The sequence below is a fragment of the Thamnophis sirtalis genome, unplaced genomic scaffold (assembly GCF_051295495.1).
Source record: "Thamnophis sirtalis isolate CommonGarterSnake01/CBP01778 unplaced genomic scaffold, rThaSir2_p1.2 scaffold_3, whole genome shotgun sequence".
Taxonomy (NCBI): Eukaryota; Metazoa; Chordata; class Lepidosauria; order Squamata; family Natricidae; genus Thamnophis; species Thamnophis sirtalis.
In genome coordinates this window covers 111,437,095-111,680,887 of record NW_028261383.1, presented here as the reverse complement: position 1 = coordinate 111,680,887, position 243,793 = coordinate 111,437,095, and the positions used below count along the sequence as shown (strand labels likewise).

At 39.6% G+C, this 243,793-nt stretch overlaps 10 protein-coding genes across 19 annotated transcripts; 4 read left to right on the top strand and 6 right to left on the bottom strand.

Annotated features, from left to right (window-relative positions):
• Nucleotides 1–6,759: 6,759 nt before the first annotated feature.
• On the bottom strand, nucleotides 6,760–19,017 carry PRDX2 (peroxiredoxin 2). Its single transcript, XM_014073505.2, has 6 exons — nucleotides 18,888–19,017; nucleotides 14,520–14,625; nucleotides 12,614–12,767; nucleotides 11,778–11,900; nucleotides 11,126–11,256; nucleotides 6,760–7,067 (listed from the first exon to the last, which is right to left on the bottom strand). The coding sequence occupies exons 2-6, from the start codon at nucleotides 14,620–14,622 to the stop codon at nucleotides 6,982–6,984; spliced, it is 597 nt and encodes a 198-aa protein (XP_013928980.1). The 5' UTR covers nucleotides 14,623–14,625; nucleotides 18,888–19,017; the 3' UTR covers nucleotides 6,760–6,981.
• A 1,371-nt stretch (nucleotides 19,018–20,388) lies between these two features.
• Nucleotides 20,389–28,540, top strand: RNASEH2A (ribonuclease H2 subunit A). Of its 3 annotated transcripts, none has more exons than XM_087709691.1 (9): nucleotides 20,389–20,531; nucleotides 21,134–21,205; nucleotides 21,390–21,516; nucleotides 22,637–22,724; nucleotides 22,811–22,948; nucleotides 23,158–23,245; nucleotides 24,241–24,364; nucleotides 25,532–25,680; nucleotides 27,085–28,540. In XM_087709691.1, exons 1-8 carry the CDS (start codon nucleotides 20,405–20,407, stop codon nucleotides 25,668–25,670), a joined length of 903 nt encoding a protein of 300 aa, XP_087565817.1. In that variant the 5' UTR covers nucleotides 20,389–20,404; the 3' UTR covers nucleotides 25,671–25,680; nucleotides 27,085–28,540. The 3 variants fall into 3 exon arrangements, with proteins under 3 accessions (XP_087565817.1, XP_087565818.1, XP_013928979.2); XM_087709692.1 differs by lacking the exon at nucleotides 27,085–28,540 and adding an exon at nucleotides 26,914–27,062; XM_014073504.2 differs by lacking the exon at nucleotides 27,085–28,540 and having other exon boundaries at nucleotides 25,532–25,913.
• RTBDN (retbindin) lies at nucleotides 28,422–42,695 on the bottom strand. Its single transcript, XM_014062562.2, has 6 exons — nucleotides 42,494–42,695; nucleotides 35,087–35,251; nucleotides 34,475–34,559; nucleotides 33,673–33,801; nucleotides 31,932–32,028; nucleotides 28,422–29,889 (listed from the first exon to the last, which is right to left on the bottom strand). The coding sequence occupies exons 2-6, from the start codon at nucleotides 35,247–35,249 to the stop codon at nucleotides 29,593–29,595; spliced, it is 771 nt and encodes a 256-aa protein (XP_013918037.2). The 5' UTR covers nucleotides 35,250–35,251; nucleotides 42,494–42,695; the 3' UTR covers nucleotides 28,422–29,592.
• An 8,201-nt stretch (nucleotides 42,696–50,896) lies between these two features.
• On the top strand, nucleotides 50,897–74,682 carry TTC1 (tetratricopeptide repeat domain 1). 2 transcript variants are annotated; one of them, XM_014062368.2, is made up of 8 exons: nucleotides 50,897–51,011; nucleotides 52,355–52,649; nucleotides 56,287–56,347; nucleotides 66,235–66,347; nucleotides 67,224–67,260; nucleotides 67,992–68,140; nucleotides 69,643–69,697; nucleotides 72,532–74,682. In XM_014062368.2, exons 2-8 carry the CDS (start codon nucleotides 52,362–52,364, stop codon nucleotides 72,666–72,668), a joined length of 840 nt encoding a protein of 279 aa, XP_013917843.2. In that variant the 5' UTR covers nucleotides 50,897–51,011; nucleotides 52,355–52,361; the 3' UTR covers nucleotides 72,669–74,682. The 2 variants fall into 2 exon arrangements, with proteins under 2 accessions (XP_013917843.2, XP_013917770.2); XM_014062295.2 differs by lacking the exon at nucleotides 50,897–51,011 and adding an exon at nucleotides 51,042–51,127.
• Nucleotides 74,683–77,901: 3,219 nt separating this feature from the next.
• Nucleotides 77,902–97,389, bottom strand: PWWP2A (PWWP domain containing 2A). Of its 3 annotated transcripts, XM_014062111.2 has the most exons (3): nucleotides 96,664–97,389; nucleotides 87,040–88,730; nucleotides 77,902–79,125 (listed from the first exon to the last, which is right to left on the bottom strand). In XM_014062111.2, exons 1-2 carry the CDS (start codon nucleotides 97,329–97,331, stop codon nucleotides 87,050–87,052), a joined length of 2,349 nt encoding a protein of 782 aa, XP_013917586.2. In that variant the 5' UTR covers nucleotides 97,332–97,389; the 3' UTR covers nucleotides 77,902–79,125; nucleotides 87,040–87,049. The 3 variants fall into 3 exon arrangements, with proteins under 3 accessions (XP_013917586.2, XP_013917503.2, XP_087565816.1); XM_014062028.2 differs by lacking the exon at nucleotides 77,902–79,125 and having other exon boundaries at nucleotides 85,942–88,730; XM_087709690.1 differs by lacking the exons at nucleotides 77,902–79,125; nucleotides 96,664–97,389 and adding an exon at nucleotides 89,913–91,445 and having other exon boundaries at nucleotides 85,942–88,730.
• Nucleotides 97,390–97,445: 56 nt separating this feature from the next.
• FABP6 (fatty acid binding protein 6) lies at nucleotides 97,446–134,364 on the top strand. Of its 3 annotated transcripts, XM_087709687.1 has the most exons (7): nucleotides 97,446–97,603; nucleotides 100,002–100,255; nucleotides 113,190–113,342; nucleotides 128,408–128,608; nucleotides 129,327–129,502; nucleotides 132,525–132,614; nucleotides 134,172–134,364. In XM_087709687.1, exons 4-7 carry the CDS (start codon nucleotides 128,542–128,544, stop codon nucleotides 134,223–134,225), a joined length of 387 nt encoding a protein of 128 aa, XP_087565813.1. In that variant the 5' UTR covers nucleotides 97,446–97,603; nucleotides 100,002–100,255; nucleotides 113,190–113,342; nucleotides 128,408–128,541; the 3' UTR covers nucleotides 134,226–134,364. The 3 variants fall into 3 exon arrangements, with proteins under 3 accessions (XP_087565813.1, XP_087565812.1, XP_087565815.1); XM_087709686.1 differs by lacking the exon at nucleotides 100,002–100,255; XM_087709689.1 differs by lacking the exons at nucleotides 97,446–97,603; nucleotides 100,002–100,255; nucleotides 113,190–113,342 and adding exons at nucleotides 109,866–110,081; nucleotides 110,192–110,630.
• An 11,268-nt stretch (nucleotides 134,365–145,632) lies between these two features.
• On the bottom strand, nucleotides 145,633–168,506 carry CCNJL (cyclin J like). Its single transcript, XM_014059852.2, has 6 exons — nucleotides 168,434–168,506; nucleotides 167,593–167,703; nucleotides 156,709–156,919; nucleotides 152,837–153,136; nucleotides 151,086–151,245; nucleotides 145,633–148,128 (listed from the first exon to the last, which is right to left on the bottom strand). The coding sequence occupies exons 2-6, from the start codon at nucleotides 167,668–167,670 to the stop codon at nucleotides 147,687–147,689; spliced, it is 1,191 nt and encodes a 396-aa protein (XP_013915327.2). The 5' UTR covers nucleotides 167,671–167,703; nucleotides 168,434–168,506; the 3' UTR covers nucleotides 145,633–147,686.
• A 3,570-nt stretch (nucleotides 168,507–172,076) lies between these two features.
• On the bottom strand, nucleotides 172,077–185,672 carry C1QTNF2 (C1q and TNF related 2). Its single transcript, XM_014059743.2, has 4 exons — nucleotides 184,980–185,672; nucleotides 180,395–180,447; nucleotides 179,388–179,639; nucleotides 172,077–176,002 (listed from the first exon to the last, which is right to left on the bottom strand). The coding sequence occupies exons 3-4, from the start codon at nucleotides 179,629–179,631 to the stop codon at nucleotides 175,389–175,391; spliced, it is 858 nt and encodes a 285-aa protein (XP_013915218.2). The 5' UTR covers nucleotides 179,632–179,639; nucleotides 180,395–180,447; nucleotides 184,980–185,672; the 3' UTR covers nucleotides 172,077–175,388.
• Nucleotides 185,673–189,214: 3,542 nt separating this feature from the next.
• Nucleotides 189,215–208,256, bottom strand: SLU7 (spliceosome associated SLU7). Of its 3 annotated transcripts, none has more exons than XM_087709685.1 (17): nucleotides 208,153–208,256; nucleotides 206,318–206,489; nucleotides 205,363–205,516; nucleotides 204,962–205,042; nucleotides 202,963–203,127; nucleotides 201,792–201,860; nucleotides 199,730–199,777; nucleotides 199,159–199,290; nucleotides 198,069–198,166; nucleotides 197,301–197,368; nucleotides 195,660–195,799; nucleotides 194,526–194,687; nucleotides 192,082–192,186; nucleotides 191,898–191,969; nucleotides 191,110–191,223; nucleotides 190,098–190,319; nucleotides 189,215–189,604 (listed from the first exon to the last, which is right to left on the bottom strand). In XM_087709685.1, the coding sequence occupies exons 2-16, from the start codon at nucleotides 206,479–206,481 to the stop codon at nucleotides 190,140–190,142; spliced, it is 1,752 nt and encodes a 583-aa protein (XP_087565811.1). In that variant the 5' UTR covers nucleotides 206,482–206,489; nucleotides 208,153–208,256; the 3' UTR covers nucleotides 189,215–189,604; nucleotides 190,098–190,139. The 3 variants fall into 3 exon arrangements, with proteins under 3 accessions (XP_087565811.1, XP_087565810.1, XP_087565809.1); XM_087709684.1 differs by having other exon boundaries at nucleotides 190,123–190,319; XM_087709683.1 differs by having other exon boundaries at nucleotides 189,215–190,319; nucleotides 206,318–206,490; nucleotides 208,153–208,228.
• A 2,635-nt stretch (nucleotides 208,257–210,891) lies between these two features.
• PTTG1 (PTTG1 regulator of sister chromatid separation, securin) lies at nucleotides 210,892–213,479 on the top strand. Its single transcript, XM_087707831.1, has 5 exons — nucleotides 210,892–210,998; nucleotides 211,584–211,753; nucleotides 212,301–212,391; nucleotides 212,675–212,824; nucleotides 213,316–213,479. The coding sequence occupies exons 1-5, from the start codon at nucleotides 210,908–210,910 to the stop codon at nucleotides 213,387–213,389; spliced, it is 576 nt and encodes a 191-aa protein (XP_087563957.1). The 5' UTR covers nucleotides 210,892–210,907; the 3' UTR covers nucleotides 213,390–213,479.
• Nucleotides 213,480–243,793: the final 30,314 nt, after the last annotated feature.

The window sequence follows — 243,793 nt, the reverse complement described above, 5'->3', positions numbered from 1 at the left end:
GAATGGAGGGTGGGGAGAGGGAAAGAGGCAGGCAGGAAGTTTTCTTCTCTTCTTCCATTTCATATCTAAATTATTGAAATCGGAATGGACACAAGAAACTGGGAAGGTAAAAATAAAGCAGGAAGAAGCCTTTAACGCTCTGACATCATAAGGTAACTTAAAGGAAGTAAAAAAGCAAAACAGGTTATCAAGGAACAAGTAGCATAAATACACCGGGGCAAAACTGGAACAGCAAACTTGCAAAACAAGTTGCAACTAACAAAGGATACTGGGGACAACACAGACACATAAGATTATTAGCAACCAAAGTAAATCTGGGGATGGGGAAGTGGATTTGTTGCTCGTCTCCATACAACCAGATTATCAGATGCACGTGTGTGCGCGTGCCTGTGTTTGTTTAAGGTCAGAATTACTCAATGCAGTTCTTGGCAAAGAAGGAAATTGCAGTGATACATAATATTGACAAAAACAAAGATGCTAAAAGGTAGAATGATTCAAAATACTTGGGCAATCTGAATTTGTGTTGCTGAGTCTTGGTGGCTTCAAGACTCTTTGAAGGGATATGGGGCAAATTTCTTAAAGATAAATGTGAAGAAGCCAGGTGCTAGATTTGTTTGACATTTATCTTCACTCTTCAAAGGACTTCGAATGGGTAAGTCACAGGAAATGTAAGAGAAGCTAAAAACAAAATAAATGCCTGGCTGGTATTTACTAGGCGAATCAAGGAGGAACATTTTACTACTCTTCCAGGAAGGCACTGGACCATGGACATCTGGTGGAAAACATTCTGCAATTGTTACGCACAACCTCCTCTCTATAAACTTAAATCACAGGTAGTACAGTCAAGAAAATACTCTTGCCATGGACACAATTATATTAAGAACTGAAGATAAATGCTGAGATGGGCAGTACCCAAATGATATCAGACTTTGAGATCAAACTTAATATCGTGAATTTTATCCACAAGCTACAGGAAAAAGAAGCAATGGATAGCACATCTCTTTTGCCAGGGTTATATAAAGTAAAATAAAATTCAAAGAATGACAAGCTTTTTTAAAAAAAATTAGCAAGTTATTGGGACAAATCAAACAATTTGATTTTAAGGCCAGAAAGATAATAGAACTTGCTTTTAAAAAAAGAATAGCTCCAATTTAGCTTCTGTATCATTTATCAGAATCTAAGTCAAATTATTTGTTTTGACAGGATAATTTATTGGGGATATTATTGAGTACCTCCATGGCAAAATGGCTTTATTAAAAAGTTTGAGGAAAAAAATACAAAGATAATAGGAAGTGGGTAACTAGCCCATATACTAATGAACAAGGTCGCCTATTTTCACATTAGAATGATAAGCAATTCGCAAGGAATAGATACACTCATGCTGTAAATTGGCAGACAAGTAAAATAAAAACAGCAAAAACCAATGCTAAAATGTTATGCACAGGAAAGTAAATGATGATAAACCCTGTGCTCTGGGGATTAGACAAGGTGAGACATGAATTTACACTACAGGATAGTAGGTGTAAGCTAAATACCAGGGTTTGGGGCAAGAGTAGCTCAGCAGGAGTATTTACAGAGAAAAATGATACAATTTCCTCTTGGGAGATCTTCTGAGAACAATTTAGACTAACACCCATTTGTCTTCTTTCTTTAAAGGCATAGAATCTCCTACTCAGTGGAAGTTCCCTCATTTTTGCTACCATCTGTTTCCTTAATCCAGAATACTTGGGAACATATGTAGTTAAAACTCATGGATCCCAGGTTTTCATTCTCGTTTGTTATTTTGCAAAACCCAGGCACAGGGCTGCACACGGCAAGCACATAATTTAACTAAGGATAAGTACTGTAGAATGTAACTGGGTGGAGTGGGTGAGAACATTTTTCCTCGCCCTGAGGAAAGTTAAACTCATTAGACTATATGCAGAATAAAGCTTTAGAAGAGGGTTTCCATTCTCATTTCTACTGTATATGGAAACTTGGGGCTCCACCTGTCTGGTACTCAACAACAGCTTAAGTAAATGCACTGTGAGCTTCAAAAAGGTTCAGGACTCTCTGAGCTCTGCAATGCTTTGTCACTTGTACAGGTAGTCCTCGACTTACAGCAGTTTGCTTAGTAACCATTTGAAGTTACAGCGGCACTGAAAAAAAGTGACATGACCAATTTTCACACTTATGACCATTGCAGCATGGCTATTTACATTCGGATGCTTGACAACTCACTCAGTGCCCAGGGGTCATGTGATCACCATTTGCGACCTTCTGACAAACAAAATCAATGGGAAAACCAGATTCATTTAACAACCGCTACTAATTTTAACAACAGCATTCACTTAACAAATATGGCAAAAAAGTCATAAAATGGGGCAATACCTAGCAAATATCTCACTTATCAACATAAATTTTGGGATTGTGATAGTAAATTGAGGACTACCTGTAATCTGTTATGGTGCAAATATCTTGAGTTGTTCATTCTATCATCCCCAGAGCTAACGAAGTGTGCTCCCTGCTGGTGCACCTGGTACCGTAATTAATATTTTGTTTTCTCTGGGAGTTTTCCCTAAACTTGTTCATCTAGATCAGTGCTTCTCAAACCTTTTCAGTCCACCACCCCCTTGGTGCTACAAACTGATCCTCATCCCCCCCCCACCCCACCCAGTGGTGAAATTCAATTTTTTTTTCCTGATGTCAGCTTTTCTTTCCTTTATAGACCCGTGAATGTTGTAAATGCAAGGAATGGTTGCAAAATCTCTTTTTAATCAAGGTCATAACTGTGCAGCATCACTAAATGAAGCAAGTCACTAAATTAGGTTACTAAATGAAGTCCCTATCTGCAGTCATAGACTACAAGGAATTTTAAAACGCATCACCAATCCCTTGTTCTCATTGTTTTTGACAGTGATAAACTATGATTAAAGTGAATTGGCATAGGTGAGACAGGATTTGTCGGGTTGAAAAACTTTTCCAATCTGTTCACAATTAAAGACACTGTAAGTTAACACTTTCTCTGCATTTTTCAATATACAGAAAAGACATGGTGATATAATAGGATGGAAAGCAGCTCACTGTTATGGTATATACCTAGTTCTGATCTCTATTGACCAAATTAAAGTAGATGTGGAAAACCAACATAATAAGCACTGGGTGTATGTCTTATAGTCATTTTGATTAAAGAGGAAAAAAGCAAGTTGAAACTCATAGATTAACCAGGATTAAATATCAGTGAGAAAAAAAATCAAACACTTTCCACCCTCCAAGGGTAAAACAGCTGCAATGATACTCAGTGGGGGGAAATCAATAGTACTTGAATAGTCCCAATTCAAGCAGCGGATGGAGGAAAAAGGCCTTTCTTGCTCAAAACCAACAGGCAGTGTATTTCCAGAAGCTTTTCTAGGTTCTAAAGAAAACCAGGTAAATTATACTGAATCCTTTGCACCAAAAGAAAGCGTCCTCCTGTAGGAATACTGTTACAGTCCAGTTGTGCTCTAGGTACTAACAAAGTATACTATTTGGCCTACTTTGGCACATATTATCTGCATAGATACGCTGTTTCATGTTTGTGCAGCCAAATCAAAAATTGGAAAGCTTGACTTAATTCATTGCTTCTTGTTCCAAAAAACAAAAACAAATGAGAAACTCATTCTGTGAAGCAACAGCATCATCTAGCGGCATAACAGGTATAGCAGGAGTTGTTTTCCCTTCCAAATCCAAATACAATTCCTGGCTATCTAAAAAAATGATAGTTTAAGTGTAGTCAGTACTGTAGTTGACTGAAAAACTTCCAGGGAATACCAGGAATGTAGGCAAGATTGGGAAGTTTAAAAAGCAAAACAGAAGGCAGCAACAAGAAGTCACTTATGCTTTGTTGCGCCAAAACCTAGATGAAATTATTAAGATAGAGCAACACATTAATATTTATAAAATGCTTCTTAAATCTACTCATGTTAATGTCTAGCTTTTAATTAGAATAATTTAATATTAGAGGCAGCCTCTCATATTGCACATATAAAATCAGTAGCTCAGTAATATTAAATAACTATTACATGATATTTGAGTTTCAGTAATCTTTTTGAAAGAATATGGGAAGTCTAATTCTACTGAATATGGGGCATTTTGACTGCAACTTTCAGAACTGGTCAGAGTATCCAATGTGGTTGTAGCCTCACTCATCAGAATGGTGCCAATATGTATTTGGTTAGTTATGATATGTAAAGTTTATGCAAGTATATATAACACGTTGAGCCAAGTGGCTATTTATCATGTAACATATTGAGTGGTTCTCTTTGGTGATATTTTTCCCTCCAAAAAACCCCCAAGATTAAGTTAACCAGTAATGAATAAACTATAACCACAGTCAAGACGAGTTATGCTGCTTAAAGATGCAGGAGGAAAACTGGGCTATTATACAAGTAAATTTAAGAAAGCATGGGATGAGCTCCTTGTTCTCCTTAAGCTAAGGAAGGACATGTTTATGTACTCAAAGTCTGAGTCTAGAGGATTTTTCTAGCTTCTAAAGGCCATGTGACTGTATCATAGAAAGGAATTCACTCCTAAATTTGGTAAGTGGCAATTTTCTGAAAGTACAAAATAACTACCTTTGCAGCCTTTTTCTTAAGAAACAATATTTCTCCCCCTAGGTTTGGCTATATGAACTAGGGCCGTGATGGAGAACCTGTGGCACATGTGCCACAGGTGGCACGCGGAGCCATTTGTCCGGGCATGCGAGGTGTTGCCCTGTCAGCTGGCCAGCGTGTGCCATTTTTCGCCCTCTGGAGGCTTCGGGAGCTTCCCTGAAGCCTCTGGAGTGCAAAAAACCGGCCCTATGGGCAAACCGAAAATTCAGAAACGTACTTCCGGTGTGCTCATAGGACCGGTTCTAGCCCTCTGGAGCCTTCATGAGTCACTTCCGGGTTGCTCGTAGAGTCGCCCCCCCCCCCCCCGAGCCTTCAGGGAAGCCTCTGAAAGGCCCCTGAAGGCTCTGGAGGATGAAAAACAGCCCTACGGACAAATCGGAGGTCACTTCCGATTTGCTCGTAGGGTTGTTTTTTGCCCTCCAGATACTTCAGGGAAGCCTCCTGAAGGCTCCGTAGGGCTAAAACCAGCCCTACGAGCAAACTGGAAGTCCGTTCCCGAACTTCTGGTTTGCCTGTAGGACCGTTTTTTCGTGCTCTGGAGGGTTCAGGGAAGCCCCTGAAGCCTCCGGAGGGCCTCCTGGGGGGGGGGGGGGGAGGAGGCTGTTTTCGCCCTCCCCAGGCTCCTATAAAGCCTCTGGAGCCTGGGGAGGGTAAAGAAAGCACGCCAAAAATGGGGGAGCGCACTGGTTGTGCACACATGCACACTGGGATCATGGGCGTAGCATTATGGGTGTGGCACACCCACACACGACCCCTCTGAGCTCCCCCTGCTTTTGGCACGTGAGCCACAAAAGGTTCGCCATCACTGAACAAGGGTGAACACTGCTTTGGGGGTCAGCACAAAAGTATTTGTGGGCTGATGAGGCATGTGCTATCTGATCCTTTTGCTTTAACCCTTTGTAACAATTAGCATAACCAAACTTCTAGCCTGTAGCAGATTTTCCACAAGTAGCCCTTGGCCCATGACTACTTATTTAATCAGCACTCCAAGTTACTATAGAGCCGAAAAAAAGTGACATATGACCAGTGCCCAGAGTCAACTGATCAAAATGTGGGTGCTTGGTGGCTGTCATGTATTTATTATGGTTGCAGCATCCTAGGGTCACGTGATCACCATTTGCTACCTTCCCAGGTGGCTTCCCTTAAACGAAGTAAATGGGGATAGCCAGATTTGTTAACAACCAAGTAATTTGCTTGACCACCATGACAAAAAGGGTCAGAAAATCAGGCATGACTCACTTGACAAATGTACTGCTTAAGCAGCAGAGGTTCCAGTCCCAATTGTGGCTACCTGTACATCCTGAATCAAGGTGTCTTTGCAGAATTAAGGAATCTACCTAGTACCATTTTTTCTTACATTGTAGAATTTCTTAGGAAGATGAATATCATTTATGAAAAGAATCTAAATCACTATAGCTAGGAATGGTGAAATTAAGCAACTAAACTCAAAATAATAGCGAGTAATTCAAAAATGCTAAGCAAAATGGTTAATATCATATATTTCTCAGCAGCAGTCCAGCAAGCTTTAAAACTACAGTTTCTTAAATGTAGGACTGTAGAAGGTAGATGCCTATAGTTAGCCAACTTGAAACTATTCGATTTACAATTGTATGTGGTTCTTTTAAGTTCCTCCCTGTTCACAAGAGTGGAGGCTCTCTCCAATCGTTCTTATGGTCCTCAAAAGTTCTTTCAGCTCCCAAGAATGGATTTTCTAGTGGAGATGTCAATATCCTATTTTATATAAATAAAATGTTCCAGGATAGCAACAACGTGCGCTAGGAATATGTGTATTTTCTAAAATTGGATGCCAATGGACTAAACAAGATTTCCATCTCAACAGATTTAGATCTACTTTCTTACCCAATAGGTGGACTGATTTGTGGCTTGTCAGCTAATAGCTATGTCTTCTCTTGATTTTAGCACTTTTTAAAAAAAATCAGTGCCTGCTACATTGACAGTTTAACAAAAGGCATGAAAGGAAAGACAAACAAGAATGCATGCTGTGCATTTCCAAAATCAGATCTATTTATCTGCTCCTGCTACATATAACCCGCCTTCCTGCATAACATTCAGCATTACGATCTTGGAACTGTTTTCTTATTTTAAAATAAGTTCAGCAATACAGATATTAGAAGGTACCATCATGCTCCCTTTAATGATCATTTTACTGTGAAATGAAGATGCCCAACTGAAATTTGCATTTAATCTAGTTCTATGGGCAATTACTTATACAGCAGCTGACTTTTATAGACAAACTATCTCCAAAACTTCTTTCTTATGGAGAATTTACTGAAAATCCCTTTACATTAAACCAGATTACTTCAGTAACAGAGCATACAAAAGGAGAAATCTAGTGTTGCTTGGCAAAGAAAAGCTTGCTGTCTTTCACAGTGGGTTTGATGGTGTCTCCGCCAGGTTGCCAGCCAGCTGGGCACACTGTAACAAGAACAAGAGCAAATGTTAGAATGGAAAAATGTATTGAAATAGGGATTTTTCAAGCCAACCAAGGGAGCAAATATAAATAGCAAAGCTAGCTCTTTATTCTGTTAACAAGAGATGAACCCAGTTAGTTGACTTAACAACAGAAAGGCACCCAAGCTAGTTCATAACATGGGTGCATATGTGCATGCACACTATTTAGAATTTCTACAAAAGACAACATTCCCCAAAGCTCAGTATTTTCTGCTGGAATATATTTGCATGAAACAGGGATGTTGAACCTTATTTTATCTCATATCCACCCAAAAAATTAATAATGGTTACTTCTGGTTGTTGGGGTTTTTTTTACCCTCTTGGGAAATATGGTTTAAGATGAGTATAATGTAGATAAGAAGACATAATCAGCAAGGGTCATAAAAGATTTTGGAAATTAGCAATTTGCAATGGCAGAAATGGCTAAATAAACCAGGATAACTTCATGCTATCTGGGAATTGTTTGCACTTTGGGCAAACAAGGAAATCAACCTGTATTCCTGGTGCATACAATGTTAACAGATTAACAGAGTTCGAAGGGACCTTATAGGTCATCTAGTCCACCCCCACCCCCCCAGCAGGAGACCCTACATTTCTGACTAATTGCAGTCCAATCTTCTTGAAAGTCTCTAGTGATGAAGCTCCCACAACTTCCGAAGGCAAGCTGTTCCATTGGTTGATTGTTCTGTCAGAAAATTCCTCATTTCTAGGTTGAATCCTTGGTCAGTTTCCATCCATTATTCTTTGTCTGGCCTTCATGTGCTTTAGAAAATAGCTTGACCTCTTCCTCTCTGTGGCAGCCCTTCAAATATTGGAACACTGCAATCATGTCTCCCCTGGTCCTTCTCTTCACTAGACTAGCCATGCCCAGTTCCTGTAACCGTTCTTCATATGTTTTAGTCTCCAGTCCCCTAATCATCCTGGTTGCTCTTCTTTGCACTTTTTCTAGAGTCTCAACATCTTTTTATAGTGTGGTGACCAAAACTGGATGCAGTACTCTAGGTGTGATCTTACTAGGGCTTTATAGAGTGGTATTAGTACCTCCCTTGATCTTATTGTATCCCTCTGTTAATGCAATTTAGGATTGCATTGGCTTTTTTGGCTGCCACTGCACACTAATGGCTCATATTCAGCTGGTTCACGAAGACTCCAAGATCCCTCTCAGTCACTGCTATTAAGCCTGGTTTCACCCCGATTCTATGTGTACTTTTGGCTTTTCTTACCTAAGTGTAGGACTTTCCTATGTTAAGCAAGCCACGGAGAAAGAAGGATTGCCAGGATATCCAAACACAACTTTGTAATATTCTAGTACCATGTTTCCCTGAAAATACGACATGTCCTGATAATAAAGCCATGCCACATTTTTCTGGTGGGCAAAAATATAAGCCCTCCCCTGCAAATAAGCCCCCTGGACAACCCCCCCACCTCCGGCCAGGCAGAGCGCTGCTCACCAACCTAGCGGTATCCCGAAAGTGCCAAGCCGCGGGAACCGGGGGGAGGCAAAGGTTGATTGCATTGCTTGGCGCCTTCGGGATACTGCTAGGTTGGTGAGCAGTGCTGTGCCCAGCTGAAGAGGGGGGTTGCTGGGCGGCTGCTCTCTTGCAAGCGGACTCCCAAAGAGTCGGGCACAGCCTCATGGGCAAATTGCTGTGTTGTGCTGTCGTAGCAGCGCAACACAGCAGCCATGAAGTGACTATGCTCACTAGCAGCCACCCGGCAACCCCCCTTTCCAGCCAGGCACAACTCCATTCATTGACCTAGAGGTATCGCCAAGCTGCATTGGCTCCTGCGGCTTGGCGCCTTCAAAATACCAGTGAATGTCGCTCTGCATGGTGGAGGGGGGTTGTGCGAGCAGCTGTTCCGCTCCCGCTCATGTACCTCCCAGCCTCACGATGCCCTGGCCCAGTTCTTCCCGCAGAGCCAGGGCTCTGCTGCCGCCGCCGCATGACTTTTTCGGCAGCTTCCATACTGAGTTTTCCGGCAGTGGCCGCTCTGGGCATATGCTCTATGGTTGTGGACCAGCTGCCGGCAGAGCGTATAACCATAGAGCATACGCCCAGAGCGGCGACTGCCGGAAGACTCGGTTTGGAAGCCGCCGAAAAAGCCATGTGGTGGCAGCGGCAGCAGAGATACCCTGGCTCTGCGAGGAGAGCTGGGCCAGGGCATCGTGAGGCTGGCAGGCGCACGAGTGGGAGCGGAACAGCCGCTCGCGCAACCCCCTCTCCAGCCGTGCAGAGCACCTTTCACTGGCATTTCAAAGACGCCAAGGCGTGGGAGCCAGGCGGCGAACAGGCGCTCACGCGGCTTGGCGATCCCCTTAGGTCAGTGAATGGTGCTGTGCCCGGCTGGCAAGCGGGTTTGTCGGGTGGCTGCTCATGAGTGTGATCACTTCATGGCTGCTGTGTTGCGCTGCTGCGACAGCACAACACAGCCATTTGCACATGAGGTTGTGCCCGGCTCTTTGGGAGCCTGCTCGCAAGAGAGCAGCTGCCCGGCAACCCCAAAACAATAAACCCTCCCCTCATAATAAGGCCCAAGCCATATTTTGTGGGTAAAAAGAAAATAAGACCCTGTCTTATTTTCGGGAAAACACGGTAATTTGTGGTATTTAATGCAGTCAGTTAAGCAATTTACTTAAGATGTTCTTGCCTCTGTGGGTAAGCATGTATTGTATATGTGCACTTTTAAGACTCTCTGCACTCCCCTTCCAGTTTGGATCTAGAAGCTCCTATTCTGGCTTCAGAATATGCATGTCTGCCTGGGAAGGCAGATGCCTCATGCTCCTTTACTGGCTTAATTACCAATAGTTATTTGACTAGAAGTTGTTCCTTTTATGAAATGTTTTGGACAATGATCTACACTCTAGATAAATTACAAGGCACAACAGGGCAACTAGCTATTTCTCTACATGCAAGCTAATTCTGCAAGTTGAGGTTGTTACATCAGATCAAAGTAATGTCATGTTCATTTTTGAAACTGTCTTCAAGATGCAGCATGAGAAGTGGAAAGATACCAAGCTTATGTTCCAATTTGCTCCGGGCAAAAATCATTAAGACTGTTGCTAACTGTATCTTAGGAATTCTACATACATTAAAAGGCTCTACTGAAGAGGTTCACTATTTGGCATGGGTATAAAACAATAATTACTTTCTGAAACAGTGTCAGCAACTATCTGTCTGCCTGGTTACTTAGAGGACTGTCTCTCCCTAATTCAGGAGAGGCATGCTCTGGGTGTCTTCAGCTAAGGAGTGTCAGTTAATGGCGCCCAGAAAGAGAGCCTTTTCTGCAGTGGTGCCTACTCGTTGGAACACTCTTCCCTGTGAGATTAGATTAACCCTATCCTTGCTGACCTTCCACAAAGCCCTGGAAACTTGATTTAGTTTAATGCCTGAACCTGGCTCCCTGGATGCGTGACAGAACTTGTCTCCTTGATACATTAGTGTTGTTTTTTTAATGAAACTTGGATGCTATGTCTTCAATTTTTTTTATTCTACTGGTATGTATTTTATTCCATTTATTTTCAGCCATCTAGTGTCACATATGTGAGGTAGATGCTGCATAAATCTAATAAACAAATAATTCCACCCATTCACACACAAATATATAAAAATTGGTGACATCTTCATAAAAATCTATGGGAGAACACTGAAATTTGGTAATTTTGCAAAATGTATACACCAGCTGGGAAGATTCCTGAGCTCTGCTTTACTAAATGATAGATTTCCCATAATCTGGCTGTTGACCATGCTAGCTAAGGGATGTTAAAAACTGATGTCTAAGTCACCTGTAAGAGTTTAGACTGGGAAAGAAAGCTGCTTTTAAGGTAAAGCCAAATTTAAGTTATCTTTCTGTTAAATTGTTTGACCACCACTATGCAATCCCCACTGTCTCTCTCTCAGACCCACCATTGCACCCTAAAGAGAAACAGGGCACAATGAACCAATCTTAAATTGATCATCTTTCCCAGAGCACTACTGCTATCTTTCTACGTCCATTTCATTATCCCAGAATCTTTCACTCACCTTCACCATGCTGGTCTGTGAATTGGAAGGCTTGAACCAGGCGCAGTGTCTCATCTACAGAACGTCCCACCGGTAGGTCATTGACTGTGATCTGCCGCAGGATTCCTTTATCGTCTATTATGAACAGACCTCTGAGGGAGAAAAGATATAATACAAACATTATCAATAATGCAAGCATTATCAAACATACAGGCCTTTGGAACCTATTAGAATCTTATATCTATCAATCAAAAGACCATAGGGCCAGGATCAAGTATGAACTGTGGTATTTTTAATTTTTGTATATGCACCCATCTCAATTTAAAGAATTAAGTTAGAAGAAAAGTTAAGACAAAGACAGAGAGATCCAGTAAACTCTATGAACCACAGGCTTTAAAAAAAAATCTTGTAAAGGTTTCAGGTCTGCATTTGCTAAGAGTTGGATTACTATAACTTTCTTATATTTACTTGACCAGCATGTTGTTGTTTGAGCAACATGGATTAATTAGACATAGCTAATAAACAGAATACACTTTTAGTCCCATGACACCCTGGTCACTCTGCTTACATCACTAGGAACATATGCTAGCTGGGACTATATCAGCTAAGTTACCAAAATGTCCATCAGTTACCACAGGTTTTTCCAAACTGATTTAGAATTAACTTTCTATACCTGTATGCAATGCCATCTTCTTCCTTGAGCACACCGAAATCTTTACAAATGTTATGGTTGATGTCTGCCACAAGTGGGATATTTGTCGAACCCAAGCCACCATCCTTTCTTGCTGTATTTGTCCTACAAGGAAAAAAAATAATATCCACAATACTGCTTTAATGACCTGAAACTCACTACATTGAAACCATTTAGATTTTAGAAATTATTAAATTAACAAGCAACTTTAAACATAGAATATATTTTCCTAACTTTTTGGTCCTACACGAAACACAAAACTTTGTAAAAATAACTGTGTCTGAAAAATGGGTAGATCATTTTTCTCCTCACTGAAAAATTGGATTTTCCAAGGAGACATTTGATTTATAGTTGACTTTGCTGTCGCAAAGAAGTGCATAGAGTTTCTACACCCATTTCAGGTGTCCAGCATTAATTGTACAACCAGCTTATGTCAGCTAGTGAGCCAGCTGATAAACCCCTAATCAACAACCAAGTTTTGCTAGATAAAATTGGTGGAGACCTCCACACCCATTTGTCAGTTAACATCTGCCTAAGTGCTTCTCAGCACTAGAACGTCAAACAGTTCTTGTGACTGACATATCAGTTGTACCTTCTGCCTGAGTATGACTAGAATATTTCTGGTTCCTAAGGCAAGAACAAAGCATGACAAAAGATCTCCATATATCAGCAAGATCCAGATCAGGGTACACATCTTAGAAAGCACAATTATTCTTTTCTGTCAGTGTCCTATTATTAGCTAGCTTTTAATATGCACCTCTGGAACTATTTTTCCAGCACAACAACTTCTATGAATAATTATATACTAGGAGTCTTACCAAGCCAAATGGGTAAACTGAGAGTCGACAGAAGCAGCAATAACCTCACAATTAATCTTCCGGAACTCCGCAACTCGATCATTGAAAGCTATGATCTCAGTGGGACAGACAAAGGTAAAATCCAGTGGGTAGAAGAACAGAACCACATATTTGCCTATATGGAAGAAATGGACACCAGTAAAACAATCATATCCAAGAGTCCCAGAATCTTTGCACTCCCATACTCTTTTGGACAGTGTCCCTATTAAAAATTACAAATGGCGCAAAAGTTGGAGTCACTAGAACAGAACACTCATAAATAAGGTGGTTGCATCTTACCCAGGTCAAATCAGGATCTTTCTTCCAGTTACAAAAAAATACATGCCATTTATCTATGCAGATTTATTTGTATTTATACCATCATTATTTTTATAAATAACTCGAGATGGTGAATATGCACACTACTTCTTCCTCCTATTATTTTCACCCTGTGAAGTGAGTTGTACTGAGAGTAAGTGACTGGCCCAAAATGACTCAACCAGCTTTTATTTAATGCAATGGCCAGCTAGACTGAATATGTTCCTGCATTTCATTCATAGTCGTAATACCATTAATTGAATACCATTGAATACTGAACTATGAACTGTCAGTTACCTCTTCTTTGGCTTTTGTGTGGAGGGGGGGGGTGTCCCTTCAAGTCAGTTTTTAACACCTGGCAACTGCCTAGAAAACTCTCTACAGTTTTCTTGGCAAGCTTTTCCAGAAGTGCTTTGCCACTGCCTCCTGTGTATGTCTGATAGAGTGGCGGGCCTAAGATCACCCACTGGCTTTGGGCCCAAGGCAACACTGGAATCCACTGTTCTCTAGTTTATAGCCTGATGCTTAACCACTACACCAAATTGGCTGGCCATTAGGCTCACTGATAATATATTATATCTTAAACTAAGTATGATGATATTAAACTACAAACGTACCCTGGATTGGAGACATTCATGATGTTTGTGCATATGAAGTTACCCTTGAAGAGCATTTGGAAGCTTTAAATGGAGTGCAGTGGTGTGGGCAGTCTTTGAGACCTCTAGAGTGGCCCATGATACACCACTGTTCCAAGAGGTGCGCTGGCTGCCCATTTGTTTCTAGGTACAATTCAAGGTATTAGTTATTACCTATAGTATGAAGCCCTGAATGGTCCAGCTTACTTGATGAAGCGTCCCACCACTATGGGACAAGCCCAATGCACCCATGCTGGCGGAGGAGGAATGCTACAGGTCCCATCAAGAAATTCCAACTGGTGGGATCCAGGAGAAGATTCTTCTTCCAAAGGCCCTTGCCCTTTGGAACATGATGCTCCCTGAGGAGAGATTGACTCCCGCCCTCCTGACTTTCCACAAGAACCTAAAGACTGGGCTCTGTCAGTTGGCTTGAGGTCCCAATATCACACACTGGAGGTGATTGACTGATGTAATAGCAGTTCCCACTCCCCCACCCCCACCTCTGTACATACTGCTCCCTTCCTCCCCATCTTTAGTTATAACTTGTATTTTATTGAAATTCTAATGTGATTTCATACATTTATAAATGTAAATTGGTCCATTTATAAATGTATAAAATGTATGTATAAATAAAATAATGTGATTAGACATGCCACACATTATACAATATTTTACAATATTATAATATTGTAAGCCATCCAGAGTTGCCTTGCAGTGGGATGGACAGCAAACAAATTTAATAAATAAAATAAAACATGAAAGCATATACATTTGCTTTATAATTACCAAAGATGCCAACATTGCTAAAGTGGATTAATAAAACATTCTATTTGGAAAATGTATCTTAGCCTTCCCATAAAGTCTAGACAGGTTAGAATACTAAGTAATCCAATGGATGCACAATTAAAAATCCAATAGAAGCTACAGTGCCTTACCTCTGTAGTCTGATAGCTTTATATCCTTGATGTTGCCATCTACCACTGCTGTAGCACGAAAATCTGGAACTGGTTTTCCAATATATGCTTTACCAGAGGCCATTTCCTAAAATATCAGAAGAGTAATGTATGCCTTAAGTTGGCAAATGCACCACTTCTCAGGAATGAAACTGTCTGATTCAGAGTAAGTATTGTCTAATTGCCTTTTGATTATTTAAAAAGAGGCAGCACTATTTTGGCCTATCTTTTCCCATTTTCTCACCACAACTTTTACTCAATTAGAGCCTGTAAGAGAAAGAGCAAAGTCTACCAACCCAGCATAATGCTCTATTCAAAGCCCTAGTCACAGGAACTGGTTCAATAGAATGGTATTAATAATGCTTTTAAATCCTGAGGCATGCAAAGTGAGGCTGTACTCTTTTTTAACATTTTTTCTGAGGAACAATGTGCTGCATTTCCTAGTTCAGATGTCTCCTTCATCTTGCTAACTATAGAAAGAAAAAGTATGGTGCAAAGGGAGGGTTACCAAGCCATTTATTAACTAGATTTCCAACCTGAAATGTTGACCTAAAAGGTATGTTTGTAATATCACAGAAATGTCTACTTTATTTTGGCAATAGTTTCAATCAGGCAAAAAAGCCTTTAAAAGCAGCCAAATCATCTGGTACATATTTAGTTGTTAGAACATGCTTAAGCTGAAAATACTTTCACTAGTAAGTGAAAGCTGCAAACTGGTAACACCAGATTGAATTTGAAAAAGTTCTGAAAATAATAGTTACGCAGTAGTTGATTTAAAGTAATAATCCCAGTTTCTACCCAAGCTTTCCAATAAAATGCTTTACCACCAATTTTCAAATTAGAATATGGTCCAAAGATTTCTCACTACTTCTACTATTGATAACAAAACCTTTTCTTGCTCTGTGTTGTTCTAATCACTTGCCATGATCTCAAAACTAGATAATCTTTCAATTTAGCCCATAAAAGAAAATATTCCATTATATTTTCATTTCATCAGCAGGTGGCTGATAAATTATTGGTCCAGTGGTACTTTTATATAACATATACATTAAAACCACCTTCCTCAAATGATAATCTCACTTTAGCTAAGAAAAATCTTGTGGTCCATTTCCCCAAATATATTTCCTAAATAAGTTTTCAATATAAATATTTATTAAAATGTAGACATACCTATAAGAATATAAATGAAACAAAGGACCATTTTCATAAGATTAATTTTGATCCAAAGCCTTAAAGGAATTTTCAGCTACTTATTAACATTCACTTCAACACTTAGTAATAATGTTCAATATATATCTACATATTTAGAAATACCTTTGGGTTTATACAGCCCCAAACGTATCAGTAAAAATCACAAATCCCATTTCTTTACATAACTCTATGTATGTATTGGGATCCAGGGGAGCCAAGCTAGATTTATTCTAATTAGAACCAAAATACTTTCCAAAATACTCTACAACCTTTGTAAAATTAGACAAAGTAGAATACTGATTCAAAATTCCTTAAATGTCACCCGTATACAAAAAGAAATTATATTCATATCCTCCCAATGTAATACCCTTTCCATCTAAAGATTGACTTAGATGGTGGCCAAAAGTTCAAGGATCAAATGAAATAAGGCAGAAAGTGAGCAGCCTCCCATGTAACACACTATACAAAAAGAGTCTAAACTAATTCAATTTGTCAACTGTGGCAGAAGGTTGCAAATAGTAATCTCAATCCATTGAACAAAACCCTGTGGAAAGCCATATCTAATCATCACTTGCTTTAAGAATTTAGCCTGGACTACATCATTTTCGGCATCACAGTTCTTTGAAACAGACTTTGGAGGAGAGTATTTGGGGTATATGGGTGACACAACTAGGTAGATCTTCAACCTAGATAGAAGATAAACCTAAGCTGCTTCCAGGAAACCAACATGATAAAATACAGACAAAACTGAGTAAGTATTGCTATCTGGCTAATTAGAGCCAAATGTAATTTATTTTTTACAACCTAAAAACCAGCAGCAGTAACAGACCAAAGAAAGACAGAATGGATTTAAACTTCAAGCATAGAAAATTTTACAGTTTGGGTAAGCTCAATATGCATGTGAAGACAATGACCAAAGACAAACATATGTCCTTTCCAATCTTCACAAGAATTTACATTTCATTTCTTTTCAAAAGATGTATACACTTCCCTCCCTATAATATGTTGCATGGGCAGTAGATAATAAATGTATGGTATAAAGTAGGCAATTGATATTTTCATTTTATTGTATCTTCTCTGTATTAAAACTCTTGTTTCTTTTGGGGCGAGTTATTCCCAAATTGTCTCAAATTTCAGTGGCAAATCAAGGAACTACAGCACAATTTAATCCTTTTCTTAGAATAAAAATACAAAAAAATTATTCTGGCTTGGGCATGGTTGTCCCTATATATTAATAAACACCCCCCCCCCTTCAGATGACATTTCACAAACTGGCTGCTTTGATGCAGTGTGCAGCTGAACTGGCAGAGAGGGATAAAGTCAGGAGTAGCACCTAACTTCCCAGGAAGGAGGCAGCACATTCCAGAGAAGGAACTAAGTTAAGAGATTATGCAGTCTTGAACTGGATGGGGAAGGAGGAAAAAAACTTAAGATATCCACACCCTAGAATTCTATTACCTTTGAAGGTTATAGCCGAAGTCTGGCAAGACTACATTAGATGTAAGCAAATAAAGAACTGGATTCAATTGGACCTCACTGTGTTGTCTTTGGGGACCAGTAGTTTGAAAAGACACCTTACTCTGACCTACCCCTAATTGTGTCCTTTCAAACTACTCCAGATCTAAATGGTGGCAACAACAAGGATCTAATGGAGCAGTGCTGACAATTGGTACAGAACAGATCATTCATGAAAACATAAGGGTATAACTGGTCCTAGTACTGCCAAGCATGAGACTCTTGCTAGAACAAGGGACAAAATCAACTGACCTAGCTCAAAAGGGGCAGAAACATTTAAGGTATTTGGTTTCATCAATAGGTTAAGTAACTGCAATATTTTGAAATATGTCCCAATGCAGGGACTGACTGCACCTAGTCAATACTGATGATACATTGGAGTCTCTCCCAACCTTGACCATTTCCAGACCTGCAGTTCTTCAGCAGTTAATAGTTCTATTGTATACTGTTACTTCTTCCCATAAAGAGTTCCAACAATCAATAACTCCCAGGACTATAGCAGCAAAGTCCTACTTATTAGAGAGACGATGAGTAGGTGGCAGAGAGAAAATGCTCTGATTATCTCTAATTTTGAGAGGGGTCCCTCTCCCCCGTTTTGGCAGGTGTTGTAATACTTCAAAGAATTCCTCAGACTATGGAGTTACAGAACTAGAACTCACCCTTGCACAATTCCCTTGCAGTTCAAAGAAGTGAAATCTGCACTAATGGGCATAATTCAAAACACCTAATTGTATAACCTTTGCATTTATCAGTGCAGCTGTCTAGAAGAAAATGATATTCAGGACAAAATCATTAAATGTCCCAGCCCACAGCTATTACTATACTCCCAGGTTCTCTCTATTCTCTTAAACCTGCTCCCTAACCCTGAAAAGCTTAGTCCACCAATGTAAAGACCTAAACTGAAAATTGGCACATGAAGATACCTTACACCATTCTGTACTTTTTTAAAAATATGCATATCTCTATTTTTTTTTAAAGAGAGAAGCTGGGATATCATTTTTATAATCCCTAGCTAGCATAGTTAAGCATTTAGAAATTGGGTAAGCACTATGCAAACTTTAAAGAAGGGAAAGGCACAAGCATTCGTTCCATGCCCTTTTAGCTATATTTATATTTGTGTCTTTTTCCTAAGTTACAAGAAACCCTGTCTTAAGTATCATGGTTACTTTTCCTGCCTAGCGTCAAAAAATTAGGCCAGCCTAGAAAGCGTCCCCAGGGATTGGAGCGGGAAAAAGCTAGAAGAAAGCAAAGGGAAGGTAAAGGGGGGAATATACATATATATATACACACACATTAAAGGAAGCAGACAAGGCCTCCTTTCTTTTCTCCATCCTCTCTAGGAACAAAGAGAAGCCTATTCCTCGCCGAAGAAAGCCCGCCTATCTGGCAGCTTTGGGGAAAATAAAAGAGACACTATGCGTCGCAGAGCCCTTAATCCAGCATTAGCGTTTCTCCCCGATATCACGCCTCTAAAAGAAGAAAGGGGGCACAGACACACACAGCCGCACCCGAATCCTCGTCCACAAGGCTGAAGACGGGGGCAAAGGCGCTTCAGGCCCACCCGCCCAATTAGCCTTGCCGAGACCCAAACGGTTGAAACCTCCAACACGAGCCTCGATAGAGTATTAAAAGCGCCTAACCTGCCGCAGTCTCCGCAAACAGCACGAGGGGAAAAGTGACCGCTTCCAGGGAAAGGAGGTGTGGCACCCGCGGCTGCTGCGGAGGGTTTTATACTCTGAGAGCCGGAAAAGGGGACGACTTCGGCTGCGTAAAGGAGGGGCATGACAAGAGCCCCGCCTCTCTCGCGGGTAGCGGCACACGTGGTCCTCTCCCTCGATCGCATCCGAAAGGGGGGATTTTGGAGTGAGAACAAAGGTGGTCGGCGCGGGGTTTTCACATGCGGTGCTTGGAAACTCCCATCATTGGTTAGGAGGGTTCCCCCCCCTCCGCGTTCGGGCCTTTGCTGTTAGAATAGAATACAATATAATTCTTTATTGGCCAAGTGTGATTGGACACACAAGGAATTTGTCTTTGGTGCATATGCTCTCAGTGTACATAAAAAGACAAGATACATTCATCAAGAATCATAAGGTACAACACTTAATGAGAATCATAGGGCACAAATAAGCAATCAGGAAACAATCAGAGTGCTTGCGAAGTTCCACGGCCAGCGATTGAACCGCAGTCCAAACTGTTAAAAGAGCTCGATCTCCATTATGCTAATAAAAGCAATTCGTGGAAACCCCCCCCCATCTTTCCCGAGTTTGTTTTTATAGTTAAGTATGTTTTCCGCTCGCTGTGAGCCCATATGAAAATCAAATTTGCTTACCAACAGTACCCCTATAGTTGCCAGGCGGCCAGGCGACAGGGCAAATTCTAACACCGAGAAAGGTATACTTGGAATAATGGGTTCTTGAAAAAGACAATGGGCAGGTGGTTTTTGTGTGTGTGTGTGTGAGGAATAAAATGTATTTTAATGTACACTGAGAGCATATGCATCAAAGACAAATTCCTTATGTGTCGAATCACATTTGGCCAATAAAGAATTCTATTTTATTCTAAAAGAATAGTCTTGCATGGATGTTACAATGCTTTAGGAAATCCACTGAACGGATAAAGGCAGTTCTTTCATTGCCTACCGTAATTGCTTCATGCTAACATATCCTTTCTTTCTGGTATGGCTGTGTAGACTCAAGAGCTTTCAGGGGATGAGGAGAGCATTTCTTAAAGCTACAATGCATTCCGTGTTCCGATTCCAGTTTTGATCTCACTTGAATTTCCAGCTAATGTGGACATTCACGAAACGGGCTCAAGATTCCGAAAGACAAAGGCTCCGCCAAACGGAGCAGATCAATTCGGATGGACCAAATTAAACAACGGTCCGTTTCATACTTTCATTAAACAACAGGCATAAGCTCTGAGGAGGTAGAACTGCATTAAAGTCCTCCGAAACTTTACTCACAGCTGGGATTTTTAATGACAACGTCTTGCCTTTCCCTATTCTTAATTTGGAGATCCCACAGCCTTTCGACCAACCCTGGAACAGAGTAGCGAACCGTCTCGTTGTCACAAACTACGCTTCCCAGAAGACCTTGCAGGCTTTGCGCTTCCCGCCCTTATGTCCTCGGCTGGGTGCTTTCAGAGCGCGCGCGCGAGCGAATATGGATCTCGACAGATTCGAACGGGACAATTCGGTGAATTGTTTGTTGGCCTCGGCGGTGCCTCCTGTTTGCCGGACTGAACCCTGCAGTTTGGGCATCGATGAGGCAGGCAGAGGACCAGTACTGGGTATGAATTCAAATAGATGGGGGAAAGCTAGTGTCTTTGGGGTACTGGCTCAAAAACCATCGTCCGGGCTGAATCTTGTAACTCGCCAGATTCTAGGTAGTCTAATTGCCTGTTGGTGTGAAGCTAACTTAAATATTGCAGTGTTATCTTGTAGACATGGTACATAATTAATGCAGTCTTGATTTGCAACCCTTTTTCTCATTTTGTGCTAATACGCTTCCGATCCTTAAATCCACAAATATCCTCATGCTACTTTTACAAGGTTGACTCAGCCTTCCATCCTTCGGAGGTGGGTAAAATGAGAACCCAAAATTGTTGGGGACAATATGCTGACTCTGTAAACTGCTTAGAGAGGGCTGTAAAGCACCGTGAAGTGGTATATAAGTCTTAATGCTATTGCTAAATGCTATTGCTATTTACTGCACATTCATATGTGTTACCTATTGTAGCAATAGTGTTGTAGCTTAAGTACTGTCAAAGCAGTTTTTCCAAGCCATTTCATTTGTATTGCCTAGTTATTTTACAAGGACGTTTGCTAATTTTATACTTTTTGTAGAGATAACCAAGGCTGAATAACCTTTTTTTGTGTGTCCCCCCCCCAGGTCCCATGGTCTACGGAATCTGTTACTGTCCTGTGTCTCGGCAAAGAGACCTAGAGACTTTGAAAGTAGCAGGTAAAAGGAGTTTCAGGTTGTGATTGTACTTCAGTAATATTGCAACTGTGTCACAGAACAAAGGGTCTGTACAAAAAGAAAACAAAAATACTCTGTTTTTTATTGGGGGAGCAAGATAGGGGAATCATGTTTATTTCTTCCATGCCACATCGCCTGAAAATGATCTTTTTCCTCTTGCTTTCAGATTCTAAAACTCTGACAGAAACTCAACGGGAAGAACTCTTTGAGAAAATAGATGCTGCTAAGGAATATGTAGGATGGGCCCTACACATCCTCTCCCCCAATTTCATCTCAACTAGTATGCAGAGACGGTGAGTGTGGTAGAGACAAGGCAGTCTCTCTATTAGGTGGATTAAATCTTAGGTTTTAAAAGATGCCACACATTTCTCTAAAATTATTCCTCTGTCTGGCCTACCCCTCACTGGAATTGGAACATATGTGTCCTATGGATCTAATTATAATGTGGAATCACTATATAATATATATATATATATATATATATATATATATATATATATATATATATATATATATATATATATATATATATATATATATATATATATATATATATATATATATATTAGATTTTTTTTTTTTTTTACATTTATCGCTGATTTTTACGTTTATCGCTGATAAACGGATAAGAGCCTGTGGCCTAATGGCTAAGATCTTTGCCTAGTATGCCTAGTGTGCAATATAGCCCAGGTTCAAATCCCAGTAAGGGTATGGCTAGCTGATGAGAGCTAAATAGCTTGAAATAGATCTATACTAGTCTCCCTTTATTTATTTATCAGCATAAATATAACATATATATATATATATATATATATATATATATATATATATATATATATATATATATATATATATATATATATATATATATATATATATATATATATACACATACATACATACAGCTGGAGAGTTGGTTGAATTATTATTAACTATCCAAAATGATGTAGCTGTAGTAGAGTATAATGTTTATGTAATTTTTTTAAAAAAAATCAAATTGTCCGGAGCAAATTAGACACATTATATATCCATATTTTTAATGTCATCCAAAGTTACAAAACAGTTCATTTCTTTGTTTCATTGATTGTAGCATACAATGGGCCATCCTATTTCTAATTATTTTTATTTGCCCAGAATGAGAATCATTAATTTGTTTTTGTATATGAACATTGCAGCGTCACATCTGTTTTTATCCTCACAACAACAATCCATTTAAGTATTAAAAATGATAGCTCTCATCACCCTGGCAGCTATATTAACAGTGGGGATTAGATTAGGTTCCTCTTAATTTAGTTAGAATCCTTAATAACAAATCACATTATCTAGCTAATTTCAGTTTCTATCCACCTCTTTTCTGATAAGCTTCATAGTCAATTGTCCTCATCAATCAATGTGATTTCCTTTTACTTGCAGGATGAAGTACAACTTGAATGCACTATCCCACGATACAGCCATTGGCCTAATCCAGCATGCACTAGATTCTGGTGTGCAACTTGCAGAGGTGAACTAGCTCAGTGCCCTAGACTGCCAGGAAGTAGCCAGAAATCCTCCATTCCCCTCACTCTTAATCGGTATTTTTGTTTTCAGGTTTTTGTAGACACAGTGGGACCAGCAGAGAAATATCAAGAAAAGCTAAAGCAGCAGTTTCCTGAGCTGGAGGTTACAGTGAAGCCCAAGGCAGACTCTCTCTTCCCTACTGTAAGCGCAGCCAGCATCTGTGCCAAGGTGAATGCAAAACTCCTTTGTCTCCAATTCCATGTATGTTATGTTATCTAGTGAGATGCACAGATTGGCCCATCAGCTCAATTAACCACCAGGCCTTTCTTAATTTAGATAAAAAATTGTCCATTATTGAAGAAAGAATGCTAAATTATATGGAGTTTTCATATGGTGCAGAAGTCAGTCCCTGTGATCTTATCTTTTACAATCTCTAGGTAGCCAGGGACAGGATTGTAAAGAATTGGAAATTCTTGGAAAAACTGGAAGATGCAGAATTGGATTATGGCTCAGGCTATCCCAATGGTAAATTCTAGTTTATTCTTTTAGTTCCTTCTGTGCATTTGGAGCAGTGATGGGATTCAAAAAAATTTATTACCGGTTCTGTGGCCGTGGCTGGGTGGGTGTGGCAGGGGAAGGATACTGTAAAATCTCCATTCCCTCCCAATCCAGGGGAAAGTTCCTGCAAAATTCCCATTTCCTCCCGATCAGCTGGAACTCAGGAGGCAGAGAATAGATTGCGGGGAGAGGCAGTTAGAGGTGGTATTTACCGGTTCTCCGAACTACTCAAAATTTCCACTATCGGTTCTCCAGAACTGGTCAGAACCTGCTGAATACCACCTGTGATTTGGAGCTGTGCAAAGTGATAATGATGTTTAGATTTAAAATAAGATTAGACAAGCAGAAAACATTTGCTTTGTGAAGAGCCTCTAATTCAGGGTGACAGCTGGATGGCCATGCTATTTTTCATGATACTCCATTCTGTAATATCTTTCTAGTCATCTAAGGCTCTTCACTCGAAAATGGAGGTAATAGGAATGCCAGTTGTAGGAACCACCATGTATTGTTTTCATGCCATGGCCTAATGGGGTTTTATGTTCCTAGGCAGGAACACTGAAAAGAGAAGACATTCCCCCTCCCCCCCCCATCTTACGTTTAAATCATAATTAAAGTTAAATGATTTTTTCCCGATGAGATGTCATCATTTCTTACTCCATTAAGGTAGATAGTTATGGTGCCAAAACTTCACTGTTCTTCAACTGATGCCATAGTTTCCATCTGATGCAGTGATGGGGTTTCCAAACCCTACGACTAAGGTGCGGTTGTAATGTGAAAGTGGAGCTATAACATGTTGCAATTGTAGAGGAGAGTGGGAAAAAAACAGGGTTATCTTAATGTTTGTTATATGCTTTGCCTAATCTCTGCTCCTTTAGCGTAAGTAGTGGCCTGAAATATATTGTTTGATAAAAGGACTTTGCAGATAATATGCAAAGCTTCCTAGCCATCCCTTCTCTCCCCAGATCCCAAGACTAAAGAATGGCTCGTTCAAAACCTGGACCCAATCTTTGGCTACCCACAGTTTGTACGATTTAGCTGGAGCACAGCTCAGCTCATTCTGGAGAACAAAGCTGTGCCTGTTCATTGGTATGTGGATGAACAAGCTATGAGGTGGGCTGACGGATATAGATTATAATGGAGAGTTAAGGAAAATTTAAATAACTACACACAGCTGCTACTATATATTGTGATGTGTCAAGTTTCATTCTCAGAGTTTAATTCTTGCAGAAGGAAACACTCTTTCTCAAAGGCAACAGTTGGGTTGGGGAGTGTATCATTTATTTATTTATTAGATTTTTATTATCCTGCTTTTATTACTTTATAAATAAGTCTAGGTGTCAAGCATACTTAATACTCCTCTCTTCTCCTGTTTTCTCCACAACAACCATCCAGTGAGATATTTTGGCTGAGAGAGAGTGAGTGGTCCAAAGTCACCCAGATGGGTGGGGCTAGAACTCAGAGTCTCCTAGTTTCTAGGCCAGGACCTTAATCACTACAGCAGACTGATGGAGAACAGGAAGTGCATGACATACTGGTATTGATTGGACACCGAGTAAGTAGGGATGAGGTGAATTTGGATAACTAAAAGAGAGTAGGTGAAGAGTTTGGGTTGCTATTTGAATAGTAGGTATGTGTGGAGGATTAAATAGAAGGAATGTGGGTTGTATTTGATCTGAATGGGTCATTTTATCTGTAGAATTTATTCCTTAAAGTGATTTATCATTTATGAGCGAGGATTTCCTGTTTCCCTTCAAGGTTAGTTCTGCTTATTCCCTGATGCCTTGTTCTCTACATGATAATATGAATAGATGGGGGATGTTTAAAACGCTGCAGGTCTAGGAATTGATGATCCCAGGGAATAATTAGAATGCCTGTCACTAGTTTTCACAACTCTTGAGAAACCCATCAAGCAACTCTCCCATTTAATTTCAAGTGTTTTTGTTACCTGCCATCTCACAATGACTTTGGCAGTAATGCAAGACGGTACAGAAGCTGGAGATGCAAAAAAAACCCCCTATTTTCTCCCTAGCAGCAACCTGATACTATTTGGATGCAGGGAAAAGGACTACATACCGAAACACTTTTTAGCAAAGTATCCTAAGAACTAAGAAGATTGTGGGAAAGCAGTGGTCAGTGGTTGCAGCAAGATTCACTGAGTACTTTCTGTTTCTCAAACTAGCACAGAAGAGCACAGTAGTAAAGTAGGATACACCTCAATCTTTCATTTCTCCCTATCTTTGCTTCCTTCATCAGGGATGATACTGAAGATGACCCATCCCAGCAGAGTGCAAAGTTCTTGCTGAGCTACTTTAGCCGGAAGGTTTCCCCCTCCAAGCGTACACCCCATCGCTTCTTTCATGAACGCAAACTGGAGACAGTGAGCAGCTTGTAGATGGTGGCAGGTGGTTTTCTTCTTGTTGAAAATTATCTTACGTTGGCTTGACAGAAAACTGACATCTAGTTTTTAACGGACAGTCACATATCCTTTGAGCCACAGCTACAAAACATGTGAAACCCAAAGGTTTAACTGAAAGATACAAAATTAAACAGAAAGAATACATGTTCTTCCTGGAGACCCTCTTGCCCCTGTGATTTACTGTAATTTTTTTTTAGTTAATAAATTATCAAAAACTGATTGCAAGACTTTTTGTCTGATGTAAATTAATAGGCGCTGATGAAAGCTAAACTAAAGTGACTGAGATGCATGAACGCTAGGAAAAATGCACGTGAAAAACCACACTTTTTAAAAATGACCTCTCTTAAACAGGAAGACAAAAACTCCCTGACTTTTATCCAAAAGAGAAAATGATTGATCTACTGCTCTATGCCAATTAACTGCCATTTTGAACCTTAGCATGGCATGGGATCAGTTTTGTGCTGTTGATCTGGAAGTGAATTTAGTTTATCCTAACACAGTTTCATGAACACAAATAGTTCTTTCAACCCCTGACCTTTTCTAAGAGGAACTAACAAACAGTGACCATCTTCACTTCAAGGATACCACTAAGATTGGACAAAAAATATGAAACAAAAGAAAATTCAATTTACAATCCGTCATTAAGTAACCATTTGAAGTTATGACAGATCCATCAAAAAAGCACTTACAGATTCAAAGTTTATGGCCTCTGCTCTCCCTCCCTTGGGTCATGTGACCTCAGCAACTAGATCACTTTTACAGCTGTTAGTGGCATCCCAACTCTGATTTAAATGTTTTTGCCAGAAACGTGTTTATTTCCGGTGTCTTGGAAAAATGCCAAAAACAAACTGGGTTCGCTTCACCCCTGACATTCACTTCGTGATTGTTGCATTCACTTAATGATTGCCACAAAAAAGGTAGTAAGCACTGATGATGATACCTAATTTGGGTAACGAAACATCTGCAAGAAAACAAGCAAGCTCAGAGAGCACCAAGGATCCCTCAAAGGTCATAAAAACAGGTGCTGTCACCTTTTGACATGTGTAACAACTTATGATCATAGCTTTTGGCTCAATTCCAGTACTAATTTGACTCTATGTATGCATATATGCTGGGTTACATAATGAAATTAAAAATTATTTTTATTTATGGTAGAAATAAAAATCACACCAAGAAACCCTTCTTAGTTAAGACTTTTTTTTGTATATTTTTTGTCCAGTCTGGCTTTTCTTAAAGTGAAGATGGGCTACTGCTTGGAAAAGATCAAGAGTTGAAAGAAATATTTGTGATCATGAAACTGAAATGAAGTCCCTGTTTGAAATTTCACTTAAATCACAAACTGATCAGCTGATCTTTCAACCCATCGACACCATATTTATCCTCTTTACAGGGTTATTACAGAAGACACTTAAAGGGAGCATCATTGAAATGTTGCTGTTACTGCTGTTGCTTGGCAATAGGACACTGCACCAGAGTGGAAGAGAATAAACTTTTGCATATAGCAGGCCTTTATTTTTAATATAATATATTATCTTTCCTGTTTCCAGCCCTGTTACTCCTTTGATGTATATAATTCCATTTTGTCTTCCAAGTTTGCATGTGCTCTTCTACTTCAGTTCCTCATCTCTTTCCTCTCTGAAAGCTTGGCATGTTTCTTTCTATTTTAAGACACCCTACTCCCTCTTTGAACAAGTTCCTTTCATTTCTCTTCAAGAGCCTCCAAGATCTGCTTCTGTACCAAGCCTCTTTTGACATAGAAGATTATTAGCGTACTTGTGTTTGACTATCCTCCCTTCTCATCTGTCTAAATTAATTTCCAGGCTTTCCATCTCCTTTCCCTTTCCTTAGAGACTAAGTCATGTTTGTTGCATCCTTCTTGGCAGTGATAGAACATGGCCTCTTCAGCAGGACATAACAATCCTATTTCAGGGTTATATAATCCAATCTTGAAAGCTTAGCTTAGTCCATAAATAGATAGCTTGTGGCCTGCAGATGCTCTTCCCAGCAGCTCCAGGTAGCATAGATAATGGTGAGATACATTGGGAGTTGTAATTCAACAATATCTGGATGGCCTCTGATTGTTATCAAGTGGAATAATGGAAAAAAGACATTTATTTACATTAATATCCTGTGCGTCATTCAAAAAATCCTTTTACTACAATGCCAATAGCCCAGATGTCAGTATGCCTTCATGCAGTGTGTAACTAGTCACTATATTTTGTCAACTAGTTTGTGATATATGAAAAATCAAAAGGATATTTTGAAATAAAGTTAGAAATTTTACCACATTTCTGTCCATAATGTCATTACACATTTAACCAGGCTGACTGTTTCCTTGGTCAGATCTTAGGTGTTTTAGTAACAAGCTTTTGGAAGTGTGACATATACAATTTGTCAAAGAAATGTAGTTTCCCATAAGCCCTTGCCCCAGGAGAGTATTGGCAACGTTTCATGATATTACTAATCCTCTTATATGGTATATGATAAATTGGGCAGAGATTCTTTTTTTTAGAGCTGTATACCAGTGGTGGGTTGCTAACTGGTTTATTACCGGTTTGCCCGTGCATGCGCAGAAGCGTCTGGGCAGGTGGGCAGAGCCTCCCGCTGCTGCTACTGGTTCGGCCGAGGAGCAACCCACCTCTGCTGTATACATGCCTTCTAGAATAATCACTAAAATTCAGTCCTCTACATTGATTTTTTTTTACACATTTCATAATAAAACACAAACGCACTCCATTTTTTTATTTCCCATAATATTAATAGGTTTAAATCAATCCACAATATGAAATTTGTAGTAAGCGTAGCCAAGGTAAACAGGAATGTGAAATATAGCTGATAAATGAGGATGGATGGGCAGACGAAGATGGGTGTACAATATTACAAGAGAGATTTGAATAGTGTTTAGAGTGGAGAGGCTAGTTGGTGGGGAAAGCTCAAAGAGCACTATGTAAAGATGTCAACATGACAACTCTTGGACTCTCACTGCCACCATGGATTAGATGTTTTCTGACTGGCATATATGTACACTGATCACTTCTGTTTAGATGCTATGTATATTACCCAAGGGTTTTCCTTGACATGGATTGTTTATTATGTAATCATGCTTTTTTGCAGAATCTCTCCCTCTCTCCCCCTCCCTCCCTCCCTCCCTCTTCACTCTGACTGGGTTGCTTTGAAAAATAAATTCAGTTTTGGATGTAATCCAGTTTAGTAACCTAGCAATGCTGGTCCCCCAGTAACCATTGCTTTCAAGCTTACAAATACAACAGGAAAGTCAGCCATGCTGGTCTCTAAGCTAACTTTTCCTATTTCCCCTTTTCTTTTTGAGCTCAGGAAGACCCTTCCATTTTACTTGAGTCCTACTTGCAATTGTATTTGAAGCCATGGCAACAACCGAGGCTAACTTTTCCAGCATTGATTATTTCACTCCACACCCCCACCCCTCCTTGTTCATTCTCTCCCTTGCAGATATTTTCCTTCAGCTAATGCCTGTGAAGGCTGCTTTCCCTTCAGCTAATGCTCATGAATGGCCTTTTGCGTTCTACGACGACTTCCTTGAGCCAGCTCTTAGGACACAAAGAATATGGAGAATATGGAATATGCTTACTGTTCTCTAATACCTTTTCTACTCAATAACTGGGGAAATCTTGGTTCTAGGCAAGTTCCCAAGAGGTGCCCTAATGTTCCAACGTCTACTGCTAGGGCATAGCGCTCAGAGTCCTGGAAAGTGCCGATTCAGAGTCTACGCCACAAGATGCACAGAGTTGTAGAAGATGGCAGGAAGCTGGTAGTATGGGATGTGACAGAATTGCATAGATCACAAGCGATCCCCCCAATCCCCAGGCAATCACTGGAGAGGGGGCTTTTTTTTTCCTCCTGGAAGAATAGTTACCTTGGATTAGAATCCACTTCCACTGCCCTCCATGTCTTCTATAAAAATAAAACGCTTCTGCAAATTCCTTCTCAGACGTTGAAGTAGAAGGTTACCCCTGCAAGGGCTCACACGGTCTTTCCTTTCCTTGCCTGCCTTGTTGACGTCTACCTCTTTTACGCTGTTGCTCTCTTTGAGGTGAGAATAAGAGGTGGAGAAGGCTGCGTCAGAGGCATCCAGCATCAGGCATTGGCAAGGGTCAGCGCTTACTATGAAAGCATCATCCCAGATGTTCTCACACAGCTCCTTGCCATCCTTATACATCTAAGGAGGGGGAAAAGCCACATGTTACAAAAAAAACACGTCTTCCTTGGGAGGTACTACTCTAACCCCATTCAGGTTTGAAAGCAACTGGAATGGATTGTGAAGTTTAGAAACTTAAGAATATGAAAAGTATTGCAGTCTTCCCACAAAGGGCATAATGCAAAGAACTTGAGCAGTCTAACATGATTTGATTTCTAAAAACGAGAACCATTGTGATTTAATTTTTTCAGGAAGTCATGTTCCTGTCTCTAATGCTGATTGTTCTGTTCCTTGGGTAGAATATAACTTGATATTTCTGTGTGGATATACTATGATAAGCTTCATAACATCAAAGACACTTCATTTATTAATATTGTACAGATACTTTCATGGGGAAGGAAAGGGATAAATGTGGCAGGTGAATCCATAAAATGACAATTGGCCACCACCCCTTTCTAACAAAAATGTCTTTCCTATTAGCTTCAAGGCAAGCATCCTCCTCTTGCCTGCATTTCTATTCCAGTATACAAATTACATCATGTTGTTGAAAGAGACAATCCAATCATTTTTAGTGAGGTTAGTAGAAAATAATGGTCAATTTTCTCTTTTCTCAGTCTCTATATTTCATGGTAAATCACCTTTGTCTATCAATAATTATTCCAGACTGGTATATTTGTTTATAAACCAAGATTAAACTGTTGCTTTCTAACTTCTACAATATTTCAAGAAAACAAACACAGGGCAAGGAGTTAGCAATGATAAGGTAGTTGTTACTGCCATATAAGCTTTAACTTTCAGGTATTTTTCATTTGAATTTGCCACTTTATATATACAAACATATATATATATATATATATATATATATATATGTTTGTGTGCACGTGTATGTTCCAGCATAACTCTGGAACGCTTTGAGCAATTTCAACCAAACGTGGTACACATATGACTTACTATCTGGAGAAAAGTATTGTGGGGATAAGAAACCCCTAAAGCCCTTGGAGTGTGTGTTCTGTTAAGATACAGCCTGCTGTGCCTTAAAATGGCTTCTACTTTATAGCTGTAAAATGGCTTCTACCATGCAGCATAGTGGAGTTGCCATGATAATGGCTTCACAGTACTCCACAAGGGGCTCCCTTTGGGAAGGGGGAAAATCCAACATTAGAAATTACATTTGGTCTGGACATTTCCCCCTATAAATAAATACCCGGGCAACGACGGGTTATCGGCTGGTTTTATATAAAACTAGGTGTATGTAATAAGAGCTCATGGAGATCATTGAGAATTGCCAGGCTTTGGGAAACTGAAAAACACTTACAGGATGAAGACATTTGACTATAAACTTTTGGCTATATCTGGCATTTTCTTCTTATTTCCTATTCTTATTTCCCTCCATCTGAGAATACTTTTCTTTGATTTTTTTCCCCTTGAATGCTAGAAATCATTCAGATTTGAGAAAAAGCAAGCTTTGCTATATAAATCATGTCAGTTAAACTCAAATTGTACTGGGCAAGTGTTATTAACACTGAAAACTTTGGATTGGTTTTTAGTGTAATTGCCGCCTTTCAGGAAAACACAGTTCCTGCCCCCCCCCCACACACACACTTTCCACAGTTACTCTTCCCAAACATGCTTGAGTTTCCGAAGCCACAGCCTACGCATCATTTTCAGGCCCTGTACAAACATATACCATATGTTCCCTCACATAAACATGATATGATCTCATCCAATGCATGCAAATTTTAAAAGCATTTGTCTGAATTCTGACATTAGGTTTTCTGTTTTTCTGAAACTCCTATACTCCATAAGTCAAGATATCTGTACTTTTTACCCAACATATCTGAAGGAACAAACTATTCAGCTGAAAGAGATTAACCACCAGAAGTGGCTTTAATTAAATTGTATGTTTGTTTTTTCTGGTCCAATCTGTCTTTTGCCTTGGCTTTGCCTACTTTTTGGAATGTTGTTTCCAACAAAGTGGCCCTTTGCACAGACGCCTTTAGACTGCAGCAAGCAACACAAGAATAGTTCTGCTTATGGCTAAGCAGCACCTTTAGTGTCCTCACCTGGCCAAAGGAATGACATTCCTGACTGCAGTTATGTCCATCAGCTCCCCAGGGCCAGTTGCCAGGGCAGGTCACATCTTCTCTGCAAGCATCATACCTGGGTGGACAATAGGTTTGAGAGCTAAGAAAGACAGCTCATTGGTGTTTGGCTCAATTTGACCATAATCTGGGGGGGGGGGGGGAGATCACAAATTTTAGCAAGGGGTTCTCTGCCTGGCTGCTGAGTGGGCATGTGTATGTTCCAGCATAACTCTGGAACGCTTCGAGCAATTTCAACCAAACGTGGTACACATATGACTTACTATCTGGTGGGCGTGACCTAGTCAGCCTCCTGCACCATGGTGGGGAAGGGATGTTTTTGCCCTCCCTGGGCTCTGGAGGCTTTTCCCAAGGATCTGGGAGGGTGAAAATGACCCCCGGGCTTTAGAGGCTCTCTGGAGGCCAGAAATTTCCCGAACTTCTGGTAGACCCATTTTTTTGCCCACCCCGACCCTCCACACGCACTCTGCACTTATCTGCATCCAAAACAAGCCATCCAAAATGGGGATTCCTGGGAGGATCAGGGTCAGCCAGGAGTGGGATGTGGGGGTTCTCTGAACTGTACATAATCTTAGCTAGAGTTCTCCTAAACCCCTGCAAACCCCCAGCAGCCCACCCCTGAAATAAACCCAAATTCACTCAGTGAGACTTATGATAAACTAGAAATTTGAATTAAAACTTTTTGGAGTAGCCCACACCCTTTTCAGTTCAGGAGAGGACCTCAGATGTTTATATTCAACCAAGAAAAGCTGACATTCTCTTTCATTGCTGGGTTAACTTTTACGCTAGTTCCTGATAGTTTCTCTGTCCTTCTCTGAGCACCCTACCGCACAAATTTATTCATTTTTAAAATATACTTTATAATAATAAAATAATAAAACAAAATAATAACAAAATAGTAAAAGCAAACAGATGGTAATGTTCTCCAAACAAATTTTGTATTCCCTCGCTACCCAAGTCAAATTTCCAAACCTAAATCATCCCTTTTGCCTGATGTTAATTTTCCAGCAGGGAATCACTTAACCTTGTCAGAAAAAGTTTAGATTTTAAGCTTATAATTCCCCTCATAGCAAGGTTGAACCGATAGAGAATAGGACATTAGTTTTCTCAAATTTTTAGCAATTTAAAATTATTATACCAGGCTAGTACATGTGTTTGTTTTGTAGATGATAGCAAAGGCCTTTGCTGCCATCTAGTTTTCATCCTGATTTTTGCAGCCCAATCATGGTAATCCTAAATAACACTTCTCTAAATAAATAATAAATAATGTCCTTAAATATGTGCATCTCTTCAGAAATATGGTCTCTTCTTTTCAGATAACGTAAAGGATCATGGTTCTATTTAGCCCAATGTACATATCTTCTTCTTTGCCATATCCGTCATCAGATGTTGGCGATCCTATTTTTATCAACAGCTGCAAGAAAAAGTGCTGTTGAGTTTTGTCCAAACCAGTCCCTTAGATTTTGAAGCCATGATATTCTTCTTCTACCTGGACCTCGTTTGCCTTCAATCTTTCCTTGGAGGATTAAGTGAAGTATGCTGTATTTTTCTGGGTGTATATATGTATGTTTTCAATTATAGAAAAGAAGACAGAGCTATTTGTTACATTTACTCAATGTCTTCTACTTTCAACAGGTTTTGTACTTAATTCTTCCTCCCTAGCAGGATGGCCTCTTCTAGATGTGGAGATGTGATAACTTACCACTGGTCACAGAAATTCTGGCAGAGAGGTACAGCCATCAGGGCTGTGGGTTGTTGATGATGAGGCCATTGAGCAGCAATGGGGGAGCAGTGGTAAAAACAATCCAGTTGCTGAAGGTACTCCTCACACCTGCCAAAATGAATCAAACAACAGCAAGCATAAATATTGACCCAAAGATACAGGGGAGAAAAGCAAGGCAGGCATCTGTTCCTCCCCATTTTGGTAATTAGTGATCAGAAAGGCTGGCAGAGGAAAAGTCATGAAACAGGCTAGGGGTAAAATGCTATAGGTTCGCACTGGTTCACGTGAATCTTTAGGGACGATTATCGTTGGTTCTGTAAACCGGTAGTAAAAAAAATTCCGAGGATTACCCGGCTCAGCTGTGAGCCACGTGATCATTGGAAGCTTTTCCCCCAACTTCTTAAAGCATTTTATTTCCTGCTGGTTCGGGCGAATAGGGTTATTCAGGGTTAAGCAGGGGGGGAAAAGCTTCTGACAATCACGCAGATCAGCTGAACATTTTTTCATGCTGATCAGCTGAACATAATTTGCTTTTTTTACTACTGTTTCAGATGAGTAGGTAGTAAAAAATGCTTTAAAATTTTTTTAAAGTTGACCACGCCACCCAGTCACACGACCCACCCTCCCACCAAGCCATGCCTACCAAGCCACGCCTAGAGAACCTTTGGCAATTTTTTTTACATTTAACCACTGGACAGGGCCCAGCTTCACAAGCCCTAGAGGCCCATGGCTGACATAGGTAGGGTCCCCTTCATTTCAGAAGTGCAGTCTTGGGGATGACCTGATGCTGAGGCTTCCACAATGATTCCAAGATCCAGCACTGGCTCTGGAAAGTTCTTGGGCAACTTCTGGTGAGCAACAGGCATCTATAGAAAGAAACCTTCTATCAGCATCTCTATTTCTTTGGCATGAGATTAGCTATAGTATTATCCTTCTGCAAACTACCCCTCCAACAATTGCAGTCCAGACCAAGGAAGATGTATGCCAGATCAACAGTCAAAATACGGTTATAGCAATAGCACTTACTTATATACCGCTTCACAGTCCTCTCTAAGCGGTTTACAGAGTCAGCATATTTCTGCCAACAATCTGGATCTTCATTTTACCCACCTCGGAAGGATGGAAGGCTGAGTCAACCTTGAGATTCGATCTGCCAAATTGCAGGCAGCCAGCACTCAGCAATATAATATATATATACTGTATATATTTCCTTTGACTTATCTTGTTTTCAGGATTTTAACTGCAAGACACCCATAGTTGCTATGGTGTCAGATGGCCTTGAAATCATCATCATCATCCATATTATGGATATTTTATACTCATCCTACGGTACTCTCATTTTCTCTCCCTGCTACATAATTCTACAAAGCTTCTAAAAAGGAGCCATACTTACTTTCTGCATACATCTGGCAGATACCCAACTCTTCTTCTGCGCTTGGATTGGCTTTGTGCTTCCCTCCAGATAAGCAGTGATCTGTATCCTTTGCATTGACCCAAAACATGGTCAGTGCCGAAGCCATCACCATTATCCAATTGGTATTGCCACTACCTCTCATGACTAGAAAACAAGGGCAGAGGGAACAAGGAAAAACTGAATTGGTGTGGAGAAGCTTGCTTCTCTGTTTTCTAGCATGCCAGCCAGCCAGCCAGCCAATCAGGTTATAGGAGACGGCTCCCACACCCCAGGTATATCTTCCGGCAGTAACACCCTGGATACATCATACTTTCATCCCTGTCCACCAATTCCCTGAATCTTGCTTCTTCCTTGATAAGCTACTAAGATGCTGCAATTAAATTATTCCTACTGTTCATTGTTTGACTTCTGCAGCTGTGGTCCACTCTCATTGCTAGGTAATTCAAGGCAGCCAACTGCCGGCAATTCTACAGCACCCGGGTTAGGGCTAGCTGTCATGATAAACACCAGCAGCTCCCTTCTTAAAGAGAAGATATTGTTAAGAAAAATGTGAATGCCTCCATCTTCATGGAAAAATTAAAAAATGTGTAAGCAAATTGCACATTTATGTAAACAAGCACGAAACGAGGAGGGACACAATTCCAGGAAAGATTTATACAAGGTGGGCAAAGAAAAGAAGGTTTAGGCTTTCACCACAGTTCAGCCTGCAGGAATATTCCACAGTGATCACTATGCTGTGGAATGCGCCAATTGGTTTATGACATGACATACAAGTCATTGTTGAGGAACTTACCAGTAGCTACATGGGATGTCACAAGCAATGTGTGCAGAGGTTATAAATTCTACCCCTCATCCAGAGGGCAATCCGGCTTTGCAGTGGTATTTTGCTTAAATGAACAACTTCTTGGTTGCATTTGCTATTGGCTATAAACCTCACCTTGAGGGATAGATTAGATATGGAGGGAAAGGACAATTTTTACCAGAAAAACCTAAGGAAAGTTGTGATCCATCTGAGAAATAGAATCTTAATGTGGAAATGTCGAAAACTTGGCCACTTGAGACTACACCTGACATCTCTTTCACTTTTATTTTTCTTGCTTCTTTCGATTGAAAATTTTTCATTCAGATGCTTAGTAATCATTCTTCCTCCTCCTCGTGGAATGGGGGGGTGGGAACTCCATCAAAATGAAATGCAGATGAAGGAGAGGTTGTTATGATCAGTCAGAAAGCCTGAAGCTGATGGCGTAATGAAAAAAAAAAGCACTTTTGGGACCTGAAGCTGATGGCGTGTCAGTGCAGAGGTGTATCAGCACCATTAAGCCAGGCTGCCTGTCTCCTGAAGCTCAGCGTGCCTTGCTACCTATGGACAGACACGTCTTGTGTGTGTCGATTCTGTCTAAGTCTCATCTGTGGAAAGATGTGGCTTTAATTAATGTTTGCAAAGTGTTCTGATAAGCCTGAAGATAGCATTGCGGTAGAAATGGGTGGGGTGTGTGTGAAGGAAGATATGGGAAGATGATAACACCAGAGACAGAGAAACAGCAGAGGCATAAGTTGTTTAACGGACAATATAAAGCACATCACATCTCAACTCCTGCTTCCTGGTACAGCTTGAACACCCTCTTTCAAATTTGGTTGTTTATTTTTGTTTTATTGCATTTATAAAATATTACCAGTACAACAAAAATATAAATGCCACATTTGATATATTTAAAGGGTAACAGCTACAAATACCCTTCGTAATATACAATTAGAGAAGAAAAAAAAGTCATGCTAATATGTAATTGCAAAGAAAATCAGTTTAAACTTTGACAAAACATCCATCCATCCATCCCCCACTGTTGTATGCCAAAAGCCAATTTATCTTTCCAATGTAACTTACCATAGTTCTTTGACAATCCCTGCCCACAGGAAGAAATAGTAACCATATGAGCAATCAAGTTCATGAAATCCAAAATATTGGGGACCTGGACTTCATGCATCTTGCACATACATAAGTCACTTTGTTTCTTCCTGTCCCCTGGGAAATTCTGCACATACTTCCTAAGTGTGGGTCCTAAAAATAATGAGCCTTTGTAGAGGGAACATGCATTGGTGAACAAAAAAAGACAGTGGATCCATATTTCCTGCATCTTTTGTTGTTGGGTCCTTGAACAAAGTGTGCCAGAGGGTAAAATCTCACTACAACAGCAACTATTTTCAAGGCAAGGTGTCTCTCTACCCCATCCTTTCTTTCGTGATATCAAATTTTGGTGAGGCAGTCCATGAAATACGAGTCTAGATTTCCAGTTCCCTAGAAACAGTCACCTTGAGTATTAAGATGCAGAAATTTGACAAGCAATCTTTGTTTCAAAGCTGAATAAAATCAGCTTTGTAATGCCTCCTGGCTAAGATATATACAAAATGATCTGATTCCCTCATATTATATTATTGCTTTTTAAATCATGATGAGCAAAGTCAATGGGGAAACTAATTCACTTAACAACCTTGTTACTAAATTAACAACTGCAGAGGTTCACTTAACAATTGTGGCAAGAAAGGTTTTTATACTGGGACAAAACTCACGTAACAAATGTTTCAATTAGCAACACAAATTTTGGGCTCAATTGTGGTCGTTAGTCCAGGACTGCCTGTATATATGTTGCCAGTGGTCTAATTTATCTCATGTTTTGTTGGAGCTCTTGCATTTTAGCATTAAAGACCATGAGAATTGAAAAAAGAATACAGATGCAGAGTATGGGATATTAGTGGTGGCGCAGAGAAAGACGGAACTACATCATAGGATATGAAACTGGAGAAACACAGCAGCCTGTGGAGATAAAAACCTAATTTCAACCAAACCCCAACTGATTAGCTGTCTGGGAAAGGAGAATGAATTGCATTTCCTGTGGTTTCTCCCAAACTTTCCAGAAGGACAAGATTAATGGGAATGGGAATTGTGTCATGATCTCGGGGATCTTTTTCTCCCAGATGCATCAATAAAGCTTTGACGTTCAATGAAATGAAAAATGAAAAAAAAATGGCACTGCTTTGAAAAACCATGGGTGGGAGAACCATCAGTGCAGAATCATCCTATCTGCATTTATTACTCCAAACTTTTGGTCACATCTCTGCTTCAGCTTTCATTAATAACCCTGTGCTTCCATGTCAAGCCCTGTCTCATAAATCTTATTTCATAAAATGCAAATTATGGGCTGGTTTGATGCTCAAAGTATTTAACAGTGTTTTCCCCTCTTTACTGCAAAAGGTGGCAACACTTAATTGAATTTGTCTGGGTTCAACAGCTGAGCAGGGCCAGATCTAGTTAGTACAGGGATGGGAGACTATCAGGAAATTTCAGGGCTATAGATTAGACTGGGAGATTGAAAGATATCCTGGAGGAAGGCAACAACAAGCCATTTGTCATGCTGCTGCAAAGAAATTTAATACACGTCTATAAATCCCCAGGAGTCAAGCTTAACTCAGAGGAGATATTACCTTTAATATAGCACACACATATATAGGACCCAGCTCACCATAAAGAAGAATGATAGTTCTTCCTGTCATGTGCAGCCAAAGGGGGGGGGGAGTGATGCAACGTGTTATGCACAAATTTCACCTCTAATGTACTTATACAAAAAGGCAAAATTTGAATTGTAATGGCATGACATGTTTCCATCTTTGCCTGTTATTAAGACTAGCTACAGAAGCTTCTTCCTCTTCCGTATTCCTATTACCCCTACCACTACCTTTGGATTGCTTGAAAAGGGACCAAGCTACAACTCCAATTTCAGATGACAAATTAAACAAAGCATTGTTTCAGGTGATTGGCGTCATCTGTAACTATCTTAGCTGGTCTGCTTTAAGACTAGTAAGGGTTTGTCGGTAAACTTCAATGTGGCATCAGATAATCAAAAACTGAGCCAGGAACTTTCCAAGTATCCAGGGATTTGGCTATGAATCAGGAGTGGGTTCCGGCAGGCACTACTGCCGGTTTGCTCGTTTGTGCACCGCACGTGCACGCTTGATGCACGCTGTGTGATTAAAATTGTTCTGCGCATGCGCAGAACCAAAAAACAAGATGGTGGCACCTATGACGCTGCCGGAAGAACCGGTTCGAGGGCGTGGCAGGCCTGGGTCGCTGCTGGTTTCAGCGACTCAGACTGTCAAACCACTACAGGTTCAGCTGAACCGGTCTGAACCGATAGGAACCCACCACTGCTATGAATCCAGTTCTTTGGAATCTACTTTAGCAAATTCCCACTGGTTTCTAATGTTTCATGGTCTCCCCATTTGATTGTAAGCAATCCCAGTTCCAGACTCCTTTTTTGAACTCTCAATGACCTGGAATAGGAATATTTGTCTAATCTCACTTTACATACATGCTATTTTTTTTAATCCTATGCAAACATAATTTGCTTTCCCTTATGCTATTTTTAGTGACTCCAATGATCCCATAAACTGGGAGATAGGAGACCTACTGTTTGAAAATAAATCTTGGCATCCTTGTTTATAAGACTGGTTTTGCTAGCCTGAATGAATTCGAATTTGAAGCGACTGCCATCCTAAGAGTTGGAGGTAACCCCCCCATTCCCCTGCACCCAATAAGACCCACTTTAGAGCTAAATATCTAAATCTTTATGGAGGGATATTCTCCACGCCTAGGAGCGCAAAAGGGTCATCCATTATTAAACCTTCCTTTCTTGGCTGACATTGAACAGTGGCTTTATTATGAACTATCCTTTTATTCCCTGGCACACAGCCTGGAAAATACTGATGGCCTCAATCTCAACACAGATTAGGGACACTTTTTTCTGAGCAACTGTCATCCTTGTGGCAGCAATTATGGTAACCAGTTCCTCCATTGATCACAATGGAGCACAAGAAGGCAACCCTCGGAAGCAAAAAGTTGTATGGACACATGTCAATAATATTAGGCTTCCTTGCTCATTTTTTGGGAGTTTTTTATGAACAAGTCTGATTTGTAATACATCTTGAAGAAACCAGCCAAAATGTATCAGGTCAGATTAGAATTAATAGGATTCCATCCATATAGTTGCAAAAAGAACATCTTATTTGGAATTTTATTTGAATCAAAGCTGATCTCCAGGATTTAGTGTGTGTATGTATGCATGTGAAGGGGACATTGTTTTAAATTGGAGGAAAATATTCCATAAAGTGCTTTTCCATTAAGTATCCATAATATTTTAGTAAGGTTATGGACAAAAATCCCAACATTTTAATTTTCTTATTTCTAGCACCAAAAATAGACAGATACATTACACAAGAAATAGGATAAATGTGGGGTTATCATGTTTTCCTCCTTCTCAAGATAAATGCTTATGGTTTCACTCAAATTATAATTAAACTCTGCACCATTTGTATGTAGCAACTCACTTTTCAAGTTTTAGGAATCCATAAATTTTTGCCAGTATATAGTATTCTATAAATTACACTGATTTGCACATGGAAAATAGCATGCATACAAAAAATAAACATTCTTTAGAATCTGTAATTATAAGCATCCTTATCTAAAAATAAGTCTCACAAACTTCAAAAGAATTTCTCTCCCGACCATTGGATATATGATTGCATTCTTACTAAACTATCATCTCGGCAAATATGCAGAATGAATTAAGAATGGGTGCTTACTTTAAAGTCTGCCCATTCCTTTGAGCAATTTTCATAAAATAACAAGTAACACAAAGCTCTTAATTCATTTCATATATTTGCCTATTTTCTTAATTTGCCTAATCTTCTCAATGTAAAACGTATTAGAAATTAACTCAGTAAACTTTGCTTATTTGGGGCCCATGCTGTTCAATACAATAGTTCATTAATAAGCTATGTGCCTTCCCCATATTCTCCCCCTTCTCTCTCACACACACACATCTAAAAATTTGAAGCAAATGGGCATCTTGTCCTGTTCAGGAAAATCTTATTTACCTACATAGATATTCTGTCCATAAATTCTAATTAATTCTGATTCCCGTTTACCCAGGTAAACAGAAGCCTCCTTAACCATAGTAGAGTTCCATATTTACTATAGGATGCAGGTTATATTAAAACCGTTGCCAACAAAGACCTGTTTAAAAACTATAATTAGTTGCATACCTCACACCCCACAACCCCCAGATTGGGACAGTCCCAACCACCTTGGCTGTGAAAAGATTGTAAAGACCTGGGTTTTTTCCTGGACCTAGGCATTGGGGCAAGAATATGGAGTTAGCCCAATCTATGCCTGGTGTATGTGATGGAGTTTATAGTGCCTGGTGATCATATTATGACTGTTTTATTATGTTGTCATTTGCTGGAATTGAACAAATCTCCTTAGAGGTTAATTTATATTGTCTTTGTTGTTAGCTGCCCAGCATTCACATGGGTGGCCATATAAAATGTCTAGTAGCTAAATAAACAACAACAAAAATTAACTTTCTGGCCATTCAGTTGAGGTGGGGTTTTTAATTTGGAATAGTGGACGGCGACCCTTGTTACTCATAAAAGTTTTAGGAAATCCTTCTGAAAACTATCCTATATCTCAGGATTTAAAAAAAAATCTTTTCAATACTTTATGCTAATGAATCCCCTGAATTAAATTGCAGCCCAACATTACACTAAAATACCTCTGTTAAAGTATGGTCTGACATCCACACTTTACAAACCTAGCAGGTTTCCTTTAACATATGAGTTATACCAATTAGAGGTTCCCTCTTAGCCTACGTTATAATTTTGCAACACGACGATTTTAATTGCATTCGGACGCCAACCCCCCCCCCGCCCCCCAATACATCCAAATCTAATTAAAACTAGGCCGGTAAGAAAACTTACAACCATCCTTATACCCAAGGAAGAAAGACCGAGTTTCTTTCTTCCCACCAAGGAAGAAAGACGAGAAGAGTTTCTCCTTTTCCATGCCCTGAAATCTTTTGAGACTAAACTAAAACGGATACCTGCAGAATCAATCTCTCTCTCTCCCCCCCTCTCTCTCCCCCTCCCCTTCCACCTCCCTCTCCCTCTTTTCCTTCCGAAAAATCGATTCGGCAAATAAACACCCCGATCCCGGATCTTTCCTCAGTAGCCTTCAGACGTGAACTGAACCCGCACTGCAGCCGCACGTTAATTTACAGGCGCCTCTACTTTCAGCAACCCCATTCAGGCGCTGGTGGGGCGGGGGTCCTGCAGAGAGTGGAAGGTTAACTTTTAACCCCATCATCCCGCGAGCTGCAAAGCGAACTGGCTTCGCCTTCTTGCACCCCACCGGAGCCATCTGTGGGGCTACCTTGCAAGGCGAGGAGGAGGCGGGGCGGCGATTGCGTCCCTGTCTCGGAGTCCCCTCTCGACTCCGGACAGGTTTCGCAGTTGTGACCCGGCGCGGCGCAGCACCCCTCGTTTCGCGGGACGCCTCACCTGGAAGCCGCACGATCCGAATGATTTCCCTCCCCCTCTTCTGATGTCGCCTCGTTCCCTGGTCGAGAGCTTCGCCCGAACGAACCTCGATCTCCCGGTTCTGATCCGGAGGAACTGCGTTACCGCTGCCGCTGTCACCGCGCTCTGCTTTGAAGCAAAGAAGCCGAACTGCCGCCACCGCCGCTGCGGCAATATACCAATCCTCCCCCCCTCCGCCCCCCTGGCGCTCACACGCCTGTCCCAATCGCCGCTAGACGCCCGCCCGTCAGCTCTCGAGTAGGTTCCCAAGGCGGCGCCTGGTTGGGTAAAGGATAAACAGACTTTCTCCACCGAATACTTTCTATGGCGCGTCGGGCCCAGGCAGGGTCCACGCGCTGCCCCCCCCCAAAAAAAACAAGTCTCTACCCTCAGCAGGAGGAGGAACGCCTTTTTGCCATTCAGATTAACAGCCCCCGGTAGATGAAGTTATCTAATTCTTAAAAAGTAGCAAGTGGGTTTAACCATCACCAGAGTACTTCTTGTGGCGTTCCAAAAGACATCACAGGTCAGTCCCTGGGAATTACTGCCTCACTGGAAGTAATGGGAAAAGAAGCAAGTTATTTTATTGTGTAAGCAGGTTGTGTTTTATCTCTGTTTAAGATGTTTCTTTCTGCTACAAAAATGGGATGATCAACAGAGCTGCATGAAATTTACTCTATCATCTATCTATCTATCTATCTATCTATCTATCTATCTATCTATCTATCTATCTATCTATCTATCCATCCATCCATCCATCCATCCATCCATCCATCCATCCATCCATCCATCCATCTATCATCTATCTATCTATCTATCTATCTATCTATCTATCTATCTATCTATCTATCTATCTATCTATCCATCCATCCATCCATCCATCCATCCATCCATCCATCCATCCATCTATCCCCATCCATCCATCCATCCATCTCTATCTGTCTGTCTGTCTGTCTGTCTGTCTGTCTGTCTGTCACACCATACAATTCTTGGTGTTTTACAATGCAATGGCAGGAGCAACAGAACCTCATGAAATTAATGTATTTGTTTATGCAGCTACTCAGATAAGGAGCCACTATTTTCACTTTGACCATCAGTAGTTTGGAACTTGGAGCCTTCGCAGTATGATCTTTTTTTTAAAAATGCGAGACGCAGCTTTGAGCCAGCAGGAAATTTTGCCAGACTGGGCTTTGGTCTGAGCCAGCAGCGAACATCGTGCCCATTCTGATGCAGTTCAGCTACTGGAAATAGGCGATTCGGCTTTATGAACTCCTTTGGGTTCCGACTCAGCCATCATCAGGGGCTGACATAGCTCTGTCGTGTTTTTAAGTTGCTGATCCAGCTGAAAAAAATAATAAGGAGTCACATCTAATTAGTTTCAAAGCATCTTGCAAGACATATATGTAAGCGGGCTGTTATCCACCACAGCTTAGCCCCTAATAAAAATGAGTCTTTAAGATGTTACCAATGTCCTTAGCTCATGTCTTACTGCTAGCAAGCTCAGCATAGGTGCCTGGCACTCAGCTTCACGTTTCTCATTGCCTGCATTGTAAATGATAAAAACTATGGTTCACAGGGCTGAATTAAAAGGAATATAGTGCATTTTAAAATACAAACAGTAAATTCCATTTAAAGCATCACATATTTTCATTGTCTGCTTTACTGCTGTTTACTGTTTACTGCTTTAAAGTAAACATATTTGACTCCTAGTGACTCCTAGAGACTTCATGGATGCTTCTTGGCTCCAATATGAAAAAAAAATGCTGTTTTTTTCCCCTAGGATGTTTATTAGATTACCTCCTTGGGCTTTGCTCCAAGTCTTTCATTTAAATGCAATATACATTCAGAACCAGCCCTGCTTAGTTTGCCCTGCTTCGTTTGTCAAGATAATGGGAATGTAATGGCATTTAAAAGTCATCACACTCGCAACTGTGACACAACCTTTGGGTTTGCTAACCTCACCTTATAATCACATTTTTTTTTAAATGACCTTTTAAAATTATCTTAAGGCTAATAGAGATACTTAAAACAACAAGTTTTGCAAAGCCATGAGTTTACAAAATAAACAAAATATAACCGTTAGAATTTGAAACAAATGACAAAAAGCAACATCAGACTTTCTTCTTCTTCCTCTTCCTCTTCCTCTTCCTCCTCCTCCTCCTCCTCCTCCTCCTCCTCCTCCTCCTCCTCCTCCTCCTCCTCCTCCTCCTCCTCCTCCTCCTCCTCTTCTTCTTCTTCTTCTTCTTCTTCTTCTTCTTCTTCTTTTAACGATCCCATAATCCCTTGTAGGGTGGAGTCTGGGCAACTCAATGGAACTCGTAGAGTGTTTTAATGGCTGGATGGATGCCCTTCCTGTCACCAATGCAGAGTTTTGTTCAACAGATATATTCCCAGTGTGCTCAGAGAGAGAAATATCTGCCTCTATGTAGGATTGAACTCACAGCCTCCTGATTGTGAGGCAAGGGCTCCACCTCTAGGCCACTGCACACTCCAAAAAGCTAAGACTTTAATTCAAGAAAATTATAAATGAATCATTTATAATAATAGACAAAGAAACAGTACATTTATGGAAACTAAATTGTTTAGTCTATCTTAAGTTGTAACAGAAATTTGAGATTTTGTAATTTCAGAAATTGGACACTATAGGGGACTAATATTTCCAGGCATAAAAATTAAAAGAAAAAAAAGGGAGGGGCTTCTTTGTCTTTGGGAATGTTTATTACACTACTTTAGAAGTTAAAAAGGTTGGTTGTCTTTGAAACAAACTCAGATTTTGATGACTTACATGGACACATCCATATAGTTTACCTGGCATGATACAAAATGGTTTGCCTTTGCATTTTTGAAAACTTCTCAATTGAACTTACAGCTACAGAAGATTATCAATATTGAAACTGATCTTAAAAGATTAGAAAACTGGGCTGAAATTGATCTTTAATAGCAATACAAATACATGCAAAGTCCTTTATATAAGAGAAAAAAGTAAGAGAAAATCCCACCTAGTTTACCAGAGCACTTATGAAAGGAATGTTGAATTTGTAATTAATGTAATAAATAAATTAATGTAATCACAAGGTATATATCCCTTCCCCCACCCCATTTTGCACATAACCAAGATACAAATGTATCCCAGCAGATTTTGTTTGCTGCCAATCCATAAGGAATCTTCATTTTTTGGTCCCTTAACCCACATATGAGAATGTCGGAAGTGTCTTTAAGTGGTGCAGGTTGAAAGTAATGTTTCCATCCTTGAGTCAATGTATGCTATGGCAAAGGCAAACTGGTTATACTTCAGTTGACATGGTTCACATAAACTATGATGTTCAGTGTTCAGATTCATGTAACAAAGCCAAAACTGAATAAACTCTTTACAGTGCTAGGGAAGACACTTAGTGATTCTGCACACTATCATGGGCTATGGTTTGTTTGAATTAAAACATTACAAATAGTATGTCTCATACTAGAGGTGGTTTGAATTAATCTTTCCAAGACTTTTGGATGTGTGAATCAAGTTAATTGTGGCTTGTTACACTACTGTTAAACCATGCGTTAGCAAGATGTATGACTCCTATGTTTATCCATCAATTAATATCAGCTTCTTATGGTGATATGTAGAATAACTAGTCTTACATGAGAATAGGTGGGTGCAATGCCTAAGGCCTAGTTCATAAAATAAGATAAGCTATTGTAAATTGTTTGAGTTCACATAATTAATTTAAACCAAAATAAAGAAACTAGTGTGTCAATAAACTACAGCTGTAGTTTGTTCATTAAGTAAAATATATTTATTTATTGAATTATTTATCATTCCTGCAGAAACTCAAGATGGCATATTTAGCGCACTCTCCTATTTGTCTCCACCAGAAAAATCACCATGAAAATGGCGGCCGGGGTGGGAGGGCTGGAAGAGAATGATTAAAGAATGATTACAGTATCCCAAAGTCCCCAACATGGTTCCATAGCTGATGGAAGTCTTTTTGCTTTGAGCCTGACACTTTAACCACTCCACCGTACTCCCTTACTGTCCCCCACATCTGTGATCTGAGTCACATAAGCTTTTAAGAGATAATATGTTTTGCTTATTTTTATTTACCATATTATACGATCTTAGTCCATTGATGTGTGAACTGAAAATTTAGCATGCTATGAAAACCCAACAAATTTGGTTTATGTAGCAAACCACAGTTCACCCAATTATGAGTTAGTATAGTATGAGAATTATATTATTTTATGGAGATAATAAAGATAAAATATTTTTAATATTTTATTCCTTTCTCTAAAAAGAGTCCCCCCCCTCTTCCTTGTGAGAATGTGAATTATTGTAAAAGGATTTCAACCAAAACTTTTGGTAAGGTCAAAATACCCCAAATGTAATTAGCCCAGATGTAATTAGCCCAGATGGCCAAGTAAATTAGGAGCTCCTGTACCTCATGTCAAAATTATTTCCTTTACTCCAGAATTCTAAAATTTATCCATCTGTACTGGCATATTTAATCATCTTTACACTTTCAAAACTATTTTTTATGTCTATTTTTTTAAGTTAAGAAACTTTGCACTGTTAATTCACCTAAAAGCCAGTTTTGATTTTATCTTAGCTTCCAGGAATACATGATCTGGATCATATACTGCAATAAATATTGTCCAGTTTAACTAGGTTTTTTGAAATTTGATGGTTACCACAATGAAATGGATTCAAACATGTTAATCTAAAATCAAATGATATGATAGCTTAGTATGATTTGAGTAAACATCTCCTAGTGACAAATCAGATGTAGAAATCGTTTGTGGCTGAAATAGAGAAGAGTCAGTCAAAAATGGTGTATATGTATATATGCCAAGTGTTGCAATGATCAACAATTTATTTTACCAATCTATAATATGTAAAATCATTCATAGGAAAAGGACATTTTGTGTACTCGTGGGTCTACCACAGATGGTGAATAGTTTTAATTGGAACAAGGCAGATAGTGGACATCTGGTTTTTACAATGAAAAAAAAAACACATTCCTTTAAGAATTTTCCAAAAATCAACAGGAGTAGGAAATCATACTGGGAGTAACTGAGGCACAAAGATGAACCAAGAATTGCATGCACAGTCAGCAGAGGGCTGTAGAAGACAGGATGCCAACTGAAGCTATATTGCTTGTGTAGGCTTGTCACCATTTCAAAGTAAAAAAAAAGGAGACCAAAAAGAAAGGCAACAAAAATGACTAAGAGTTAGCTCATGAAACACAAGAATGCAATTAAAAACTCTTCATTTTTACAGAAAGAAATAGGCAGGAATGACATGACAGCAGTTCCAAATATCTAAAGGAAAGGGAACAAATTGTTTTCTTGGAGAAATTGAGTGAATTGCCAAGATTTGCAGCCAGTATAAGATAATTTACTTTGTGATAGAGGAGTTAAATACACTTCTTGTTTTGTATGTTGTTACAATATAAGAATCAGTCACTGATGTAATCTTAAGGTGCTGTGTAGTACATTTATGTATGCATTTACTCAATTGCAACTCTCTGCATCTTCAATGCATTTTCTCCAATGGTAACTGTACAGATGATAACTGTCCTAAAAGGATATAGAATGATGTCTCTTTTGGAAAGGCTTAAAGAAGCTTAGGCCAGTTTCTAGGTCATTCTAAAGCTGTAAGATCGATTCAGAAGGCCTCTATGTACACCGGCTCCACACCGCCTGGAAATTTGGGTATAGTCTAATGCGTAAATGCAGCATAGTGTTATGTGTAAATGCAACACTCTGGCTTTTGTCTACCTGGAGGAAGCCAGGAAGCACAACTTTTTAATAAAATAAAGTATTGCTTTATTATGTTTTTGTTTGGCAATTACACATTTCTATCTCAACTTCTCTAGAGTGCAAAATAACATTTATGCTTCTATTTTCCTTTCATTCACACAACAACAATGCATGTAACTTCATCTGTTAGTAAGACCTAGATACTTTCATAATACAGTGGGGCTTTGAATTTGGTTATCCCCAATTTTAGACCTCCCCTTTAAAAACTAAATCTATTGACTTTTAAAAGAAAGTACAAGCATCTTCTCTAGTTATGCTTTCACATGAGCTTAAGGATCCAGCTTATAAACAATGTTTAGTTAAAGCATACAGTAGTTTGTTGGCTTTGGCTTAATGTGTTGCATGTTCCCAGTCTTAATGATCTATGAGCAATGTATTTTGATTTAGAATGTTGTTAGTCCATCTGATTTATTCTGTATCTTATAAACCATGGCTTAGTGATTTATGAATGGACATATGGTGGACATTGCTCTAAGGGCTAGCATACTACTGATTTGTATCTTTCTTTTTTTTTAGGACACCAATGTTTTCAAGATACATTGAGAAAGACTGTCCTAGTTCTGTTGATTTGGAGGATCTTTCCTTGAGTCTCTATATTATACCTATCTTACTTTCTATTTTTTATTCTTTGTTGTTTTTCTGTTCTTATGTGATGGCTTGTGTGACAATTATTATTTAAGATTGTTTTAAACCTCATTGTGGTTATTTTAAGTTTAGTTTATACAGTCTGTAAACTATTCAGAATAATTTGATGGGGGGGATTAATTATTCCTATCCCCTAACCTGCTGTTTCTCAAGTTTGGCAACTTTAAGAGGGATGGACTTGGAGTTGAAGTCTACTTAACATAGTTGGGAAGCCAAGAAACCCTTGCTCTGACTCAGTGGTGGGTTTCAAAAATTGTTGGAACCTACTCTGTGGGTGTGGCCTCCTTTGTGGGAGTGACTTGCCACCCATGTGACCAGATGGGAGTGGCTTGCCGCCCATATGACCGGATATGAAATTATGAATTAGTACTTAGGTCAGTCCAAGTAGCTATTCAGAAACTCTGGCATTGAAGCATGCAAGTCTTAAAGCTGTCAAGTTACAAATCCTTGCCAGTGGTGGGTTTCAAAAATTTTTGGAACCTCTTCTGTAGGTGTGGCCTGCTTTCCGGGTCCACTGGTGGAACCTCTTCTAACCGGTTCCGTAGATTTGACGAACCGGTTCTACCAAATAGGTGCGAACTGGTAGGAACCCACCTCTACTCTGACTTGAAGCAAAACTGTTAATAGCAACTCTTCCACCCTCATTTTCAAGTCAAGGAACATTTTACCTAATAGGGCTAGCAGAGGCAGGCAGTAACTGCCCAGATGACCACTAAATGGCTGCAGAAAATTAGAGGTGTGCTGAATCTCATTGCTGCCAGCTGGATTTATGCATTTCAGATCTATTGTGTTAATCTAAGACTACTTAAACAATTTTGATTGGCTGTGTGCATGGGGGGGGAGTGTTCATTGAGAAAGTATGAAATACTATCTAAGGCTGATGATTTCATGGGCACATCGACCAGTTTGCTTGGCAACAAAGTAAAAATAATTCGCTGCCACCTTCTTTCTGAATTATTTTTCAAGTTCCCTAAGCTATAGCACTTGTTCTGATGGTCTCTCATCTAAACACTAGCCAGAGTTGATCCTGATTAGCCAGAGTCAACTAAGTGCAGTCACCTGCTGTGACCTGATAAGATTAGGGCTTACCTATGAGAGGAGGACTCTGAGTGGCCTTGTAAAAATATTTCTTATATTAACCTTGCTTTTCAGTCAGATGGTACAATGCACCTAAATGTTTGATGTAGACTTGTTTTATCTGACTACCACTAGTGAAGCTATTCTTAAAGTATGAAGCTACATGCATGAACCTACATGCAAAGTAGTCGAAAATTCAGTTGCCTGCTTCAATCACAGTATTATTCCCAGCCAAGTAGTAATAGCACTTAGCCTTATATACCGCTTCTCAGTGCTTTTACAGCCCTCTCTAAACGGTTTACAGACTCAGCATATTGCCCCCAACAACCGGGGTCCTCATTTTACCGACCTCGGAAGGCTGAGTCAACCTTGAGCCTGTTGAGAATCGAACTGCCGGAATTGCAGGCAGCCGGCAGTAGTAGCTAGAAACAGAAGACTGATTGTGAAAATTCCAAAAATAGACGATTGCAGGGAGAAAAACACTCTGCATATGGTCAGAAGTACAAAACCCAGTAGAGCAAACTTCAGGGAAACGAAAAAGAGAAGGAAAAAAATAACAAATCTCAGCCTCTCGTTTCAGAAGTTTCGCTTGAATGACTTAGATTCGACGGGGCAGTCATCGCAATGAGCATTCCTTATTGATCCATTGCTCCCTCATTAACCTTAATGTAGGATGTAACACTGTAAACAAATCAGATCTGGAATAACCACCACAAAAATCACCCCAGGTACAAAAAATAAAAAAGTCTTTGTTTTCTGCTCCTGTTTCTAACATCCCGCCTTGTCTGCAGCAATTGGTCCTTGCCATGACTGGCATGCAACGTCACCTGTCGTCATCTTCGCCCCGAGACGCTTGACTGGAGCCTTTGGCGCCGCCCGGCTATTTACGTACTAATCGACTTGAGCCGGAAACCGGAAGTGGCGTCTTTGCGGGAGACCAAGTTGCAGGAAGAAGTTCGCAAGAAGTCAGGTTGGTGGGGGGGTGGGGCTGGAGGTTAAGTGGTCTGCTCTGTGGACGGGGGGGGAGGGGTTGGAGCTCGAGGAGGCTGCTGATGAGGGGAACAGTTAGAGACCTGGTAGAATCAGGCAAGCAGAGGGATAGGGAAGAAAGGGAGGGGTGTGTGGGTCCCAGTCTGGTTTGGAAAAGCGTGCCACCCAGAGCAGCTGGCCAGAGATTTCGATGTTTTGAGTAATAATGCTTTCCTTCCAGACTGGCATTGGAAAATGCTGGGGGAGGAGGGCATGGTTCCTGATTTGACAATGTTCAGGGCATCTTAATATTCTGTGCATTGAATTGCACTATGAAACAGGACTGGAGACTTGGTTTTTCTTGATTTCCTTTGGCACGGTTTTGCATTTCGTTTTAGGAGATGGTGGGATCAGCTGACAAAGGTGCTGCACCTCTGGTGCCCACACTGTGCAGTTTAGGTCGGGTTTGTTACTTAGAAATGGAAATTATTGGATTCAGTTTAGAGAGTATCATTTGTATGTGCCCCTCCCCCCAAAAAAAGTTAGGTTAAACAATTTGGGGGGGAGGGAAATGTTGAAGGAATTATGACTCTGTTAAATAAAAAATAATAATTGGTGAAGGACATCCTTTAAATGATAAAACTGCAAAATTTTAAATATCTGGTATCTCCAGTACTGTACAATAAAGAACATGATTTGAAAAGATATTGTACTGCAAAGATATACTGCAGAAAACAAATGGTATTTAGAACAGTGGGTTGATCCAGCATGATCTGACTGAAGGCAACTTGCTTGCCTGTAATTAATTAAAGCATGGTCTCATGAACAATCTCTTTTTTCTGATTTTGCACAATGTAATTTAATAATGTACTTACAGTATAGTTGCAATTGCATAGGCTTTGCTAAATAGGGATATGTGTGATCCAGGGTGTCTTGAAAATAAAACCAACAAATTCTTTACAGTTTAATATTTTTCTAGTTGCAGTTAGTGATAATTTTCTATCACGTACACAGATGCAAAATGGAGTTAATTTGTTTTTGGTTAACTTTTTGCCAATTGATGTTGAGCAATTAATAGAGCCACAAGAAAAAAGTATTTTTTCCCAATATCGAACTATGTATCATTTAACCTGTCCCCAAATTATGCCTCAAAATAGTTAAATATTTTTATATAGGGTTTTTTAGATGAAACAAAAATAAATGGTAAATGTGTTTTTAGGCACAAATACCAGTTTTTACAAAATTCTCTATCTTTAATTTTTTTTAAAGAAATATGTTTCTATCTATCTTTAAAGATACTGAGAAAGCTACTGCCTGATATAATTTCTTTGTCTTGCATTGCAGGTTCAGCATGGAGTCTGAAGATGCTGTTGCTCCTGAAAAATTAATTGAGGATTTGAATCTCTCAGAAAAACAGAGCAGTCCTACACATCATGCATATATCCCCAGAGTCGTTAAAGAAGGTGTGAGTCAGTTGTCTGAGGATGATGATCTCTTCCATGACTGCAGTGACTCTCTTGAATCAAGAGTGGTGGAAGAGAATCACAACAGTGAGACAAATTCTTTAGAAAATGAGGTGGATCTAGATGAAAAAGAATTGCTGGAACTGGAAAAAAACATGTCAGAGGAAGAAAAAGAGGTATGTTCTAAAGATACAAATATTTTTAAAAAAATAATAGTAAATAGCTGTTTACTATTACTGTGACTATATATACTTGCTTGGAAATATCTGCAGTTGTTTGCAACAAAAATATTTCTGTGTTTCTATTTGGAATGCTAATATGTAGGCTGTTAAACATTCCTTGTTCGGTTCAAATTTTCTTTGAAAATGAGTTCCTAATAGTGTTTGCAACCTATCTTCATATTTATTCAGAAGTAGTCCCACACAGCTACATGGAATCTGCTTCCTAGTTAATTTGTAAAGTCATTCAGGTTGTAGTCGGTTAGTAAATATTTTAATATGTGGCATTTTGGGATAAATACTGGACCAGCACTCTGTCATCGCGTCTCCCTTTCTTCCTGGTTCATATCTAACATGTTTGATTTAAGGAAAAGTATTTCTGATCCTGCTATGTATAATTGCAAGCTTTGTCATTATTTTCTCATAAAATTAAATGTCCTGTGTCATGGTTTTTTTCTTATCACAATCTTGATTAGTTTTGCTTGCCTTCTGTTTATTTCAATTCTATAGATTACATTATCTTTTGCTTGTCATTCTCTAAATCTGAAAATGGGAGGAAGAGTCTGTGTTTTTCTTGGATTTTGAGTGTAAGAAATCCAAGTCTCATGGACTTTTTAAAATGAGCTGGATGAAATAGCAGTTCATACTGATTGTTGGATTCATTGTTCTGGTCCATTGTAAAGAGGGCTGCTTGAAGCGAGACTAGCCTCATTAACAAGAAGTGCTAACCATGATGCTTTCAAGTAATATGATCTGTTTGGAGCTTAAATTTCTAGATTCAGTTTTTTTTAAAGCTGTGTTTAGCTTTAAGAATGTCCATACATATTAATATTTAAGCATTTTGTTACAGTATATTTCTCATTTAACAGAAGCAGGAATATTTTTGTCCTGCAGTTTTAAATTCCCATGCTGATAGATTGTTTCTGTAATTTTTGTTTAATGGAATCTAGTTTCTAATAAGAATCAAAGCATAGGATGCATTGTTTAAAGTTCCTGCCTGCAGATAGAGTTGAACTACTTGTATGCAGAGAGCTAATGTGAGGAAAAAGGATGTGTGATTCAGCAAAATATGTACCTAAGCTTGGAATTTTCCATTTAAAATTTTCCAGTCAGCTTACAACTTATATCTGAAGAGGCTGAAGTCATGTATGAAATATATACACAATTAAAAAAACCTTGTAAAGGATTTTCTTTGTCTAATCTTTTTTGTTACTTACTGAGAAGCTACACAAATGTTATAACCTGACTGTTGAATCTGCTATTTCCTGAGCTGATAACTCCCCATCTTGCTTAAGAGCCAAGGTGGCGCAGTGGTTAAATGCAGCACTGCAGGCTACTGCTAGATCAGCAGGTCAGCGGTTCAAATCTCACCGGCTCAGGGTTGACTCAGCCTTCCATCCTTCCGAGGTGGGTAAAATGAGGACCCAGATTGTTGGGGGCAATATGCTGACTCTCTGTAAACCGCTTAGAGAGACCTGAAAGGCCTATGAAGCGGTATATAAGTCTACTGCTATTGCTATTGCTATTGCTTCGTTCCAGATGTGTTAGCTGTGCTAGGTGGGAATGATATGAATTATAGTCTAGCATATTTAAAATAAAAGGTTATACTGGGATTTATTCAATTTCTATTAATTCTGAATTAATATAAAAATGGTGGATTACATAATATTGTACTACTACAAAACTCCATTTTTTACCCTTTGAATATCTTGAGTGTTAAATTTTGATCCCCTTGATATGTACTTTAGCTTAATTTTCATTAATTGGATACTATATTGTTTGAGGGTGTAATTAAATATTTTTGCTATTAAGCTTCTAAAAGGAAACATAGATACAGCGTGCATTATTGATATAGCTTGCAGCATTCTGTTAATAATGTACTTGGAAATTCAAATGTAGAAATGTGGAAAGTCAATAAAATTGAATGTGTTTGAAGCAGTTTGTTTTTTAAATTAACATCAGCCAAACTTTGATGTTACAGATGATTATCAATATTTTGATTGCTAGTGTTAGGTGTGGGTTATCTTAGCTGTGCTCTATTAAAACAGGACCAGAGGTATGTATTAGTTACATCCATGGTACAGGATAGACTGTTGCCTTGAAACCACTTGAGTTCTTGTGATGTCATAACACCTGATGAAGGAAACAGATTTGAGACATAGCCAAGATGATTAAGGACTGAAGTCAGGCAGTCATGGATGTAAGGAGAAAAGGACCATGGGAAGACTGTGTACTAGAAGGAAATTGGGGTAGAGAATATGTTTAGTTTAATTAGGACTAAGCTATGAAAAGAGTGAGGGGGTGATGGGAAGAATTGAGAAGCTAGGTTTTGTGAAAAGTTGAGAAACAAAGCTATACATGTTGAGGACTGTACAACTTACAACTTCCATTCCTCAAACCTCTTTTCCAGTCCAGCTATTGATTAAATGGTAGTTTCATAAATTATTCATGTAATTTTTATCAAGCCTTGGAGACTGAAAAGTACATGGTAGCAAATAACATTTGTTTTTCTACAAACATTGATTGAGTCTAATTCAGAGAGCTAAAAGTGAGATAAGAACACTAACAATTGTTTTAAAAAACTATTGTTTATATATATATATATATATATATATATATATATATATATATATATATATATATATATATATATATATATATATATATATATATATATAAAACCAGGGGTGGGATTCAAAAGTTTTATCAATTGGTTCTCTGCCTGATTGCTGGGTGGGTGTGGCCCTGGTGGGCATGGCCTACTCAGCTCCCGCCCCATGGGGGATGGGTGTTTTCACCTACCCCATGGTGAAAACGGTGTCCCCTGAGCTCCAGAGGCCTTCTGGAGGCTGGAAATGGGCTCATTTCCAGACTTCCGGAACTTCTAGAGCACCTTCTCAGAGCTTCTGCGCGCGCTCTGCACTTACCCGGCATCCAAAATGGGCTGTCTCAAGACTCCTGGGAGGAATGGGGTGTAGTGGGCAGGGCCAGCCAGTCCTTGCAACTACTGGTTCGGCAAACCAGATGTAAAATTAGCATCCTGTTCGCCCAAACCAGTCCGAACCAGCTGAATCCCACTCCTGGAAATCATATTTTAGGTTGCAGCTAGATTTTGTAATTAAGGATTGGAGTTGCAAGACTAAATCCACAGTATGGGGTGTCTCGGGGCGTGTGTCTTTCACCCCTTCTTTTTAATATTTATGTGAAATAGATGGAAGAGATAATCCGACAGTGCAAGATGTGGTATTAATATGTCAATGGTATTCAGTTGCATATTTCTACCCCTGGCTGGCCAAGCAATATATCCCAGTGCCTGGCCCACTGCCTGGGGGGCTATAAGGGTTTGAATGAGCCAGCCCAGGGTTCCATAGTTTTATGGTTTTGATTCTTTTGTTATTTTTACTGTTTATTGTGGCTTATAAAATCTTGTTTATAAATCTTTATAAAGTGTTACAAAATAGAAGTGCTTGTCATATGAGTAGTAGTATCTACTCTGTACAAAATTATGTATTTTAGGCTTGGGAACTAGCCTGAATTCCGTCTGGACAATTTGTGTTGTTATTAGATATCAATTGGTTCTTAATTTCTGTTGTAGAAAAGAAGAAATGAAAGTGCAACATTAAAAGAAGAAGGAAATAAACAGTTTAAAAATGGAGGTAAGCAAATGGCTTATGATAATATTTAAACTTTCGTTAGTGTTTGGGTCTCCAAATGCTGCCTAAAGGCAGATTCTAAGGTGTGCAGAATAATTCTTCCAGAATAACTATCTCAATCAGTATGGCCCAGATTAATAAGAATGCAACAGATCTGGACATCTGGTAGTACAAGACTAACAATTAATTCAACATGGTAATCAAGGAAATCCTCAAATAATTTATCTAGTCTTATTAAGACCTGGCTGTCCCAGCAAGCCTGGGGTTGAGTTCCCCCCCCCTACTCGAATTTGCTGTGCTTGTTGTATTTTTTAAATCGTTTGTATCATTTTCCTGTTTTGTCTTACTTTTTTGTATTTGTTCCCCTTCCCTTGGCTTTTGTTCAGCCGCCCTGAGTCCCTTCGGGGAATAGGGCGGCTTACAAATCAAATAAATTCCAATTCCATTTCCAATCATGCGGCTGCATCCTTTAGTGACTGTTGCCATTGTTAACCAAGAATCATGGGTTGCTAAGTGAATGCCCATCCAAATCCAAACCATTCTGGGCTTGGTTCCTCAATCCTAAATAATCCAGCCTCAATCCTAAATAAGATAAGGGACTGCCACCAGTTCCCCAAGCTGCCTGTCTGACACCCATCTCTGCCCCTTGGCTACTGCAGACCTACTGCAAGCCTCAGTACTCCATCCTGCCCTAGCAAGGTGGCACTAAGGTGCAGTGCCCAGGAAGCCCCAGCAAATCTCAGCAAGCGTTCATTTGCCCAACTGCCAACTTTCCCAGCTCCCCACACTGACCTTTTGCCTTTTGTGCCCAGCTGCGGTGGCTGAAGCAGAAGGGCCTTGCTGCCTTTGCTGTTTTTGAAGAGAGATCCCGTGGGCATTTCTAATGCACATTCTGCCGCACACATTGAAAGCTGCTGGTGGTTGCTGGGCTGTCTTCTTATGCAAAACCCTCCTGGGGCGCTTCAGGTACGCACTCTGCAATGCATATTGGGAGCTGCTGGCCATTTGTGAGGTTTTCTCCTTCCTCCTGCAAAGTGCTCCGCAGGAGGAGTGCTTTGCAGAAGGAAAAAGACAAATGGCCAGTAGCTTCCAGCATGCACTGTAAAGCGTGCCAAAAGTATCCCTGGAGAGTTTTTTAGGAGTGCTTTGCAAAAGACAATTGGCAGGAGGAAGAAGAAGAAAGCCTCAGGAATGATCAGCAGCTTCTAACATGCTCTGCGGAGTGTGTGCTGGTTGACCCTATAACCGTTGTCCTTCCTTGGGCTTCCATTGGCTGAAGGCCTCTGCCAGAGGTGGGTTTCGGCTTCTGCTACTACCTCTTCGCTCAGGGATGCACTGCGTGCACACACACTTGATGCGCACATGAGAGAACCGGTTCGGAGACATGGCAGACCTGGATTGTTGCTGGTTCCAGTGACCCAGGCTGCCAAGTTACTACCTATTCGTCTGAACCGATCTGAACCAGTAGGAACTCACCTCTGGCCTCTGCCCTTGACAGAACAGTTTATTTGTTGTTCACGGATATCTCAACACAGCTACCTTGTGGGTTATGCTGAGTTAACTATCTTAATCCAGGAATTAATACAGCGGAGGCGATTCCACATAAACATGTTCTGGAACTGAGGGAATCAAAAAGAGAAATCTCTTCTACATGAGGAAAATGGAAAAGGGGCAGCAGTATCATCATTTCCTTTATCTTCACTGGGACCTTTAATTCTTCTGCAGCCAATCATATGCCCAGTCTATATTTTAGTGCCCCCAGTGTTTCTGGATTCTCTGAAAGTTCTGCAGAACTTTTTCAGATTAGGCTCAGCCTCAAAAATAAACTTTGAGAATAGCCAGATTCTTGGTATTGAGAGTGCTTGGTTTCTAGATATGGTTGCTCCTGTGATTGCTCTTATAAAATGGTGGCATCATCGCCTTTGTTCTTTGGAAGATCCTTAGCAGGTATGAAACCGGGAGTGCTCGCTCGTGTGCAGCGCTTCTGCACATGCACATAACCTGTGTATGTGCATAACCACCTGCGTATGTACAGAGCGTCCGTAATGACGTCTGGGTGGGTGGGTGGAGCCTCCCACCGCCGCCATTACCGGTTCGCCCAAACCAGGGTGAACCAGCAGAATACCACCTCTGATCCTTAGAGTCTTTATCGTATGCCTCCTGCTCTTGATCCTCTATAATATTAGTTTATGATATCATCTTTCATATTCTTGAGTACAGGATCTATACTTAAGAATTACAGGGATATTAGGGTCAATTCTTTTCCAGAAGATAATGGATAATGTATTCTTCCTATCTACTATAAATTTTCTTTCTTTTTCTTTGATTTTTGTCATCCATATATAGAATTAATAGCTAGTTTCTGATGCTCTCACTATTGCCATGCCATTGGGTATTTTTTTAGGAGCTATCCTATAAGTTGTTAGTTGTATTTTAATAAACTAGCAGTAGATATTATAATAAAAACAAAAGGATTTTCAGTTATTAATCTCAATTTTAGGATCTACAAATAATATTATTTATGCATTTGTATCCCACTTTTTTATTTTTATAAGTAACTCAAGTTACTTATATTTTATCCACAGCAACAACCTTATGAGGTGGATTGGGCTGGGAGTGTTCCATACTTAAGGGAGGGCTAGGATTCACAACCTCCCAATTTCTAGTCCAGTGCCTTAACCATTAGACATGTTAATATATGTATTCAATATATGTATAGTGTAGTGCATGTCAGTGACGTGCGGTGAGGTTGATACCTGGTGAGGCTTGGCAGGGGGGGGGGAATTTGCATCGCGGGAGCAACCATGTGCCCGGGTCTGCAGCAAAGGCGCTTGGTGGCTCCCGCGATGCAAAGTGCCTCGCTGCCCCCCCGCTGTCCCGGCCTGCGTCCGCTGCTTCTCCAAGCTCCTCCGCTGGAAGTCCCGGATCGCCTCTGGGGGAAGGCTGAGTGAAAAACGGAGCGAAGCTTCTCTGCGGCCTCCCGGCGCTGCCCAGAGGCTCTTGCAGGAGCATGTGTCAGCGGCCGGCGGCCTGAAGCGGCCCCGGCTGTGAGACAGACAAGGGAGCACTTAAAGTAGCCGCTGCCGCCACCACCGCCCCTCCGGGCGAAGGAGGGGTGGTGGCAGCGGCGGCAGCGGCTGCTTTAAGTGCTCCCTTGTCTCACAACCGGGGCCGCTCCAGGCTGCCGGCCGCTGACACGTGCTCCTGCAAGAGCCTCTGGGCAGCGCCGGGAGGCCGCAGAGAAGCTTCGCTCCGCTTCTCACCCAGCCTTCCCCCAGAGGCGATCCGGGACTTCCAGCGGCGGAGCCTGGAGAAGCAGGCCGGGGCAGCGGGCGGCAGCATCGGGGATGGTGGGGCACTTTGCATCGTGGGAGCCGCCAAGCGCCCAGGTCTGCAGCAAAGAGGCAGCCTCCTCCTTCTCGCCCACTCCTCTCTCCTCTGAAGCACGCCCTGCCCAACGTAAGCGTGCTCAAGAAGACACGATTGGCTGCTTCCAAATCAGGAGGCGGGAGAATTAGTGCCTCTTTTCCATCTGAACTTCTTTGCCTTTTAACTCTCTATTGACTGGATTATTGTAATGCGCTCTACATGGGGCTGCCCTTGAAGAGTGTTCGAAGACTCCAATTAGTCCAGAATGCAGCCGCGCGAGCGATTGTAGGTGCACCAAGGTACACCCACGTTACACCTATCCTCCGCAAGCTGCACTGGCTACCTATTAGTCTCCGAATCCGCTTCAAGGTGCTGGTCGCTACCTATAAAGCCCTACATGGCATCGGACCTGGGTACTTGAGACACCGCCTCCTGCCGATTACCTCTCTCAGACCAATTAGATCGCACAGGTTGGGTCTCCTCCGGATCCCATCTGCCAGCCAATGTCGGCTGGCGACTCCCCGGGGGAGAGCCTTCTCTGTTGCAGCTCCGGCCCTCTGGAATGAGCTCCCTGTCGAGATCCGAATCCTTACTACCCTCCCGGCCTTCCGCAAAGCCACCAAGTCCTGGCTGTTCCAGCAGGCTGGGGGGAGCTGAGAAGCATCTACCTCCATAGAAATTGTGAATGTTGGTTTTGTTTTTAATATGTTGTCTTTGTCTTGTTCCCCCGTTTCCCTTGTCTTTTGTGACCCGCCCGGAGTCCTCCGGGAGTGGGCGGCATACAAGACAAACAAACAAACAAACAAACAAACAAACAAACAAATAAATAAATTAACTTTTAGAAGGCGAAAAATTCCTTATGGAAAAGAGGCCCCGAGTTCTCTCGCCTCCTGCTTTGGTTAACACTAAGCAGACACCAAGCCACTGTGACCTGGAATCTGGTAGCAACTATCTTGGCTTTAATTATTAAAAAATTTTTTTAAAATTTCTTTCTTTTTCCTGAGGAGACTGGTGAGGCTCTGCCTCCCTTGCCTCTAGTGACTGCACGTCCCTGGTGCATGTGTATAGAAATACAGATATATAATAAACTGCTTCTAAAGAAATGCAAGGTTTCCGCCCAAGTAGAATATATGTTATCCTACATTACATAATATATCTTCCTATGCATCTTTCTTACAAAACCAAGGTCACTGTAAAACCATGAATTGAGAAAACAAGTTTATTGTTCATTTATTGATTTGGAGAGAGAGTAAGATAAAATAGGCTTGAACTGTGGAACGCTTGCTCAAATAATGGAGTTGAGACTTTGTTGCTGAATGCTGCAGGTGGAAGCAAAACACACATGAGAATAAATGTTTGCCAAATAGTTTAGGGAGGGCGCTAAGATTATATATTTTCCCCTTGGTTGTTTATATGTTTATGGATGAATAAGGAATGCTTGTGGGAACAATGAGCTGTGTTGGTTGGGAATACAAATATGCATGCATTTTTGTATATAGACAATGCTCAATTGTTGGCTAAGAACCCAACTTTTTCTGTAGCAAATGCTGGATTGATTCTATGACTCAAGAGGAATATAGTCCTCAAAATTAATGTATCAAAAAGCAAGATAAGCAAAATTGGATGAAAAAATCGCTAATTGTACATAAATGGTAGAAAATGAGAGCAATTTGCATATATTAATATACTTCTTACTAAAGATAGGATAATGGATGGAGAAATGAGATAGTAGACAATGGATGGTAGATAGCCTGTTGTAAGAAATTAACGTTTGCCAAAGAAAGCAAGAGTTGGGTATGTCAGGAAAATGCACAGAATACAATGGGAATTGGATACTGAAAAACTGTGATAAAACAAAAAAAAGAGAGTGACAAGCATTAATGATGTGAATGAATGTGGAGTGAACATAAAAGTGTTATGTGTTTTGATTTCACAGAAAGAATTAATAAAATTAAATAAGGGGTCAAGAGCAAAAAATTGCAGTTAGATGGAGTTAATAATACAATCTTGAAAAAGAGAAAAGTGGGAAATTTAAACAATAAAAATTAATGAGTAGCACAGTATATAGACATAATGGAAGCAAGGCTTGATTGCAGGAATAAAAAGATGACAGATATAGTGAATGGTGTTCAAGTAAATTAGATTTGGCTGCATTTCCTTTTTTATTCTTGGTTTGATTTACTCTTTCTTACTCTTTTTTCTGCAATTACTTGCATGCCTCCTCCCCCATAATGTGTGTGTATGTGAGAGTGAGAGAGAGAGAGAGAGAGAAAGGGAGAGGGAGAGGGAGAGAGGGAGAAAAAGAGAGAACAGCAAAGCTAGTCTGAAATAACAAACCAAGGAAATACAGTACTTGATGATTTCAAATTGATCACATCCTACTTTCATTCTTGAGTGGTAGCTGTTTTGGTTATATAAGCTTGGCCCTTTGTAAATGAATCTGTTACTATGGTTGCCCACATTTTCTTTTTCATGGTCTTGGTACTTTTTAAAATTTGTGCTTGGTATAATTATGGAAATGATAGCTTCTCTTGAAGAAAGTCTACCCTATTTATGTGGTTGCTAGGAGTCAATTATTACTTAATGGCACATAATCAATCATAATAATAACTGTGACCCATCTTTGAGAGCAGTGGTTGTCACAGTGTTGCCTGGGGACGGATGAAATCAAATAAGGGTTTTAACATTTCTCAGTTTTAATTTCTAATACAATACATATTAATAGGTATAACTCACATAAACCAAAGCTCTTTGGGATCCTCAAATATTTTGAAGAATGTAAAGGCTCCTGAGAATCACCATTTGGGAACTACTGGTGTAGAGGCAAGGATGGGATTTTGTTGACATTATACTTTATGAGAGCCTGGTGTGTTAGAGGAAGCTGTTAGAAAGTACAAAGTACAGGTAGTTCTTGATTTATGACCATTCATTTAGTGACCATTTGAAGTTACAGAGGTGCTGAAAAAAACGAGTCCTAGTTGCAACATCCTGCAATTACATGATTGCCATTTGCAACCTTCCCAGATGGCTTCTGACAAGCAAGGTCAAGGGGGAAGGAAGTTGGCAGTCCCATGGCATCTTGCTTTACAACCTCACCATTTACTGATGAATTTTCCAGTCCCTTTTCTGGTTGTAAATCGAGGACTGCCTGTATGTTTGTTTATAGTACATTCATATATTCAGTTATGTATGCCCATTAAATACATTCATGCATAGGAACTAGAGATATTGACTCATAAGCACTTAGCAAAAGTCTTACTTATGGTATTCCAAAAAATTGCAGACAAAGTTCTGTGAGAGGTGGTTCGGTTTTGAAAGAAAAAACAAAACATCAGCTTCAAAACGCACATTAGCATTGCACATCAAACCGAGAATGATACTGTATCAGGGGAATTCTATAAAAACATATATGCCATGTTCTTCCTGAAAATTTTGACCTCCAAAATAAGCACTTGGCCTTATTTTCGGGGAGGTCTTATTAATTTTGATGTGCAGGAGGTGGCGAGCATGGTCACCTCATGGCTGCTGCTGTGTTGCAATATTTTTGGGGAGGGCTTATTTTGGGGGAGGGCTTATTTTAGCGCATGCACTCAAAAGCCCGATTGGGCTTATTATCCAGGGAGGGCTTATTTATTTTTGGGGAGGGATTATTTTAGCACATGTGCTCAAAAGCTCGATTGGGCTTATTATCCGGGGAGGGCTTATTTTCAGGGAAACAGGGTATGAGAAACAGCAATGTAACAATAACAAGTGTTTGCGTTAAAAGGAGAGAGTCTAAATAGAAAAGCATCTCGGAAGTGTTTCTTGCCATATTTTTTGGCAAAGATAGAAGAAAGATAGTACTAAAGGCAATAATTGAACAATTTTTGAAAAGGAATGAGAAAAAAAATCATTTCCAGAACTGGGAAGACTCTTTGGGAAGGAGTGATGTTGGGTGCATTCTTCGTGCATTCCTCACAAAGGTTTACATTCTTCATGATGTTCTTTATCTGGAAGACTCCCTTATCAGAAGAGTATCTGCTTCTGTTTAGTTTTGCAGAATATTTCAGTTTCCTGGATGTTTTGCTTAGATAAAAGTAGAAATTCACATGATTCTTGACAACAGTGTGGAAGTAATTTGCTCTTGCTTTCCTTCTGGATGCTTTTTAAAAAATTACTCAGCCTAACCTTCAACTCTGGGATTTGGTGGTACCCCTGCAAATACTAATCAGGCCTGGCCCTGTTTGGCTTTTAAGCCCAGATTAGTATAGCCAAATGCTGAAACATGCTGTGTTTATCACTTTAAAAAAAAAGTATTCTTGCATATTAGTGACAACCTGAGTTTTTCATAGGAAAAGATACATGCCATCTGAAGACAGCAAAAACAAAAAAACACCATAGTAAAGAGCCAAATTTCTCTTGGCAAGAATTGAGTTCTTGGTTGCCATCAAATTCTCTCCTATTCTAACCTACTTTCTTTATTGCCTTGGAACCATTTTGCACATGCAGCTCTTTGTCAGTATTTCAGAATGGCAAGGCCTGCGATTATAGACTCCTTATGCACGCTTGTCTTGGAGACTATTATATCGTGTGGCTATGGCTGAAACATTTGTTAGGAAAGTGCAGTTTTATGTTTAGTAATATTACTTTGATTATTAATGATTAACACTGGGATATATTTTGATCCAGAGGAAGAGGAGCAGTTTCCTCCTCTCTTGATGCCATTTTTCATCCTTTCATCAAACTCCAAGTCTGGTAGTACTTTAAAATGGTACCTATATTTTTTGCAATTAATGCGCGTGCACACACACACAAAACACACACACACAAAACACACACACATACACACACACATATATATATACACACACACACTGTATATTCCTATCTAATGCGTTTTAGCACCAAAGAATACTCTTATCTCAATTGGTCCTTTAAACCAAAATTTTATTGTATGCGGCCTTGCATTTTATCAGTATTTGTTAAAATTTCATAAACAATTGTCCAAAATCATTCTACAAAGGGAAAATAAACCAAGAAATAAAAAAAAGAATTGACAGTTTTAATGCAGATAACAAACCTATGCTATGTTTATTATCTCATTGTTGGTTACTGTTGCAGGATCTGTTGGTTCATGGATAAACTGCTAAAATGTACAGTGTAATTTAGGATTTTAGTTGTTCTGCCGAGATTTGTAAGGAGGGGGGTTTGGACAATGAATGGTGGTATTTCTGGTCTCTTCCACACATCTGTACAGTTTCAGAAATAGGCTAGGTTTTTTTTCCACTACTACAGTCATGTTGGGAGCACTGAAGTGCTTCTGGGTTGAAAGGTGACATCCCCATTGCCCGGGGATGCCTACTTGGGGGCTTCTTTAAGTTACCCACTGAAGTGATAACCATCTATCTACTCTTGTCACCTGCTTTCGAACTGCTGGGTTGGCAGGAGCTGCAGTGTGTGATTGAAGCTCACCCCGTCCCACGGCAGCAACCAGATCTCAAATACAAGTCTGCCAATTGTCAACACCACCACGCTTCTTTTTATTTTTCAGTGAAGTGTCAAGAAAAGAAATTAAAGAAGATATGCAGTATGTAAATTGTGTGCATCCTTTATTAGAAAAGTTTCAGACAGAAGACTGTCACTAATTGTAGAAATTTCTTTATGGAACATGGGTGTATTCTTCATATTAATTGATTCTGCATATTAATTTATTGATAATATCAGTAAGACAATCTAAGCTTAATGTACATTCCCCACTATATTGAAATCACTTTTAATAGTGATAAAAATGTATTGCTGCTATTTTTTCAGAAATTGTTCTGATTCCAAAAGACTCAGTCCCATTAATCAGAGTAGTAGAGTTCCTAATCTCAGCCAGTGAGTTTATCCCTTTTGTAGCGTATATGAAGTTATCTCCTACAAACTCTTATCCTGCATAGAGCAAAGTTGAATTATTTACACAATAGTATCCTTGTATTCCTACTTAGAACGCCAGAGGCTTTGTAAATGTTTGCTTTTGTGGACCCCACAAAATACAATAGGAATAACATAAAGAACCAGGAGTCTTTATTAGTTTTTAATTGGATTCTTGCTACCTAAATCAAGTGTTAACATGACTGAGAAAATTCAAGTTCTGTTATGCAATATTTTCATGTTAGAATAACCTTAACACACTGCACATTTCTTTTCTTTGGAACCTCCTTGTATGTAAATATTTTTCATAACTGAATGATACCTATCTACAGATTGAATTGTCCTGAATCTGAGCTATTATTTAAAAGTTACAGATTGATGCTTTGCTTTTAATTCCAAAAGGAAAAAAAATCCCACTGTTTTGAACATGCTGGGAAAGTATACTGCATCCCACAAATGAGTCATAACCAAATTAGGGTACCCCCCCAATATTTCTGCACTGTTTGCTTTTTTTAACTTTTTCTGTTATTATTTTAAAATGAAAAATGATTAAAATATGTAAATATTCTGCATTGTTTTGTGTTTTTCCCCCCAATTTCAGTTGTTGTTGTTTTCTGCCCTAACTTCAGAGTATAAAGAAGCAGAAGATTCATATGCAAAAGCCCTGCGGGTTTGTCCGGCCTCCTGTAACACAGATAGATCCATTTTGTATTCAAATAGAGCTGCAGCAAGAATGAAACAGGTAATACTAATTTCCAAGATTATAAAGCGATAAGTTTTGAGAAGATTTCATTTTGCCAGAACTTTTATGTGCGGAGGAGCTGCAGGGGGAAATGATACGTGGGTGGGTGGGTGGGTGAGTTGGTTTGGCATTTCAGATGCTGCTGCAAATTTATTAAGTTTGAACAGATCTACTACAGCAGAGTGAGTGTATTGCCAAGCATTTGCTAATTAGCCAGCTTTTCTCTGAAACTGTGATCCTTTGCCATATCCCGACTCCCACTTGAAAGGAATGCTGGGAAAGAGTCTTTGCTATAGCAACATTTTTCAACCCTGCTAACTTTTAAGATGTGTAGACTTCCACTCCCAGAATTCCCTATCCTGAGTGCTGGGGAAACTGCTCTTCCTGTTGGACATGTTTAGACCAGGACAGATAGTGAAGGTGGTCTGGATGTTGCTAACTTAGGGAATAGGCTTTCTGTCAGCTCTTCTCCTATTCTCTCTGGTATGATCACTGGAAAAGGCTGATGGAGGCTTGTCCCAAAATGGGAAACATGGATGTAGCCATGAGCCAGATTGTTGGGGGCAATAGCCTGATATTTTAAATCACCCAGAGTGCGCTATAAAGCACTATGGAGCGGTATATAATAAGTGCTATTGCTATTTGTTTTATTTTCTACAAATGGAAAATTCTTGGGTATCTTGGAATAGGTTAGCCAGCGTACAGATACGTAGCATACCTTTCTTAGTCTCTAGTTTCACTGACTTATTGTTCCATGGTTCTGGATTTAGATGCTGAGCATATAAAGTTTTTATGCTACAATGTAATATTTCCCAATCTTTATGAATGTCAGAAACATATATTTTATATTAAATGTCAATGTTATCTCTCATTTAGGACAAGAAAGAAATGGCTATAAGTGATTGCAGCAAAGGTATTTTCTTCTCACACTTTTGCTCTTGGTCAGGATTATGTTTAGAGACTAGACATGGGAGAGAATATAGGGAATTTGACAGATATCTGATATTATATACTAGGATGAAGCCTGATCAATGGCACTGTTAATTTCCCCATCTACCTCCCTCAAATATTTGGTTTACTCAAGAAGGATTTGATGACTGAAATAAGCAGAATGCTAAATAATTAGTCCATGATTGAAGCTTTCAACTGAGCATCAGATACAGTACCTGGAAAATAATTGGGCTATGTTTATCTGATTTTAAAAGAAGGAATGAGTTGAGCAGGTTTAGAGGGACTTGGAAATAGGCTGGATAGAATGGAGTGGAGGTAGCAACAGTGAAATCAGATTGATTACCATCACTGTTAACCAAAATGCATACTAACCTATGGTTTGTTGAATATATAACAATGGATTGGGCTCACATAGAATATTAAGCCATTAATCAAATAAAATAATTTCTGAACTACTTTTTGGTTCATATGGCATGTGAAATTGAAAGCAGACAAACTCCCCCCCCCCCAATCCTATGAATATAGATTCAGGTTCAGTATGATAATAGTGCTAGAAATGTTGATACGTATATCAGCTTAATCTGTTTACTATTTAGCAATGGAGTTATTAAATAGTACTGGAGCATGGTTGTACAAGTATCTTGTAGAAATACTGCAAGTAAGGTGTATCATTGCTCTCTTTTTGTTTTTCAGCTCTAGAGTTAAACCCAAACTATATCAAAGCACTGTTGAGAAGGGCAGAACTGTATGAAAAAACAGAAAAACTAGATGAAGCTTTAGAGGATTACAAAAATCTGTTGGAGAAAGATCCATCGGTATATCAAGCAAGGGAAGCTTGCATGGTAAACTTATTTTTTCAATCAAGGAGATGATTATAGTAATACCATTAAAGCACAGAACATTTCAGGACTCTGGTGAAAGATGGTAAGAAGCATGATTCAAAAGAATAGGGAGTGAAGAGAAAGGCTGTTCTGACCTAGGCTTCCCAAGAGCATGAAGTAAACTCCTGGTCCCGACATAGACCCCTTTTATTAATTTACTCTGAATTCTGCTCATTCACATCCAGCAAAGTCTTTCAAGGGAGGATTTACAGTCACAGACCTTATCTGGCATAAAGAGCTACCAGGCCGATATCTGCAAAATCTGGCAAGGAGTCTCTTGCAAACTGCCCCCCCCCTTTCGCTCCTTTTTTATTTCTTCAGGGAGGGGCCATTCATCATCCACCTGTGACCTTACTCCCAAGTCAACCCCTGATCTTTAGCTGTTCCCTTCGTCTGGCAACTGCGCATGCACACTTTGGGAACAAACTCCAGTTGTACGTCTGCTTCACTGATGTCTGATTCTGAAGGCAGCTGATAACTGACATACGACTTTGCCCCCCTCTTTGCGTCCAACGCAGAGCTCTCATCAGAGCCTTCCTCAGACTCCAGGAGTGGCCCATGTTCCTCCCCAACCTTTTCACTGTCTGAATCTGCTACCAGCTCTGCTGGCGGGCCAAAACATAGGCTGGTACTGAAACCATAATCCTGATTTTCAAGTTGGTGGATCAGTTATAAGAGATGAGGGAAGAGGATTCTAACAAGCTTCTTGAATTAAAGCTTTTACTTCAGATGTGAGCAAACACAGCTTTGGAATTAAAATGTGGGGAAAAATCTGCCATGGCGGGAACAAAAAGCCATCTTGATTCCTCCCCCCCTTTCTTTTCTTGTTCGTTTTTGTGACTTTTTGAAGAGCATTTGCTTTCAAATTCTCAGAACACATGATAAAGCTGTAGCTTTTTGGTCACCGCCAAAATAATTTGGTTTTAAAGTTTTAGCAATGTGTGGTCCTAATAGCCCCTTTTAAAGGAGCTGGTGTGGAGGGTTGCCTAAAATATGGAAAACACACATAATTAGAATGTTCTTAGGAGAGAATATCATAAAGATGTTCCACTCTTTGCATAACATCATCGATACCTAGCCGTAGGCTTTAATAACGGCTTTGAAGTTCCTTAAATGCTATTGTGAAGGGGCTATCTATGTCTGAATTATATGACTTGAAAATGAAATCTTTAGTTATATGATGGGCATACAAGTCTTGGATTTCGAAGCCTAAAATTGCACCCACTGAGTTATTTCTCTTACTTAGATGAAAGCAAAATCATTCTTGGACAGGTATGTATGGTTCTCTAATAAATCAGATAATGGCTTGGGTTATATATGAACTTAAAGCAAGCATTGACAATAATTGTGTCCTTATCTTTTCATCATTAAGTGATGCATCAATCTCTGCACACCGAATAAAGAGTAAATAAAGTTGCTTAATGTGTTTGTGGAATTGGCCTTCTCTTTGCTTTTGTTTTTAGAGATTGCCAAAAGAAATAGAAGAACGTAATGAAAAACTTAAGGCTGAGATGTTAGGTAAGTACATTTTGTATATAGTTTGCTTATGCAGGAGAATGGTTTCTGTAAGGGTATATGCATAAAACATATACCTTTCTAAAATGGCCTTTTCTGTGGAATTTGTAGAATTCCACAGACTTATTTCAGATTCTGCCATGTATGAAATGAAAGGATTTGTGTATATTTATCTGTCAGATCATTAAAAAAAACCGGTTGCAGCTGGGTCACCCTGATCTCTACAGCTACAAAAATAGAAACACCCTGACTATTGCCACAGTAGAAATACCGATGATTTTATTTTGGCAGTAGGAAACAAACTTTTATATAAAAGCAAACAGCAAAATTGCTTCTGCCATGGGATCTGAAGCATAAAGTCATTCTGAACATGCAAATAATAGACTGGATGCAGAATTTGGTTGCAAATTATATTGACAAATTATATCTAGTGCATTGGTATAAAAGGCAATGGTTTTTCTCCTCATTGAGCCAATTGTTTTGTGATGGCGATATTGTTATATTCCTTGGAAAATAGTAAAATTTGTTCATAACAATGTGAAATCTTAGTTGCCAGTTCTTTAAATGGTGTTGACCTTCATACACATCAAGCTCTTCCTCAAAACCTGATTGGCATAGTATATGTATAGATCAAGGGAGTGTGGTATTTTGCAATTCTAGATGGACATTTTGTCAATGCACAGGTTTTTAAAGTGCTATCGAAGATACTTTGATGTGGCACCCAGAGGGATAACCATGGCCGATTTATGTCATAATCTTTTCATTTTGAGATCTTGAGACTTAATACTTTATGATCTCCAATTTTTTTGGTATTGTCACATGAATTATCCACATTTTTTTCTTTTCAATCACAGCTGTATCTGGTGTGTTGTGAACCCAAACTTTATCAGTTTGTATTTGGAAATCCTACAATATATTAATTTGCTCATATTCAACTGCTTTTTCAACTCTGTGTTTTGTTACTGGCACATGGTAATTTTTATAGATGTTCCAGTGAATCATTTGGGTGACTGTGTTATGTACAATCTTGCATCAGCTAAGTATATTATCTACTGTTTCTTCTGCTTCTTTGCACAATCTGGATTTTTAAATCATTTGATGATTTTTTAAAATTCTGGCCTTGATTGCATTAATTTTAATAGCTTGCTTTTGCACAGCCAACATTGAGCCTTCAGTTTCCTTTTTTTAAATGTTCCAGTTGCAAGCCAGTGCCAGGTTTTATCTGTATCCACTTCCCCTCAATCTTTTATAGAAATTGTATGATGGTGATGATGATTGGTATTGCAATCATCACCTGGTATTTCTGATGCACAAATTGAAGAGAAACAGCACAAATGGAAGAGAATCACCTACCAGCTGATGCACAAATGGAAGAGAAACAGCTAGGAAAAAAATAACAAAATATTTTGATTTGCAAATTAAAGTTGAATCACTATGGAGGAAGAAATCAATGGTTGTTCCAATAGTAATAGGAGCCCTTGGAACAATACCCTGCCTAGATATATGGAAATTTTGAAATGATTAGATCTCAATATCTTGGCTTTGGAAAAAAAAAACAACCCCCCAAAACCCCACTCTATTCATAACTGCTAGGTCCTTGGTTAGGACTTGAACTGTTAAGTTTTTACCAGCCCCAGACTGTGAATCGAATTGAAGATTAACTGTTATTACCAGTGTTATACTATCCACTTTCCCCCAAAGTCTCTGAAAGGTACAAAAGGTCATTTCACTCTGGAATACTTGTAGAGAGTTAATAATAGTTGTTGAAAGGTCAGCAAATGGAAAAATATCTGATTTTTTCCATGCCCAATTCCTTTTCATTAGAAACTAGTTTTTGCTTCAGTACTTGCAACACTTCAGAAGGGATAGGGCCTTTCTGAATTAAGCTTTAGGAAGTCGTTTTTTGAATGGTTCAAAACAAGATAGAACAATGTTTTGGTTTGAAATTGAAAAAAAATACTACTAGTATTATAATTTGTAGCTGGATTTTAGTTTCAACATGTTATTACAGTTAAATAATAGTGAAACTGATATCTAAAGTATTTTTTTTTCCGAAGGAGTAGAGCGGAGTTTTAAGCCAGTTCTATGCTTGTACAGTTTTATGCTTGTACTGCTGTACTCTTTGTGGATAGCTGATTTCAGTTTATCCAAACACAAATTGTTTGTTAAGCAAAGAGAAGGCTTATTCACTCAATCTTTGCCCTCTTGTCATTCATCCACATGCTTACTTTCGATTTTGTTTTTCATGATCTTAAGACATGACTTAATCTGGGCTGCTCCCAGTTTCAATTCTTCGTAAACTTTGTATTGTCTAATTACAGTACTACATTAGATGGCAGCAGGGGTTCTTCTCACCCTTTTTAAAATAAAAATGTTAACGAAAGAGTTCTAGAATTGAGGATGAACACAGTAGCTGTAAATAATTGTGATTAAAAAGTCATGTGGGTAGTAGCAAACAGAGTCTGTCAGTTTGAAAACAGGTGTTCTGTTTACCACCGGTCTGTCAAAAACATGCTGTGAGCATTATGAAGCCCACAGGAGTTGTACTAGTGGAGATATAAATTCAAAGGGAGAAACTGCATGTAATACATAATAATGGAGCAAATTTTGGACATGTAGTATTTTTTCCCCTGGAGTCTCTCTTAAAATGACCATTTCTGGTGAAAGTGGGTGATATTATTCTTATGTTGGCATTTCTTGAACAGAATTCTTAAAAGTCATTTTAAAACTTCCTTCTTCCGCACAGTATCGTTGTCAGAAGACATTCCTTTGATTATTGTGCTAGTTTTTTTAAATGTAGCTGAAGGTGTGAATTTTTTTATGTATGTGTATTGCAGGCAAGCTGAAGGATCTTGGGAATCTGGTTCTCCGTCCTTTTGGCTTATCAACGGAAAACTTCCAAATGAAGCAAGATTCCTCAACTGGCTCCTACTCTATCAACTTTGTTCAAAATCCAAATAATAACAACCGATAACACGAGCCCAAACTGCATGTGGCAAATGTTGGGCTTTGAGGCTTAACGGTGATGTGGTTTCGGTGAATGCAAAAAGGATGAGTAAACATTTAATGCATAATGCCATTCTTTAAACTGGGAGGATTTGAACTGAGACCTATACATTGTGTGAGTGTGTGTGTGCGTGCGTGTGCGTGTGTGTGTGTGATTCTTTCAAAAGAGGTGGGCAGAAGAGGACTGATATTTGACCTTTGCAGTGATGTTTCATGCACTTTGGGCACTCTGCATCTTCCATCTGAGGAGGGATGTGGGTTAGATTTGCAAGTTAGAAAAATGTCAGTACGTCTAAACCTGTAGCCATAGTACAATCATTTCATCATTTGTGAAGTTTGTAAGTCTCTTTGAAGGGCAAAGAAGTGTTTCTTTGTTTAGAGAATCTACTTTTACCTTACAGATTAATAAATCATTCATGATGTTAGTGCCGGTCTTTTAATTCAAAGTAGCCTTTTCAGTGTTAAATGTTGCATAACAGCATAAATTTTGTTAAATGAGAGAAAATGGTTATTAGTAACTACATACTACACTAAGCTCCCCTCCCCAGGTGATTTTATTTTATTTTATGCTTTTTTTAGAAGACATTGTTGGGCTTTTAAATATATCTACAGTGGGACCTTGGGTCCTGGACGTCTCAGACCACGAACAATTTGGGTGCTGACTGAAAAATCCGCTCAATGTTGCATTCGGGTCACAAATACATCCTCGGTTGCCGAATAAACACATTTCCTCTGCCGTGGCGATTTCCCCAGCTGAGCCATTTTTGTGTGTGCACGCATGCACAGTCAGTCTTGCTTCTGGTCACGAACAAATTGGGTGCCGACCGAAGTCCTGAAATGGATTGTGGTTGGTACCCGAGGTCCCACTGTATTTAATTAATTTATTTATTTTGAAACAGCCTCCCCCCCCCAAAAAAAATTGAGGGGGCATCTGCTAAAACAATTAAAAGTTCTTGATCACCAAAAATATGTTAATTTATTTGCAACATTCTCTGGTTATAGAGCAAGTTCGCTATTTCTGCTTGGACATGCCTACTAAACCCTTACATTTTATCCGATTGCTTTTCACATAATGTGTCTTTTCTTGCAGAAGATACAAGCTTGTAATTTTTGTAAGTATCATAAAAAGTATATTATGGTATTTAAATATGCTTTTATTGTATTTTATCTTTAAGGAATGGTATACAATTATATTATTTGTACTAAACACCATTATTCACCAATAGTGTTCAAACATTATTACTACACAGCCTTCATTTCAATAAGACTTCAAGATAGGCTGTTTTGATCAAAAAGAAAATACAGTGCATAGAAATTCTACATGGTTAAAACATCTTTTTTCAAATTTGAATGCATAGCATTTGTATGGAATTGTGACATATTCAGAGTGAGAAAGTAGTGAATATGGCACATGAAACATTTATATATCCTTTCTATTAGTACTTTGAATATCTTTGGCAGGAATAACAGCTTCCAAATATTTCCTGTAGCTAACCGGGTCTTTCTGTGCTTGCTTTTGGAATTTTTCTTTATTCTTCCATGCAGAACTCTTTTAGTTGATTATTGTGTCTTCTCCCACACGCTTATAATGAAATAATTGAATTTGAAAAGAAGCTAGATAATTGAGCAGGACAAACATCTGTAAGTATCTGCAAACTTGAAAGTGGGAACATCTGTGAGATCTCAACTTGGAAGTGCATACAAAGGGACTTACAAAGAATTATTTTCAGCTTGAAGGTGCAGGGAAGAATGAGGAAAAAAATGCCAAGATTTTGTAATAGAAAGACTATTAGCTGGCTACAGAAGTATATGGAAGGAGTTTTAAAATAAGATTTTGGTGGTTGCTGCATTCTCTGTTAATTTATTTTGAAACTAGAAAAAATATTCAAAATTAATGGAAAGATATGTTTAACTTTATTATGTAGAGATTGTATTAGCTTCTGTTCATATATGGATTCATTAAAACATACTTTCTGATTAGAGTTGCCTAAACCTGTACATGCATTTTTGTTCAAGATGGCATTTATGGTAAGAAATGGTCTGGTTTTGGTTTAATTGACTTAATCTTTGGTTATATGGTTGGAATAAAATAGTTTAAGAGAGTGTTAGGAGAGTTTGGAAGAAGCTGAATGAATTAGGATAATTCTGTTAATGAATGAAACATGATTGACAGATTATAATTGGAAGCTGTTTTACACCTATAGTGATATTTCCCTGTTGCTGAGATCTGTTGGTTCTGCTGGAATGTGCAAATATTTTCAGTTGACCTGCTTCATGTTGGAGTGGGGACTGTAAAAGTGATTATTTGACTGCTCAGTGTGAAAATATACACGAACAGAGATGTTGGTATTGCTTGAGAGATGGGTGATATGGTAGCCATCACATACTAACTTTTTAAGTTGTTTCTAAGGAGAGGGAAAGCTAGGGCTGGACCTGGGATGTACCTGAGAAGCTCATTACCAGCAGACTGGCAATTACTAGTGATTGAAGATTCAGGGTGTTTGATGAATTAGTAATTGGAAACCAAAGTTAAGAATTGTCCAACAGTCTAGTATTATCAGTAAATAGAAGAGACCAAGAACATCAACGGCACATTAGTAAGTGCTACTATTTGTCAATTAGAAAGTGGTGGAGTTGGGAGTGGAAATTCCTTTTCTTTCTCCCTGTGTGGACATGAAAGTCACAACACAGAATACTGACTTCGCAGTTTGGGACTCAGTACAAAGAAAGGTATGTTGTCTGGCCAATGTGCTGAACATGTTTGGATTAACCCTTAGAAGACTGAGTCTCTGGTACTTAAGGTGATGCCTGATTTTCACATACATCATATTTTTAAGCAAATTGTGCTGCATTTGTATACAGAAGTTCACTGGTTTGAATGGATAGATGATCTACCTGAGCCAGGATTCTCTCAAAGTAGTGGTGAGATGGTAATCTGGAATTTAGAGATTCCCAAGAGATGCTAGATGGTGAAAAAAAGTAGTGAATTGGGCAGAGAGTCAGTATAAGTGATGTCACCAGTTTACTGATCTCCGCATGTAATTGGTGGATTGTTTGAGTGGTGATGATTGAAATTAGTTGGTGGCCTTGGACTGAGGGAATAAAAGTTAAGTGGAGAGAATGTGATCCTATTAGTGACAGATTTGGGAAAATACTATGCGGGATGCTAGGTTTGCCATTCTAGAGAAATTGCTGGTAATCTCTTCTGGTGGCCCCAAACCCAGCTTTTGGCAGCTGGATTGTTAGTGCCCTTGGCCTTAAGTTGATGGTAACATTAATAAGGCATTTTTAATAAGCCTGTGCTTATCTATAGCTTGATTGAGGATGAACAGGTAGATCTCATGTACTTTACTGGGACCTCTCTGGGCAAGGGCACCAATGTTAATATCTTGGAGATTCGTTCTATTGTTTCCTGTTGTTCATCAACCAGGAAGGGAGTAGTGGCACTGATCTATAAGTGAGCAAATGTAAATGCCAATTTATTACACTGAGCTGTAAGAACAAGTTAAGTATCCTCCTGGCTGATCAGCATGATCTTTCAATGATTTCTCGTTGGCAGTGGAATAGTTTTGCCTATTGATACTGGACAATTTCAGATACCATGTTTTGTTGGTTGCTTAGAGGTCATGTACTCCCAGATTTGGGAGTACATGACCTCTAGGCAACCATCACCTTGTCCCTTGTGATCTGAGGCCCAACACATTAAGGCAACACTTCAGAACAGTTGTTTAGTGATCTGCATATGTACAGTATAACATTTAGTTATACTGTACATATATTCTTTGCCCTGATCAGATCACTTCCTGGCCAAGATAACATTGCTGTCCATGATCTCTGTGGGATGTGAAGGAACATTTATACGGTCTATCCCAGATCCAGGTGGGCATGTTGTATTGCTGCAGAAAATTTCACTACTCCCTTCCCCTTACCTGTTCTGTTAAATTATAAACTCTAGAAGTGGTGTAATCTACATAATTTAGAAAGCTATTGTCTTCTGTTGGAATTACTATTAGCTATCTGTGCTTAATATTACAACTTTCATTAATCTTTTACTGTCGAAGAAACAAACAGAGGAAGAAACAGTAACATTCTTGGGATAACTTTTTAAAAGTGCAGAGAGAACAAATCATTTTATTTCAAAACATGGTACACAACAATTCTTGAATATTTAATTTCAGGCAAAACTGTAAAAGTTTAATATTTTTTTCCTTATTGAAGTCTACCAAAGAAAGGAGGCATAGTGACATAATATACGGATGTAAAAGGTAACATGGAGCAAAGCTTAAATATTAAGCAACTAAAGAAAAAAGTGAAAAGCAATACATTACTTCTACCACTAAAAATTTCCCTGACAGCATCATCTCAAAACGAAAAACAAGATAGTTGCAATTCAATTCATGAGCAATATAAATAGTTATCTTGTCTCTTTTTCAAACTTAACTCCCTTCTTTTCTACACATAAACTGGCTTCTCCACATCATTGAATTACGGTGGTAAAATAGGCAGAATTGGTGTTGAATTGAAGAAAAATAAACCAGAGTTCTGGCTAACAGCGGGATGTTGTGTATGGAGGCACTATTGGCTCCGCCCATAATCAATATATGCACTCTTGTTTGTATAGATTGATACCATTTTCCTGAGTAGAAACTATCACTTTGTGCCATGGTGACTCCCTCAAGCTTTATGCATTTTTTCAAGTGAAAAGACATCATTTTAAACTAAGATGCTTTTAAAAAAGTATTTTTCCTTCGGAATAGATGCATTATCTGCACTATGTCATTGAAGTTTCTTTTTAACCTTCTCAAACTAGTTTCAAATAACATTTTTTGAATGAAAAATTGGAAAAAAAAGCCTACACCATTACTCTTTTGCTTTAACATCAGTGAAAAGAGTACTGCAGAACCTTTAAAAGTCACCAAATCTCTTATGAAAGTGGGCATAATTGAAATTACTATGAATCATTATTATGCAAGGCTTTTTTTAAGTAGGTGCTCTGGAATCTTTATAAATACTTTAAAAAAGTGTTTTCACAGATAATTATTAAATCTTTTAATATAGACTTGTATTGTAATAAACATATTTCACTTGTTTCAAATGCTATTTAAAATATAAATCTGTTACTAAATAAAATAAAGAGGAAAAGTTATGATTGCAACTTGGAAAAAATGAATTGGACACTTGCTGTATTTTCTGGAATACATAATTTTAGAAAAAAAATATCTTAATGTATTTTAATATCCTAAAGATTGAAATCTATATATTAGAAGGCATCCTTGTATTGACATGAAAACTGTTAATTATATCAATCTATATATTGTGCATTTTTATGACATCAGTTTGTCAAGCTAACTGCTGAATTTTGCTTCCAATGCAAGGGTTTGCATACTTTCAAAATGAGAAGCAGTTTAAAATACTGAACATGTAATTCTTTTAGGCTTTCATTGTAATCCAGTGAAAATTTGGCATAACTTATTCTCATTGAAATGTGAAACCACATTGCTGTTAAAAACTCAAGTCCCGTTGAGAAAAGATTAGGGGCTTGCTGGGATAGGAAACTTTCCTGTGTAAACCAGCTAATCTTTAAAATGTCAAGGAAGTCTCAGTGGAACATGTTAGTTATGACTAACTTAATGTGCAAGCATCACTGTGCTATAAAAAGAAATGTCATGACTTTGGATACCAATTACTATTCCATCTTAACAGTACCTGTTTATGGCAGATACTGCTGGGTGAACACAAGTAGATAGAAGATCTGTACCTTGTGATGCAGCCTTTATTCTAGCCACCAAACTATTTTCAAAAGGGATGGTCTTTGCTACAATTACCCAATACAATACAATTATGTATTTTCGCCCCTTGCTGGTTTCTTTATGGAAAACCTTAGTCTCAAAACACATCTGTCAGCACTTAATAACACAGTTGAATTGGGGCATGCTTCCAGTAAAGGATTACAGCTCTGCTAACACTTGCACTAAAGACTAATGTTTGTTAAGATGTCAAATGTAACACATCAAGAACAAAAGAAGAACTTTATAGCCAACTTTCCAGGTGTCTCAACCAGTTCCTGGCGCCCATTCAGACAAGTTGCATTTGAAGAGTAATATTACACTTCGTGATTCTTCATTCTGGTACTTCAAGTGGTTCCTTACATGTTGAATAGGCTCCTTGGCTCATGCCTTTGTTTATTGCAAAAATAGTTTATAAAATATTAACATTTTTGATTTGAAATTAAATGTACAACACATACAGATTTCCTGGAAATGGGGTACAGTTCTTTTTTGTTTTTAAAGTATCTTCGCATACACCATGTTCTGGATTGCAGAGGAAACAGGCATATCAGGTGTATGCAATTTCTGGTTGGCTGACAGACTTCATGCCAGTGCAAGAGAGTTCCATAAACACAACAGATGATTAATGTCTCTGAGCTGAAAAAGAAAAATATGAATTTATAGTGTAAGCTTATTTCCACATGTTCATACTATTATAGAACAGTTTTTTAAAAAATGGATATGAACTTATTCCACTGAAACAATATTGTAGATATTTAAACTCAATATGAAAGCTAACACAATGTGTCGTCAGCATTTTCTCTCTATTTTGTAACCTTTATAAAAAATTTTCCTATGACTCTGGATTCCACAGGAAAATGGAGGTGAGTAGTTAATCTAATTTACTGCACATGTTTAAAATACCCAATTGTCTCATTTCTGAGGCATACTATCAATGGTAAAAGTTCTCATATTATTAGGTTTGTTAAAAAATACAGTTAAAATCGTATTTAAATTAGAAGTCAAGAAAAGTATGTTTGATAACATACGTAATTGATTTTGAAGGCTTTATAACTTCTAAAGTCTTACATTTATATTAAATATATATACAAATGGGCAATCAAAGAAAAATATATATCAGAGGAAAATAAGATGCAACTGGACTATTTGGCATCAAGGACATTAAAAGAATATTAGAAGAGAAGGTAATTGCAAAAAACCTTAATATTCATTGTAGTTCACAATAGAATTAAGCTTCTAAATACTCATATCAAAACTGCAATTTTTAGGAAAGCAATTAGGGTGAATATTTGTGAGCAAGGATTGTATTCTAATAGAAATTATTATCCCAAAAGCTAGATCCAGACATATCCCCTCGCCCGCCAAAGCTAGATCCAGATGGTATTCATAAAAGGGTTCTTAATTCAAATGTAAAATGGTTATTTAAAAAAATAAAAATAGGTGGTATTATCCTAGATTGTATTAAAACAAATGGGGAAATGGTATAATGCTAGGAAATTACAGATAAATTGGTTTAATCTCTAGTCTGAGAGACAAGTCTTGCAGAAGAAAAATCACCATTTATAGAAAAGTAAGTTTTATTCCACTACCATCTTACAAATAAGGAGAGAGAGAGATGGTAAATGTATGTTCAGGCCAGCAATATGCCACTTATTTCTGTGCGTGGGGGAGCACACTTGAATTTGAGATCATGTGTTAGGCACACACTCAAAATAACCATATAAAAACTTGTTTACCCATCAAATGACAGCCATGGTGGATATGGCTAGTCACAAATTCTTTAACAAAGTCTCTAATCCATGTTTGAATCATAATTTATAGACTCTAAGATTATAGTCATCATGACATAGCATCAGGTCCAAATTACAGAGATGTATGTTATACTATAATGCCAAGTAGGCAGATTGTATAATTTGTATAATGTATGTAACATAATGCACGTGGCGTTCCCCCCATCTGGGTACTTACAGAGATGACATGAAAAAATAACTTGGATTGACAAAAGCTTGAAGGACAGAATACAATGAATAAATGTTTAGTTTGGAGCTTAATGCTTTTTAAGTGATGAAATGATGAAAAGTCTCAATTTATCTTAATTGGGGGAAAAGTCCTTAAAAAAAGTGAAGTAATACATATTTGGATGGAATACATGTGTCTTAAGAGAATGTGAGGGGGGATAGTTTAGTAAAAAAGATACCCAGGTTATGACTGCCATGAAGATGAAGAATTCTGCTGGAAATTATGGATATTGTAGAAAAGGTGAAAAGAGCAGGTATCAAAATGAAAAAAAAAAGCACTGAAACATTTTCTATAATATATGAAAATTTTAGAAAAAAGATACAGAAAACATGGAAAAAAGGAGAAAATTATACTGATATCCAGCATCTTCTAATTCTTCTAAAATGTAGATTTGTCTCAAAAGGTATTCATGAATAAAAATCAAGTACGTCCACTTCAGCAAGATGAAATGTGCCAGACCCTTATCCCTTCCTTTTGTTTGCTTTGAAATAATTTGTGCCAGAATTTATTTGTAAGGTTAGCCAGGATATTTAATACTTCCATTGATATGAGCAATTCTAAACTTTCATGCAAAACTAGGAAACCCTAACATAGCCACTAGAAACCTAAGCTAACATTTTTCTATATCTTGGACTCAAGTAATAGACTCCCTAATATACTGTGTTAGATACATAACTACTGGTGTCTTAAGCTAAAATGACACTGGAAGCAAGGAAGGATAAGTTGGTGGGTGGGGAGTCAATATAAAACAAAGTCCGTCAAGAGTTTTAGCTTTTAAGAGAAACTGGCATAAGCACTGCCGGTAGAATAATACACTGTACTACATCCAAGGACAGATGCATTATATTCTAGAAGTTCCTTATCACAGTATCACTTGACTCTGCTCAAAATGGGAACAGCAGCAATTATATTTGTTCCACTCTTAACTATTTCAGATCCTGTCCATGATGAATGTAGGCAAGCTAGGGAATAATTAACCACAAGGACGCTTCTATGCTGAAAACCCAGAATGTCCGTATTTTAGACAGTACTGTTAGGAACTTTTATCCTCAAAAGGATTTTGAATAATGAAGCTATTGGAAATGTGGAAAGTCATAACTGCAACTCAGAACATTAGAAAACCATACAGTACCAAAAAAGGAAAACCTTCAGTCAGGCTAGATTTCAGTAAGTAGTAGCAAATGATGCTGAAGATGCCTCCAGTGCATTGGTTCTATTTAATGGAAAGGATTGATTTAAAATATCTAATCCCTCTATAACTTTTAACATCCAATTTTTCAGCCCCTCTGGTTCTAGAATTCTTACACTATCATCTGGCCTTAATTTGATTCACTGATGTTCATCACTTAAATATTTTGAATATAAAAATTAGTAATTCTTTGGCTAACAAGAAGGAAGCCCAAGTGACAGATGCACGAGAAAGAATACTACAGGATTACAGTTGATTTGACCTTATTTTGGTTGCTCCAACCATTAAGAATGAAAAATGGCCCTGTGGTTTAATAGCATAAGAGGAACCACGTTGAATCAGACCAAAGACCTAGTTTATCAAGTATTCTCTAAACTGCCCAACCGTAGAGCTATGTAAAATCCAGAAGCCAGGTATATCTGGCATGAGTGCATTCCTGTTCCCTATGGCTTGTTTTCAGACAATTTTGATCTTGATGATTAAAGGGTAGCTTATCTTTTATACATGTATCTAATGAAAACTTTAAATCCATTCCTGATAACAAAATTGATTAACACTAGGCTTGAACTGAGCTTGTGTATGTGCGAACATAAAAATACTGAGTTCAAAATGCACACAATTGTGTGTCATACTACCATATATACTTCAGTAAGGCATGAATTTTATTGTGGCTGGATTGATGGCAATACTTTTTAAACATTAAACATAGAACATCCCTCCTATAGAGATCATTGGCAAAGTGAATTATTGGCTTGCCTAACTCACTGAGACATTTGTGCTTTCACATTATAAATTCACATCTTGTACTTTATTGTACTCAATTTTAGTTCAATCTAGTGTTGATTTACTTTTTGTACCTAGGCTACTATTAAGGCATTGATGGAACATTTATATATGAACTCATTCCAAGTTGCTGAAGTAATTCCATTAGTTTTCATATTTTATGCTACCTTGCTTGCACAGAAGTGTCTTTTCATTCACTGTCAGCTCATCTAGATAGAGGCTCTGGACTATTTATCACTTTCTTTTTCCAGCAGAACTAGATTTCTCATTTCATTAAATCAGTGTATTATTTTAATTGCTTGACCTTTCTTAAGTACACTTTTAACCCATCACCAGGCTCCCAGGGGACTCATTTATTAAGATTAATATTCAGTAAGAGCTTGTTAAAATAAACATGCTAACACAGTCCTGATTAAAACATTTCTATAGATAAATTATCAAGACCATAATCCAAAATCATGTTCATACATTCTATGCACTGTTACTTTTAGGCAGTTGATTAGGTAAACAACATCTGAGAGGAATTGCACTGAATTTGAAAAATGCCAAGATATGTCAGATGTTAAGATTTCTAGGAGCTGGGATATATCCTATGCTTTTCCTGATTTTTAGCTTGAACGTGGTCTATTGACAATTAAGAGATAAGCAGCGAAGGAGGAAAATATGAGACTTGGCCTAGAGAAAACCAGACTCAAGTCTCAACTTGAATATATATACTACATCAGGATGTAAAAGGTGTATGTGAAAAAATACACACAAATGTATATATGTGTACACACAGAGAATATAAAAATATGAGATATATAAATATGAAATTTATAGTTGTACACACTTATAGTTTTATTTACAATGGAACTAAGTGGGTGACCCACTGAGTCTCACCTACTCATAGGATTATTGTGGGGATGAAATCAGGGAGGAAATTTATTGCACCTGGAGAATGGGCTTTCACAAAAAAGGACACAATTAACTTTAAAAATAAGATGAAATGAGCAATAGTTTAAGAGCTAGATTCTTTGTTGGTTTTGCTCTGGTGAACTATTGTAGCTTTCATTATAATTATGACAGCTATTCAGACTGAAAATAGATGAATTACAAGTTGCTTGAAAAGGTTTTTAATCTGCCAATCGCCCTACAGAAGTTGTACTTCAGCAAACCAATGCAGCAAATGTAAGCAACTAATTTCCACTAAAATGTGAGCATACAACTCTTGTAGGATTGTGTTCTCACAGTAAGATGAAATCGAGTTTAACGTATGTTTGAATTAGTTTCACCTCAGTCATACAGATGCAAGACCATCGTCACTATTTCTTCCATTAAAGAAATTGCCTTAAAACAATTTGTCAAACACAAACTAAAAGAAACTGCAGTAGTCCCTAATACCAAGCTTAATCAAAATATGTAGTCATTTTGTACCTTATCCGAATTGGTATACAAAGAACCTGCCCATAAAAATTGTGTATGTAGCTTCTTCAGTTTCTGAAAAGCACATTGGGATAGGAGAGATTAACCCCAAATTTGGGAGCCACAAAACTGCAGCTGATAGAAATCCAAATCATCTCCTGCATGAGGGCCACTTTCTCCTCAAAAGAATGGAATTCCAAACAAGTGTTTATTTCATTTGGTGCTTCAACAGTCGCTTCTCCCTCCAAAAAAGCCAGAATAAATCACATCCATCATCTTGATGCCTTGCAATGAACAGTAATACTGTTACATACATACTGCATGACATCTACATGATTTTAATAAGTTAACCACATAAATCAAGACTTTCATAGGACATAAAATGACATGAAGCAATGGCCAAAGACATCATAATGTCATTAAAAATTAAACACATTTAGAACAAACTTTTAAAAGGCACCAGTCTCTGAATTAGCAAGATACATGAAAAAAGAATATTGAAAATAAGAATAAATTCTTGCTTGATAAAGTTGTGTATTTCTTCCAGACTGTAAGAATTCTCTGACACAAGAGAATTCCATTTCCATAGCACAGATGCACAATCTAGAGCTACATGTAGCTCCTGTAAGCCTTAGTATGGTCCAGAGACCTCTAGTGTTATTTTTTTTAATGTGGCAAAAATAAAGATTAAATATCCATTTAGGGAGTAATCATATTCATTATCTTTCATTACATTTCAATATTAATGAAAATAATTCAAATATTTATCCTGGCCACAAGATAATTATTGAGAATGCATGCAAAGCACTCCCTGCTAGGGCATTCCTTGGTTTGGAAAAAAAATATGCATTCGGTTTAAATTAATTTCTGAATCTATTAGAACATCTGGTTCAGAAATAGGATTCCAAGGTAGAAGGAGCAAGCCTCTATTAAGAGTACTTCCATAAGCTAGTATAAATACAATAATACATTAGCAGAGTTGGAAGGGACCTTGGAGGTCTTCTAATCCAACCCCCTGCCTAGGCAGGAAACCCTATACCGTTTCAACCCTATACCGTTTGAATGTTCAACTTGATCATGTCTAGAGAGGTAGTCCACCCAAATTTAGAACAAACTTTGTCCACAGCAACCCTAAGCCAACCTACATTTTCAAGTTTATGGTAAACAGTGTATTTTAACAAATTCTAAGCACAGCCTGCCTTTAAAAAAGACATAGCACGTTTTGCTTGTTGAATTACTACATTGGTTTCTGTTTGCAGGAAAGAGAATACACGGTATAAGACTGAAATAGGACTGCATGCCATTTTGTGTGTTTTCCAATTTCAAAAAGCATTGGCTGACTGAATACAAGTTCATTTCTTAATAGGTTTGGAAATTTGCAATTGATTGTGAGCATTGTCAAATGGAATAGCTCAGGAAAGCAGAGAGACTTTCTAAAGCACATTTCTAAAATAGCTAAACAGTTTAAAGCTTAAGTATTTTGGAAAAATTGAGTTAACACTGTATTATAACATGAGACATACCTTAGCATCAGTCACAACAGAGCCTTTAATCATTATTTCTTTGGACTCCATATGTTGGCCTGATTTTTGTTTAACACTGTTTCTTCCTGGAAAATATCTACTCATAGAACTCAGGTATAAATTTCAGGGCAATGAAGTTACGCCCTCTAATAACAGTTAAATGCATAGTAGTAGAACCTATTGCGCATGCTATCTAACCGAATTAACTCCATTTCACTGCCCAGTGCAGCACATGAGACAAGCAGAATATTTAACAGCAAGAAAACATTCATTAACACAGATTAGAAATATAGGAAAGGTACTTCTTACAGAATTACTGATAAACATTTAGGGAAAAACAATTGAATTTATTAAAAATCAAAAATTTGTTAATTTGAACACTATTATTTTATAAGCAGCTAATGAAGCCAGTTTAATTAATGATGAGCAAGAAAAAATGATTTCCTTCAGAATGTCTCCTAAGCATTGCATAAACAGACCAGCCTCAGTTCCTGAGTTTCCTTTCAAGGCTTTTTGAGAAACACACACAAATAATTAGATTTCGTCAATTTTATTTACATTTTTGTACATTTCAGAGCATTACACAATTACATTTTCCATATTTTCTGACCTGCAAACAGATACCTTAAATGGAAATACTTAAAAAAAATGCAGTTTGATACATCCAAATGCAACAATTACACATCTGACAATTCACAAAGTGTAATTTACTAGGACGTATCCTAAGGATTTAAGAACAAGTAGTCAGAAAAAAAAATCTGACTAATTATTTACACAACACAAAATTCTCAAGCTAACCCTTAGAACAACTGTCCTAGGAGCACCCTCCCTTCCCAACAGGAAATTATGTAATTCACACTTAACGCAGCATTAACAGTCCTTGATCCCATACATGGAAGGACTGTCCAGTCTAATGTGAGCAACCAGCTTTCTCTTAAACTTGCCAAAACCTGAAGAGTGTTATGTTTATCCATGGGTGCATAGCATAATTTTGAGCATTTGAAAAAAAGTGACCACAAACTTATTTATTTATAATCAAGTCTACCAGAATTCCATTTAAACTGGTTTCTAAAGGAATTAAAGTGGCCAGCAGGAACAAAAGCATTTTTAGGCATAGGTGAACTCTTTGGGCTCACTTCCACTGGGTAAAATCACAAAAATAAAGCTTACAAGTGAGATAGAACTTAGGATTCTGCATTTAAGGTGGGCTGTCCAGTTACGCCTGCAAATCCCATCACTTAGATTGATTTCCCTCCCTTCCCCTCTCCACATTGAAATGGTATATATAAATTTATATATAGTGGATAGAAACTAGTAAAAATTCCCTGCAAATAAACTGCTCTTCAGCTGAGGTTATGGCTCCTGTGCATGGGGTGAGCAAAGGAACTTCTGAACTTTTACAAAGAAACGTAAAGAGTTCTCTTGAAAAATACTGAGCTCTCGCTTTAGGTTAATCTGATTGCATGTACAATTTTTTAAAGGTTAACTTTCAGTCAAGACATTGCTACAAATGGAAATTTCAGTATAAAAAGCAGCCAACTGAGTGCATTTTTAAAAATCTAATTGGCCCAACTCCTTCAAAATAGTTGACTAGGTTAGACATTTCGTGGTGCCTCCCCATTTCTTGCCTACCTTACTTTGTTCATGTTTCAAACTGTGTCAGCAGGGCCCGAACTTCAGGAGTTAGCTGCTTAGCAGCATTGGCTGCTTCTGTAATGGCCTTGCGGTAAAGACCTTTTCTCTTCTTATTAAATCGCGACTGAAAGTTTTCTAAAAAAGGGGAGAGCTGTGAAAGAGCAAGAAAAGATGTTGTTGGGGACCCAAACCATGAAATACGAGCTTCCTGTCGGACTAATAGGCCATTATCTTTTCGGCTCACAGTTATAGTAAGAATACGAGCTGGCCACCATGGGAAGCCATATATCTTGGCCCAAACAATGTCTCCTACACATATGGTCCTGCTATCTGGTGTGACACATTTAGAGACATTTTTTGAAAAGACTTTCATTTTCAAAGAATTACTGAGCTTTTTCTCTTCCTTTAAAGAGGAGGAGGAAGAGGAAGAAGGTGCATGCATGCTGCCTGGAGGAAAATCAAAGCTTTCAGTAGTGCTACACTCAGAATTGGAGGACTTCAAGTCATCTGTGCTATCACTACTACAGACTGATGCACTGGAAGAGTCAGATTTCGTTTTATCAAGGGTCATGTAAACTGTAATATTGCTTTTGCTGCCTCTCTTGCCCATGGTCTGCTGTTCATCCTGATCAACAGGTACATGCACTTCATTGGTGTCCTGAACCTCACTGTTGGCCTCTTCAGGACCTTCTGAGGGGCTCTGATTTTCTGAAGGGGCCTCACCTGCTGAGCGGGTAGACGAGCAGCGAGATTGGGACTTAGCTGCCATCTTGCCACTCTGCAATTTCTCCAGCCCTGTCTTGAGAGAGGAGTCATTTTCTTCATTTCGGTACCTTTGTGGCTTCAGACGCAACCGGGGAGGCAGGGAACCTGAGCTGGTGTTCTGAAGACGCCTTGTGAAGTGGACCTTTGAATGCGCATTTTTGGAAGTTGAAGTTGCACTCTGTTTCTTTTGTGCCTTTTCTTTGGCTATTTTCAAAACTTCCCTAGCTTTTGCATGATCCATGTTTTTGCTCTGAAGAACTTTTTTAGTATTTAATTGGGTTTTCGATGTATTTGCTTGAGTGGGAACTTTGACTACTCTACTTCTGCTGTGGACAATATTTGCAACTTTGACCACAGAATTCTTTTTCTGGCTTTCATTCTGACTTTTCCCATCAACTTTATGATCAGTTTTAATTTTTTTATTCACAGTAGTTACGCTCTCATTTCTTCGTTTCCTAGTATCCTCACACCTTGAGGAGTCACTTGCATTGCTGCCCTTCTTAATTTCTTTCTTTTCTGCAACAATACTGTTCTTACATTTGTCACATAAGACATGTCTGGGTCGTAATTTGATAGCATTCATAATAGAAGTGGGTTCCTCCCTGTACAATTTTCGCTTGGGCCGCTTAATTTTTCGAGGTGGAGGTTGAGGTATTGATTGGTTATACGTGTCCCTGATAAACAAAGGAGGAGGATATGGTGCCCCCACATGGAAAAGGGGAGGCGGTTTGGAAGTCCATAGGCTTTTAACCAGGCTATGTTCTGATGGCTGGATGGGAGAAGAGTCTGGGACAACACCGTTAGCTTCACATTTCACTTGCATCTCATCTTGGAATGATTTACTTTGGAGCTGCATGGCTTCAGGTTTATCCTTGTATTCCCGTTTGGGAAATATAGTCACAGGAATTCCATGAGGTCCAAACCTTAATAAGAGAGAAAAACACAGTTAACTGCCAATCTCCATGAAGTTTAGAGGAACATTTTGAATACCATCATATACTCAATTTTAAAGGGCATTCCATGGCTCAACTGCATCTATATAATCAAATGAGGATTGTTCAACTGGCTTGAATGGCTTTAAAATATAATCATAAATTTTATACTCATCAAAAGTTTAAATTTAATGTTCACATTTTTTTTAACTTTATGATCTAAGGCAATTAGTTTCTAAATTGTCAGTTCTGAAATATCTTTTTCCATCCTGATCTGCTTGACCAACCCTCCTTATAAACTGGAAGGGAAGTCAAATGGCAGAAGACTGCAATTGGGGGGAGGGATGTGCACTGCACAACATATAGTTAGGCAAGTTCTCATTCAAACAAATTACTCTTCTAAGCACAAAATATCCATTCAATAGATGGTTATGTAGACCATATACAGGGCTCAGTACACATGAGATTCTTTCTGGCTTGTATACACAAAATCTGATGAGAACTCAAATATTTCTTTCTGTTCTATCTGGTAATAACTGAGATTAATAATGAAAATCTAGTTGAACTGCCTCGGCTGCTCACCTATTTTCAAATATAGTCAGTTCAAGTAAAGAACACAAAAAACAATCATAAATGGTAACCATAACTGGTTTTCTCACCTGTACTTCATGAGCTTGAAATAACTTTGTTTAATAACTAAAATGTTGATAGTAGCAGTATTTTATACCTATACTGGAGAATTATGTAAATGACATAAAAATGTCTAATTTAAATTAAGAGTATGGTTTAACAATTTTGTATCACTCAACATAATTTAACCAGGATCATTGGTTTCTCCCTTATTATTATATAGTTAATATTACCTACACAGGAGTTTCCAAAATGAAAAATTGGCAGCAAGTCACTGCAAAAGTGGGGAGGAATGGAGGCCTGATCCACAGCATACTTTGGAGCATATGCGATATTGTGGAGAGACAAGAGAAATTGAGGGTATTAACAAATTAAAAAGGGAAGGTGCTATAGGTGGAATACATACTCAAGCTAGCATATGTTACAATACTAGAGAGGTACTGAGATGGTCAGCTGAGACTGCCAATTATTAGATATTTCCAAGCTACTTATTTTATAATACACTCACATTGATGGAACCATGAATTTAAAGAATCAACTCACTTAATATTTATTGTTGTACTATCAATGTTTCACTTTAAGCATGGATCTTCTGGTATTCTTTTCATTTAGAACAATTAGCATTATGACTGAATATATATTTGTCCTCTTTACAATCTCTCTTGCATCTTCCCTCTGCACCTAAGTTCATTCCACAGAAAGGTAATTCTCTAGTTAAGACCACATTTTTGATTAGGAAACACTACATCTATAAATTCATTGTTTCCCCCTATGAATCCTTACAAATGGTTGTCCAATCTTTTCTTGAAAACCTGCAGTGATAGAGCACCCACAAGCCAAGGAGCCAAGCTGTTCCACTGATTAATTGTTTTCATTGTCAGAAAATTTCTTATTTCCTGGCAGAATCTCCAACTAGCTTTCACCCATTGCTTTTTGTTCTGCCCTCAGGTGTGATGGAGACTAAATTGACACCCACTTCCTTGTGAAGTCCAAAAGAAGATCGCTATCATGTCTCCCTTGAGCTTTCTCTTCATAGGCTAAACATATCTAGTTCTTTTAGCCATTCATCATATGGTTTGGTCTCCAGCTCCCTTATTATCTTTGTTGCTGTTGCCTAAACTACTTCTAGGGCCTTAGCAATTTTTCTATTGTATGTTCAACTTACCTGTTATATTGCAACTATTTTGTCTGCCTAGTCATAACTTGTAACTCCTTTAAAAAGTCTTACTGAATCTGCCACAATTTTTTTCCATGTGAAAGTTCTGCTGATTTGCAACATCTCAAAACTAATACTGAAAACGTTTCCCCATCCCAAACATTTTAGACTTCTGTCAGTCAAATCCAGCATCCTCAGTGATGATGGGAAATATAATCCAATCAAAAATATATACTGAACTCTTAGGCATAATCTCTTAGGATAATATTAAGCACTTTTCAATAACTAAAAGAATACATATATTTAACTTTCTCATTGAAATCAAGACTTAAGGCTTCATATTGCATCTATTATTCTAGCTAGCATTAACCCTAAACCTAGCATTAGATTAGATCCAGCTGCTTTCTAACTAACCTACTAATTTGATGTTGCACCTTTCCTCACTTGATAATTGTGAGGAAATCTAATACTGGACTATATTTCATTTATACTTCAGCTCTTTTCAAATCCATCAGACTGTCACTCAGCTTTTCTATGATGACATCTATCAAGCACATTATAGCCTATTAATTATTTTCATGAACTCCTGAGCTAGGGAAGTTAACACCTGAAAATGACATGCCAGGCCTTATGGGTTTTTAAATCTATATCAGGGGCGTGAAACTTGCAGCCCATGTCCCGTATGCGTCACACACTGGCCATGCCCACCCCTGGTTTAGTGAAGAGGGGGGGGAAGTCCCAATACATCACATGATGTGATGCCGCGAGTTTGACACCCCTGATCTATACCAATATACAGTACAATAGCTTGTGAACAGAGAGCCCCAACTGCTGCCAATGTACATTTTCCAGCAGAATTCAATGCAGCAACGTATGATTATTGATTCCAGTATTTAAGATTCTTTCATAGAATTCAAAGCAAATAGTTTAGTTTGCCATACGAGTTTTCTGTACACAGATACAGTTCAAAAAAATATGCAAACATAATTTTCCTTCCACTAGGCTCTATCTAACTGGTCTCCTCCTCCCTTTTATCTATTTGTATTGCTGCCATAATTCAAAACATACCTTTCCCTGCTTCTTTCCTACAGCCATACTTAGGAGTGGCAGAGTAGTTGCTGTTTCATGGCTTGTAGTAAACCTGGTAAAATAATTATCTGTCCCAACTCTGCTTGATTAGGGCCAAATATTATCCTAATGGTATTTTGATGCCTGTGGCTACAAAGGCTTTACTTTTATATCATTTGATTTTTTTTAAAAAAAGTGCTAGCCTCCAACATAGTATTTTTTATTCGTAGCTATGTCTACTTACAGGAGGTTCTGGAAGTAAATTTAAGGAATTTTGATTCATTTTTAATTCAGAGCTATTCTGAATTATGTTAATCTTTGGCCTGCTAGTACCTCCAACCCCGAGAAAATCCTTTTATGAAACCAAACTTTCAGATGACCACTAAGGAGCTGTCTGAGAGACGAGGAGACGGTCCCAAAAAGGCATCCCTACAGGTAATATAATTCAAGGAAGATAATATGGAGTTATTCTAGCAACTACATGCGTATGAAATTGCTAATTCATATGTTAAATCATACGCATACTAGCTCAAAATAGATGGGATATCTCAAAAAACAGTTATGGCTGGAAAAAAGATATATAGATATGCAGTTTTAAAAGCCTGCAGGACTTCCCTACTATATGTAATAGCTACCTAGCTACCCATATAAAGAACTTGAATTGAGGGAGAATGTTAAATGACAATGCCTGTTATATTCAAAAGGGATTGTATACTTGCATGTTTATATATCATATATGTGAAGAATTGGTAAATCAAATTAAAGTATGTACGGGAATATACAATATCATGACGGCTTGGCCTATGCATGAAATGTCTTAATCGAAGGTTTACCATGCCATTAAAATCTAATGTTGAGACTATCTGAAAATAAAAATTCCTTATATAATAGTGTTATTAAGTGTATGTAAAATTGGCTGGACAAACATAGTTAGGCTGGGTTGAATAATGCAGAAAGCATTTTCCATCCCAAGCTGATTTAAGAGAACTAAGCCATATATAGAAGGCAAAGTGGGCAAAAAGTTTTCCACAAAAAGACAGTGTTATAAGAGTCATTGATTATCATGGCCCTCATCATCATGGTAATAACATGCAAAAATTCTATACCCGATATCCCTGAATGTATCTACAGATACTCTTTGCTTTATGACCATTCAATTAATGAAGGGTCAAAGTTACAACATTACCCAAAAAAGCTACTTATGATTATTGCACCAACACCTGAAGAAATGTGATTACAATTTGGGAGTTTGTCAGTCGGCTTGTATTTATGATGGTTACAGCATTTTGCAGTCACATGGTTAACATCTGTGGCCTTCCCAGCTGGCTTTCGACAAACAAAGTCAATAGGGGAAGCCGATTTGCTAAACAACTATATACTACTGGTATTAACAACCACAGTGAGTCACTTAACAAGGGGTAAAAATGGCTGTAAAACCAAGTCCTGTTATGAGATGCCTTCTTTAATAACCACACTGATTAGTGACTGAAATTCCAGTCTCAATTGTGGCTGTAAGTCAAGGACGAACTGTACAATTGTCAAAAATTGGCAACATAAATTTCTTCTCAGTCTGAGGCAAGTAATGCATGAAAATTGCAGAGTAAGCTTAAAAATGACAGAGCTTAATTTTTAGAAGAAAAACTTGAACTTCTTACTCAAAACTCAGACAATATAAAATCAGAAAATCCTAGCTTCACAGATACACGCCACACGGTTCTGCCCATGCCAAGCATATTGCAGCTCCAACTATCAAATAATTGCTTATCTTTTTGTTATACGGTAACACATTTTGAACACAAATTCTTCACTATGACTTCTACCCAGGGAAGTTTACTTACAACATCAGACTATTTTTTAAATTATTCCAACCAGCTCATTAAAAAGTAAAGGTAATTAAAACCTACTCATGACATCATCACTATTGAAACGAAACATAAAGTGGTGTGGAGTCATTTTTACTATGAATTTCAACAAGCTAAGATCATTTTATAAACCACGTGATGTTAGCTGAAGAGTCTTCAAATTCCAAAGAGCCTTTACCTAACATGATAAGCAAGTCTGTATTTTAGCTTTGTAAGATGATGCCCTATAACAATGTCTGTTACAATTACATCAACGATGTTATTGATTTGTAAGTAAACATGCACTTCATGAAAATGTTAAACTTTGGTCATGTTTTATTATAAAACTGTATATAACTGCAAAGCTGTATTCTAGCTATTACCAGATTAAACTGGCACTTAGCAACTAAAAGCACCAATCCACAAACACTTCTCTTAGCATCACAATTTCTCTGTACCACTATTTTAAAAATATTATTTTATGTTCAGTAGTTGTGCATTACACAGCAAAATACTAATACCTAGCATAATGTTTATTTCTAAGAATACTGCATTCTCTACTTCATTTTCAAATAAGTGCACAAAATAAGAAAACTAAAATGAGCAGTAATCTTTCTAGGCTGCATTTTGCTAATGGATGTTTTGTGCTTTACTTTGAAACTACAACATGCTTCAAACTTGCCAACCAGATTAAACGCTACATGCCCGTTCTTTTCTTCCCCTATCCCCTTTCTCCAGTATGTGTGAATGCGTGTGTGTATATCCATCCATCCACTATATTAACAGCTGAAAAAGCATTACTATGAAGTAAATGAAACAGTAACACCTCCTACCTATGCCTGTATCAAATGGCTTATCAACTATGCAAGAGAAGCGGCAAAGTTTCCCATTCTTTGTTAGAGAAGAATGTTAATGATAGCTCTGGAAACATCAGAGAGGAGACAAGCTACTAATATAACACTGTTTAAGGGTATGCAGTATCCATGCTTGATGTGTGAAACAACTTGCTGTTTTAATTTTTTGTCTTATGGGGTTGAATTTCACTTTCTCCAACTAAACCAAGAGCACTGATGTTACTCTGTTTTCCAACCCTATTTCAGTTCTGCATAGTTCGAATATCATACCTGCAAAAGAAAATGTAAGATAAGACACTTTACCAGATCTATTAAGGCTATATATCAAGGAAAAAAGACAAGCACATTAGGTCCTTGACTGCTATGGATAATGCCAGACTATCCCTTCCACTAGCACCAATGGGCTGACAAACCTGAGAATTTGAAAGTCAGCATATGTTGTATATTTGTCATGGAAAACATATGGCAATATCTATGGCAATACATGATCAATTCTATATAATACATCCTTTAAACACCTTGTGGACTAATGAAGAAATGCATACTGGAAATTCATTATACCACTCTCTCAAACATTACAAACACCAGCCTTTCTATAGCTGCATGTGTTGCATAATTTTAATACAATTACATTTTATAATCTGCTTAGTATGTACTCTGAAGGAGTTAGAAACAGCATTACCTATATTTGTTTATAAGTAAGGCAGTAATAATGGCCATACACTATCATACCAAAAATTCTGTAAGATTATCAGGCAATTTTAGTATGTGTCAGAAATTTGGTAGTTAGATATATTAAATATATAAGCAATGCACTTTAGAGTGATTACATGCCATCAAGTCAGTGTTGACTCTTAGCAACCACATAAACAGACCTTCTCCAAGATGATGTGTCCCCAATCTGGCTATTAAGAACTCCCATGGGTACACCTATTGCCAGTGTAATTGAAACCATCCATCTTGCTTGTTATCCTCTTAGTCATTGTGTTAATTTGCAGTATTACAATTTTAAAAGTGTGCTGGCCCCAATTGCCAAAGTTCCTCCTTCCATTTGTTAAAGTTCCAGTCCTTTTGTATCTCCCGAGGCTCCTTTTACATGTATTTTAAGTGTCAAAGCAATGACTTATACAATGTTCCTGGAAATACTTAACCCACAAGAATAAATTTTAAAATGGACTTTATGGTATAAATTGACACTATTCATCTTCCTCTTCAGAACTGAAAGATGCGTGGGCCCAAGTTCTCAGAAATCCTGCTATATGATCTCAGCTTCATTTTAGATAAAATTTAATGGTACAATCTTTTGTTGTTTCTCTGTAAATAAGGGAACAGGCTCAGCTTTACTACATAGGAATGCATTTGACTGATTTTCCTTAATCAAGTATACTGTGGGGAAAAAAAGATTGCTTCCTTCAGTGCCATGTATTTTCTTTATTGTAAGTAAGCTGTAATGTTGATGATACTGTGATTGTTTACAAATGTACCCTTTACCTGATGAACTCAATGAAAGGGTGTGTCGCTCTGGTGCAAGTTCCTCAAAACCAGAAAAATTAATGCTTCTGCCAGAACAAGTTGCTTTGCAATATACAAATAAGTGCAGTTTTCATCCTGGCTGCAAGAAGGAAAGCTATTTACGCAGCAGCTTTCAAATATGTATTACCTGTATCAGGAGACATTCTAGCATCCCCCTCCCCCAAATAGCAACTGATAATTTCTCCACTTCTATAAAGCTAAGAAAGAAGGATAACCAAATGGAAGAAATGCTGAAATATCCATAGCAATAAGGTAGGGCAAATGTATATTGTTTGGCGAACAGACTTTTTTTTTGGCCACAGCTACAACATTGCCAGTATCCTCACAAGCTGTGAGGGAAATTGTATAGCCAAGTCCATGTGGGATGGATAGCAACCCTTCAGAGCTTCTTTTACACAACACTTCTTCGCTTAAAACAAAAAAAACCAAAGCTGGTAGTGAATGAACCTTAAACACGAAACCAAGGATGAAAAGGAAAGGCTAGTAAATAGTAGTCATTGAGGTGGGGCAGGGAAGGGGGAGGCGGCCTTTCCTGGCTCCGAGTTTAGGCCACGAGGCTCACTGAAAAGCCACTCGCGCCCCCTTGGTGGAGCCATAAAGCCCTGCACCTTATGGCTTGTGCCCCACCTTTCTGTGCAGCCACCCAGGAGGCGATCGAGGCCTCGACTCGGCGGAGACTATTTTTTTGGGTGGGGGGGAAGGTGGAGGGGGTTGCAGCAGCAGCAGCTGAAGGTTAGAGAGGAGCCACTCTGGGAAAGCAGCCAATGCGCCTCCTTCCAACAGCCTCGGTGGGAGAGAGAGGCTTTCGAGCAGGCAGGGCGCGGCCGGTCAGGCTCGCTCACCTTTTGGAGAGATCCATGAGGACCCCGGAGAAGAGCTTCTCCCCGAACCGGAACGATACCACGAGCGCATCCTCGATGATGTGGTCCAGGGTGACCAGCACCTCTGAGCCCGGCAGTAGCAGCGCCTCCTCTTCTTCCTCCCCCGCTGCACCGGCAGCCACCGAAAGCTCCGGTTGCTTTGCAAGGCTTGCCGTGGTACTTGCGGCGGCGACAGCAGCAGCATCCGGCTCCTCCTCCTCCGGCCGGGGCGGCTCCTCCCCGGGCTCCGGCCCCGCGGGGCCCCCAGCTGCAAGCACCAGCGGAGGTACCAGCGGCGAGCCCGGCTGCGGGGGCTGGTCGCCTGACTTTCCCTCTTCAGAAGGGCCGGAGAGCGTGGCCGTCAGCGAGCGAGGCTGAAGAGGCTCTCCCACGGGGCCCGGGTTGGGCTGGGCCTGCGGCAGGTCTCGGGTCCCCGCTGGGCTCTTGGGCGGCGGCGGCGGCGGCTGCTGAGCCTCACCGCCCGGCGCTGGCTCGGGATCCTCCCTGGCAGCGTCGAGCACCGCCGACTCCACGGCAGCTTGCGTGCCGGCGGGTAGCGCGTCTGCGCCGGCTTCGCTGCCTGGCATGGGCTCGACCTCGCCAGTTCCCCCATCACCCGGCACCGCCGCAGTCGCAGCCACGGCCGCCATTTTCTCTGGTGTCGCTTCCTCCTCCCTCTACCAGCAGCAGGATCGATAACCGTGGCCTTCTTCCCCCGCCTGGCTAGGAGGGGAACGCCGCCTATCGGGGCAGGCAGGGATCCTGCCGATTCCCCAGCTCCTATTGGGCACGGCGCAGATCCATCAAGCGCAGATGTAACTTCCCATTGGTCCGGAGGGGAAACGTTGACGTTGAGGGCAGGAAGAGGAAAAAGAGGGCGGAGATCCCGGTATCTGTGTCGACAAAGATCAAAAGGGGGCAGGTTAATGAGCAGCTCTTCTTCTATTTGTAGGTGGGGGGAGAAAAGCCCGCCCCCCTCGCGGAAGCGTCTCATTGGCTTTGCCAGACGTCTGGCGAGATGTAGGATTTAAAGCAAGCTCGAAAGCCGTAATCTTTTGCACTCTTCCCCCCCCCCCCCCCAGTGCTTGCCCCAGTGCTTGATCGTGTGAAGGAGGTAATAGGGCAGGGACGGACCCATCACCTATTCTCTGCTCTCGATCCCAGGGTTGGGACGACCGGTCAAAACAAATAAACAAAACACGGCGTTTATAGGAAGCTCGAACTTCCAGGGTGGGAGGGAACCCGAAAAACCTATGCTGTGGTTTCTCGGACGAAACACTGGAAGTTGCCCTGCTTAGCGTTAACCATGCCAGTTCTAAAAGCCCAGAGAAGGCGACTGAAGGCTGGGAGAGAAAAGCTTAGCGTGGCCTGTGGGCCGTCTTGGAAAAGGAGAAGGTGGGACCTGGGATATGAATGGAAAACGCTGCGCCCGGATTTGGGAATGCTCAATTTAACTGAATGGAAAAGTGCACCTTTGAGGATGCGACTAAAGTGTTTTACTGTGGCTGCACGTGATCCGAGACCTTTCTCTCTGCTTTAATTTTTGAAGAAACGAGGAGGGAGAGTTATTGCAGTCTGATGGGATTAGCATTAGAGGTGGCTTCTTCCCTTTCAGAATATTCAGTTTATCTTAGTCTGGTTTCTCACAACGTGCTGAACTAAAGCTGTAGCTCTGTGACCCAAACCCAGCTTGAAAGTACAATAATTTGAAGAGAATGCTAAAAGCGGCACTGGGCCTGTTTCAAAGAAGTAAACACCAACCCACTTTATCAGATCAGGTTATGCTAACCCAGCATACCAGCTGCTCAGTCCTTGCATAAAACTCATAAAAAGATACTTCTCCGTTAATGCTACTAGAGTATATTCTTTGTATTGTTTCAAGAGACAGTAATTTCATAGTTACAATAAAATCTTAAAAATCATTTAAAAAATATCTTAAATCATTGTAAAATTACAATAGTCAGTTGAATGCACCATTTAATGCAATGTGTGAATAATGATTTGCTTTAGACTAAAAGATGAACTTCTTCAAACAAACTTTTTTTTGTTTAAATTTCAAATTCATATCTCTTATAATGACCTGATTTTGATTCAGTCTCAAAAACATATTTCCAGAAGGGATGGCAAAAAAATAAATAAATCAGGAATCTCATGACATTTTCCCAGCAAACATATTTAGTTAGAAAAGGTGTTGATCAGACCCCCCCCTCCTTTTTGCCATTATAGAATAACATGGCTCTCCGGCGATATTAGAAGACCTAGAGAATTATTGTTTGAAACCAAACGCAAAAAAATGGAATGTGTGGGATCATTTGCACACTTGTTGGAACCTGATTGTAGTGTATCAGATGTGCTATATAATTTCTCATCCTGTGAGATACAGCTGTGTCAGTTTGCAGCTACATTTTTCTACATAAACTTTTAGGAATCACCATCTACATAGAATGAATGATTGGGGTTCAAATAAATATATTAACTCAGATATTAAGTCCCATTTAGTTCAGTGTGTCTTAAAGTATAGGATTGTAGCCCTCCTACTCGAAAAGTCTTGAGGAAGGATATTTGGATTTGTATGGAAACTTGATTCACAACTAATAGAGGTACTGAGCCAAACAAAAAATCAGAATAACAGAATAGCAGAATTAGAAGGGTATTCTAGTCTAACCCCCTGCTCAGGAAGGAGGAAACTATATAATTTCAGACAAAGTGTCACTCAATCTCTTCTTTAAAAGCCTCCAGTTTTGTGCAAGAGAGAGCTCATAACACACATACCGTATATAAATGAGAGGATTGAGCACCAAATGCTGAGAATATCTTTTAATTCAGCAGTTAAATACACGTATTATATCTAGGTTTACAAATCAACAGCAGGCAGGCAAATTCTTCATTGCCACAGAGTCAGAAAATGAAAAGAATTGATTCTGCCTTAGTCATGATGTAAAGTATTCACAATATAATTTGAAATTTTGGAAAGCTGGAGAGAAGAAGAATGGTTTACAAAATAAGGGATTTTACTAGTTTTAGGAAGCCCTAAGTCCTTCAGGAGATGAATGCCTTGCATTTTATTCTTTTAATGAAACAAGGGAAAGAATTAAAATCAAAGGGAGCACTTTGACTAATTAAGTGAGTGCACAATAGTTGTGCAGTTAATGTTTGGTGGGGTCTCGTAAGGTCAATTTACAGTAGATGGTTGTGGGAATGAAATAGACTATTACTGGTCCTCTTCATCTTAACTGAAATGAAATGTTTTTTTAGATTTGAGTCCAATGCAATAAAGTGTTGTAAATATCCAATCTTTCAAACTGTTGTCAAACTGGCAGCCTGTGAGCCAGATATGTCATGCGCAGGTCTCGCCCAGTCCAGCTCCGCGAAGAGGAAAAACATCATCATACATCATGTGACGGCAACGTGAGGCGGTGAATTTGACACCTGTGCTAGCACATATCCTTCACACAACTCATTCTTGAACACACTTCTTGAACAGACTTCCCTAGATACTGAGAGAAAATATGGTAGCTGCAGAAGAATTTAACTGATATCCTCATATTTGAACATGCTCATTTCATTGAAAGAGGTAATTACTACGGGAAGTAAACATCAATATTCAAAAAAAATCAGGAGAAAAACTGCCCTGCTGGTTCTGATGAGTTTATCACAAACCTTTAATGGCAAATTTAAAATATTACAACTGTTTTAGAAACATGTTTTGAAATGTGATTTTAATTTCTCACTGGTCCAAATTAAGCTAATGATAATAATCCCTCCTCTTAGGTAACATTTTTACTACTGGTATTTATTATGATAAAAAGATACCTATCTTCACTATTCTGTATTAGAATAAGTGTATGTTCTGGGGTCATGTGATCACCTTTTGTGACCTCCTAACAAGCAAAATCAACAGGAAAGCCAGCTTCACTTAACAAAGGTATTATTGATTTAACAATTGCAGCAATTCACTTAGCAAATGTGGCAAAAAAAGTTATAAGAATGGAGCAAAACTCAACAAAGTTCTCACTTAGCAACATACATTTTGGGCTCAATTATGGCCGTAAGTTGAGGACTCCCTGTACTCCTTCCTCCTGCTATTTTTCCCACAACAGCAACTTACTGCATAACTCAAGAAGAACCTTTCTTTATATCAGAATAATTTATAGTGGGCACGCCTACACAATACTATAATGTGGAATTACATAACCGGAGCCCCCTTTTCAGATGATGCCAATCTGTATGCCAATCATGTAGTCATAATTTTTTGAGACTTCCCCAAAGATTAATTTGGATCATGCAAAGTGCAGTGATAAATGAATGCCACCCTCTTGTCTCTGAGCTTATCTTGCACATATTGGTTGGTAAGTACATTATCTAATGGAAATTATCTGTGAATGCTTGCAAATGTACCTAGATGCTTCTCAGCCCCATTAAGATGAAAATAAAGTTGACAACTTTTCAGTCAGCCTTTATTAACAATGCAGTTGGGTTTCTCCGTGTTTTCATCTGTTGAATGCCTGCAAGGATTTTCATCCAGGCCAAATTTGTTGAAAAGTAGAATTCCCCTTAAATTAAGGAGGCAGCAGTGAATATATTTAGAAAGTCATTATTCACTATGAATGGGGGAACCCAGATTCAGTTCTAGTCTTAGCTTGATGGAACTTATATGGTGACTTCATTTTGGGGGGGAAATGGAAAGGAGTGCTGTGTAGGTCACCTGGTAATCCTGAATGAAAGGTATGATATAAATATATATATATTTAAAAATAAAAACATGAATGAACCACAAAAAAGTTTATACATGTTGACATAAATTTTATAAATGATGTTTAGGTCACATGACATCCATTTATTAGCCTTTATGCTAAGTGATGCAGTTTTCTAATGTATTGTGTTGTGTCTGTCTGTATACAGACTGAAGAAAAAGAAGTCCTGAATAATAAATAAAAGAATAGGCAAAATATTAAGAGAGCTAACAGGAAGTAAGTTTGCATGTCATATAAAGCTGTAGTTTGCTTAACCTTGATATGCTTAATTAATCACAAATGGTTGAGTTCTCAAAACACTTGCTATATAACCAATGGTTTACAACTTACAGTTGGCTGAGTTGACCCAATGTATTATGTCAGAACTAATCAAGCCAGAAGTTTTCTAGGATAATCTTTGCAATTATGACTGCATTTGAGTTAACTAAAAATAGATGTACTGGCAGATGATTCTTAAGAAAATGCACCTATGTAAATATATTCTGTGCCTCTAATGAAAGGGGAGCCAGTCCACGTGGCTTATCTGGAAAAATGCTGTTGTTTAATGTGTTACACAAAGGTTAATATTGTTCTAGGATAATGAGTTCCTGCCCTCATTTGTGTGAGGTTGGCCTGTAAACAGTTCTTGTGGAGTTTTGTACTATGAAATATAAATTTGCTGAAGAACTTTCTGAGTCACATTCATGATAGTTTTCCCTTGGCCCAGAAAAAAAAGCCTGATAATCATGGTACTCTGCTTTTTATCTGGTATGAAAACATCTGCAGTGTTATGGAAGGGTTGAAAGTGAAAAAAGCATTTTCCATAAGAAGACAGACTTTGTTACTACTAATATTGGTTCAGTATTTTTGCTGTAGAAGACATCCTGAAAAGAAAGGAAGGAGAAATGAATAAAATGATACAGCTGTTAGATCATTATGAAAAGGATGAGAAGGGGACCCACCCCAGAAAGTGTGTATGTGTGTGTGTGTGTGTGTGTGTGTGTGTATGTATATGTATATACAAACAAACAAACAAACAAACTGAAAGCCCTACCCCATTAGCCTTCAGGGGTAGACAGCTGCTTCATATCTGTTAAGAAGTATTTTGGAAGCCCTGTAGTTTTTGTTATTATAGAGGAGATAAAAAGGTATTTCCTGTCTCAGTGCTGGCCAACATTAGCTAGAGGATGAAAGAAGAATCATAGCATTCAAACATATGCAGGACCAAAAAAATGCCTCCAGAAGTTGTGGATGCTCCTACATTGGAAGTTTTTAAGAATACATTGGACAGTCATTTATCTGAACTGGTATATATAGTTTCCTGCCTAAGCAGACAGTTGGACTAGAAGACCTCCAAGGCCAACTCTGTTATTCTGAAATTAGGGCTGCCATTGCCAATTTCTTTTCTCTTGTAGGCTCCTCTTGTGTGCCTTTAGGAGCCCATGAAAAATAAAAATCGAGAAAGTAGAAGTTCTCCCAGTATCCAGATAGTGTAAACATTTCTTTCAGTGGAGGCCTCCCAGCAGTCAGAAATGGGCTTCAGTGGGAGAAGAAGCAGGCAGCAGAACAAGCTTCTCCTTTGGTAGGCCAGTGCTCATGTCTAAGGAGAAATGCTTGCATCAAGAAACACTTGCTAGCACAATTGTAGGTTCTCATCTTCAAAATAAATTCTTCAGCAGCTGTGTTCTGTTTTACATTAAATTATTTAATACAATCTAAACATTTTGGACTTACCACCGTCTATCAGTTATTCTTGCTGGGAATTATAGGAATTACAGGGTATGATGTTGGGAGTAGGATAATTAATAGGTGCGGGGAGCCTTTAAAAACTGTAGGGTACTTACAGAACCTCTCTTCTCTTCTCCTTCCTTTATTCCACTCCTAGCATGAGCAATAGCACTTGGCACTCTACACCCTGCCTTAATCAGCAGATTTATTTCCTGCAACTCGGTCAATTTGCATGATTAGAAAAGTAAGTCCTTTGTGGGCTACTTTCTCCTCTTCTTGGCAGAAGTCTTATGTTTTGTAACATTTACTTGGCAGGCAAAGCCATTTACAGAGTAGTATTGAAACCATCATGATAGCCGCATTGGTCCATGAGAAAAAGAAATCAGTCTCCCTCGTAGAACAGTCCCATTTGTTGTTTAGTGCTTCAGTCATTTCCTGATCTGATGGGTTGAGGAAGATCATTTCATTAGGCCTATCTGTCAGTGCTGGCTTCTTGAAGGTCTTTTTTGGAGTGGGAATACTGTGATCAGAGCCAATCAAAAACAAAATGTGTACAAGGTTCACAGGAGATCTTCATAATATATATTATAGCAAAAAAAAAAAAAAAAAAGGAAACCCAAAGAAAATTTCCCAAAATTAGGAAAGGTGCTTCAGTTGTGACAGATGCAATCCTTTCAAAATCAATTTTAAGGAAGAGATTGTAGACTGATAAGGTAGATGCTCTCTGAAAACTCTAAAGTTTTTGTGCTAATTTTGTTGGATATTGCTTTGGGATACAAAATGGGTTATCCCTGTTGTCCATTTTCATTTGATTTCAGTTGTATATTCGTGCTTGTGTGATTACTTGGATAGATTTCTGAGATCTGGACTATAATAATAAAATTCTCAAAATATAAAACTAGATACCAATGTATACAATTCTATGTACACTGTACATTGTCAAATCCATTTCTATTTCTAAGAGCCGTAGTGGGGCAGTGGTTACAGTGCAGTACTTCAGGCAACTTCTGCTATCTGCCAGCTGACTGCAATTTGGCAGATAAAATCTCACCAGGCTCAAGGTTGATTCAGCTTTCCATCCTTTCGAGGTCAGTAAAATGAGAACCCAGATTGTTGGGGGCATTATGTTGACTCTGTAAACTGCTTAGAGAGGGCTGTGAAAGCACTGTGAAGTGGTATATAATAAGTGCTAGTGCTATTTCAATTGCAGACATTTTATTGTGTAATAAACCTTTGGTATATGTAGCGATCACACTTAGACTTATATACCACTTTACAGTGCTTTACAGCCCTCTCTCACAATTTTACAGAATCAGCATACTGCCTCCAACAATCTGGGTCCTCATTTTACTGACCTTGAAAGGATGGAAAGCTGAATCAACCTTAAGCCGGTGAGAATCCAACTGCCAAACTGCAGGCAACTGGCAGACAGCAGAAGTAGCCTGCAGAACTGCATTCTAATCACGGCTGATATATTTGCTTTTTATAAATAAGTTTAACTGAGTTTCTGATACTGGGCAAATTTATTTTATAGACCTTTGCTTTGAATTGAACATTAGCAGTAAATAATTTAAGTATATGGTAATCAAGGTAGGAAGATAAACTGTGCTGGGTTTAGCCTATATAATATAGTAGAACTGAGCTAGTCAAATTATTGGATTTGCAAGTTAATTTATGGGTGGATACTAAGAACATTTTAGGGTGTAGAGCAGGGGTGGGTTCCTGCCAGTTCTAACTTCTTCTATAGAAGAGGTTCCACAAATCTACAGTGCCGTTTAGAACCAGTTCCAGCTCCCTCCCCCCACCTTCCGCACATCATCAAGATGAAGAGCGAGAGGAGGAATTCTGGGAGTTGAAGTCCACAAGTCTTAAAGCTGTCAAGTTTGAACACCCCTGGGTTTTTTTTCTAAAGGGTTAGGGGTGCAAGGGTCTTGTAATTTGACAGTTTTATGACTTGTGTGCTTCAAATGCCAGAGTTTCTGAGCTAACATTTTGGTTGCTAAGCAAGAGCGTTGTTAAGTGAGTTTCACCACATTTTACAAGTTGGCCATGCCCACCCAGTCACATGGCTAGCAAGCCACTCCCACCAGGTCACATGGCCAGCAAGCCGCTCCTACAAAGCAGGTCACACCTACAGAAGAGGTTCTAAAAATTTTTGAAACCCACCACTGGTGTAGAGGATAACTAGCCTCATACTTGGGGTATTAGTAGGTAAGCGTGCATACATGTTTTCCAGTTGAGAGGCAACAATATTGTTAGAATACAGTGTGTGGAGTGCTAGAGAAGAGTTGCAGAGCCCTCTTGTTTAGTTGATAAGAAATGAGGAACTATGGCTGAGTTATAGATCTTTGTAGCTGAGGATTTGTTTCAAGTCTTTGAAAGGCTGATTAGCTCCTCTTCTGCCACTGGAATTCGTCTTGTCTGTCTTGCAGAAGCCTGAGCTTACTAGAAGTGCTAGTGGATGAGACCTTTGAGTAAAGTACTGTGCAGGTTGTAGCAGGTCTAGGTATGTTGCGGCTGTCAGTAGAGAGCCAGCTTTTAATTCTGAGTTTTCTAGTTGGATTTTTCTCTGGAAACTCTGTTACATTTTGATTGCCCTACAGGCTAGTCTGGAGCAGCATGTTTCCTGGTGGTGTAGTCCTCTTTTTATCAGCAGAAATCCGAATATAACCTGGGACAGTTTGTGTACTGGGCTACATCACCATCAATCTAGGAGCTGCTCCATGGAAAGAGTTCAGAAATGTTTCTTTCTCAGAAACACACCCTCTGGATTTTGGGGCTAATAGCTAGTGGGGCTGCACTACCATGGTCCCCCTTGGTCTCTCACACCACTTACCATGATATTCTTCTGAACCACCTCCAAGGGACCATCTGCTGTGGTTCTCCTTACTAAAGGTAGTTCTATTTGTTGGTGCAAGATATCAGCCTGGGGATGTCTACTTTCTGGAAGCCTCGTGAGTTTCTCCATTCTATCTTAAGTTATAAGACAATGCTGGGTAGGGCATCCATTGGCATTGGGCTCAGTATCATCAGCCTGCTAATGATAGCCAATTATATATCTTTTCACTGGCTTGAAATAGTAGGTAGAAATGTTGTCCTAGAGCTTGGACTCTTATCAGGTTTGGATAGGGAAGAGCAGACTCTGAATGAATCCTTCCAAGAAGAGTAGCTCTTGGTTTATGGATTCCAAGGAAAATTCATCTTTGATTCTGAGGTTGAACTTCCTCATTCAGAAAAGGCTGCAATTTGAGGGTTCCTTTAGATTTACAACTCCTATAACTCTAGCTAGGAGAGCATTTGCATAGCGGTAGTATGTACCCCAATTGCTCTATTCCTGAACTGGGAGACTCTTCACAATCACTATTTACAGTATTTCCTAGTTGGGATGAGCTATAAGTATGGCTGTTTTGGAAGAGCATTTGGAAGCTACAGCTGGTACAGAATGAATGGGCCAGGCAGTTAAATACTGCATATTATTGGATGATGTCACTGTTTTGGAACTGTACTGGTTGCCAGTCAACTTCTGGATATTTTGATGCTGCTTATAATTTTTAAGGCCCTATATAGCTCTGGATCTGGTTATCTGAGGGATTGTCTTCAGGGATGGCTGTGGTATGTAATCAAAAAAATCAAGGGTGATTGAAAATCTGCCTGCTTTTTACATGCATCATATAAAAAAAAACAGGCAGAAATCCAATCTCCTTGTCATAACTACATCTTGAATTTTTTTCATCAGGCCCTAGGGATAACCCTGGGATTTGATAAGATTTGGGTGGCTATATTTACATTTCCTGATGGCTGCTTTAAAAGAATCTGTGCACTGTAACTATCTTTTATGCAGAAACTTTTTCCTGTCCCTGCATGTTGACTTTTTGAAGAAGTAGAAAGAAATGTGTTCATGAGTAACGGTTAACAAAGCTCTTGTCTTTTAAAATTCCAAACATCAAATGAAAATGGTTCATTGTTCTCACTAAAAACCCATTTATTTTCTTCCTGAATTCTCACAGGAAAATAATTAAACTGAAGGCTGATGAAAAGGCTAGTCTTAGATGATGCATTACACTGCCTGAAAAATGAAAAGTCACAAGAGAATTTAGTTTGGAATATACCCATATGCAAATAAAAGTGATGTCATATAATACTGCCCAAGTAAAAATAAGATTTTTTAAAACCAGATTGAGTACAAACCCAGGTTTTCCTTCTAAGAAAAAGATTGAAATGTTGGAACCAAACACTCTTTTTTTTCTGGACTTGGAGATAAAAAAGATAAAGAAATAGTGAATTGCCACAAACATATGCTCCTAGGGATACATTTGGTTTGTTTGTACAAGCACATCTTCAGGATAAAATGCAGCGTCCGCTATTAAGTCCCTCTAGTAGAGTGACAATTGTGTTTCACAACAGTGGGCCTGTTCAGCCTGGGTGTGAGGCAGGAAAATGGGGTTGATTAGCAACTGAAAATGGCTAAGATGGATGGTGAAACCATCAATGCTGAACAGCCTTTGTGTATATCTGGAAGAGGGTGAAACCTCAGGTCTTTGGTCTTTCAGGCCTAGTCCTGCATCCTCCACCACAGAATACCCCCATTCATCAAAGACTGAGGAAGTGAGACTTGCTGCACAAAAGGACTCCTCTTCCGGCTTCCCCGCGTTGGCTTCTCTCCATATTTTCCAAACCCAGCTCAGACTCCTCTCTGTGCAGATAAAAAGAAAACATCTCTGATCCAGGGTCAGCTGCTTGTTTGGGCTGGGGATCATCATAGTTACATTTTTATCGTTTTGTGCAACGTATTATTTAATTGGACTGCATTTATTTTGGGTGATGGCCATGATGGAGCCATTCTCTCTGGCTTCTAGGCTGACTCAGAATGATACAGTTCTTTCAATGTTATAGTTTATTTTATTATTTTATTATTCATGCTTTTGAGTCAGTGTTTGATTTTTTTGATGGCCACTCCCAGAGAGAGTGACTGATTTAAGGTCACCCAGGTGCCTTTGTGCCTAAAATGGGATTAGAATTTACCGTCTTCGGGTTTCTAGCCTGATGCCTTAACCACTAACCACCCTGATGGAAGGAAGGGAACACAGAGCAACGATAGAAAGTCATTAGTAAATTCTAGCTGATCTTGAAAAAATGCTAAGGAGTGACTTAGATGAAAGAAATATCAGGGCTATAGGCCAGACTGGGAAGTCATAAGATCCCAGAAGAATGCAATGGCAAATATTTCTGCCAAGGAAACTGTGGATGTTAATGGACACACCAGAATCAAGCTTGTCATAAGGAAGATTGATGTTTAGAATAAAGGTTTCTTCAGAAAGATAGAATGGATCAATCCAGCAAAAAAATGGCAATGTAGAAATAGATTAAAGGATGAGACTAATTGTTCCAATTCAGATTTTGGTTACATCTACAGAATTTTCAATTCCTAGATCTGTTATGGTCACACGGCAGAACATAAGTATATTTTAAACCAAACAAGTATATTTTATGCTTCCCCCAGGCTCCAGAGACCCTCCAGAGGCTGGAAACAGGCCCATTTCTGGACTTCTGGAACCTCTGGTAGGCCTGTTTCCCCCTCTCCCCGAGCCTTTATGCGGGCTCTGCACTTACCTGGCATGATGAAAGGGCCACATGGAGACTCCTGGGAGTGGAGGGGCGGGGTGGGCATGGCCAGCCAAGGATGGCATTTGGGGGTTTGCCAAACTAGACAGAATCTTAGCTAGAGGATCACCCAAGCCCGTGCGAACTCCCAGCAGCCCACCCCGATTTGATGCTGTATATAGGTGGTACTCTTTAGCGGCTGCCTCATTAAGTTACACTGATGAGGTGCACATTTACAACCTTCACATCTCTGTAAATCAAAGGAAAACTGAAGATCATAAGCAGTCACAGTTTCACTTACTAACCACTTCACTTAATGACTGACTTGTGTTTGTATTCTGGTTGTGATTGCTAAATGAGGACTACCTGTAGTGGTAGTTTCTTATTGACTGGGAGAAAGTTCAGATTCACGGATGTTTATGTACTGTTAATTATAGTTCAAAAATCTGGACTTGGTCCATGTAGGATTAGTTCTGGACTTGTGCTTAGGCAGTTGGCAGAATGATTACCATGTGTTCCTGGAAAGTAGCTTATATACCAGACCAGGCGTGGGTTCCTACTGGTGTTGGTACCATTTTGCTTTGTGCGCACTTTGCTCGTTTATGTGTGTTGCTTGCGAATGCACAGTTCACTGTAAATTGTTCTGCACATGCATGAATACCATGCAAAGCTAATTAAAAACATGCTGACAACGGCAGCGGAGGCCAGGAAACCGGTTTGGGGGTGTGGCCAGCCTGGGTTGCTACCGGTTCTGCGACCCAGGCCAAATTACAACTACTGGTACGCCCCAACTGGTACCAACTGGTAGAAACCCACCTCTGTACCAGATGCTAAAGACTAGCTCAATGCAATCTGTCCATTTTCAGCCATTGAACTGAATCTTTTTGGCGGAAAGGAATAACTGAGCAGTGCAATTCCACGTGATCAAGGGTTTAAAAATTGAGTCATAGTAATGCTTACATAGATGTAATTATTGCATCTGAATTGTAGTTATGCAAAATGATTCTAATGGTTTTTCATCTTTTTATCTTTCTATGCATGTTTGTTACTTTGTTTTGTTGGGCTTTTAATATTTTGCTTCGTTTTAATCATATTCACATTTTGGTTGTCGAAGAGAAGAAAAAAAAAACCTGTCTACTGATTATTCCCAATGCATGATGGGAAATAACAAGCTAGTGAAGCCAAGCTTGCAATGAAGCCCCACCCCCTGAAGTTGTCTCTCTCAGAGAATCTCCTCTGTGAAGCTTGAAGCTGGCAAGCAGGAGCAGAACTTCAGACCAGACTGTAATGAGAATGTAATAGTGATGTCCTCTACATCCATAGCTGAGAGCCAGGAAAGTAAGAGACCAAAAATGTAAATCTATAAAGCTGTTATAAATAGCAGGCATAATAATTTTACAGTGGCTGTCCTCCTTCATGATTACAACTTCTTGTATTTGCAATAACAGTGATTTATGTACCTAAGCCATGTCCTCAGCTCCTCTCTGCCAACCCTTGAGTGCGGATTTGAGATCTGTTGCATCCTCATCGAGAATGAAGCCTTGAGATCTTCAGCCTCTCAATGCAGCACGTTATGCCCAGCCATATGCTTTGTCTCACACTTCCCAAAACCTTGTTTTGAAAAGGCTGTGATTGCCAAATCAGCACACAGGTCACACACCCTATTTATGCATCACAGCATATTGTGCTCTAGGCGTGATTGCCATTGCATAATAAATGATGGAGTTACAGGATCTCCAACATAGATACTATGTGGGTCCTTGGGTCGTGTATACTTTAGAGGATCGAGGCAGGAACGACACGAGAGCCAGGACGTAACAAAAACAACAGGGGTTTATTCAGAAGTAGGAGCTGACAGCGATTCAAAAACAACAATTCCGCGCCAAGGTATTTATACTCGGTAGTTTTGAACAGGGGGACCAATGGGAGGCTTGGTAGCGTCTAGCAACTGCTGATGCAGTACCTTGGCCAATCAGGTTGGCTCGGCTGGCTAGCAACAGGCTATGCTGCACCTCAGCCAATCAGGGCGCAGCCTAGACTGTTGCTGGCCTCCCGGTCGTAAGTGGAGGATTTTCTGAATCCTCAACACCCCTTCCCCCCGGCTTAGAGCGCATGCCCCTGGTTGGAGCATGTGTAGTCCTCTAGGTAGGCGGGGCGGCGCCGGACCCGCCCAGATCTTCGCAGTTCGCCTGCAGTCATCGGAGGGGTAAGACCTGCTCGTGGTAGCTCCTCCCCAAAGGGAGTGGAGCTCCGAGTGACGCCATTTTGGAACGGCCCAGAAGGCGGGCTCAACAAAACAGGTAGGCCGGGCCGAGGGGGCGCAGCCACAGGGGAAACTTCGCGTTGCCGGGAGACGGCAACCGGCAAAGGAGTGTAGCTGGAACTTGGTGGGAAAACTGTTTCGGGTTGAGTTTGCAGAGGTGCCTGCCAATAGGGGGTGCCTGGGAAGGTAGGGCCTGAACTGGGGAAGGCCCTGTCGTACTGCGCCTTGACGGATTGAGGAGGCTCAACTGGAGCTTGAAACTCTTGAAACAGAGGGTAGGAGAGGCCTGCCTGGGGAAAGGCCTGGAATGTTGGGACCGGCTGGCAGGCAGCTGTGTCGTTGGGCCCTGGATCCCTCGGGCCGCCGGTCTCCGCAGGGAGGCGCCTCCTTAGTTGATCCATGTGGCGCCTCCACTCGGATCCATCGGCCAGTCCAACCCTGTAGGAACAGGGGCCAGTTATGGATACTACAGAGGCAGCCACCCACCTAGGATCCCCTGAGAACGACCGGGCCCAAACCAAGTCCCCCACACGGAAGGATCGGGGAGGGGTAACCCCCAGGTTGCACAGCTGATCCCCCGAATAGAGCGGGTGAAGCCTATCCAGGGGGGTCCGCAGGAGCTGGCCCATCAAGAGCTCCGCGGGGCTTTTGTTGATCGTTGGGCAGGGGGTGGAGTGTTGGCTTAGCAGGTAAGCTGCCACCCTTGACTGCCAGTCGCCCCGGTCCATCCGGCCCAGTGCCTCCTTGGCTGAGCGGACCGCCCGTTCCACCCGGCCATTGCAGGCCGGGTGGTACGGGGCTGTGGGCGCGTGCCGGATTTCCTGACAGGCCAGGAATTCCTGAAATGTGGTAGAAGTAAATTGGGGCCCGTTGTCTGAAACGATTACGTCCAGCAACCCATGGGTTGTGAACAAATGGTGAAGGGCCCTGACCGTACTCTCAGCTGAGGTGGAGGTCATGAGGACCAGTTCCACCCAGCGAGAGTAGGCGTCTACCACAATCAGGAATGTCTGGCCATGGAAGGGGCCGGCAAAATCTACATGGAGGTGGGACCATGGGCCTCTCGGAGCCTCCCACTCTCGAGAAGGGCCAGCTGGGGGGTTAGGCCAGGAGAGTTGACAAGTAGTGCAGCGGCCTACGTAGGCCGCTATCTCTGAGTCCAGCAAAGGCCACCAGACATAGCTGCGGACTAACGCTTTCATCCGCGCTATGCCGGGGTGGTCTTTGTGGAGCAGAGGCAGGACCTGGGTCCGCAACGCAGCAGGGATCACCACCCGATCCCCCCAAATGAGGCAGCTGCCATGAAGGGACAGTTCTGCTTGCCGGGCTTTAAACGGCCGGAAGCAATCGGCTACCTTCCCCAAGGGCCATCCCCTTAAGACCCACGAGCAGACCTGGGCCAGGACAGGATCGGCCTTAGTGTGAGCCGCGACGTCCGCAGCCGAAAGGGGCAGGCCGGAGGGCACCCAGCCAGCATCGGAGGAGGCAGCAGGGAGAGCTGCAGGCGTTGCATATTGGCTGTGGACTGCTCAGAGAGCTCGGCTGCTCTGGCAGCTTCCACGGCCTGCTGCATTGTGATGTCGGGGTGTCGCAGGAGGTGGCTTCGCAAGTTAATGTCCTTCACCCCACACACGAATTGCTCGACCAGTTTTCATCCAAATTTTGGAAGTCACAGTGGGCCGCCGTTACGCGGAGCGACTCCAGAAATTGGCTGATGCTTTCCGCCGGCTTCTGAACACACCGGCGGAACGCGAAGTGGCGAGCGATGCAGGAGGTCGCTGGGGCGTAGTGATTCTTCAGCCGGGACATTAGCGTGTCCCAGCTGAGCTGGTATACAGGCCACGGGGCGGCTAAAGCCCTGGCGGACGCAAACATCGTGGGCCCACAACAACTCAAAAAGAAGCTGCATTTTTCTGCCTCCGGTTGGTTGTGGTTCTTAGATGCTATTAAATAGCATTCGAATCGCTCCATGAAACCTTCCCAGGTTTCACCAGCGGCTCCGAAGGGAGTGAAGGGCGGTAAGACGGATGCCATGTTCGCTGCGGAAGATGTGTCAGTTCAGTAGACTCGAGAGAGAGTAGTCGGGGAGCGTAGAGAAGAAAAAAAAATTCAGCGGTTCGTCGCACCGGCGGTCTGACGCGGCTTGAGCGGCTATGGCTGAATCTCTTCTCGCTCTGTCCTAGGCTCTGCTTCGGGAATCGCTGGATCCCATCCTCGTCACCAGTTTAGAGGATCGAGGCAGGAACGACGCGAGAGCCAGGACGTAACAATAACAACAGGAGTTTATTCAGAAGTAGGAGCTGACAGCGATTCAAAAACAACAATTCCGTGCCAAGGTATTTATACTCGGTAGTTTTGAACAGGGGGACCAATGGGAGGCTTGGTAGCGTCTAGCAACTGCTGACGCAGTACCCTGGCCAATCAGGTTGGCTCGGCTGGCTAGCAACAGGCTATGCTGTGCCTCAGCCAATCAGGGCGCAGCCTAGACTGTTGCTGGCCTCCCGGTCGTAAGTGGAGGATTTTCTGAATCCTCAACATATACCTACATTCAAATTAGCTGTTTAATGCTAGTTTATTCCTAACATCAACAAAGACTGAGGCAGATCGGAGCAATTTATGTTTCAGACAAATATTGAATGCTGCCTTCTTTACCAGCACACGTTAATTTCCCATTAAACCTATAGCACGGTAAAAACAAAATCAGAAAATTCTAGATTTAAAAAAAAACTGGACTATTTATTTGACCCCCATTTTTCTATATGTCCATTGAGGATAGCCCGTCTTTTCTTTTATTAACTGGTCATGAAACTGAAGGGGGGGGGGAGAAGATTGCTGTGCAGTAGAAATGGGTTGATGACACAAAAGGAAGCAGCCACCCTAATTACGTTTCTGACGCAAAGACATGCATTTGAAGATCCTTCAGTTAGTCAGTTATGCTGTCTCATGCGACTTTGCTGTTATACCTCCCCATTTTCTATTTGCAGTGGAGAGTCAAGAATACCAGAACGTTTGCAAACCAGTGTGAACAATTTCAGGCCATGTAATGTTCCATGTTCTAACCCTAGCTGTCATTTTCTTCTCATTACCAAAAGGTTTCCCAGACACCCAGGGTTTCTTCTTCCTCTGTGCTTATGAGTCAATCCTCTATGATTGACTATGGTAGTCAATCCAGCATCAACAGCTTGTTACTTGTTGTCTTTTATTTTGTCAATTATTTTCACCTTCACTTGCTCCTCCAGCCACCTCTCCCCCTCCCATTTGTTTATTCATCACACCTTTAGCCATGTTTACATAGTTGTGAGTACTGCAAGGTGAGGCATTTGATTAGTATGGAAGTTAGGTGCTTTGCGGGGTGTTCCCATAAATATACCAATGAAACATCACCTGCACACTAGCAACAGAAAGGAAATTATTATGATGGCTTGTCACACAATCAGCCAGATGTTTAGACTGGATTTGGCATTTTTTTCACGTATTATATTGCTTCCTTCCCAAAAACCTGGGATAGGTACATGTAAATGTTTGATTATGCTAAAGTATCAACAAAAGGATATAAGCTTTTCAAGTAAAGCTGCCTTTTGCAATTGACATGGTGATTTTGTCAATGCCAATGGGGTTAAAATATGCCCAAGTTTTTTGGGGGATTGCACCCAGGGTGCCTATTAAAATTAGTTCTATGTTTCCTTTCTTTTGTTCTATTTGCAGGCCTTTTTTGTTATTATCTTCTGTACTTTCTGTTTTATTCTGTTGTCTCCTAGTCCTGGCACATCCACTATCCAGATTCTTCCTCTTCAGAAGTGGGAAACATATCCTGAAATGATTTTTCAAAGATGGCTAAAAAGTAAGCCTATCTCAAGAAAAAATTATGAGAGGTACCTATCTTTTAGCAAGTGATATATTTTGCAGATCCTTGAAGATGCCAGGCATGGGGTTCAGATTGCTAGTTGGATTACATTAAATTGCTCATGTGTAGCAAATTGGTTTACCTTAGTTGCTCTAATAGGTTTCAATATTTTATTTTATTGTATTGTATTTGGTTTTTTTTAATTTTAATTATCATTCCTCTAGAGTTGTTGTGGTGAGACAGGTGGCCACATTGAGTAAATACATACATGCATAGAAAGTCATTTATTGCCTCATTCTCAATCTTTCTTCCAGTTTCTTCTGTACATATGACCTTTTGGCCATCTATTATGACAGTGCTACCTTTAGGGTTAAAACTGGAATGATGGGAAGATGAAGTAGAAAACACATTGACCTTCTGTTGACTGGATTACAAATCTCATCAGTGCTATTCACTCTGGAGGAAGGGCATCTTTTACAGACAGATAAGGGAAATCTTTTGTGATCCTGCCCCAAAGGAATGGATGACTCATTTGGGTAGATAGGGCATAGTATATAATCTCTGATTTTTTTAGCTAATCAGCCAGTAAAAGAAATCTCAGCTTAATCTTCTCTTTTCATGAATAACCGAAGTCATCCAAAAAGAATCCAGCTCCGACCACTCCTCTCTCTCCTCCCCAATTTTGGAACCACTTGAGGCGTGGTTTCCTTAACAGACTAGGTTTAATCATAGCCAGTATGACCACAAAGTGGAAAGTGGTCTGTCAGGGCTCTTTATTAAGCTTGGCTTGAACTTTCTGTCTGTGGGGGCTGCTGGGCCTTCATATGTTGCTGCCTCAGACCTCAGAAGAATATTGTTGCTGGGTCCTTGGAGCAATCCTGCCTGAGTTAGGTTTCATATCCTGGAAGATTAGCTGGGTTCACTCCAGACAGAGGAGCAGGAGATCGATTTCCATACCCTGAAATGGTCTGAGTCCAAACTCTAGAAGAATCATGGTTTCTGGAAGCCAAGGAGGGGTATTATTTTTGTTTTTTTGAGGGGATCCAGCTGGAAAACATTGGTGAATGTGGCACTCTCCCCCACAATCCCTCCTTTCAAAATTTACTAATGCTTTGTCTGGCTCTCCCCCTCCCTCCCTCCCTCCCTCCCCCCTCTTTCTCAAGCAAAGAGAAGGGTTCCTACAGAGCTTGCCTTCCTCTTCTAAATACTGCTGCTAATCCACAAGGGTGTTTCCTTCAGGGCTGCTTAAAAGCTGTTTCCCTGTGAAGGCTATATTGCTCCTTCATTGCCATTTCCCATTTACTCTTACATTCCCCTGCTGAGTGGTTTGTAAATGCTACCTTTGTTTTCATTGCTGTTCTCTCAAAATGATTATATTCTCTTAAAAGCTCCTTCCCAAGTGACTATTACTTCTCCATTGCGTGCCTTGTGGAACTTTCATTGCTGGCCCATTAACTGCTGTTTCCCTGTTGAGAGGCCTAAGGATTGCTTCTTCGTCTATATTGCCATGTAGGAAGTCAGCACCCACCCCTCTCCTAGAAAAATGAAATATTTTAGGAAATATCAAAAGGGCAGAATGTGTCCCCTAAAAGGGAGGCAGAAACTCAGCTCCCCCACCTTTGTCAATGGGCCATTAAGGCCTGAGCCAATCTATTCTATATAACAAAGATCTTCCTCTTTCAGGCAGAGCCATAAAAAGAATCCCAAAGCCATTACATCATTATCCAGCAAGGCTCAACCAAGCTTAGGACTCAGGACAGCCTACAGAGTTGCCCCTGCATGGGAGTCTGACAACCAATCAGAATGCAAGCTCAAATTCAAAAGTCCAGAGGGGGCATAAAACCAAGGCCCTCTCAATATCTCTTCCCTTTCCCCCCTAGGACCTCAAACCATGTGGTCCTGTCCACCCTTTAAAATCATCTTTCCAAGTAGTCTCCATGTTTCCAGTGTCTTCCCCACTAGGAACTGAACCCAGATGGGCATTTCTTCCAACAGGCACTTCCTATTGACTGTAGCTCTCCGGCTGCCCTCTCTGAATGCTTTTCTTGTTTTTATTGCTTTCCCTCACCACTGTTTTAAAACTATTTTATCATGGAATGGTATTTCCATGAGTGCTACTTCTCTTTTTCATTGCCATTTCCCCTCTGGAAAGATTTCATTTTCAATAAACAATTATTAATACAGCAAATATTTGCAACCAGTCTTAAAAGGAGGCACTCTTTATTGCTAATGTAGAAGCTGGGCACCTTCAACCTCTATACAATAGCTGACCCTCGCTTGGCTTTGTGATAGCAATGCAGCATTTTTCAAAAGCTAGAACTATGCTCTACGGAACATTGTTAGAGAAACTGTTCCCTGTACATGCATATCTGTAAAATCCTATTTTGGTTAATAGTATTGAGTTGCAAAGTACCATGCTTATGTCTATGGAGCTGAAGAGGCTTCTTGGATAAGAAATGAAATGTCTTCAAAGAAAAACCAGAAAGTCCAGCTGCCTCTTGAAAAAGCACCCTTGAGACTACCATGCTTGTGATGTTGAATCTACCATTGCATTTTGATATAAAGATCAAAGATAGTTGGTTTCCCTCCAATTACACAGCGTGGCAAGTGGTTGAGGAAGAGGCAGAACTGGTGTTTGCTTTGGTTTTTTCTTACGTAACCAAGAAAACCTAAAATCTCCCTTAACTCTTCTGGTTTAAAGTAGCCTTTCCCCTCTTTTTCTACCAGGGCTTTTGCCATTAGCATAATTGTATGAACCACGTTGACCCTTAATTGATTGACGTGCTTGGAAGCTGAGATCTGTCCAGCTTCCATTTGTTACTTTAGGCTTTATCCCTTCCATTTGGTTGAAGATCATTGCCCTCTGCAGCTATTTTGGATTTGGCTACTTAAGAAACTGGACATTTGGTTTCCGCAGAGACATTTGCACCTACAATTCCTGACTGGCATTTTGCATCATGCTAACCAAGTCTTCTAATCGCAGGTTTTATATTCTTGAAAAGAATCCTAGTGTCATTATTTGGCAGGTAGACAGTACAATTTTACTTTCCCCAATCTGACTTTGTCATCATTTGGCATTGTGGTGATTGCTATTGTCACTCCCAAGCCAAAAAAGTATGTTCGGATGCCTGTGTTTTCCAGCGCTGCCCACCAACTATTTCTGGATGTTAGGCACAAAGTAAGAAATAGATCCCTTCATCCCTCACTATCTTGATCACTCACGTGCCTACTCTTAGAAAGACAATCTTTCTAAACATGACCAAGCAAGGAAGGCAGCCAACAAAATGCCAATAAGGAAGGACATGGAAAAGGAATGGAATAATTGTTCTTCTGGAAATCTGAAAGAAAAGGATGCAGAGGGAGCTGAAGTTCTGCCATTGGACTTTAGAAATCTTTGAGAAAAATGCAGAACAACTCTTGAGAGCACAGACACCTTCACCCAACACTATCAGAGATGATGCAGTTGAGGGCTTTAGATTGGTGTCTGTTTGCCAAATGTCAATATCAGGCTTACGTTTTGCTAACCGAAGTTTCCCTGTCAATCCTCTTTTATGGGTACTTTCAAAAGGTGCACTGGACACCATCTGTTTCATGATCATCAATTATTTATTCCAAGAAAGTTCTTCCCAAAGGGTGGGATTTCTGAAGCTTTCCCTATGTTTTTAAGGGAACCTTCCTTGGGAAAAGCAGGTGGAATAGCCATATGGTACAATCCTTGCCTCGTCCGCCTCACTCAAAAGCAAAGCAATTAGTAAAATCAGTAAAATCCCAGGGCTGCAGGGAACTATGGGAAGTCAGAAGAGCTTCTGTATATAGCTGTGCTATTATGCTTCTGCTACAATGGTTTGCCTATAATAATGTGTGATCGTAGGCACTTTGATTCAACCAGAAACTGTTAGTAGGTTCCAGAAAGTAAAGTGCAATGTTAATGTCAGTGTTCCAAGTAACACCCCCAATGGCTCCAGGGCTGATAGTTAACATATGATATATGTTTGGCAGGATAGCAAAGGTGGAAGGTGAGCACACATGTGCTTCAGTCATGAACCACACTACTTTGACGTCACTGCAGATGGCTGCAGGAAGGAAGAAACCTTGTGCACATTGTATGGTGCAATGGTGCATAATTCAATCTCTTCCTCTTCCCCAATGTTTACAGAATTCAGAGAGTAAGGGGTATCTGGAGGAAATGCAAGAGGATGTACCTGAGTTTGGGGAGGAGGAAGAGGATGCAGATGTGCTATTGCAAGACAAAGATTTTGATCATGCCCAGCAGGTTCCACCAAACAATTATGGTGGTCAGTTCCTGCCTCATAACACAAAACCAGCCTTGTCCTGGGAGGGGGGATGCAAAACATTCCAAGTATACCAGCCATACTTACTATGATATAAATGGGCAGATATTAAGGAACCAGAAGTGGAACATGAACTAGAGAGGTGGAGAGCAGAGAACAAAGAAAGAACATTCCCCTGACCAAGATTTGGAGGTCAAGGAGATACACAACCAGGTCTGAGCCTGATTCCCAAGTCTGTGTTCCCATGTTTTTATGGAGGTCTCTGCATTCCCTCTTAATTAGTTGTAAATATTCTTTCAAGACCCCTAGGAGAGCTGTCTATTATTATTTCTTTTGCTGATCTGAGTATCAAGCCGGAGCAACACTTGTATAATCCCTATGAGATCTTTGGGATTGGGCATTGTGTCCAAGTGATGTGCAAGACCATGTTTTGCTGCAGGAATGATTAGGAGTTTTACATAACTATACAAGCTATTTGCAAAATCTCTGCAGAGTGTAATACAGTCTGCAAAGGACATAAATGGTGACCTTGATTGAGGTGCTTGTGGTGGATATGGATGTACATATGTACACGTGGTTTATATATCCATAGAATTAAGCACACAAACAATACACATATATTTATCCATGTTAATGAACATATATGTACAAACATTTACACATAGGAAGAGTGTGCATATCAAAGCAATATTGGGCATGCACAGCATATGTGGCAGGCTTCACGGTGAGAACAGTATTTGTTTGTTTGTTTATTTATTTATTTATTCTCAACGCCGCTTATTCATTCATTGCTGAATAAGTAGAGATGTTCAAACACACTCAATGCAAATACGTAAGTATTAGATTCCACCCATGTTTATGTTTCTGCTCTATTATACATTGTCCACCATTAAATGGGAGCACTCAGGATTACTGACATGCTGGGTTACCCCCCTTCTGTGAGACCAAATGGCATCACGTGGCACATTTTGCCTCTCCCAGTTATTTGCTTACCAGCCCTAATGGTTTCCTGTAACCACGAGCCATGTTCCTTTCTCATGGAAGAAAAAAACCCAGTGCTGCTTATACAGGTCTGGGCAATCCTTCATTTCTCTACTGCACTAATGGTTTAAAAATGTCTGTTTGTTTATTTCTTCTTTCATTCGCAATGCAATGTGAATTGGAGAATTGAGCTCCTCTTTTAATTTTGAGACTCAGGAAAGGTGGCAAGACATATTCTACCAGCCTCACATTCATTTCTCCCATGTAGATGAGGAGACTTTTGCTTTTCAAGAAATGCCGAGATTTTGCAAATCTTCAGTTAGGTCTTCCCTTTCCCAGAGTGACCCAGAGTTCCTTTATCCTGTGAAGATAACAAAGGGGACTGACTGCCCCTTCAGTAGGAGCCTCCCCTTTTGCATCATTAACAGAGAGAATATTTTCAGGGATTGCCAAACAGGAAATCAGCAATTGCACCTTGAAGCTTCTTGCCCTCCACTAAATTTCTGTCAGTGCCACTTTGCTGATCCTGCAGGATAAAATCATCCCGCCATAGAAGACTGTAGCTCGGTGCAGAGCGCTGCGCCTCCCAAATGTTGTGCTGAACTGCCCAAGCATTTATCACAGCAGCTGCACATTTTTCTTTGCAACTGGCAGATGTGCTCTCAGCGTTGCCAACGTGCCTTTAGTCTCCCTAATGGATGTGCCACAGCGTTATGACAGTGATTGACGACACAATTACAATTTTGCTTTCCCCTGCCAACAGGGCCATAAGAAAGACTTCACAATCCCTCTGAGGTGAGGGATGTACATGTGATTGAAAATCCATTGTATGGGGGGGGGGGAGTTATCCTGAAGACTTTATTTCCTCCCATGATGAGTCTTTCCAGAAGAATGGAAAGCCTTGCAATCCTGCTTCTTTGGACCTGTTCACCTGTTTTGTTCTCCTTTATGCATGTTGCAGTGTAGTTTTAAGGTGATTTGACACTGGTTTTCTCTAGTGGTGGGATTCAGATTTTTTACTACCGGTTCTGTGGGCGTGGCTTGGTGGGCGTGGCTTGGTGGGCGTGGCATGGCTTGGTGGGCATGGCTTGGTAATCATGGCAGGGGAAGGATACTGTAAAATCTCCATTCGCATCCCACTCCAGGGGAAGGTTACTGCAAAATCCCCATTCCCTTCCAATCAACTGGGACTCGGGAGGCAGAGAATAGATGGGGGCAGGGCCAGCCAGAGGTGGTATTTACCAGTTCTCCAAACTACTCAAAGTTTCCGCTACCGGTTCTCCAGAATGGTCAGAACCTGCTGAATACCTCCTCTGGTTTTCTCCAATTTTCAATATGCAAAGGGATAAAGCCTCTTTTTAAAAATGTTGACAATTCAGTTCTTGGTATTTCCCGCCAGAGGGCACCATCTCATACATTTATTTTAATTACTCAGTAAATACATCAGTGTATTTACTGATTACACTTCCCTTCCAGACAGATTGGACTACAATTATTGTAATTTCCAGACAGAATTGGAATTGGGCATGTTGGCGGAGAACTATGAAGAGACCAATGAAGACACTTGGATCTCATTAGAACAAGAAAGGCCAGCAGATACAATTTTGGAATGGCTTTGAAGTCTTAAATAATACCAAGGCAAACTCAGTTTCCAACCTAGAATTGAAAGGATGTTGTCTCAGGGCCTTTTGTCATTTGCACCAAAGTCAGTATGAACGTGTCTCAGCAACCTCTTTTTTTCTGCCCTGTCCTCATGACTTGCATTCATCTCAGTATAATAAACATCCAACAAACATCTCAGTGGTGGGTTTCAATTTTTTTTAGAACCTCTTCTGTAGGTGAAGCCTGCTTTGTGGGAGTGGCTTGCCAGCCATGTGACCGGGTGGGAGTGGCCAACTTGTAAAATGTGGTAAAACTCACTTAACAATACCCTTGCTTAGCAACCAAACTGTTGGCTCAGAAACTCTGGCATTTGAAGCACGCAAGTCTTAAAGCTGTCAAGTTACAAGACCCTTGTACCCCTAACACTTTAGAAAAAAAACCTCAGAGGTGTTCAAACTTGACAGCTTTAAGACTTGTGGACTTCAACTCCCAGAATTCCTCCTCCAGTCATGTTGGCTCATGAACTCTGGCATTGAAGTGTGCAAGTCTTAAAGCTGTCAAGTTATAAAACCCTTGCACCCCTAACCCTTTAGAAAAAAAACCCCAGGGGTGTTCAAACTTCACAGTTTTAAGACTTGTGGACTTCAACTCCCAGAATTCCTCCTCTCGCTCTTCATCTTGATGATGTGCGGATGGGTGGGGGGAGGGATCTGGAACCGGTTCTAAACGGCTCTGGCAGGAACCCACGCCTGGTTCGTCTCATCCTCAATGTATGCCTCAGGTAATGTAAACTTGTCTGTAACTAATCTGGTATGGAAGTTTTGCAGGCAGCGCAATGTTGACATGCTTTACCTACCAATCATCCCTCAGCCTGTTCAGGGTGGGGTGGGCCTTGTCCTAAGGCTAGTTTCTCAGCACTATCATCCATGGCCATTCTGCTTTGGAGAGCAAAACAGTCCAAACTCTTCAAATTGACTGCCTCCTATACAAATTGGTCTTAGGTTTAGCCTAATTGTTAAATCCGCTGTATCGAAATATGTGTCAGCGTCTGCTTCGCTTACTTACTATCAGCTGCCATAGAAACGGGGAGGGTGGGGGCATGGTATTTGGGATGGGAATAAATGGTACAGGAGTGATATGAAAAAGGTAGCTTTCTTCTCACCATCTTCTGCGCATGCTGGTGGCCGGTGCTTGGAGTTGGTTAAGGCCAACTGTCCTGCATACCAACATGATGGTGCCTTTTGGAGATGCACCCCACATGACACCTAAGGGGGTTGCAGATTGGACACTGAAATGGGGTCGTTGGAGGGAGGGGGCTGGGTTACCATTTGATATGTATCTGTTCGCACTTTTCTGACTTAGATCTTGCTTTACTTTCGCTACCATCTTTTCATAACCAGTAAAAGTATTTTAATTCCATGAACAATGGAGTTAGAAGTTTTCTTCCTTGGTTATTGAGGGAGACACGCCTGACAATATGTATTTGAATTCATTTTTAAAGCTTTTCTGCATGTCCACATGATAAAGGATCCCTTCATTTTGTTCCCATTTCCAACATACACTTTGAATTCCTCTAGTTAATTTCTCTGGCGTCGTGCTCCAGGCTCGCTACTATCTAATGAGGAAGCAGTATTTTATTACCAGAACATCTCTGCCATTCTGAAAATGGCAAAACTTTCAGAAGTTGCCAAAGTGTTATGGGTAAGAGCATTACAGTTAAATTCCCTTTCTTTTGCATGAGAAACTAAACGTGTGGAGGGATTATAAAGACATAAAATAATAATCATGGCAATAAAAGATGGATAAGGTAACTATAATTTCTCATTTATGGTAAGGGAGAGTTTTAATGAATTGAGTCAGCTTTTTTCACTGTTGTTAATTTTTAACAATTATGTGAAACACCTTCCAAGCTCTATTTAAGGGTAATTAGTGAAATATCATACCTCCAAGAAAAATAACCTTTAATTTAAGGTAAAAGTTCCCCAAAACTTTAGACGGAAAAAGAGGCTGTATCCACTTACAGAAATACTGTACACCACCCAGGTTCCCCACTATCCCATGTTGCCATCTGGAGATGCCCATTCCTGATGAACCCAGTCTAAAGATTCCATCCTCATGATCAAACATCTTCATAAACTTCACTTATATATGTAAAGTATATCTGCATGAATTTATAAGACATGGGCCAGAGACCATAATGCCAGAAAAGATAGAACCAGGCCAAAACAGTAAAATTACTTCATGATCATTAATTGAAATTAAATCTTTCAGATAAGGTATCCTGTTCATAACATGAATCAAACCCCCCTCCCATTGGCATGTATGCACACAAGCAAACTATTCTGTTGCACAGAGACTACTTTTGAACACATACAAAGTACATACAGGACATGCACACAGTACAAGAATCTGTTTAGCCCAGGTTATTCCATGTAAACTGCCATGAACACTTGAGAAGAGATCCCTGGGGCATTGTTGTACTGTTTTTTCTTACAAGAGGGAAATAGACTGATCCATGTCTTAATGGAAGAAAGGAAGGAAGGAAAGTCTGCAGACTATCACTCTTATATTTGAAAAAGGAAGTCAGGACTAAGATCTTCCTCTCAATCTTACTCAGAGAAGGGATAACCGTGACTTCTCACTGTCCCCAAAGTCCTTTGCTTTTTATTATTTGCAAGTCCTAGCCATTCAACTCCCTTTCAACCATCCTGCTTTCAGACTATTCTTTTGGAGTAAAATTAACCTTGTAAATACTGTCTGCACTTGTGATGTATTTATAGCAGGTCATGAAAGCACTTTTGTTCACAGCTATTTGTTGGTCATTTTGACCTAGCACTTTTGTCTTTGACAAAAGCGAAGAACAACCTGCAAGGCACTTGTGAAAGATAAGCGGATCTTCTTAAAGAAAATATGAAAAGTCACTAATTAGGCTATTTTTGTTTATGGATTGTAGTCAGTGGGTCTTGCATGAATGCTGTCACTTTTTACATTTGCTGCTAAAATATAACCCTTCTTTAGCTTGAGTTACAACCAAATGGGGTGAATAAGAAAGGGCCCTGGAAGAGGCTGGAGACATTAAATAGAGATTCCTGTAGCCAGATGTGCCCCATTCCTGATGCAGCAATAGTTTTGTCAGATGTTGCCCCTACTGGTTGGGGATATGCAGAAGAGGGAGAATGTTGTTTCAAGGATCATTTATAAAAAAGGGGCTCTGCTCACTATTTGGGTTCTCTTAAGGATATGACAATTATTCCTAGAAAGATGCCATTGGTAGATGTAAAAATGTTAAACTGTATAGCATGGATTATTATTGTTATTAGTGGTTAATCTTTGGTGAGATTCACAGCCTTTGGGGCTGGTTGGTAGCTCAACAGCTCGAGTCCTAACCAAGGACCTAGGAACTGTTAAGGTAACGTCGGAAGATATAAGCTGTTCCAAGTAGGGTGGTTTTTTGTAGAATCAGAATGTTCAAGTCTGATAAATTTAAAATTTCCAAATAGCCAGGTAGCCGTTTAGGTATTGCTCCAAGGGCTCCAATTACAATCGGGACAACACACAATTTCCCCCCCCACAGTTGCTCAACTTCAATTTGCAAGTCCCGGTACTTTGTGATTTTTTTCTTGCTGTTTATCTTCAATTCGTGCATCTCCGGGTATTGCAATGTCAATGAACCATACTTTTTTCTTTTCAACTACCAGATGAGTTGCATGGCTTCTGGTTGAAGCACTTACAAAAGATTGGCAGCCCAAATGAACCAGATCTTAAAAACACCTGAAAATGATGAATGGATGACAACTGGAAGGACATTTTTGATCCAAAAAGATAAAGAAAAAGGAAAGGACCCTGGAAACTATAGGCCAATCACCTGTTTGCCAACAACATACAAGCTCCTTACTGGTATCATTGCAAACCAAATTTATGGATACTTGGAAAGAAATAACTTGCTTCCTGTAGAACAGAAAGGATGCTGCAAAAATTCAAGAGGAACAAAGGACCAACTGCTGATTGACAAGCTAATCCTAAAGAATGCAAAGAAAAGACAAACCAACCTGTTCATGGCTTGGATAGACTATAAGAAACATTTGATTCAGTTCCCCATAGCTGGATCAAGAAATGCCTGAAAATCTTTGGCATCAGCAGCAACATACAAAAATTCATGGAAACGTCAATGAATCTCTGGAAAATGAAGCTTATAGCTAATGAAGAAGAACTGGGTGAAGTTGAAATTAAATGAGGCATTTTCCAGGGCAATTCCCTTTCACCCCTACTTTTTATACTCTCAATGCTACTACTGACAATCATTTTGAAGAAAATGAACTGTGGATACAAACTTGCAAAGAAAGGACTGAATATGATGATGATGATGATGATGATGATGATGATGATGATGATGATGATGATGATGATGATAATCTTTGGTGAGATTCACAGCCTTTGGGGCTGGCTGGTAGCTCAACAGCTCGAGTCCTAACCAAGGACCTAGGAACTGTTAAAGTAACGTCGGAAGAGGTTCTTTAGCCAAATTGATAAGTTAATGATTATTTTTTAAAATACCGTAGCAAGTTCAGATTCCAAGGTTTCTCTCTTCAATCTGCACATCCCATATTAACAAGGAAGCATGGGGTGGGGTGGGGTATAATTGTCCTGATTTTCAGTTGTACTCTTGGACCCACATGTTCTTTTGCATTTTTTAATGAATGAAAATGAGATAGAATGATCACCACTATTATAACTAAGCAGTTATTATCTGTAATACTTTGAGTTGTGGGAAATACTTTGTTATAATGGAAACAGAAGTTTTATTGTATGCCCAGTAATAAAGATTGCTAGGCATCTTTGGAAATTATTGGGAAAGAAACTTTTCTTCTGGTAAAGATGAGTTCAGAGAAGCTCAGACCATCTTTTTATTAATGATTAAAACAACACAGTTTAATTTTTAAAAAGAAGACAATAGAGATGGAAGATCCATTTACCTTTATCCACTTACCTAGCATATGCTGTACTTGCAAATCAAAGGGTTTATCACTGAACAAGTGAGTCAGAATGGACACAATAGAAGGGGAATGGAAGCTACAGATTTCTTGCCCATATAGTTTTCTGTTGATCAGAGGATGAGTAGATAGTGGTACTTGGACGTTGATTTTTATTCAATGAAATCTGTAACAGGATACAACTGCTTCTTGGATTCAATATTGCACTGCTGAGCGAGCCACTTTCTCTACCCAATTTGATTACATCCAGGATTTTAGTCAGTGGAAAATGCAGCTATCTTCGAGCAAAGCAAATGGTGAATGATGCTCCCTAATCCCAGACTGGTCAATGTCTGAAAATAAATTTTCTTAGCCTCCTAGGACCGATAGCTATGGAATCAGCAAACAGTTAATTCAGGGGAAATAATAACTGAGGAATGCATACAATATTGAGATACCCATGTTTGCCATAACCCTATCTGGAAGGAATATAACATAACATAACATAACATAACATAACATAACATAACATAACATAACATAACATAACATAACATAACATAACATAACATAACATAACATAACATAACATAACATAACATAACATAACATAACATAACATAACAAACAGAACAGAACAGAACAGAATAGAATAGAATAGAATAACAGAGTTGGAAGGGACCTTGGAAGTCTTCTAGTCCAACCCCCTGCCTAGGCAGGAAACCCTACACCATTTCAGACAAATGGCTATCCAACATCTTCTTAAAGACTTCCAGTGTTGGGGCATTCACAACTTCTGGAGGCAAGCTGTTCCACTGATTAATTGTTTTAACTGTCAGCAAATTTCTCCTTAGTGCTAAGTTGCTTCTCTCCTTGATTAGTTTCCACCCATTGCTTCTTGTCTTGCTCTCAAGTGATTTGAGGATAGTTTGACTCCCTCTTCTTTGTGGCAGCCCCTGGGATATTAGAACATTGCTATCATGTCTCCCCTAGTCCTTCTTTTCATTAAACTAGACATACCCAGTTCCTGCAACTGTTCTTCATATGCTTTAGCATCCAGTTCCCTAATCATTTTTGTTGCTCTTCTCTGCACTCTTTCTAGAGTCTCCACATCGTTTTTACATCGTGGTGACCAAAACTGAATGCAGTATTCCAAGTCTGGCCTTACCAAGGCATTATAAAGTGGTATTAACACTTCACGTGATCTTGATTGTATGCATTTAAATCTCCCATTTAAACAAAAAATATGTTTAGACAAGTTGAAAACTTTGTAAAAATTGATAACCATCATTCCCAGGAAGTCAGAATACTTTCCCCACAAACAAACACTATACCTTCTAGAACTTTTTAGTCTGGATAAAATAAATTTTCTCCTAAACTAAAAAGGATTGCTTAGATGGTTTCTGAAAGATACAGAAAAAAACGATTAAGAAAAAGTATGGATGAGGATTAATATAGCACTGTAAATTTTCACTCATAATTGGCCAAAGTATAATTTCTGTTTTTTTTAAACAAGTATAATAGTGAATTTTTTAAAAAAAACCATTATCACTTTGGATATTGTCTAGGGACAATATTCCAGTATTTCTAAATACAGACCTCTCAGAATGAACCTTTTTACGAGGTCAATAACACCAGGGTTAGTGATTGTTGCTAAATTGCACTCCAGTCATTACAAGAGTTAACTTCCTTTTACAACTTTATGAGGACAGCTGTGGGGTGCTCAGGAGAGTAATCTGAACTAAGACAGCCTTATATAAACTGGAGTTTTCCATTCCTGGGCCAAGTCAGAATCCTCCTCAACAAGACTTTCGCATGCAAGTTTTTCATTGCCATTCCACAGAAGATGGCTTTCACTGGAAAATATGAAATGGAAAAGGAAGAAAACTATGACAACTTTATGAAGCGCCTAGGTGCGTATGTACATTTTTCCTCTTTCATAAATTAGACGTTTCTTTGGCTAGATAAAGAGAGTTCTTGCCCTGTGCATTTCGAGAGAAAAGCATTATCTTTGCAGTAACTTTGTCTAGTTAGTAAAGTAGCATGCAAGCTTTCAGGATTTTAATGGTATGGGTTTTTTTTCGGGTCTTGGTGTTGGATGAGGACAAAATGTACACCAGTGCAGTAGAATTCCACGTTGTCTGTAGGACTTTCTCTGATAGCTTTTTTTTTTTTATAATTCAAATTTTGGTAATTCAAAAAATTTGCACTGTCTTCTTTTTCAGATAAATTAGACTGAATAATGAGAAAGCTTTCATCAGTATAAGTATAATCTTTATTGTCATTGTACTTAAATACAACAAAATCAGCAGTCCGGAAAGGCTACAGATAGGTATTGTGGCTACTGATTGGACAGTTCCTTTTTTTATACATTTATAATCATGAAATGTAACAAGTTGGCTCTACCAAAAACAATACTTTTAGGGACAAACTTCCCATATAAGAAAGGTGATTTTTTCCCCATTAATATCTATAAATATTAATTCAAGATAAATGTAAATTCAATATAAAACCCCTCAAACTTTCTAGGGAAAAAAAAAACAATTACACAGCAGCACTTTTATGGACACTGATAAACAATTAACAGGTGCAGTGTTGATTAACAGTTGATTCTTTTCCCCTCTCTGTTAGGTCTTCCTCAAGATACAATTGAAAAAGGAAGAAATTTCAAGATCATTAGTGAAATAGTACAGAATAATGATGAATTCACTTGGTCTCAGATTTATCCAGGAGGGCATACCTTGACTAATACGTTTGTTATTGGCAAGGAATCGGAAATGGAGACAGTAGGAAGCAAAAAATTCAAGGTAAACAATTGTTTGGCACCATGATTTCCATCTTGCAGATTTTGACAGCCCTGTTCCTTGATGTTCCTGGTCCTGACCTTAAGTGCTTATGAACTTTGAAACATGAGCAACAATTGTTAGGGTTCCAAATTTGGTATCATGTATGTTTGAATTACCTTTTTTTAGCCATCCACCCATCCTAATTACTTTAGACCAGTGGTTCTCAACCTTCCCAATGCCGCGACCCTTTAATACAGTTTCTCATGTTGTGGTGACCCCCAACCATAAAATTGGTGTCTCGGTTCCTAAGACCATCGAAAACATGTGTTTTCCTACGGTCTTATGTGACCCCTGTGAAAGGGTCGTTTGACCCCCAAAGGGGTCCTGACCCACAGGTTGAGAACCACTGTTTTAGACCCTACTGACAGAAGATTATTTCTCTTGGCCTTGATAAAAATGCTATCCGCAGATCCTTCGCCCAGCAGAAAAATATATTGTTACAACATTGGCAGCCCTCACTGCCACTCCATATTTTATCATAGGCACCATGCCAAGAAAAGGGGCAGCCTGTACAGGTATAAGATAGTCTAAGAATAGGGATGAGTGAATTTGCTTGTCCAAAGACAAGTGGTCCTGGAAACCAGTACCTATGCATTGGAGGCAGTGGTGGGATTCAAAAGTTTTTACTACCGATTCTGTGGGTGTTGCATGCCGTGGCTTGGTGGGCGTGGTTTGGTGGGCGTGGCAGGGGAAGGTTACTGCAAAATCCCCATTTCCTCCCGATCAACTGGGACTCGGGAGGCAGAGAATAGATGTGGGGGCAGTCAGAGATGGTATTTACTGGTTCTCAGAACTACTCAAAATTTCCGCTACCGGTTCTCCAGAACTGGTCAGAACCTGCTGAAGGCCACCTCTGATTGGAGGGATGGGGCGTGCTTGCACACATCTGAAGTGGCCTGTAAATGCCACAATAGTCTCATTCTCATAAATCATCTGAATGTAATGATGTGCCAATAAATGTATAACAACTGGGTCCTTTATTGCTTCCCTGGTAGCTAACAAACTGGTGATTGGCATTGTGGGTCAGCTCTGCTCTCAACCAGCTTGCAAAATTGCAGAAAAGGCAACAATCAGTTTTTGTGTGCCAATTCCAGCACACCACTGCTTGACTGTGACACCAACATGAATTGTATTAGATGGCACCCATAGCAAATTACTCCAGCTTGTTGCCTACTTAAAGGGGAAAATACTACTTTAAATCTGGAACAGCAGAGATGACTTTAAGTTGCTATAGAAATAGATTGGAGTGAGATGGATATGATGAAATCATGTCAGAAAAAAAGAGGTTGCTAGGATATATGTGCGCTATGGAAAGGCTCAGAGTAGCTGCAGCTTTGGAACAACATTTCTGTTTCTTTAGTACACTGGTTGGATCCAGATTTATTTATACTCTACTCAGTATAGTCTGTATGAAACAAATTGAATTTTTGGAGGTCCAGTGCCAGTGATTTTTATGGCTATTATTAAATCCAACCCAGTTTACATAATTAATTTGCATTTGTTCTTTCCAGTAGTGGTCAAATATTAGGGTGCTCATATGTCTGCCTCAGAGGTGGGTTGCTCCCAATTCAGCCCAGTTCGGCTGAACCAGTAGTAGAATGAAGGCCTGGGTCGCAGAACCGGCAGCGACCTAGGCCTGCCATGTCCCTGAACCGGTTCCCTTGCCACTGCTGGGCTGCCGCCATTTTGGTTTTTAGTGACTGCGCGTGCACAGTTCACTGTAAATTGTTCTGCACATGCATGATCAACAATTTACATTGAACAGTGCATGTGCGTCTGGCATGAGGGCGGGTTGCAAACCAATAGTAAAACCACCAGCAGCCCACCCCTGATCTGCCTCAGATATGGGTCATTAATGACCTGTATAAAGTCCCTGATTGCAGAAAGTAGACCCAAGTCCATTGTCAGTCACAGAAACCAATTTAGTGAATTCGGGCCAGTCTTTGTTCCTCAACCCATTTTATAAGGCTATAAAGATTCTTCTAAATTCTTGGTCTGGAGTTCCAAGGAACCTTTTTGTGACCAAATATTCTAGGACATAAGTAGTTATAATACATTGTGGGGAAAAAATTGAGGCTCTATACATAGCTTCAGTACAGATAGTCCTTACACTTACAACAGTTTGTTTAGTGACTGCTCAAAGTTACAACGGCACTGAAAAAAGTGACTTACTGTTTTTTCACAATTACAACCTTTGCAGCATCCCCATGATCAGGTGATCAAAATTCAGATGCTTGGCAACTGGTTCATATTTATGACCCCCTTTTGTGACCTACTGACAAGCAAAATCAATGGAAAAGCTAGATTCACTTTACAACCAGGTTACTAACTCAACAACTGCAGTGTTGAACCTTACAACTGTGACAGGAAAGGTTGAAAAAAAGTACAAAACCCGCTTAACAAATGTCTAGCTTAACAACAGAAAGTTTGGGCTCAGTTGTGGTTGTAGGTCAAGGACTACCCGTATACAGATTAACTCTTGAGAGTAGGCTTGGATAAATATAATAAACAACTAATAAATATATCAGTAATTTAAAAATCCAGCCCTTCTTAGATCTCCTTAGTTCCAGCAAATAAGACTAACAAACAGGGTTGACTCTCTCCCTAAAATCAATGGAAAAACTTTAGATCCTGCTTTAAATTTTATTTAGTTACACTCAGCTAATATACCTCCACCTTTTAAGCTAGAAGAAGCAACCTTCTACCACTCATTTCTGCTTACGTATTAGTGCACTAGGATTGTATTTTTGTTTTTGGTACATGAACATGGTTGCTAAAATAAGATCCAGCAACTGCCTGAACAAGCGCTAAGTGCTTACTAAGTTATTTCTAGCTATTATTTAGAATTGTTCCCAGGTACACTTGCAATCAAAACTATTTTCAGTCCCAGGGAAGATTCATGCTGCTCCAGAAGTCTTCCATTTAAATGCTATTGAATGAACTTCAGTCAACAAGACAGCTAACGCATGTCAATCTGTTTCAGGCAATAGTTAGAAAAGAAAATGGCAAATTGATTGCTGACTTCCCAAACTACCGTTATACTGCAGAAATCGCTGGGGATAAACTTATTGAGGTAAATCTTGGAAAATAACTCTTTGGAACGTGTGATGTCAAAAAGACTGGACAGAAATATATTAACATGAAAACTAACTCAATATATATTAATGTCGTTCAAAGGAGGAGGAATAATAGAACTGTACAGCACTGCTGATTCCAAGATTTTTTTTAAAAAAGCTCCTTTTTGCAGAGATGTGAGCATCTCTCGGCAACTTCTTAAAGTAGCTGCATCTTTACCAGAGAATTCTGGCTGCCCTCCTCATACCCCTCCTGGGAAAAGACTCCTCTAGGTTAGAGTTAAACTATGGTACTTTGTTCTTAGTGCCGAAGAACCTTTTTGAGTTTAAATCTGAAGCACTCCACAACTCTAGGCAATTGGCAATATTTGCAGTGGAATCATGGTGGCTCAGCAGTTAAAGATGCTGAGCTTGACAGCCCAGGTTCGAAACCCAAATGCTGCATGACAGAGTGAGTTCCTGTTACGTGCCCCAGATCCTGCCCATCTAGCAGTTTGAAAAGATACAAATGCGAGTACTTAAATAAGTACCACTTCGGTGGGAAGGTAACAGCCTTCTGTGAGTCTTGGTGTATTAGTCATGCTGGCCACATGACCACGGAATTGTCTTCAGACAATGCTGGCTTCCTTGGCTAAGAAATGAAGAAGAACATTGCCCCCTAGAACAGGACATGATTGGACAAGGGAAACAATTGCTTTATAGGCACATTCTTTTTTAAATGTGATTGTGATAGCCTCCTTCCATTTACCTAGTGTAGTCAAAGTATCACCTGATGAAAATAAAAGTATGGAAATTCAACATATGAATAAATAAAATATTAAAAAAAGTATTTAAAATGTCTGCTATGAGCAGGGATAAAGACAGCTGTCTTATCAAGAGTTTGTTAAGTTTTCTTAAGCTTTATCAAGTCATGGCTTGGATTTCCACAAATCCTCTTTTTATAACCAGAAGTTCCAGGAAATAGGAATACTTGTATGAGTTAAGATGCAGCAATGGAAGAATTTTGAAACTGGCTGTTCTAAAATGGATGGATTTGGTTCATTTGCTCAGCCATAAAGATCTAATGCAGAATTTCTATATCATTAAGAGTTTTAGAAGAAGAAAGCTTTCAGCTATCCATGTCAGAATGCAAACATGGTTATATATATATATATATATATATATATATATATATATATATATATATATATATATATATATATATATATATATATATATATATGTTATATTTATGCTGATAAATAAATAAAGGTATATATAGTATATATATGTGTATATATATATATATATATATATATATATATATATATATATATATATATATATATACACACACATACATACATACATACACACACATACACACACACATACATACATACATACATACATACATACATACATACATACATACATATAATTTATGAAAATATATATGGGCACCCAAATCATTCTCAGGACAGCTTAAAAATATATAGTAATATAGATATTCCTCTCTGGATTCAACAAAAAGTATTTTAATTTATTTAACAAAATTAATTTATTAATTCTTTAAGGTTTCTACAGTTGGTGATATAACCTTCAAAAGAATCAGTAAGAAGCTGTCATAAGAGGTTACTTGGAGAAGAAATAATCCAGTCCTTAGCCATATTGGAAAATGAACAAAGTTATATAAAGTGATAAATCTTCCTCTAAGTCTGTATTTGCTTTGCAAACAAATAAAAGATACCTTTTACTTCCTATGTATAACTGCTCTATTGGTTTCCCTCTATATATCATCATGTTGGTGGAATCTTGAATTATTATCTTACTATTCCTAGTGAAGAGCAAGATTTCAGGCACTGCTATGTAGAAACCTACCATAACATATATGATAAAGAATGAATGAACACTTTTCTTTTCGCCATCATATTCTGGGTGGTTTTCCATCATGTGATATAGCAAAACCAAGCAAATTACGTTTTGGCTTAGTATGTTCTGTATTTCCAGCCACAATAGTTCATCAAACATGTTTTGGAGCATAGTGTGATGTGTGAAGGGTGGCTTTTATAAACCATCTAATACATGCAATTATAAACAAACTAGCACAAACAATTATTTATAGCAATGTGAGTCTGGTCTATCTATATCAATGGTGGGTCCTACTGGTTTGGCCAGGTTTGGCCAGCCCATTTCTCAGGATCCGTCTGTGTGTGGTGGCTCTTGATGCACTGACTCCAGTCTCAGTCCACTCCTTGTGAAAGTCCCCAATATTTTTAAATGACCTTTTCCTGACAATCCTCTCCAGGCTGCAGTCATCCCTGCTGCTTGTGTACCTTTTTCTTCCACATTTTTCCCTTCCACATAACTTTCTATTAATGTGCTTTGATACAGTATGTAGGGAACATCCAACTTCTTTTGCAATTACCTTTTGAGGCTTTCCCTCCTTATGGAGGGTGTCAGTGATGGTTTTCTGCACAACTGTCAGGTCAGCAGTTTTTCTCATGATTGTGATTCCTACTGAACCAGACTGAGGGACCATTTAAAGCAGTGTGTCTCAACCTTCCAATGCTGTGACCTTTTAATACAGTTCCTCATGTTGTGGTGACCTCCAACCATAAAATTATGTTTTCCGTATTTTTTTTGAAAATATGTGTTTTCCGATGGTCTTAGGCAACCCCCGTGAAAGGGTCATTCGACCCCCAAAGGAGTCCCGACCCACAGTTTGAGAACCACTGATTTAAAGGCTCAGGAACCCTTTGCAGGTGTTATGGCTTAATTAGCTGATTAGAGTGGGACACTTTGAGCCTAGAATATTGCACCTTTTCACAATATTCTAATTTTCTGAGATGGTGGATTTGGGGCTTTTCATGAGCTGTAAGCCATAATCATCACAATTATGACAAATCACAGCTTGAACTATCTTGCTTTGCATGTAATGAGTGTATCTCATATATTAGTTTCACCTTTTAAGTTGCATTACTGGAATAAATGAACTTTTGCACGATATTCTAATTTTTTGAGTTTCACCTGTATAACTTGTAAGAAAGCCTTCAGAATTGTTACTTAGAGGACTCTGGCATATTTAATCTACTTTTAGAAATCTTACCTTTTAAAAACTGTATTTCATTTGCCATATCTAGGTACGAGCTTGCACTATTCTAATTTCAAAAAAAGGGTCTCAGTTGTTCCATATGTTCCAACTAGTTTGTGGCCTCACAGTGTTTGTTGACTGTGACAGAAGCCAGCTTTGCATGCCAGCACACCCAAAGAACAGTGAACATGGTGAAATATTTTTCTCTTCATAATGAATACATGGCCATTGGTGACCATTTGAGAAGAAGTGAATATGGTGATGAGGATCCTACATAGAGACCACCCACAATATTATAAATAGGTCATTTAAAAACATTTGTCTTTTGTATTCCCATTTTAGTAATCTCCATTTTATTGTCTCCCATGCATTCAGAATCTGTTTAATAAGCAAAAGGGTTTTTTTTTAAACCCATCATCTAAAAGTTTATCCACTGAAATTGTACCCTTTTAAAATATTAGTAAGTAATGTTCAAAATAATTTAAGATTAGAAAAAGTTATAGCTGGCTTAGCCATTTTAACTCTTTTCTGTGTGGTCTTTTAGTTTTCCGTAGTGTCCATCTGTAACCTTCATCAAACTTCAGTTCCTAATATGGGTTTAATTCTGTTTCAGTTGTTTCTCGTGATTACATTAATTATATACTTGCTTTTCAAATCTTATAGCAAAAATAATATGTCAAATCTCTTAATCTGTTTAAAACTCTCTTAAATCAAAATTCTTTTTTCTTTTTGCTAATTGTATATTGTTTTAAATTCTCAAGTGTTTAAAATTTCTGAAAGCCAAAGGTAAAGTATGCCAGCTGCCACATTAAGCTTGCTGTTTCTAATATCCATAAAGTGGTTAAATTAAACATTTCCAAATGTGATTAAAAATGAGCTTGGCTAGCTTAGGGTTGTTATGAAAGGCTCTGCAGTTGCTGAGAGCTAAGATGTCATCTTCCTTGGCTCCTGGTGCTCAGGCCCATGGGAGACCACTGCTTTATGCTTTCCTCATAGCTGCCATTCAGAGCATTCATGGGTGATCTCCCATCTTCCCTTCTCTGGAGAAATACAAAGGATCTGTCCACTCTCCAATCCTTCGTTCTTCACAGTGATTGTTGTCGCCACTTCTTCGTGGAGACGTCTTCAGTTTGCCATGACTCACACTGGAAACTGAATATGATTTGACTTCTTGAAATGCAAAACGCATATCACAGAGCACAAATGACTAGCATCCTGTTACTCAGAGGAATCAGCCAGTGATTTTCTGCTATCCTTTTGCATTTTTGGAAGACAAGACAAGGCACAGTCAAACACCGCCCTCTCTGTGACAGAAAAGCCATGTGTTGAAGCTCAGTTTTATACTGTGTCACTTAGCAACCAAGCCTGGGCATGTGTTCCAACTGGTAGCTCAAAACGTGCAAATCCTTTAAACTCCTGCTTTCCTATGTAGATGCTGCCACATTTCCATCTGAAATAGGAAATAGGGCTTTTTGCTGTCATTCCACAAAGCTGCATGGAAAATTTGCTCTATTGCACTTTTACATGATTATCAGTTTCTCTCCGCCTCCCACCCCCCAGCAGTAAACCCCACTTATCCTCCCTTGAAGATGGTACTCCAACTCAGTAAGCACTTTGTTTCTGTCTAGACAATGCACCAAAAAGGATCCACCTGGTCAGCAGTCATAATTTTAATGTAAAAAGAAAAGTGTACCTTCCATTGTAAAAAAAAAAATCAACAGCTTTCAAGAAATGTAAAGAAGATAGAAATTTCTGCCCGGATTAAATGTTTTGAACACTAACTGTGGGCACATGTTTGTGTGGGTTGTCAAAGAAAACTGAATTTTAGCACAAAAGGCTCCAACGTGATCCAACTCAAGTGATACATCACTTTAAGTATGTGTCCAATCCCCTTAAGAAATTCCACTTTTTATATTTGAATATATGAAAGCAGAATGTATAAACACGCTATCAGATGTTTTCACCCGTACATGTTACATACACGTCAGAACACGCGAGGCATCTGTTTGCTAATGTTCCCTGGTTAGGAAAGTGCTAGCCAAAAAGCTACCCTTCTCATGACTAAAAAATTGCTAAGGCCCTACTGATGAAAGAAATGTCCTTCTGGGTTCAGCTCCAAGTGGGGAAGAAGACACTGGAGACATGGAGGCTGCTTGGAAAGATGGTTTATTGTTGGACCAGGCAACATGGCTTGAGTCCTGAACAGAAAAGGTGATCACATGCTTCAATGTTGGTGGAGAAGAAGAGAGAAGGGGTGAAGGAGGGGCTTGCTAGGCTTTTTATACCCTGTTTAGTCCCACTTCTCTGTTTCCTGTTCCTGTGTAAGAAATGTATTCTGATTGGTTGTCAGACTCCCATGGTGCCATGCAGGGGGCTACTCTCTAGGCTGTGTTTTGAATCCAGGTATAGATGAGTTCTCAGATGCCATGTGGAGAGTTGAGTGATATCCCTTCCCCCTGCATCTGCAATGGAGAAGTCTTTATTATGTAAAGTGGGCTAGCCTGGCCTTCTTAATGGCCTATTGACGAAGTGGGGATGGGCAGGAAGCTACAGGCAACTATTCTGTCTTTTAAAGCATGTTTCTCTCTTTTCACATCCAGATAAATATTCTGCCTTTTCAATATTTCCTAGGATATTTCATTTTTCTGGGAGAGGGCTGGATGATAACTTCCCACACTACTAGATAAGAGTTGAACAGTGCACTATATGGTTTAGTGCCATGATGGTGAACCTATGGAATGTGTAGCTATCTCTGTGGGCACGTGCGCCATTGCCAGCTGCTCTTCTGATTTCCGGTGCACGCTGGCCAGCTGATCTTTGCGTGTGCTGGAGCCCTGGAATTTTGGTCTTCGGGTTTCTGGCATGCGTATGTACCCCGGCCAGCTGGACTTTGAGTTTCTGGGGCTCTGGTGTGCATGCACACGCATGCCCACACATGCATATATGCATTTGGGTTTGGGCATTCGGGGCCGAAAATGTTCACCATCACTGGTTTAGTGTGATGTGTAAATACTGTCACATTCTTTCTCTAGTCTAGTAGAGCCCAATCCTGAGCTCTTTTCAGATATGAAATGCTACGATGTTAGTTCAGAGAGTTTTATCCAGGTTCACTGTTTGAATTAGCTATTTAACTGATCACCATATTGGCTCCAATCTAAAACCCAGGGTGTAAGTATGTAGAGACTTCAGCCTAATACAATACAATACAATACAATACAATACAATACAATACAATACAATACAATACAATACAATACAATACAATACAATACAATACAATACAATACAATACAATACAATACAATACAATACAATACAATAGCAGAGTTGAAAGGGACCTTGGAGGTCTTCTAGTCCAACTCCCTGCCTAGGCAGGAAACCCTATACCGTTTCAGACAAATTAATCTGGTCAGGTCCCAAATATTATTTTTTGGGGCAGAGTACAAATTGGTAGTTTGCCCTTCTCCTTGCCCTGGTATTAGATATAATTATGCTATATCACAGCCAGCGACAATCAATATCACAGCCAGCGACAATCATAGGCTCTGATGTTCATTTGGTCTGTAACTTATTATGGGGTGTTACATCAATCTAGGGATTTAATTGGAAAGGTTGCTAGGCAAACAATCCAAGTGCTGGAATAAGAGTCCGACATATGATTCCTGCTGTTATTACATTTTGAATATGCTATCGTCTGGCAATAGAGTGCTTTATGCTCTGCTTTTTTCATGTACTGAAATTGTAATGGCCCTTCTTCACATTTTCTCCATATCTTCATTTTATTTGCTAACATAAAGCATTGCTTTAATTTCCCCTCAGGAAATAATTATCATGGAAAAAAGAAAGAACAAAACTGGTCTTGTTCCAAATAATCTCTTGGCAAATCTTCATTCTGGGAAACTTAATGCTTGAGATGAAATTCAGGAAATGTATTTCTGCCATCTTCTGGAGTTGTCTTTTCTAGCTCCTGTTTCTTCAACCGCCATGAACCAAATGCTATTGAACAATTGTTTGTTGGATAAAATGTTATCAGTTTAGGACCAAAGGCAGAACTTTTTTGGGGGGGAAAAGTATGAATCAGATATGATAGGGTTACATCTTCCTTAATTTTTTTTTTGCAAATCATTTAAATAAGTGGTTCCCAAACTTTTTCAGTCCCCCGCGCCCTTGGTGCTACAAACTGATCCTCAGTGCCCCCCCACCCAGTGGTGAAATTCATTTTTTTTTGCTACCGGTTCTGTGGGCGTGGCTTGGTGGGTGTGGCTGGGGGGGTCATGTGACTGGGCGGTTTGCATGACGGAAGGAAGATAGTCAGAGTAAAATTAAAAACTGTAACAATTAATTGCACATTTATTCAAAATCTAATTTAAAAACATTTTTAGTTAATGTTAATTCAACAAAATTGTTGAACATGATCCAATGATACCAGGTTTGCAAAGTCATTTATCAAGAACCTTAGTAACTAGTAACTTAGTAAACTCAGTAAAATTTAGTAACTACTTCACTGTTCAGTAAATTCTCTGTAATACAGTACATGCCTGATCATTCACACACACACACTGCTGCCTTTTGTTTTTTTCAAAATAACAGGGTGTGGTAGGGGTAGAGAAGGAAGAAGACTTTGTTCTGTGGTATCTGCCATTTCAGAAATGCTCATTAGACTGCCCCACGTGATCAGTCTTTCCGTATTCCTCAATATATTGGTGCCCAGCAGCTGGTCAAAACCCTAGTAGTACTTATGGAGCTTTAGATGATACTATGGCAAAATACAAGCCTTGCAGCTCATGTGTACTCACACAACATAAGAGTGATGCCACTATCCAGATTTATCTGTGACAAAGGTCTCACTGTGCATAAATATCAAGATAGGAAGGGCACTTCATTAAAAAAAAAACTGCAGTGTTTTGACTCTTATTTGGTTATAAAACATCTTGTTTGACATACTGGGAACATTTAGACAGCATTTTCTTCAAATATGGGATATTATTCTATCATAATTTTGTTTTGCTTTGCTTTTTCCTGTATGCGACAATATCCAACTCAGGTGAGAAACTCACTGAGAAACCACCTCAAGTGCCCTTCTTCCCACTCCTTGCTTTTTAAGGCCACCTCTACGAATGGAGCGAGGAGGCAGAAGGGGGCTAGCCACTCTCTCTTCCCCCCCGCATGTTTTCCTGTGTTGCATTTCTAAGGTGGGAGGGGTAGAGATAGGTGAGAGTGGCGTGTCCATGTGGAGTGGGTGCAAGAGGGATTGGGGGTGGTGGCTCCATTGCACAGGCGTGCAGCGGCGCAATCCTCGTGGAGGTGGCTCGCAGCACAGGCCTGGAAAGGGAGTCAGAAGTAAAGCCATTTATAAAAGCGCGAGAGGGAGACAGGCAGACAAGTGCTCTTGTGCAGAGACATCAGACGCACTGCGTAATGCAGTGTCAATTCCCAATCCCTGAAATGCAGGCCCAAGGACAGCCCCGTTCAGTCCCGCATCTCTTCTCTGTGCACAGCACACACAGAGTCGTATCAGAGGAGAAATGCAGGCAAAAGGCTCTTCTCTTCTTTCTCTGCTCCCCCCTTTTGAGGATCAGTGGAAAGACGAGATGAAAAGCCCCACGATGGGTGACGATGGTTTGGGCAGCCACCGCGTCGTCATCCACCGGGAGCTGCTGGTAGGCATGCGCCATATCCAGTTTCGCAAAGGTGCAGCCCCGCCCCAAGAAATGGAGCAGGTGCTGCACAACAAGGACTGGATAGGGGTTTGCCTGGAGGCCAAGTTGATGGTTGACTTGTAGTCGGCGCAGATCCTGACCGACCCGTTGGGTTTGACAGGGACCACAATTGGGGTCTCCCATCGTGAATGGTTGACGGTTTCCAGGACGCCCTGCGCCAGCAGCTTATCGAGCTCGGCATCAACCTTGGCCCGCAAGGCAAAGGGCACCCTGCGAGCCTTCAGCCAAATTGGTGCAACCTGGGGATTGAGGTTGAGGGAGATGGGGGTGCCCTTATAGGAGCCCAGTTGGCCATCAAAAACGTCCGCGAATTCCGCGAGGATGTCATCCAAAGAGGGGGAAGAGGCACCCACACGATGGATCCCCCCAATTGACAACCCCAGGGGAGGGAACCAATCCAACCCTAACAGGGCAGGCAGGGGCTTCTGCACTATCAGGACAGGCAGGCGGCCATGAAAGTCCCCATAGTCAACCCAAATGGGGAAGGAACCCAGGGTGGGAATAAGAGTCCCCTGGTAGTCTCTGAGGGAGGTGTCCACCGGCTGCAGCTGGTCGCGGCTGACGTGGGGACACAGGTGGGAGAAGGTGGACCAGGACAGCAGGGAGCAGGAGGAGCCAGAGTCCACCTCCATGCGGCAGGGCTGACCTTCCAGCTGAAGGGCTGCAGAGACCTTTCTCGCTCCAGCGGACGTCTGGCTGACGGTCTCCCCGGCGAAGTCCGGCAGGGTGATAATGTAGCAATCTTCAGCCTGCCTCGCAGGCCGCAGAGGCTGGTGGCGCAGTTGCGGTTGAGTCGCGGCAGGCTGCTAAAGGAAGGAAGGCGCAGGCAACGAGGCGCGGCAGACCTGGGCGATGTGGCCTTTCTTGCCACAACGATGGCAGACGGTGCCCTTGAAGGGGCATGCAGAGCAAGTGTGTCTGTCGCCGCAGCCCACACAAGCAGACGAGGCTGGAACGGCCGGCTGAGGGGGAGGCCGCCTAGGTTGAGCACGGAGCTGAGCCACTTGCTCATAGCCCGGGTCCTCCAGTGGCACTAGCTCGTCGATGAGGCAAGCCTGAGCAGCCAGAGGAGGGCACGGAGGAGGTGGAGGAGGCGGGGGAGGTTGAGGCTGGTGGAGAGGCTGCAGGTGCTGCATGTCGGCCGTGGACTGCTCCGAGAGCTCGGCTGCTCTGGCTTCATCCATGGCCTGCTGCAAGATGATCTCCGGGTGAGACAGGAGACGGCAGCGAAGGTGAATGTCTTTGACCCCACAGACAAACTGTTCTACGAAGTTGTCCTCCAAGTCTCCGAAATCACATTGAATTGCCGTTACGCGTAAGGATTGCAGAAACTGGCTGATGGATTCTGCCGGTTTCTGCACGCATTAGCGGAACTCGTAGCGGCGGGTGATGCGAGATGGTGTGGGTGCGTAATGATTTTTGAGCTTCGCCATCAGCGTCTCCCAGCTGAGTTGATAGACCGGCCAAAGAGAGGCCAGGGCCCTCGCAGAGACGAACATAGCCGGCCCACAGCAGCTAAGGAAGAAGCTGCACTTCTCCTCCGGTAGCAGGTTATGATTCTTTGAGGCTATGAGGTAGCACTCAAAGCGCTCGAGGAACCCGGCCCATGACTCGCCGTAGGTCCCAAATGGAGCGAACAATGGTAAAGCTGCTGCCATGTTTAGATCTTGAGGCAAACCTCTCGGTCACGATGTACGGTAGAAAGAAATATATGTCGCTTTGCAGAGCCGGTGGGTGCTTCGCAGTTTGAGTGGCTACGCGGCTGATTTTCCTCTCGTTCAGTCCTAGGCACTGATTATTGGAATCGCCAGTATCCCACCTTCGTCGCCAGTTTTGAGGATCGGCGGAAAGACGAGATGAGAGCCAGGACTGCCAGAACAAGAGGTTTATTTACATTGAACTATTTACAGGCGATTCAGCACCATCCCTGCTTGACAGCTATTTAAATGGGCTGTCAGAGCAGGGATAACCAATGGGCGCGCTTTCAGCGACTGGCAATTGATGATGCTGCGCCCTAGCCAATCAGGGCGTTGCCTGGCCTGTTGCTAGCTGCCAGGTTGTATGTCGAGGACTTTCCGAGTCCTCAACACCCCCCTCTTTGCCCCCCCCCAGCCTGACATGCTTGTATGCCTTCTGAATGAGCGAGCAAACGAAAAATCCTTCCAGTCTTTGGGACGTTAGGCTGAATTTCACCCCTGCCGGAAGTGTTCAGCTGACTGGCAGCCAACAGAGCCCCAGGCAGAATTGTGTCCTGCGCGGGGGGGTCACCTCCAGCACTCCTCTGCCACCTCCCTTGCCTCTTAGCGCCCCCGACACCCCCTTGCCTCTTAGAGCCCCCCCTAAGTCATCCCCCCAGGGGGCAGTACCGCCCACTTTGGACACCACTGATTTATATGAATTGATGGTAATGACAGTGATATCAACTGTATTGAAATAATATCACATATCTGGAAGCATTTTTCATCATCATTTCAAATCATGATTATAATTTCTAGATACCTTTTCCACATGTATTTTTTACCACTAATGCCTAACCAAACTCTAAAAAGGCTTCATTTGATTTGACAACTAATGATTGTCCTTTTGTCTTCTTATATTTCTGTCTGCCATAGTTGAATTTACAGCTAAACTTTGGGAAAAGGAAAGCTCTCTGTAATTTGCTTCCACTGCCTCTTAGTCTCTTTCTCTCTTTTTTTGTCTCCCCCCAATCTTCATATGCATGAGGAACTATCGGAGTTTTTGAAAAAGAATGCCATATAAGGGAACATAAAATTCCTCTCAAGTGCCTAGATCAGGGGTGTCAAACTTGATTTCACTGAGGGCCGCATCAGGGTTGTGTTTTACGTCAGGTGGGGATGGCAAGTTTGACATCACTCAGGTTGGGATCACCTGTGGTGGCCAAATGCTAAGGCAGGGCTTGCCTCAGACCCTTCCTCCCTCTCATTATAATCTTCCTTCCTTCTTTCCTTCCTTCCCTTCACCTCCTCATCTTCTTTTTCCTTCCCTCTTCATTCTCCTTTCTTCTTCCTTCCCCTATTTTCTTATCTTTCCTTCCTTGCTCTCTTCCCATCTTCCTTTTTCTTTCCTCTTTCCCATTCTCCTTTCCTGTCCCTTCTTGAATGCTCAAATGCAAAAGGGGAAACATTTTTTTTGCTAGCCCTCTGCCAGCATCTGTGCCCCCCTGGGGTCCCATTTTTGCCATGATGGCTTCCTCTGCCAGTAAAAACTGAACGGGGGGGGGGGGGGCTGTGCATGCCCCAGGCCCCATTTTCACTGGCAGAGGGCTGCAGGAGGCTGTCGTGTCCAAAACCAGAGCCCAGGAGAATCCTGCATGGCTCTCCCGGGCTCCATTTTCACTGGCAGAGGCACTGCGGGCCAGTCCTTTCCTGTTTACAGGGCATTTGACACCCTGACCTAGATAGAATGAAGTACAGAGACACTGGGTGCCTGGATCGGCCCTTCAGTAAGCTAATAACAAGGACTAGTGTTTGGTAATAGTTCTTGAGTAGAAATTCTAAGCTGCAAATATAACATGAAAGGAGAAAAGGCTTTGCATTCTATTTAAAAGTGCTTGATGCAGTGCTAGATTCCTTTGTTCTCATCAGCTATAAGTGGAATCTAATTCCTTATTTGCACAATTGAGTATTGTTTCCAGGAAACTAAATTGGAAAGCAACTCAATTCTTTTTAATGATAAGTGACTTGGTGAAGCTTTGTACATCTGTTTGCAAAGTGGAGTTAATCAGATGCTAAAACAGGTCAAGAGGTGGCTCTCTTAGGATACATATGTTGTATGGTGTGTACTTTTGCAATGGCAATCCTGCACATATTCTGCAGCTTCAAAAGAAAGCTTGCTTTGTCAATACATTAGTAGGCTCACAGGCCTTCTCTTCTACTGTGTCGTATGCTTTCTAGCCCAGCATTGCCCAGAGATCCATGTCTTTGAAAACTTGACTGTTCCCCCAGGCCTAGTTGTTCAGTATTTCATTTTATATTTGGCGTGTTGCATATGTTTCTTCCTGAAGTGGATGGTCTTTTTACAGGGTAAATCACTAAAATCATTGGATAGCCCCTAGATTAATTGAATGTTTGCCTCCTACCATTATGAAGCTCCGTAACAGGAATGGAAGGAAGTGGAAACATTTGATTAAAGGGTATAGTAGAGCCTACGAAGATTATGAGCACCCAAAAGGAGACAAGCCCATTAAAGTTTTGTGCTGTTTATTCAATAAACCTTTTAAAGACAGAAACCTAAAATTTCAATACACAAAAACACCTTCTTTACAGGACATCATGAAATAATCAGGCGAAATTCTATAAGCTTGAGCTTCTCCAGTGGTTTTTACACAATTAAGTGACTACTGTCTGCTTAAATGTTGTAGTTAAAAAGTTTTATAGAAATACATAAAAGGTAACGTACAAGTCCAGCTACTATTTTTTTGACGAAGATGTTTCTAACAAGGAAAGAAAATCCATACAAAAATATTTCCGACTTTGTCTTGCTACATATGTTGTCATCAAAAGCGGGACAAGCCTGGTCTGCAACAGGCTTTAGTAGACTCACCAGACTTTTCAATAAAAAGGAAACATTCTCCCCTACATTAAAAGCAGCAATCTCTTCTTCGGTTAAAAATTCTTCACTTTCTCTCTGAAAATTATAACTTAAAGCAAAATGAACAAATAACATTTTACCACTGCACTCTCAACAACACAAACTCTAGATATTCAATAGAATAAAAGCATATTGCACATAGTGTTATTGCAATCCTGAGAAACATTCCATAAAAAATACTGTCATTCAGTGACAATAGCTCCACATCAAGTAGCAACTTCACACAGTAGTAGACGCCTTCAACATATCTTGAAATTGGAGCCATACAAGTCTAGTACAAAACTTAATCATATAAAATTGTTTAAGGCCATGATCCTAAAGTACGTTTATATAGAAATATTGGAGCACTGGGGCAAGGCAAAACCTGGCAATGTGTTGTCAAATCTATATTTTTAGAAGAAAATCAGTGGTGGGGGCATGGTATTGTAGCCCACCCATTTCCATCAATTTTCTGCTAATGTTAACCCCTCCCCTCTTTTCCAAACCTACAGTACTTCCCAATTCTGGAGTCCAGCTAGAAAGAACTAAGTTAAGGTGCTAAAGCAGCATTTGCAGAAAGAGATTAGCTTTCTTTATCATTGTGGTTCATTCCTTGCTTTAATTGGTAATATTCAAAGTGAATTGCTATTTACTTTGTCATGTTGATTTACACATTGCCTTGAAAATAACTTGCATGGCAACCTATCTCAATAGTTATTTATAGTATTATTCCAGTTAGTATCTTTTTAGGAATGCAAGTTTTCAGTTGTTTGATCACCTTCTATTAACCTTGCATTCCTTATTCTTGAACCTTTTAAGTGTTCTTTTCTCTTTTAAGAGTCCTTCTATGTATATTTTTCTCTATTTTTCTAAGTCATATTGCAAATTCCTAACATCCTATAATAAAAGGCAGCAGTTCCCTCAAAAATTAAGGGATTTAAGTATTTTTCTTTACAGTGGACTTCTTCAAGTAAACATTAATCCCTGATATAACTTGTAAACCATATTTTCTCAACAAATGACTGTTTGTGACATAAGGCAGCAGCATCTCAAATATCTAGAGGTACTTTAAAAAAAGGCAATTAAAAATACTATACATATGAAACTCAAATGGTGCTTAACCTATTAAATGTATTCAAAAAGTTCCAAGTATTTTTCTCCCTATTTTCATGTTTAATATATTGCTGTGTGAATCTCCCAATAAGCAACAAGGAAGTTTCTTCATAAAGTATTCCACCAGAGAGAAAGAGAGAGAGATCAAGGTGAGTGTAACAAGCACTGGCCTTTTTATCACCAATAGAAGGTTCCAGGGCTAAAAACTACAATCATCCACCTGGCATACCTCATCACATGTGCCACAGGAAAGTTACCTTACAGCAAAAGTTTGTCTTATGGAAGAAGCTTTTCCAGGTCTTCCTCCCTCAAAATGAAGCCTGGTAAATCTGTGTGAAAGCGGTGAGGTATATTTTTTGCATTTTTCTCTTAAAGTCTTGCCTCTTTTCAAAGCACACGTACTGAGAAATCAAAATTCATTTGTGAGTTGGATCTGCTTTTTGTCCAGCCATTTCTTCATAGAGGAGATCCTGCTGATAGTGACATGGGTAAACTGGTTTGTGTGTGCCAACCCTGTGTTTTTTTTTCCTGGCAAAACTTCCTGCCTCTCTCTGGCTCCCTTTTTACATAGGCGCTCAGCCATCAAAACAGCCTGCTGTGTATGAGTGATGCCTGCTGAAGTAGCTGCTGCCGTAAACCAATGAGAGGCAATGCCTGGATTCTGTCGAAATGGCTACCTGCATCGTGATTGGCCTTTGGAGAGACATAGTCTGCAAAACAGGCTGGAAATTATCCTGCAGGGCAGAATAAGTGCTCAGCGTAGTATTCCCTGAACTGAGGCCACTGGATCGAGGAGCTTGCAGGGAGTCCCGATAAGCGGAGCACAGATCCTGTATCGGAGAACAGAACTGTGACAGGACAGCTGAGGGCTGGGGGTGGTACTGTGGCTGTTGGAAGAGCACCTGAGTTGGCGTCTGGAGGTTTAGGCTTTCCATAATTTGCTGCTGCTGCTGTTGCAACAGGCTCAGGGAATCCTTTTCCTGTGTATCTTTTCTGGGGTCCTTACTGTGAACTTTGCTAGGAGAAAAATAAATCAAAAACACAATCAAACCAAAAGAAATGTGAAACTAATTAACATAGGCAATGCTGAGAAACAAGTATCAACTAGCACTGATGATGTTACCTAGTTTGGGTAATCAAACATCTGCCAGAAAACATGCAAGCTCAGAGAGCACCAAGGACCTTTCATGGCAAACCCTGAGCTACACATATTTGCCTCTATTGGCAAATATCATGTATCAGATTTAAGTCAGTGGCAATATTTATAGCTACAATACTTGTTAACAACAATGGACAAAAACATTTCCAGCTTCCCAGATACCCAAGATAGTAAAACTGGTTTAAATCTTTAAAACTATGGTTAGATTCTATGTTATTTGTTATCCATAAATCAATTATGTATACAGGTGTTAAGAGATTAATAAACTACAGAGTTTGAAATTCCTGCATTACCTAGACCAGTGATGGCGAACCTATGACACGCGTGTCAGTGCTGACACGCGTAGCCATTTGGGGTGACACGCACAGGATTTCATGCGATTCATCCTCGGCTCCTGCACGGCCGCCGAGGATGAAAGAATCTGTGCTGGAGGAACGGGGGGGCGGGACGTGTGATCTCCCCCGCCCACACTCACTTACTGTATCGCCGCCGCCCCTTTCTGAGCGCAGGGGCTGCTGGTAAGGCGTGCGTGCCGTACGCACACACGTCATCAGCACGGCGAGGGAGGACCCGCAGGAGAGGAGCGCGGGAACAGTGCGCGCCTCTCTTCAGTCAGGCCGGCACAGAGAGTCTACTCCTGGGACTGTTGGTTATGACCGCACCACAGCAGGGAACAGCGGAGTGCCAACGGGAACTGTGAGCGCCATTAGCAGCAACTATTGGGGTGCCATGGACTTGTAATTGCCCACAATAACTGAGATAAGTGAGGGGGAGGTTGTGTTAGCTTGTTAGGCTAGTTAACCCCTAATTGGCTATCTATAATTCTATCTGCTGTCACTGGCCCACTGATGGAGCACCCAAAAAATAAAAAACAAAGGTTAAGTAAAGGGAGTGGTAGTGGCAGTGGTCGACCCTTTCAAGAGACATGGAGCGAGATGTATGGCATTATAGAAAAAAATGGCAGATCCTTTTGCGTTCTATGTACTGAAACGGTAGTAAGCAGAACGTGGAATATAAATAGACATTTTGAAACTAATCATTCCCAGCTCTTGGAAAAAAGTGAGGATGAAAGGAGGGAATACATTTCCAGGAAGCTACACCTTTATAAGAGCCAATCTAACTCCATCCTTAAATTTATGAAAGGCTCTACAAATTTAAACTCTGCAAGTTTGAGCATTGCTCACTCCATAGCTCAGCATGCAAAAGCGCTTAACAAAGAAGTTACTAAGCAGGTATGTTAAATAATTTGTTTTTGGTTTATTAAATACAATTATATATTGCAATTATACATTTTTGTAGTTTAAACTATAAATTGCGCAAAATTATGTTTTTGTCGAAGTGACACACAACGTGAGTTATGCTCGATTTTTTGCTGATTTTTGACACATCACGCCAAAAAGGTTGCCCATCACTGACCTAGACAATGGAAGAGTGTCTTATCTTCTATACTAGTGTGTCAGTGGACCTTAAACTATTACTTATACAACAAAAATATAATTGGACTCCATTACATTTGTATAGAAAACTGTCTAGGAGAGCAGTATGTTGGAGATAAAACACATGTTTTTCCACTGCCCTATACTTACTATGTTTTATGAGAAAATAGTGGAGTACTTATAAATTCGACTGTACAACAAACACAGTTGTCAGATTCTGTGTATTAGATATGTAATTCAAGAGGAATACTATCCTCTGAAAACAGCTAATATTTTCAGAGGATAGTATTCTCTTGAATTACATATCTAATACACAGAATCTGACAACTGTACAACATGAATGGACTCTTTGTGCTATATTACAATTAAAAGATTGATATTACATCATTGGAAAGATAAATGTATGGCCTCATTTACTCAATGGATTCAAGACCAAACTACACTTGCTATCCGAGGGGATTGCGGAAAGACATAGGCTTTGTATGGATAAATATAATGAAATATGGGACTCATTTAGCAAAGTACAATAGATTTTAAAAAGCATGATTGTCATATAATATGAACATTATATTCTGTATAATATAAATATTAGATAATTATATAAAATTGCAACTGTTCTGATAGTTCATATTTTATTTATTTATTTATTTTAAGCACTTGTCACATATTTTTAATAATGTGTTTACCTTGTGCTTTGTCCCGTTTGGGTTTTTTCTTTTTATACTTTAAAATGCAATATTTTTTTTAACAAAAATATGAAACTTGGTTGCCGAATAAATAAATCTCCCCATAATAACCCATATGCTGTTTTTTTTTTGGGGGGGGGGGATTAAAATTCCTGAGCATTTTATGTTTTCAGTACTTTTATAGCTGAATACCTTTTACATTATCTTGTTTCAAGTTCAGCAAAGAGAAACTAATGAACCAGAGTTGATGGTGTGTATTTTAAAAGTTGCCAGTCAATTTGCTGATGTGGCAAATATTTATGCAGGAATCTATTATATGAACACACTGCAAAGGCTCAGGACAAGGGGAGCAGAAACTACATAATCCAAGAGGAAGTGTCACTTGGTAAAATCTTGGATAAGGGCAATCACAGGGCCCCTCTCTATAGACCAACATTTTATTTCCGAATGCATGCATAAATCACTGAAGAAGATTCATTACTAATAGCAAATCCTTTTAACTAACTTGCACATATTTTCCTGGGCTGGTGCAACTACCTTTCGAGACCAGAAAAAGACATAATCTCTTTTTACGAGCAGCCAATAGACAAGGAACCCACTCCTGCCTACTTTAAATCCAAGCTTGGCATCTGTCCGTTGCATAACACTGTATTGGAAGCTCAGGACAATGGTCTACTTCACTTTGAAACTTACCCAAGCATGAGTTCAATGCAAGGAACAAGCTGTTCCCAGGAATAACATGTCAGCAGTTGAAGCTGTATGGTCCACGGGGGAGAGATCTCAAGGTAGATGCGGGAGGCACCCAGACAAGCAGCAGCAACCAGAGAAGGCCGAAAAGAGAGAAAAACATGATCTGGGAGGGGGGTGGATAGGTAGGGAAAAGAGGAAACAAACAGGTAAGACTGCTGTTTAAAAAAAAATTATCTTTGGGACAAAACTGATTAATACTGAGGTGACGTGGCTGTTTGCAAGGAACGTCATGGAAAGTTACTGAAATCTCTTAATGTGCTAGGTAATAACTCACAATATGAAAAATGCTCTTAAATAGGCATTTAATTTACTGCTTCCTTTAGACCAGTGGTTCTCAACCTGTGGATCGGGACCACTTTGGGGGTTGAATGACCCTTTCACAGAGGTCACCTAAGACCATAGGAAAACACATATTTTCGATGGTCTTAGGAACCGAGACACCAATTTTATGGTTGGGGGTCACCACCACATGAGGAACTGTATTAAAGGGTCACGGCATTGGGAAGGTTGAGAACCACTGCTTTAGACCTCTAGCACTGTGATCATGAGCACGCTTACTTAAAAATTAAACCAAATTCTGATGCCGTTGAAACAATGAGGCTCCTAGAATGACCTGCAGAGCCAGGGCTGCTCAAGGAATGTGTGATTATTTTACAAAGCCCATCCTCTCCCCACCCCTTGGCTGAATGGAGGAAGGTTAAAAATGAGAAGGTCTGCCGGAGCTTATCCTGAGTTCCAATGGAGTGGTGCCCTGTTCAGACTGCTGGAAGTTTTAAATTTTGCTTTTATGGAGGATGAGGGAAAGAAAGGAGTTGACAGCTTCTCACTTTCCTTTGCAATATTGGAAAATGTTGAAATTACTAATAACATGTTCAATTTATATGCTGCCCAATGCCTAGCAATTCTGCCCCCTCATTTCACAGGACATTGACAATAATGTGATGTGGATGGCTGCACCGGAGAATGAATAGCTGACTTAGCGAGTTGGATCCTTTGAATACCACCAACAAAATTCGTTGTCCAGCCAAACATATAGCTGATCACCCTGCTGATACTTTATAACCGAGAAATCACCATTTGGCACTTTACATCCTTTAACAGCATAGGAAGAACTGAGAAAAGCTGCTTTTAACTATCCTCAATCTTGTATTACTTCTAAGTTGAAAACAACCCAAGAACCAAAATTCAGCAAAGTTGCCATCATAGAGCTGAATCATGGATTGATGAGTTTTTCTAAAATGGTTGGAGGCATAATGCTGCCTCCTAGTGGCTTTTTGTTCCCATTCTCACACACCTATTTAAAAATGTGCTTTAAATATTATTCCACATTATTACATGTAGTGTAAATGTTGAAACATGTTCAATAAAAATATTTTTAAAAATATTATTCCGCCTCATCAGGGTTTTCCAAAGTCGATATTGACCCAGAAAGCTCGATGACTCTCTCCAAATGATTATTATCATTCATAGTAATACTCAATAGTATGTACAGAATTATTTCCATACAATAACTGTTTGGGATCAATGAACTGTCTGAAATTTCATGACAGGGTTGATGGGTTGAACAGCTTGGAGGATCCCTGCCTTAACCCCTTCTGGTAACATTTCCCCTTCTTTTGGCCCTCAAGATGATGATGAGGCCATACTGAAGCTTCCTACACCTCAAATGCTCCTAACCAAGATCTGATTATTACCTTGCAATGAAGTTTCTAGGAATGAGTGAGAGTATTTCTCCATGATGGTTCTGAACTTGGTGACAGACGTGATGGGCCAGCCTTTGTGGAGGTCACCCTCACTGACAGAAGCGAAGAGGTAATAGTCAATGTAGTGTGCTGGGGTTGGCAGACACAGATTCCAATTGAAGCTCTCTAGGAGCAACAGCTCCATCTTCAGCAGGTCTTTTTTCGTAAGTGTTAGATTAAGGCTGCACATGTAAGCAAAGTTGTTCAGCAGTTCTAGTTTGGGTACTTTATCCTCCTTCTCTTCAAATTTGCCTAAGGAAAGATGAACACAAGGTGATTGATTCAATCTCCATCTTAATACCATCAGACTATATGTTTAACCCATCTGTAGATTCGTTAGTCCTCATGCATACAAGAGGCCGAGAACTTTTTTTTCTGCTATAAAAATCAACCACAGTTCCATCATGACTGAATTTGTGGAATCATAAGACGGATTGGAGAGCATGTTCTACCTTTTCTCCTTAGACAAATCCCAGTTTCAAATTCAAGTATCATGGGTAATTTTGAAGCACGAAGAGGAAGAAAGAGAAGGAACCAATATAGGGGTTTGCCGCATTTTTAAATGCTAGCTAAACGCAACCAATATAAAGGCTTAATGATGTAACGTTCTTACTGGTTGTGCAGGAATTTGGAAATATTTAGTCTAAATATTGCAACTCTAATTTAGCCTTTATTTCTTTGAAACACTGAATTTAAAATGAAATACACTGTAAGGTTTGCCTCAGAATTTCCAAACTTTGCATTCTATAAAAATCAAAGCAACAAAACATAAAAATATGGGGTGGAGACAGAGAAAATTTAACAGTAAAGCATCTGCATACATCCTCAAAGTCCTTCATGGGAAAACAATAAAGCACCTGCATCCATCCATCTTTCATGGGGAAAAAAGAGGGGATAGTAAAAACCTTCCCAAGCCTAAAAAGTAATCCTATTTAAATAAAGATATGCTGAGTCGATAAAAAAGATACTACCCAAAAAGAAATTTTTTAAATGTAATCAAGCATTTACCAAATTTCCATTCTATCTAACAAATTACAATAAAAACCAAGATAAACTAATTTTGACCGGATTTATAATTCAAAACTGAAGCTGATGGCTAGCACAAAAATGCAGGAATTTTTTTTAAACATTGTTTTAGAACCACTCCTTATCTGTAGGATTGCCCACATACCAATTAGTCTAGGACAACAGACTGTTTCATCAAGGTTTTCCAAAGCTAGGATAATTTAATACTGTGCAGTACGTAACTTTTATAAGCAATATCATATGCAAATTATTTAAATGTGATGTATTGGCTGCAAATGCATTGGCTGCAAATGCATTAAGCAATGCTTCTGGTTTTTTAAAATTATACTGATATTGAATAGTATTCTTCAACCTGAGTAATTTTAGGGTTGTGACTTCAACTCTCCAAATTTTCCAGCCAGCATTCCTGGTGGCTGGAGAATTTTGGAACTGAAGTCTATACTTCTTTAAAGTTGCTAAGGCTGAAAAACACTTACACACAATGTTTTAAAATTTATCAGGTATGACCCAAATAATTTAGGAATTCCGGTAGTCCTCAATGTTCGACCACAACTGAGCCGAAAATTTATGTTGCTAGGTGAGAAATTTGTTGAGTTTTGCCCCATTTTACAACTTTTCTTGCCACCTTTGTTAAGTGAATGACTGCAGTTGTTAAATTTATAGCATGGTTGTTATCGTGTTCCCCTGAAAATAAGACAAGAGTCTTATTTTCTTTTGACCCCTGAAATAAGCGCTTGGCCTTATTTTTGGGGAGGTCTTATTATCTTTGAGGTGCAGGAGGTGGCAAGCGTGGTCACCTCATGGCTGCTGCTGTGTTGCAATATTTCTGGGGAAGGCTTACTTTAGCACATGCGCTCAAAAGCCTAATTGGGCTTATTATCCAGGGAGGTCTTATTTTCAGGGAAACAGGGTGGGCGAATGTGATTTCTCTATTAACTTTGCTTGTCAGAAGGGGATCGCAGGACTCCAGCACACTGCAACCATCATAAATGTAAATCAGTTGTCAAACATTTGAATATAAATCATGTGGCCATGGGGATGCTACAGTGGTCATAAATGTGAAAAATGGTCACAAGTCACTGTTTCCAGTGCTGTTGTATCTTCAAACAGCCACGGTTGTAAGTTGAGCACTACCTGTATTAGAAGTGCTCTGCAAACAATCAGCAGATGGGAGTAAAGATTTAGCATATTTCAACCCCTTTGCTGTATCCAATAGATGCTCAGGCAACTCTAGATAACTGATCATGGTTTCTAATCTTCCTCTTGTTCCTTTCTGTTGTAGAGTCCCCCACAAGCACTTCATCCATGTTTCAGAATTAGCTAATAATACAGATGAAATATCCCATTTCCATATTCGGAACAGCAGGTGAAAGCTGGACAGTTTTGTCTGAAAGTCCATAGTACATCAAAGCTTGTACATTCCTGACAAGCTAGAATTCTGGTTTCTCAAGAAATGAATCAGAGTCTCACCGGAGGATTCCTGATACTGTAACAAGTATGAATGTCAAAAACTCTGATCCTATTCTATATTCATAAAAATTATAAATGTGATTTTTCCTTCTTCTTCCTTAAGTTTCATGCATTTGCAATCAGCATTTTTCTAGCTTGTGGGTTCAAAATCAACATTTTGAGGGAGCAGAGTACAAAGGATGGACAATGAATAGGAGACACACTGATTCCTTCTCTTGTTTTGGTTGTTTTATTAGCTGCTGCTTATCTTCCCCCTTTCAGATTGGTATTTTGGAATCTAACTGCACCAATAACCATAGGCCACACTCTCCTTAAAAAGCCTGCTCAAAAAGGTTTTGTGTGCATTTCATTTGTTTAGGATCATGACAGCTTTCCAACAAGGAATTAACAACCTGAAAAAAAATCTGTTGCAATCTTGAAATACGTTTGCTTAGACAATCCGTTAAAATGTCTGCACTACCCCTAAAGACTTCTAAGGATGCGTTACAGAGTTAGACAAGCCATGGAGAAGCAGGTGGTAGCTGAACTACAATTCCCAGCAGCACCAGACAGGATGTTCAATGGTTAAAGGGTCTGGGAGATTTTCCGCCACAAATACAAGGCTAGCTTAGCTTCTACTTTTGGTCTTCCAATATCATAGCAATGTACTGGGTAAAAACAGCTTTCATGTCATTACTAGACTATCTAAAGGCCACCACACTGAACACACAACTTTCTTTAGCATTGTTCTGTTGTTCTGGACTGTACAGGTTGTCCTTGACTTATGACCACAATTGAGCTCAAAATGTCTATTGCCAAGCAAGACAGCTGAGTTTTGCCATTTTACTACTTGTGCAACAGTTGTTAAGTGAATCGTTGCAGTTGTTAGTAACACGGTTATTAAATTAATCTGGTTCCCCATTGATTTTGCACGTTAGAAGATTGCAAAAGGCGATTTACATGACCCCAGGACACTGCAACCGTTATAAATACAGGCCAGTTGCCAAGCACCCACACTCTGATCATGGGAATGCTGCAATGGGCGTAAGTATGAAAACCAGTCTTAAGACACCTTTTACAGTGCCGTTGTAACTTTGAACAGTCACTAAATGGGTGGTCAAGGACTATCTGTAATTTGAACAATTATTTCTGCGCAACAAGAAGCTGAAGACATCACTAAAAAAATTCAAGCCCAAAGATTACTGAAATGCTGTCATAAAAGCAACTGTCTCTTGATGCATTATATTGCACGGTTTACAGTGGCTTTCTCTGTGCTTTTACTTGAGAAAGACCCTTCCCCACCCAACTCAAATTGCATGATTTCTGTATCATCAGGTAAGGTGACTTACTTGCAAGGAGAAGACATGCAATTGAAATGACATATAACTGCTTCACAGTAACATCATAGCGATCCATAAAAATGTCCAGCAAGTAGACAGCAAGGTGCCGAGCTGTGGGACAAAGTTGGCAATGGCTGCTGAGGACGGTAAGGAGGTGAGCAAAATAGCGCCGTCTTTCAATTTGTGGAGAATGGGCCTTGTAGACTGGCAGTTTCAGCTCCTATGGCAACACAAACAAGGGTGGGAGGGAAAGAAAAGGGGAATATCCATTTCAGTAAAGAGAACATCCAGATCAGCATTGCACCACCTGTTCTGGCAAGTAGATAACAACCACAGGAATACAAAATGGTCCCATCCACCATCCCGTCCGGATAATTCGGTATGGAAAAGCAATTAAATTTATACAAAATTGTTCATATTCTAAGAAATAAAGAAACTTGTCTATGGAGAGAGATCTTTTAAAAAAATCCCAACAGTTGTTACATTGGCTATTAATATAAATACTTAATCACATTTCTGATGAAGATGCATTATTTACAAAACCTTATGTTAACAGTGACATTTGATTATCCTGACCTATGAAAACCAGGCTCTGGATTTGTTTTTTGTTTTTTTCAACTGAGGTTCTACGAGAAATCATGATAGACCAAACAAACAAACAAAGTTTTTCAAACTGTAGCTCATAAAGGTGGAAATTTTCCAATAATACAATTTGGTGGCTGACCTGCTACTTTGCTGTTGTTGTAAAGGTCATAAAAGTGGTAGAAATTACTTGTATTGTGAGGTTTTTCATATTTTTAGGCAGGTGTTCCTTAAGACCTGAAAATTATGTCATGGCTTCCTCCAAGATTAAAAAAAGAAAGCTGAGAAAAACTGCTACCGACTAATCTAATCGTCATTGTTACTATAGAATCTTCACAAAAGAATACTCTTCTGTATATTTGAAGACAGGGATGAAGGTAAAGGTAATGGGAGATTTACTTAAAGCAAACAACATCCTAGATAGTGCTTTTTATTCTTATATTCAGTTGCTTAGATAAATGATGCATAACAATTTATCTAACCAACTGAATATAAGAACAAAAAAACACTGTAGGATGTTCCTTGTTTTAAGTGAATTCCCCATCACCTTTGTGGAATTCAAGAAGCCAAGTCAGAATAGAAAGCAGCTTTACGTTAACAGTACTCTTGGCAATGCAACTTGTGCTTTTAAAATTTAGGTGCATTTGCTTCAATAATTCAATGCCTGGGAGCAAAAGAATGAATTATGTAAATGTAATTGACTTGTCTACACTTTTGAAGCAGGAGCAGGAGCAAAAGTCTGGAAGGTGTCTGTGAAGGTATGTGGTTTAATCTCCCTCGAAAGACAAGCTTGATGATTTTCCCCAACCTTTCCAATTAACAGGAGGGGGAGAGGGTTAGATATTCATCCAGTTCACAAATAACTCAAGTTTCTAGAACCAGTGCATGCTGTGATGGCCACTGTTTATGCTGGAAGAGCTAGCTGCACTCAAGCAGCTAATTTTGCCAAGGAACAAAGCAGCCCAAAAGCATGCCATTAGCATTCTGATCAGAGAAGACAACTAGGTGAAGCTTCAGTTCCTCTTCCCAACTAGCAGAGGTCTCCCTGATAGGTCTTCAGTGGCACTGCCATCAAAATGGAACAAAACAATTTATTGCCTTTGAGAAATTCTATATACTAGTTCAGTTTTGAAAAAAATGTTATTGATACTAAGTCCTGAAATTTAAAATCCAGGTCCAGATATGTTCTACTTCACTTTGTTTGGGCTAAAATGGTCAAGTTGCTTTGTTTGTAAAGACTTGATAGGATCACAAGTAAATATTTATACCATAGTAAAGACCTGATTTCCCCAGGTATATATACTCAATTATCTACTGGGATGTACCAGATGCATTTACAAACAGGATTAGATGTTCCCACAAGTCTTTGTTCAAAAAGCAAAACCAAATCAACACATTCCTTTCAAAGGCAAGAGTATTTTGCAGTTTCTGAGTTGGCTGGAAAATAAAACTGGATACAAATCCTCAGAAAACTACATCTTCGTCATATTTAGCAGGCAGGCAAGCGGGTATTCTATAATACCTATTCTATACTTTAAAAGCCACTTTTATCCATCGTCAAGGGAGCTGAACTTAAGAAGGGCAATGAAGTTCATTGCTTTGATTTTTTGAAATGCCAACCATATAGATGTGATATACAGGTGAAACTCGAAAAATTAGAATATCGTGCAAAAATTCATTTATTTCAGTAATGCAACTTAAAAGGTGAAACTAATATATGAGATAAGACTCATTACATGCAAAGAAAGATGGTTCAAGCTGTGATTTGTCATAATTGTGATGATTATGGCGTACAGTTCATGAAAACCCCAAATCCACCATCTCAGAAAATTAGAATATTACATGTAATCAATAAAACAAGGATTGTACATAGAACAATATTGGATCTCTGAAAAGTATAAGCATGCATATGTACTCAGTACTTGGTTTGGGCCCCTTTTGCAGCAATTACTGCCTCAATGCAGCGTAGCATGGAAGCTATCAGCCTGTGGTACTGCTGAGGTGTTAAGGAAGACCAGGATGCTTCAATAGTGGCCTTTAGCTCTTCTACATTGTTCGGTCTCATGTCTCTCATCTTTCTCTTGGCAATGCCCCATAGATTCTCTATGGGGTTCAAGTCAGACGAGTTTGCTGGCCAATCAAACACAGTAATCCCAGTTATTGAACCAGGTTTTGGTGCTTTTGGCAGTGTGGGCAGCTGGAAAATGAAGTCAGCATCCCCATAAAGCTCGTCTGCAGAAGGAAGCATGAAGTGCTCCAAAATCTCCTGGTAGACGGCTGTGTTGACCCTGGTCTTCATGAAGCACAGTGGTCCAAAGTCCTGTTGCTCAGTGGTCCAAAGTCCTCTTTTCTGATGAGAGCAACTTTTGCATCTCATTTGGAAACCAAGGACCCAGAGTATGGAGGAAGAATGGAGAGGCTAATTAAGCACAGTAATCCCACAGTCATTGAACCAGTTTTTGGTGCTTTTGGTAAAAGTTCCTCTCATCAGAAAAGAGGACTTTGGACCACTGAGCAACAGGACTTTGGACCACTGTGCTTCATTAAGACCAGGGTCAACGCAGCAGTCTACCAGGAGATTTTTGGCGTACTTCCCACTATGATATTTTTGACTGGTTAATGTACCCCACAACACCATTTTAATTTGCAGCACACTATTGATTCATATTCAATTACTTTTCACAAGTTTTATGGCCAAGTCAGATCTCCATCATCTTATATGTGTCTATTTCCTACCCAGTGTAGAACATGATAATTCTCTCTGTTAAATTCCACCAGTTTCATTTTAGCATACAGTTCAAGCTTGCCTAGAGTTTCTGGAACTTCCTCTCATTCAACTAAAATATCAGCCACACCTCGCAGTTTCGTGCCAGCTACACATTTTATAAATGTCCCATCAATTCCCCATCCAAACCATTGATAAAAATGCTATATGACATAGAGACCAGCACAGAGCCATGGGCACTTCCTTGGATATTTTCTTCTAAGGCAAATAACAACTATTGATAGCTACTTTCATAAATATTGAGGTCCAGCCTCAGCCTATATTAATGCCAGGGTATACCCTTAAGATCTGGGGTCCTGCTGTAGGAGGAGACACAGAACCCAGGGGGCAGTGTGAAAAGAGGGATCAGCCTAAAAGCCTTATGTAGCCACAAGGCCCAACTCTCCTCGAATGCTGTTGACCCATATCTAACTCTAACCAGATGCTGATCTTTAGTTGAGAAAATTCCTGTGCAAAGGCTTTTAGCAGTAAATCAGTTAATTGAACCTTCATGTGTAGACCTGATCTTTCACCCCAACACCTGCCAGATCTGGGTACCCCTGATTTTTAATCCTATATTAGAGAGAATAGGTATCATATAAATCAAAAACTATTCTTGATTGCTGAAATTATTTTATATTAACTATAAGGCGGATGGTTAATATCCAACAATAAGATATCATGTGTACAGTTAAACACTGAAAGGAAAATGTTTCATTACATATAAAAATTACCGTATATACTCGAGTATAAGCCGAGTTTTTCAGCCCACTTTTTTGGCTGAAAAAAGCCGCCTCGGCTTATACTCGAGTCTACAACTGGATCCGGCAGTGCTGTTGCCTGTTGGAGGAGGAGGAGGCGAACCAGCCTGCCATCGCCGGCCACCGGCAGCCCCGCCGCTCTTCCCGACCCCTTCCAAGCCCCACAGTCCAGCGGATGGAGCAGAAGCAGCTCCGGGGCTTCGCTGCTCCATCCGCTGGACTGTGGGGCTTGGAAGGGGTCGGGAAGAGCGGCGGGGCTAGCGGTGGCCGGCGATGGCAGGCTGGAATCCCCTCTCCAAGGGATCCCCGTGCAGAAAATGCGGGGAGCAGCAGCGAAGCCCCGGAGCTGCTTCTGCTCCATCCGCTGGACTGTGGGGCTTGGAAGGGGTCGGGAAGAGCGGCGGGGCTAGCGGTGGCTGGCGATGGCAGGCTGGAATCCCCTCTCCAAGGGATCCCCTTGCAGAAAATGCGGGGAGCAGCAGCGAAGCCCCGGAGCTGCTTCTGCTCCATCCGCTGGACTGTGGGGCTTGGAAGGGGTCGGGAAGAGCGGCGGGGCTAGCGGTGGCTGGCGATGGCAGGCTGGAATCCCCTCTCCAAGGGATCCCCTTGCAGAAAATGCGGGGAGCAGCAGCGAAGCCCCGGAGCTGCTTCTGCTCCATCCGCTGGACTGTGGGGCTTGGAAGGGGTCGGGAAGAGCGGCGGGGCTAGCGGTGGCTGGCGATGGCAGGCTGGAATCCCCTCTCCAAGGGATCCCCTTGCAGAAAATGCGGGGAGCAGCAGCGAAGCCCCGGGGCTTCGCTGCTCCATCCCCTGGACTGTGGGGCTTGGAAGGGGGTGGGAAGAGCGGCGGGGCTGGCAGTGGCCGGCGATGGCAGGCTGGTTCGCCTCCTCCTCCTCCAACAGCACTGCCGGATATCCGCCCAATGCTGCGGGGGCGCCAGCGGGAGCTTTGGCGGCTTCACCTCAGCCGCAGCGCTGGGCAGCAAATGTGCTGGTGCTGTTGGAGGAGGAGGAGGCGGCGGCAGCAATAGCACCTGAGGACAGGACAAGAAGCAATGGAAACTTGTCAGAAGGAGACTCAAGCTGGAAATAACGAGAAATCTGACAGTAAGAACAATTAAAATCCTAGGAAAATGTCCTTTCATGAAAAATTACTTTTTCAGTTAACTCTGCCTGACATTAGTTGGGCGAACAGAAATATTAGTTGGCCAATTCTAAAAGGGAGCACCAGAAAGAACTTAAAATATTTTTTAAGAGAGCTGGGTTTTTCATTTATATTATATGTATGAACAGAATTAACACAAATTGCAGATACCAATCAAACATAAAGAAAAAAAGGATGAAATAATGCTCATTTTTAAAAACTCAGTGAAAATAAAAACAATATACCAAGAAGGTGGCATACTGGTTGTGATTTGATCTCTTCGGGGGATCCCGGGGATCCCCTATACAAGTATTTTAATATTGCAGACTTGCAGTATTATAAGTCATACTGATATTATAGAACACTTTAATTAAGCGGGTCCCTTGAATAAACATAACTTTGAGTTTCAAATAACACTGATTTTTTATTTTTGAAATTTACCGTAGCTGCTGCATTTCCCACCCTAGGCTTATACTCGAGTCAATAACTTTTCCAGCTTTTTGGGGTAAAATTAGGTGCCTCGGCTTATATTTGGGTCGGCTTATACTCGAGTATATACGGTAGAAGGAAAAAACCCAGCTTTGAAACCCAGTCTGAGTTGCAGTATGTTTCAGTCTATGCAAATAGGTTAACACCTACAACCACCAGCCTATGGAAATTTCTAGCCGACAGGCTGCTTCTGCCTAGGTAATGTTAATTTTTCCAACTAGATCAGATCTCCCTACTCACTAGACATAACTGGGAGGAGCAATCACAACACAAATCCTTCAAAACTGTTATCAGTATTAACAACTGTCTTTCAGGCTTTGTGAAAACACACTTTTATCTTTCACCAATCAGGCACTGAAAAGTCAAGGAGAACATTTGGACTGGGGAGGCGGGAAGAGGGGAGAGGAAACATAAGAAATCTGTTTCTTCTACCTAGCAGGCTCCAGAGGTGTCAGGTTTCCAACTCCACAAAGCAGAGGTACACAATCAGTTTTATACTAAGATTTCTACTTGCTTTGATGTGATGTACCAGACCCTGCACATCAAATGTTGGAGCCAGTACAAAAAAAGTAAATTTGGTCTAAATTAATAAATAAATGAAAATAAGAATAAACATGCAGTTGATGTTACTTTCTATGAATAATATTCTTCTACCTCATAAAAAATTATAATTTATAATTCTAGAGTTTTTATATCTCTGCCCTAGGAAATTATGGAAACTGGAGATCTCTGACAAAGTATGAGCACATTCACAACCACAAGTACTTGAAGCATATCTAAAAGGGTGTGGGACATAAAAATAATGCAAATGGGTCTTAGCAGCAGCATTGGTGTGTAGTGGAATTCTTTAGTATCTTCAGAGGCAGAGATACTGTAAATAAATAAAATCTCAGGCTCAGATCTACCAGAGTTCACTAATTCATGATATTTTTCAGCATACACATGGAAACAATTAGGAAAACATTCTCTTATGGCAAGATCCTCATCATTAGCTGTTAATTTATTGTGGTTTATAGCCAATAAAGAAAAAAAATCAAGAATGAAATGGTCCTTTGAAAATAATCTAGTATCCTCTAGGACAGTGGTCCCCAACCCCCGGTCCGCGGACCGGTGCCGGGCCGTGGAGTACCTGGCACCGGGCCGCGCAGCGGCCGGGGGCCATGATCCCTGCTGCCTCTTCACCCACACGTGCAGCCTGAGATCAACCCCGGGACTCGAACCTGGGGGCGCTGTCCCCATGACGTCACCGCGGAGTCCTCGCCTCCTTCCCTGGCGAGGCTTTCTCCCCGCCAGCCAATCAGAGGCCAGTCCCCGGGCAAGCGGGGACAAGTTGCTGGCCGGTCGAAGCAGAAGCGGGAGATTGGAGGGGGGGGAGAGAGAGAGAGAGCGAGAGAGCGAGCGCTGGGCGGGTGGCAGCGCGTTCCACAGCGGACTAGGCGCGGGGAACGTGATGGGGTTTGTTTTCTTCCCCCACTCCTGAGCCCCCCCCTTTTTTTTTGCTTGCCTTCTGGGGTCTCCGCCGTGGAGCAGCCAAGGTCAGATGGGGAGGCGGAGAGAGAGAGAGAGAGAGAGAGAGAGAGAGAGAGAGAGAGAGAGAGAGAGAGAGATGGGCGGGTGGCAGCTGTCTGTGAAACATCTTCCCCTCCCCACCTCCTGGGCAGCCAATTGCCAGAGAGGCATGGTGGGGGTGGTGGGGGTGGAAGGAAATAAAAAGAGAAGTTGCCCTTTCATTTTGCAATCTCTCTCTACGACCTTGTTTCATTCTCTTCCCTTTTGTTTCGTCCTCATTTCTCAATCTCAGCAACTTTAACACTTTTGGACTTCAACTCCCCAAATTGCCCAGCCAGCTAGAATAGATAGATAGATGGTGGATAGGTGATTGATAGATAGAGAGGGATGGATGGATGGATGGATGGATGGATGGATGGATAAATAGATAAATAGATAGATAGATGATAGATAGATAGAGGATATATACACATACACGCATACACACATACATACACAGAGAGAGACAGAGACAGAGACAGACATGGATGGATAGATATCACAGAAGTGAGTACACCCCCTCACATTTTATCAATATTTAAGTATATCTTCCAGCAGTTTAGACATTAATGGCTGGGGGCAATGATCGCTGCAGAACAACGCCCCCTCACCCCTGCGCGCGCTCAGCGGGCCACGGTAAAATTATCAAAGGCTGACTGGTCCGCGGCGATAAAAAGGTTGGGGACCACTGCTCTAGGAGTAGGGGAGGAATAATTTAAGAGAAAATTAAATAGCTTGCTTAAAGAGACAGAAGACAACATTAGAATATACAAAAGTAAATATTTAGAGAAACCTCTTAGGAGATTCTAAGCGTTGACTGTTTCTTATTACAAGTCACGTTATGTTACTGAATGATGCAAATTAGGAAAGAGCTCTGTTCTATCATATGTTCAAAGCATATAAAACTCATACTTACTTTTTTTTGCATTTTTTTCCTTTGAAAAAGCTAGCATTGGCAACACAATGAACAATGGGATAGCCTAATCAAAAGAAGCTGAAAAATGTGCAACCTATGGCTATGTGTGCTTTCAAAAACACACCTGTCACGCAGTTCGTTCATCATAATTGTGAAACATAAACCAGTTTCTGTTTTTCATGCAGTGTGCTGAAAAACACAAGCTAGATTTTTTTTAAATGCCAAAGGTCCTTTTCTCATGAAATGTAGTAGTAGGCTACTTAACAGGCATAATTCTGAATATTGCTGAAATACAAATCTCTATACAAAGCCATAATAGTGCAGAAAATAGTTAAAAACCACCAGAAAATTATTCAGTGCTAAAAGGAATATCTGTTATGCATTATCAGGGACTCTTCTCAGGAATCTTTACAATTGTAGGAGCTATGTAACAGACAAAAAAAATAGTCATCTTTCATTCAGTGGATTCCAATTCAGCTCTGAGAAGTACTGTGTTTCCCAGAAAATAAGACAGTGACTTATGTGCTCAAAAGCCCGATTGGGCTTATTATCCAGGGAGGTCTTATTTTCAGGGAAACAGGGTAAATCCAACTGTGTTAAGAGAAGATAGTTTACCTTCAGGACTACAGTAGCTTGAGTAAGGACCTTTCTCTGTTTGATGGATCAACTCAGAAAATAACCAAGCCAAGAATCTATAAGATTTGGCCCCAAGTAATGATGCTATGTTGTAGCCTAATTGATTTTGTTGCAGATGTACCAGTGTTCACTTATACCCGTGGCCTCAAAATTGGCTCCTAAATCAGTGCAAATAATGTATCCCTACACCTATACCACATCTACCTATAGCTTTTTAAAAGTATTTCCATTTCAGAGAGTACATTGCAAGATAAAACTGTCTGAATTATTAATCATCTGTTCATGTGTTTAGATACATTTTGCTTTTAGAAAGGAAGAAAAAAAAAGTTAGGGGTACCAGATTTGGACTGCATAATGTGGACATGCAACAGATGGCAGCTTGGAAGTATTATAATAATGCCATTTTGTGGTCATCCAAACTTTTGCAGACTAGATATGGCAGCTTTATTTTTAGTAAGGTAATCCTTACTTACCAACTTCCTTTTTTAGCAACTGTTCTAAATTACAATGCTGTAACACCCGCACCCCCCAATATGTGACCAATCCTCACATTTACAACTATCACAGCAATTGCCATTCAGGCACTTTGCAACTGGTGTCCATTTACAATAGTTGCAGTATCCTATGGTTGCAGGATCACCATTCACGTGCTTCACAATTAACTCCTGAAAACCAGAGTTCACGGAGAATACAGAAATAAAATCACAAATCATGGTTATTTGATGACGCAGTCAATGACTAGTTTGACTCACTTAATGACAATGAGAAGTGGCAGGAGATCTGTCACAGTCACACAATTTTCCACTTAGCAACCAAGTTGCTGGTTTCAATTATGGTCATTAAGAGAGTACTAAAATGTATCATTTTGCCATGGAAAGCAATTCTTTCCATATTTACTCAGAAGAAAACATAAATGTACTTAAACATAAACATAAATGTATCATTTTGCCATGGAAAGCAATTCTTTCCATATTTACTCAGAAGAAAACATAAATGTACTTAAAGAAGAGCCTTCATCCATATATCCCCTAGTTGAAGAACATAAGATAAATGGCTTTGTTAGATAAATAAAACCCCAGATGCATGCTTATCACATTCTTTGAAATAATTATACTAGCAACTTCAAGAAGTCATGATATATCCATGATTACCATGGATGTCATGGTAATGGCAATTATATAACTACTGGGGAGTTTTGCCAAAGGAAGAAGTACAGTTCTGAAGAGCCATGTCTACTGCAATGATCATTGGGGTGCCTGCTTTAGAAGAAAGATGAACCCTAAACAATAGATAAAATTTTGAAAGATTTTAATGGATACAAGACAGGAAACCTGGGGATATGATTAGTTGGCTGGTTTGGGGAAGTTGTCCAGGTCTCTGCACCTCCTTGGAGTTAGTTCTATTGTTAGGCAAATAGGCTTTCAGGAAGCAAAGAGGGTCAATTTGGCTGATGGGATTAGGCAAAGAGAGGAAGTGGGTTTGACCTTGGTCATATTCAAAAGGGGGAGGGAGAAGGAGAGCAATCTCCATTTTATCAGGTTTATTTTTTTCAGCTGTATTCATAGCAGATCCAGCCAGCTGGATTGCAGCTGAGAAATGTGTAGAACATAAAGTGTCCTTGATAAAGATATGCAAGGTCTGGGGATGGGGAAGGTAACACAACAGACAAATAAATGGACTTCCAAGGTTTTTAAAATTATAACCAATTATCTTTCTCCCTCCCTGCTGCCCCAGCCTCTTCCTTGCCTCTTGCATTCTCTCTGCCAAGGTCATCTTCCTTACTACATTAAATACATCTGTTTAAGAACAATTTATTACCTATTTGTTACAATCAGATCTTTCCTAAATAAAGTAGTTGCCATGTGTGTTCTTAGTAACTTCAAATGTGAAAGCTTTGTTTAATTTCAGTCATTTTTTAAAAAAAATACTTCCAGTTGCTTGAGTCTTTATTTGGAAGTTTGGAAGGACAACTAAACAGCCGGTTGTACCTGTTTTGAATTGTAGCAACAGTAAAGGATAGAGGAAAAAAAAAGAAGCAGCCGTCTTATCTAACCTTCAGTCTTAGTGTCTGATGTATGTCAGCTGCAAGGTCTCCTTTCCACCATGGCTGTTCCATCCTTAGACTTCTCATCCAAGGGAAAGCGTCTAGTGAAACAGGCAGCTCCTGCAAGGTAGGCAGAAATCAAAGTGAATTACCAAATGAAATATGGACACAAATAAACTTCATCCACTGTTTTTCAACAATCCCACCTACACCTTTGTAAAAAAAAAGGTGCCTAAAAACATATTGCCGTGTAAAATTAGGGATGGGTGGGTACAGCTTAACCAAATACAGTTGATGGCTGCAAATTTAGCTGTATAATTCCGCTCCCCCAGCATGAAAATAATTCAATCGATTAAACGTTCTCTACACCTGAATATCTTTCTGATTTGAATCTGTGCAAAAGAGTTGCAAGCCCTCTTGGCCAACATCCAAGTCATCTTCTCAGCACGTTACCTGTCGCTCTGTTCTTGCTCAAAACAAGAGCAAAGAAGAGACACTGATTGGAATAAAAGTCATTATCGATCTCCGACTCACACCCACTTTTCTTTCGGCCTGTGTTGGGGGAGACGGTACCGACTTCCCGGCTTTTTTTTTTTTTTTTTTGCAATAAAACCCGAGATCCTCCGATAACCCGACTACAAACGGCGACTTTCAGATCCAACTCGCTCCCCCCCCCCCAAAAAAAATCTGATTTTGAGATTGCCGAGAATCAAGAGAAGCATTTTCCCGGGCTGATTTCAATCTCCCTCCTCCCTCTCTTTAGCAAGGACAAGTGGCACGAAACTTTTCAGAACTCCGCGGACTAAAACTTCTGACAAGCTGCCGCCCACAAACCCCGCGTCAGCGTTACCTTTGCCGATCGCCCGCAAAAGCGACAGCCTTTGTCCTTTTCCTGAATCCGACGACTTCTTGCAAGGAAAAATCCTGCAGCCCCGAGAAAGGGAAGGGAGAATCAAACTGCACCCCTGTCCGCTCCCCCCGGCCCGTGCTAATCCCAGCAGGGAAGATCAGCAATTGGTTGCATGTCCCAGGGGTGCAAGGCGGAGGGAAAGAGGATGTCTCCCCGCCCCCAGACCACCCCGCGCCCCAAATCTCGGCTCCGACTTGAAGAAAGGACCTAATTCACTGGAGAAGGTTACATACACACCGGCTTTCTATATTACGCACGCGCACACCTACCGCCCACTGGGCCTCTGGACGTTGTAGTCCTTCTCCGCTTCCTCTGCCTACACTCCCTCCCTCTTCCTTTCTTTTTAATTGCTGGGCTTCGGGCGAGCGCTGGATTGGCTGCGCGCCCAAGGGGCTCATTTGTTCGCGGCTGCCTTTTTCATACGTGCCCTAAAGCTGCCTGGGCGATTCTGTCGCTGTACCTCAGTCTATTGTTGGCGCCATTCTCCATTTCTAAGGGATTTAGATAGAGCGTTATCAAAACATTGGGTCCTGCCCTCTTGATCTTGAATAAGAATAATGGTTCTCCTCCTGCCCCTCTCAGCTGCTATTCATTGAGTAGCGGGAGGATAATGGAATTATCGTTCCTTTTAACTACAGGGGAGGGGATGCTTGCTCAGTTTCGTTATCCCCACCCTGAGTTTTGCCTTTGCTTTGATCAGCTCTGCTTTGGCATTTCGTTGCATAGCATTGCTTTCGACGCCCCTTTATCTTAACAGGTGTGACAGCACTCGGGGATATTTAATTAATATGGATTTACAATATGCACGTTTACTGAAACAAGCTGCTATGATAAAGAAGGATTTTTATGGGAATCGATCTGGCCAATTAACCTGAGTTGTTGTGTAAACAACTGGAGCAAAGTGCTCTTAAAAATTCCAGAACATGGACAAGCTTGTGGAAACTTCATACAATTTAGCCTGAAAAAAATTAGCAGTTGTTCCCAAAGTGCTTTATTGTTGCTTTCCTCACATTAACTCTGAGCAGCAAAGCACTATCATTTTTCTTCAGAGATTATTTGGAAACCACCTGAGAGATGCAGTGCTGTACTGTTGGTTTGATGCTGCATTTACAGCATTTTGTTTTTAAGGACAGAAATCTGAGAGGCAACTGAATTATTCGGCAAACTTGCTCAGCACAAAGATAAATAAATTTATAAAAACTCAGCCTATTAAACTCTTGCTAATTGCCAAAGTGCTTAAGGAGAATAAAGGCAATCTCATTGGCATATCTCATTGTTAAATTTGTTTGGTCCCAGACAGTGGCCTCAGCAGGTAACTCTTGGAAATTCCTAGGTTGTAGGATAGACTAAACAGGGAAAAAACCTGTCAAAATACTTTCATACTTTTCTTAAGAGAATTCTGTGAACAAGTCAAATTCAACTCAAGGGTATAGTCACTTTTTAAACAAATCTGAAATTTGTCTTCACACAGTGTATCTTAGGAATTATAGTTTAATGATCAATCAATCAGAATAGATCTGGAAGGGACATTGGAAGTCTTCTAGTCCAATACCCCTCCCGCCCTCAAGCAGGAGACTCAGATTGTTAATTTGCTGACAGAGGTCTTTGATTCACACTCCCCAGAGGAGGAGTGCTAGATTGTAGGTTACCTGATATTAAATGCAGGGAACACAGGAATGATCTTGGAGAAACTGCTTGACATCCATTTAAAAAACATTTTAGTGTAGGACAATTAGAAAACTTAAACTAGTTGTGCCTTAACTGTCTTGAGTTGAGGAGGAGGGTAGAGAAAACACAGGCTTTTAAGATTCAGTTACTATAGCTAATATGAATAAAATAAGAGTTGCAATCATTCTTGGGTCTGCTCTCTGACTTGGCTTCTCTTGAAGGGCTGTAAAAACATGCTTAATATCCAGACATTTTGCAATAGTGGGGGCTCAGCTTTACAGTTGATACTCATGGCCATTTGGGAAGAGGTGCCTTCAAGTCAATTTTAACTCTTGGTGACTGCAGTTTTCTTGGCAAGTTTTTTGGGGAATGTCCTTGTCTACTTCCTAGAGCGGAGAGAAAGTGACTGGCCCAAAATCACCCAGCTGGCTTGGTGCTTAAGATGGGATTTGATCTCTGTGTTTCTAGAACCTAGAGCCTTAACCCTTACAATACACCAAACTAGTTTTCAATATGACCAACAGCAAATTCTTAGATATTGAGTCTTAAGGATTTATCTCAGTCTAATGCCAATGCAGTAAATTAGTTCAGACTTAAGGTTGGTATCTTATTGCAGATAGCCAACTTGGAATGTGCAAGGGAGGGGCATTACTTACTGATGTTGATGTCTATAAATTTGATTGAGAAGAGTCTTTATAGTTAATACTCCTTGAGGCATTTTCTCACTGTTGAGTGCTATCTCCACCATCCTTGAATCTATACAGCAAACTATACTAACAGGAACCTGGCTATTGTCGATTTCTAACCTACCTATTGCTTCTCTTCACAGTCATTGTCCAGTCACTTGACTTCCCTACAGAATTAGTGAAAAATTCCAACAATTTTATACACCCTGAAGCTGTTCCTGGATGATATGGCAATAAAAGAGATATAATGCTACTTTGAAGGATCTAGGAGGAGATATAATGCTACTTTCAAGCTGCCCCTAAGTCTAGGGACAGGAATGGTAAAATAGATAATTATAGATAGCCAGGGCATGTTTATACTATGAATGGATGCAAGCAGGAAGAGACTGTAGATTTGGGTTGTCCTTTATTTGGCAGTCTTGTTCATTTGCCAATCATTGGACAGACAAAAGGATAGAATGGATAGGTTATTGCTGAGAAATAGAGGCAGTCCTCAACTTACAACCATTCATTTTGTTTCCATTCAAAGTTATAACAATAGTGCAAGAAGTGACTTATGACTGGTCTTCACACTTATGCCTATTACAGCCTCCCCCTAGTCACAATCAAAATTTGAGTGCATGGCATGTATTTTACAATAATTGCAGTGTTCTGGGGTCAAGTGATTGCCATTTGCAACCTTCCCAGCTGGCTTCCAAAAAGCAAAGTCAATGGGGGAAGCTGGATTCATTTAATGACTGCAAGGATTCACTTAACTAAGGCAAAAATATCATAAAATCAGGCACAACTTACTTAACAACTGCTTTGCTAAGCAGTGGAAATTCTGGTCCCAATTGTTATAAGTCAAGGACTACCTATAGAAGGTCAATGAGAGAGATTTAAGAAGACTGACCCAAATGGAAAATATTCCTTTTAGTGAGGAATACTGACATATTCATAGAAAGTAACTTTGTTATTGGGATTATATGTATGAGTTGATAAATTATTTCATGATTTATGTTTTGGATCAGACATTCTAATTTACCTCCACAACTACCAGTTTCATACATTCTAAGGCAGGATAGAGGGATAAAATATAGAGCAAGTTTGAATTGCAACACCAGTGAACTGATTCTTTTTTACTTTTTCTCATCAGTGGTTTTTTAATCACAATTGAGAACATAATATTTAAAATTAGATAAAGACAATAATGTCAACAATGAACCAAATGACAGCATATGTACATTTACTTCTGGGTTATTCATGAGATATTCTCAAATAACATTTTTAATTTGTGCAAGAACATCAAATATTTTCACACTAGATTAGTGTATTATCATTTTTTGCATAAAATGGACAGGTAAATGTTAATATATGATTTTTTTTTCTTTCCACAATCATAATACTTCTATATACAGATGAAAATGAGATATATCACGAAAGCCTTGAATATATCTTTGAACCAATATTCTTTTGATACATTCCTAAACTCTCAAAAATAATGAGGTATAGAACAGACTTTCTCAACATATGCCCGTCAGATGTGTTGGACTACATGTCTGCAGCCAATCTGGCATATTGACTGATGAAAATCAGAGTGTAGTCCTGGAGGATATTAGATGAGAGAAAGTTATACTTCTTACATTTCAGAGCTTTTTTGTCCAAAAATACTGGCTGAAAAAAAATCAAAGTATGTGTATTGTAAAGCAAAATGTGTAGATAACAAAACATGCAGGAATAAAAATACCTATAAGGCAGTTTATTCATGCTTAAACATAGAATATATCCACATCTATTACCGTGTCTCCCCCAAAATAAGACAGGGTCTTATTTTCTTTTGACCCCTGAAATAAGTGCTTGGCCTTATTTTCAGGGAGGTCTTATTATTTTTGAGGTGCAGGAGGTGGCGAGCATGGTGACCTCATGGCTGCTGCTATGTTGCAATATTTTCAGGGAGGACTTATTTTTTTGGGGAAGGCTTATTTTAGCGCATGCGCTCAAAAGCCCGAGTGGGCTTATTATCTGGGAAAGTCTTATTTTGAGGGAAACAGGGTAGTTTCTTCACATCTAAACATAGAGTTCCAGCACAATATCATGAAAGTATTAGAAAAAAACAATAACATACTACTTTTTTTTCATTTTGGCCTTATTGCACAGCAATATGCCCTGAAAGTATATACAGTAAATGAAGACAATTTATATCCCAAACATTGTTAGATTTTTATCTATCATACCATGTATTGGTATGGCAGAGTATTCTAATTAGTAGTTGCAAGAAGCCAAAACTCTTAGCTGTAATCTTATCACCAAACTAAACTATCTAAACAATATCATTGATATTATACATAGACTTGGATCCCTTGAAAAAGTCTTCATTGCTTGGAAAGATGGATGGGAAAAAAGAGATGGCCAACAACAAGGTAGATGGTCTCAATTATTGAAGGATGAACCATTAACAAACCTGAAGGGTCAACCTGGAGACAGATTATCTGAAGATCTGTACAGTAGTTGCTGAGGGTACAAATCACTTTATGACATGGAGATTGATAGGATCTACCTTTCTCAAGATCTTCATTAGAGTACAGCTCTTAAAATTATTTTTTCTAAGAAGACTATGCAGTTAAAAGTTCCAGGATCGACAAAGGTGGTGTTGGGTACATTATACATTACCTTCTAGAGTTTCATTATAGTGCTGACTTGCACACAGCTTCTCTTGTAAATTTGTAAGGTTGATTCATAACAATGTAGAGAAGAGATTATAGCTACACTTAGCAACTCACCAAATGTAAACAGTAGTACTTAATACTAATATACACATACCAGTACTACTAAGTAACATAAAAGTGTCATTGCCTATGACTTTTAAAAGGATAGTGTGTGTGCGTGAGAGAGAAAATAACTGAAATAGTTACCAAACATGAGATCAGTAAAAAAGGCAAACTCCTTCTAAGTTGATCTCTTGACAACATCTCACAACTGCCCAACTGTCAAAACAACAGAATCTTGGAATACTCAGGAGAAGCCTTCTAGGTTGCTTTAAAGGTAAGTCACCTTGCATGCCAATAGCACAGATGTCTAGTCTAGCCAAGATCTTTATTCATGTGCTTATGAGTAATAGTGAAATCTTTTCAATGTGCTTGAAAGATTGTAGGAAGTAGAGCTCACATCAAAGAAGAAAATATGAAACATATCTTTTCCTGCAGTCAGAGCACTTCAGATAAGAATATGAATATTAACTGATACAGAGTTTCTTACTTTGAATTTAAATGCTTGTTGTAGAATTCTGCAGTTTCCAAAAGGACGTACTGATGTAGCTAAAAGCTTGAAAAAAATCAGACAATTTTAAAGTAGTTGTAGCTTTGTCACCCACATATGTATATGTATGGGAATCTTTCCATTGTAAAAGTTAATATGCCACCTCTAGTTTGTGGGGGACAACATTCCCCTGCCTCAATCTTGATTCATCTGGAATGCATTATTAGTCGCACACTTCAAAGAGCCCCAGGAAATATGAGAGGCAACAAGCTTTTTATATTTACAGAAGATACAAATTTCCAAAACTTAAGACATACAAATTGAAAATCATCTGATGTTTCAGTTATTTGCAAGTGTGCATTAAGAACATGGGCTAAAATATTCCTTTAGTTCTGTTTTGAAAACAGCTTTAATTAATTCAAAATTGTATTTCTGGGTCAGCATTTTGCACAAAGGAGAGTAAAGAGGCCACTACCTGTTTAGTTTCTGAATGGCCTTGTGCAGTGAGCACTGTTGTGAAGCTTCAGAATGGTGGTAGGTTATTTGGCCAATACTTTGCTGAGTTTCTGCTCCCCTCCCCTTACCAATTTAGATATGCAAGAACTATCAGGATAAAACATCAGTACATATAAAAAGCTACCAAAATATATATTTATTTTGTGTCCGAATGAAACGGTTCATCTTTTAAAAAAGACACACTTTTGAGCTGAATTCACAAAACCTTTGTACCTTTTCCCATTGTCTGCTATATTATTACTTTGATGGACATATGCATTATTTACTTGGGAGGAGTTCTTATTTTTCTGCTTCTGGTACGCAGAGATACATAAAAATCTTCTGCCTGATAATAGGCTTTCGGGTCAGCTGAAGCAAGGAAGCAAGAATATGCCAATGTTTTTCTTCAGTAAAAAAATCATACCTAGCAATATTTTAGTATAAAATTTTGGAAAGCCATAGGCAAATTTCACTACCGTCAGTTATCTGCTTGGGTTCCAGTGTCCCCAGAACAGACACAAGTGATCAAAGCCTTTCTGAATTTAGAATTCTCTCTTTTATACATGGAAGGATGTGAGATCCATCAGATATTTTCCTCGCAGATCTCTGCACCATTTCTCACACATGCCCCAACTTCCTATGATAGAAAATAATTTTCCTCTACTTTACAATTTTTCTGTTACTTTTCTCACCTGCTTCCTAGGTTTTGATCAATAATTCAGCCTGATGAAGACACTGTGGAATTTGGAACATTGTTCTGTTACATGATATTTTGATTGTTTCAGCAAAGGCTCAATAGTTGGCAGTCCCCTTTATAGATCATTGAGATAATCCTGATCAGCGTATATCATAAAGCCAGTAAAAATGCTATCTGTCCAGTAGGGATCATAGAACAGCCCATTCTGTTCCGAGTAAAATATCTGCAGCCACACCTCATCCTTCTGTTTTAGGGAAAGGATTGTCGATCCAGAAGCAATGTCATGATTCCCAGTGTTGGCATCAAATGTCTTTATCTTGTACTGACCATTACACACCAGCCCAATAGCCAAATGTTTATTGGCCAGTGTGATATCATAAGTGAAATAATAGACACCGGGGATGTTGCATATAAATTTCCCGCTGGAAGCATTGTAATTTCCACCTTCATTCATGAGGATCCTGTCAAATTTGATGGGCAGTCTCTCTTTTGGGTAACTTTTGGTCACAGCAACAGAGAAAGCTGATTTGGCTTTCTTGGCGTTGCATTTACAAGGACCAGACATCCCAAGGTCTCCTAGGGCTCCTCGGGGCCCTTTCTTTCCAGGGCCCCCGCTTTTTCCAGTGGGGCCCTTGGGCCCTTTTAGACCACGGAGACCAGCTTTGCCAATGGCTCCTGGTTTCCCTTTTGATCCTGGCCGGCCTGGATTTCCTGTCCTGCCTTGGGTACCTACGAGAAAACACAACCTCAATGAGTATCACACAAGGGACTCATGGATCTTTTGGACATAGCAACCAGAGGACCAAAACTGTTTCTGCAACCCAGGAAGCATTAAAAAAAGGTTTGTCTATTGGGAGGTTTTGAACTGCATTATTTTATGGGAGCAGTATCCCCATTTCTTTTGTCCTAGTCATTCCATTAGAAAACGTGGAGAAAATATACTCTCTTCTAGATAGGTACTTGAAAGAAAAAAAAGGGGGGGAAATGGATTCTCGCATCCTGCAAAGCTACAATAGAGTTTGTTTTGTTCTGGGCTTGTCATGATATCTAAGCTATTACCGAATGTATAAATGAAACCACTGCAGCTTGATGAACAAACCACGGTTTAAAAATTCTGGCTTATTGTTCTGTGGGATTGGAATCAATATGTTTAATACGAATTCTTTTTTGTAATCTACTGTCTCAAACAAAGCCAGAAGTCATTACTTTTTTCCTTCTCTCTTTGTACTTTTGTTTTTTCCTTTGATTTTATAATGGAATTTAGTAAAAAAAAAAAAGTAGAATCTCTCTAGCAGAAAAATACAACATAAGAAGCAGTAACTGTTTGCTAAAACTCCCAATTGAATTATTGCTCATATTTGCAGTTATTACTCCCTGTTTGTATGCTAATTAGGGGTTGGACCAGCATTTTGGCGCAAATGGAAGGATCCCAAGTGAAATTGCATTCAACAATTTCCACTCTCTGAAAGGGGGTGGGGTGGGAAATTCTTCTTGCCAATTCTTCTGCTTTCCACACCCTCATTTTTTTGAATCCTTCTGGAGAATAATTTTTAGGAGGAAGAATGTAATTTGTGAAAATCTAGTATAAGTACAACACTCAATGGATTTCAAAGTCCCTTCTAAGCTCCTTCTAACAAGCAGGCCAGCTTGTTAGAAGAAACACCATGTTAATTTACAATATGATAGCTGAAAATCAGGAGGAGTCTGATCTTTTCCGAGAAACATTTTTTTTATTAAAAAGCGTACACTTTTAATAAAGATTACATGTGGCCATTTTGGAAACAAACAAATTTTTGCCAACACAGTTGAGTGAGAGATTGCTGAATCTACACCAAAAGGTTTTAAGTTTTCTCAGAAGGTCTCAATAAAAACAAATATTACACTTGTTCATTGGTAAATGAGCTGTAATTTGTCCTGCATGTAAGCTGTATTTCCATAAACATCCTGTTTTCCCCATCTTGTCCCAATTTAAATCCTATATTAAACTCATAAATCATTTGAGGGCCAGTTTAAGTGGTGGTTAAGGCACCTGACTAGAAACTGAGAGACTGTGAGTTCTAGTCCCACCACAGGCATGAAAACTGGCTGAGTGACTTTGGGCCAGTCACTCTCTCTTAGCCTATGACCTCAGCTGTGGTGTTAAGCCAGTAGTTTAATTTCTGTTGCAATCAAAGGATCAACACTTGGTTGATCTGAAAAAAGTAGACCCTGCACTTACAGAAAAACACTAGGATGAAAAAATATATATTCCAGTTTTAATCCTTCATTAGTCCAGTTGCTCTGTGCATCTGATAAAGTGAACTACATCTGACAAAAACATGGGCCTTATAACATTTAATAGTCCAAAAAGCTGCAAAAAGGCTGCTCCTGATTTTTGTTAATGGGTAGGAGTCCTGCTGGCAGGAAGTTTATGTTCCATCTAACCAAGAGTTAGATAATTTCTATTTATAAACAAAGTCAGCCAGACAACACAATTACAGCCCAATTTGGCCTCATTATTCCAGACACAATCCTTCTCCTCTATATCATCCCCGAGAAGGCCTAGGAGCCAGAAGGAATATTAATATCTGTGTCAGTTTCATTTAATTTATATTGTATTGGGTTTCTTTTCCCCCAAAACATGAACTGAACTATCTAAAGCTGGCCCAACTTGCCCAACTGATAAAAAGCTTTGTAAAAATACAGAACACCCAAAAAGCCTTCTTTGGTCATTTTGTTTCCCTCCTTCAAAGATATACCTGGACAGGCTGTTTTTACTTGCTGTTTAAAGGTAAGGAGTTATCTTACCGTTTACCATCCTACCACTCATCTCATTTCTGATGGAAATGTAGAATAGACCAGGAGTGTCAAACTCAATTTCATTGAGGGCTGCATCAGGGTGGTTTTTGACTTCCTAGGGTGTGGCATTGTGGGTGTAGCCAGATTAGGTGTGGCTTGACATCGCTCGTGTCGGGGGTGCCTGTGGTGGCCTGAGCACTCTGCCAGTGAAAACAGACTCCTGAGCTCTGTTTTCTGCTGCGATGGCCTCCTGCAACCCTCTGCCAGCATAAAGGGGGCTCGGGAGGGATCCCTGTGGCCCTCTTGCGCTCCGCTTTCGCTGGCAAAAGCACCACGGGCCAGTCATTTGCTCTTTCCAGGGCGGCCTCGCACGCCAGATCTAAGCACGCAGAGGGCCTGATCTGGCTCTCCTGGGCCTTGAGTTTGACACTCCTGGAATAGACCAGTCGTCAATGATATCTATGTTTTATAGTCAGGGGATCCCACAATGTGCTTGAATATGAAGTGCAAACTCATGTGTAAACAAGCCATTATGGTTTGTAAAAGGGGTTAATCCCTGTTAAAGCTTGAATTAGCATGTTAATGCTAATTAACATGCTAATTCAAGCCAATAGTTCATTGTGCAACCTATAATTGGTGAATGTACCTGTCACGTGGAGGACCATGAGACACTTTTCATAGTAGTCACATGGTTCCCAAAATGAGCAGGTTCAAAACCTGGTTTGGGAAAGAGTATTTTTTTTTAAAAAACATGATATATGCCTTAAACCAGTAGTTCCCAATATTTCTGGCTTTGTGGACTGGTGGTGGTGGCAGGAGAGAGGATGAACCCATTTCATTTGTGCAAATGGAGCTTTATGTGTGCACGTGCTTGCCTGCTGCTTGTGCAAGTGGAGCTGTGCTCTCAGTTGGGGATCCTTGCTTTAAACAACTATAAATCTGGGGGAAAAAACATTTTGCTATTAAACTCCACTCCCCAAAAATCTAAAGTTTCAGCCCCAGCTGCTCTGGGACGTTTTGGGATACCATAAAAGAGTAACTCTGGTGGGCTGTACGAAGTCTCTAAATGACATTTGTTGCACCTCTATCATAAGTTATGATTATGGACTTCTGAAATATTAAATTCCACTAAGATGCCATAACTAAGACTTCGGTTGTTCAAATATATTTAAAAATGACATTCTTTCTTAATTTGATTTTGGAGAGAGCTACTACGTAGGAAAGTCTTATGAAAGAAAATGGACTGAGTACTGTAATGGCTGATTTAGCTTTTCCCATTCTTTTTTGGATTCCTTCTGAGGTAGAAAAATATCTTGAAAAAGAAGCCATCTCTTACCTTCATCCCCTGGCTCTCCTCTCTGTCCATCTTCTCCATCTTTTCCATCTTTTCCTGGCAAACCCATCCTTCCTATATTCCCAGGAGGACCTGGTGCTCCGGGAGCACCTGGAGGGCCTTGTGGCCCTAGCACACTGCAGATTACTTGCTTGGAATTTTTCTGAACGTCTGCTTTGGCAAAGCTACTGAGAAATTGATTAACTATACAGGGAGCAATCCAGGCAACCAGAAAAAGGAAGATCATGGTGATGCCTGCAAGAAATGAAACAGAAGCAACAATGTGTGCATGTTGCAAGAAACATCTAGGGCTGGCAGGAGCATTACAGGAGTGGAACATGTTACGTAATTAACATTTAAGGTGGGGGTCCGAGGAACTAGGAATGCATCCTAAAATCTTTTCAGAAGGGTGGTTTTGATAAACTGCTGCAGAAAGCACACGCGCGCGCGCACACACACACACACAGAAGGAGTCTTGGCATTTCAGGATTATCTATTCTGGTAGCAGCTTTTACGTACAGCGCTAGAGCCCATATAATACGACACATGCAATATTATCAGAGTTAGAAGCATAGATCCACCAACGCATTAATATGAAATGAAGAAATTAAAGGAAGTGGATTATGTGATTAATAATGGTCATTTCCCAAGGAATTGTTAAGTAGTAACATACAAATCCACTCTCTCCATTGGATAGCTGATTTATGCAAATAGTGGAATTTTTCTTTAGCAAGTCTGTTTTTTAAAGCCACAAGGTACAAAACAAAAGGGAAAGTTTGGAAGAGCTCTTATTGAAATTTGTTCTTATAGTTGCCTTTTTAAAATGAGTAATAACGGTGTCTGCTTGTCTGAAAGGCTGAAAGGCTTCCCCACTTATTCAGTGGTGCGATTCAACCGGCCTAACAACCGGTTTGCTGCTTGTGAGCTTTGCGCTCTTGCTTTGCTAATGTACGTGCCAAATGCACACTTCGCGCATGCGCAGTGGGTTAAAACAAAGCTATAGAACTTACCTTCTACTGCAGCTGAGGCACGACAATTGGCTCTGCCACGCCTATCAGCTGGGCTAAAAAACAAGGAAATATATGAGTATAGCCAAGGGGCAGGCGGGCGGGCCCACCTGAAGATCGGAGCGAACCGGTTCGCTCTCAGGTGCTCTTTGGAGCTAGCGGTTCGCCCGAACCAAGCCGAACTGGTAGAAATCTCACTCCTGCACTTATTTCAGATTTGCACCAATTTCTTTCTTTTTTTTCCTTTGTAGAATGAGGCTAACCTACCTGACTAGTATACTGAGACTACCCCAGCATAATGCAGTGACCAAAGTTATGGGAACATCTAGGTTCAAGTCCCTTCTCAACCCGAGAGCTCATGGATAATTTGGGGCCCTTCACTCTTTCTCAGTGTCCAACCTCATAGTGTCATGATGAACATATAAAAGTAGTGGGAGATCCCAAGTATCCTTTGTGGCCTCTTCAAAAATGAGGGAGGTAAATTAATCAACAAATGAATGAAATAATACATGCAGAAAATAGTGGGGCACTGATAGAAAGTAATAGCGTGTATCATATTGGAAGGTAAATAAATACATCAATTTGTAAAGGTGTGAAAAATATTATTAGGTCCTGAAATGATATTGTCAGACTAGATATGAGGAAGGGGGAGCAGCAGAACTGGCACCCGACACAGGCTCTACTTCCTTTGTTGTTATTTCTGTCTTAGATTGGGCAATTTCTGTAACAAAATATTTAGCTTTATGCAGCAAGAAGAAAATTGCATTGGCCTGGGAGTGAGTCATCGAGAGTATTGACCATCGGAAGGGTGAGAACATTTTTTTAGGACATGAAAAATTTGCTTACAACTGGGACAGGCAAACTAATGACCATCAGATAGAGTGGAGATCATGGAGAAAGAGACACGGATATATAAATGTGTGTATATCACACAGAGAAAGAGATCTCACATTTTTTTAAAAAAAGGATGCACTTGGATGCAATTTTCTGACTCCAAGTTAAAGGGAGGAGGTTTAAGTTTAAATCACACAATATAAAATCAGAGTATAATCACTTCCTAGAATAGCTTAATCTGGGAGAATTAGGAATGAAAAAACTGTATGTCTTCAGGGAAAGGGAGCAATGGAGATCAAGCAGAATTTCTGATGTGTTTCCTCACTGCAAATAGCTTTCTGGAAAAATGTGTTATGAATTATTTTTATGTACATAATTCCACCATTTAAAAATATGTATAATTTAGACCACACAGGAGAGTGGGAAACGGAAAGAGAATGATTAAATGAGCCCTGAAAATGATATTTGTTTTTAGACTAGTCTCCAATATTTTCCTCTATTTTATGTTGTACATACCAAAATCATGAAAAATAGTACAGGGGGGTGCCAAGTCCTCCCCCATATGTTCTAAAGTATTAGAGCTCTCTTGGATGCTCTCTGAATCAATCAGAGAGTTGAAATAAACATTAGTAAACCACTAGACTTCAAACACAAACTTGCTAGCTAGAATTTAGAATAAGAAAGAAAACATCTGTTTTTCCCATGGCTATCAAAGACTTAAAACCAATGTCTATACCCTGAGCTGGGAAAGGAGAACAAACAACTTACAGAGTACAGCATTAACAGGTTACTGTTTTTATTCTAAAGTATCAGGGTCAGAAAAATATATGGTTGTATGGTTCATATGTATGTAAAAATGTGTGATTCATATGAACTCATACTGATGTCCTGTGAATTGTGGTATAAAGATGGCCTGCTAATTGGTTTTAGATGTGATGTCCTTTTGATGTCGCAATTATCCTATCTCCATGTAGTGGCAGCCCAAATTCATCCTTTGTGGCTCCAGTTTCAAAGTAGTGTTTTCATCTTCTCCTGACACACACTCAGGAACATAAATGAGCAGTTACAGCAGTCCTCCTATCCCCCAGGTAGACTCTTCTTCTAGAGAAGGTCTATTTTCAGAATCTGAATGACAAGTTATCAGCATGGAGCACCTTCATATCAGTGTCCATACAAGTGCAGTCATTCATACTTGGAAAATGGCTGAAATCTCTTTGAAGAAGCATAAGAAGAAGAATATGGATGCCTTTGAAATTTGGTAGAATATCACAAATAGTATTTGGTAGACTATTGCAGCTACACAAAAAGTGTAGCTGATGAGTATGACCAAGAACAAACAACTGGTTATTAGTTCAGCACTTTGAACCTCTCCAGACAAAAGAAAGGATGGAAGGTCATCAAAAGGTGCTCCAGACAGTTTCTCCTCATGAGGAGACTGCGAGGCAGTGGTCTCTGCAGATTTTGAGCACTAGGTGATGAGGGAATAGTCATCTTGTTCAAATTGTGATCAGCACCTTTGAAAGAGCAGAGAATTTGCATGCTTCCTTTTCTAATAACATTTGGAAATTACTTATTAACTGCTTTTCAGCTACTAGGAACCTTTGGATTGACAAGTCTGAAAAGACCAGATGAGTTTGCCTTCAATCCTTAATGAAAGACATTTTTAACAACAAGCTTTAAGAACTTAAACGTTTTTTGAAATAAACAGCAAAAAGTTGATTTTAACTGATTTTAGAAAATTACAAATGGACTAAAGATCCAGATTAATTTGAAATGAGATTTTAGTATAAATTATATGGAAATATTGAAGGATATTGTTAAATAATGGAGTCAGAAGTTACTACAATGACAACAGAAATGTCTTCCTCTGTTGATAGAATGTCTCTAAAGGAACACATTTTATTTGACAAGACAAACTGAATTGAAAGTGGACTTACAGATAAGAGACTACAAGAATGACATGGAATAGATGCTAGATTGTAGGAAGTTAGCACCCACCCCTCTCTTAAAAGAATGAAATAATCTAGGAAATATTAAAAAGGCAGAATATTATACCTCCCTGAATAAGAAAAGGAGAAACATGCTCTTGGAAAGCAGCCCCCCCCCCACTTATTAATAGCCCCAGCAAGACTGGGCCAACCTATCTACAAGACTAAAAAACTGGGCCAGCTTATCTACAAAACAAAAAATCTTTACCCTCAGGATTTACTAGGATTAGCCCTCTACCCATCTCATCACATGGCACCTGGGAATATTGCATCACCCAGAAAGGTTCAACCAAGCCTGGACTCAAGACAACCTACAAAGTTACCCCTGCATGGCCCCATGAGTCTGACAACCAATCAGGATACCTGCCCTTACACGGGAACAGGAAACTCTAAAGCAGGGCCCAAGAGAGGGTATAAATCTCTCTCTGTCTTGCCCATGTGCTTGATTGCCCAGGACCTCAAACCATGTGGTGTCTGATCTGGTGACACCAATGTTTATATTCTCTTAGATTATCATTGTATTTTAATGTTTCATAAACTACGCAATGAACAATGTGTAAATTTTGGGATGATTTTTACTGGGAAAAATATAGTAATATGTGTCATGGTATTAATTTTGGACAGCACACTCACACACAATGTTGCTTTGGTTTCCTAAAATTCAAATGTAGAAAGCAATAAGAAAAAAATGCAAGGCACATTTGAACAGGTAAGCATATATTCCTTCATAAATCTGAGAAATTACTACTGTAATAGGATTGGCACCAGTTTGGGGGAAACTTCAACCCTGCCAATTCTTTTTTTGCAGGGGAAGGAAGAAGGGGGGAAATGGGATGGACTGTATTTTACTAGCTTCCAGTTTAACCCCTCCCTCTTCCCTTGAGATGGGGAGGGAAGGAGAAGGAGACAGGATATGCCCAAGAGCAGTTAGAAAGTCCAAGAGATTGACCAGTTGAATGGTGAGTATGTGGAGGGAAAAGTGTTGTATCAAATTTGTTGGCCGAAGGCATGGGAAAAGATAAACCCAGTTTTAAAATGGAGTGAATAGTTATGGAAGGCAAGCCTATCTGCTGTTTTTTAACCTTCTCTCTTTTACAGCTAATGGGTAACAGATGGATCTTACTAGAAAGGAAGCTCCTTTTCATTTGTATCACAAAAGCCACGTCAAACATCCCTCTGGCTATTTTTTTTTGGTGGCAATTGTTCTCTTAGTGTTACTATTTAATTACTTAAAATGAATATTTTAGTTCCGGATTAATTTTATCCCTTCCATAGAAACAGCAAAGATTTGGTGGTGTTATTTTGGGGGGTTATACCTTTTATTTTGAAAACAGCTTCTTGGTTGAAATCAAATGGGTTGTTTATGAGTGAGAAGAATCCAAGACAAATCATTGGTGGAGTTCAATGAGAGAAACGTGCAAATTGGCTGCCTCACTTTTATCTTTTCAATTTCAAAACTCAGCTCATCAGAACTTCACCCTTTGTCATTGATCATGTGTGACCTCGTCACAATTCCAGTGATTCCTTGGCACTTTTTTTTTGCACAACAGACAACTGCAACAGCAACTTTAAAACTCAGCATTTTTGCACTGCACTTTGTCTCCCCATGTCCTGTCAGTGCCATACAAACCTCAAGAAATCAACCGTTTTAAGGTGGCACGCTTACTTTAGCAGTAAATTTCCCATACTTTTAGCTTGCATAGCCTCTGGCTGAAAGCCCTCCTTAAAAGACGGTCTAAGGAAGTCAAAAATAAAATACTACTTACCAGCACTACTTTCTTCAAGCAGAGTCTGACATCCAGTCGGAAATCTGCTGAATCTTAAATGTTCTTCAGCCGGACCTTGTTGTCCACTTTTGTTGGGAGTTATTGTCACAAAGTATTCTTTTAAATGAAGCGTGCCTTCTCAAATATAGTTTGCTGAAGCGGCTGCCTTGCATTTGCATCCCAGTTTCTTCCAGCAGCTTGTTTTTTTGGCTCAGCTTTGCCAGAGGCATTTTTTGATTATTGTGTAATGTGTTTCAGCGTCTGCCTCGAGTCACAAGTCACGTGAGACAGGAAAGAAAACCCTCCAAACATGTGGCTAAATGCTTGGAGAAATCCCTTCTCCCCCTGTGTTCTGGGCAGAGTTCCAAGGATCGGGAGCTACTTGTCTTCAACATGCTACCTAGTGATGCTAACCAATGTTTTCCAATCTTAGAAACCAAGATATGTGGAGTTCAACTCGGAGAATTCCTTGGACAGTCCACATGTCTTAAAGTCTTTAAGGTGGAGAACCATTACTCATTAGTGGTCAGCAGGTAGCCTTTAATCTAGCACACAAGTATTTCTAACTCTGTTCCTAACAATTTTGCCAAATTTCAACAGGTGCAGGCATCATATACACTGCTCAAAAAAACAAAGGGAACACAAAAATAAGACATCCTAGATCTGAATGAATGAAATATTCTTATTAAATACTTTGTTCGTTACATAGTTGAATGTGCTGACAACAAAAATTATCAATCGAAATCAAATTTAGCAAACCATGGAGGTCTGGATTTGGAGTTACACTCAAAATTAAAGTGGAAAAAAAACACTACAGGCTGATCCAACTTTGATGTAATGTCCTTAAAATAAGTCAAAATGAGTCTCAGTAGCGTGTGTGGCCTCCACATGCCTGTAAGACTTCCTTACAATGCCTGGGCATGCTCCTGATGACGTGGCGGATGGTCTCCTGAGGGATCTCCTCTCACACCTGGACTAAAGCATCCCCCAACTCCTGGACAATCTGTGGTGCAACGTAGCGTTGGTGGATGGAGCGAGACATGTCCATAGCATCAATGCCTACATCTTGCAGGAACTGCTGACACTCCAGCCATGAGGTCTAGCATTGCCTTGCATTAGGAGGAACCCAGGGCCAACTGCACCAGCATATGGTCTCACAAGGGGTCTGAGGATCTCATCTTGGTACCTAATGACAGTCAGGCTACCTCTGGCGAGCACATGGAGGTTTGTGCAGCCCCCTAACGAAATGCCACCCCACACCATTACTGACCCACTGCCAAACCGGTCATGCTGGAGGATGTTGCAGGCAGCAGAACATTCTCCACAGCGTCTCCAGACACTGTCATGTCTGTCACATGTATTCAGTGTAAACCTGCTTTCATCTGTGAAGAGCACAGGGAGCCAGTGCAGTGGCGAATTTGCCAATCTTGGTGTTCTCTGGCAAATGCCAAACGTCCTGCATGGTGGGCTGTAAGCACAACCCCCACCTGTGGACGTTGGGCCCTCATACCACCCTCATGGAGTCTGTTTCTGACCGTTTGAGCATCAACATGCACATTTGTGGCCCACTTGAGGTCATTTTGCAGGGTTCTGGCAGTGCTCCTCGGGTCCCTCCTTGCACAAAGGCGGAGGTAGTGGTTTTGATGCTGGGTTGTTGCCCTCCTATGGCCTCCTCCACGTCTTCTGATGTACTGGCCTGTTTCCTGGTAGCGCCTCCATGCTCTGGACACTACGTTGACATACACAGCAAACATTCTTGCTACAGCTCGCATTGATGTGCCATCCCAGATGAGCTGCATTACCTGAGCCACTTGTGAGGGTTGTAGACTCTGTCTCATGCTACCACTAGAGTGAAAGCACCGCCAGCATTCAAAAGTGACCAAACCATCAGCCAGAAAGCATAGGAACTGAGAAGTGGTATGTGGTCACCACCTGCAGATCCACTCCTTTATTGGGGATGTCTTGCTAACTGCCTATTCCTTCTCACCTGTTGTCTATTCCATGTGCACAACAGCATGTGAAATTGATTGTCAATTAGTGTTGCTACCTAAGTGGACAGCTTGATTTCACAGACGTGTGATTGACTTGGAGTTACATTGTGTTGTTCAAGTGTTCCCTTTAGTTTTTTGAGCAGTGTATTTAAGATCAGTGATGTACTGTAGCGAAACAAAATTGTGCAAATGCTCAAGGTGACAAATACTGTCTATTGTCTATACTTCTAAGGAAATCTTCCCTGTATGTTTTTGTGGCAAGATTCCAAACCTAATGCATAAATTTTGGAGAAAGTTTTATTTAAACAGAGCTTTCATTTATAAAATACACACATTTTGCAAGAGCTTTAACCATATTGAATGCATTTTTTTTGTTTAAAGAAATGCAAGGAATACTGCTACCTTCATAAATAAATGCCAATTGCGAAGTGTCAAAATTTTGATCATGTGACCATGGGATGCTGCAACGGTTGTGTATAAAAGTCATATCACTTTTTAAAGTACCATTGTAACTTCAAGTCACTAAAGGAATGGTTGTGAGTTGAAGATTTCCTATAATGCCGGTTCTTGCTGCCTTTTTCAAGTGTGATATTAAATGGCACAATAAAACTGACAAAAACATATGTTGGTGGTCTGTTAGCTTGTCGTTCCTTGAGGTAAATCAGTGACTGCTCACCATCAGGATGCTTTGACTGTGCCTTATTGCATTTATTTTTAGTTGCCCTCTGCTTCTCAGCCTTAGCCCGTTTTGTTCCAGCATTGCAAACTACAATATTATCAGCTATATTCTTTACTGGAACATAGTATGTTGTGCTGGCTTTTGCTTCGTATGAAATCTGGGAGCGTTTGTGCACTGTCCCAAAAGAGATCTTATAAACTGTTCTAACAGCAAAACAAAATGCTTAGCTTAGTCTATATTAGACTTTTATGAGGCAAGCCAGGTTTTAGCTGCTCTGTTTAGGTTAACTAAAAGCCGTTAAAATGAAATGTTCACAGATGCGAAGCAGAACAGCATTGCGATTTAATCTAGGCTAAAGCAGGGCTCATATTTAAAATTAGCACTACCTTTTTTTACAATTAACATAATATGCCAGAACATATTCCAATATTTATGTGGTAAGTAAATAAACTCCTGTGATTTGTGTTAGGAAAATTACAGGTGGTGATATGCTGTTTTGGATATCAGCCTCCTACTACACTCACTAAGGAGACGTCGAAGTAGATGTAGACTGTGGATAGGTTTTCCTGCTGTTAGTAATTACAGTATAAAATAAAGAAAAGATTTTAAAAAGATTATGTGGAAACACATGGGATGAGAACTGAACTAGGAAAAAACCCAAATACGACAGGAAATGAAAAACCTTTGGGTTGCATTTGATATGCAAAAATTGGACAGATCTAGAAATCAATAGCATTTCTAGAATACAATTCAGTTTAAAGTGAAAACCCACTTTACCATGAAGGTTACCGGGCAAAATTATTATTCTTCCCATTTTTTCTCTTGTATAAAACCTGGTACAGTATTGCAAGTCTTAGTTGTGTGCTGGCTTTCTTGCATCTAAAACACTTAGTATTTTGATGAGGTTTTCAATGTGTAGTTCAGAACAGATGACAAGAACAAAGCACTTGAAATGTGTGAAATACAAACATTTTCTTTTGCAGATAAAATCCTCAAACAAGATAGTATGGATCCTGCAGATTTTAAAATTAATCTAATTTTCCTAAGAGTCTAACCTACTAGTAAGATCTTGCACAACACTGGAAAACAATACTTGGATAATATAAATAAATATACACATTAGTATAAGGGAATTATTAACTTATTAAAACTGAGGCAATAAAAAGCTTATGTAAAAATATTTACATATTTTTGGAATAATACATTTCAAAATGGGATCTCTTTTTGTCTATGCTACAATTACAAATGTCAAAATATTCTCTATTATTTTCTGTATCTTCTTTTTGAGGGTCCAAATGCATTTTTATCTGTATATAAAATATATCCCCTCGCTTGTCAGCAATGCCTTTCTATTATAACCAGAGAGATAACTTTGCCCAAAAGACAGCCAAATAAAAAACAGCAGTAATAAGTATCCGTAGGAATTTCCCATTATGCAGGGAAAAATTATTAATCTAATGTATACTACTGCCAAGTTGATTCTATTCATTTGAATTACTTCAAAATGACTTTTTTCTTCTAAAATTAAATACTAAAGCCAGGAAATATAGCAATTACACATCAACTAATATAAATATCCATTTTACTTCTCAACTGAGCATTACATATTAATGTTGGAGGGTACTCTGCATTTCACTAACTTCTGGCTTGCCATGTCGACGTGGCAAAACCTCCCTCCAATTTGAGCTCCTCAGTTTGACTATGCAGAGTCAATCTATGTTACAATGAATGAACTAGCCTTTGGAACCACAAGATTCAATGTTGTTAAAACATCATAGTTAGATTTAGAGCATTTCCAAATCGATAAGAATTTGAATTCTTCATTCTTCAATTCCAAAAAAAGTTGAAAATCACAATGTTTTTAAAAGAATGTAGAAGAGATTCCTTCAACGTTAGGCCATTCTGATTTTGTGACACTTCAACCCTCCAAATCCGAGGCCAATATGATCCACAATCTATAGGAAAACAGAAGCTTTCAATGTGACAGAATAAGGTACCTATTAGAAATGAAATATTAGAACCACTTTTAATAGCTTGAATGCTAAAATAAAATCTGCTGAGAATTTGAAAACCATTTCAGGATTGTGGAATTCTATTAGATTCAGATAGTTTTCCTCAGAGTCATCTTTAATCTATTCAGGGAAGTAAACAATTGTTCATTTTTGAAACAGACCCTACCAATTGGGTGCTGTTTGATATTTGAAATATCTACTGACTCTTTTAATCAATAGTTTTTTTTAATCCAGAAATTCATTCAGCACTATAATTTCCAAGGACATTAGCAAACCTGCTCAACAACAACAACAAAAAAACCTGGCTCATTTTTTTTCTATTCAGAGATCCCTAGGCTGACTGGGTCATGAGTAAATATGATGCAAAAGAACAGGACATCAGCTGACAACTTGTTTAGGAAAAGTGACCACATATAACATTGATTTGTTTAGATACCTATATACAAGTCCTATGAGCTTACAAGTCTTTTGCCCAAAACTACTGCCCCAGAAAAGAGGCCATGGGGTCATCTGGTCGCTGGCGCTTCATTTGGTAAGCTTCCATTTCCTCCTCTGTTGGTTCACGGCTTTCATACATGCTATTATATGGTCTCTTTCTCTCATCTAATTGCATGATTTCTTTCACATGAAGGAGACGGGCTTCTTCTGCATTCAGTGCCTGAAAATACAAATTGACCGCTGTGTTACAGTTGTCCCTGGAATTACAACTATCTAGTAAGCAGATGGTAACACTCAATATGGTACAAAGAGTGAAACTGTGCTAAAAGATAGTCAGGAAAAGTAATGAGAAAGCTGGAAAAAGCTGCAATCCGTAATAGATCACATAGGTCATGTGAAAGTCAGATTTGATCCAAAGGATTCAAGCCAATGGCCAATATAAAATCTACAAGAGTTATATATCGGAACAGAATAAAAAATCATCTCACTATGAACACAGAAGCAAAATGTATTTGTCTACTCTAAGCTAATGTATAAATGATATTATGCTGCAAATTTATTCAAATTTCAGAGACTAACAACAATTAATACTAAATATAAAAGCTTCAGCATCCACTGACTCTTTCAGCAATCAACAGGAACTTGCTCTCATATAGTTGTGAGAACACAGCTTGCTATTCCATAGATTGAGAATATAATTTCACAGTGGTATCAGAAGACAGAACAGGAATCTCTGATTCTCTTTTAAATCCAAGAAAACCAGAACTTAGTTCATTATGCTAATGCGTTCTGATTGGAAAAGACAATTTCTTTCCTTTATATTCAATATGGGTTTGTGAAAATAAATATGGATTTATGAAGATCTGTTGCTGGAAAGATAGCTGATAGGAAAGAAGTTCCAGCATGGGAACTGAGAGAAATAAATCTCTATTTTCATTTTGGAATTTAGTATGCCAGTTACACTTCAGAGGATTTGAGGATAATATAGCTGACAGTGGTTTTATGCATACCTTTTTCAATTTTTCTTGTTTCTTTCTGTCTTCTCCCTCGCTATCAGAACTTGTACTCTTCTTATGCTTTTTCTTTTTCTTCTTCTTTTTTTCTTTTTGTTTTTGTTGGTGTAGCTGTGGCAATGGAAAAGAGGATAACACAAATGCAGACAGACATGAATGTGGGTATTCTAAGCTACAGGCAATAGGTACTTAAGGGAGTGACACATGACGACCCAGAAATTTCCTCTTAGGGGCAGATGCATGTATCTATATCACTTACCTGGCAGTCCCGTCCTACCTGAAAGTTTCAACAACTGCAACAGGTGCATAATTGCTGTTGTACAATGGTTGCATTACAACTTCCTAGAAAGTGCTGTAATAGTTGTCATGTTTTCAGAACTTCATATAAGGCAGAAACAAATAAACAGGAGGCCACCTACACTTCGCAATCTATTTTTCTTTTGCCTTACCTTAAGATCCTGCCACTGAATAATGGCAGAATGTCTATTTTTTTTTTGTTACTTTTTGTAAATTAAGCAACAAAATGTATGGCACCCCTTCAAGGCTTATATATGTACTTATTTCACTTAATCTTCTGCCTTCTAAAACAGGAAAAAATATTGGAGCTGCCACATCAGGTGACATAATTATACCACTGCTATCCTTTCTGGTGCCTTTCTGGCTACTGGAAAAAAAAATTATAAATACACTCTGTATACCAAAATAGCTTCTCTTGTCTTTGACTGGCAATAGGCTTGTTAGAAAGCCATCCATTAGAAAGAAAACAAAACAATAAAGAGGCCCACCTCCATTAGAGTTTTGGGTTTGGTTAACTGCTCGTCCTCATGGACCTCACTTGGCAATTCTTCACTGGCATTCTGTGTACAGGAAAAAAAATTGGAGAAAAATCCAATTTCACAAAGAGAGTTAAATATTAGGTTTGTTTTAAAAATGTTAATTTATAGTTCCAATATATAAACTATATCTTACAGCAATTTCTTTCCCGGCTTCTCCTGTACAATATGAAAACTTGACAAATGAGTAGCAGCATTTATATCCCCATCTTCCTTCTTTCCAGTAAGAACCCCAAATACACTGCAAGGAAAACAAAGGTATTAACTGCTTATAATAAGGGCTTGCAATTTCATGTCATACATTTCATAAAGGATTTTTGATTCCCAAAGAGATCGTGGTAAATTTAAGAAATAATAAATAAGAATGTACTATTTAAATTTCTATACAGTTTTGGTACAACTCTTCTACAGCAGAAAAATGAACAGAGAGAATGAAAAATGCACTAATCAGTGGAGTTGTGTGTACCTAATGTGATAATCCCTTTGTATCAAGAACCAAATCCCTATTCTATTATACTGGTTTATTTGAAAGATTTGGCATCTGCTTAATTCTACTAATGAAATCAAGGGAATCTAAAAAGTATGGGATGGATTTCACTAAACAATATTTTTCATATTTTATCGATGAATATTCTCTTTGCATTTAACCCTACTCAGTAAATATTAAATATTTTCCTCATAGAATATTTTGAAATAAATAAGGAAAACAAACTGGTGGTTCAGTGAAAGGTCAATCCTCTGTCAAAAGAAACAAGTTGCATCTAGAGTATCTTGTTTCAATTCTGCTAAAATCTCCTTCTTGACAAATGTTTCAAAATACTCTCTTATGAACCTATTCATGACTAACATCAAACACTTTGTGATGACTAACACCATAGTGTTAGAAATGACTAACAAAAATTAGAGTTGTAATGTTTAGATAACAGATTGCACATTACAAACTGATTTCTCATGTTGTAAATCTGATGCGGAGTAACGTTAGTGTTGTGGCCCAGCAGGAGCTGCTGGAGCTGCAAACAGACTCCGACGGCGAGGGGACTTATGAGTCGGCTCTGGGAGATGTGGAGCACCCTGGACAGGGTTCCGACTCCGAGCAGGGATCAGAGAGGCTGGTTGGCCACCAGGAGGCGCCTGAGGCATGGAGCAGCGGTGAAAGCCAAAGTGAATGTGCCCCTGACGTCAGGCCTTGGAGCAGTAGCGAGGAGACAAGGTAGGTGGTCCTGAATGCCCGGCAACGACGGGCAGATCGACGTAGAGAACAGCTACGCAGATACAAAAGATAATTGGATCCAGGTGGTTGTAATTAGGCTCCTCTCAAGATAGTATTTAAGGAGAGACTCTGGGAGGAGTCTAGTTTGCAGGAGTCAACTTAATTCTCAAAGCTGGAGAAACTGTTATCTGTATCTGTCGGAGTCTGGGTTGCTGCCAAGGTTCTTATCTGTTTGTCGTGCTTGGGCTTTCAGCCACCAAGATTTGTGTTTCCTGTTAATAAAGAGTTGTGGCATTCCAGCTAAGTTTGTCTCAGCATTCGTTACTGGATGGAGGAGGGGGTCAGAACACGTTAGTAACCAGCCCCAATTCAATCTGTTGGCTTCATCTTAATTGCGCCATGAAAACTTCCTAATGGATCACATGCCAATTAGCTAACTTTAACAGAACAATACAATTAAGACAAGAATGTGGAGGAAAAGGAAAAGCACTGTACAGTATACATTTTTCTAAAGGAAGCCATTCTAAAAAGTAATTTAAAAAAAATCACAGAAGCCCAAAATTATGCCTTCAAGATTTTTGTTGGATTTCTACAATTGTAAATCTCAGAATAATTCTAAGCAGAGAATCCTTACTAACTGTTCATTACTTGAAAAGACTTATTTCTTATAGAAACACAGAGAATTTTTAAATCAATGACAGCAATTCACTGAGAATGGCCTATTGAGGAGAGCACATGACAGGGCAGGGATGAAGTTATCAGCACAGCAAGTCCTTGATGTATGACCATTCTTTAATGACTGATGTTATGATGGTGCTGAAATGGTTATGACCAATCCTCAGAGTTCAGCCACCCCAGCACCCTATAGTCATGTGATTGTGAGCACTTGGAAACTGGTTCACATTTACAATCAGCAGCCATGATCATATGATTGCCATTTGTGGCTTTCCCTGTGGTTTCCCCATAACAGTCAATGGGGAAGCTGGCAGAGAAGGTTGGGAGTCATTAGGATAATGACCGAACCAGTACAGCCTCCCGCAGCGCCTCTGTGCTCATGCCAACCCCATGCATCCTGTGTGCCCTCCAACTCTCATGCCTCATGCAAGCCCTTCTCAACCTGCACTCTTGCACCCACTCCCAGACGCACACATGCCAGCTGCTGTGGTTTCCCCAATAACTTTGGTTGTGGAAAGAAACCAGCAAGAAGTTACCTTGCCTCACAACTGTGGGGTTTGCTATCAGTGGCAATTGGGACTGCAGGGATTGCCATTGCTAAACAATGCAGAGGCTAGTTACACTTATTCAATGCAGAAAATATTTGAAATTAATTCAAGAACCACAAATTGCCAAGTCCTGTTTGAGGTGCTTACTGTGTGGTTGTTGATCATTACATCCTCCTCATATTTAGAGCGAGCAACAGCCTTCTCTTGACCTTTAATAACTGTTCCATGTCTAGAATACTCCACATAGTCTTCTGTCTGAGCAAGTAACAATTCAGATGGTGGGGCATCCAGATGTTCTTGGCCTCCATACTACAAAGGGAAAAAAGGATTTTGAAAGATTTATTTGCAGGACTCCTGTTCCAGATTGGATTGGGTGGAGAGGCTCCAGGTCCCTTCTCTTAAAAGTTGCTATCTATGAAGTCCTAGGAAATGTGCCTCTTCCATAGTGGTCCCTGCCTTGTGGAACAGCCTACCCCCAGGATCTGGTAGGTCCTCACTCTTTCAACCTTCTGGACAACTGTAAAGTGCTGACTCTCCCCCCCCCCCCCAAAGGTTGGAACAGGGAAGTTGCACCCTGAGTATGACTTTTTTGGATGCACTATGAAAGATGGTTCAGGTGCCAGGTTTTAGTTTTATTGTTTTGATCACTTCTGTCTTTATTGTTATTGTAAGCCACCTAGAGTTGTGGTATGAGTAACCATATACATTTTTTCAAATTTTTTTTTGGTAGCATTTTACACAGTGTTTGCATTTATGCTTTTTCTATGAGATTCCAATAGTGGAGACAGTACTGATAAAGTTATGATAAGTCACTTAGTGACTGTTCAAAGTTACAATGGACCCCTCCCCCCCAACATCCTTACAACCTGCTTCTGAAGTTCAGAACACCCCCCCCCCCAAAAAGAGGCCAACATGTTTAAAAAACAGTCTCAAAATCATTTGGGGATTTAAGGTACCATACAAAATATACAAAAAATATCAAAAGCCAAGAGTTGCATAAGTTTACTCTGATTTTGAAGTTAGCTATGTTAACTATGTTTATAATTGTTTAGCTTTCTCTGGTGATATGTGAGATTATTTCCATTTTTAATTGATTTATTCTTTAGTAATATTGATCTAGCAAAGTCTCAGATAATTTGACATCTAATTACTTTACAAAGTTTTAATTAATTTAAAAATGGGAAATTATGCCATGGTGCTGCAAACATTTTTTTTCGAGTAAAATGATAAAAAAACTTTAAAAAGGGCATTCTGAAGGAGACTGCATGCCTGTTAATTTACCTTCTCTAAGATGCTTTCTTTCTGCCCATGTTTAAAGTCTTCTTTTTTTACTTTGAAAGATTTGTACAAGAGTTCAAGTTTTGTAGGATCTGCTTGAAGATGAACTTCAGAGCCTTTTTCATAGGCCTCCCAGGCGAATACTTTGAAAATAAAAGAAAGGAAAATATTTTCATGAACGTTGAACTATTAACTAGCTTTTATTTAATAGGCTCTTAGAAAATATTGTGAAAAAAATTATCTGTGAAGGAAACCCTAGAAAAGAGGATTCTTACTCTTTCCCATCCTATGGGAGACAAAGGAACAAAGGGAGGAGACAGAATCAGTGTGGAGGATAAACACTTATCCCTACCAGGTCCATATTTAGACCAAGGACCCGAGAGAGGTAAATGAGATTGGAGGACATTTTACTTGGTACCATCACATCCTCCCTTGATATCATAAATTAATCCATTTCCAGCTCCAATCTTCTAAGAATTCATAAAGGTAAAAATAAAAGGTAAAATTATCCCTTGTCTAGTCATGCCTCACTCTAAGGGGCAGTGGTCATGTCCATTTCTTAGCTGAGGCAGCCAGAGTTGTCTGAAGACATTTTTGGTGGTCCTGCGATCAGCATGGCTACACACCAAAGATGCACAGAAGAGTCTTATCTTCCCACTGAAGTGATACCTATTTATCTACTTGCATTTGCATGCTTTCAAACTGTTAGGTGGGCAGAAACTGGAGCAAGTAACGGGAGCTCACCCTGTCGCATGGCACTTGGGTCTCAAACCTAGTGTGTTAGCTTTCTATCTGATAAGCTCAGTGTCTTTAATCACTGAGCCATCACGCCCCCTAAGAATTCATAAAAGTGCATATTTTCTTTCTGTAGTCAATGACCCTTTGACAGTACAAAGAAAGCATGCACTTACAGTCCTTGAAGAGTCTGGAAAGCAGTGGTGGGTTATGACCGGTATGGGCGTACCGGTGCCTGCCAGGAGCACCAGGTACCATTCCGGTATGGTGCTCTGGAGAGCCCACCCACCTGCGCTCCTTACCGGTATTTGAAATTTTCAGGGCACAGAGCATACAGCGTCTGCATAACGCTCCGCCAAGCAGTTGGAGTGTTGCGGGCGATAAGTGCGCACGTGCGCGCTGCGTGTGTTCATGTGATGGACTTCTGGTCCTGTTGCACCGTACTGGTTGCAACGGGATCCAGAACCCACCACTGCTAGAAAGGTATATGCATAGCAACTTTCAAAAAAGCAATGGTTTTGGATTGCAACTCAGAATGTATATTTTAACCTTTTATAATATAAATATGTAAAAGTGATAAATATAAATAAGAGCAATAACCATGTGAATGTATACCTGAACTATATATAAGATAATAAAAATAAAAAACTTTAAAAAAAGCAATGGTTTTAATATACTTTGGGAGAGGGCATTGTTAGAGGACTTTGCCTGTAGTATTCCCCCTCCACCTTTGTTTGGGAAATATAGTATCAAATATGCCTATAGTACCATAGATGCCTATGAGGGAGATGGACAGTTAAGAAGTGTGATATATAAATATTCTTCCTTAAAGAATAATCTTATCTAAACAAATTTAACTTAAAAACAAGTGAGCAGCATTAAAAGATACACCTCAGATTTAGTACTTACACTGAGTTTGGGCCATGGAAATGGTGGCCCCCGTGTAACGAACAAAGTTATCTCCTGCATAACTGACTCTGTAAGCAAAAATATTTCATTCTGTAAGTATTTAGCTTGTGGTTCTATTTTGCACATACAGAAGCAAAGCAAATACAAGGCTGTTTTGATTAAAAAGTATAAATTTAATAAGACCCATTCTTTGTTCATTAATGTGATTCTGGGATTCATTATTGCTTCTCCTATTGCATTTTGATAACAGCAGCCGATCGTTTTGGTCTTAAAATGTCATTTTAAATTACTTTGTTAGTAATTTAGATCAATGTGTTGACAGAGTAATTCGTAATTTAGTTGTCATTAAAATATACTATGAGAAATAATCTCCAAATTAAAACTGGGCAAGAAAAAGGATAGACATTCTTCTGCAGCCAAATGTCTATTTCATCTACACATAAGAGATTAAAAAGACTTTTTCTTATATGGCATGGTTATTCACTAAGAGTTAAAAGCTTTCTGAAGGTAATTACAGAAACCTGTGGTACTTATTTTACAGCAGTTATGCTGTAGGCAACTAATATTCATCTGTGTTCATTGCCAACTCTCCCAGTTTTCCAAGATTTATGAGCATTCCAGACAATCTGCTCTGAGGAAAGAGCACTATGACATACTTCTCTCTCTCTTTTTGAAACTTTCTTCAACCAGGAGAGACCTTCCCATGTATCAGTTCTAGAGGAGAATACAAGACCATGAATTTGTTGAAGCAATTTGAAACTAACTTACTCATCTGGATTCTTTCCTGCATTGGCATAAGGATTCTCCCTCATTGCTCTGGTTTTAGGATCATAGTAGGCAGAATTGGGGTCCAGATTCCGTAGGTACTAAAGAGCAAGAACATAAAAATATCAGCTTGAAATTCTAATACAGCTAACAACACTATCAATTTAATGTAGCTATTATGAGATTATCATGTAGAGGTACCAATAAAACCAGATAATCAATAATGTGAATCAGGCAAACCCAAAGTTAGGATGCATTACAGCTATCACCCATCACTATACCCATAACCGGTTCTCTTTAATCCCTATAAGGAAGGAATGCCATTCTGCAGAAAGGAAGGAGAGCTGAAATTCTGTATCTTGGATTATTTTGATCATTTTACACAGTACTAAATGATTTACACTGTATTTACACTATTTTGTTGCATTTGCTGAATTCACACAGTATCCTAAGCCATAGAGTGGCATACTGTTGTGGCCCAACAGTGGACAGCTGAGCTGTTGGTGGAATCTGACAGCGACGAACACTATGGGACTGCCCTAGAGTCTGAGGAAGTCTCTGGGGGGTGTTTGGAGTCAGAGCAGGGACTAGAGGGGCCTGTTGGCCACCAGATGGCGTCTGAGTCAGGGAGCAGTGAGGAAGAACAGAGGGAGGCTGTCCCTGATGTGCGTATACGTAAGGCTGAGAGGAGGAAGGAGCAGCTTTGGAAACAGAATCACAGAAGGAAATAGGAACAGGTGGCTACTGGTTGGCCCTTCCTAGAGAGCTTATAGGTGGGGCGGCGGGAGGGGAATTTTGCAGGAAACAACAATTACTGATCCAGCCGTAGTGAAAGATTGGGAGAATTTCTTGTTTCATAGAGATAGCTTTCTGGGCTCCCAGCCAAGGGGTTGCTTATCTCCCTCCTTAGTTGTGGCAGATAGCCAAGTCTACCTCCGTATATATTAGAGCCTTGGGACAAAACACATACTTAGTTACTACTTGATGATACTACTGATGTGACAGGAAGATAATCAGAATAAAAATGTGCCTTTTAGAATAATATGTAGAATATTAGCTTCAAAATGACAGTTTTTGATGTTATCCAGCTTACTTTAGCAATGTCCTCTCGAATTCGCAAGTTTCGGACTGTAATACGTCTTTTGGAGTCAAAATTCTGTCCAGGCATATCAATGTCATCCGCATATTTGTCTTCGTCTTCATCTTCACTGTTATGATCTCTTTCCTAAAAAGAGAGTGTGTGGCATTAACTAACTGGTGTGATTTCATTTGCATCAGTAGCAAAATACATATATCGAAAGTTAAGTGATTTTTTTAAAAAAATACTAATATTAATATAATTCTATTAATGAAGGACTGAATTACTTGGTTAAACAGTTTGCAAATAAAAACACAATTATATAAAGGTTGAAGTTGCTAGGTATTTAAGTTCTGCTTTGAGTCAAAGTTTCATTATATCACTTGTCTGAAAAACTCCAGCTGTAATGAGAAATGAACCTATATATTTCTGTATAAGAAGGCAAAATGATAAAGGCTACTTAAAAAATCAAGGAATGCCACACAGAATATCAAATTCATATATATATATATATATATATATATATATATATATATAATCTTGCATTTTGTTATGTATTTTTTTTTAAAAACAACACCACTCTCACCGTTTGTGAATTTAGGTCCTCTTCTCCCCATCGATGACGTGGGGAGTTCTGGAGAAAACAAACAAAAACAATCTCTCAAAATCAACACAATCACAGTAACTATACAGTGAAGTTATCAGAAGAAATGATAAATTTTGAGAAAAGGCATTCTGAAAAGAAAGGCCTCCACTTGGCCTCAAGCTAGACCAAGGCAGATTATTAGCTTCAAGCCATTTTATTTATCTAACTCTCTTTCCTCAAAATAGCTTTTGACAAGATTGTTCTTTCATGCTTTCTTAGCCACAAAACAAATAACTAAAATATTTTTTTACATTTCATACCCACTCTTAAAATCAAGAATAAGTGAATAAGTGTTACAGTAAACTGTAATTTTAATGCAATAGTTTAAATTAAATTGGCTTCTAATTTAGATTTTAAAAGTACCAGTAATTGTTAAAAGGAGATAAGGAATCAAAATAGATCATAGCACTTATGATAGCATCCTTGTGTTGGTTATGTAAAGACCCAGCATGAAATAAGACTTCATCATTACTAAAAAGAACACAAGCTCATATATATAAAGAAATGAATCCATTCTCTGTGCAATGTTAATCTCTGAAATTTCCAGTTTCAAAAGATCAGTGATGCCAGTGATGCAAAAAAAAAAAAAAAAACCAAAAACAAAACACCTCTTGCCAAACTTGGGGAGTTGCTGCAAACCAGAAGAAGAAATGTTTAGCTACCTGAATAAATAATTAGGTTTCCAGGAAAAGGAAAATAAATTTCAAACAATGAAAATACCTTTTCCTCCTGAAAATATCAGTTGGTCTTATCTGAACTGCAGGTCTCTATGTTCCAGTGGGAGGAGGCATTGATGGGATATTCTCAGACCCCATTTGCCTTGAGACTGAGGTTAAATTGAGGCCACTCCCCTCTGCCTCACTTTCTGGCTCCCAGTTTAATCGAAGGTTAACAGTATAAGAGGAATTTGGTAGGAATGGTAAGGAACAGCAAACGGAACACAACAACAACCAAACCAGCCAAGAACCGAACCAACCTAATACAACAAGAATGTTCAGGTACTTCCCGCATCAGCGCCCAATTGGGATGGGGAATGACTCTCCTACGGAAACCTAGAGACCTGCAGTTCAGGTAAGACCAACTCACAGTCTCCTAGGTGATCCCGTGGGAGGAGTTATTGATGGGACATACCAATATTAGATGTCCCAGGGAGGGAATCAGAAGCCTGAGCCTTGAAGGAACAGCTGGAAGCGATTCCCCGATTCATGGGGAGAGTGCCTCTGCACGTGGCCTCTGCAGAGCTCTAATGACTGTCATGGCCACGTGCCTCTTCCCGGAAGCTGGCAGGGATCCAAGATGGCGGTAGCTGATCATGCGGCCTGATTCCTCCAGGAGCTCTGCCTCAACAGCGTCACCCAGAGGTCTGGAGGAGGTCCAGCAGCCCCCGATGGGGTGGAAATGCAGTTCCTCTTCTGATCTTCTGGAGGCCAGCTTCGGAGGCTCCCCAGAGATTGCAAGCAATCTTGGAGCCTGAGGCGCTCCAGAAAAGCCCAGCTATTGCCCAACGCAGCCACAATCACTCAGGGAAGACAAGGGAGGAGGTGGGGAAGGCAAGAATGGAAAACTCTCACACCAAATTGATTAAAGTCAGGAGCAAAGAAAAAAGTCTATTAGGCCGGAAGACTGAGATTAACTGGGAGCCAGGAAGTGAAGCAGAGGGGAGTGGCCTCAATTTAACCTCAGTCTCAAGGCAAATGGGGTCTGAGAATATCCCATCAATGACTCCTCCCACGGGATCACCTGGAGACATTGATTCCTTACATTCAGAAGAATTATATAAAGTTTACACTGCCATCTAGTGAAGCAATTAAGAATTTACTGCAAAGTGAAAGAAGCCCTTGCATTCATTTAACTCAGTCAACGGGGAAAACTTTACTGTACAGAACTGTTAGCCATATTCAGTGCTTTTGTGTCAACATACTAGATAGAAAAATATGCTTTAAAAAAACCAGGAAAACACTGTCTTTTCCTTCTGATTTAGATATTCTTTCCCCCGATTTACCACTTGCTCCGTCAGTTTTCCTGAAGCGAGTTCCTCCTGCAGTTTCTGAGCTTTGAGTGTGCGTTTAGCCTGTACATTAAAGGAAAAATAGGTTAGTATTTCTCTTAAAAGATTTCCTAACCATTCCATACTTATCATGAAATAATAAATATTCTTCTTGGTTCTGATGAGCAAGGCATAATTTAGAGTCAACAATACAGAAGTGTAAGCAATTTATAGACAAAAAATGGACTTAGCTCCCCCCCCATCTTTATTCATTTGCTAAACTCGTTTGAAATCTTTTCCTCCATTTCTTCAATGACCTTCTTAAGACTTAAGAATGTCTAGCCTCTTTGGTGTCTTAATTCAGAGGCAGCCAATGAGAAAATACCTTTACTAAAGTAAAGGCAGCCATGGTTCCCTTCAAGCTATGAATGGTGTGTAGGGGGATGCACCTTCCTCTTGTCTCCTTTTTCAGTAATGTAAATACTTTGTGGTTAATTGTTGACTAACCAGGTTTGGGGAAGGGGGAAATCTTAATTATTAGAGAAAGGTGCTGCTTGATGAAAGAGTACTTATAATTTACATGCAAACATGAACAGGTACAGTAAATCTCCAGGGTCTCCATGCACGGAGGAGGAAAAATCTTATTTAAACACTTGGAAAATTAAAGTAAATGAATCAATAACAGCTTCTGACACCATTTTAGAAACATGTCTACATGTTTATATTAGCATAAGAGTCAGTTCTGAATAATGTTATTTATTTTTATATTAACATGACACAATTACACAAAGATACTGTTGATGTATCTTTGTTATGGGATGCGGTGGCTCAGTGGCTAAGATGCTGAGCTTGTCGATCAGAAAGGTCGGCAGTTCAGTGGTTCAAATCCCTAGCTCTGTGTAACAGAGTGAGCTCCTGTTACTTGTCCCAGCTTCTGCCAACCTAGCAGTCCAGAAGCATGTAAAAATGCAAGTAGAAAAATAGGAACCACTTTTGGTGGAAGGTAACAGCGCTCTGTGTGCTTTCAGCATTTAGTCCTGCCAGCCACATGACCACAGCTCTTCGGCTTTGAAATGGAGATGGACACCGCCCCCGAGAGTCGAGAACGACTAGCACATATGTGCGAGGGGAATTTTTAGCTTTACTGTTGATGTTATATCCAAAGAGGGGAAAAAAACCTACTTACTAGATCAACCTTGGAATATTCTTCTACAATCTTCATATGCTCTTCTGGGTTATAACCATTCCAACGGTCTCTTTTCCCATCATAGTCAAACATCAATTGAGGCTGCATATGCTCATCTGCCGCAATGTTAGTTCCTGTAAATTTTGCTCCAACTTTTCTTGGTCTCTGCAAGGAACAATATGCAATGAAATCTTTGCTTCTCAGAAAGAAAACTATATACAATTATTCCTTTTTCTTAGCAGACAGTAGGGAAACCTAATCCCTCCATCTTCATATAGCAGTGATGTTTTTCCCCCCTATCTTTTCCTTCCTGCAGACTCTTCCCTGGTGGTATTGTTTTTTTCCAGGTGTAATGCAGCTACTATATTTATGTGACTGAACTACAGCTCCACTGTTAACACTGAAACCAAGAACCATGAGGGACAAATGAATATAACTCCTTACAAAAAAAAAGTAATTGCTTTGATTTCTTTTAAATGAAAACACTACTACTAAAATGTTGTAAATAAAGAAATAAACAGAAGCTTCAAAGACCTAAAATTTGGAATGATAAACTAAAATCCTATTGGTCCATCCATTGTGGCCGGGGACCACCATATCCCATGGTAACCTGACTGCAATAACTGCGTACGAATATGCCTTATTCTCTGTTATGGGGTGGAAACTTGGAATTTTCTGACATCAAAAATTTTCCCTTTTTTTAAAATGAAAAATACGGGAAAACCAGTTTAACAATTGCAAATAGCCCTGATTTGGCTATATTTAACAACATACTTGATTCTCTTGCTACTTTTACCGAATTCCGTTACCTTTTGGAAAAATGGTTCCTGTTTGTCATCTGATTAACCTCTTCCTCATACAGGCAGTCCTTTCTTAAGAACCATTTGTTCAGCGACCATTCAAAATTACAGCAGCATTGCACAAATGGGATTTATGCCCAGCCTATAAAGTTATACCTGCTATAAGTGCCTCCACAGTCATGTGATCAGAATTTAGGCATTTGGCAGTCCACTTACAACTACAAGGATACTACAAGTCTACCCACTTGCCCATCTCCCCAATACCCTTCCCCTTTCTGCTACCTTGTGCAGCGGCATTCCTCAGCAGCAGTGCTGGGGCTGAAGTAGAGACCTGGAGCCTTTAGCAGTTATCAGTTGACTGCTGCCTCCAAGCCTCTACTTCAGGCCTGGTGCTGTTTCTTCTGCAAAGCCCCTACCACTCCCATCTGACCTTCACCCTTTTCCTTCCACTGCTGATGAGGCACACCTCAGGTAGAGGCAGCTCAGGTTTCAAAAGGCAAGCTTGAGCTGCCTCTGCCAGTATGGAGAACATACAATGAAAGGTTAAGAAGTGATGCAGAGGGAAGGGGAAGGCCTCATTTGCTGAGAATTACAGCAACAGTTTCAAAATGCATGGGCTGAGAATGGAAAAAGGAAAACAAATTCCACTAGAATTCTCCCACATGGCCCAGCAAGAGAGGCCTTCTCTCTTTCCTTTTCCCCACCAAACTCTATAAATCTTCACAAGGTAAGCAAGCATTGTGAGAGCTGGAGGAAGACCATGTAAAATCCCCTAATGCCTTTGGGAACCTGGCAAGGCAGGACTGGGGATAGATAGGGCACGTTGCATCTTTGTCATTGGTCAGAATGGCAAATGACCACGTGGGTTTTGTAGAATTCGTAACTTTGAAACGAGATTGTAAATATTTTTGGGGCGGGTCATCATTGCAATGGTCATTAAATGAACTGTGGTACCCTGAGGATTACCTGTATATATAATTAAATATACTCTAAAAACATACTTTCATTTGGAAAAAAAAAGCAAGACAGCAAAAGAAGAAGAAACTTATTATGGAGTATTTCACATCTGTTCTTATGTTCCATGCACATCTTTGACTTCCACAGAATTCTATTAGATGCTATTTTTTAAAATTCACACAAACTACAAAATTTTACCTGAGACATAGGCTCATACTGTGCTTTTATGGAATGTTATTTACCTCTAAGCAATCTTTCTTCTTATGGGTCAATGAACCACAGTTTTCACAAGCACCTTTGCGATATTTAGTTGCAACAGCATTCTAAAGACAAAAAGAAATAAGTCATTTGTAGCAATAGAGAACATTTAGTTTGTCCTCTCCTATATGAGAATATAGAATATGGCAGGTTCATTCTAATTTTACAAAGACATTATCTAACTATATAAGTTACTCTGAAATGCTTATTGCAGGGAATTTTTAGCCAGACATAGCTAACCAACTATGGTGCTTCACATTTGAATATAAATTCACCATCACTGAATTTGACTTTTTGAACATGTCATAATAAAAAGTCCAACAAATTTGCTAACATTTATTAATAGTGTTGCACTATAGTATCACTTTTACATATAGATACCTACCTCTTTAACTCCTCGTTTATACCATTCTGATAGTGATGTAAATTCTTCTTGCTTCTCTGGTTGAGGTCTCTGATGTTTCAGTGTAGGCCTTTTTGAAGGATCTATATACCATGGTACTGAGGAAATATACTGGGGAATATGAGGATTGATGTCTCTGTAATAAGTAGTATTACAATTAGATGAGAATTTAGCTCGTCATTAAGTAGGAATAACTGAACAATATTTTTTTAAAATTCAGGAACCATTTCCATCCTACCATATTTTTAAGACCTTCACTGGAACTTTATTTCAACAAATTTTGTTGTATTTATTTTGTACAATGACAATAAAGACTATACTATACTATTTATTTGTATGATATGAGGGATGGAGCAAGATTTTCACAGATGTTCATGTGGCTCAACAATACACCTCATCCATAATAAAAAAAATTGACAAACATTATCACAAGATTTCTGTACATGGATTCTGTCTCTGATTGGCTTTCCTGTTCTTTGTCTCCCAGTGAAGGGCAAAGAAACCAAGAGAGCATTCTGGCCAAGATTAAGATCCTCTATGTCAACACCAATGCTGTCTTATTATTAGGTTAGGACTAAGACTCTCCCACTTAAATCAATGGGTCTTGGTCCTAACCTAATAGAATCAGAAGTGTCTACAATACTCTTGAGTTCCAAGATTTTTAAAATTCTGAACTAGAGAATGTATTGTAATCTCTTTTGATTCTAGCCACGTCAGATTTGATATTCCAAATTTAAGTACTTCCAATTGCCTGCCCTATACTATAAAAGGTTAGGAAAATGTAGAAAAAATCAAAGACTGAAATAAATTAACTTAGTTCACTTCATAATTGAGATCAATATCTAATAATCTTTCGGAAGAAGTTCCACACTTAGTTTTGTTATAATATGCTAAAAAAACTAAAGAAAGTTGTATTGGGATTACAAACAATACTTACTTTCCTTCTTCATCAACTTCAGCTGGTGCATTTCCCAGTTTTCGTTGTTCTTCCAATTCCTTCTTCTTTCTCCAATCTTCTCTCGTCATCTTCTTGGGTTCTTCCAAGCCATTTGATCCCCCAGGGGGATTAGTAGCTATAGTTTCCATGCTCCCAGATTCCATACTTTGGCCTATTAACAAATACATGTTTGTATTTGTTAATAGGTTTTCAAACTATTTTAATAAATGCTAAAAAAGTCCTGACCATTTTTGATTAATTTAGCCTGAAAAGCAAATTCTCTCCCAAGGGTATCAAGATGTGGATGAATGTGGAAGATCAATTTTTTTCTGACAGCAATCCATTGATCAAGTATCGGGCCTTCATGCTATTTTTTAGTTGTGAGAGCTAGTGAATCACTCAAATGCTTCTGGTGTTTTCTTATTGTATTTTATACCAATTTTATGAGTTCAGTCAAGACTTTTAATTTATATTTTATTGCCATTTTTATTATTTAAAAATATTTTGGATTTTTTTCCTTTTGTAGATATTACGAACTTTTTTTTTACAGACTAGTGTTTGTTTTATAACTGCCACAAAACAAGACATAAAATTGGGTATGGGCATGTTGTGACCTGCTTTATGACCATCACAACTTCCATCCAAAATTGTGGGCTCAATTGCATGTCAAACATTACCTGTGCGCTGATTATACCCAATCATACCTCTCTACCCATGCTAGGTAGGTTATACTGTTCAGGAGTTGGGTCAGCCTTGGGATGCTCTATGGACATGTTTGGGAAAAAATTGGCTGTGAGTTAACTCTACCAAGCCATAATGTTTGTGGCTGTTGTCTGGACAAGGTAACTCCCCCCTCCAGACAGAACTGTTGTGCAATTTGGGGATCATTCACTGCAACTGGTCAAGAATGGGTGCCCTGTGCTCCCCCCCCGCCCCCATTATAGTGTGACTGTTGCAGTGTGAACTGGACTGGCTTCCAGTTGCTTTATAGGTGCTGCTTATCATCTTTAAAGAAATACATGGCACAGGATGAGGTTACTTATGGGACTGCCTCTCTTTGAGGGTATCTACCATCCCATTACCTGACCTGGGTGAGTTCCTGTTCCCTTCCTTTAAAGGCTGTCATCTGTTGGGGCTTTGGAGACACACCTTCTCTACAGTTGGTCCTGATCATTGGAAGGGTTTTAGCCTCCCAGAAGACCACCTAGCTCTTACCCCAAATACTGGGCTTGGATGGGGGTTGAGTCAGAAAACTAATGGTGCGGTTGGTCTGGCATCTGATGGGAAGGATAGTTCTGTTTCTACTCTGTTTTTTGTTGGTTGTTGTGAATAGTCTAGAATCAGTATGCTAGACAGATAACCATATGAATTCTAAAATACATTCGCACATAAAGTATCATCGGAAAGCATTCCCAGCCACCTTCCTTTCCCGAAAGTCCAATTAGTTAATATGCTGCTTTTCTAAATTGGGACAGACGCGCCCTAGTCGGCTCGAAGTGTTTAGGGCTCTAACTTCCATCAGCCCCAGTCGACCTAACCAATAACACCAGGACTATGAAACCTATAATCCGAACTCCCGGCCAGCTTTAGTTGCCTTGACATTATATAGCAGCGGCAGAAGAGGCGTAACTGGAATTCGCTCTCGTTTTATGAAACTTAAAAAGGAGAGTTCTGAACTTCCCATGTCCCATTAACGAAGAGACCCGGAATTTAACTACCTACGAAGCAATTTAACCCGGATTAAGTTCCAGACACCGGTTGCAGGTTTCACTCGGGAAAAAGCCAATCAGCCCAAATAAGTGTCACCGACCCAAAGGAGAACACTCGCCACTCACCCCCGAGTCGCAGATCAACCTTCCTGCGTCACAGGGCCTATGACGCTCATTAATCCTCTCACTTCCGGTGTCTTTCCGCTTCCCACAATGCAGCGCGGTCGCCTTCTCGCTGCTCCTTAAAGGGGCCGCACTCTTATTTTATTATAAAAATGCTCAGCTTTCTCCCAACGACGTTCCATTCCCTGGTTTTGGCTTTCAGTACCTCTTTTGAGGACATAAGCTTAAAGCTCTTCAGAGTCGGTACTTCAAATGTCGGCGAAGTTTATTCCTAAACACATTTGTTACATTTATAAAGCCCCGAGGATCTGAAAGTCAAGACTTGGTGGAAATGCATACGAGCCGCTACTAGAATCTTAACGTTGCTGCGATAGGATCTATTATTTATTATGGTATAAGTTTCTGTGGATCTTTGCCTTGCTTAAAAAAACGAAAAATCTGACAAGGTGAAAAGTGTGAGTTACAAAGGTTTTATTGTCTTCATGGAGAAACTCTAGCTATTAATCTCTAGACAAGATGACTTGATGGCACACAATCATAACATAGGACTAATGCAACCAATCATTAATATGCGACTATAGGGGAAGCATATCGTTATATTGGCAACGATTTAGGAGTGAGTTGTATTGCCTTCTTCCGGGGCTTTCTCGACCAGTGTAGCCGACGGTCGTGGTGTCCCCGGGGTGGTAGTCTCCCATCTAAGTCTTAGCCACGGCCAGCTCTTCTTGCTTTCCCAACCCAAATAAAGTTAATCAGACATTTACTAGCTAAACTTACTTAGTTGTAATTCCCAGTGAGTTTCACGGGACTTTGGTCTGATTTAGATGTTCATAGCTTCACAGTAAAATGCCGTAAAATACCTCGATCCCATGCTGATTGTGTTACTATAGATTAACACAGCCCTCCCTCTGATGTATTTTTAAAAATTAAATTATTCTGAAGCTTGAAGTTCCCTTCCCCCACCCGAAAGTGAAGATTATGGGATCAAGTCAGTATCGCTTTCGTACTTCACAAATCGACATCACAATCCTCGGCTCTTAAATATCCCGCGTTGCCTGCAAATGAGATTCAAGGCAAAGCAGTGCAGCCTCCACTCCTGCCCCCAAGCCGACATTGGTTTAGAACACGAGGCTCAACAGCCAATCAGGAACCAAGTTAATGATTTAAAAGAATCCGGTAGAGAAAGCCGTGCTGTAGGTTATACGCAAAGTGCTTGTCGAGGTAATGAATCGATAAGGGGATCCTGGATGTAGAACTTTTTTCCCCATGACAGTTAGTTTAATTTTAGTTTCTGTTTGTTCTTACGTATTAGGCTTTAAAAGCTACCTCTGTTGCAATATTAAAACTGCAAACCGTAGTTTAGGGAGAAGCGGGATGATCTACCTTTTGTCATAATTGCTAAAACTTGTTTTTGTTTTAAAGTCGCGTATACTTTCTACGGATTTGTTCCGCAATGCTATTTTTCTGTTTGATAACCTTCTAAAACTAATTCTGAAGAAGCTCTATTGATAAACATAGAAATGCCGGCTCTATGAGTATTAAATTGAAATAATTGAAAAATAAAGTTCTGTTTATAGGTAGCAGCAGAGAAAGACATGCTGACTTCTATAGTGCATGCACATCACAAATTCATATGGAATAATATTTTTGTTGTAGAACTAACAAAAATGTCGGTTTAAAACTTCATGAGATATGATATTCTAAGCTAGGGGGTGAGGGAGAACTATTTTTTGTTAAAAGCCTAGTTGTTTAAACTACAAAGTGTTTAATTCAAAGTAAGGTAAGACTTTATATCCTTGAATACTAGATGCTGGGAAGACTAAGTAGCATTTAGATATCAAATTAATGGCTATACTGTACTATATTTAGTCTGACCTATAAATTTTGAATCTTACTTATTCAATTGTAACTCCTGATTTGTTGTAAATAAGTCTCCTTATTGAACTTGAAAGTTCAGTCAAAATGTTTATGGAACCAAAATGGAAGTGGATTGTAACTGACTTACTTTTGAGATCCCAGCCTATCTAACCATACTTATAGTTTTTATAATTAATTATAAACTTGATCTGATTTTTCTTAATTTTGAGCCCAAAGTCAGCTGTCCATTTGCTGAGGCCTAATTATCCACAGATAGCATTTTTACAGACCAATCAAATTATTCTCTAGCTATGTTGAAATTAAGACAATACAATTTATTTATTTGTTTCCACTGTCAAATCAAAGAATTATATATATTGCAAAGTAGATGGGAGACACTGTTTTCCAAATTGGAAGAAACAATTATAAAGTCACATTCTTTAAGCCAAAAATGTGTTTCTTGTAGAAAGAATAGGTGAATCTTGTATAGAATTCACAGTCTTCTCATCTGAGTCAATTTAAGACAGCTTGAATAGGATAACTGCCTTGGTTCTGAAAGATTCTGAGCCAGAAGCTGCTGTCCTAACTATGTAATATTCTAGGGCCCGGGAGTCAAACTCATGGTGTCATGGCAGTGTCACGTGACATGTCAGGATTCCCCTCCCCCCACCTTTGCTAAACCAGGCGTGGGCATGGCTAGCATGTGACGCATCTGGCCTGTGGGCTGAGAATTTGAGAGCCCTACTCTAGGAGAAGGTTACAATTGCAGTCTTGTATTGATGTGAGGGGTTAAGGAATAAACTTAGATGTGCTATAATATTGTGTTAATATCTGTTATTAACACAATATTATATGTTTTATAATAATATATCTGTTTTAGGGATCATTTGATGTCATAGAAATGGCAACACATATCTTCATAGACAAAGAGAATGGAGAAACCGGCACAGCCACTGCTACTAAGGATCGACTAAAACAACTATTGGCACCTTGTGAGTTTGCATTAATATAATATAGCTGTAGTCTAACTGAACAAAAAAAACCCTCTAAAAAGACTCACTAAACATATTAATTGATTTGGATGCTGTCTAATCAGAATGATTTCTTATTTTAAGTGGATGGAAGATGAAGAGCTACCTACATATGATGTCAATGTGGCTGTTGTATAATAGAAAGCACTGACAAAAGAGCCAGTCTTGAGACTATAAGTTACATTTGAAGAATAACTTGGTGATGTAACTCTTGTGAAAATAGCAGGTTGGGAATAAAGAGAAATGAAAAATGGCTATCTTTTTGCTTTGTAGAAAGGGAGCACTGTGTGGATTCCGTGAATGGAACAAGCTGAGCTAAACTGTTAGGATATTGTCTTAGACAAGCCATTTTATTAAAATTATTACCTAATGGATATAAAGGCCAATGGGATTGTACTGATTCCTCCATAGCCCTATTCTGAATTGTCCAGTTGTATGCTTTTAGTGCATTTGGGGATGCTAAACAGAGAAAACCTACTTTAATAAAGAAATGTTGGAATATAGGACCTAAATTGCATTGTATAACAGGACTTTTCCCCTCCACAGCAAAAGTGTTTGTAGAAAGGTCTCATCCTAAAACCCCTCTTGTTGGAAGGACAGCTAATGTGAACCTAACAGAATCTCAATCAGTCAGGAAAGTTCTGGGAAGTTTGAACAGACCTCTAGCAACAACAAAGAGTCAGTTCCCTAAAGGAAAAAAGTTATTGTCAAAAAAGGTTAGTAAAGCTAATTTTCTGTTGGCTGCCATTGAGATGCTCAGACAGAAAAAACTAACAGTGTTTGTGTTAAACAACTTAGAATAATTTTAAATCAAAGAATGAATCGAAAGCATGAATCCCAGTTTATAGTAGTTATAGTAGAACATACAGTAAAGCTTTAGAGATGTCTCCTAATCTGCAATGTATAGCATTCAAGCAGTTACACACACAAAAAAAGAAATATCTTGGAAGTTGATGGACAGCCAGAAAAGCAATACATCACTTCCATGCCGTTCCATTGGAAGGGAAATGAAATTGATATCTGCATGATTAATTTGGGGGGGGGGGAGGAGTGAAAGGAAAGATAAATAGACCAGGACAAAGGTGATATTTAAGACTAAACAGAGGGGAAGGGCTTTAGTAACCTGAATTGTGTGAAGGGACGCACAAACCAATTTTAGAGAAACAATCTGATCAGAGAAATTGCTTAATATTCATGTGCTACAATCTCTAATCTTTGTCTTGAGAGGATGTTGTAACTATATTTTTTATTATTCTTACTTAGGCAAATGAAAATACAAGCAGAACTGAAGACAACAGCATGATTCCTGAAGAATGTCCAGAAAAGGAGAATCTTTTTTCTTATAATCCTCTAGGTAATACTCCAAAAAAAAAGCGTTTCAGCAGAGGACTCATTATTGAATAATTAGTCAAAAATAAACATCTGGACAATAAAATATGATATCACTGGCATGTCATCCTGTATATAGTGAAGTAGGATTCCATTCTTGGTCCAGGTTAATAAAGATAATGAAAAGTTAGAAGTTATATTGACTAAACTTAAGTATGGTTTTAACCAAGTTTATCTCTGACCCATGCTTAAGATCAAATTGAAAGTTGGATTTCATTGTATTTTGTTCTTCTGTTTTCCCTTGATAGATTTTGAGAGTTTTGATGTTCCTGAAGAGCACCGGCTGAGCCATATGTCTTTGACTGGAGTTCCTCTTATGACATTTGATAGTGCGCCTGATAGATTTGCAAGCAGCATCCCTCTGCCTGCAAAACAACCTTTAATTTCATGGGACTATGGTAAATAGTTAGACTGTATTCAGAAAACCTAGCAGCTATGATGTTTTTTCTTTAAATGCCTTGTTCAATCTGGGGTCTTCAAGATGCACTGAACCATAATTTCTAGTTTTACTAGCTCAGGGGTGTCAAACTCACGGCCAACAGGCCCGATGCGTCATGTACTGGCCCCACCCCTGCCCAGTTTAGTGAAGGGGAAAAAAGTTCTGATACATCAAGTGATGCAAATTTGACACTTTGTACTAGCTATTTCTTAGTCATGTGGGTTAATAGTTTTGCTAAGATAATTGGAAGGCACCTAGTTAGGAAGGGCTAGAGGTAGTAGAAAGAAAAAAAGGTGACAACTGTTTAGGAATTATTCAATAACAGCTACTTTAAGAATGATTAAGTAAACATACTTTTTAGTCACTTTAGAAAAATACCTAAAGCTAGAGCTAAATCAGAAAATATAACTGACTTGAGATACTATAATCTTTTTTTATTTATTTTTTTAGATTGCCTGCAGTCAACTAAGAATTTTCTGGCCACTCTGGATGAAATAGTAATTGATCTCCCCCCTCCCTTGTAACAAGTAAATAACCTATATTTTAAAGTTGTATTTTTGAACAACGTTGTAACTCGTTTCAATGTTATAATAAAGAACTTGTAGTTATAAGTACTTGTAGTTGTAACTCTTAACTTGTTTGAACTGCTGGTAGATTTGGGAAAAGAATTTCACATAATGAAATTATTTATTTACCATTTTTACCCCAAAGAAAGACAATTTTGAATTTAAGATGAACCCTACAAAGAATATAAAAAGCAAACACCAACCAAAACTGTTTTTCAGCAGCAGTGTTTGCAGCCAATTGTCCATTCCCCCTTTTACTTTAATTATCTTCTACCTTCAGCAAACATAAGAGGATTTCTCCTATCATATTTACAGGTAATATTTGGGAACAAATCACTTTTCCTATCGTGTAAGAATAATATGTATATGCTTTCTATTGATGAAATAAATGTCCTTCTGGGTTCGGCTCCAAGTGGGGAAAAAGACACTGGAGACATGGAGGCTGCTTGGAAAGATGGTTTAATGGTGGACAGGACCACATGGCTTGAGTTCTGAACAGAAAAGGTGATCACATGCTTCAATGATGGTGGAGAAGAAGAGAAGGAAGGGCTGAGATGCTGAAAGTCCCTGGTTTTATGCCCTCTCTGGCCTTTGATCTTGATCTTGTATTCTAATTGGTTGTCAGACTCCCATGGGGCCATGCAGGGGCAACTCTCTAGGCTGTGTTTTGAATCCAGGTTTGGTTGACTTCTCAGATGCCATGTGGTGAGTGGGTGAAGGCTAATCATGCCTGAAGGGGAGCTGAGCTGAAGGGGAGAAATATTTATTATGTAAAGGGACTGGCCTGGGCATCTTAATGGCCCATTGACAAAAGTGGGGTGGGCAGGAAGCTGCAGGGAGCTACTCTGTATTTAAAACATGTTTCTTCCTTTTCACATCCAGGGAAATATATTGTGCCTTTTCAATATTTCCTAGGACATTTCATTTTTCTGGGCGAGGGCTGGGTGATAACCTTCTACACTATCTTGCCTGCTGGTCTGATAAAATATGCAAATGCATGCACTTGAACATATTTAATATTACAAACATGGTTAGCTGAAAGAATGGGTGCAAAGTTTTGTGTCAACCCAAACTTCCAGACTGTATTTGTACAACATACTTTGCTAAAATGTGATTTATAGTAGTTTGTTGTTGAGAGTTGTATGCAAATCCCCCTCCCCTTTTATGTTACAAATGCTTAGTGTGTGCCTAGGCAGCTGAATTCATTCAGTGCATGTTGTATGAACACAGTGCAAATTTAATTTATATACAATTGTGAAGTTTACTAATTCAAACATCTGGGCAATGAAACTAGGTTTAATTGTTGTCATGAGCTGAGCTCAACACTGCAACATTCCTTTTATTGCCATTGCTATTCTGGCAAAGAAAGTTGCATTATATAATTGAATATTCTAATTTCAACCTCCCAAATCTAACAATCCTGTTCTGGGATATAGAAATGGCTTGTGTAGTTGAGAATGATTATATAATCCTATTCTAAATGACAGGCCACCAAGTGACGTTCACAGCTGACCAAGCTATGTGCCAAAGAGGCACAGATATAAAATCTTTTTTTTTTCATGATGGAGAGGTGTTACTGTAATCTGATTCATTTAAAAACTGTAGTTAACAACTCTGGCAAAAAGATTCATTAAATTGGGAATCCTCACTTAACAACCTTGCTTAGTAATGGAAATTCTGGTTCCAATTGTGGCTATAAGTCAGGGACTATCTGTAGGCAATTGTGTAGCTACATTGTCTGATTTTGTCCATTTTTCCCCATTTGCTGGAATTGCTTGTTATACTTTCAGGATCTACTTTTTTTTAGGAATTTGCCTTCACTGTGAATTCCTTTTTCCCACTGCTACTTCTATTGTGGAATCCTATTCACCATTGCTGTGATACTTTTATACTTTTTCTTGAATCGAAAATGTTATTGGGCTATCTTTGGCTTAAGTTTCCCTTACAATCAAGGACAACAGAATTAGATGATCACTTCTCCTAAGGTTACTTCGCCTTTTCAAGTAAGATTTTGTTATTGTTTAATATAATGGACAGCTTCTGCCACCCTGAAGGGGCAAGTTGTGAAACAACACAAGCTAAGCATTTTCAGGAAGGGCCGCTTGAGAAAGTTTGTCTACCCTAAATTGGTAATTAAGGTAATTAAAGTCTTCCATCACAGCTACTCAATGCTTCTTTGAAAAAACCTATAGCTTAGTTTTAAATCACCCCCCCCCCCCAAGTATCTTACGGGTTGGGCAGGCTTTACTTTAATTAATTAACTTTAAGCTGGATGCTCTCTGAGATATTGCCAAGTTTATTCATTTGGATTTCTGAGCCAGTGTGGATATTTTAAATGCAGAGTGCAAATCTCCAACTTGCCTTTCTGTCACAGTTCATCTTTGATTATTACATTCCAATAACCTGAATCATCTTGCCAATATCTGCTTTACCTCTTAAATCATATTAATTTTCTTGTTCTAAGAGTTGAAGGCCATTTGTTTCCAAAATCTGGGTGTTATTAATGAGACAATGTTACTTATGAAATAATATCTGGTGGTAATAAGTTGCATTACTGAATTATCTGTGATGTTTCTTTAGGAGTGTGAGTGTGTGTGTGTGTGTGTGTGTGTGTGTGTGTGTGTGTGTGTATGTATGTATGTCTTTGTGAGGTGCAACCCATTCTATGTTTGCAATTCATCAGTCACTAAATTCATGTTATGGTCCCAGAAATCAAATCTTGTTAACATCATTTGCATAGCCTTTTATGACTTGTGGACTTCAACTCCAAGAATTCCTAAGCCAGGAATTCTGAGAGTTAAGTGCACGTCATAAAAGAGCCATCGTTCCCCACCCCTGGCTTACAATTTCTCTCTTTCCCTTTTTGCTCTTCTTCTGTGGCTGAAAGAGACCATCTGAACCATCAAGTTCTTGAGCTTTCTTCTGAGAGTTTCAGAGTTCATAATGGATGGTGTAACTCAGGGGTGTCAAACTTGTGGCCCACGGGCTGTTTGCGTCACATGCTGGCCCCATCTCTGTCCAGTGAAGGAAAAAAGTCCTGAAACGTCATGTGATGCCATGAATTTGACACCCCTGTAACTGTTCTTTGCAGTATTGCTTGCTCTGATTTAGTAGAAGGTTGTAATTATGAAAGAACATGGTAAATGTTGGAAATTCTCTCACATTCACCCCTGATATTCACAAACTGATGGGCTCATTCAGGAGACCTTTTCACTTTGTAAATCACCAAATCTAACGACTGTCTTTTTACTGGACTTAACATTCCTTCTGTCTTTACTGCCTTGTCTCATTTTCTGTAGTTCTGTATTCCTCTGGAGCCTTGGAATATTTCTTTTGAGGTGGCTGAAAGATTTTTCTGAGTTCTGGCATTATAGAATAATATTGCTTTTGCGTCAGTCTTCTGGTTGTTATTGTCTATCAGATTTGCTGCTTTGTTTTCATTATGGAAAGTTGCTTCCTCTGTTAAGCTATTCTTGTAATACAACCTTTAATATTTAACACCATGATTAACACTAGACCAACAATCAAGAAGTCAATAATACCTCAATGAAGAAACTACCAACTCAGAAAAACAAGCTAACAGTAAACAACAGCCTAATCGAACTACCAAGAACACCCACACCAAGACTGGCAGAGCAAGCCACTAATACCATGATGCTGAACCTATAGCATACTTGCCAGAGGTGGCGCTGTTGCCAGCTGCTCTTATGGTTTCTGGCACGCCCATGTGCGCTAGCCAGCTGGTCTTTATGCATGCTGGAACTCTGGAAGCCCAAAGACCATCTGGCCGGTGTGTGCATGCACCTGGTTTTTGGGTTTCCAGTGTGCACATGCATGCCAGTCAGCTGGTCTTAAGGTTTTTGGCACTCTGGCGCATGCATGCCAATGAGTGCGTTCTGGTTTGGGCACTCAGTGCCGAAAAGGTTCACCATCACTGCACTAGTATATAAAAAGAGCAAATCCCACCCCCCTCTAGCATCAATATCATTACCTAGTTTGGTTTTGAAATATCTGTAAGCAAATGACCCAGGGTTACAAACATTCTCTTCTATCAGCACCTTTTATCTGATGTCTTCCATTTTTTATTATGCATTTTTACTAAGATGTATTACAAAACAACAACCCATCAAAATAATTACAAATCAATAATATTAGCTGAACACAGTAGATGACCTATGACTGCTATACTCTTATAAAAGTACTATTGACTTTTATTGTAAGTTTGCTGTAAGTTCAAACTTGCTACAAATATACACTGGGCAGGATCATAAACTTGTCACAATTGTTGCAAGTCATGATTGCCGAGTCATGGTCAATAAGAGCCAAGGTGGCGCAGTGGTTAAAAGCAGCACTGCAGGCTACTGCTAGATCAGCAGGTCAGCGGTTCAAATCTCACCGGCTCAGTGTTGACTCAGCCTTCCATCCTTCCGAGGTGGGTAAAATGAGGACCCAGATTGTTGGGGGCAATATGCTGACTCTTTGTAAACCGCTTAGAGAGGCCTGAAAGGCCTATGAAGCGGTATATAAGTCTACTGCTATTGCTAATTAGTATAAGAATTATCATTTGAGGCACTACTAGGTTAGCAAAGTATTTGCTGTTAACTTAGAGGGAAACCTAACTCCTAATTATTCTAGAAAAATTCTTGTTATTTGCTACTTTTGGGGTTCAGGCCTGTACATCAACCACACAGACTTATCTTTCTTGTGTATTGTTTCTAATTACAAATAGGCTCTCTTTCTGACACTACATTAATGAAGATTGGAAGATGCAATCTATTTTTCAGAAATTATTCAACTCTTCTCTACTTCTGTTGTCATAGTTGCCATACTGTAATTGTTAATTTTAAATAGGACAGCAGAATGAAAAATAATGTCTCCAGTGTTCTAAATTATGCTAGAAGTTGGAATAGTTTTAAGAATCTGTTTTTCTATTTAGTTGGCAGAAAGTTGCTATTAGATACAGTTGTACTGTTATTTGTAAAAATGGAACTCTGCAATGACTTCTCACTAATGCACTTTAAGTAATGCAATTACATTTTTGACTGCTGAAGGAGTTCTTCCAAGTGAAATTCACTGCCAAAGAGATTGTTTATAGTGATGAGTCTTCTGATGTGAATATTGCACCTTAATGGGCCCAAATGGATAATGATGTGAATGAGCAGATCTGATTTGTGTGATCAAGAATGAAGTGGATGACCTATGACAGCAATTGATGAGCTTCATGGTTAAGGACAATTGGTAGCTTGATGGAAATTGCCAATAAGCTTGGCATTTCACAGGAACATGTGGGTTGCATTATTGATGTTTTTCAATATTAGAAAGTTTGTACAAGATGGGTTCATTGCATACTGACAGCAGGTATCAAAGTGTCAAGAATTGAAATTTGCTATAAATTGCCACCCTGCCACAAGGATGAAGTAGAGGAATTTTTGTGTGTGTGCAACATCATGGTTATAGCTTGGAGGTGATACCGATGCAGGATTATTGACATGGATTTCCTTAAGTGTAGCAGCCCTATCATTATAACACTAAAACATTTGAAACACAGTTAAGCAGAATTTGGAAGAGCAAGAAAGACATTTTGCTGCAACATCATAACATTGTGCTTCATACCTCATGACTCACCCAAGAGATGCTCGTGCTATCCCATGTACCATAGAAACCAAACATGCCAGGGAACTTCCATCTTTCGCCACAACTTAAGGTGCATCTTTGTGGACATCTGCTTGACTCATGAAAAGATGAAAAAGACTCTGTAAGAAACTGGTGAAGAAACCAAGTGTGGCGTTCTTTCTTGATGGCTCTTAGGAGCTTGTCTATCACTGGGAGCAGTGAATAGTGAATGATGTTGATAATGTAAAGAAATAAATGCAGGGAACAAAAGTGCTAATTTCAAGGATTATTTTCCTGTTTCATTTATTAAAATATCCCTATTTAAACTAAAACAATGGTGAATGCATTAAGTTTCATTCAAACTTTGTATTTGAATTTGGGAAAATTACTTCCTAAAAGAACATCATCCAGCAGAACGTAACATTTCAGTTGTGTAATTTATTAAAACAATATTAATCATATAATAACTCATGTGTTGCGTATATCCTTAGAAATTATACTCAGAAATGCAGATAGCGATGACTCTGTTAAATAAAAATACTGTATGTGTGATGAATATTTAATTTACTTTGCTTCTGGAACCTTTAACATTAATTTATTGCTAAAACAGAATCTTAAGCATGGAAGCAAAGTCTTCAGACACATAAAATGTGGTGCAACTACATACTGTTTACAAATAGGTCTAAAGTTTGGTTATTTTTTGAATACTGTGTTCATACAAGGTAAGGCACAGATGTATGCACTTACTTATGATGCTAAAGGCAGAATAATGATTTTAAAACATTTCTCATTATTTGGTACTCTGGTTTTTTTTTAAAACAAAAACAAAAAACTCTAGGAAATTATATTGAAGACATGAAATGTAAGGGAGTAATCAGTGCAAACATTGTGCCAAAACCAGCCCACCCTTATCTTCATTTTGGCCTTGTACAGATTTGTCTTCCAATCACAGCAATAGAACTTTTATGAAGAAGGTAGAAGGGGTTATAATTCTGGCTTGCTTATCTTTAGGCTTAGAGAAAACTATCTTCCATCTAAAATTCCCTCCTGATTTTCAGGAAGAGCTTAAGGGTCACACAGTATGGACTTTGTAATACTTACAATATGGTTTTTGTAGTACTGTTGCACTAGCTAACTAACATGGGTTTTCTTGTATTTCCATGTCCCATGTTGTTGCTTTCTGTGGTTGCATAAAAGGTGCTTATATATAACAACTTAAAAAAAACAGTGAATTTGATTGTACATATTTTTGTAATTGTTCCCTGTCTCTTTATATTAATTTCCCCCTTTTTTCAAATTTTCTAGGGAAGCCTTTCTTTGGATCATCAGTTAAAGCTCCCCCTTTTTAAAATTTTATTTTACAGAGGGTTACTCACACCTACCAAATGTTTTGTGTTCCAATATGAAAGAAAAGGCAAGGAGGGATGGGAGAAGAGTTGAACTCAGAAAGAACATTAAAATATTGGTCGCACCAATTTCCTTATTCAAGTCTGCCTAATTACCATTTTCCTGGGTCCTCAGCTTGCAAGTATCTATGGGGAACATAAGTGAATCAAATAAAAGGAGGGATTGTAGCCACACTTACAGTTTCATATCTAAAGGAGGGAGAAATGGAGGAGAGGATTCTTTGAGAATAAATATTTTGCATTAGTACAATAAATCTACTTGGAAAACATGCTAAAGAATTTGAAAGCTAATGTCCTTGAACAATGACATGTATTTTGGAAAGTGAACTTTTCTAAAGTTGCTATGGATAAAGGTTGGTCTTCTGCCACTTGAATATTGGATTCCTCTTTTCTTTGTGCATTGGGAACATCTTTGGATGCTTTCCACTGTGAGGAATTTCCTCCTCCTCCTTATGCTCTCAACTCTCAGGATTGTGGCTGAAAACTTCTAAATGTCCCAGTGCGTGGTCATTTTTATTATATATTTCTATATGCTACTGGTATGTATTTCCAAACAAAACAAAATAAAGTACATTTTGGTCTTTCATCTTAAACCATCTTTGCTGGCTTAAAAAAGTAAGGTAAACTTCACTGTATTAAGATTTGGTTTATATTCTATAGTGCTTGAGTCATTTTTAATGTTTAAAGGAAAAAAAATCATGTATCTTTCCAACAATTACAGCAACAACAACAACTTGTTACAATCTCGCCACAGTTGAAGTCATAGGCATAAGGATTCCATAGTGCCTTTTAGAGTAAATCTTTTCTCCCAGATCCATATTGAAACAGGCTGAATGTGCAAGTTTAGTTTCTGTTGCAGGAGGTCAACGATCTGAGAAATTACTCAGAATTTAGCTTTAAGGGGAACTAATCTTTGGCTTCTGGTGAATATAATTTCCCAAATGGACTAGGTTTTATGACAAAATGTCTGAAAGTCTATGCACAAAGTGCCTCCTAATGTTTTAATGAATGCTTGACACAAAGCCATTAGAGACTTGTAGTTGAATTCTGTTTCCTTAGTAATAAACTTTACTACCTGTAAAATATTGTCTAAAATGCATGCCTTTTCTTCTCTACACTAAAGAGATTTCCTTTTTCCTTTTTAATAAGTGGTTTCCCCGAAGGACACCAAAGGCCTCCAAAAATCGTTTTCTTATTAATCACGCCAAATTAACTTGCAGTACAATTCTAGGTATATTTATTTAGAGGTAACTCCTGTTAGATCAATAGGATTTACTGAAATGAATGTGTGATGCAATTATTAAATTATCAATATATGTCTAGTAATTCTCATACTTTCTAAACTGGGAATGGAGGCATATTTATCTTAGCTGGGCTTTGGTGCACTAACTTAATATAGCACCATTAGCCTTAATAGAACTTTTTCTAACTGCCTGTGCTCTTCCTTTTATCTGGTGGTCTTGGCAGGATAAGTATTCCAGATTTTAAAAAATTCAGCAACTGTAATAATATATTAATATTATTGTAGTAATATTGGCTTAGGACTGGAGTTCTATATTGAATCTAATTCTGCACATCCCATTCTTCTTTCTCTTTTATGATAGGTTTTACCCACCAAACAAATGCTGTCTTTTTCTTTCTCTAGAGGACAACTATGTAATACCAGACCTATTTCCAATTGTAACAGATTCAATTCAAAGAAAGTAATTGATGGATGGGCAGGCATGTTATATATTCTTTTCAGAATATATAATACAGACCAGTACTTTAAAATCATAAACTGCCTAGTGTGGACTGTCTAGTCACGTTGCAAATACCCATATTTAAAACAAGCTTCTTGGTAGCTGCAAAATAAAAGTGAAACAAAAAAGAATGCATGAAACTGGAATGCCTTGGAAAAATCTGCTTCTAGTATACAAGCATGCTTTGCAGACAAAAATTAGGGTTTTAAGATTGTAATGCTGAGATGGGCATAGCTAGGCGAATCTCTCAATCAGGCAAAGAATTGCCTCAGATTCTACCTCTTTTTTTGTACTGTTGATGGGAAATAGGTTATGGATTCCTTCACTCCTAACCCCACTTTTCTAAGTTACATTTGGTCCAGTTACAATCCCATCGTGTGTGGGGGGACTTCATTGTTAAGAGTAAAGGACAAAAAAATAAAATAAAACTACAACATTCTACTGTCTTCCACTAGGGGCATTTTTTTTCTCTAGAAATAAGATGCAGGAACTGATTCCAACTTATGTTGATTCCAACTCATTTTCTATGAGATGCATTAGTGGAAATTAATTACCATTTTATGTCTTGAACGTTTGTTCTGTAACAGTGGCTGTAGCAATTACCATATTTTTCAAAGTATAAGACACACTAAGGTTTTGAAGAGGCAAATTTTTTAAAAAAGTAGGTAGATAGATAGAGGGATAGAGAGATAAAGAGAGAGAGAAAAACAGTAGGTAGGGAGGGAGAGAGAGGTAGGTAGGTAGAGGGATAGAGAGAGAGAAATAGAGAAATACAGTAGATAGGGAGAGTGAGTGAGTGAATAGGTAGGTTGGTAGGTAGAGGGATAGAGAATTAGAGAAAGAAATACAGTAGATAGGTAGGGAGAGAGAGGGTAGGTAGGTAGAAGGATAGAGAGAAATATAGTAGGTAAGCACGGAGAGAGAGTAGATAGGTAAGTATGTAGGTAGATAAAGAGATAGAAATACAGTAGGTAGGAAGAGAAAGAGTAGGTAGGTAGGTAGAGGGATAGAGTTAGAGAAAGAGAGAGAAATACAGTAGATAGGGGGAGAGAGTAGGTAGGTAGGTAGGTGGGGGGGGAGAGAAATACAATAGGTAGTTAGGGAGAGCGAGATTAGGTAGGTACCGTAGGTAGATGTTTCCAGGTGTATTTATCCATGTGCTGGAGAAGGAAATTACTGATAATCTGCAGCACCTAAGATTTGTTTCTGCTGGCACATGATCAATCTAATTCTCACCAATCAGTTAAAGAGCTTTCCGAAAGGGGGGAAAAAGTTTTTGCACTCTGCAAACATCCCAAAAACGGCCCGTTTCTCACGAAAACCGGCCCGTTTTTTTTAAAAAGCATGAATAGCCTGGGTGTGTGTGTGTCTTCCAGAGTGCTCCTGGAGGGTGGGGGGGGGGTGCCCCAAAACGAGCAAAAGGCCCATTTTTTGTGTGAAAACAGGCCCTTTTTTGTCAAAATAATTGCCTGCATAGCCTTACGGAGGCTTATGGAGTGCTCCTGGGGGCTGGGGGGAGCAAAATATGGGTCGTTTTTCACTCATTTCTGCCCAACCCAGCCCCCAGGAGCTCTCTGAAAGCCTCCATAAGGCTATGCATGGGCATTTTTGCTTCGGGAGGCAAAAAATGCTGTATTCAGAGTATAAGATGCATCCAGTTTTTCAGCCTCTTTTTTGAGGAAAAAAGGTGTGTCTTATATTCCAAAAAATACGGTATTTGTCCCCAAGAAAGAGAAATAAAATATAATATATAAAGGCAACTACTTGGTTTTGGCACTGGTATCACCATAGCCCTGGATACAGGGACAGAGAAAATCTATTCTGAAGAAAATGGAAGGGAGCATCAGAGAACGCAATCTTTTTCTTTTTCTTGTATGAGACAATTACAACACTGGTGTATTCAAGGCTGGCTGTCCCATTCCCTTTACTCGAATGTAAGGAGGGGGGAAGGTACGGAAGACCACTGAGGAGTATGTAGAAGTGAAAGTAATAGAATGTAGAATTATTGATTTTTGTTGTATTTAGGAATGTGAAGAAATTCACTCAAGTAAAGCAAAAATATGATCATTTTAATGAAGGTACATAGTGTATTTGCATATATTAGGAAGCTGAGGTTCAAGCCAGCTTATGCTCCTCTAGCAAAATAAACAATTTACATACCATGCGCATTCATCTAGGAGAAGAAACTTTGGCTAAGCAGTTAAAATCCACAGTCGTTTCCATAAAGAAACAGAGGAAACTATCTGATATTTTGAAACAAAGCTATTTTTTGAAGACTGAAATAATCACAACTTAATTTTTCTAGAACAATGAAAAGATTAACCTGTTCTGGTGAACAACTATCTTGGCTTCCAGAATCATGAATTATGAACTGGGAACTTTTCCAATTCTTTCTTCAGTTCAGTGTTGGTATCCACTGAGCCATTCCTGACAAGTGGCCAGTTCCATTTGAAAGCCTCAGGTAAGAAAGAATTCATCACTATTGTAGGCTGACTCTTGGGCTCTTTAACCAGCACGACTGGCTGGAAATTCTAAGAATTGGCCTGAATGCCCTTCTTTAAAAATATTTTGGTCTGTGTTTTGCTATCAGTTTTTGTAGGAAATAGTCAACATTCCACTTACACATGACAACTTTTTAGATATTTATAAGTATTTGTTTTTCAGGGTAAATATGCCAGGTCCTTTAACTGGTTCCTTATTTTTTTTAAAGGAATCTTTAAATGGAACTATTACCTTCTGAATTCACTTCTATTCATAAAATATTCATTTTATATAGGCCTATATAGCTGCTTCCTCATGTTCAGCCAGAGGGACATTAGGATTTTTAGATTTTTCCCATATGTTGTAGTATCATGACTGAGCTTGTAAAGTAAAAATGCTGTAGATTTCAAACTTCCTTTCTTAGAATTTCTGTACATACTAATTTCCTGCTGCCAGTTCTCTTCTAGGGAGTATTTCACCTATTGTTTCTCTTCTAACTTGGGGGTGGGGGTAGAGGTGGAATTCTTACAACTATGTTGGTTTCTGGTAAATCAAAAGAAAAAAAACAAATAAATTCTGTAGCATTACTTTCTGGTTCTGTAGCAGCAAGCTGGATAGCTAGTAAAATTACCGCCCCCCTCTTTTTCCCTCCTCTTCCTCTCACCTTTTTTGGAGACATAGTGATGGGGGAAAAAGATGAAATTCAAATAATATATAGCATATTATAACGGCCTTCAGAAAAAAGAAAGAAAATATAAGGTTTTCTGCAGACCACAAGGGATACTGCTGGAGGAACTTCAATTATAGAGAAATTTCAGGTGATATGATTACAATGGGGCAGTGGTTAGCATGCAGTATTTCAGGTTGACTCTGCTCACTGTCAGAAGTTTGATTCTGGCTGGTTGAAGGTTGACTCAGCTTTCCATCCTTCTGAGGTTGGTAAAATGAGGACCCAGATTGTTGGGGACAATATGCCGACTCTGTAAACTGCTTAGAGATGGCTGTAAAGCACTGTGAAGTGGTATATAAGTCAGTGGGGGATTCAAAATTTTTATTACTGGTTCTGTGGGCGTGGCTTGGTGGGCATGGCAGGGGAAGGATACTGTGAAATCTCATTCCCACCCCACTCCGGGGGAAGGTTTTTGCAAAATCCCCATTTCTTCCCGATCAGCTGGGACTTGGGAGTCAGAGGTGGTGCTTAACAGTTCCCCCAACTACTCAAAATTTCATCTACTGGTTCTCCAGAACTAATCAGAACCTGCTGAATGCATATTTTCCCCATCTGTTTCTTAGGGTAACCCAAAGTTAAGTCCCCCACTTGCTTTGGGGTGTTTACGCCTCCCCACCCCTGATTCCTCTTTTCTTTTTTTAAATCAGTGGCTGAAAATATTCTTTTTTCCTGCCTTGGTTCATCTTCTTTCCCCTCATTTTAAGACAAACATCTCCCTCTGTATTCTCTTCTCTTGGTCATGTACTAATATGTTGAAAGCTTTTGATTGATGTAAAAAGCAGAAGTACTCCTCGATTTATGACACTCTGTTCAGCAACCATTCAAAATTACAGTGGTACTGAACTAAGGGACTTGTGATCTATGCCTAAAGTTATGTATGTTGCAAGGTCAGGTGAATAAAATTCACATTGTAGAATTTTGCCATTTGCTTAACAATCCATGCAGGCCACCTGCAGTTACAACCACAGGAATGGTACAACTGTCCTACTCAGCAACCCTGTTCTCACGATCCTTCGGAATCCTCCTTTTCCAAATCAGACAATTTGGGAAGCTTCTGAAGCACTGCAAGAGTTGACTACATTCTCGTGACCCTCGAGAAGAGCTTCTGAAGGGTTGCGAAAGGAGTTGTGCCTTGTGTTAGGCTGGGTGTGTCTTATCAGCATTTGAAGAAAAACCATGAAGGTTAAGGGAGACGCTTAAGTGTGCACCGGTGGACCTTCTGGGCGAGGCCTTCTGGGTTGTGGCAAGTTTCCACATGTGGGTGGGCATTATACCCATTTGCTTAACAGCCTATATGATCACTTAATGACCTAAACTGGAGATGCCAGGATTTCTGTCATGGAGCAAAGCAGACATGAGGGTGTCTTACTTAATGACCTCTTTGCTCACCAAAACTTTACCTAGGACTGAAATATTTTTAAGTTTTATATTTAAGTTTAATATTTTTAAATCCAGAATGTTCAGATGACATTTGGAAGCAGACAGACACCTCCCTAATTCACTGATATACAGTATAAGAAGGATGAAATGGAGCAGAGATGGGTTGCTGCCGGTTCGGCCTGGATTGGAAGGCTCTGCCCATCGTCCTGGACGCTTCTGCGCATGCGTGTGTCCACGAGCAAACCGGTAGTAAAAATAATAGAAACCCACCACTGAAATGAAGGTACAGCTCAATCAAACAGGCAAGATTTGGTTATTATAGCCATCATTAATAAAAGTAGTTTTAGCCTTCCTGTAGATTTGGATTCTTGGTTTGTTCTACATAATGAAGCAGACAGTTGAGGAAAAAGCCCTGGAAGACTCCCTTCAATACTTTCACTGAGGTCAATGCAGAGCTATTTTTAAGACCCTTTAGGTATAGTTGCTTAACAAGTTGTAAATCCATTGCTGTACCCTCTAGCACTTACATATCTTGTCCATAAAGAAATAATGAGAAATTTTACTGAACATTTTACTGAGATCATTTACTGAGATATGGGTACACTATATCTACTGTATTTGCTCAGTCTTCCAAGCTAATAATTCTTTCAGAGATAAATGACTCATAACAAGATGAGTAAAGGACTGAAGTGCTTCTTAATGAATGTACAATAATTTTACAAACCACAATATTGAGATTTAAACTGTTTAAGCCACATTTACTTTCCTGGGTTAGACTCTAGGAAAATTGGTGCTGCTAGTTTCAGAACAGACCATAGATAATGCATTGGTTAAAAATATGATATAAACCTGTTACTTAGTTTTATTTAGTTGGTTTTTGAGCTTTGATGAAAGAGATTGGATGAAAAAGCTGTGGTTTCTCTTGTGATAAATGATTGACTCTTACCTCCATCTTTTTCTTCTAATAGCTAGAATTAGAACTAGCATACTATCACAAATGAAATTGGTAAAATTAGATATAAACTTGGGCTTTTGAATAATTAGCTCTGTAATCTAAAGTTCTGAATTCAGATTACATGGTGCTGTTATGCAGATTTTATGAATAATACCATTTGTGCAGTGACTGAATTTCCAATAAGAGCCAAAGGCATGTTTTTTATGCCCTTTAAGTACATTGTAGATTGTTTTAAGCATATTTGTGACAACTTTATTATATATATTTTATCAATTGCTATGGGTGATTCTGAAGGATATATTGATATTTAACCCAAAGCTGGCATTGTGTTGGGTGCACACACGTGTAGAAAGCTTACAGTAGAAAAATTATGGTAATGGTGGAAAGCAAATTTCACTCCAAACTTGCAATTGATCGGAGTCTATTATGCTGATTTCCTGCACATAGAAACCAGCAAATGTCTTCTCCAGCATGAAGGAAAGTATAGCAGTCCTTCTCTCCACTGTTTTTGTAGCCAGAACAGCTTCTGTCTAGTCAGAGCATTAGGTATGAGCGATCTCCATGCCCCTTTTAATTTTCAGCTCATAAATCTTCTCTCCCAAGGAATTTGCTCCAACTTTTTGATCTTCTGATAGCCCATTACATTGAAGAGGGAGAGAAAAGTGCCTTCAGTATGTATTTAAATGGCAAATACATTCAGATGAGTTTCCATTGCCAGCTACCATGCTGCTTGGGAACACACAGCTCTTGGCCCATTGCAGAAAGCGGCTACAGATATAGGTGTAATTGTGCTTACACATCTAAGGTAGAAATTATTTTGTGGCTCAAAGAGAAGATATTTAGTACCCTTTCAAACAAATGACTATATTTATTTGTTTTGTTTGAATTCAACTAAATTACCCTTTGAGATAAGGCACCTATTTCAATACAAAATGAATAACCTGTGATGTTTTCAATTTTATTCAAACCCCCTTCATATTCCTTCCCCAAATTATTAAAAATTATATCAGGACTCTCAGTTAGCAATGCTGGGTCTCTTCAAAAATAAATACACCAAGAAAGAAATCACACACTCTATGGGCCTCCAAATTATTCTGCTGGTAACGTCCTCCACATGAATACATTTTTAATCTTGTCAGATACTGCAGTTTTCAAACTGATACAATTTAATTGGTTATTTATCAGAAAGCATTCTGAGAAGGCCTATTTACCTTTCAGAAAGGTTTCAAGGTCCAATTGATCCATTTGTTTCTCTTTGAGATGCTCATAAAATGTTGAACTGACAGGCAATGAATTCAAATTTTTCCTTGGCTCCTTCTCTAAACAGTATCAAGAGATTTGTCTAAGGAAATGAAAAGTTTGACTTCTGGGGCTAGAACTCAGAAGGGTGTCTAATCTTGCCTAAATTTATCTCAGTAATTATTTCATTCTAAGATGTTCTTTTTAAATTATTGTTACCTGGCCAAAATTTATTCATATGACCTCATTGATGGCACAAAAGCAGAAATATACTCTCTTGTATTTGGCTTCTGTGCTTTAGTTTCTGTTTAAAGATAAACTGTGCAATAACAAATAACAAGCAGTTGGATTCTGCTGTATGTTCCATGAAACTTTGCTGGTGTTGAAGCAAGTGGGAAGCTTTTATAGTCATATTATCTTCTCCAGAATGAAAGTACCTTAATGTTTGAGGGACCTCTGGGCAGGATTGGAGAAAATCCATGTTTCTTTCACCTCTTAGGAATCCTTTGCTAGATATTAATTCCTTGTGTTCATTGAAGACTTGTTCCTTTTACCAAGTACCATCTTGCTGTGTTTTTATTACCATAGAAACAGACTTGGTTAAAAAGCTAAGTAAGAATGTTCAGTTGTTTGCCTGACCATTTATATTCTGGAAGATCACAAACTTCATTGATTACTTCACTTTTTGATGGCAGAGGGACATAGTTGTCAAATGGTTTTCTTATTTACAGTTAACAGAAAGATTTAAAGTATGGTAGATAAAAGATTTTATGATATTTCACAGTGAAAAGAATTTGAAAGGGAATTGTGTGCAATCAACCAATATGTACAGCCAGATTTTGACAGCTTTCCAGAAGGCCTGGAGAGAGGTGAGGGTCCGGATCTCCGCAGGGAGTTCATTCCAAAGGGCCGGAGCTGCTACCGGGAAGGCCCTCCCCCGGGTAGTAGCCAGATGGCATTGGCTGGTGGACGGAACCCGGAGGAGGCCGACCCTGTGAGATCTGACGGGTCTTTGGGAGGTAATTGGCAGCAGGCGGTCTCTCAAGTACCCAGGTTCAATACCATGAAGGGCTTTATATGTTACGACTAGCATTTTGAAGCGTATCCGGAGACCGATCGGTAGCCAGTGCAGCTCGCGGAGGATAGGTGTAACGTAGGTGTACCGGGGTGCACCCACAATCGCTCGCGCGGCTGCATTCTGGATGAGTTGAAGTCTCCGAATACTCTTCAAAGGCCGCCCCATGTAGAGCGCATTGCAGTAGTCCAGTCTTGAGGTCACGAGGGCGTGAGTGACTGTTGCGAGTGCCTCCCGGTCCAGGTAGGGGCGCAACCGGTGCACCAGGCGAACCTGGGCAAATGCCCCCCTGGTCACAGCCGACAGGTGATGTTCTAAAGTCAGCTGTGGGTCCAGGAGGACTCCCAAGTTGCGCGCCCTGTCTGAGGGGCGTAAATTTTCACCCCCCAGCCTGAGTGATGGAATACTGGCCAAATTCTTGGGAGGAAAACACAACAGCCACTCGGTCTTGTCTGGATTGAGTACAACTTGTTAACCCCCATCCAGACCCTGACAGCCTCCAGGCACTGGCACATCATGTCAACCGCTTCACTGAGTTGGCACGGGGCGGACAGATACAGCTGAGTATCGTCCGCATATTGATGGTATTTGATCCCGTGCCGTCGAATGATCTCATCCAGTGGCTTCATGTAGATATTAAACAGAAGGGGGGATAGGACCGAACCCTGAGGAACCCCATATTTCAGGGGTCTAGGGGTCGACCTCTCTCCCCCAACTAACACCGACTGCGACCTGTCAGAGAGGTAGGAGGAGAACCACCAAAAAACGGTGCCGCCCACTCCCACCTCTCATAACCGTTGCAGAAGGATACCATGGTCGATGGTATCGAAGGCCGCTGAGAGGTCAAGGAGCACCAGGATGGAGGAATGACCTCCATCCCTGGCTCTCCAGAGATCATCGGTCAGTGCGACCATGTGGAGACTCTAGAAAGAGTGCAGAGAAGAGCAACAAAGATGATTAGGGGACAGAGACTAAAACATATGAAGAACGGTTGCAGGAACTGGGTATGTCTAGTTTAATAGAAAGAAGGACTAGGGGAGACATGATAGCAGTATTCCAATATCTCAGGGGTTGCCACAAAGAAGAGGGAGCCAAACTATTTTCCAAGGCACCTGAGGGTAGAACAAGAAGCAATGGGTGGAAACTAATCAAGGAGAGAAGCAACTTAGAACTGAGGACAAATTTCCTGACAGTTAGAACAATTAATCAGTGGAACAGCTTGCCTCCAGAAGTTGTGAATGCTTCAACACTGGAAGTCTTTAAGAAGATGTTGGATAGCCATTTGTCTGAAACGGTATAGCGTTTCCTGCCTAGGCAGGGGGTTGGACTAGAAGACCTCCAAGGTCCCTTCCAACTCTGCTATTGTATTGTATTATTGTACTGTAATTGTAATTTTTATTTATTTGATACTCTTTATTTGATACTCCACTTTTAATATTTTTTAAATAACTCAAAGTGTAGTGAACATACCTAATATCCCTTCCTCCTTCTATTTTCCTTTACAATTGATTACTACTGTTCTACTGTGTCTGCCTAAATAGTTGATCAAAATGCAGAGGATTGCCAGACTACTTAACTTACAATAGGTTCTGAAACTGGGTTCCATGAAACTCAAGGAACTTGAAAAGGTTTGCTGGATTAAGAAACATTTTTTTTTACAAAAGACTACGGATAAACATCAGAATGTATCCTCTCACGCATGTCCATAGCAATTTTCTAAGGTGGATCAGAAAGGGCTTATTAGCTGATCCTTTTGATCAGTGGTTTGGGCAACTATTAGTTTTAAGAATCAAATTTCATAGTTTTAAAAAGTTTGAAAACACCAGCTCCAAATACATTAATTCTATGGCTTTTACTGTCTTAGAACAAGAACAGCAGCCTCTTCTTTGTTCCCAGGTAGAATATAGAGAAGTTGACATCGGTTATTTATGTTTAAAAGAAAAAGGAGAGAAGGAAAAGTGTTATTTACTGAATGACAGAGTTTCCGTTTATATTTAAAAAATATTTTTTCAACAAACTTTATGAGTGACAGAGTCAAAGTGGCAGAGGAATAAGACTCCAGAGATCGCAAGCCAGACCCAAGCATTCCTGCTGCAGCTCACGATTATCGGATGTCTTTCCTGTGGCTGATGCCATCAAACCATGGCTTTTGATCTAAAGCCATCATTTCAGCCAAACCATAGTTAAACTTATTTGCAAGAGCCAAGGTGGCGCAGTGGTTAAATGCAGCACTGCAGGCTACTGCTAGATCAGCAGGTCAGCGGTTCAAATCTCACCGGCTCAGGGTTGACTCAGCCTTCCATCCTTCCGAGGTGGGTAAAATGAGGACCCAGATTGTTGGGGGCAATATGCTGACTCTCTGTAAACCGCTTAGAGAGGCCTGAAAGGCCTATGAAGCGGTATATAAGTCTACTGCTATTGCTATTGCTATTGCAGTTCGGGGTTTGGATAAAAGATCTGAGAATAATTGAAAATAAAAGCAGGTATTTTCAGTCTGGCATTCTTGTGGAGTGGAAAAGGAGACTAGCTTAGGCAAATATTGCTAAACTATGATGCAGCATGCATATCCCTGTGATCCAGGGGTGGGTTTCTCGCCCCGTTCCAACCGGTTCGGTTGGAATGGGGTCGGCGGTGTCCTCGTGCACGCGCGCGGTGCACGCATGCGTACTAGCGTCTGTGCAACGCTCCAGCTGCTCCTGGAGGATCGCGCAGGCGCTGTATGCGTCCTGCACATGCGTGGAAGCGCAGAACTCGTCAAAACCAGGTAAGGACCGCAGGTGGGCGGGCGCGCCCTTCGCCGTTCTCGGAAGTTACTTACTTCTGGGTTCGCCGACCAACCGGTTCGCAGGGACCGCCGCGAACCGGTTGAAATCCACCCCTGCCGTGATCTATATTTGCAAAGGGTAGTATGCTGTCCATTGTTCTGATAAGTTAAAAAAAATTCCTTGATTGCTCATGCAATCTGTATATCTTGTGCAAATGATCAGATTCTAAGTGTCATTAATGTTATTCCATTATGATAACTTGTACAATTTCCATTTGTAATAAATATTTGGGCAGCGCTTCCCTAGGGATATGTCTGATTGTAATGAACATACAGAGAACAATTTGAAAAGACCTACATCAGCCATGTTAAGTTAAGTTTACTTTATTGTCACTGCACCTCGTATAACGATATTAAATGCTATCTTCAGTGTACATTATAACAATAAAAATAAAACACAAACACACATCCTTCACATTCTATACAATTGAATTGAAAACCTGATATTGCATTACTATTATACTATACAGTAGAATTCAATATATTACTGCCCTGGGATAGAATGTTACATTTTCATAGTGTTATGTATAATCAGGATGATTTGGTAGAAGAAATATATATTAAAATATATATTAAAATATAAGTATGTTTAGAAACATATACTCAAATCAAGATCTCATTACTTCTGAAATAAAAAGTTCTTTATTTATTATAAATTCTTTTTGTTGTTACATAACATAACCCAAATCCCAAGTTTTGCACTGCATCCTGGGAATTTCACGAAATCTGTTTTCACAGATGTTCAATTATTATTGGGCAGAAAGAAAGCAACTGAGTCTTAGGACTAATTGAATGCAAGACTGATCTAAGTAAAATTGCATTACTTTTCCTGACCTTAAAATAGTCTAGGGCTATGATGATTTAGAATGAATGTTACATTGTCTAACAAAAGTTCAGAGGACTCCCAAGTGTTATGTTTCTGCTTTAGCCTTTCTGAAGTACTTTAATAGTGCCATAGGCTATAAATGCATGTTGTTTTGTCTCCAAATAGAGCAGAAAAATAGGTAATTGTTCCAACTTCTAAGGAGGGAAATGAGGCTGAAGACCTTTCCAGATAATAAAGTCCAATTTCTATGAACATAAAATGGGCATTGGTTCCTACCTGATACGCCCTTTCTCAGGACGGTGGAGACATCATACAGGCATGGGTATGACTCCATCAGTATCCAATACGACTGGGTCTACAAGTATTAAAGACACGCCCACGAGGCTCCTCCCCAGAAATAGATGAAGGAGTGACTTGTAGACCACTGTGTAAACAATCTGAAATGATAGATATTATCTCTTCCCAAGGAAAACAGTAGAGAATTTGCTTGATAAGGAATGAAAGTACAGATGTTCTGGTATGCAACTTTTTGCAAATATTCCACCTCCTCCTTAATATCCAAACTCAGAGAATTATGCTGTTATCTTCATTAATTTATGTAGTTAATTCTCCCTGCCAAGCTAAAAATAAATAAATATAACATATATTTCCTACATAGAAATGTTGCTTCTTTAATATGGATTTTATTGTGGAAAATATTGGATACATTCCAATATTGTTCTGGAAACTGACAGGCTATATATCATCATTTCTCAAGCTTGGCAACTTTAACATACAGTATGTGAATTTCAACTCATAGAATTTCCTAGCCAGCATGGCTAGCTGGGGAATTCTGGGAGTTGAAGTCCATACTTCTTTAAGTTGCCAAGCTTGAGAAACACTTCTTTAAATGAAGGAAGGCATTCATTCCTTTACATCTGAGAGAAATATGAATGTAATAAGATTTTTGTCTTCCTTTAAGCAGATGTATCACTAAAAATGAACTGGTAGGACCACACTTGGTATTGGGGGATAAACTGACAACAACAACAATAACGAGTTTGAAAGTAGCCTGAATCCATTTTCCTTTTTTTTTAAATTTTCCAAAATTATTTTTCTACTACATATCTATGACAAGGGCTTAGAATGATGGCTGATATATCCATTCTAAACCGTCATCCTTTCTAGAACTAGATTGGAAATATTACTATTAAGGAACTGGAAAGAAGTACAGAGAAGGCCTGGTCTACTTGTTGTTGAGCACAATAATTTATTTCTTTATTTAAAATGTTTGCATAGCCATCCAGATTCTGGTCACATCACAAACAAGAATGAAATCATACAAGCAGGGTAAAAACCAAAACTAATAAAAGCAATAATCAAAACAATAGCAAAATCTGTTGGAAATATAAAAGTAAAGAGGGGGCTTTTTATCATGTATGGTGAACATATGATAAAACAAAAATTTTTTTTGGAGCATTATTCATATTTTAATGCAGAAAATTTTGAAAAAGGAGATAAAAATGAAACCATAACTTTTCTTTTTGGCTTAATGGAAAAAGAACTAGAAAAAACTTTGTTATTGACAGCAGCAAGACTATTTTATGCACAAAAATGGAAAGACGCTTCGATTCCTACCATGGATGAATGGTTGCAGAAGCTGATAGAGTTGGCTGAAATGGCAAAATTGACCACTTTGATTAAAGAAATCGAAAAGCACCTTTGTTTCCACATGGAAACCGCTTCTGAACTTCATGCTTGATGTGGAAAAGAATGAAACTCTGACTTTGGGATTTACCGATTGGACTGATAGATCTTTATAGAAATGTCTTGTTCATATTATTATGAAAAAACAAAAAAGTTGTGATTTGATGTTAATGCCTTATTTTATTGTAACAGAGAGAGTTGGAAGTCAATGCTTCTTTTTCTTTTTTTTCTTATCTTTCCTCACTTCTCTTCGCCCGCATTGCTTTTCTATTTACTTTGTATTTTGTATTTTAGAATACTTTATAACTCAATAAAAATGTTAATAGAGAAAAAACAACAGAAAAACCTGGCATCACAGTGAATCCCTTGATTCTTGTAACATCAAGGAATGACTGGTATAAATGTTACAGTCAGATATTCTTCATATGGCATGGATCTAGGTTATCTGAAGAACCGGCTCATCCCAATAGGATGAACCCACCCCACCTATGCCAGCAGAAGAAGTATGCTGTAGACCTTGTCTTTCAAGAAATTTTGATTGGTGGGGGCAAGAAGAGCCTTTTCTACTGTGCAGCCATCCTTTGATCTAAAGGTGGGATCTCACCAGTGGTGGGAGTCATTTTTTTTACTACCGGTTCTGTGGGTGTGGCTTGGTGGGTGTGGCATGGCTTGCTGGGCATGGAAGGGGAAGGATACTGTAAAATCTCCATTCCCTCCCAATCAGCTGGGACTTGGGAGGTAGAGAATAGATGGGGAAATGGCCAATCAGAGGTGGTATTTACCAGATCTCCAAACTACTCAAAATTTCTGCTACAGGTTCTCCAGAACTGGTCAGAACCTGCTGAATACCACCTCTGATCTACACTCACCCAACTTCTGAAATGGTTTGAATAAGGTGACTAGACGTCCCGATTTCAGCGGGATAATCACGCTTTATAACAATTTTTCCCATGTCCCGGGCCGTTTTAAAAAAGTCCCGATTTTCTGGCTTTGTGTTGAAAGCCCAGTGGATTTGCTTAAGAAATCCTAACCGGGGCAAGACAAAAGACACCCTGTCTAATCCCTCTCTGTCTCTGTCTCAGTAATTTCATTGAAGATATTAAAACATTAAGGCAACAAAACGGACACCCCCCCATGCCCCTTTTACTCACTTTTATAAGAAAAAAATGACCAAGTACCATAGAGCTCCAGGAAACATGTGGCTAGAGAGGGAAGCGACTGTTACTTCCTGGATTTTCCAGAGGGGAGGGGCACAGAGGTTGGAGGTCTGCTCCAAAATGGTGGCAAAGTTTCTTTGAAAAATATTTCCCTGACTAATTTCACCATTTCAATTTGCTCAGTTCTTTGTATTAACATCTACATCATTTTGGGTTTACTTGGAGTGCAAGCCTGCTGGTAAGTGAGCTGGGTTTTTTTCTTTTATTTTTTTAATGTATTTTAAAATAATATTTTATTTATTGTGGATAGGATTTTTTAAAATTCTGTGTGGATTCTTTTTTTAAATTGTCTTAGACTATTTAAAAAAAGATTCTATCCAAAATAAATTGAAGTGAAACCATGTTTAAAAATTCTATGCACAATACTTTGAAATATATTGTGCATAGAAAGAATAGTTTGAAATGTTTTACTTCAATTTATTCTGTGTGGATTCTTTTTTTAAATTGTCTTAGACTATTTAAAAAAAGATTCTATCCAAAATACAAAATACCAGCTGCAGTTATTCATTTAAGAACTGTGGTAAGAAAGGTGGTATATTGGGCTTAGTGACCAAAGTTACAATGGCATTGAAAAAAGTGACTGATGACCATTTTTCACACTTAGCGACCATTTTCACACAGTGACCATTGCAGCATCCTCATGGTCACGTGATCAAAATTTTGATGTTTGGCAACAGTTTCATATTTATGATGGTTTCAGTGTCCTGGGGTCATATAATCACCTTTTGACAAAGTCAAATGGGGAAACCAGATTCACTTATGTTACTAACTTATCAGCTGCAGTTATTCACTTAAGAACTGTGGCCAGAAAGGTGGTATAGTGACCAAAGTTACAATGGCATTGAAAAAAGTGACTGATGACCATTTTCACACTTAGCGATCATTTTCACACTTAGCGACCATTGCAGCATCCTCATGGTCACGTGATCAAAATTTTGATGTTTGGCAACAGTTACAATTTATATTTGTAAATTGTAGTTATGTTGAAATAAAAAAATATTACAATACTAATTTTGCGTTGTATGAAAATTTTTGTTGCTCCGTATAAAATTTTTAATCAACACTCCCCCCCCCCCGGTCAAAGGTGTCCCTTTTTACCAATCTGAAAATCTGGTCACCTTAGGTTTGAAGACCTGCAAGAAAACTATCAAGCTCAGAGAGCACCAAGATGGCTGATTTCAACACTGAGCTACAAATATCTCCTTTATTGGGATTAGTTAAACCCCACACTTCCTCCCCATGTGCACTTTGCTCCCCTCATGATTAATTGAATTTTAACTAAAGTTTTTATGTTCTTATTTATTGTTATAACATTTTATTGTTTTATGTAGCATTTTAATTGTATGACTGTAAGCTGCTTTGAGTTGCCTTGGGGAGATGCGTAGTATATACAAATCAGTGGTGGGTTTCAAAATTTTTTGGAACCTCTTCTGTAGGTGTGGCCTGCTTTCCGGGTCCACTGGTGGAACCTCTTCTAACCGGTAGATTTGACAAACCGGTTCTACCGAACTGGTGCGAACTGGTAGGAACCCACCTCTGATACAAATCTAACAAACAAACCAGCAAACATATTGTCTCACCCAACACTTATACAAAAGAAACATTCCATTTTGATGATCAATAATACTAATCTTTGGAGGACAGTCAAAGCCAAGCTTTTCAGTCTTACAAACTTACAAGAACTGAAACTAAAGGACAGATAATGGCAACATTTTTTTCATCAACTGATGGTAACTGCAGGATGACATGATATGAAGTGAGATTCATACATACCCTCCTCTAGACATTTTATTAATTACTAGTAATTGCAATCATATTTATTTGCACAAACCCTTTGATAAATAGTCAATTACAGCCTTCTGAGTAACAATTACAGTTAAAAAAGTAATCCCTATATTTTATTAGAAGCATGAAGAACAATCAAAAGAGACTTAAAGGTAATATAAATATTAAAAATGCTGCCCAACAATAGAAAAGAAAACAGAACCAATAGGTTGACATTTAAAATGCCTTTCTTAAATAAATTATGTAATTATTCACTCTATTGCAGTTTTCAATACTGTCAGCATAATGAACTGTAGAATATTTTATCAAGTGGCTAACACCTGGCATCAGACTGCATTTATTTCTAATAGATTGCTTGCCAACCATTTTATGATTTTGGTTACTTTCTATCACCTTATTCTCTTGCTGGATCTCCTTTGTATTTTGTCTTAAATTCTTCTCACCCTTTCTGACTTCAACTTACCTTGCTGATGTCTATAGTTCTTTTTGATTAAAACATGAGAGAAATACCATGTCGATCTTTCCTTAACTCCCAGGGTCCCTTTCTAAAGGTCTGCAGGCAATTGCATCATTGTGAGTAGAACTGTGGAGCTAGACTGTTTTGTAGTAGGGTACCGTTCAGGCCTGTGTAAGTTGTCAACAGAATGGAATATATTCCCCTGGGAAAGGAACATATTGCTTTGTATAGATTAAATTCTTTGGCCTTTGTTTTGCAGTATGCCAGATGATGGAGTTTGTTCCCTTTGGATTCAAGATACATGATTCAATTAATCTAGCTACAATATATTAGCTTTTTAATACAAAGTGCCAGTAGTCACTGCCTTTTGTATGTTTTGTGACTGTCCTGTTGCCCTTTTTTTCTGGTTGCAGTTTGCTTGTTCAGGCCAAGCAATCCCTGCAAAGTTTCTCTGTATGCATTGACACCCTCTGTATTTATGAGGTACCTCATTTGTGGAACAGAAGGCTGTTAAGTAAGAGCCAAATTACAGTTACAGATTAACACAGTTGGAAGGGACCTTGTAGTCATCTAGTCCAAACCTCCACCCAAGCAGGAGACCCTACACCATTTCTCACAAATGGCAGTCCAGTCTCTTCTTGAAAGCTTCCAGTGACGAAGCTCCCACAACTGCCGAAGGCAAGTTGTTCCATAAATTACACCATCAAGTTTTGTAGATGTTAAAGTAAGACGGCAACTTTTTTCTGAGAGCAGAAATGGACAACATCAGCCTTTGCTCATCACTCTGCCATTGTAAATTTCACCTCTGGAAGTAGCTGTGCATAGCAGTTTGGATGTAGTCTTTTCCTCTTAGTTTGCCTTGAGCGGTCTTCTAACTGAATTTTCAAGTTATGTACTTTATATATTTTAACATTTTGTTTATCCCACTAGCTAGTCATTTGGTTGTCCCAAAGGTGCTTTTTTGAGAGGCAAGTGGACTTTCTTGTTTTTCTTAGAAGACATTTTGCTTCTCATCATAGAAGCTTCTTCAGTTCTGACTGGATGGTAGGGAATGGAAGGATTTATACTCCTTGCAGATAACTGGTCAGATAACTTTCTTTTAAAGAGTCATTGAGGCTGCCTGAAGATTTATCTGTGTCCTCAGGTCACATGAGTAGCGCAAATGGGTGTGGAGCCTTCTTGGAACTCCTGAAAGTACTGTGTTGTAGACTGGAGATAGATGATGTTGTATCCCTTTTCCTCTGTTGAGAGAGGGCTATTCAATTTTGACATAGATGGCCTTTTTGACCCCTCTTTCAAACCAGCAGTCCCCTCTGTCCAAAATGTGGACTTGGAAGCTGTTTGACAGCAAAGTATAGTTTAAAGGCATTTTTGCTCAAATTCTTTCTTGTTTTTATTGTTGTTGATGATGATGAAAATCTAATTGTCAAGCAGGCTATGTTCAAATGAAGGATCAGTTTCAGTGCAAAATGAAATGGTATTGTATAATGAGAAACCACTTAGCTAAAGATGTTTTTATCTGCGAATTTATTGACATGTCCCATACTCAGGTGAATATGTTTTCAGTTAGTATTTTTCTGGCAATGGACTATGAATTCATGTGGACCAGAAGTCCTACAAGAGATTGATCAGTCAGATAAAGCCAGATTTATCAAAACTTTTGAATTCTTCTTGCAGAACAATTGCATCTTTACCCTGAGATTTGAGCACAATAATTCCAGAAACCAGTATTTGAGAAATTTCCAACGAATCCCTGAAACTTTTAAAGTTGCAAGCATCCTTATAAGTTCTTTGCTGGAAAGAATTTGTGTAATTAAGAAAAAAAAGCAAGTGTAAAAGGAGTGGGGCAAGAGAATTCGGTTAAGAAAACACAGTGAAGAACAGAGATTTGGTTTTTTCATTTTCATTTTCATTTTAATGACATTTATAGGCTGCCCTTTTCCCTGCGGGGACTCAGGCCGGCTTACAATAAATAGGAAGGGGGTGCAAGACAAAACACAAGAAAAAAAAAAGTGTGAATAAAAAAAATAAACCAGTAAAACACAACATTCATTCAGCATTCGGGTGGGGCGAGGTTAGGGTCTTATCCCCAGGCCTGACGGGATAGCCAGATCTTGAGGGCTGTGCGGAAGGTCTGGACGGTGGTGAGGGTGCGAATCTCCACGGGGAGATCGTTCCAAAGCGTCGGAGCTGCAACTGAGAAGGCTCTCCTCCGCGTAGTCGCCAGTCGGCACTGACTGGCGGATGGAATTCGGAGGAGGCCTACTCTATGCGATCTGATGGGACGAAGGGAGGTAATTGGCAGAAGGCGGTCTCTCAAATAGTCAGATCCACTACCATGGAGGGCTTTATGAATGGTGAGTAGCACCTTGAAGCGCACCCGGAGATCAACAGGTAGCCAGCGCAGCTCACGGAGGATCGGTGTTATGTGGGCGAACCGTGGTGCGCCCACGATCACTCGCGCGGCCACATTCTGGACTAGCTGAAGTCACCGGATGCTCTTCAAGGGCAGCCCCATGTAGAGCACATTGCAGTATTCCAGCCTGGAGATCACAAGGGCTCGAGTGACTGTTGTGAGGGCCTCCCGATTCAGGTACGGCCGCAACTGGCGTACCAGGCGAACCTGGGCAAATGCCCCCCTGGTCACAGCTGACAAATGATGGTCAAAAGTCAGCTGTGGGTCCAGGAGGACTCCCAAGTTGCGAACCCTGTCTGAGGGGTATAAATTTTGACCCCCCCAGCCTGAGTGATGGAACGTTGGCCAAATTGTTGGGAGGAAAACACAACAGCCACTCGGTCTTGTCTGGGTTGAGTACCAGTTTGTTAGCTCTCATCCAGTCCTTAACGGCCTCAAGACCCCGGTTCATCACATCCACCGCTTCATTGAGTTGGCACGGGGCGGACAGATACAACTGTGTATCGTCTGCGTATTGATGGTATTTTATCCCGTGCCTCCGAATGATCTCACCCAGTGGTTTCATGTATATGTTGAATAGTAGGGGGGATAAGACCGAACCCTGTGGCACCCCATAAGTTAGGGGCCTCGGGGACGATCTCTGCCCCCCCACCAACACCAACTGCGACCTGTCCGAGAGGTAGGAGGAGAACCACTGCAAAACAGTGCCTCCCACTCCCACCTCCCGCAGTCGTCGCAGAAGGATACCATGGTCGATGGTATCGAAAGCCGCCGAGAGGTCAAGGAGAACCAGGATGGACGCATGGCCTCCATCTCTGGCTCTCCAGAGATCATCGGTCAATGCGACCAAAGCGGTTTCTGTGCTGTAACCGGGCCTGAAGCCGGACTGGAAGGGGTCAAGATAGCTAGCTTCCTCCAAGGTACGCTGAAGCTGGAAGGCCACCACCTTCTCAACAACCTTCCCAACAAAGGGAAGGTTGGAGACTGGACGGTAGTTATTAAGAACGGCTGGATCCAAGGATGGTTTCTTCAGGAGGGGTCTCACCACCGCCGCTTTAAGTGTGGCGGGGAAGTGCCCCTCCCGAAGGGAGGCGGTAATGACCGCCTGGATCCAGCCTGGTATCAGAAATCTCTTCTAAATATATATTCAATGCGCATGTTGGTATTCACCAACCTGAAACTCATATTCAGTAGGAATTTATGTGAATCTAAATAACCCTGAGATGACTGGTTCACATTTTCTTTGTAATATATCTTCTCTTGAATTAGTGTGATATTTTTCAAGTAAAATCACCAGAGGCAATCTAATTTAATTAATTTTAAAACCCAAGTTGGCTGTATTTTAAGAAGAATAAAATATAATGAGTTTTACACTCATTCTCCTGTAATGGTCCATTAGGGTCAGAAAGCTTTGCCTGTCTTTACCCACTAAATATTTTGGGAATCTTTGTTTCTCTTATTAATGCCAACAGCTAGAAAAATGTCAACAACGATTGGGAGAATGGGCTTCTCTGTAGTTGCTAGTGGATGGTAAAAACAAATACTGGGGATTCATCTTTTTTGGAGGATTTAATAAATGAGTATATGTGGACATAGTTTTGTGTAATAAGACATAGAAAGTCTTCCAAAGAGTTCTTGGATGTGATCATTCTCAATTGTAGTATAATGTAGATTGAATTTCAGAATTTACTTTCATCCTGCAATTATGGGCTGCATTAGGGATCTTTTGTCTGATTGTCTATTGCACACTGTTTAAGGCAACTTTGTAACATTACTATGGATTTTGATTTACCAATGGAATCTGAATGTGAACATTTGTTGCAGAACTGGAGTCAATTGACCTCTACACATCTAATCCAAAATGGAACTTTTTGGAATAAAAATGCATCCCCCTTTATCCTGCCCTGTTCTTCCAACAAATACTTGTATTGTGCAATAGAGTTTCACAAGTGTGATTATGGTGTTAAATTCTGACTCAGGTTTTGCTATTAATTCTTTTTTCCCCCTCCTTAATGAAGAATCTCCAACAATACAGTCTACTGTTTTTGCTTCAGTTGACTTTATTTTGTTGCAAATACTGGTCAACACTGAGATACATTTCATATGTTCTAAAGCAATGTTTCCCAACCGTGCTAACTTGAAGAGATTCACCTCCCAGAATTCCCTGCCCAGCATGATGTCATTTTGACTACTAGCACTAGGAACTGTCCAGCTGGAAATATTGCTGAAGCTATTCTATTTGCTCATGTTTCTACATGGAGGACTTTAGATATAAGAAATAAACTATAAATTGCATCTTTTATGTCTTCAGTATTGTAACATGGTAAGCTCAATCGACACAGCATATTTTGTCAGGTTGCTTGTTTGTTAGCCCAGCAATCTGTTTCCTTTGGATGATCATAGTAGCTCTTTGCTTCCCTCCTGGTACCTGCAAGTTGAAAAGCCATTACTTCTAAATGTGGAGATGCTAAGGGCTATTGGCTGTGTTCCTCCTGATTCATCCCTTTGACTGGAGCACAGTGTAACCTGC

Excerpts from the sequence above, each read along its gene's own strand:
- PRDX2 (XM_014073505.2), bottom strand. The coding sequence starts at position 14,622 with ATGGCCTCTGGTAAAGCATATATTGGAAAACCAGTTCCAGATTTTCGT. Across the intron at positions 12,768-14,519 it reads AAAGCTATCAGACTACAGAG|GCAAATATGTGGTTCTGTTC; the intron begins GTAAGGCACTGT and ends TCTTCCATATAG. Across the intron at positions 11,257-11,777 it reads GAAGATGGCATTGCATACAG|AGGTCTGTTCATAATAGACG; the intron begins GTATAGAAAGTT and ends TTTCTCCCTCAG.
- RNASEH2A (XM_087709691.1), top strand. The coding sequence starts at position 20,405 with ATGGATCTCGACAGATTCGAACGGGACAATTCGGTGAATTGTTTGTTG. Across the intron at positions 20,532-21,133 it reads AGGCAGAGGACCAGTACTGG|GTCCCATGGTCTACGGAATC; the intron begins GTATGAATTCAA and ends TCCCCCCCCCAG. Across the intron at positions 24,365-25,531 it reads AAAGCTGTGCCTGTTCATTG|GGATGATACTGAAGATGACC; the intron begins GTATGTGGATGA and ends TTCCTTCATCAG.
- RTBDN (XM_014062562.2), bottom strand. The coding sequence starts at position 35,249 with ATGAGAGGTAGTGGCAATACCAATTGGATAATGGTGATGGCTTCGGCA. Across the intron at positions 33,802-34,474 it reads TGTGGAAGCCTCAGCATCAG|GTGTGAGGAGTACCTTCAGC; the intron begins GTCATCCCCAAG and ends TCATTTTGGCAG. Across the intron at positions 32,029-33,672 it reads CAGAATTTCTGTGACCAGTG|GTATGATGCTTGCAGAGAAG; the intron begins GTAAGTTATCAC and ends TTGTCCACCCAG.
- TTC1 (XM_014062368.2), top strand. The coding sequence starts at position 52,362 with ATGGAGTCTGAAGATGCTGTTGCTCCTGAAAAATTAATTGAGGATTTG. Across the intron at positions 52,650-56,286 it reads TGTCAGAGGAAGAAAAAGAG|AAAAGAAGAAATGAAAGTGC; the intron begins GTATGTTCTAAA and ends TTTCTGTTGTAG. Across the intron at positions 68,141-69,642 it reads AAGCAAGGGAAGCTTGCATG|AGATTGCCAAAAGAAATAGA; the intron begins GTAAACTTATTT and ends TTTTGTTTTTAG.
- PWWP2A (XM_014062111.2), bottom strand. The coding sequence starts at position 97,331 with ATGGCGGCCGTGGCTGCGACTGCGGCGGTGCCGGGTGATGGGGGAACT. Across the intron at positions 88,731-96,663 it reads CTCATGGATCTCTCCAAAAG|GTTTGGACCTCATGGAATTC; the intron begins GTGAGCGAGCCT and ends TCTCTTATTAAG.
- FABP6 (XM_087709686.1), top strand. The coding sequence starts at position 128,542 with ATGGCTTTCACTGGAAAATATGAAATGGAAAAGGAAGAAAACTATGAC. Across the intron at positions 128,609-129,326 it reads CAACTTTATGAAGCGCCTAG|GTCTTCCTCAAGATACAATT; the intron begins GTGCGTATGTAC and ends CCTCTCTGTTAG. Across the intron at positions 129,503-132,524 it reads TAGGAAGCAAAAAATTCAAG|GCAATAGTTAGAAAAGAAAA; the intron begins GTAAACAATTGT and ends AATCTGTTTCAG.
- CCNJL (XM_014059852.2), bottom strand. The coding sequence starts at position 167,670 with ATGAGAAGTCTAAGGATGGAACAGCCATGGTGGAAAGGAGACCTTGCA. Across the intron at positions 156,920-167,592 it reads ATCAGACACTAAGACTGAAG|GAGCTGAAACTGCCAGTCTA; the intron begins GTTAGATAAGAC and ends GTGTTGCCATAG. Across the intron at positions 148,129-151,085 it reads TGCATTGAACTCATGCTTGG|CAAAGTTCACAGTAAGGACC; the intron begins GTAAGTTTCAAA and ends TTTTTCTCCTAG.
- C1QTNF2 (XM_014059743.2), bottom strand. The coding sequence starts at position 179,631 with ATGATCTTCCTTTTTCTGGTTGCCTGGATTGCTCCCTGTATAGTTAAT. Across the intron at positions 176,003-179,387 it reads AGGAGAGCCAGGGGATGAAG|GTACCCAAGGCAGGACAGGA; the intron begins GTAAGAGATGGC and ends GTTTTCTCGTAG.
- SLU7 (XM_087709685.1), bottom strand. The coding sequence starts at position 206,481 with ATGGAATCTGGGAGCATGGAAACTATAGCTACTAATCCCCCTGGGGGA. Across the intron at positions 201,861-202,962 it reads AATATTCCAAGGTTGATCTA|GCTAAACGCACACTCAAAGC; the intron begins GTAAGTAGGTTT and ends TTTAATGTACAG. Across the intron at positions 199,291-199,729 it reads AGGACCTAAATTCACAAACG|GAAAGAGATCATAACAGTGA; the intron begins GTGAGAGTGGTG and ends CTCTCTTTTTAG.
- PTTG1 (XM_087707831.1), top strand. The coding sequence starts at position 210,908 with ATGGCAACACATATCTTCATAGACAAAGAGAATGGAGAAACCGGCACA. Across the intron at positions 210,999-211,583 it reads AAAACAACTATTGGCACCTT|CAAAAGTGTTTGTAGAAAGG; the intron begins GTGAGTTTGCAT and ends TCCCCTCCACAG. Across the intron at positions 211,754-212,300 it reads AAAAGTTATTGTCAAAAAAG|GCAAATGAAAATACAAGCAG; the intron begins GTTAGTAAAGCT and ends ATTCTTACTTAG.